Source organism: Argopecten irradians, chromosome 3 (assembly GCF_041381155.1).
Source record: "Argopecten irradians isolate NY chromosome 3, Ai_NY, whole genome shotgun sequence".
NCBI classification, from domain to species: Eukaryota; Metazoa; Mollusca; class Bivalvia; order Pectinida; family Pectinidae; genus Argopecten; species Argopecten irradians.
This window is the reverse complement of record NC_091136.1, coordinates 3,946,151-4,181,216: the sequence shown is the minus strand read 5'-3', so window position 1 is coordinate 4,181,216 and position 235,066 is coordinate 3,946,151. Positions and strand designations below refer to the sequence as shown.

The window sequence follows — 235,066 nt, the reverse complement described above, 5'->3', positions numbered from 1 at the left end:
GACTCTCTGTGCTGTCATGTTTTCATATCGCTTATTTCTTCACAAATCATGCTCATCTGAACGTTTACATTACCACATAGTGCTTATGCCATCTTTAATTCACCTAGACGCTTAAAATTTGAAAGGATATGAATGACAACCTGCAGCCACATTCAAGGAAATGATTTAACAAGTCGGCTATGACTGTTTTGCATGTTTTACTGATCAGCTAACTTTATACTTTGGTTAATCATAGTGTCGTCAAATTCCGCTGAAACTCTATGACAGATTTTTTTTTACACAATTAATTGATCAAACACCTCGAACCAACGATACTCGATGAACTTGATTAATCGGAACACCAAAATTCTCCAATAGATTTTACCTCTGATGGGCTAAGCTGCTTTGATCCAATGTATGTTGTTCCAAATCTATATCCTGACAGTGCTCTTTGGATTTCTGTCCCACTTCATATTGGGGGGGGGGAATCGTATGGCTTATCTGGAAATGGCTTACTGAGACCCTTGGATATTATAAGTTTTTTTTCCTCCTTCAAAATTCTGGTGGAAATAACTCTGAAAAAAAAATCAATCAAAATGTCAGTATTAATGTATAAATAAAAATGAGGCATTTTTTTTTTTATTTTTTGAATAAATTTATGATGATGAGTGTTTAGAACTGCACTGATATACTGTAATCAATAACAATAGGTCATTTGTGATATATAAATCATAGTTATGTAAAATGAATAGAAGAAAATTAAGCGGCCCCAACTAGGATTCAAAACCCGGTGGGCCCTCACGAAACACAGGCCCATGGTCTAACAATAGACCTACCTGGTCAACGATGAACAACCCAGTACAAACCCGCTAAAATTTGTAACACATTTTACATACTTGTTACAGATAAAGCTGTATGGTTTTTTTTTATGTGGGAATACGTGAAACTGTATTTCTGTCAGAATTTTTTCTTTTTTTCTAAATCCTTGCTTCATAACTTTTATGTTTGAAATATGAACATCTATAATAGGCAATGTCTGACTAGTTTTTCATGATATTATAATATTCCATGCGTGATTTTCCTTATATTATTGAATAATAAACCGCAGCAACCAATTCTTTTGTAGTTTTCCCCCCACCCCCAACAACAAACACCTCGTTCAGCTATTGATAAGGCCAAAAAAAAAAACATGTCTGTTTAGGGGTCCCTCCAACCCTTACCATCGATTTTTACACCCCAGACGTCTAAACTATTTATTAATGAAAATTGAAAATCTTGTGATGCATCATTTTCGTTTGGTGTCCGTGGACTGAATACCGTCAAATATTGGGACTTTTGCAAATCAAAAAGCACCCAAAATAATGGCAGGCCATGACAGGTGAGCCTGGCAGGTCGAAAAACGCAGGCAAACTAACCATTGTACAGAAGCAAGAACGCCAACCATGTCAGACATGGACAATTGGGATTAAGAATGGTATATTACCAATTAATTAACACATCAGGCACAATGAATCTATGATCCTGACAGTGGGTATTGTTGGCATGTGGTCCTCTTTCAGCATAATGTCCATGGACTATGCGAGTTGTGTCAGGTACTGCGGTGCCGGTTGAGTGACAGCGATTATATTAGTTTTATAATTGTTGAGGTTGTTTTGCTGGGCTAAATATTGCTTGTAAATCAAGATATTTGTTTCAATCCAAAGTTAGTGTGTACACTTTTATTATATGTTCTATTATTATTATATAATTACACAGTCCTTTGTGTTGGATTCATTCTGTATATCTACAAGTCTATAAATGCGAAAATGAAAATGGCGAATTTTTTCCATTATTAAAATTTGACCACATTTTGCAAAAATGAAACAAGTAAAAAAAGGAAAAATTTAAAAGTCATTTATTTTGTAATAAGAGAAAGAGACATTGTAAAGTAAGCTGAGCCAAGTTTAAACGTATGGTGAACATATAAACTGACTTTTTAAATGCATGAAAAATATCATGCAAGTAAATAGGGCCAACTAAAACTGTGTGACATGAATCTTATATAAAACTTTTTTTTTTAAATCCGTCATACCACACTATTTTTTTTTTGTGGCCTCTTGGTGACTATAAACATTTTTTTTTTTTTGCACCAATGGAATTTTTCAGGTTGGGGAAAACCCCGTTATTTGCTGGGTGAGTCCTTCATTTCGAGTAATAGTCCTGTATTAGAGGGATAATTTTGTATTATCAAATGCAAGAATTCTGTGAGAAAATGAAAAATGGATAGAAGTTGATTTTAAAATTTGTTATCAAAAAATGTGTATTCATAATTTTCTTTCAGATAGCCATATAACTCTAATTGGAGACCTTTAATGTTTGTGTGAATGTACTATGCATTCTGATTATCTCACTTTGTGATAAAATGCACAGTTGAGGTGCTTTCCATAGACTAACAGAGTATAGCTCATCAGGTAACTTTAGTCCGCCAAATGTTCATGGTTGATTGACTTTTAACCTGTGAGGTTATTTTTTTAGCCCCTTAGTAAGCAATAGGAGGTGAATTTTGTTTGTGACTTTTATACAAACATCTAGATAATGAAATTTGTATTCCATTTTGAGTAATAATGTGGAAAGTTTGTATTAGATGATGATGCCATTTAAAATATATCATGACCATGTTTTAAAACAAGTTGTAGCGGGATTGGACTGTGTCAGATCATAGTTGACCAGGTAGCTCAGTCGGTAGAGCACTAGGCTAGTGTTCCGAGTGGTCCTGGGTTCGAATCCCGGTCTGGTGGTCGCGCTGATACTTTTCAGAAACCTGCATTTGCGTAACCAAACTTAACCTCTCATATTACTGGCACAATTACTCAAATGTTTGACTATCCTGCATATAACGGGGGTACCCCGTTACCTCTGTGTTTGAGTTAAAACTTAATTGCATGGATCTATCTCAGACTCCACCAAATTGAAATGTAGGCAGGACAGAAAATTGACCGCTGCATTAGTTAAACAGATTGCTTTGAAATTCTGCATATTGGGCAAAGTCAAAACAACACGAGCCATGACTCACGCTAGGGAAAGCTTTCAGAATAGGATGACATAACACCTTGAAATGGAGCCAGACTCACTAATATTTTGTCCCTTGACGAGTAACCGGGGTATAACTAAAACAAGCAGCTATTCTTTTCAATCACATAAAAATGATAAAAAGCCGTATTTATATTTATTTTTTTCTAAAAATATAATCTGTAAGTACCTTATGCTCTTTTTGTGTAAATCTTACATAAGTGCCGGGTTATATTATCGTCTGCATTCGCCGGAGGTTGTGGAGGGAATTCGGCCGTTGGACTGGTCGGTAGATGGTGTGGCCAGAACTGGAGGAGAAAGCGAAATGTGTTTGGGTTAGGACGGAGGCGCGGTCAGCATACGACGTTACCACTATTTGTTTATAGGTGGTAAAATCGTAACCGATATTGGTAATGCACTTTTCCTTGCGCCAAATACGCATACTCACTTGAACCTCGCCTGTCTATTGCCCTCGTGGTTTTACGCGGCCGCCATTAGATTGACAATCGTGCATGCGCTAATTGCCAGCAACACGGTAACACTATGTTTATTAAAATGAACACTTTATCGGATTATTGAATTCTCCGGACACACAATATTGCCTGCAGCCCAATCACAATAACAAGTAAACGTAGAGATTAGCTAAAGATTAAACTAATGTCAGAGACCCACCAGAGCGACCTATAGACTATTTTTTAGAAGTTTTAGAGGTCTATATAATACACGATATACATATATGTATAATTCAACATTCCTTCATGGTACTATTTGTTAAAGTGAACCAGTTTTTTTTTTTTCCTGGCAAGGATGGCTAAAGTCGGTAAAAATGGTGTGAATGTATCCAGTATAATTTCTTATGAAATGGTAAAATAAAATCTCTCGTCAAAATCTGGTCTGCGTACGAAAGAAATTAATTTAAAGTATGGGAATTCTTAAAACTTCCTCCCGGCTCACTATGTCCGTGGTTACATTTCCACACAGCCTCGCTTTCCATGCTTTCAACTTTTCTTTACTTTAATGGTCAGAACTGGGAAATAAGCAGAACTTGACCATCGTATTAATATGTGAGAACTTTTGGAAGGCCAATGAACGCATTTAGTACTGGTATTTCTTGCCCGACTATTCAATTTATTATATAGACGAGTGAGAATTAAGGTATGTACAGATTATATAATCAATGGACCCACCAGAGTGCCCTATTTTTAAGTCGATTTAAGAGGTCTAGAATAAAATAACGATAAAAATCATATTTTACGTAGGTACAATATACGAGAACACAGTGATATGAGAATCTAAGATTACATATTATATATAATCATGGAGCCACCAGGATGGCCCTAAGACCAATGTTATTGCGATTTAAAATGGAGGTCTTGATAAAAAAAAAACGAAAAAACAAAACAAAAAAAAGAAAAACGATCATAATCATACTCATACATGTTACTATATACGAGAAGGGAGGAAAACACACAGACTCAAAATTTCTAACTCCGGCCTACTTTTTAGGCGGCTTATTATATAAAACACATTTCTAGTAACATCGTCTTAAAGCCGGTTACTACGTTGGAAAAGAGCGATAACTTTTCCTTCAAAAATAATCATTTTACCTAACAGGTATAGAATTAGTTTACATATCTTTAATGTAAGTCGATGGGACCACCAGTGTGCCATAAGACCATTTTTAAAACGTTTTAAGAGGTCTAGATATAAATTCTACTCAACATGGCTACTAGAAATATATGTGTAGTAGAGTACAGGGAACATACACATTCCTGTCGAGTGCCGCGACCAGCGAATCGAATGCCCTGGTCTCCGGCGTGAAAAATCTAGCGGGGTCTTACCGACTGAGCCTAATGAAGCATGCTCCGTCAGCTAATTGACAAAGACGTATTTAATTATCACTATGTACAAGCCACACCGACCCGCTCCTTTTTACACTACTCCCCCTGTTTTTTCTTTAGATTCCCTCCCTAAATCCTCAACCCGAGACTCTTTAACACACCTACCAGGGCTTATTTAGTTGGGCGTCAATGAAGAAGAACGAGTGAAAATTACGCATTCTTGTCGAGTGCCCCCTCGACCATGAATCAAAACCCGGGTTCTCCGGCGTGGAAATCTTACGGGTCTACCGATCCATGCCAAAAAGCACTGGCCTCCCGTCAGCGTGAGTGACAGAGGGGGGGGGGGGGGGGGGGGGGGGGGGGGGGGGGGGGGGGGGGGGGGGGGAAGGGGGGGGGGGGGGGGGGGGGGGGGGGGTGGGGGGGGGGGGGGGGGGGGGGGGGGGGGAGGGGTGGGGGGTGGGGGACGTATTTAAACACTATGTACAAAGTCACACTGACCGCTCCTTTTACCATACATATTGTATAATAAGAGAAGGGTTGGATGCTCTAAAATTCTCTAACCCGCCTGCCTTGAGCTCGGCTATTAAAAAAACACATTTCTAGTATACATCGCCATAAAAAACGGTAACTAACCGTTGGAAAGAGCGATAATTTTCCTGTTCAAAATCATCCCTATTACAATCTATTCAAAGCTGCCTGTCATTAAGACGATATGGAGGGGGGGGGGGGGGGGGGGGGGGGGGGGGCCCCCCCCATTTATTAACAAACCAATTTCCCTTTTTTTGAAATTAAAAATTTCATGCCGGATTCGAGGCCAGATATAATATGCATGGCCAAATGTAGGCCCATAAAAACTAACTGGGGAGAGGCATAAAACACACAGACGAGAGAGTGGAGGCAATTGTCAACGATAAGGATTTCCGAAAACCCACGCAGAACTTGAGACCTTAATTGGTATGCTAGCAATATAATCAAAATTAATTGATAATCAGTTGTAATTCTCAACGCCACCAACTAAGTGAAACTGCGTCAGCAAAATGAATGAATTCGGACGGCAGAAACAAAACATGCATAGAACGATTTAAAAGGCCCGTTGACATCATCTTTTGGTACTGAAATGACTATGGACGTCAAGCACCACGTGAAACTGACGGTCCGACGCATCCATGAAAGGATTGATTTGCAAGCAATAATTGAAAAAAGAACACGGCTTTGCTGGCTTATCGCCTCGGAGAGCGTTAAACGTTATTACCGACAGAACTACGATACACGCAGATTGAAAAAGAAATGCTGGCTGTCGTGGTTCGGATGTGAAAGGATGCATAAAATTGTTTTACGGCGGACGTCCATCATTGAGCAATCTAAATACTAATCACCTCGAGAGCATAATGCGCTAAACCAATTTATAAATACTCACACCAAAAATCGAATGCAAAAGGATGATGTTGAATGCTACAACACCGTATGAGTGTTTAACCTGAAATATTCATCTAGGGAAAAGGATATTTGGACTTTGGTCCGAGTTGTTCTCATGCAGGTTACCTTTTGGGAGAATTAGGCAATTTAACGATGGACCGACGAGATTAATAAGCCTACCCCTAGGCACATTGTCTACATTTGAAATCTACACAGAATAATTACAGGCTGACGACGAACACAGTTGAAGAAATACAAGATGAAAAACAATCACCCCACCCCCAATAATGCAGATGATTAATCAGAATTTGTTAGAAAATAGACGTATGAGTATCATACCAATAGGGGGCACACGTCATACATGGATTGCAGAGGTGAACTTTCCACAAACAATGGCAATAGCTGTTTAAAGAACGGAAGAAGTGTATACCAGCATCACTGAGAGCACGAAACTCTCAAGGCTATTACACAAGTCTCACATGGGGTGGTAAGTTGTACAACAACGAGTGCGAGATAACTTCGTATTTTGGCCTTCTATGAACAAAAACAGATTTAGGAAGTAGTAAGTCGTAGTACGTGCGTGTCCTGATTACAGAACAAAACCACCACGTGAACCAACTGATAATACACGCCGATACCATACACACACTGCCATGAAGTAAGTTTGGTGCTGACTTGTGTGAACTAAATGGGAACACCTACTTACGTGCTAGTTGATTACTACTTGCAAAGGGACACAACTACAAGATCCGTGATCAAACACATTAAAGAGAACATTGCTAGATATGGGGTTATATACACATCGATAAGCGACAACGGGCTACTGTTTTCGAGTTCTGAACTTCACAGCATTTACAAAGTCATACAACATTGACCACATTACATCATCTCCTGAACACCAACAAGCCAATGGTTTAGCAAGAGAAATCGGTACTGAAACAGTCCAAGAATTTAATCAAACCGTGTGCAGTGACGGGATGATATCTACAAAGAGTTGTTAAACTTGAGGAGCACTTGGGTCACATAGAAAAACATTACTACCACAGATCACAGACAGCTTGGGACAATCCAAGCAAAACCACTCTCCGTCAGTTTCATCAAAACTGATGGAATCTGATGGATTATAGACAGATGCAGACACTTTTATGACAGGGGCACTAAGGGAAATGATGAGGGCAGACATAAATCCTGGAGATGCAGAACCGCTTTTACTCCATGTTTCCCGAGTATTTTGTGTACTGTAGTAGGGTGTCGTCCTGACGTCGTGGTTGGTTGTAGATGTAGCCTTCAGAGCAAGAATTCCTTAAGTGTGTGTAAAGCAAATAACCATGCCATATTAATAAATTTTAATACAAAAGAAGCCGAAATTGAGAGCCGATAAAAATACACGATACCTAATCAGTACGGAAAACATGCTAACTGACTCTTAGATCAAAAACTCTCGTAGATCATTAATTATATATTCTTACAATACAAACTATACAATGGTCACCTCATGTAACCGTCAATGCACCTCCGCACTTATACTCATAAATATAGCTCTTCAACAATTATGATTACTTAATTAGATAATACACTATTGGCTACAATGACAATTATAAAATCTTTCACTCAAACTAATCAGGTGTGTGTCGCTGCTGTGTTGATGGTGTGAGAGTAGCTTCATGTGTGTGACGTGTGTGCTACGTTAGTGTCTGGAGTGTGTTGACTGCGATTATTTAAAGAATGTCATGTTACAGAGCATCTGATATTATTAGATACCCAAGGAAGCAGGAATATCGCGGTGTATCAATGTTTATAGGTTAAGTTTGTAGTTCTCTAGTCGAATAAGGCTTGCTTATTACATATCATAATAAGTTGCCTTGAGGACAATCAAAATAATTATATCTCTAGTCGATAAAAACAATAGCTTGTCAAATGTCAATCGTTCACTACACATGATAATAGGAGAGTCATTAGTCTTTAAGTAGCCTCATTCACTGTGCATTGACTTAATTAAAACTGGAATTTAGGCTACATATTTCCATCTAGATGTATCCTATATCATTCTGATTATTATTATTGTTTTGCTTGTAAAGATAAAAGATGCAATATACGATAATAGGTTCCAGATATTTTATCCAGCTCTTCTACTAATATTGTAATCTCCATGTTTGTGTAACTCTGCAGTCTGGGAAGTAATAACGGTTGTTGGACTGGAAGCCATCTTGATTGATGAATACATGACAATTTGTGGTTTGGTGTATTAGCTTACATTCTACTAACAGCCAAGGTTATTTCAGAATGGCTTCCCACGTGAACAATATGTTCCGGTGTGTGGATGTCTGTATATTTGGGAGGCTGCGGTATGTTCTTGTTGTGTCTCCTTGCAATAATGGAACCTCAAGAGCCTTTCTCACAGAGGCGAACGTTCAACTAAAGGCCAAACTTGAGGTGGTGTCATTAGAGACATTAGGAAGAAGGTCCGTTATGAAGAAGAAGAGAAGAAGTAAGCTACAAAATGCAATAGGAACAGCAGGTCCTATTTCAAACCCCAACCGGCAGGTATATTCGTGCTGTTTTTATTTTGGCATTAGTGGAAACCTTTCCCCATTTTAAAGTGCTATCTCACTGAAGCATGTCGCCAAAGACACCAAACAAGCACATCCCAGTTCTATCCTTTCTATCGACATAAAGTCAAACTACCGTACCCGCTCGATGTATTTGTTTGATATATATTATTTATGTGCGGTGAAGATGCTGCTTTGTGTTTGTACACTCTATCGGTAGATCTGACGACAATCGTGACAATCTCGCTGGTGTCTGTAAAATCTATCGACATCAATCAATATACAGATGTCCCTTGAATGGATCGCGTGTTAAAGAGAGTGTCTCGTCTGATTGACACTGTAACCGATATTTATTAACAATAACTCTACTGCGTATGGTTATATTGAAGTTCCTTGTCGTAGAGCTACAACGGGCAATCTTCCATCGGAACAACTGTGCGAAGTCAAACCCTAACCGACCTCCATCGGGACAACTGTGTTCTTCCCTGTGGATAACTATTGTTACGAAGGTAAGAGATGCACATCACTATTAAAAGACTACGGGTTTATGATATGCTGCCCATCTTCATTTTGTCAACAAATTATAATTACACTTTCATTACATCCTAAAGAGATATCAATCATTATTTCATTTGTTTCATACTCCCCACTCTAGGAAACATTAATTCTTCCTTGAGATTGCTGGGTAAACAAGAATGTTTGTTATTACGCTCTAGTGGGAAGCCGACTTAGAATGACCTACACGTGTAATGCTGGCTGATCTAGGGCATGTCCCGTGAGGCTGTATTGCATGGCTACCCATGCAATACAGCCTCCTGACGTCACTGCATTAAGAATACATTTTCGTGGCACATATTTTCCCCAGAAACTGGGCTTGATTTATTTTAAAGAGATGCAAACAAATGGATTTGCGTTGAAAATATCACGCATTTTTCATGTATGGATAATTGACTTGCAGTCGCGTTTTTCGCATTTATTTCAAACTTACGTAAAATCATAGTAGTAAAATTACAATAAAACGTTTAGGTATGAGAGGAAAATACTCTTTCATACTCTTTCCAAGGATAGGGATATTCTATCCGCGTGATCATAAAGTGTTGCAAAACCCTCAGCAAGCCTCGGGTTTTTCAACATTTTGTGACCCTCGGGTAGAATAAGCCTATCTTTCATATCCGAATATGGCTCTTAATAGCCTATGTTTATGTTTTAGCCTATTTGAAATGTACCGATTTTCTTACTATGCGTTTGTATGAAATTATTCTGATGTGACATAACACGTTCGATATTCCTGAAGAGCAATCATGAAATGGTGAATGTACAAGAGGAAAGTCGTTGACTTTTATTTTATATATCAAATTGCGCTCCACTGTGCTATATAGTTTAATATTTGTCTACTTTGTCCCGCATTACTGTTCGTATCCTATTATGTTATCGTGTTCGTTTTGTATGTCTTGATAAAGAGGCAGATCGCCTCGAAAATTTGACAATTTTGTTTTGTCCACACGGTTGGAATTACTTCCTTATCCGATTTTTACCATTTGCAGTAATTCGTATCCAACAGATTTACGTTTGATTGGATCCCGTATCATTTGGAAAATCCTGTTGATATTACTTCTTTAACCCCTATATATATATATATATATATATACACACACACACACACTGCTAAATATTTGTCTCCTTTCATTTCCCGTATTACCTGATTACTATTCGTATCATATTATATAACCGTGTTGTTTTTTGTGTCTTGATAAAGGGGCAGATCGCTTCAAAATTTGACAAATTTTGTCAACCCGGTTGGAATTACTTATTTGTCCCATATATACACACACTATAATACTACTTTTACAGTAATAATTTTATTGCCCCATGCTATTCAGTATTTGCCTATCAGACTGTAATTCTAAGTACCCTACTGACGCAGTAAAGATATGAATTATATGGTCTTGACTAGGATGTAAAGAGTTGTACACCACACCGGAGTAATGGACAATACACCATGTACTATTTACAAAAACCAGACTGACGATATATCGGCAAGGTTAGTAATTTCTTATATCATTGAATATATTGTATAATTCATATAATGAGTGAACATTTGCAACTCTAAATTATGTTCAGTTACGTATTGTATAACTGGTTAGGATCGGCGTAGAGTTCGTGGGTTTGTTGAACTATTTACATCATACGTGATCCTACATATTAACACTCATTTTGAGGACGGCCTCATGCTGTGTGTATGTGTGAATGTCTGAATATTTAAACAAAACGTCCTATTGTACAACATTACGATAACTGAGATATTTGATCAAACACACACCGCTTTTGCAACATTGCTTACCATAAATACATACAAACAAATCGTTGGAATAAATCAACAAAGTATATACTCGATCATCACGCCACCTCGTCTTCCGTGTCATATTTCAGGGATTTTTTATAAATCAAATACAGGTAGCGCAATCGATATCTCCCCTTCACAATTCTGTTTTGAGGACAACAAATACACATTAGTACATACAAACACGCTATAGATTTGTAAAGAGAAAGAGCTAGATACATAAACAGTGTGGTATCTAGCTCTTTACAAATTCAATCGGTTTCTAAGTATTGAATGATCAATATTCCATAGTCTACTGCGTTAGTTTTCGTAGCTGTATGTTTCTGGATGGCATGCAACACGACCAACGCGTGAAAAACATTGAACAGGTAAGATAACGTTCAACTATATGAACAACATTTCCTAATAAAGTTTATTTTTACATTTATATCGTGTATCATAAATACAATAGTTCCTGTATTTCGTGCTCTATTTTTGTATTTTTCTATTCAATTCATTTATTTTGTTTTCTATTTCGAAATTTCAAAACTATCAACTATACCTTTTCGACATTAATAATTGAACCCTGTGGACTTGCAACAAAAAAGTGTACAATTATTTGCATATTTTGCCAAAATTTACAAACAACACAGCAATCTACGAGTCAGCAATGATATCTAAGGTAGGATGGATGCATAAACACTTTATATCAATCAAGTAATGTTCAAATACACCTAAGAAGTAATATATAGCCATACAAAAAATCACTTCTTTGAACAAGGTCTTAAACCATAAAAAGTGATATGTCTATGTGATATTCAAATCACTAGCAATTTTTTGGTTAATTTTGTTTTCTGATACGGATACATAACTTCTCTGTTTTATACCTGGAAATTGACAAACATCAAACCATTGACGCATTCGGCATAACCTCGGTTTTTTACGTTAAAGTGAATTGTCGGGCAAAGAAAACCAGTCTAAATGCGTTCATTGGCCTTCCAAAAGTTCTCACATATTAATACGACGGTCAAGTTCTGCTTAGTTTCCCAGTTCTGACCATTATAGTAAAGAAAAATTGAAAGCATTGAAAGCGAGGCTGTGTGGAAATGTAACCACGGACATAGTGAGCCGGGAGGACGTTTTAGAATTCTCATACTTTAAATTAATTTCTTCTTACGCAGACAGATTTTGACGAGAGATTTTATTTTTCCATTTCATAAGAAATTATACTGGATACACTCACACCATTTTTACCGACTTTAGCCATCCTTGCCCGACTGTTCAATTTAATGACGTAAATAACTTATTTCATTGCTACTTACTGATGGGAGTCTGAAGTATAGCAGCTCTTGCGCTGAAATGCAATTAGTATAAAATATCAATTAATTAAATCTGTGTGAATCAATGTTACAAAAAGTATCGTGATTCCATAATAATATTTGTGTCCATAAATTATCTTATCATAAAATATTTTTTCAACGAATTAATTATGATAGTAACAAATGCGGTCAACGCGAATCCCTGTTGTGTTCAAAGTGAATCCTTATGTACGATATAATGTTTGTGGTAATTAACTGGCGTCGGTTGTAATGCATAATCAGTTTGATTAAAACCACATGTTCATGGTTTGTTTGTTGACTGATTATGTAGTAATCAATAGAGCGACTGGCTCATAAGAGTTAATGTCTTTCAATTAATTTGGTCTTTCTTGTAGGTTATCGTATTAGTAATTACGATGCCTATTGTGCGGAATGGACAATACATTCTAAAATTGTCTCTATTTTAATCTATTTAACAACCAGCTGGTGTCATATATGATATTCAGTCAGGCTTATTCTGTTACATAAATGTATTGTTCTACATTTCTGATTAACCTTATTACATAAAATATTCCACGTCATTGTTAAGTATTTTATTTGATACCGTTGACATTCCAAATGGTATAGCAATACGATTACGATATTACGTACGTTAAACAAATGAAATACAGAACCACTGAGGAGTTTGTGAAATTATATTTAGGCAAGACAATTTACCTAATAACGTAAAAACACTACTGTAAGAGCGATTTAAGTAGTTCTAGACAAAAGTTGCATAACTCCACGAGAAAGGGCCAGGGTTCGACATACAAGACGCCCGACTGCAATGTGTAATGGCGGAACTCGAACGAGTTTAAACATTTCACACACATTTCACTGCGATGAGCTTTTCTGGCATCTCAAAGTAAAAACAATTAACCTTATTTCCATTAGAACTGGTTTGTATCCGATGTATGTGCATATTTCAATGTTCTCCCAGACTGAATTGTCCCTTTGATTAATAACAAGAGGTCCATTGGCCTTAACGGTCACCTGAGTTCAGATACAGAATAAAACAAAGACATGCATATAAACACTGTATATTGGCCCATCAGGCCCTTGAAGTCAGTCAGTAATTTTATAAATTTGACTTTTTAATCTATGAAGATTATTTGGTTCCATCAAATCTGTGAATTAAGAAGAAAGATTTTTGAAATGTTATCCATTTTGACCCCTTTTGGCCCACCCCTCTGGCCCCTGGGGGTCGGCCAGGACCAACATGGATATGATGTTTAAATGCTATCTCAGGCTAATAATTCTAACCCAGATTGACTAATTTCCTATAAAAACTAAGCAAGTAATGTTCCTAAATGTGTTTTTTCCTTTATAAACTATTGTAAATTTGATCCCCTCCCCAGGGGAAAATCTGTGAACCCAGGGCCATGAAATTCACAAATTTTTGAAAAGGGCCTTAATACATTCCAATCTATCAAGAGTATCTGGTTCCATCAAAGCTGTGAATTCAAAAAAAAAAGATTTTTGAAATTACCATTTTAACCCCTCTTGGCTCCGCCCCTCTGGCCCTGGGGGTCGGTCATGACCAATATTGATATGATGTTAAAATGTTTTTTTCAGACTAATAATTCTAACCCAGTTTGACTAATTTCCTATGAAAAATAGGCAAATAATGTTCATAAATGTGTTTTTCCTATATAAACTCAAGTAAACTTGACCCCCTCCCCAGAGGGAAACATGAGACCCCAGGGTCATATTATTAACAATTTTTGTAAAGGACTTTAAGACCTTTCCATCAATGCAGAGTATTTGATTCTACTAGTTCCTGAATTTCATAAGAAGATTTTTGAAGTTTTAGCCTATTTGACCTGTTTTGGCCCCGCCCCAAAGGCCGCTGGGGATCAGCCAAGGAAAAATTTGGTAATAAGATTCAATGGCCATCACATAGGGATAATTCTGACGACCATTGACTAATTTCCTATTATAATGACTAAATAATGCCCAAAAATGTGTTTTCCCTATATAAACTACAGCAAACTTAACCCCCTCCCCAGGGGGAAACCTGAGACCCAAGGGTCATATAATTCACAATTTTCATAAAACACCTGAAGACCTGTCCATCTATGAAGAGTATTTGATTCTACTATTTCCAGTATTTAAAAAGATTTTAAAAGTTTTAGCCTATTTGCCCCTTTTGGCCCCGCCCCTCTGCCCCAAGGGGGTTGACCAGGACCAAAACAGATATGATATTAAAATGTTATCTAACAAGTTTGACTCATTTCCTAGAAAATTGAGCAAAAAATGCTCACAAATGGCAAATAGAATAGGTCACTTGAGACTTCGTCTCAGGTGACCTAAAAAGTTAAAAAGTCCTGCAATATTGATATTAAAAATGAATATTGAAATATCAACTGCAATTTTAATTTCATAATATTAAATGCGAAAGCCCATAGCAGCTAGTAAAGTAGGGTCGTTTATGTACGGTAGTTATTGTCATGGAAACAATTTTAGTACAACGCCTTAATAACAAAAATTACAATATGCTAGCTTTAACGATTTAATTTTATGAAAGTGTTATTCTAAAGGCTGACGAAAGTTTTGAGACAAATGACCGTTATGTTGTTTGAAAATAAGTGTCAATGATATCTGTAATTTTGACAGGTATGCTCAAAATGCGAGAATGATTTGGAAATGCTGGCGACTAAGCAGGCGGATATTCAAAACACATATCCTGGTAACAGCTGCCGTCTGTGGAATGATTTTTTACATCAGCACCTGGGTACAGCTAGTGCAGGAAGCCCCAGGTATTTCAACTGATTGCTAATACAAATAATCGCATATTGGCTGAGATAAAGTCTAGATTACAATTGTTTTATGAATAGAAACAGTTACACACCAAATAGATAAACGTTCTTTCAAAGTTAAGGTTTGTTCGTATTTGTCATTAATTAAGTGCTTGATTAAATAGGAAGGTGTTACTAATCCGCCTATACGATGAAAGTTTATCGTAAAGTTTTCAAAACATTGCGTGTGAGGGTAATTTTCGCGATCGAGCGACTTTCGCGTAATTAGCGTTAATTTGCCCTCGCGTTAATTTCCATGTGTACATTATATCAGCCTACCTACATGTATTTCATAGATAATAGATAATTATACAAAAAGGCGATAATGGCTTGGTTTATCGATTATTATTTCAAATTGTTGAGTTGATCATCCATCATTTTGGATATTGAATTGTTATCCGGTTGGTTAATTAACGATTTATCAACAACCAGGCTCCCTAAAATAGTTCATGGGACGTATACAATGCATTGAATGGGCTTCTCTTTGTTTTTATTTAAGCTCGAGGAAAAGCATTGGTGATACTTCAGAAAAAGCAGGTAAATATTTTATAAACATAATATGCTAGCAATAATATATTACTTGCGTTTACTAGAATGACATGGATAGTTAGAGAGGCCAAAACCTTGGTATTCCTTCAATCCAACATGTTACATGCCCAATATCAGGTATCTAGGTCACTTAATTATTTAAAGATTTTGGGGTCAGATGACCTAAGAAGATACAGTTCGATTTTACGGATACAGAATGAAACAAATAACAGGCTCTTGATGTCAATCGGTGGTTATATCGATTCGATGTTTTAATCTATGAAGATTATTTGATTTCATTACATCTGTTACATTTCCAATGACAATTGAGCAAATAATGCTCATAAATGTGTTTTCCCTATATAAACTATAGTAGATTTGCCCCCTCTCCCAGTGGAAAATCCCAATACCTCTGGACCATGAAATTCGGAAATTGTATAGAGGACCTTCAATTTATTAAGATTATTTGGTACTGATAGGATTAAGAGGAGAGATGTGTTTCATTGGGAAAAAAAGAAAAAAAACTGTGATGTACTTTGTTTACAAGAAACACATTGTGTGGATGATATAGAAAAGCTATGGGAAAGGAAATGGGGATATAAATGCATTTTTAACAAATACTCTTCTAGATAACCAGGGGTAGCCAAACTATTAAGAAGTTCATTTGAATATGAGATACATGGGAGTAGATTGGATAATGAAGGGAGATTTATCATTCTTGATATTTCAATTAATCAAAACAGAATGTCAATAGCATGCATTTATGGACCTAATCAAAATTCTCCACATTTCTTTGATAATTATTTGCCCGCATTACAGGTATTTAATAATATTTCTGTGATATTATGTGGTGACTGGAATACTGTACAGAACAGAGAAATGGATACACATAATATTCCTCACAATAATAACCCAAAGTCTCAGGAAGCCATTAAAAGAATTATTACTAGATTTGACCTATTAGATCCCTGGAGACGCTTTTATCCTGATTCGAAAAATATTTACATGGAGACAGAAAAAACCTTTTAGGCAAAGCAGACTTGATTACTTTTTTATCACAAGATATATAAGCAAAAACCAAGGACTCTAAAATCATACCTGGTTACAGGACAGATCATTCATGTATTAAATTAGATGCAAGTTTTACTAATGTAGAACGTGGTAGAGGGTATTGGAAACATAATGCTTCTCTCTTAGAAGATCCGGCTTATATTCAACAGGTTAAGGAGTGTATCAAAGAGACTTTTGATGAATATATTATTGATGGGGATAGAAATAACACAGATAATATTGTTTGAGGGTCAATGACCAATTTTTCTTTGAAATTCTTAAAGTTAAAATCCGATCAATATCAATATTTTACTCTATTTCGAAGGCCAAGGATAAGAGCAAACATGAAAAGAATTCAGAAATTGAAATAGAGGAACTTGAAAAACTAATTCACCAGTGGCCATTGGTTCCAACTTGGAACCCTCAAACAAAACGTGCCAGAGGAACCGGTTCGTTCCAGCGGAATGTCGCGTACCATTTAGCGGAACGCCAGGAACGTTCCGGAAAAACCGCAACGTTCCGCTAAATGGAACACGCTGTAAGTGAAGGGGTTCCTGTCATTATTTGAGAAATTAACCCTTTGCTGATAAGGTTAATCACATCCTTGCTATAATATGATAAAATATAGAAATTAATTACTGTTGTTGGTATAGGTTCCTCTCAAAGACTTGGAGCAGGCGTCTAAAAGCTTGGTGAAGGCTTTGATGATCAGAGAAAAGTACATGGCAATGTCCCATCAGAGCTTTCCGAACATCACAGCCAGGTTTCTTCAGAATCTCGAGGACAAAGAAGACTTTCATGGCATCAAAGAAGGCTTTGGTTGTACTAATGTAAAAACAGCAGAAGGTAAGCTTTTAGATCTGGCCACACATGGGTGACGCCATATGTTTGATATATATATAGATGAAATTATTTCTAACAATTTAAAATGAATGCCAAAGACATTTATTCAATGGCTTAAAGTTTGTTTTGAATAGTTAAGTTGGAATATTTTTTTTTAAAATACTTTTAATTCAATGGTAACATTGATAATTATAAAAGGATATGCATGGTCGATTATACACATGTATTAAGTTTTAGGGATGCATGATAAAATATAAATTTCAAATCAACGCCTATGAAGTGGTGTTTTGAAAAAATGATTTATGAAATATTTTAAAAATTAATGTTTGTTGTAGCTTAATTTTCTTTTTTGGCTGAATTGACATGTTGTTGCAAGCTTTTCTGTGACCATGTTTTGTTGTAGAGAAAAACACGGCATCGTTTGTGTCGTGGCCATGCACTGGTAGGAATTCAACTTTGAATCTTCGCATTTTTATCCTACGTGTGGTTTTATTGTGCCATATAAATAACAGCATTAAACAAATTTGACAATTGTCTGAAGCAATGTTTGCATTAGTGGAATTGGTTGGTTATAATTTTGAGAGTTTGATTGCTAAAATAGCTTTTAAAATGAAATTTTAATGAAAAAAGTACTTCAATTATAATAATAAAATAATTTAATTACGTATATCTTCAATTATATAGGAGTTTTTAAGCTTTGAGGAAAAATCAGTCTTCAAGTTAAAAATAATTATTAAACTGCTCAACAAAATAAACTAGTCAGCTATTTATTTCAATAAATAATATTTCTTTCATGGAGAATATTAATCTGTTTTTAATTACCTTTAAATTAAACATGTGATCATGAGGAGATGAGGTTTTCCTTTCGATAAATTTTAACACTAAATGTATTAATTTTTGTCCGAGATAGATTATCCATCTTAAAATTCTAAAAGTATTCTAAAAGGGGAAATAATTAGTTATAAGGGGAGATAACTAGACCATTTATTGTTTATTATCTCCCTTGAATGCTAAACTTGCTCCCAATTATTGCAATACACTGACCCTATTTTGACCTTCTCACAGAGTCATCTTCAGGTACGTAACTTGACTCAACAGAATCTATAATAATAGTCTTCCTTGTACATATCCAAGTTTGTCTTAGATCTTAGTCTTCACTTTTGTTATTTTTCTCACTGTGTGCTGAGTTTCAAATTCAGAAATCTAATTTTGTAGTTTCTCGGATTTATATAATTTATTAATATTAAAGTTCAGCTAACCATTGTTTAACATCTAGAAATGCAATAAATTATGCATAAAATTTATCAATAATAGAATAATACTAGTATTTGGCATACTGACTATAAATGTGTTGGTTTTCAATCTTAAAATAGATAGGACAATTAAGCATCATATGCTTTAATATGCTAGTTCACTAACATAGGCCATGTTTTCAAGATCGCAACGTATGAGTTAAGAATTCATGACATTAATTCATAATAGAAGGCCGGTCTTTATATTACAACATTAAATACTTTCAATTCTGTGAAATTTCTTAGATGAATTACATAAACTTTTTTCTCCTGTCACATCCCAATGCTTTGTGAATACTGGTATATTGATTGATAAAGTACATACCAAGATCTTAATCATAACAAAGGCCTTATACTCATGATCTGGACTTTGGGGACTTTGGGGAGGCGGTGGTAGAAGTATGAGAGACCTTAATTAACCACTAGCTACCAGTAGGGTACCAATTTATGGACCTCTAGGGCAGTTGTTATTTTAAAATAATTATTTGCTAAAAGTTGGTGAACCTCTGGCTGTCCTACTCCAGCATTGCTTCTAATAACAGTATCAAATATATAATAATTGAAAAATTTTGTAATCAATAATCATTTGTTTAAAGAGAAATGTAATGGGCCTGCACTCCCCCTTTCCTTTTTGTCAGACTAAAGGTGTGATGAATACTTTGTTAACCCTACTTAACCTGTCCGTCCTACCTTGGATGACATATATCCCATTCTTACATGTCTCTCATCCTAAAATTCTCCAGGTTTGAAGTTCAGTTGTCTCCCTTATTGCTTTTTAAACAGAGTTTAACTGTTGGTTTATCTTGACAGATTGGTGTATGAGCACCAGATGTTTTCCCCACAACTTGCATTCAATCAGAATGAAGCTTTTAGAAGAAAACATATGTGAACAATTACTTACATTGTATTTGAAACTTGATTTAAAAAAAGCAGTCTTGCATTACCCTGGTTTATCAAGAGTTATTGTCCTTGTTTTTGGTTCCTATTGTGCATCTAAAAGTAGTTTGTCTGTATACTTCTATAATTTTACATACAATTTTACAAATGTTGTGTAAAATTTCATATTCAGTTAAAAAAAGTTATCTAAACAGGGGAATTAAAACTCAATTAATCCCTTTGAAATTCAACTAGATGATTTAAAACAAAAAAAATGATTGCTAAACAAGATTAAATAAAATTGAATATTGTACACATGCAATATTTCTTCAAATGAATTTCACATGAATTTTATGTGAAAATTTTCTTGTGAATTATGTGAAGAAATATTTCTTGTGTAGTACAAAATAAATGTCTGATTATAAGCTTAAAGCCACACTAGACATAACTATCAACAAAAATTCATGACAAGTTAAATTTGACTCCGATATGGTTAGTATTTGTAGATGTAGTTGAAATTAAGATATATTAAAGAACATTTAAAATGTTTTTTTAATAACTTTGGTACAGCAGTTGTTGAAAGTCGATACATGTAAACATGCCTTCATTTTAAACTGGTCGTCATAGAAATTACAATTATTGCTGCACGGAAGTCGGAAAGTTCATGACCCGTTTTTGGAAGAGTTCAGATAGACTTTACGTAGTTAAGGTAGTCACATGACGTTCGCGGCAACAATGTTGGCTAACTTCGGCTTGTTTGACTATGTGGGACCCACCTTAGCGGAGTTTAATATTTATTTGATTTTTATCAAAATATTCCGAATCATAATCGCTCATCTTGACTTCGATTTAGTCCTGTCTCTGCATGATTTACAATAGGATTTTTTTTCCACATTCTTCTAAATCATGAAAAAAAATGAGAAAGATACGGATATTGGGCTTTTAAAGTAAATTTAATTGAACAGTTAACATTTGATTGATCAATTTAACATACAATAGAATTTTTAGATGGCATTCTTACTTTTAGCTGCACAGTGCTAGACTACCATTCCCATGTATATATTTTGGAATTGATTAAACTGAGAAAAAGATACAACTTCGCAGACTAGTGGCTTGAAATGATGTGTGTGTGTGTGTGTGTGTGAAATATATATCCAGGTTTTGCTTGCTATTTACTAGATTGTGAATAAGATATTTTGCTCATTTCAATATTTTCATAATATTTTCATGTTCATTTTTCAAAGTCTTTGAAACTTGATATTAACATTAGCTGAAGGGAAAATTAATTTTTAAGGTTCGTTTCAGTTTTGAAGATGATATTTAATTATGATAGCAGTATTTCATCTTTTAATCTTAGAATTATTCAAATTTAACACTGTAAGAATATACAGTATACATTTGTACACGACATAGATCTTTGAAATAGGAAAATCAACATTTGATAAAATTTTAAGTAGTAATTTAGTTTTTTAATTAACCCACCATGGGTACCATACCCAATCAATACAAGCCATCAGAATATCCATATTTAATGCTTCATTGATTTTTAATGTCTATGCTTAGCTATAACAAGCTTGTGGCTTGACAAAAAGTGAAGTAGTGGGTCATGTTGCAAATGTAGGTTACTGTGACCTTTGACCTACATTAAACAAAACAATTCTTGTTGTGATTTATTGCAGTACATGTATATTTTCAATGGAACTTCTTATTTTAGTAGTAGATTCACCTTCTGACTGTGGAGGTGTGGTGTTTTCATGTTACAAAATTAGGTTACTGTGACCTATATATATATATATATATACTGACCTTTGACCTATATAAAAGCTGAGTCTACATGTATTTCATGCACAGCTGCCTGTAGGGGGACTGTATTTTTCTGAATTGTTTTGACTTTTAAACATGTTTGATAATCCCTTCTCCAGCTGCTGATCATCCTATTAACCCACCACCGATGTCCGGGGACCCATTCCATCACGAAACTTTGCCAGAAAATGTCGGCTGTGTGATTCAGATGAAAGGGGGGGTGCCGTACGTCTATAAAGACCAGGCGTCATTTGAGAAACAGGAGCCACTAGAATGGCCATACCCAGATGTAGAAACTTTCATCGCTGACTTGAACATGATGTATGCTTTCATCAGCGATGGACCTCTGTGAGTAACACTTTACTTTTACTAGTTCAAATAACAAATTATTAGAGATATTATTAATAAAGTCATCTAAACTTTTGTTAAGATGCTCCATCACTGATGAATGGATATTTTTTCACTATCTAAAACAGGAGCAGATGATTAAGTATTTTTCTTCAGTTACAAAAGTTACTAACCTTACACCATTACCACCATTGGAAAGTTTGAGCTTCTAATTTTACTCAAGTTATAAATGTAAAAAAATAATTAATTGCATCCCGGAAAAATTCCATGACACTATATCTTATATGGAATGAAGTACTGATTGCTGTGCACCAAAGGCAAAATAAAATTATTTTATATTATTTTTTTTGTGTCAATTTTACACACATATACACGATTAAACACCAATTATTGTTCAAATGATGAATATCGTTTATGCTCTGTTGGCAGTAGAGCATCTTTAAGATGCAATAGTATATACTGTAGTGTAATATGTCATAATCCAATGGAAATAATTTCCATAAAATTTATGATGAACTGGTAAGTACACCAAGATTTAGGAAGGTACAGTATGTCTAAAAATGTGAGATTTTTTTCTATTTGTAAAATATTTCAATAGCTTCAGTAGACTTACTTCTAATAACAGTTATACTTCTAATTACAGTTAATAGTACAGTAAAAAAAACTAATGCATGGCATGTAGTTTGGCCCTAAATGACCATAGTTGTCGATGGGCCATCAAACTCAAACAAACAAATAAACAAGCAGTGACAGTTGTAACTCGTTTCACTGCTCGGTTAATTTTTAATGCCTATTTCTTATATGTGAATATTTGAGGTAACCTTGTAAAAATCATTTTACAGGAAGTCTTTTTCGTATCGACGTCTTTCTTACCTTTCCTCAAAGTACCAACTGCATATACTGTTGAATGAGCTGAAGGAATCAGCTGCCCAGAAAGAGGTTCCACACAGGGATTTTTACAACATCCGTAAGGTAACGCGGCAAGGTCATCTTTAGATTTAACATGAAGATTGTAAATTAAACTTGCTGTACTTTCGCAGGCTTCATGGTTGCCAATAGTTGAAGTTAGTCCATTCAGCACAGAACAATAATTGTAGCACTCTGCAGTATCTTGTTAACTGATTCTTAACTGGAACAAGGGAATTATTATTACTAGATATCAATCTAATTATAATTAGACTTGTAATTTCGCTCCATCGGATGCTCTACAATATGCACACAAGTTCTAACCACTCCCTCTTCTGGGTCACCTCAGCATGACCTCTATGCTTAGCCAATCAGCATGTTGCCCATGAAATCTTTGGTGTTATATTCTATGTATCGTATGTCCCGAGATGTTCCGATTCTAGGCCTGGGTTCATGCTGAGGTAACCCAGCATAGGGAGTTGTTAGATTTTGTATCGGAACTTAGCATAGAATATTGTATTGGAGAGGAATAACAATTTAATTTTAATTAGATTTTACACTTTATAAATATTTAACCTAGCTAGAAAATGAACACTTTATAAATATTTACCCTAGCTAGAAAATGAACACTTTATAAATATTTACCCAAGCTAGAAAATGAACACTTTATAAATATTTACCCAAGCTAGAAAATGAACACTTCATAAATATTTACCATAGCTAGAAATTAAACACTTAGAATACTTTACACATCCGTTCTGTATCAAGCTCTCTAACAACGCTTTATACATTATATTCTAATATTCTATCTGTTAAAAACGCTCCAACGACACTTTTATATTTAGGTGGATACTCACGTTCATGCATCGTCCTGTATGAACCAAAAACACCTGCTTCGATTTATCAAGAAAATGATCCGCACTCGTTCTGATGACGTGGTCTGTGTCGACAAAGACAAAAAGGAAATGACTTTGAAACAGGTAAGTGTGAATATTTTACACAGATGATTCCATCATTTAAAATACCTATCAAGTCTGTAGTAGATTGAAATAATTAAAGGTATTCCTAATAGGAACTGTTTTTATATAAAACAAAATTAAATAGTTTAAGAATTAACTTCAGGTCAGCTGAAATAATTCCCTTGAAGATCCCCCAGATCAGAACTATAGTCATTAAACTTTGTCTATAGCAGACTGCCATTCTGCATCATGTTAAAGTATTCTGACCCAAAACTTTTAACCTTTTGGACTGCTCATTACAACTTTTGGGATTGAGCTGAAGATACTGTGAGATAGCCCTTATTGTTATTTTTTAAGTCAATCCCTCTGGTGCTATTGAACTGAAAATTAGACTAAGGGTGAAAGTTAAAAGGTTTTTGCTACGAAAAGAATGGTAGCTACATACCGTTATCATATTGTAATATGATTTTACAATCACTTTTTAAATCATATTTATGGTATATCAAACAAGGGCTGGTCAGAAATACCAATAACAGTCATACACACCATCTATTAATATTGTGATAAAAAATTGCTATGAAATTTGTAATGTTAATTAACAATCATTTGTTTTCAGATTTGAAATATTGAGGATGAATTCTGACAGTACTATAGTTAAACTTTATGATAAAAAATGTATTTTGATTTTATGAATATTTCTGTTACAGTTTTTCTAAGACTGGGTGTATATATTAACAAGGTTTGAGTTTATATTTCAACAGGTGTGCGATAGCCTTAAATTGACAACATATGACTTGAGTGTTGACAAATTGGATGTCCACGCTGTAAGTCCAATGGGAGCCATGCTACATTGTTGATATTTTACATGTTTAGCTGCATGTTAAGGCTAGCTTTTGCTGAGCTAACTCTGTTGAAAATGGATTTAATCTAAAAAAAAGTCTGAATTATTAAAAATTAATCTGAAATAAATTTTAGAATCATTAGATATAAATTTCAGAATTATACTTTTATTAGATTAAATAATATAAAATAACGTTAAAAATGTAGCTATACAAAATAAATTGGAATGTGATTAAAGCCAAAACAAATTTATAAAATGAAAATACTGGTACTCTGGCCTTGATCAGTACATAATATTAGTCTGTTTGGGTGGAAAGGATAAGAAATGTGTGATTTATCTTGAGTATACAGAGTTAGCAGGCTACTACACTGCATTTTCACAGTGGAATCTTATAGATACCCACCTACATTTTTTCTATACAATTCCACTGTGTACAGATTAGATATGTAGTGTATGCATGTATGTTGTTTTCATTATTTTCTCTCTCTGAATCATGAGCCCATTTAGTTATTTTCCCACTACCTGTAATCCTCATGCAAAAATCAATTTGTTCCTACTAAATTTTATAATAGACTTACCTGGTACAGTTGAACTAACAAGAAATAAAATATATACTTTATATTATTAAAAATGTTAGCTCCTGCTGTCTCTAATTCCTTGATTAGCCATGCAGACAAACTTGTCCAACCATTAATTATCATTGTTCGCCATTTCTAACTAAGATTTTGATCATTTGAACAAAAAAAAAAGTAACTTGAATAGCTCAATGGGTGACCTTTAGGGAATTTAATTCTTTTGCTCTGAACTTTGACTTATCAAATGTTAATACTGTTGCACAATTTAAAACACTCCTTTTTAACATTAATAAAATGGAACTTGATATAACAAATACCTTTATAAATAAAGGTTTTCGAATTATGAATATTACTCTGTGCCAGCTCAGAAATTCCTCTAGCAATCTAAGTTTTGACCTATTTCGCGATCATTTGAGAGATTCTCCAATATGTTCGTGTGGCCTTGGTGATGAAACAGCAGAACACAATCTTTCTATATGTCCATTATTAAATGAACAAAGAATATCACTCAGAACCAAATACTTAACTCTAATATTCCCCTTTCGCATTTTAACATAAAAACTCTACTACATGGCTGTGACAATTGTGATAAAGAAAAAAAATACATATTTATTGCAATATATATCAGAATATGTATCTGAAACTATAAGATTTTTTTTAGATTTTTTCTACGACGATAGGTTTGGGAGATACACTAATAATAATATTCATTCATAACGTTATATTAAATGTTAAAATATTTTGTCGATAATTGCGCCATACCGGTATTGTTTGGAGATGGCTATTATAGGCTTTGCCTGTTGCCAAATCCATTTGCATTTTATTTGCAATAAAATTTGTTGAAATGAAATGAATGGGTGACTGGAAGTACACTAAGATACTCATTTGTACCTGAGATTTGTATCTGAAGCAAAGGATCCAATTAAAAATATCTCTACCTTCCCACCCCCTTTCCCCTACCCCCACACCTAACAGAGAAATAAGAAATGATACTACTCTGTACTGTAGTCTTGTAACCTTATTTTACAGTTACTTTTAGATTTCCCAATAATATCTTAAAGCCCTTGCATGCTCAGTGCCCCAAGAGGGTAATGTTTGATATGGAAACTAACGGTGGTGGTGGTAAACTCTGATTAGGGATGGTTTCAGGACTGGTGTTATATATTACTTGTAAGCCATGCCTGCACTCACAATCTGGCCTCACTTTCAAGCTTCAATAAAATATCCCCAAATAAATAATTAAAAAATTAAATCTTATCTTCAGCTGCTGATTTACATCAGTCTCGCCATTTGCAGGCTCAAAGATGAAATTATCAGGCCTCAACTTGAGGGGAGATAACTCTAATTTTCTGGCATTGTCTGGTTATTCGTAATTTGCCACTTTCAGGTTTTTGAGAGCCTTGATCTGGAGCCATATGATTTGAGTGTGGACAAGCTGGATGTACATGCTGTGAGTACTTCTGTGTCGGTAGATACACGGAACCAGTAGAGATTGGTACATTATCACTGACATTGTCTGTCATCTGAAATGTAATAACACTGTTCAGTGTGCAGTTAGAAAAAATTATTAGGGCAAACACTTTGGCAGATTTCAGAGGAGAATATATTGCATAGATTCAACAGTAGGGAAATTCATGATACTGATTTTTTTTTTTCAATTTTCAACTATTACAATTATCTCTAGAATATTGATTACTAGATATCCATGCCTCAGTGTCAATCTGATTAAAATACAGAACAGAAGATCGGGTGGTGTAGTGGTTAAGCTGCTTGCCTTTCACCAAGATGGCCGCGGTTCTATCCTGGCACAGACATGAAAAGATTAGCAGTCACCTGATTGATCACATGGGTTTTCCAGCCTCTCCGGTTTCCTCCCACTCTACAACCCCTCGTACACTTTAAATTTCATCCAGTCCATTAAGAGTGATGTGCATGAGTTGTATACTTGTTTCGCTGTAAAATGATATGTTAATTTACATAGGAGTATATGTATGAGGGTAGCCAATCTATGTAACGTAATTCTGGGGAGGTTATATAAGTTAAGGTTCTCGCTATATTCAAGGAAAGTAATCCATGTTTAGATAATGCAGGGACATTACTGCTTTTGATCTTTGGAAAGTGTTTTATGTTGGAACGATCAGCAAAAGTTTATCTATATAGCATTGATAAGGAAAGACAACTTCATTTGAAGATGGTTCAAAGAAAGTTATATCTATTTAGGGTATTAGAACCAGGACAGGGTATAGTCAAAAGTCTCTGTAGAGCTTGATGATCAAGGGAGATAATTCCATTGATAAGTTCAGGTGCTACTATTATGTAAAAGCCTTTCAAAAGGTCACTGTATCATAATTGTAATTTTTTTTTTTTTTTTTTTTTTAAATTTATTTGACAATGTGTTTTTTCCTTTTAGTCATTTTTTCATGACATGAAGAGAATTGTGTAAGCTTATTGTACATTCTTCATTGTAACTTGCATGAATGTTTTTTGTATATGCTTCAACATCATTTTGATACAAAAAGTCACATACATATATGTAACACAACTAGAGTCATATATGTTTGTCACATCTTTGTTTTATAGATTGACACTTGCTGATCACCTTGAAATATCAGATAATTTAGTTTTAATTTAAAATTTTATAAAATATATTAAGTATAATGCACTATTAGCTTATTTGGCAAGTTACTTGCCGACACCTCATGCTTTAATTATGTAGCACTACAACACATCCAAAACATGGCAAATCCTTTATCATGAAATAATTATCAAGATTAATAGATTCTTCTTTATGATTGTTTGAGTACTAACTAAAACTCTTTAAAGTTCATCGAAAAAAAAACTTCAATCTTTTTGAGGTCTTAAAGTATCTTTGCCAAGTATATGTTCACTTCTAGATCTGTAGACATGTACATACTACCCTCATTCTTATATTTTAAATTTCAGTTTCATTGACAAAATATCTGAGAAATGGATATAAAGATATGTGAATAAAAGCACAAAGCTTATTATGAAGCTTAAAAATTCCCATATTTGAATGACATGTAAAGAAAGATTAATTGATATATATATTTTAATCACTTTATAATATTTTGCTGAAAATTTTTATTACTGCTTACCTTTATAAATATGTGATTAAGGATTAACTTTTTTTTCTATTAGGATCGTAACACCTTTCACAGATTTGACAAGTTTAATGCCAAGTACAATCCGATTGGTCAGAGTCGCCTGCGTGAAATCTTCATCAAGACTGATAACTATATCAATGGCAAATACTTTGCCCATGTCATCAAGGTAAGTTTTGTGTTTGATAGAAGGATTCAAATGATAAGTCTCAAATGAGCCAGACATATAAAGACGGGTGCTAGGTCATATGGGGTTTGGTTTGTTTATTTTTACGTCCTATTAACAGCCAGGGTCATGTAAGGACATGCCAGGTTTGTTGGTGGAGGAAAGCCGGAGTACCCGGAGAAAAACCACCGACCAGCGGTCAGTACCTGGCAACTGCCCCACATGGGATTCGAACCCGCATCCCAGAGGTGGAGGGCTTGTGGTAATATGTCGGGACATCTTAACCACTCGGCCACCGCGGCCCCAAATGTCATATGGGGGCACAAAATATTATTATAAGGTCATATTAGGACAAATGGCTAGGAGACAGGACAGGTACCAGCGTCATATGAGGACAGGTGTTACAAGATACAAGAATCTTCAATTTATGTTGAATATATATTACATACAACATAAGCTATCAGAAGCTTGTATTTGGCTTGTGTTAAGGAGAAACCAGAAGTCATGTCATTTGAAGAGTCATTTATGTATTGGTGTCAAAGTGTGATAGAAAGAAATGGTAAAGCAAAGGGAAAGATGTGTGATTCAGTGAGATTGCACTGTAAAAAAGACTTGCATTACAAAGTAGTGCTGGGTAGCTATGCAAATGACCTTAACTCTTCACCCCTGAAGACACAGTTGAACCCTTCTAATTTAGAGGATGGAACAGTTCATTATGAATTTTCAGGGGTGTATAAGTTAATAACTGAGGTCAAATCAAACATATAATATCAATGTTTTATTATTCTGTTACATTACTAGATTAAAACAAAATACCAGATCTTTACTAACCAATAAAAATTGGTCATTGCTATTTATTAACAAGTTTCAAAATAAACATTTCTTCTTATCTATTATAAACAAACTAAAACTTGTCAATCTTAATTACAGGAAGTTATGGAGGATCTAGAGGAGAGCAAGTACCAGAACGCTGAGTACAGACTCTCCATATATGGTCGTTCACGGGACGAATGGGACAAGCTAGCTAAGTGGGCCGTCGAGCACAATGTGTACTCGGACAATGTTAGGTGGCTCATACAGGTTCCTCGACTCTAGTGAGTACCATTGAGTTCTCGTTATTATTAGTGAGTACCATTGAGTTCTCGTTATTATTAGTGAGTACCATTGAGTTCTCGTTATTATTAGTGAGTACCATTGAGTTCTCGTTATTATTAGTGAGTACCATTGAGTTCTCGTTATTATTAGTGAGTACCATTGAGTTCTCGTTATTATTAGTGAGTACCATTGAGTTCTCGTTATTATTAGTGAGTACCATTGAGTTCTCGTTATTATTAGTGAGTACCATTGAGTTCTCGTTATTATTAGTGAGTACCATTGAGTTCTCGTTATTATTAGTGAGTACCATTGAGTTCTCGTTATTATTAGTGAGTACCATTGAGTTCTCGTTATTATTAGTGAGTACCATTGAGTTCTCGTTATTATTAGTGAGTACCATTGAGTTCTCGTTATTATTAGTGAGTACCATTGAGTTCTCGTTATTATTAGTGAGTACCATTGAGTTCTCGTTATTATGGGATTTTGTGAAGATATTGATAAATATGTGAATGACAATAAAAAGCTATATTATAGAAATAATAATTGTATTTACTCTTTTTGTGAGAAATGAATGGATAAGGGACAATGATGTGATGATTAACATACTGTGAACAAATTCAATTTCACGTTTTCATGCCAAATGACATTTTTACAGCGATCAGTTCAAATTGCGAATTCTTATTGGATGCCTAATTCTAAGAAATGAATCACACACAAAAATAAGTTGATTTACCAGGGTTTGGTTCCATATTTGATCAATCGACATATTGTCAGAATGAAGACCCAAGACATGACATACATGTATTTAGCTCAATAGTTTGTTAAAGATGCTCCACCGCTGACAAATGGTATTTTTTCACTATAAAAAACAGCAGCAGACGATTTAGTATTTTTCTTCAGTTACTTACTTTACACCATTACCACCATTGGAAAGTTTGAGCTTTGAATTTTACTTCAAGTTAAAATTACAAAAAATAATTAATTGCATCCCGAAAAAATCTGTGGCACTATATTCTATAAGGAATGAAGTACGGATTGCGCATGCACCAAATGCAAAATAAATTATTTTACATTATTTGTTGTGTTAATTAGACATATGTACAAGATTAAACGTCAATTATTGCTAAAGTGATGAATATCATTTATGCTCTGTCGGCGATGGAGCATCTTTAAGAGTTGTTGTAAAGTTTGTGAAGTTGATCAATTTTCTGCATTTCAGTGATGTATACCGAAGTAATAACTTAGTACAGAGCTTCCAGGACATCCTCAACAACATCTTCATGCCGCTGTTTGAAGCCACAAATGACCCGGCCTCACATCCAGAGCTGTATGCCTTCCTTCAGCATGTAAGTATTTCAGAGACTTCTTCTGGCTGTCGATGATCCAGATCTAAAATCTATGCGTATTCCATATACGCATATAAAAAGTAAGGATTTCCACCTAAGACTCTGGTTCTGAGCATTATTTTAGAGTGAACGACACATTGAAATAATGATAAAAAAAAAATATCCTCTCCTACCGACCCTATTTTTTGCCAATTTAACCCTAACAGACATTTTTTTTTTTTTTTGGCCTAATCAAGATGTAACAAATGAATTTAATATGGTTTACTTAATAATTAGGTTTACATCCACAAACATTGATGCATAAGTTGTTAAATGCATTCAAATTATAGCAAAAGACGATATTAGCTGAAATTTTTTTTTCTTCTGTTCAGAAAATAATTCAAATGCAATTAGATAGCATTTATCACATCAACTCGACTTATTTTCGATCATATTTTTTAAGCACTAAAATCCAAAGCCAAGGAACACATTCAGATTATAAGTACTGAAAAATAAAATTATCAGAACTAATTGAAAATTCTTGATAACTATGTTTTCTTTGTGCTTAGGTTTCGGGTTTTGACTCGGTCGACGATGAGTCAAAGGCAGAGCATATAAAGTTTGACTCGGACTCGCCCCTCCCTGAAGATTGGACAGGAAAAGATAACCCTCCCTATAATTATTACCTGTTCTTCATGTACGCCAACGTCACAGTCCTTAACCAGTTCCGCAGGTAGGCTTGTCATCTATTTCTTATTACTTTCCACCTTTCGCATTAAACTTTAGATTGTATAGACTGTGATCTGATTTGTCTTCAACCAAGATAACCAGATTTTGATTCCCTGTTAGGAATATGGAATCTGAGTTTTCCCTTACTTATTAGGTTCTTCCCACATAATAATTATCAATTAGATCAAAGTTACTGTAAAATTTTTAATAAACCAAGTACAAATTAAAATACAAACGCATTGGAGAGAAGCCTAAATGAAGCAATAATGAAAATTTGGTCATGATCAATAATCACTTTAAATTAAACATCTTAGTCATATTAATATGTAGTAGTTTGAGTCAATGAGGTTCAACTGTATCTTGTTGTTAAATAAGGAAATCTTATTTTTAATCTACTTTACTTTTAGGGATGTGCTATATTGTTGATCCTTTTAGGGATGTGCTATATTGTTGATCCTTTTAGGGATGTGCTATATTGTTGATCCTTTTAGGGATGTGCTATATTGTTGATCCTTTTAGGGATGTGCTATATTGTTGATCCTTTTAGGGATGTGCTATATTGTTGATCCTTTTAGGGATGTGCTATATTGTTGATCCTTTTAGGAATGTGCTATATTGTTGATCCTTTTAGGGATGTGCTATATTGTTGATCCTTTTAGGGATGTGTTATATTGTTGATCCTTTTAGGGATGTGCTATATTGTTGATCTAATTCATCAAAGAAAGTGTGAGGTCTTCAAATACTGCCATGTTTCTGCTGTAGGTCCCGTGGTATGGAGATGTTCCACCTGAGACCTCACTGTGGTGAGGCGGGCAACTTCACACATCTTGTCGCCGGGTTTATGGTAGCGGAGAACATATCGCATGGTCTGATGCTCAGAAAGGTACAATTCACAAGATATCCATAAAATTATATATACAGTCAAACTCGGTTATTACGAATTCCTGAGGACCCTTTAAATCCTTTTGTATAATGCAGGTTTTGTACTTAGTGGGTTTGATAGCATTTGTTCAACAAATACAGAAAATGAAACAATATGAGACTTAAGTTAGGGATATGCTATTGTTTTATTGAAAGTTGTTCATTCCCTGTATCAGGATTATCCTCTATATAGGCATATTTTGAGTACATGTGTCAACACACGACAGTGATCAATTATCACAATTTACATAGTTTTGTCATTTTGAATTATATGGCTTTAAAATAACACAAAAAGTACCCAGTGGATTCGAAAATATTATAGATCAAATCACGAAAATTATGATCCGCAAAAATAACTGGCAATACGGTATCCAGAATCATATTGATATATTTTATTTTCTGTATAACTATTTGACAGGTACCTGTACTCCAGTACTTGTACTACCTGGCTCAGATCGGCATCGCCATGTCACCTCTGAGTAACAACTCGCTCTTCCTGAACTACCACCGTAACCCACTTCCGGAGTACTTCGCCCGCGGGCTCAACGTCTCCCTCTCCACGGATGATCCATTGCAGTTTCACTTTACTAAGGTAATTAGTAAATCAATCACAATTGTCAAACTATGGTGACAGTTATCTCCAACTGATTGATTTTATTGCACTTCCCTGAAGATGATCGTTAAAATGTTTGTTTATATTTCCCCCGTAAACAACATCTTTGCATTACTCCAGAGATCAATTAAATATTATGATTTTTTTTCAATTGATGGATTTGTTTTTAGCTCACCTGGCCCGAAGGGCCGGTGAGCTTATGTCATGGCGCGGCGTCCGTCGTCCGTCCGTCCGTCCGTCATCCGTCGTCCGTCTGTCCGTCAACATTTCCTTTAAATCGCTACTAGTCATAGAGTTCTGCATGGATTTTAACCAAATTTGGCCAGAAACATCCTTGGGGGGAGGGGAACAGAACTTGTATAAATTTTTGCTCTGACCCCCCGGGGACAGGAGGGGCGGGGCCCAATAGGGGAAATTGAGGTAAATCCTATAAATCGCTACTTGTCCTAGAGTTCTGCATGGATTGAAACCAAATTTGGCCAGAAACATCCTTGGGGGAAGGGGAATAGAACTTGTATAAATTTTGGCTCTGACCCCCCGGGGACAGGAGGGGCGGGGCCCAATAGGGGAAATTGAGGTAAATCCTATAAATCGCTACTAGTCTTAGAGTTCTGCTTGGATTTTAACCAAATTTGGCCCAGAAACATCCTTGGGGTTAACAGAATTCCTATAATTTTTGGCTCTGACCCCCTTGAGCAGAAAGAGTGGGGCCCAATAGGGGAATTAGAGGTAAATATTCAAATTCCTTCAGAAAAGAAACAATGAACCTTACTAGGCATTACAAACCAGGTGAGCGATACAGGCCCTCTGGGCCTCTTGTTCATGTAATGTCCAGACTACAATAAAAGAAGTCCTTTGGGCCTCTTGTTATTTCATTACTTTAACAGTAAAACCCGCCTTGAGTGACCCCCTCTTTTCAAAGACCACCCACTAAATGAAACCTCTTTGTTGGTTCCCGAACGGCAAATTTCATTATGATTTGACCTGTTTATAAAGACTACCTTGCTATACAGACCATTTTTCCCCCTTAGGTGGTCTTTATGGACAGGTTTTACAGTAATTGTATAATTTCAGGAAGCTTTGATGGAGGAATACAGTATCGCTGCCCAGGTGTGGAAACTGAGTTCCTGCGACATGTGCGAGATGGCTAAAAACAGCGTACAGATGAGTGGATTTAGACATGATGTAGGTTTTAAGCAGAAAAAATGATTGATTTTATAAACTTTAAACAAATTCTGATAACTTCAATATAAGATATGGTTTTTTTAACCATGGAAATGATAATTTAGAAAACCTCTGCCAGAGATTGATCGAGTTGAGAGGCAATATATCGATAGTTCGATGCAATTATTGTACCTCTGCCATAGATTGATCGAGTTGAGAGGCAATAAATTGATAGTTCGATGCAATTATTGTTACACCACCAGTTTTGAAAAATATCATGCAGCTACATTACAGTAACTTTTGTCACCAGGTAAAGAAACACTGGCTGGGCTTAAACTACACTAAGGAAGGTGTGGCAGGAAATGATGTCAGTCGTACAAACGTAGCTGACATCCGCGTCGCATATCGGTACGAGACCCTCATTGGAGAGCTGGAATGTATCTGGAAAGGAGCCATGTCCTACGATGAATCACTCAGCAAAGAAAACTTAAGTCATACCTAAGTGTTTAAGACTTCTAGGACAATACCAGATGGCCCTTGATGAGCTTTACTGCAACAGTTTTCTGGTTCATTTGTTTTTTGCATGATAGTTAAAACCCGGCAAATTCACCATTTTTAAATCAGTCCACCCAGAATGCACCTTGAGAATGAAAATAAGGTTTTCCACATTTACACTTGTTTAATGAACCAATGTCTTGTTCAAGAATCCTGTTTGAAAATTTTTAGGATGTTTTGCATTAATTTTGATAGTGACTATTCCGTTTTTAAATCAAAAGTTTTTTGTTTGGTTGAAGTATTCAGAATTTCAGTTGTCTCATTAATTAAGTGTTGAATGTTTAAAAATGTAATTTCTGGTTTATATTCTACATTACTGAGGATATAGTTCAATTGCAGTCAACCACTAATTCAAAACTAAATTAATTTGTTATAATATTGCATTCAGTTTGAGAGCTAAGTCTTGTGGATCTTAGTTGCTACAAAATTGTTTCAGTTATTTAATTTCGTAACCATAGACATGTTATGTGGACAATGCTTCCAAATATAATTATAGCAAATTGCTGCAAAAAAAAATCAATTAGTAATAAAAACACTTAGTAGAATCATACAAAATATATATTAGGCTCACATGTGCAGTGTACATGTTGGGAGATTCTAAGGGTTGATGCCCGACAATGTTAGGATTTGAAAAGGAATGATTATTGTACAACAGTTACTGTTCTAAGTCATGTTTAGAGTTAGTACGTTTCAATGTAAATGTAAGCAGTGGCCAGTTGAAAAATTCTTAAGCATTAAAATGACGTACAATCGTGATGATGTGCATGTTCTTGTCAGATTTGAGTTTAACTCATTCACCCATGGCACACATTTAGACTCTTCCAAATCAGAGACTAGACCAGTCCATTATGGAACTTCAGGGTGAATGAGTTAGAAAATTGAGTAATATTTATAAGTTGAAGAAACTTTTCTCTGAGTCTGTGCATGGTAAATGTTAATGTTTAGTCCGAGTGAGTACAAAGTACATTGCAATGTTTGGGACCAAAGCAACACTAAAAAGTTAAAAAAAAGAACTGTCTGTTATACAAGTATGAGACACATTTTTGTAAAAAGAACAAAATTAATAAGTTGAAGACAAAATCTGAAATTCCAGTATAACCATAAGGCACTCATATAAAACAAAGATAAAGTATTTATCTCTAATTCCGATCAAGTTTTAAACTTTTGTATTATGTGAAATGGATCCCTAACTCACACCAAGTTTCAAACTTTTGTATTTTGTGGCGACTTTCTGTTGGTTATTTAAATAAAATTTTGAACATAATTGCTTGAAGATAAATATAGTCACTGTCTCATTCTAAATTACGTGTTATGTTTGCCAAAAGTTTATGTTGAGTTTATAGGTGTTAGTTTTGTTATGTGTGTGAATTATGTATATATACAAAGTATATTGGTTTTTATTTATCTTGAATGTTGTGGGGTAATGTTTTGAATAAAAATATGTTGTCTGTCATGAAATTATTTCTACAATATTATTCAGAATTCGCTTAGATAAATAGGTACAAAAGGACATTCTGTTTCTGGAGGAAGTTATCAGAACTCCTTTAAAGATTATTTACATGTAGTAATATAATACAATGTATACCATCCCAGGAAATGAGCAAAGGGAAGTAACTCTACAAAGTAGTAATGTGCAATAACTCCTGCATTTCCTACCAATTTTATGTTTTTAAGTAATTTAGTTTTTAAAATGAAATATTTGAGTAGGTACAACAACTCCTTCATTTCCTACAAATTTTATTTCTCAAGTTTAGTGTTTTTAAGTTATTTTGGTAGTATTTGAGTAGGTTTTATTTATGAATTTTATTATATTTTAACAAGAAGTGCACTTAGCCAGACTATTATGAACAAATTTGCTTTATTTCTACATATACAAATGTATTTATGCCTTGCTATTTTTATTTTAACATCAATGATGGCATTTACCTTAGTATTTAATCTCTATCATATGTTGTATTTTATTTCTCTCCACCTTTAATGAAATTATATCATAAAAAATTTTATATTCTAAGAATCTACAGTTATGATCAAAATCAAATTATATTGTTTTTGTATTGAAAGCTTATATTTTTGTTCAATGCGCTAAACAATTGTGTATAATCAATAGTTTTAAAAGTTTCTAATATTTTGTTTTGATCTATGACTTGCCAGTCATTATTTTTAATCACGAAATGTATATTTACTGCCACATAATGTTTCTTCTTATAAAACTTGGATGTGTACATATCATCCAATGAACCAATCTCCATTTCAAAAGGAAAGTGTATTCAAATATATAATTACTCCTTTAGGGAGAAGATTTATAGAGGCAAAGCCTGACGTCTCATCCCTTTGTCAAAACATCATTTGAAATTGAAATATAATTACTCTATATTGGAAATATGATATACTGCAGTAAAAATCTAGTCAATGGTGAAAAAATGAATCTATGAAAGATGAGACTTTTGAACTAAACCATTTAGCTTAACATTATTAGAAAATTTAGAACTGGTTTTGTTGATATAGTTCTCAATGACGGTCTCAAAAGTCCACCGAGGACACTTGATATTGTATATGATATCTACACACAATGCACTCAGTCACATCGTTAGAACAAATAAAGAGTTTTTCTTCAAAAATAAATTATATCTTGTATATGTTGTATGAACATGTTACTGTACCTTCATATTTTTGCTTTAATAATGATAAGTTTTTTTGTTTTTTTTTTAATTAAGTGTCTTACTAAATCAAGCCAAATTGTTTGAATTTTTCTATTTGCCTTTTATTATAATGTTTATTCTTTCATTACTGGTAAACTACTTCTAAGATGATTACCCTAACCAGGTAAGTATTTACAATATGTCCCTGTTGTATTAAATACAAGGTTACAGAGGGTGAGAGGTGCTACAATAATTTCACTGAACGTGATATTTCTATGATCCTTTCGAGGTTAGATCAAGGAATTAAAAATGAAAATTATTGAACCGTGTACGTTCTAACCTTGCAGTCATGGTCCGTTGGTGGAAGAAAACCTGTAACTATTGACAAATCAAATAGGAACTGGTTATAGAGTTACCCACCCTCCCCACTGCTAATTAATATTACATAGGCGCTACAGGTATTTGTTTGTAATATATAATTAATTTGATTTTTCATTTATGGAAATGAATGTATTTATCATAGTTTTGTCTCGTGTTTCAATGTGATACTTTTAAAGACTTTTATGTGTTCCTTAATTCATATATATATATTGATTATTATAATTACTAGTTGCCAATCAATTCTGCATATAACGGTGCTTCTTTGCTCATATATTAGACAGATCTTATCAGCACATAATGTATTCATATGGATATAAACTTTAATAACAGAGCTTCAGTATACAAAGAATAATTAATATAATATGTATATACAGTCATATTTTACAACTATTTTTTCTGTCTCCTAATTATTATGGTCTCCACATAACTAGTAGTTATCGTATATTTAGTTCAAAGAACTCTGAAATCAGTGATCGCTATACTGTCAAAATTTCCAATAATATTGAGGAAATTGATTTCATTTAATACCTTTGTTCATATTATCCAATGCCCGATATGTGGGTTGTCTTTCAGAGATAATATATATTATTGTGTTTGTTTATCAATGGTCTCCGTGATCTGTGTATGTTTATAGTGTTGGTTGAGTTTGTTCGTATGAATGTTTGGATTGGGGTGTTTAGGAGACTTCTAATACCGTATTCGACCCAATAAGCGTCCAGGGCGCTTAAAAAATTGATAAAAATGAAAAGGTGCTAATAAGTCAAAATTATTGCAAATTTATACCGTTTTATGTAGTTTTGGTCCTTATTTATGCCTGGGCAATTGAAATTGAGGCCTCAAAAATGGGGAGGGGCGCTTATTGGGTCGAATACGGTAGCAGTAATACACACATTATAGACACTAGTAGAGACAAGGGGTGTCTCATGACATAGATTAATCTTCCATCACCATGCTCGTCTAATTAATAAGGTATAAGGTTTAAAAAAAAGTCATTTGTGCTGTTACTAGACTGGCCACCAGTCACTAGAATATCATTTAAATTTGGCTTCATTATTTATTTTGGTATCTACCGTACATCTACATGGCTGATTTCATGTTAAGGCGAGATAATCCAGTAAAGATATCTCTGCTGAGAAAGTCTATTTGACAACAACTTACATGTAGGGTCTGGTGGCCAGTTTATGATGTTACTTCCTAGCTAGTGTGGTAATTTAACATTAAATGTACATTTTGAATATCATAACCAATATTGTGTACTCACTACAAACAACTACAACTTCAAATAAAAAATGTTTTGTTGTAATTGAAAAAGTCATCATGGAAATAAAACACAATAGGTCGAGAGATAATTTTCAGATTGTGTGTGTATCCAAGGTTCTGATATCTGTCTGTTATTGTGGAACTATATTACCTTAGGTTGCCTGCCAGTTTTGTTGTTTATCAAAATTGTGTTGTTATAGATTCTAGAAGTGGTGAAAATATAAGATGTACTATGTTGTCCAATATGAAAATGTTTGTTACGTCTTTGATTGTAAATTAAGCATTGATTTATTATACAATATGAGAAGATTAATAAAATTGCTTTAATGAACTCCAATCAGACTATATATATATGTTATCAAGAATCTGTGTAGAACGAATATACGTACCAGGCCTACTATACCTTTCGGCCGGGTACGGATTGGTCCCTATGTGTCGTAGTGGAGCACTGCCTCTGAAAATCACTCGGGCACAGGTTTCTATACTTTTTTGTGGGTTTCCGATTATTTTGTGTGTAAACATGCATTTACATATTATTTTTGTCCAAAAAAACATAACTACCATTCTTTATATCTACTGTACCGCTCTCAAGACGTCAAATTCACAATTTGTGGACTTACTGTATAAATGCCCTTCATATGTATTATGTAACAAAAATAATGCCTCCATGAGAATTTGATATTTCATGTGGCTCAGTAAGCGATATCAAACAAGTATGATATAATGCAAACAAACGTTTTATAATGGTTTGCATAAGCATTACTTTGCTCCATTAGCAGTATAATAGGCACCAATTGTAGCTCTAAAGACGACACCATTTTCTGTCTAGAAGTATTTTGAGCCACAATATTGCAGCTAGAATCTGTGTTGCTCTGTTAATCTGATGTTTAAACACTGAACATATTATATAATATATAATACATGTATATGTTTCTCTCATACTTACATGTGTAATACTGGCTGGTCTAGGGTGGCTACCCATGCAATAATGCCTCGTGATGTCACAGCGTCAACAAAATTACTTTCTTGCTACAATTTTAACATTTTTTCCAGAAATAATGCTGCATTTACAGTTACAAACAATAGAATTTTTTTTTTTAATTCATTTCAAAATGGTGCTAAGTCATAGTAGTAAAATTGCAATTAAACATTGAAGTATGAGAGAAAAATACTCTTTCGTTTTGTGACCCTCTGGTAGAATATCCCTATTCTTCATATCCACACATGAGTTTTATATTATACCCTCACAAAGAAAGGAAAGGGTGTATACTGGAATCAGGTTGTCCGTCTGTAGACACAATTTTGTCCAGCCAACTCCTAAACCACTTGACAGATTTAATAAAATTTCGTACACAGAACTCTTATATAAAGGGAAGTTGGTTAAGTTATATAGATTTCTGCAATGTCCCCTATTAATGGAGTTATTACATCTCTGTAAATTTGTTCTAGGGAGTTATTAGTCATCCAATCTAGTAACAGTCCTAGTTTGTATGATATGATGCAATACATGTACTTGTTCAAAACTGATGACACTTATTACTTTCACTTAGTCTTGTACACATTGCATGAAATCTATATATTTTCATCAAGAACAACAACCTTTCCAAAACATATAATGTGTAGAGATCTACAGGATTCAATATCTCCTTCACATTTAATGCTCATTAGCTATGTTTTATGATAAGTTTACAGCCGAGCATATTTACTCAAAAGAGATAGATACAAGCTTCTTTTTCTTTCAAGTTTTAAACTGGAAAGAACATTTGATCAGTTCTGATCAAATACATTTGGTCAATTCAAAAACCAATTTTTGTATGAAAACATTCAGATGATTTTGTAACTGACCAAAAGGCACAAGAAGAAAAATAACGCAAAAGTAAAGATTTGGCTTTTATTCCAGCCTCTCGCAATCACTCACACACATATACACATTCAGTATGTACAGAAAAAAACAAGTTGAGTTACAGCCATCTATCTAATGTACACAAATAATCACATATAGTCATTTGTCACTAATGCACATGTTCTTTATAGTGCACAAGCTATCGGGAGATTACATAGTCATTTGTTGTATAGTTTGTTTTAGTAAAAGTAATGTGAAATCACATCCCTTGAACTATCGTCACAGAATATTAGTTAGCAATTCAAATACCCTCTGCACAGACAAGATATATTTTAGGCTAGAAAAATGTTGGCCTATCTGTAAAATTTGTCAAAATCCTATAACCAAAAGATGTATATACTTAAATTAGTCTTAGTGTGATAACTTCAGCCAAAACTTTTTTTTTTTTTTTTTTTTAAATTTATTTAATGTTTTATGGACTAGATATCATATTTGCTTTTAATGACCACAATGTTAAAAATATTGATTTCAAAATAATATCTGGAAAAAAATTGCATATCAATGTATTTTGGCCAGATTGACTGCATGCATTCCCCGCCAATAATCTAGAAATTTTCAGAAAAATCTGTTGGGAGTCTTGGCTACAAATGTAATTCATAAATTATAGATGCCTTATAAATATGCATAATATGCTAATGAATCTGTCCCAAGAAGGAGTAGAGGTGTTTTGTTTTTTCACCATGCGCTCAGGTGAAGAATATTGTTTTTTCACCATGCGCTCAGGTGAAGAATATCTTTAATGAAAGTGCTAACAAGGAAGTCTATTCAGATATTCTCAATATATCTACTAGGTACAACTTGTTATAATTAAAACTCCATTATTCTCTATTTTGTAATACAGATATAACCTAAAAGTGATTACAACTTTGGAATAAGCTATTGTTGATTTCCAGTACTTTAGATGCCCATTTCATCAGATAGCACAAACCTCTCGTAAAAATCGACCTGTTTCATGCTCCCACACACATGAAGTTATGAATGTGTCACAAATGAGCGTGTATTGTTACAATTAGTCTTTTATCACACCGTTAAAATCAGGCAATGTATAAATAGTCACAGAACTGAAAGGGCACTCCCTGAAGCTCCTGTATACATCGTTGGGGAGACTTTACTAGATATATCACACCTGTCTATAGATCATCCAACAATTAGTCCTACACCAAACCGGTATTGAGGTTTCTGTGTATTAGCGTAATTGGCCATGCCGCTGAGTGCGAAGGTGAAAGGAAGTGGCATCAGTTTCTTCTCCATTGTGGCACCTACAGACCAGTTGGTGTCTACTTGGCCTGAAACAGAATTAAGAATCTTAAAATAACCGACATCACCTACTGGTCGATCTATGGCATTTCAAGTACAAACTCTTACTTTAAACAATAAAAACAAATTTACAACATATCAAAGCTTCCCCTTAAATTATAATACATACACAAGTTTTCAGCTGTATTTAACAAAGGCATTTGAATAATATATAACAGTCTCACTCTTTTTTAATGACGAACACCTCGTGTATGAACAACAAAAACGTAAGTTATGGATAGTCATCACTGTACGTTATTCGCATTTGTGTGGTATGTTCAGGGACAAACATGTCAAATCTACCATCTGTAACATATATTTTTTAAAGTAACACCAGGGATTTGTATGTTTATGTACCATCCATAACTAGCATATGTTCAATGTAACATCAATGTCTTTGGAGTAACATCAGGGACATGGGTGTAACATCAGTGACTCGTACCTTTAAACGTAACATTGGTGGACGGTATCTCCAGCTGGTAGCCTAACGTGCCCACACTCTCCCTACTTGTAAGACTTGTTTCCACTTCAGCAGCTACTTGAAGTTGTTCACTAATTTTATGGTGATAACAAGCATGAGCTGCCCCTCCTGTAGGACATAGGTTTCCTGTTAACTGCCATCGCTGTCCTGTTAAAAACAATATTCAGTTTAGACTTGTACTTTCTACATTTATTAAACATGTTCCTTGAAGAAATGCAGAGAAATTTCACTTTTCATTATATTTACTATGGTAAGATATTTTAAAGAATACAGGGTTTCTAGAGATCCCAAAATGGCGTCGGTAAAGTTCAATTTACTGTTGATTCGTCGGACCATTCAGTGATTATGACGTCATCATTTGACATAATCACTGGAAGGTGGGACTAATCGACAGTAAATTGTACTTTACCCACATTGTTTTGGGATCTTGAAACCCACAAATTATAGTGTTTCATGGAATTAAAAAAAACCTATGTCCTTAATTTTTTTTTTCACATATTGAGTTAAACTTTATATATTCCACTTGTCACCATTTAATGTCACTCATCAAAATATCAAATCACATCATGCACAGTCTTTTATATCCACATTATCTGTCGAGCTGAATGTTACAATTCTGGGCCATGCATCATTCTTGTTTTTCATGACGCGTCGCATGCCTTGATTCACTTGATTCATAACTCGCATTCTGTTTAACTTTCACCGGTTTACGCGTAGTGCAAAAGCGCTTGGAACAGAGCAGCGATTAACGTTTACGTGAATAATATAGTTACTTCGCTTCATTATCAACATGACAGAGTTCGAGATTGCCGAAATGAAAAATAAAAAACAAATTCGTCTTCCCATTATAAACAATTTTATTTGCATTTTTAACATACACAGTACACAAATCACAGTTGTGGAAAATCTGACAAGATGAATTAGACTTCCCCCCTAAATTCAACGATTTGCCCTCAAATGACCAAAATTTAATGTAAATCCACAGGGGAACTTTTTCATCCGCACAATATCTAAATATTAATAACAACTGAAGTCCTTTCTCCTTGGTTATGGAAAGTCTTGGACATGTAGGAAATGGGAACTACCTCCTACTGGAATTATATACGCAGCGGAGCAATGCAAGCCCCAAATACATTTATGTACCACAGGGGATCTGAGCATCAAATCATGGAAGTTTGGACAATGCTTTGAGAAATGCTTCTTTTTTTTTTTTTTAAATAGAGAAATGCTTCTTTTCTTAACAAGTTGGAAATTAATGATGCTACCAAGACTTTTTATAATCTATATAATGGATAATTTTTGTAATCATAATAATCTGTGTGTACTGTACCTGTTATGCGTGCAGCTAATGACACGACTGTGAATTGTTTACCGGGAATCTGTGGACCAAACTGATAGACTAGTTCTCCACCTAAAGCTAATCGTGATGTCACTGTCTGTAAGTACTGTGTAACAAGTATACCTGCAAGATAAACATTTAAGTAATGTTTTCAAACACCTTTGTCAAAGTTTTCTCGTGACACGTACCCTATACTGTAGCTGCTAACGATGATAAATGAAGCGATTTCAACTTCAATTTTTGTCAGCAAAGGATTTTATGTTAAAAAGAACTGGCAGTAGAAATTTTTGTTAAGAATTATAAGATGGGGATGTACTTTTACTGATAAATAAATATCTATACAGAGCAACAAAATTATGACTTCCTTTATAGATCAACCTTTCAACCTTTGACCAATTTAATATAACTTGGTTATTGGTGAATATATAAATAATATGATATAACACATGGACTTTTCAGTGGCAAACTTTAATACCCACCATTGATATTAATTGCTATACTTTAAATAATAATGAAGATTTTCACTGGTTTTGACAAACTTTTAACATTGACGCATGACTGTCATACTTTCACTTTCGCTGACTTGGCTACTTGTATCATGGGTACCGTATTCGACCCAATTAGCGCCTATGTCCCTATTCCATCTTTGCATATTACAGAGTTGGCTCTCTTACGGGTAGGTATCGATTGTTACGTCATTGTTTTGTGAGTGCAATTCATGTTGTTTTCTCCGAAAAGTATGACGTTACGCTCGCAAACATATGACGTCACAATCAATACCTACCTGCAAGTGCAGATAACTCTGTAATATGCAAATTCGGAATAAAAGCCCCTCCCGCCCGCTTTTTGAGGCCTCGATTTCAATTGCCAACGCATAAATAAAGACCAAATCTACACAAAACTGTCTAGATTTGCAATAATTATGTTTTATTAGCACCTTTTTCAATTTTTCAAAACGCCCTGGGTGCTTATTGGGTCGAATACGGTAATACATTCAATAGAATCTGATCTAGATGAGAGATCTTACCAGCATTATTTATAATATCTACATTTCCAGCAGTAACTGAAGCGGTGTAGTCACTCCCTTTGTAATCCAATGTTCCTTGAGCTGCTGCACATTTACTGTCTTGAAACTTTATCAATAGAAAACTACATATCATTAGATAAGAAACGATTATGGATGTACTCGGTAACAATTAACTTCCATAGCTTAATGTTACTGCACCAGCCGTTGTTTACTTAATAGTCAATAAATGTCTATGGAGAGATTAATTATTATATGTACTTAATGAACAATTTCCTACTTTGGTCAACCTCAAAAATTCTCCTTAGAACTTTTTTTTATAACAGTCTGTTCACAGTGTATACATATATGTACAGATGTGCATTACAAAGTTTTTATTGAATTTGGGATATTTTGACTTTTTAGTAAGTATTTATCAATTTTTTTTGGATGTACAAAGAAAAAATTTCTCAAATAAATTCTTTTATATCATATCAATGGTTTACACTCCTGTCTTACCTGTGACACAAATTTTGTCCTTATTCGTTCGGAAAATGCATGAATAATGTTGGCGTTGAGGTTTCCACTAGCATCCACATCTCCTATGATGACTGGATACACCTAGAGCAACCAAAACAATTCAGATTAATGAATAATGATTATGGTAATCCACAATTAAGATTTACAATCACAATATTAAGTCGTCAAGTCATTGAATTTTACTGCGTTCATGTTGATATCCTTTTAAACTCTCGCTTAAATCCACAATTTATAGAGAATCCCAATCCCATTTTCTACAATTTTATTATATGAACTGCTCTTTTTATGTTAACTTATCCTTATAACAAATATCATAACAACAATAATAACATTTGATGAAGAGTTTTACAATTTACAATATTCTGAAGATATTAAATAATGCTAGCCTTAATGACCATGAGCATACAAAATTCCTCATACACAGACAGAATGACAAAATTTTGTCAAACAAGTACGTAAAACCCTTAAAATAATTATTATATCAAATACAAATCTGCAGTAATTTCATTTATTTAACAAAATGGACTCCAATATCTTAGTTTCAGTATTGGGACTCTTCAAAAACCAAGGACCCTCAAAGTTGAAACCAGAGGAAAAATCTCACAATTTTGGATGTCTTATAAAATTGATAGTGATTTTTCTGTCTAATTTCCAATACTAGAATATGCCGATATAAGACAAGTTTAGTGATTTTACTAATATTGGAAATAAGTTGAAATTTCATGGTCGAACATCAGTTTTATTTCCGCAACCAATCAATGATTGATTAATATCTATTATTTTATTCCTTGATGTAAAAACATGTCCCATATGATAATTTCCTTCAAAGGCTTAAAATTGCTAGGACTCTCTGTGCTGTCATGTTTTCATATCGCTTATTTCTTCACAAATCATGCTCATCTGAACGTTTACATTACCACATAGTGCTTATGCCATCTTTAATTCACCTAGACGCTTAAAATTTGAAAGGATATGAATGACAAACCTGCAGCCACATTCAAGGAAATGATTTAACAAGTCGGCTATGACTGTTTTGCATGTTTTACTGATCAGCTAACTTTATACTTTGGTTAATCATAGTGTCGTCAAATTCCGCTGAAACTCTATGACAGATTTTTTTTTTACACAATTAATTGATCAAACACCTCGAACCAACGATACTCGATGAACTTGATTAATCGGAACACCAAAATTCTCCAATAGATTTTACCTCTGATGGGCTAAGCTGCTTTGATCCAATGTATGTTGTTCCAAATCTATACCCTGACAGTGCTGGATTTGTCCCACTCATATTGATCGTATGGCTTATCTGGAAATGGCTACTGAGACCCTTGGATATTATAAGTTTTCCTCCTTCAAAATTCTGTGGAAATAACTCTGAAAAAAAATCAAATGTCAGTATTAATGTATAAATAAAAAATGAGGCATTTTTTGAATAAATTTATGATGATGAGGTTTTGAACTGCACTGATATATGTAATCAATAACAATAGGTCTTTGTGATATATAAATCATAGTTAAATGTAACAGGAGAGAAGAAAATGAAGCGGCCAGACTAGGATTCAAACCCGGGGGCCCTCCGAACACAGGCCATGGTCTACCAAAAGAGCTACCTGGTCACCGATGATCAACCCAGTCCAATCCCGCTACAATTATAACACATTTACATACTTGTACAGTAAAGCTGTATGGTTTTTTATGTGGGAATAAGGAACTGTTTTTTCTGTCAGATCTTTTTCTTTTTTCTATCCTTGCTTCATCACTTTTATGTTTGAATCTGACATCTATAATAGGCAATGTCTGCTAGTTTCATGATATTATTTCATGGTGATTTTCTTCTATTATTGAATAATAACAGCAGCAACAATTCTTTTGAGTTCCCCCCACCCCCAACAACAAACACCTGTTCAGCTATTGATAAGGCAAAAAAAAACCATGTCTGTTTAGGGTCCTCCAACCCTACCTAGATTTTACACCCCCCCACTCTAAACTTTTTATTAATGAAAATTGAAAATCTTGTGATGCATCATTTTCGTTTGTGTCCGTGGCGAATACCTCAACTTTTGGGACTTTGCAATCAAAAGCACCCAAAAAATGGCGGCCATGACAGGTGAGCTGGCTGGCGAAACGCAGGCAAACTAACCAGGTACAGACGCAAAAACGCCAACCATGCAGACATGACAATTGGATTATGAATGGTAATTACCAATTAATTAAAACACTTCAGTGCACAAATATACCTAAAGATATCTGCTGACAGTGAGGTATTTTTTGGCATGTGGTCCACGTTTCAGCATAGTATGGCGTAGCCGTGTATTGTGTCACGTACTAGCGGTGACTGGTGAGTTGATCAGCGCATTAATTATTATATAAGTTGTTGAGTTTTTTTTCAGGGCTAAATATTGCTTTGGTAAATCAAATATTTTGTTTCAATCCAAAGTTAGTGTGTACACATTTATTATATTTCTATTATTATTATATAATACACAGTCTATGTGTGGATTATTCTGTATATCTACAAGTCTATAAAGCGAAAATGAAAAAGGCGAATTTTTTCCATTATTAAAATAGACACATTTTGCAAAATTGAAACAAGAAAAAAAAGAAAAATTAAAAGACAATTATTTGTAAAAGAGAAAGAGACAATGTATAGCAGCATGTTAAAGTATGGTGAACAATATAAACTGCTTTTTAATGCATGAAAATATCATGCAAGTACATAGGCAATAAATCTGTGGCATGAATATTATATAAAACTTTTTTTTTAAATCCGACATACCAACCCTATTTTTTTTGGCCTCATGTGACTCTAAACATTTTTTTTTTTTTTTTGCCCAATGGTATTTTCAGGTTGGGGACACCCCCGTATATGCAGGGTAGTCCTGCATTTGAGTAATAGTCCTGTATTTGAGGGATAATTTTGTTACTCAAATGCAGAATTCTGTGAAATGAAAATGGATAAAGTTGATTTTAAAATTTGTATCAAAAAAGGGTATCATAATTTTCTTTCAGATAGCCATATAACTAATTGGAGACTTTATGTTTTTGTGAATGAACTATTGAATTCTATTATCTCACTTTGTGATAAAAATGACAGTTGAGGTGCTTTCCATAGACTACAGAGTATAGCCATCAGGTAAATTTTAATAGTGCCAATGTCATGGTTGATTGACTTTTACCTGTGTTCTATTTTTAGCCCCATAGTAAGCAATAGAGGTGATTTTGTTTGTGACTTTTACAAAACATCTATGACATACTTAAAATCTAGATGTCACACTCCATTTGAAGTAATAATGTGGAAAGCTTGTAAGTTAGCTTGATGGCGTGCCATCATAAAAAAATTATTCATGATACAAAGTAAAAAGCAACACGCAAGTGTTGGGCGGGGATTAGGACAGGGTCAATTATCATTCGGTAGACCTAGCAGTCGCTCAGTTGGTAGAAGCACTGTCGCGCTAGTGTTCTGAGTGTCCCTAGGGGAGTGGGTAAGGGGGTTCGGAATCCCTGTGTTCTGGTCGGCTATAAATATTTCCTCGCTCTCCTGTATGACATAACTATTAATCACTTTTCTCATTTTCAGAATCCCTGCATTTGCGTAACAAAAGTGATCCCTCTAATATAAGACTATAAACGCTAATGTAGGACTTAATCCTGCATATACGGGGTTGTCCCCGCACCCTGTGTTTGTGAAGAAACTTCATTGCATGAGGATTCATAATCTCAGACCTCCACACGAATTGGAACGCGGAACGTTGCGGTTTTTCCGGAACGTTCCTGGCGTTCCGCTAAATGGTACGCCATATGTGCCGTGAGTATGTGTTGACATTCCGCTGGAACGAACCGGTTCCTCTGGCACGTTTTGTTTGAGGGTTCCAAGTTGGAACCAACATGGCCACTGGTGAAAGATGTCCAGTTTTGTCCTATTTAAACAAAACTATGCATGTACATATATGTTGTAAATGTATTTTACGGGTTCTCCGCACTGTTGGATCATGTTTACTAAACCCAGCTACGGTAATTGTATATGTTTTGCAAAGATTATGACTGAACTTACATGTTACATCCGGGAAAAGTAAATATTTATCAGCAAACACGACGAAAATTACCGATTAAAGTGTAATTATTGTTGTTTACATTTAAATAAAAAGCATAGCATTTCCAATAGCATTTATTTATTGCATGTACCAGGTTGTTGTCCGCCATGTTGGATTCCGCGTACTGGACCGTGAGTGTGCCATTTAACGAACCCGTGCCATTTTGGCACATCAGGAACGTTCCACTAAATGAAACACGCAGTTAGTGTTTAAAACGGTAATTGTATGATGACCATATCTGGCACGATTTTCTTGCTCATTTATATTGTTAAATCAGAGGAAATACTTTAAAAAGTAAAAGGATCACATCTCTATATATAACTACAAGCATATCAATAGTTGCATTCAATTTCACAAAATAATATTGAGAGTAGTACCAGCAAAATGTAGTTATTTTCTTAAGAAAATTCTACATTACTTTATAGTTTTCTCAGTATACAACAGCTTATTTAAGATTCTGACATTCTGACACCTTGGTCCATGTATAATGACAATAAATGTCTGATAATAGTGTTATCGCAATAAATGCACATTAAATCTCATACCATTTATTATCACAGAGTTACCTCCCTTTCGCGTAGGTATTTATTGTGACATCATTGTTTTGTGAGCAAGTTTCACATTGTTTTCTCTGAAAATTATGACATTACATTCGTAAACGTATGATGTAACAATCAATACTTACTTGACTGTAATATATATATATGCAATGGGGTAATAATGCGTGGTTGAACAGATACTAATGTGGCAATTAGTAACAATATCTGCAGCCAATCAGAACTCAGTATCCTGTCACATGATGTACTAAATTAAACTTACCCCACTAGTATCTTCTCCACTGATAGAGATTCTCTGGAAATCTGGGGCCAGATCATATTCCTCCTGCACCTCAGGGAACTCCATAAATACATTATCGACGTCGAAGCTGGACACCCGATTAACTGGAGCATGAACACCATTGTCACGCTCATGACTTCGCGCTGATCCACTACAACAAGACAAATCATGTAAGGACACGTAAAAGAAGCTATTAACAGATATTAGCATATTTGATCCGTGTCACCTTGAATGTGAAGAGAGTAATCCGTTAAACACCTATCCAAGTATGACAAACATATGCAGGGCCAGTATCAGGTTTCTGCTTCTGAATCTGACATTTATTGAAAAGAAGTTAAATGTATATAAATTGTTTACAAATCTGACAAAAAGACAGATGATGCAAGGTAAATAACAATGGACAAAATATTGCTTGTTGTAGGTAAGTTTAAACATACAACAAAATGATGATACAAATTTACAAATCAATCAACGGAACTGAAAAAAAAATCATGTTAGAGTTTCAATCTATTCTTTTCCAAGATTCACAAAAAAAATTAAATTGGTATTGTAAATACCTTAATTCATCATTTCAACATATGATAATACATAATGTATTACAGTAAATAATACAAAGTCTTTTATCACAATAAAGGGTATATAACTGATAACTTGACTTCACCTCAAACCTTAAAAGGGAAAAAAATCTCAAAAATATTTTCAAAATAAATACATGATGCATAATTTTGCATGCATGTTGTACATAATGCACCTAATCAGAAACCATTTACATGTAAAGCCATTGCACCATCATACACTGTACCAATATACTGCATGCTATAAACTTGTATATTCTTAACACTCAGTCCAATTTTAAAAACCCTAAACCACAGAAGTGTAGTGCTCATCAATATAATGGTCAGTGTATCACCTTTTGCTGGAAGCTTTGCGAGCTAAAAATCAAGATTTCTCTTTGTCCTAATATATATGTGCCTGAATTTAGTTTTGTATAAAAAAAAAAGCATGGAGTGCACAAAATAACATTTGTGTTTAAGCTGTCTCCATATCCTTTCTAAGCACAGAAAATGAAAAGGACTCCATTCCAATTATATAAGGGGACCCAATTTTTTCTGAGAAGGACCCAATTTGTGGAACATCCAGCGCAATAAACCTTGAGCAAGCATGATACCTGGCTTACAAAGGTTTTCTTCAGACAAAAATGCATCTTACACAAAGAGCACAACACCAGTTAATGAACAACAAGTCATAATGTATCTGGACAAATATCCATGAGTGTTACATTGCAGCATTTAGGTCAATACGGATACAATTGGTCACTAAAAAAGTAAGCTCATGAATGTACAATGTAGAATTAATTATGCGATAATCTATTCAGTTTCATTTCGAAATTTAAAGAATACCGACATACATACCACTGTCCAAACAGGAGACTTTCAATTTCCTTCATCACTGTCCGTAGGAATCACAATATATTTTCAAACTCATGAATTAAACCAACTGAAGGTTATTACAAAACTATTATCCTGTTTTTCAATTGAAAAAAATAATCAAGAGATTCAAACTGCAGGATATAAATTCATCAAAGTTGTTTGTTGATTACGAAAAATATTTCCTTTTAAAGATTATATTAGGATATTGTCAATACATAAAAAAACACCTTATGAATATTTTATGTAAAATCAACTTAGATTGAGTGACATGGTTTACACAGAATGTTATTCCCAATGGGATATTTGCTTAAGTTTTTCGTAAAAACAAAGCAGAACTGCCATCTATTTGAGTCTGACAGGAAAATATCAATTTAAATACATTGAAACTGTAGATTTTACACAAATCCAATAGATCTCCAGTGAAAAGCTTGAAAAGAGTGAAGAAATAATTAGGTTCAAAGAAGTGGGTAATCCTAGAGGCTGATTATATAGATTATATATAAATCCATGGCAATGTCTTGGTTCGTTATGTAAAGCCTACATGTGGAGACAGATACGGTAAATATCATCAAGTTTTGTAGGTCATTTTAATTATCTAGCTGTAACTGTGGTAAATATCAAATTTGTGTGTCATTTAAGTCTTATCTACAGTACTATAATTTTCTTTTTATGTCAATCTTATTCTAAATCATATTGGTGAAGATTTAGGACGGTCCATTCAGTTAGGGGGGTGGGTGGTTGGTTACACAAAGTTCCACAGTATAGATTGTAGCGAGAATATTAATGCGTAGGAGATATTCTTTGAGGCAATAACAGGCCAGGAAAGCACAGATATCCAAAAATAAATAAATGAATTTCAATTTTTCCATGTAAAGTAATTATCAATCTTTCAATAATAGGAAATAAATTACATTTTTGCCAAATTTCAGTTGGGTAAATTTTCATTAGAAATTTATAGTGCCTTTGATGACCATTTTACCTACATAGGTAGGTATATTTAGATGTTTAGATAATATACAATACAATGAGTGAATAATAAAATTTCTTTCAATATGGATGGAGCTTTACATAATTTCAGTCCAATTTTTAATTCAAAAGGAAGCTCATTAAATGACTTATTAGCTCACTATATTAAATATCTTTAAGTTTCTTACACCAAATTAACGTTATTTGAACTGTTATTCTCAAACATTATTATATTTCATAATTTTACTTATATACAAATATATACCTAAATTTGATCTGTTACTCACCAACATTTATCGTAATTCAATTCATTTAGAAACATTTACCGTAGTTTCTTACTTGCACTCATTTACCGTAATGCATCAGAAGTCATTGCCCACAGTTCATTAATTGCTGATGTATATTACAGAAAATTTACCTACATGCTACTATCAATCTGAGCACAGGTGTCCATCATGATTGCCTCACATGTGTGTATTGATTAGTATTCAGAGAATTACATTAAATCACCAATGTATCACCAATCCAGCTGCTCTATAGCACCTGAACATGTATTTTGTGATGTTCTTCTATTATTCACCAATATTAACATAATTTTGAAAATTATTAAAAACAAGGAAAACTAATATTAGTTGGGGTTTTTCTTTCAATATCTCCCGATCTGCACTGTTAATATCAATAGTTATATATGCATACAAACATTTGGTGTTCTATACTATTACGTAGTATAAATGTAAGTGATTTATATACATTTTGTAATTCATTGTAACTTAATATAAACTCGAACTATCGCCAGACTGGACGACTATAAATACCCCCTGCTTCACAAATTTAGTAATAACTCTGATGATAGGGGACATTGCAGAACCCTGTATAAGTTTATTCAACTCCCCTTTATGTCAGAGCTCTGTGTACCAAATTTTATCAAAATCATTCAAGTAATTAAGGAGGACTTCGTCAGACAATGTATTGTCTACAAACAGACACACGGACAGACAGACAGACAACCTGATTCCTGTTTATCCTGGGCTTCCTCTTACCTTCGTTGTGGGAGGTATAAAAATAAACCACAAAATAGTAAAAAAAAACACGTCCTCATAAACAATAAATATTTCATTCTATACAACATAACTTTATAAAGGGATTTGATGTAGGTACAGGAACTGTGTGGTACAATAATTGCTTCCATGGCACCAATACATCAATACATTAATTCTGTCATGCCATGCCAGCTGGTCCTCAGCCCACAGGCCAATACAGAAGTATACACAACGAACATGCATCCAATATCACCACATGCATACAGAACAAAATAACCTTCTTAATCTGCTAATGCATAACCAGATTATCATACTTTCTTAATCCATTAATCTTAAATTACTTCATCAAATTAATGTTACAATTTACAAATATATACAGCAAAAACTAACAGGATCTTTTAAAAAGGCGTCTTTCATATATTTACATACTTTGTATAATATGTATATCAACAAATATAAATCCCAATAGCTTTTTATATTGAAAAAGTTAAGCTTGTTCTAAACTGCAAATATATAAGGTATCATTTTTAGAAGAAGTAAGTAATTCTATTTTTTTTTTTAATTTGACAGAGATGTGACCAGAAGATCAAGGTCAACTTGAACATTTTTTTTTTCATCATAGCATGCTAGGTCCAATTTTATGTCTCTTTGGAGAAAAAGTTATTTGAAGTTGATGTTGAATGGCCAGCTATTCCAAAAACAAATATCATGCATAACCCTTAAATCTAACAGTAATTAATGTTTGTTTACTATAAAATACCTGTATTTGTTTGTTTGTTTGGGTAAGTTTTAGTTTTTGTTTTTTTTTTGTAAATTTATCATTAATTTTGTATTGATTTGATATTTCTATTCCAAGAATATTATCAAAGCATCTAAGAAAATAAAACTAAAAGGTTGCTATGTAAAAACAAAGAGAATATATATTGATGACCCAATTTGGAATGTTATAAGCAGTTTGTGCAATAAATTTGAAAAGAATTTACTTTTATTCATACTTCAGAATATTTTTGTACAGTGATGTATAGCCCAACAAACATGCATATATATATTTAAGGGAAAATGGCCATTATATTAGCACCAGTGATTCTGCTCATCATTGGTAATATAAATCGGGCTTCTTAGATGAATCAGTGATAAGTTATTGATAACTAAAAATTAAGCCTCGAAGCAAATATACACAGGTCAATGTCTCATGTTTGAAAAATCAATCAAAATGTCTTGCCTTGATTAATTAATTTAAGTTCTTCACATATGAGGCTCGTTATACTTCAAGATACATACATGTACAGACACCAGGGTGCATATTTATATAATGGCCAAGATTACAGACAAGTAACTTTAACAAGGAGTATATAATGGTGACACTCACTTTTTACCATCCTCATTCTCATTATTTAGTTGATGATCTGATGCAAAACATCTGTAACGTCAATAAAGTTAAGTTTAATATTCAAGGGAGACAATCATTTTAGTATTTTAGTATCCCAGGGAGACAACCATTTTAATATTCAAGGGAGACAACCATTTTAGTATCCAAGGCAGACAACCATAATTCTCTATCCAGTGAAAAAAAAACCTTTCAGTAGAAATATACATTTGTATATCATATATAGGTTACATGCACAGATACAAAGTAATGTATAACTAGGTCAGAGTGATATACATACATCTCACCTTTAGGTGATGTACATTTGTAGGTCAAATGTCTAACTGTTATAAGTTGGGGAAGCCTATACTTCAGAAGTATATTTATTTTAATCTTATTTTAATTAGCAGAATTCATGTTAAGAAATAAAATAAAATAATCATGAAATGGCAAATTCATCATTGCACTAACTAGAATGTCTGAAATCAGTTTTGCACTAAAAACCGATCAAAATTGCAAAAACATGTACAGTATTTCTGATAATTCTATTCTGTGTATGACAAAATGTTAATTATCTGCCTTTTTATCAAATCACAAAGTTTATATTTAGATATAAAGGGAGATAACTCACTACCATAATCCACACACGCACACACATACAAGATGCAATTTCCTAAATTTTCATCACTGCAGTACACACTAAGGAGATAAAGGTATATATATATATATATATATAAGTAGCAGGGATGGTGATAACAAAGGGAGACAACTCGTTAATTCCTGATATCCATATAAGCACAATCAAAATCTTAAACTGGGCCTGGAAAAATAGACAAGTTAGTCAATTATTTGAGTTTTGATTGACACCTATTTAAACCTTTTTTAATGCAAAAATGACAAAATGTATGTTAATGAGTAAATACAGGTAAATGCTAATGTTACAGCCATACGTTCTTATATAAGACAAACAATATGCTAAATACTCTCAAAAGAAAAGGTCCAAACCGACATTTCCTTATAAACATTTGTGGGGTCCATGCAACATCACATGAAGCAATGAAAGATAGATAAAGCACCAATTTACTCATTATCTTATAAGGAATAGTGATAAAGAGCAATTAATTCATTGACCCCTGAACATTCATAATGAACTCTTCCAGCTTTTGAATTAAAAGTTCATATGTGATTGCCTCTTTGGGATAAATCAGTTAAAGTAAACCCATAGAAGTGAATGTGTTGTTTACAAGAATCAACTTCTATATATTTTTAGCAAAGGTGATGACTTTGAATTGAATTGACAGCAGGTCTTGAACCTGAAAAAGTCATTTAACAAAATGTCCATATATCTGTGGAGTATGAATCATTATGGCCAAATGGTGGGGACTTATCATGTGATTTCAAGATATATCAATTATACTAGTAAGAGAAATACAGAGTACATATGTATACTTCCATGGACATTAATAAAGAAATTGGTGCTGAAATCAGTCATTGAAAACAACTATATCTAAGTGCAAATGGCCCTTACCTGTCAACTCTGAAGTTAAGGCAAAAAAAAGAAACAGAACAGAAGACTAATTTAATGTCAGATCAGATGAAATTGACAGCTAACTGCTCTTCTCAATTCAACATATTAAAACGCTTTACATCAAATGTATATTTTTTTTAGAAATCATAGCTTAATCTATATTTTTATTAATTCTATTCATTAAATTACCTGAGTAAGACTTAGATATTTATGTAATTTAAGACAAAGTCAATTAATATAACAATATAAGGCTTTATAGAAGTCTGAAAACCATAATTAACCTAAAGATTCAGTAAACAATCACAAACATAAAATCTGGGCTTTAATTATTTGCATATTTCTATACACATATTTTAGAAACTATATCATGCGCTGCATGATCTTTTTTAATCATGTTTGACCTAAAACCATGGCTTAATTAGTAGTCTGACTAGTACACCTGCAATATATCACACTAATCAATAATACATGATCAAAACACTGGTTTCCATGGTGATCTGATATACAATTACTGTAAACTGATCAGTACACAGCTTCCTGTTGTCATGGTAACCAATATAAACACGGGATGAAAGTTTTGTGTTGAATTACATTCAAGATGAATGAGCATGTATTTGTGAAGAATATTTTCCCCTCAACTAAAGAAAAAATACACTGGATATGCAACCATGGTGTATAGTGTCCATGTATACATGTAAATGATAGAGCTAGCATGTGTCTATAAAGACTACTAAAGTTGTGCCACAAGCAAGAGGTCTAACAGGCCTGTATCACACCATTACTGCTGCTTCTGTGTGTTTCTTATTTTAAATACTGATAATAAGATCAATTTAAGAATGAACTTTGAATAGATGTTTTCTTCTTTTAACATATGATACAATACATTTCCAAAGCCAAAGTACTCTTACTTCAATGAAAAGTAGTTTATGATAGGAAAGTTCTATAATGTTTTTAACAATCTTTACAAACAGCATACATGTATGATCTTTTTAAAGCATTCTGGATCTCAACACATTGAAAGTGCTGGTTGATAATCATGACTATTGCATTAAAAGTAGGACAAATAATCAATATGAACAAACTTATGTAATTACCAAAATTCACTAATTATAATAATTATAATGTACATCTTACCCTCTAGCCCTTACAGATGTCATACTGAATCAAATCTTAGTGGTATACTACTAATGTATCATTAGATTCTCCTGAATTTTTGGTAACACTTAACACACTGAAAGATGTATAACTCATAAAAAAAAAAAAAAAAAAAAAAAAAAACTTTTGCCATTGCTTGCTTCAACATTTGAAAGCCAAATAAAAGGGTGTTGCTCAGAGGTGGGACTGGTGATCTGGTTATTATAAATAACTCAAATTTACAGCGCTCGAATTTTACTTTTTTTGTCACTTGCTAAAAATAGCAAGTGCCCGAAATTTGTACTTGCTAAAATATCTTTTCACTTCTGATTAAATATCCAAACTCAAATTACAGTTTCGTTATATATATAAAATCATTGATTTTTGCATCAAAAACATTATAGTAAGAACATTGTCCCGATATTTTCCATTAAAATCAATTTATTCACAATCATTATGTTATTTTTACAATTGTCCCTGATAAAAACCAATTGCTAAAATAAGCAAGTACATTTTTTTTTCACTTGCTATAATTCTGGTATATCTACTTGCTAAAAGCAAGTTTAACAGCCTAAAATTCGAGCCCTGAATTTATATTACCTACCCAGCTGATTCCTTTGGCAGTAGAATGGGTAACTTCCTGTTGCGTAAAATTAATATTTTGGAGTTTACATAGTTAAAGACTTAAAAAGTTGTTACACAGCAACACCATCAATATGTATTGATTGAACGAGTCAGATTGCCCCAAGGTCGTTCTGTGAAAACCTCATATCATATTCGGCCCAATAAACACCAAGTGTGCAGTTGAATAATATATATAGGACAAATGTTGGAAATTTTCAAAAAATTATTGCTGAATTAAATATGCGATAAATCAATTTGTATAATAAATCAAGAAAAGGAGAAAATAGATAAATAACAATTGATTTTCATATTTCCAGTCTGAATTTAATTTTAAGTCAGTGCAATTGAGTCCTCAAAAAGGAAAGGGGTACTTGTAAGGACAGAGGTGCTTATATTGGGTGAAATATGGTTAAGTAATGAGGTTAAAGTGTGAGTGATACAGTATATCATTGTTTTCCACCTATGAGGAAAAATAGTGCAATTACACTTGCCATATACACATTTGGTGGTTATGCAATTGTTATAACATATTTTAATTATTGTGATTTTTTTCTAAAAATTCATAGATTAAATTCAGTTTTAGTCAATACTACACTGCTACATACACTGATGTCAATATGATCTGACCAAAGCTTGACTAAATCTTGTCTGAACACCTTATGATCTTGCTAATCATTTGATATATTTTTCATATAATATATTGCTAATCATTTGATATATTTTTCATATTAAAAACAATCAAATAAAACTTAGAGAGTTAAGCAACACTTTTAATTTGATTAGCTTTTAATTTGATTTGTTGGTTTGTGAGATATCATGAGAATTTTATAATGTTACTGTCTGCTGTATAAGACTGGTGACCTATCGTGTAATTATTTTCTGACAGTGAATGTAAAGAAATATTTTTGAAATACCATTATCCCTGTATTATATTATATGTAACTTTAAGGTTCACATACGTACATCTTTGCTAACTATAAGGATTCTGAACCCATTTTCAAGAATATTCCAAAACTTTTGAAATTCTTTATAAAGAATTACCTGTAACTTAAATTTCCTCATAGAAAATGTTAAAAAAAAAGATGATCTTAAAGAAAGTTTCATAATTATATGATTTAAGTTTTTTTCTTTAAAACATATGGCTCTATATCGTTTCTTATATAAGGTTAAGAACTTTACTTCAGTTATGCAATGTTCATGAAACTGAGCCTCGGTTTCATGAACATTGCATAACTTGAGAAAACTTCTCAGTGATCAAGGCCTGAATTTGTGTTTCACTCACAATGGAGTGATATATGATCTATACTAGGGCTGAAACGATTAGTCGAATAATCGGAGGCGATTAGGTTAATGATGCTAATCGCTGATAATCGATTAAAGATTTTATTAATCGTTAATCGTAACATGCATAGCAAGTGCATTGTAAGCTGACTATAAACACGTTGACAGATCATGGATTTCTGAGTAAGCCATTCCGACTGGAGTTTCATCTCTTTATGTACATGTTTTGAACTCAACAAAGTATATGTGATGTGAGAAATACTTGTTAAATTACGTCTCTGTGGAAGTTAAAGTCATTAATCAATGAAAAATTGGATTTCATGAGAAAGCTTGCAGCACGCTGTTCGCCAAGACTTCATGTTGTTACATCACAGAGGCCTAATCGCCGCCGGGACGCTCGGGAGCGGAAGGAGCAGTAATCTTAAACATTTAAATTTTACTATTGCATGTGTTTATCATATAAAAAGAATGTTTTTGTTCATATTCTAATTGAAGATAAGAGTTGTTGATTTATTTTATTTTTTTTGATCACGGAAATAAAAAAAAGTTCATTGACGAAAATTTGGTCATGTCGCTCCGTGGCGACCCAGATTTGGTTGATTAGTCGTACGTGTGAAGGTCACACCAAAACAGCTGGTTAGCAGACTGGATTTAAACGATGTTACAGAAGACGATACAGGAACAGAATTCAGAGCTTATTTGGGATAAAATATGTTTATTTTGTAAATCTATTCTTTTTTGTTGGTAGGCTTATATTTTGTAATATCGTACAGTAGGTGTTATTATTAGTTGATATCAAAACATGTCGGACGTTTTCATTAGATCTACTGTTGTCAGTAGTGAAACAATATAGTTGCCTTCAATTCAAACGATTAAAACCTTGTAAAACAGCATTGTCTTGACTATATACTTAAAAATTGACCAATTTTCCCTTATAGCACTCAACGTTTTGTTGCATAGATGCTGCAAGTGCATATATATAAACAAATCTAACAACATATAATAAACCCATCACATGGTTGCCATAGTAAAACGGCAGGAAAAGATACATATTCTGGCTTTATACATCATAATTAAAACTAAAAAGTCATTACCTGTATTTTCCAACCGATTTCATAAATTTTCATATCAAAACAATTTTAAGTTTTATTAAAAAAATGAACTACTTTTCCCATACCTCCTGCTGTATTGCCTCTCGAAGTAATTTTTTGTTTCCGTCTGTTCTATTGGATATGTTCCCAGTTCATACGGGGCTGACACCTCAGCAAATGCTTCCTGGCCCTCCACAGTGCGGTTAAAGATTTTGTCTGCTAGTTCTTTAAATTTGTCATCCATTGGTGTGTGAATATGCTTTGGGAACTTAAGTTTTGCTGGAGAAAATGTGGGCGACATCACTTCCTCTATAAAAAGATATCAAAAGTCATTATATATTATACAGGTAAATTTAATACACTGTAGCTACATATGCATATGTCCGCTCTAAAAAGTTTCCACCCCCACTGCCATCCGGCTTAATTCAATAAGTTTACACAAATGTACAGATATAAAACTTTCATCAACATGCTAGATCGAGGCCTCTTTAAATTTAACTCATTCTAATTTGTTGTTACCAATTTAATCTACTGGACAAAGAAGTAAACCTATGATTTTCAACCTTGTCAGATGAAAAAGAGACTAAAGAGCAGTGTTCAATCTACGATTATTTTTCGTGGGTCGGTCCTTTTCAATGGTTTTTTGTGAAAACAAATTTCATGGCCAGTCTGCCAAATTTATCTGTTAATCAGAACACTAATACTACAATTATCCCAAACCATTTTATGGTCAAAATTATATACATTATATTGCATGTACCACATAAAGAGTAAAATATGCAGACGATCTCCAAAGGTCAGTGACTATTAAAAGATTGTACTAGGCCATAGACAAAAATATCCTAACAGTTTACAGCATTCTCCTTAAATCGTTGATTGAAACGACAATCAACAGTAGATGACCTAAGCGTTAATCAAATCGATCGATCGAAGATTTATATACTGTGTACACAGATACCTGCGATATGTTTGATATTAGATCTATTGCGTTCCGAAACAACGGAAAATTTCTAGACCGTGGCAGGAAATGGTTTGCACAAGATCGTCTCAATATTAGCAAAGCAGACATCGTTTTCTGGTATTCAAATGTGGCCATCTCGGTCTGCATTGATTACCTGACGGTCTCTTCTTCAAATCGTCTTCTTCTTTGTCCATTTTAGCCCTTAGTATTGCCTTTACGAGTCTAGTATTGGAAGGGTCACGGATGCACTAACTGTCAACAAAATAATGACAAATGAAGAGTTCCAACTAAGGGGACACAACTCTGCCGGAATCGAGTATAGACTGGTTCCCCAGTATAGACTGGTAAGTATAGACTGGTGGGAACAGGAACCAGTCTAGAATCGAACCAGTCTAGAATCAAGTACCGAGTTTCTGCAAATCGTCTTTTTATTCGCAAATTTATAAGAAGAAAGCAAAATATATATATATATTTAAGATGACATAGAAATAAATTATTTCAAATTTTGTCAAATATTAAAAGATTTACACAGGAACATATTCTATAAAAATAACGTGGAGAGTCTTTATCTTCTCTTGCAAGGATGGGCAAGAAAAAAATGTTAGGATGGACAAATCTGGAAGTCATATCAACATGAGAATGTTTAGCTATTGAGTCATTTACACGTATTTCCGTGCGTATATTATAGGAAGCAGTACCATCGGAAACCCAGTGCCCCTAGTAGAAACTCCACTGTATATGCCCCGTGCGGTCGCGGGTTCGAGCCCGTCTGTCGGCCCACTACTCGCCGTGTTACAAGCCTCTCTATCTAGACCTAAATAGAGCTACACTACGTAGATTAAGTCGTCGTAGTTGGCTTCCTAAGCTGGAAGAATTTTTACAAAAAAAAAAAAAAAAAAAAAAAAAAAAAAAAACTTATTGATTCCTTTTAAACACTCTTGAAACATAAACTTGCTATTAAATGTTTAAAAAAATGTATATATCTCCAGATTTATTTATTGGTTTAATGTATTTACTGACGTACTGTCTGGAAATTATATATATATAGTATCAACACTTCATGGTCTTTCCAAAATCCGACCAGAATTATTTAAATATTAAAACTTTTACTTATTTCCAACGAACTATATCGAGGCATAAAAAAAAATGTGCGCACAGAAATAAACACGTTTTGACTTGTAGTACTCAGTTCTAAATTCAAAAAAGGATCCGGATAATGTTCTTTCATTGACTTTCAACACGAAAAAATCTTCTAACATCGCATTTTATTTATTTGATAGTACCCTATTACGTGTTTTTTTCTCGTTTTTTTTTTTTTTTTTTTTTTTTGTAGATGGCGGAACGCGTATGGTAATGTTGTTTTTGTTGCACCATGAGCAATTACCCTCCTCCCCTCTCCCTCATCCGACCCATGTGGCTCTTCAGGAAGTAAATTAGAATAAAATAATAAAGTTAATTAAACTTCTTTTTATTCAGACACGTCATTTAGCCATTGTGACTGTACAAATGTCTAAAGCCAGCTCGTCGATGGGAAGATATTTTATGAACTAAAGCTGGTCCAGAGAGAAAACTTTTTTCAAACATTCAACTAAAGCTGAGGAAAAACTTTTTCAGGGAACGGATTGTTGTTACCACTGTCTAATGTTCCATAACACCAACTGCATTAACCAGTTTCTTCGGCAACCAGATGGAGTTACTAAAGAGGTGGCCAGCAATGTGTGGTGTCATGTGCAGGATGGACAGATACATGGCACCAGAAGAGAGTTGTGCGTCCAGCCCCTTGTCCCTGTTCAAGGATGACCTTCTCTGTTTAGTTCATAACGGTTGTCTGGGTTGATGCATGGATGGCCGAGTTGGATATGGTCGATTGGTTGACCAGCTTCCCACACATATCGTCTGTAGCACTGTTCACATTTAATGTTGTAGACCACACTGCATTTCATCACTTTATCTTTTACATGGATTAGCTGTTGTCGGATGTTATATCATAAATGTTGTCACCATGACTTCTGAAAACTATGCAGAGGATTTCCTTCCCTTTTCCTTGGCTACCGATACAGCGTGCTTCAATCAGCTGACAAATACTGTGCGATACAGTCAAAATATTCCGTACACTAAGAAATTTATTTATCAAAATTATGCAAAATTCTAATTAGAGCAATGTACATATATAAGATAGACCCAGAGAAAGAGAACAAAATTTATAGTTGCAAACTGGCAGTGTTTCATCCTCGATACCAGTGGCGTAGCGCCCGTGCATGCTTGCATGCTCAAGCATGCAAAAATTAATCTGACTTACATTTTTGAACAGTCAGAAAAAAAACACAACATTTGAAATACACGTGACACTGCAGAATATAAATTATGTATAAATTACCATATGATATGCCCAACTGAATGCCTAACATAACTTTGTGCACATTTGAAGACTTGAAGATTGGCCATTCTGGAAATTTATTAGAATAGTCTATATATTTCCGGTTAACAAGTTGTTAAATATGTTTGAATTTTGTCGAAGACATATTAGACTTTCACTAAAGAAGAAGACTTCTTCACCAAAATCCCCCCCCCCCCCCCCCCCCCCCCCCCCCCCCCCCCACCCCCCCCCCCCCCCCCCCCCCCCCCCCCCCCCCCCCCCCCCCTCAAAGAAGCAATTGTGGATTTTGAATCGGGAAACACTTACGAATACCAAAATAAACAACATCGCATGAAAAGAAATATTCTAAAAAACATATAATTTATCTTAAAAAATGATAGCAAAACAACTTAATTATTTAAGCAATTGCAACATGTTCTTGACCTTAGTAACGAAAAAGTGTATTAATTGCAACATGTTCTTGACCTTAGTAACGAAAAAGTGTATTGATCAAATTTGGTTCACTTCCCGCCCGTTAAAACGCGTGTTAATCCGTGATTTCTGGTGTCACGAAAATAGTTGACTTTTATTTTGTCGAATATGAACAGATTTTTGATTTAGAAAATAAAAAAAAAAAAAAAAAAAAAAAAAAAAAAAAGAATTTTTGTTGTTGTAATTGTTAGAAGATAGAAAAGAATAAGTAAAAAATAGGTCATTAATAACAATTTTTTACTTGAGGTGGTCGAGGACTGGTCCCTTCCTACGCAATTTCCAGCCATTTTGACAGTGGTCTTTGACTCGCTGTCATAAACAAACCAACAAGTAAACTTAATTATAATTTTATTTAAAATAGTCTCCATAAGTTTTTCACCAGTTAAAATAACTCAAAATTCTTCCCCCCCATACTTACTAATTTAATATTTACACCAAATATCCGTGTTTTTTGTGTTCGAGCACTTGTCACGGGAGTACCTAGTATGTATACAATGTATATAGTTTTGCATGGTTATCACCTAAATATTGTGACTTCCATTAACCATTGGTATATACGTTAAAAGTTACCAAAGAAGTAAAATGGTTACTACATTGAAACAATTTCCCGTCAGCTTCTACCGGGGCTTCTGCCCCTGGACCCTGAGCAAGGGGCGAAAGCCCCCTGCAGTGTAGCTACGCCGCTGGATACTGCAGGGGTTTCGATCACTTACGATCTCTACACCCCTGGACTATCTCATAGTGAAATAGGAGTGAGAATATTCGATCGAAAAATTGTCAAAATGCATTAAATATTATATATTAGTACAATGTGTTTGTTCCACAATTATTGCATCATGACTGAAATATAACAACTTTTTAACAACTGTCATCGGTCGTCACTGCTGTGCATCTGCACACAAACAACGAGTTATTCCTCTCATAAATTCGGAGAAAATTATAGGAATGAAAGTCGATATATCTTGTACAGCGATAGACTTTAAAATATTTCAAAAACTAAGTGACGAATTATCTTAAAAGAATGCCGAACATTCTAAATGCCGAGGTGACCAAGTGCCGAGACGTCCATACTGTGATTCCCAGTGGGATGACGAGATTTTACGAAACCTAGCTCCAGTCAAAATTTATTGATGGCATAAAATCAGCAAAAAAGAGTTGTAGATTAGAAATGGAATCCTCGAAAGATGAATAGTATTATCAATTGGCCTAACATGAAAACCAAACCCTCAAAGCCCAGACACGAGATTTAAGATCGAGGACAAATTTCCAGCAGTGTTGAAGAAGCCAATAAAATGTCTTTGTAAAGATTATTGCACTCCTGCTAGGTCATCCTCGACACTCCAGGAGTTCCGATCATTTATGATCTCTAAACCCCTGGACTATCTCATGAATAGTGAAATTGAAGGCAGCTCAGCGGAAAACATTTGACCAATCACAGGCTAGCAAAGATTTCCTTTGAAGACTACAATGAGAGTGACGTCTAACATCAAAACCACACAGTCAACCACAGTGTACCGTTATACGGCTCTTTTGATGAACATCAAATGACTAAATTACCTACCTCCAGAACCATACCCAGGGTGTGTAGATATCGTAAGTGATCAACCCCTGGGAGTATCGAGTTATCAACATGGAGCGACAGACACTATAGACAGAAGTGATATATACTACAGAAATACACGGCATGTCGTTATCAACATGGAGCGACATCACGAATACCGTGTCCTGCACTGGTGTATGATATACAAATATCAAATGTCAAATTAATGAAACGATTGGTCTGCAGATTCCTTAGATAAACAGCATTGGGTTGATGCAGCTCGAATACAAAGCTACAATGTCATCGGCAGAAGATAGAGTAACTGAAGTCAGGCAGTTTCGTAAGGTCTTAGTGTTTCCAGCGTGTCAAATGGGCAGGCAGGGTCTTTGTTTCAATAACTTTCGATATGGTGTACAGCTTCGTATGAATATGAAAGACATCTAAGCCAAAATGAAGTGCGTCTGAGTAAAGAGTGTAGCAAACAAGCCATGCTTCCGACATAACGAAGTTGGGAAATTGGACTAACTGGACTAACTAATTGTTCGTCCAAATGTAGTAACGTGGAATGGGATCTGGTCCATGGATTTCCAGGGATTGGCAGGGCAGGTTTATGTCCAAAGGTAGTAACGTGGAATGGGATCTGGTCCATGGATTTCCAGGGACTGGCAGGGCAGATGTTTGTCCAAAGGTAGTAACGTCCATGGAATTTCATTCCTTAGTTGTCTTGGCAGATGGAAAGGAAAGTATAGACATTGCCATGGAAGCAGATAAAGGACAAAAAGGCGTAAAAATTAAGTTTTTGGAAAAAGGATAGCAGAGTACAAAGGTTGTGTGGTAGGCAGTCTACTACTGTATGCCACCACCAACTGACATTTGCTGCAATGTAACAGTCTTGGCAGACACAAGACCAAATGTTCTTCTTTCAACATGTTTTGCTGGGGTTGACAACCTGGCAGTTCTGTGGTAAAGTAGAGAGAATCAATGATGCAGGTGAAATCATGTTTTAAGATATGGTAGAAGACTGTCAACAAGGATGATGGAAGGTATGCTTTCCAGAGGCGGTGTTACTCTTTTTACCCTTGGTCTCGACATCCACATAAGGTGATGCAGAAACCCTTCCAGTTTCATTGACATAATTATCTTCAGTGGTGCATACGTAAAATACACAGCTATACAATATGTTATTTATCATAAAAAGAAAAAGAAGATGATGAAGAATCACATCTTAGTAAATTTTGTTCAACTCTAATACCCTTTAAATTCTTTAATATTCTTTAAGTTCTATTCAATCCTACATAATATTTATATACTTGGCTTTAATACTGCCTGGAGTCTGCAGTCGCAGAGTGGTTAAGATGTCCCAACATATTCCCACAAGTCCTCCACCTCCAAGACATGAGTTTGAATCCTGTGTGTGGTAGTTACAAGATACTGACCACTGGTCTGTGGTTTTCGTCCACCATCAAACATGGCACAACCTTAAATGATCCAGGCTCTTAATAAGAGTATTAGCCCTTTTTAAGTAGGCTCTTTGTTCTGTCCCCTAGGACAAGACACATCATAGTCTATAAAAAGGGTAGTTTCTGCTCCTGCTTAGCACTCGGCATAAAAGGAGTGAGATGACTGTAGCTGGTTTGCCCGTTGTCAGTATGATGTGACCGGACGAGGTTGTTTGGTGTCTTTGGCGATACGTTGCAGTGAGATAGCACTATAGAAAGACAGTCCTACTTTTACAATGAAAGGTCAAGGAGACATACCAAACCATCCTTACATGACATAACATTATAGCAGTTCATAGGACATTAAGTGTAGTCAACCAACCAATCAGTACTTGATTAGGATTTTCAATGGTCTATTCAAATTAGAGTTAACCAGATTCAAATGAAATTATAGTAGGAGATATGATAAATGAACAAATAATACATCCACTATGTTATTTACATACATATAAGTTTAATAAATGCTTATGTTAAGATAACAAGGTAAATAATTAATCGTTCAATTCCTTCGTTAATACTTCTTCCTTGCCCTCGCGGATGTATGGAAGCACAGCATCCATGTTCTGAAAGACAAAACATTTGTTAACAATGATAGTATCAATAATCATTCATGAATATAGAAAATGCTGTCAATTTCATACACATATATATATCTCAGTCTATATTTGACAGCCTGTTGCCAAAGAGTCTCTGACAGTTATCTGATTACATTGAGCACATTTGTCTCCATATAAGCATTAACAATACATACTAATTTTGGTATTTTTAGTGCGTATTTTTTAGAGACTATCATGTACATTACAGTTAATGTTCTTTATACATAAGAGTTAAAGTTCTTGGATGTTCTTTATACAAAAGAGTTAAAGTTCTTGGATGTATTATATTGTACATTATGTCATAAGTGAAAATTGCCCGCATTTCGTGAAATTTAGCTAGTTAATTTTGATGGTATGGTGTTCTGATGAAGCCCAACACGGGCGAAACCAGTAGACCACTACCTTAATAAATATCAAAAACACCCGCCTCCTGCCTGTTGAGATTGTCTCTTCCTGAATATAGTTTATAAATACAAAGCATTATAACCTCTTTGTCATTTAGGAGTGGAAGTAGTGTTTTAGATAGACAGCCATTCAATGTATAAAGCAACCTAACTAACGCAAGATTTACAAAAAGTGTTAAGTTTACATTAGTTGTTAAAGACAGGAGATCTTTCTTATCTAAATACGGGGCCGCAGTGGCCGAGTGGTTAAGATGTACCGACATATAACCACATGCCCTCCACCTCTGGGTCGTGAGTTCGAATTCCATGTGGGGCAGTTGCCAGGTACTGACCGCTGGTCGGTGGTTTTTCTCCGGGTACTCCGGCTTTCCTCCATCAACAAACCTGGCACATCCTTAAATGACCCTGGCTGTTAATAGGACGTTAAACTAATTCAACCAAATTATCTAAATACATATGTATAGAATAGGCCAGTGACATGGGAGCAGAGCACTGCATATCAGTTTTAGATGATGCTTATACCCTGCATATTTGTCTAGATATTTTCAACAGTATAGATTTAATGGTCATAATGAGATGGTATCTAATTTAGAAGAAGAATTGGACAACAGTTAAAACAAAGTATAATCTGAAAGCAAGATGATACACAACTCACCAGCTTGGCAGCTCGTTCTGCAAGTTGTTCAAATGCCCAGTAATGTAGCTGAAATACATTTAATGATACATAATTATTAATTCTATCTTCCACAAAGTTACTGTATAAGTTCAATATGATCCATAACATTAAGTTGTATGTAAAAATACATACATATTCTGATAAATTAGGCTATACTTGTGTTTTTTTCTGTTTTGCGTTTGTGTGCTGGAAGGTTTTAGGTCTCTTGAGTGAAAAAAAAACAAAAAAACAAACAAACAAAAATTTTGAACTTGGCAATAAAGTAGGGTGTAACAGGGTAAGTAAATGTTCCTACCATTTCCATAGATATAAAACAATAAAAAGTAAACTTTTTTAAATATGAATAGTTGAAATGAAATAACTTCTTTTTGTTAAAAAATGTACAAAATCAGTATTAATGAACCCCCAAAAAACTTTAAGTCCTCAGCAAAACATTGTGTTTATTTTCTTGTGTGTTTTTTCGCCTTGCTGGCTGGTAGGTTTAAGACAATGAAAATGATGCAAAATAGAAAAAAAACACAACTATATGGCCTTACCTTTATAGCATATATATAACTTAAAAGATACACAGTACAGTGGCATTAATCTTCTGTATTACATTAATATTTTACATCCCATTTAAAACATTATTGTTTAGGTCAGCCACTCAAAGAAAAATTTATTATATTATTAACTATGAACTATCACACAACGCGAGTCAAATACTCTTAATTTACCATTAGACCACTGGGAATAGCCAATCCTTGGACTCTGTGCATTTCACCGTAATCAGTGGTAATTGGATGAATCTGAAATCAGTATGTAAATCATATAAAGAGATATAGATCATGATAAATAACATGTAATCTCCTATAGAAATAACCACAGTTAATGATCATAGCCTGAGGTGCTTCTTACACAACAAAACTTCAAGTTCTTGACTTTCAACTTCATTTGTGACAAATTTTTCTTGAATACAAATATTTCTTCAAGAGTTATTGTATGAAACATATTTATGAGAGCATCTGATCGCAAATTTATATATTTGTACATATGTTGAAAATAACGAAATAGAGAACCTCTATTGTGACCCCTGATGTGTGCATGACCCCTGTAACCCCTATACTGACCCCTGTGACCTTGAAGGAGGAGATTTGTGACGTAGATGACATAAGTGGTCCATTACTCATGTCAATGTGTTCGCCCATTCTGTATACTTTCACTTTTGATTTGCTTTCCGACTGAGATGCTATCGCGTGAAGCTGTTTAGACTTGTACAAATTGTCCTCAAACATCCTCTCAGCCAAGGAAATGTCCACAAACAAAGGTTCAAACGGTAGCTTTTGTGCACTTAGTCGGTATCCAATGGCACTCAGACCTCGAAGCACACTCTGCAAAATCAAGTGATACTGCAGTAATCCTTTAAAATACATCATCATTGCACAGGCAATATCACACAATATGGTTGTAGCAGATACTCATTATGTTTATTATTGGAGACTCAATGGTGATCACACTACACTACAATACACTTATCATGCATAGGTCTCTGACAATGCATTACAGTATAAACTGTGGTACCAAAATTCAAGGTCCTTTTGAGAAATTTTTATCATCAATAAATCACACACTTGGATACTAAGACTGTGTAATCAAGTAATATTTCATTTTCCAAATCAAAATTTCTGAAAAGAAATTCTATGGCATAATTTGTAAGGAAATTAAGCAAATTCCAACATTTTTTAAACACTAACTGAATTTTTTTTTCTTATTCTATTACAATGGTATCACGCCCTGCCTACTTTCACTGTGGGTATCCGTACACCGGATATTGGTATCGACGAGGCGGTGGCCTGTCACAGCAAGGGGAAGTTTTGCAATATTTTCACAGTTTTAATGTCATTAATGTATCTGTAACTATTGGTCAGTTCAAGCTTATTATATATCGCGTCCGTATGCGATCTGTCAACCCCCATCGTCATATATTTATTGAAGAATAGACAGGAATCCAGGGTCACCTGTACGGGGGTACCGCAATGAAAACGACTGTGAACTACTGTTGATGATATTGAATAACTAGATTGTTCCATGTTACCATTTTCGGGTTGCATAGACCGGTTATGATAGGGAAGTTTATGTTTAGGCCAATTTCATACTGTCGTGGCCATGGATGTTTCCACAAGACGACTCAAAATTTAGTTTGTGTACGGGAACTTGGTTTATGTGATAAAAATTGTGTACGGGGGCTTGGCATCATTAAAATGACAATCTTCACAATAAATTTAAAACAGATAGCGTCTAGTCGTCCAAAAGACAGATGTAAAGCTATCTTCCGACGTCTTTGTCTTCGTAGATCTCATGTTAAGATGTCAATGGAATAGTAGCCCTACCAGACGAAGATGATGGATGTTGGTTGGTCTGTAGTTTCTGTATACAATATCAGTTTGTTTGTTTGCTGGCAATTTTGTTAAATTCTTTAGGGAATTCTTTCAGAGGGGATCATTTTGAGGAAGGAATGTACTTAAATTACACAAGCATATAGCGCCGATTTTTGATAAGAAATATAGTTTCATCTGGTAAGATTCAAGTAATTTTACTTTTGAACTGTAAACCATGACTATGAATACATATTTGTCATAGCTTGTTTTGACATTGCGTTTGTACAAGAAAAACTCCAGTCAGGTATTTTCCACAATGCTCAAAACACAATGAAGGTGAGTAGTATATTTTAGCATAGTTAATTGTGATATTTAACGATATATACGGTGCAATGTTTGACGGAAAGTCTGTGACCCTCAGCAGCTGCAAAACTCGTCATTACAGACTTAAATATTGACGATGTATTTTGCAATGCTGTCGTGTTTGATGACAAACCGATGAACACTATAATTCGAGAATACAGCACGGAACTTCAGTTTAATGCACACCTGTCCAGATGTCACCCTTTACTGATATGATTCCGTTTCGTACATTTTCTGTTTTAATTTTGCATCCTATCCTTATTTGTCAGATTTATTGTTTATCATTTGCAGTTATTTATTTTTATCTAAAGATAATGTTATAATACTTGAATACTTTTAGGTGCCCAAACTCAAAATTAATTGTAAAGAACAGTTTTTGCCTGAATGGATCAAAATCAAAGTGATTGATCATTCTACATTGAGCATCGATTCAATCAGTAGTTTAATAATCATATAGAACGCTTTATATATTGCTATCTAGAAAATGAATATTTGGCTTAAAAAGCTACGTTTCTCAATTCCTTAACCAATTCGTCGTACAATCGTCAACCAAGCTGCCGTACAATCAACATCCAAGCCCCCGTACACTTGATTTTTAACAACAAGCAAGCGCCCGTACACAATGTGATTTTCACCGATTCATTTCGTAATATTCATGACCTAAAAATTAGCCATCGGGGCGTGAGTTGCTTTCATATGTTGTGAATTAGCCATAGAAAATGAATTCCGTAATCAGCAAAGCATTTAATATCCATATCAGTGATTTATTTGAACCGCCTTTTTCACTGCGGTACCCCTCTGCATGTGACCCTGGATTCCTGTCTATTCCTCAATAAATATATGGCGCTGGGGGCTGACAGACCGCATACGCACGCGATATATAATAAGCTTGAACTGACCAATAGTTACAGATACATTAATTGCATTAAAACTGTGAAAATATTGCAAAACTTCCCCTTGTTGTGACCGATCACCGCCTTGTTGATACCAATATCCGGTGTACGGGTACCCACAGTGACTTTGTATCTGCCTACTAAGGTTTGGAAAATTTACCTTTTATAGTTGAAGATAAGTTGCCAGACCTGTTTAGACTGGCGAAACCTTATTAATACATTGTAGCACCTTTTCTTCATCATTTCATGTTGATTACAAAAATTAGCAAACTCGGGGTACTGAGAATTTGATCGTACATCCAATCATGAATCACAGTTGTCACATGGTTAACGAGCTAATCCTCAGCCCCTATAGTTACAGTTAACACCCAATGTTTCGCAAAACACACATGTCACCAGATTATTTTCCTGCAGGTACTCTGTTTTGCTTTCACAATCCAATATGAAACTAAGCTAACCTATCTTTAAATGTACATTGCTATTCAAAAAACTAAAACTAAAAGTTAATTACAGAAACGAAGTCACTAATTAGCTGAAGTACTCTGCCTTTGCAGGTAGGTATTGATTTTGACATTTTGTGTTTTTGTATTTTACATCGTTCTTTTCTACATATAGATATATCTATCTGCAAGGGAGGTAACTCTGTAATGTGTCGAGACGGAAACGTCAACACTTGAACACTATCTGTATTGTTACCTCATTTATGGTGTAGTCTGTTGTTGCGGTTCCTAGGTCTGCATCGTACACAAAACTTCCACTTTTTACTGAAAAATATAAACATAAGATTGTATAAACAACAGCTTAATGTGCAAGTATATACACATTAACATTGACTGAATCTTTGTTTATCAAAGTTAGTTAAGTTTTTAAAAATTTATCACTCATGACCTTGTAGCCTTGGAGGAAGGATAAGATTAATATTTTACCATGACTTGAAAAACAAGAGGTCCATGGGCCTTAACGGTCATCTGACTGTAGTATTGGCACAATACAACACCTCAAAGAATATAGTAGTGGCAAACAATGCACTTAGGCAATACAAAAGAACTCTTTTTATAGAAGAAGTTCAGTTTCTGATATATTTGATGAACTAGACCATGAACGAAGGTCTAGGTCATTCATTTTAATAAATATGGTGTCACTTCATGCCAACAGTTCTCTGTGTATGGTTGCATGAGCATGTTTGTATATAAATTGTATTTAGTTTGTGTTGGTAGAGTTGGTTGTTTGATGCCACAGACACTAAAACCCAGTAATCCCTTGTGGATCTGACTTCGTTGTACCGTCATATAGGCGGGTGCTCCGAATAATTAACGGAGGAATTTACGTTGTTACATACATACATACATACATGCTACAGTCTGCTAGGCCTTTAACTCCTCTGACCATGAATGGCAGTCAAGGTCATTCATTTGAACAAACTTGGTAGCCGAAATTCCCAGTATGTCATAGGCCAAATATTAGATATTTAGTCTGAGACCTTGAATGAAGGTCAAGATCATTCATTTGAATCAACTTGGTATCCCTTCATCCTAAAATGTCACAGACTTAATATCAGGTCTCTAGGCCCTTAGTTATTCATCAAAAGTCGTTTAGATTTTAGCCTTTTTTACCCCAGTGACCTTGAATGAAATGAGCTAACCTACAATTAGGATCATGTAAGAGAGAGAAATAATGATAAGCCAACTTACCATTAGGGCGAGGTAGGGGAGACAACTACTGTTGAACCAACTTACCATTAGGGCGAGGTAGGGGAGACAACTACTGTTGAACCAACTTACCATTAGGGCGAGGTAGGGGAGACAACTACTGTTGAACCAACTTACCATTAGGGCGAGGTAGGGGAGACAACTACTGTTGAACCAACTTACCATTAGGGCGAGGGAGGGGAGACAACTACTGTTGAACCAACTTACCATTAGGGCGAGGTAGGGGAGACAACTACTGTTGAACCAACTTACCATTCGGGCGAGGAAAGGGAGACAAAACTGATGAGTCAACTTATTATTAGGATGACATAAGGGATACAAGTATTGATGAGTCAACTTACCATTCGGGCGAGGAAAGGGAGACAACTACTGTTGGGTCAACTTACCACTTGGACAAGGATAAGAGACAAATACTAATGAACCAACTTATCATTAGTGCAAAGTAAGGGAGACAACTTACCATTCAGATGAGGAAAGGGAGAAAACTTACCATTAGGATTAGGAAAGGGAGACAACTTACCATTAGGGTGAAGTAAGGGAGACAACTTACCATTAAGATGAGGAAACAGACACAACTTACCATAACGACAAGGAAAGGGAGACAACTTACTATTATTACGAGGTAGGGGAGACAACTTACCATTAGTACTAGGAAAGGGAGACAACTTACCATTAGGACGAGGAAAGGAACATAGATTTACTCTGATGTTCTCTTTGAAGCCAGTCTCTAGAATGTGGCCTAGCACAAAGGACATGGAACGCCAAAATGTCTGTAAATATAAATGCAAAAATTGAAAAACTAACTACACTAAATGCATTTACATAACTATAATCGCATGGGAATATTTTTAACGCAATGCTTCATATGAAAACTAAACGATTCTTCCACCTTTTTGTCATGAAAAACAAGAGATCCCAGAGGGATCTTGGCGCCCACCAAAGAATGATCTACGTTTGACAATGGAGAGAGGATCTTTTCTCTGCTTTTCAAACTTTTACTACAGATTACTACAGATATATAACGCTAAATAAAATTTAGAGAACGGGTGATTTATTCCACCATACTTTAGCTGCTATTGTAATTGAAATTATAAAGACATTTAAAATTGTGTAAAAGCAGTCATGCAGCCATACAAAACAAGATAGTATATATATAACAATATTGCAGATGAGTAGATAAAGCTCAACAACTTTTGAATTAAGTCTGCAAAGGAGGCCTAGAGGTGTCACTTTGGGCCGTTTTATGGCCACTCAGTGATACGCAAAACATTTTGCATGAAGATACCTTAGGGTCAGCTGCATAGTGTATGCTATTCAGAATATCCAATTTTTTCTGCGCGCATGGTAATTCTAGGGGTCAAAGGTCAAAGAGTGAAAATTCACATTTTCATTGTTTAAGTCCTAATTAACTAAATATTAGAAAAAAGGTAATATTTTTTGAAGTTTTTGCATGTAATTATTACGTTTGTAAAGTTCAATTCAGATAACTGATGGATAGTTTACAAAATAGGTCCCAGGACCTAGTTAAGCATTTGTTCCATTTTAGCATTGAAAACTTTAATATTTTTGCTGAAAACTAAGATTTTTAAACAATTTTGTAGCTTGAGATTGGTGTTTAGAACTGCATGTAGATCTTTACATGACCTACATAAGATGATTACATCCTAGGGTCACATTGGCTAGGTTATATGCTTAAATTAAGTCATATTCAATGTACGGTATCATTTATCCACTAATCATTCGCTGATTTCCCATGTTTAAAGCAGGTTTCTAAATCATTTAGGCTTGTTTTATGAGCTTATTGCAAGCAACGCCTTCACTGAAGGTAGGATATGATAACTGTGCCTGCTATGCAGCTGACCTAAGGTATCTTCATGCAAAATATTTTGCTTATCACTGAGTGGCCGTTAATGTTCCAAAGTGATACCCTCCTTTAATTACAGCATTACAGTCCGTAATTTGAAGCACATATATGATTTAAAACTCAAAAATTTGAATTCCTGGATCCTCTAAAGGTGGGAAATTATGCCAATCCCCATCTTGTCCTGAGCCGACACATGCTTTAAAGCCAACTTACATCATTGCTGTCAAATGGACTGGTCTCCAGAAAGTGTCGTAATTCTAGCGTGCAGTCCTCCTCCAGGGGACGATGCATGTCCCACAATTTGCCATTGACTCGAGCCACTACTGATCTCTCCATTAACAACTCCTGTAGATCTGTAAGATATCTCAGATAGCTATATATATATGACTTGTTTTGATCAAATTTTAAGTAATATCTAATGTCTTCACTGAAAATAAATCAATCTAGACGATCTATTGAAAACAATTTCATTTAACAAAATTCCTTGCATAATTTTTTCTGTGATGAATATAATATTATGTTAACTCAGAATCAATTATGAGTACAAATTTTTTTTGGACAAATTATAAAGAAAAAACTTTTAGAGAAAATTATTGATAAAACATATATATTCATCAACATTATATAATTAAATGAATCAGTACACAAGAAAATCTTAATTTAATCATAATATATGTACAGAGTTGTTTTTTGCTTCTAAAAGTCGGAATCCTCAAACTTCAAACTAATGCAGGAATAGCAGGACTGACAAAATTTCATATATGCCATACTGTACTGCAGATTCCCTTATTTTATTACTTAAATGTCTGGATATGTTCAATCAGTCCTTAAAAAGTAATTTCAAAATGGCCTATATTTAGGAGATGGGACAAACTTACGCATGGTACAATGATACGGAGTTGATAGTCCTTTATTCATAATGAGAGTACATGGTTCTGGATGGCCTTCATATTTCACCTCAATCTTCTCAATCCTTGTCACTAGGGAAAACTGTCTGGCTTTCTCTTCCTCAAACAGGGCATTTCTTTTCTTCCTAATTTCTGCATTTGTTAATTTTCTTTGACAGTAATATCCTGTAAAGTAAATCAAATTATTATCACTATTTCCGTGAACATGACAATTTTATGAATACAACACAATCAAAGTATTTAATTATATACAACTGAATTAAATAATATTATATCTAGAGTAGATGCACATATGCCCATTCATAAAAAATCATAAAGATTTTATAAATGTTATAATCTATTCGAAATACATCAAGGTTATGCTAGAGCTTGGCCGAAAAATATTGCAAAATTGACAGGCTCTGTCCAAAAATCTTCGAAGAGATAATAATGTTGATCACTAGCCAACTTACTACAGAATGTTTTATCCAACGGCCGGACGAATCGGCTCTTGCAAAGTTTGCGAAGAGACATCTTTCGACCACTTCTGCAAATTTTTCACATGTACTTTTGTAGCAATCGGCGTACTTGTAATGCTTGAGTAAACTCAAGCAAGTAAAACGCTCAGACGATTCAGACCTGTATTACTTCCCTTGATTGCAGCGCCACCTTACGTCATCGTCATAACAACCACATGTAAATAGCATTGGGATCCATCTTGTGAGTGGTAGAGGTGAAAAGCAGTATATGTTTTAAAAAACGTCGATAGTTGGTGCTTCTGTCGGCTAAACAAGAAATATGGTAAGATGATTATGTTGTTGATAGCATGTTTCAATTGGAAATATGTCATTGCTTTTATATAATGAGCTAAAGTCGGTGAAATTGAGTGATGTTTGATTTGGATTCCATATCAAATGATGTTTACTGGGTGTTGACATTTGTGTTTGTTGCTACTCTACACATGTGGAAATTGATGATGTATATATCTTCAATAACATGAGAATATTTGAATGATAATGTTTGCTGGCCACAGGATATTATTTGATGATAAAAAGCAGCGTGCAAGTGTGCAAATCTATATTTGCCAGGGAATATTTTGTGGATCAACAAAGAAATATTGAAAAATGTTGTCAGATGCCAAATTCAAACATCATTGAAATTCATTTAGACTTCTTCAATACAAGAATTAAGCTTTCAACAACAGTATTATGCAAACAAAGACCCAAACAAGATATCTTGTCTGAATTAAGGGTTATATTTATGACTATCTCAGAATCTGACATGTTAAACAATATTATTACAAAAACTTTGTGTTGGAGACAGATTGGTCTGCCCTAAACACTATAGTCCTAGTAACTTTGTGGGTCAGATGATCATGTATCATAAGATAAGAATTCAGTTCAACTGTCCTCAACTGTCAACTTAAAATTCATCACTTCATTGACTTGGTAATTGAAATCAAAATAGTTGAATCATAACTGTATGATCCTGAGGATGGCCAAATTCTAATGGTTTAACCCTTATTCTAATACATTGTGTGCATCAATCATTATGTGTATACAATGTATCACATTGAGTGTCGGTAATCATGCAGTGATACAAATCAATTAAGGATTTGGAGGATATATTACAGGCATGAACATCAGTCTGGCAATTGCGATACATACTTACATACTGTTGTGATACGAAGGTGACTTACCTACATTATGTGGTATATTTGTCAGCTGTGAGGAATTTGTGACTTCTATGGTCCCAATCCAACTGCCCCGATCCCGATGTCACCAGTTCTCTTGTTGACGTCATAACTAGCGCATGCTGCTTGGTGGCTTATGTCATGATCTGCTGCTTACTACAATACTACTACAATTTGTATCTATAATAACCCATATTCTTTTATATTTAGCCTGGCAGTGTAGCCTCCGGAGTTGAAAGCCAAGCTTCTTCTGCTTCATCAAAAAGAGGGAGAACTAAAAATTACAGAACAGTGAGCCAACATTCACAGATAGATGAGTCATTATTTGGCGCTCCAAATCATGTGTCCAAACGTCAAGAAATGCTACAGGACAAATGGAATAACACACAAGAAATTACCATTGAACAAATGGCACGAGAAAGGAGTGCAAAGCGAAAAAATGGCAATGGAAAGAAAGGGAAAGAAACAGTTCAAGTGATTACAAAAGACTTAATTAGAAATTTGATGTGAGTGATAAGTGATATTTTATCTTTTATCTCAAACCCTTATTAATTAAATATATATCTTGTATGCAATACAATAATGTTGTTCATTCTGTCATGAAAAAGTAAGGGGCAAGATAATGTTTGGATTTCACTTATAGGACTTTTATTGATAAGTAGATTGGATTCAATGAATTGTGAAATGCATAAATAATGCACATTAGACAATTCAACTTTAAAAACTATTCAATTTTGAAAACTAGGTCATAATGTAACTTGTAAGAATGAATTAATGTATTGTACAATGTATTATTAATTGAATGTAATAAGTTTTCACAGTCTATCATTAACATACCCTATATAGACAGATTATGAAAAATAGATGTTTTAGATATAGTTTTTGATAATTGGTTGGTCATGAACATGAAGATAAATAGCTAATTCTTTATATCATTCATAGACCACTCATTTCTTATAAAAAATATTTTACCTGGTATCTGTTTTATTTAGAGTTCCTACAGAAGATCCGTCAGGTCAGTCCATGATTCTACCGAGATATGATTTCTACAGAATCCTGAAAGCTGCTGAAGTCTTAACTAAAGAACAGAAAATAGCTGAGCTAACACGTATGAAGGAGGAAAAAATCAGAGAACAGGTAAACTTATATATGTAAATCATATATGTACAGCAAAATAACATCCATAGTCTGGAAAAAATGGCTGAATATTGATCATTTTGAGTTATTCTGGTATACTTCATGATTTACTAATATAAAATTATGACACATTTTACTTAAAAGAAAATTTAATGTAATACAATGGTTTTGAAAACTTACTTATAAAACTAGCCTGCTCAAGATGATTGAGCAGAGTTGCATAAAGTAAAAAATCATCAAAATGAAATGACTTGAACAAGAAATTTTGTTCATCCTGATAGTATGGACATGTTTGATGATGTTTAAGAATGAGAAGTTGAAAAAAGAGAGAGAGAGACGAAGAAGCTAGTCTAAAGGAACAAAGCACACAACAGGTCAAATATATATACATGTATATAGTTAAATATTATGTATGTGTTTTTCAAGTCACAAGAGACAAAATATTAAATCAATAATTTTGGCATTGTTTCAGGAGGAATGCCAAAGACGGAAAAATAAAATGAAGGAATATGATATGGATAGGAGGAAAAATGAAAAGCTGAATGACTTAGAAGAAGAGGCTAAAGAAAATGCTGAACACTTATTAGCCAAAGCCAATGAGATGAGACAAGAGCAAGAAGATGAAATTAAACACCTTAATGAGGTATGTAATTAACAAAAATAATTAAACCGGTACAAACATACTATAAATTCCTAGATTGTGTACAGTTGTCTCCCCTTGTATAGAGCTGATATTCTGCTAGACTGTGTGGTTGAAAGTTGTTCTGATAAGATAAATTATTTGAAGTATGATTTTGTAAGACAAGTATTAATGTCCCAAAAATATGTCTAATTAAATATGATCTTAGAGGCACTAAAAATGCCCTTCATTTCAAAGCTCTGTTACACATTATTTAAATACCACAGGTTTCAGCTCAATCGTCAATTTTTTTTTCCGGGAGTATATTAAAGATGATTTTTGAACTTGTTACTTAAATGTTCCGGAATTTTCAGAGAGCTGTGCATGTCCTTTTAAGCTTTTCACACACAAGAAGCCATATTACTCCTCTTCATACACAATTCTCTTCATAAAAGTGTTTTATATTCTCTTTTTCAGCTTATTTTGAATGCTAAATGTCATGCTATTAGAGATGCACAAATTCTGGAGAAACACCAGATAAAGGGAGAGATGATCAGTGAAGAGAAACGTCTTGACTCTATGATGGAGGTCGATCGACAGAATGCTATCCAGATTCAGGAGGAGATCGAGAAACAGAGAAGGGGTGAGAGGTATCTAGGAGCAGCTAAGCTTCTCGACCAAATCCAGGAAAATGAACAGTCCAGATTGTTTGAGCTTGAGAGGAAGGATATGGAAAATGTACAGATGCAGAAATACATTGAGAAAATGATGGAGGAGGACAAAGCGAGTCTGGAGAAACGAAAAGTTGAACAGACTGTTCTAAGGGTACGTAATATTACAGTGGGAGTGTGGTCTTGGTAAAAAGTTACATTACATCAAGGGGCTTGTTTTCATCAGCTTCTTTTTCTCAAAGTACATTAATACATTATACAAAATTATACATTACATCAGGGGGCTTGATCTCTGGGTACCCTATTAATATGTTACATCAGGGGTTTTCAAATTAAAGATTTAATACCTAATTTGTATGAATATTTCTTTTATATACATGAGGCATTCAAGAATTGCAGATAAACCAATTTAAACTCACTGTATTGACCTTGTTGTTGTGAACAGGAGGAACTTAACAAAGCTAATGATGAAATGATACACAGGAAGACACTTCGCGCTGAACAGGAAAGAGCCGAGGAAGAGAAAGTCGTGGAGTACATGAAGAAGAAAGCTGTAAGTCGGAAATGTCCAATATATTGATTACCGGTATGAGGTCATAATTTGAAAAATAAAATGACATGGTATGGGATGTATTGAAGATGACAGAATAAAATTATATTCCTTACTATGTATACACACATTATGCATCTTTTGAACATACTTTGTTTTCAAAATCTGTCAAAATATATTGTTTCATTCTGATGCAATGTAGCTTATGCAAGTGTTCTCTTCGTATCATAGACAAATTATTTTGAGAAGTTCAATACTTTTGTTTGCTCAGGTTGCAAAATGAGAACTCTGATATATATTTTTATATGAAATGAAATCATATCAATGAAAGAACATGTACTGAACTTGTGTTGTTTGGTTCCATAGGAAAGAGAAGCAGCTTTCGAAAAGGAACAAGAACGCATCAGAATTGAAAAGGAAAAGGAAACATCTCGACTAAGAGCGTTACAAGAACGAGCAAGGGATGAACAGGCTGAACGTGATGCGTTACGAGCCAAACGTGCTCAGGAACAGACAGAGCGTGAATGGAGAAAGAAGGAGGCTGAAGAGATGCGCAAGAAGGCTGAAACAGAGGCCATGTTGATTGAAGCACGTGCCAGACAAATGCACCAGAAAGAACACTTCTTGGCCGTACAGGCACAGAGGGAACGTGTCGAGTTTGAGAGGGTTCTACGGTTAGTTCTTTGATCAATATTTGGTGCCTTCAGATATATTGCCTGAATGCATATATTATATAAAAAATATATTATATTAAAAAGATGTACCAGGGTACCTCCTTATATCATTATCTTGTCTTTTTGGATAGGAAGGTCAATTTAAGTTATAATTCCACTAATGAAAACTCTTCTTAGCATCTATATTGATAGATCGTTTAAATATATGCTATGGCATATTTTCTGGATAGTGATTGAATATCGGTGTTTCTTGAGTAAGAGGATAAGCATTTTGACTTGAAGTTAATCAAATGGTAGATACTTTTTACCAAAGGATTTACATAACAATCAATTTGATAAAATATTGTTGCAAATCTTTTGATAATGCATCTTTGATTTCATTTTGGGAAAATAGAAAGAGAAATACAGATACACAGAATTATGTTTACATCAGTGCAATTTAAGTGTAATATTTTCTTGATTATTTGAAACAGTGCTCAGAAAGAGCTTGTTGAAAAAGAACGCAGAGAAGAGCTTGAAGCTGCCAAGAAGCGCCATATGCATGCTGATGACGTCCGCCAACAGATTCGCCAGAAGGAGACTCATCGTATAATGGAGCGTAATGCATTCTTTGAGGAAGGTGTTAAATTAGATGAGGAGGCGCGTATCCGACGAAACAAGCTTGAGGAGGTGAAGAGGAAGAAGCTCGGAGAATTGAGGTGGGTTTTATCTCTAAGCTTTATTTGTATATCAGTACAACAAATTCAATGGAATGTTATGGTCAGGTTTACAGAAATAAGGGAGTATTTAAAAAAACAAAAACAAAAAATGAATTCAATTTTAAAAAGGGACTCCAAAACCTGTCAAACTAAAGATTTTGGCTTCATTTCCCTCTTAAGACTTTGAAGGCATGACATCCAAATTTAATGGATCTGAAAATTTTGATCAGACTTATTTCGTTGAAAACTATTCAAACTCCAAACAATTTTTTTTTAAATCCTACTTTTTCATTTTAAGATTTAAGAAATGGTGTGAGATCAAATTTGATACAAAAGTATTTGTTTAAAATCTGTTTTGATGTCATGACAAGGAAATTTTTCAGCATTTTAAAGTGAACACAAAATTACTGAGATCTCAAATCCCATTATATATTACTATTTTCAATAGGATAAAATTTTCAAGGTGTACAATTATTATTGAATTTGTCTACAGAGCTGCTGGTATACCCGATCGCTATGTGAATCACGTGGCACATAAAGTTGATGTTGTCACGGCTTCATAGACAGTTGTGAGACATTTCCTCCATTTGGGGGTATATGGTCAGTACACTTTGGTTGGCACGTGCTGTGCTTTTCGGTGTGGCTTGTTGTATTCTGTTGACCAGTTGCTCAATATTTTTTTTTTGAATGATTTTCCATGTGCACCAGAGACTTTTCAGGCCTTTCATTGCATATATGCCACTTCCCTGAATATTTTGAATGGTTACACTTTAGACTTAAGGGTCACATTTATCACAAACATTTCTTTCCGAATGATGTTTCATATGCACCCGAGAGTCTGTTTAGGTCTTATGCTATATGCACCACCTTCCCGAATATTTTGAATGGTCACACCTTTAGACCTTAAGGGTCACGTAAATCTCGGACACATTTTCTTTTTCATTTTTTTGCATGTGAACTTAAATTAAAGAGAGATTTCCATTTTTCCTACACAATTGCACATGTGTCACAATCATTTGCACAGAATTATGTTTATCTTTGAACACCAAGTTACGCAAAATGTGGTTTCTTTTTTGATATACTGAATAATATTAACTGCTCGTAAAATTCATTTTATAAATAAAGTACAAATGTAAATTGAAATTAAAAATGAAATCAGCCATAAATCCGGACTGGATGTAAACATTTACATCTGCTGAAATTTTCAGAATAATAAATTGAGCAACTCACTAAGGATTTTGATACTTATATGCGATTTCCGTAAATGTTAAATGGAGTACATTCAATTTGTTTTAAATAAATAAAGGAGATCAACTAATGAACTTACATGTTAAAGAATTCCAAAGTTAATTAAGATCCCTACCCACTCTATTTTTGATATTTTATATTACATAAATAGGATAATTGTTATTAAATATCATTGTCATATTAAAGTACAGATATTCAGTATTTATTATAATTACCTCCCCTTATTCACCTTGTCCATCATATCATACAAGAATTGTGTGTATATGTACACTTATTATATAATGCTTGCTTGCCAGGGGACCAAAGCTAAAGATCTATATCCGTTTTGTGTGTGTTTTGTGACATTGGCCAGGTTATAATTATTTTCTGGGTACTGAGTGACAGGTGATGGCGTTTTGAATATTCCGTCTTTGCATATTTCAGAGTAAGCTCCATTGCGGGTAGATATCCATTGTGACATCATTATTTTGTGGGTGAAATTCACATCATTTTCTCTGAAAGATATGACGTTACCTTTCGCAAACACATGACATCACAATCAATAACTACATGCAAGGGCAGATAACTCTGTAATATTTAAACACAGAATAGTGTATTCTGTGTTTGTAGTTGGGGTGTTAATCAAGTGTTATTTTTATTATTATTATTTTTTTTACGAACTGATTTTTTTATTGAAGGATTTTTTTAAATGCTGGAAAAAAATTAAAGGTCCTTTTATTTTCGTGATTACATAAAATTTCTCTATAAATCACTTAAAAACCATCATATATAAAGCAAATCAAGCAATATAGAGTCAACTCCTGTAAGACATTATAACTTTTCAAAAGGCCCCAAGGGCCTTTAATTTGGCCAAAGTAAGGAAGCCCACCAGAGGTGTGTGGCAGGGTTCCATTTTTCATCCAGACCTATATCAAGAATTTATCTTCATTGTTTAAATGGTGTTGCTTTTCACATGACAAGAGTATGAATCACACTCAAATAAAACCCCAACAATGTAAATTAAATCATTATTTAATTATTTTTTTAAGTGAAAAAAATAACATATTTGAATTTGTTAGCTAATATGACAGCCTTGGTATTTGATAGCACTAGCAGCACACATTGATATTTGTTTTTATGAACACACACAAATAGTAGAGAAAAGAGAAAAGGTCAAATTATAAAAATTATCCTAATCAATGAAATGAAATTTGCTAATGTCAAAAAGTACTACAGCAATACTAGCCAAATAATAAATGGTGGGGTTTTCTTTATTAAAAATTTTTTTTAACAATGTTAGCTAGTATGTTGCAAGTGCATAAATTTTTATTTTATTCTCCGTAATAAAAGCAAAGTTCTAATAAAAAGTGTTGGTCTCTACAATCATAAGCATAAGCATAAGCATGCAGTTTTATGTCTTTTTGCATGAACATTGGATTATGAATTTTAAACAATATAAAATTTTAAATAATGCTTATTATTTTTTTCAGAAATGCTGGAATTCCTGAAAAGTATTTGGCTCAAGTGGAAAGAAAGATTACAGCGCCTCAACATGTCAGTGCTTGATGAAAAACTTACAAACTCTCAGACGTTACAAATATTCCAAAGATTAAGATTAAAAGTATCGTCAAAGGTCATGAAATTTGCTGGAAGTTTAACAGGCATACCATAAAAATTGAAAAACCAAAATCTAAGAGGAGTTTGTCTTATTTTGTTTTGGTATTTGTATGTCCAAAAAACTCTTTTTGCGGTTGAATATATAATAATCACGATTATTTATACAATCTGGTCACAATAAAAATATTATGAGAAGGAACTGAACATTCAAATTGTTCATTTATGAAACGTTTTCTTTAAAAGAATTCAAAGAAGAATTTTTTTCGGTATTGCGTGTATAATATTGATTTGTTAACGTATATATAATGTTAATGTAAGTGTTATAAAATATGTTGATACCGTCCAAACTTTCATATCATATTTCTATGTTTATAAGTCCATTGTGAATATCATTAGACATACTATATGTTTCTTTCGAAATATAAATACCAAACATTTTCACACAGTTTGTAGCTGACATGCAATTTTCGAAAAGTTATTAGCTATATTGCATTGAATTGTTTCCCCTTGGTTTCGTTAAAAGATATTTGATTTGCAAGTATTTTGGATTCAAGAGGTTGTGGCATCTCCAATGCCAAGGGAGACAACCAATATAGTTTGACTTCTAATGTAAGAGAATAATTGATATAAAAAGATCTTAGCAAATGGAGGTAATTTGTACGTTTATACCGCTCTTCAAAGGGAGGTAATTTGTATGTTTATATCGCTCTTCAAGGGGAGGTAATTGGTATGGTTATACCGCTCATCAAGGAAGATAATGATTGAACTGGTTGCATGGATGCTTTTGTTTTTGAGCACAAATTAAGTTGTGTCCAAGTTTATTCAAGCTGTGATATATGTTTACTTTGTTTTGTGATATTTTAGTTTATATAGATATACCAGGCTGGTCAGTGCTCTGAAAGTTGACATTCCATTTAACATTTAACGATTCTACAAGGTACATCTTTGCTTCTCTATACTTGAATGTATATAATCATCATAACCCTCCACAGATTAATTAGGGTTTGTGGAGTATAAAAAAGTCAGAAGCCGTAATGACTAATTAAAAGATACAAGAAATGACAGTTAATTAACATCTAACCAAGCATTATTATTCAGTTTTAAAATTACTAAAGTTTTATCAGAACAATTTCTGTTAAAATTGTTTTATATTTTAACAGCCCATCGACAGCTAAGGTCATTTGAGACCAAAGAATATTAGTAATGCAGATAAAAAGCCAGATATGCTGTAAAATCAAAATTGAAAAAGTAATCAAACTGATTCGACAAATAAAGTTTGCCTTGTCCCCTAAATCTGTTTGAATAGGGCATAGGTGGGTTAGCTTCATTAGTTGACCTGTGCAGATGCATGTAAATGAATTACAGACCAAATAAATTTTGACAGTATGAGATTTAGTTTCATTTTCATGGTTTTTTTTCTTTATCAGTAGAAGGATTATTTTTATAAAAGAAGGTTTTTAGTATCACAATCAAGATTAAGAAGACGTGAGATGAAGTAACGATCATTTTACCAATTTTTTTTAACCACACAATGTAGATATCAATGTTGGTATTTTGATAAGGCTTTATCAAACTGTCAGTGCTTGGTGTTATAAGTGATGAATGTGAGCATTATATCTCTTCATTGATGAATTACACCCTGTACAAAGCATGAATAAAGAAATTATTTATTACAATTTGTTGTTTTAATTAATATGTGTAGTGGACAAACAAAATGTATTGGATCCTACATACAAAATGTATTGAATCCTACATACAAAATATATTGGATCCTACATACAACATGTATTGGATTTTACATACAAAATGTATTGGATCTTACATACAAAATATATTGGATCCTACATACAAAATGTATTGGATCCTACATACAAAATGTATTGGATCCTACATACAAAATATATTGGATCTTACATACAAAATGTATTGAATCCTTCATACAAAATGTATTGAATCCTACATACAAATGTATTGAATCCTACATACAAAATGTATTGGATCTTACATACAAAATGCATCGGATTTTACATACAAAATGTATTGGATCTTAAAACGTATTGAATCCTACATACAAAATGTATCGGATCTTGCATAAAAAATGTATTGGATCTTACATACAAAATGTATTGGATCTTGCATACAAAATGTATCGGATTTTACATACAAAATGTATTGAATCCTACATACAAAATGTATTGGATTTTACATACAAAATGTAAGGGATATTACATACAAAATGTATTGGATCTTACATACAAAATGTATTGGATCCTACATACAAAATGTATTGGATCCTACATACAAAATATATTGGATCTTACATACAAAATGTATTGAATCCTTCATACAAAATGTATTGAATCCTACATACAAATGTATTGAATCCTACATACAAAATGTATTGGATCTTACATACAAAATGCATCGGATTTTACATACAAAATGTATTGGATCTTAAAACGTATTGAATCCTACATACAAAATGTATTGGATTTTACATACAAAATGTATTGGATCTTACATACAAAATTTATTGGATCTTACATACAAAATGTATTGGATCTTGCATACAAAATGTATCGGATTTTACATACAAAATGTATTGAATCCTACATACAAAATGTATTGAATCCTACATACAAAATGTATTGGATCCTACATACAAAATGTATTGGATCTTACATACAAAATGTATTGAATCCTACATACAAAATATATTGGATCCTACATACAAAATGTATTGGATCTTGCATACAAAATGTATTGGATCTTACATACAAAATGTATTGAATCTTACATACAAAATGTATTCGATTCTTCATGAAAATTTATAATTTCGATAGTATTTTTAAATTTGGAGAAGCATTTAAGCTTTAAAAACAAATTTCTAGTACATCGTCATAAAAACGGTTACTACCGTTGGAAATTGAGATAATTTTCCTTTCAAAATCATCCGACACATCTATTCAAAGTGCCGTCATTAAGACGATAAAAGCCCCATTATGCCCATCCTCGATATTCCAGTGGTTCCGATCACTTACGATCTCTACACCCCTGGACAATCTCATAGTGAAATTATCGGATGATCGGAACCCCTGGAATATCGAGGATGCATTATGACAAACATCTTGAAAATCATCTAATTAAGATTCATACTTGCTTCGATTTGGTGGCCGATATCATTTGCATGAGCGAGGCTTCAGCTGCAATCTCATTGTGTTTTGATAGCCGCTCAGGGTAGGAGGTTAGAAATTTGGAGCCTAAGGCTTTCCACCCTTCTAGTATATAGTACCATGTAGAACATGATTTTTATCGGTTTTTTTATCTAGACCTCTGAAAGTTAAACGTCTAAAAATGGTCTTACGGCACTCTGGTGAGTCAATGATTATGTAACTGTAACTAATTCTCAGACCCCTGTGTATCATTACAGTACGGAGATGGGAAGCAACTCTGATACAACAGAATGGATAACCAAAGCAACGATGTCTCTTCCATGTACGACTTAGAAATTGTCTTTTCTGTTGAATGACAGTGACCCACGATGTAATATGGAACACGACCCTTAGATACCAAAATCACCCAGTAACACAAACACGTGTGTGCCCCATTGATTGATAGTAGATATATGGCCCCTTAAAAAAAAGGCTTTTAAAACTATATGTTCGTGTACATATATAACGTCACGTTAGAATTGACCCGAAATTCGTTTGTAGGACATTGTTTGTGTATGTGTGTATTTTCGTCCATTAATAACCGCTAGTAAAACGTGTTACACATTGTGTATATAACCTACTTTTACAATTCTATGTATGTATGTGTATTAAATTCCTTTGTATGCCAGACTAGGCTAAACCGTGTTAAACATATATTTGTTAAAAATGAACCTTCATTGAGGTTAATATGGTGTTATACTAACCTGTTAGAATCAAATAACATAATGCGAAGCCAAGGTCGTTCATTTAATGTTCTACCTGGATGATGATTCACTATGAGAGTGGACTACGATTTTGATATCGGTATAGAATGAAATAACACTAAGAGTTGTATTTATAAGGGTCTGGTAATTCTAGAAGCTCAATATATATACCGGGAATGCGTTAATCTTAAATAACAGCGATATCATCAGTGTTTATAATGAATGTATTCACAACGCAAGTTAACAAACGATTGAAAGGGAATCGATAAAATCTTAAAGTCATTAATGGTTTTTAATCCATAGAATCCTGAAAAGTCTTAAAAAGTTAGACGTATCCTAGGATATGGGCATGGATATACATGATTTAAGGATAAACTTGAATAGATTTTTTATGTTATGGAGTTATAACACAAAAATCTGAGTTTATGATGAGAGTACTCAGATTGTGTTATATCTCCATAACATAAAAAATCTATTTAAGTGTAACAATCGTGTAACGATGATAATCAGACAATGCGTAGATGCTTATTAACGGGACACGGAACATACTAAAATGTGTTTCTCCTGGAAACAGTTCATCGAGTTGTTCCCAACACCTCGGGAAAAGAGTTTTGAGTGTTGACTGAAAAGGCATGAAATAACTCTATAATGTCCATTTCAAGTCATCCCCTGAACGTGACGTATATAGCTCGCTTGGTTTTCAACAGACCGTCGTGGTATTGGTCTCAAATGAATCTGGAAACACAACTCTATGATAACATATAGCAAAATTTTTCATTTTAGAATTATCAATAAAATTGGTGTATAGTGGTTTTTTAATGTTCCATTTTACGAAAAAAAAACAACAACAACAAACATACACACTTTAACACATGACGTAAATTTAGGAAAGATGATGTACGGAACAGTGTGATGTACAAGGCAAAGGTTTATTAAGACACCCATTGAATTTTAAGCAGATAATTATATGCTAGAAATAACAAAAGATGTTTTGGATTTCAGTGATAGAAATTGCAGTAAATACTACGAGATTTTATAAAAGAAAAGTCGAGCGTATTTGCGGCTTTTTGCCCGGCTTTGGTAGAAAACGGTAGCAAAATAATGGCGTTATTGAAGCGATGGTCCTAAAATGTATCAATGTATTGGCACAGATTACATTTTTTTTCATCAAAATTAGAAATAGTAGAGACACAAAATGAAAAGAAAACACTCCGTTCAAATACGAGGTTATTTTGGACTAGAACGATCTAATAACTGACACCTGAATACCGTATTATTTTAAGATGCTGCCGTGTTACAAATTCGGCTTTTATATATCAATTGTCTCAATATGATAGACAATCCGCCAATCAGCACGCCACTACGTGATTTAGAATATTATCGTAGATTCATGACATGTATACACTGTACGATACTATATGGGCCATGTAGATAACGTATGTAAACGAGACAATTTTTAAAAAACAATCGATATGATTATAATAGTTCAAATAGTTCATAGACCTTTTGGTGATAACAATATTCGGTGTACAAGACACTTATAGATACCATTTTCCCCGTCCATAATTACAGAACGGGAGCAGTACGTAGCACCCTACCACCACAATAGTAAGGAACTTCAAGGTACACATCCCTAAAGTCCTTGAAGCCTTTACAAGGATTCACAAGACAACAACGTTTCTAGTTTTTCAGGGACGTAGGAAGCGGGGGTGGGGGAATTGCGCCCCCCCCCCCCCCGTTCATCAGGGGGGGGGGGGGTGGGGGGTGTCCCATTCCTCAGGCTCCGTGAGGTTAGCCCCATCATTTGATTAATTTTGAATCCCCGGCCTCATTATAAATGCGACCTCTTGATTTTCCCATTTCATAGTTCTAAGAGAAAACAAACTGCCTTTTTAGATTAGTTTACCTCGAAATATGCCCATTAACTATATAAAGTATCCGTAATAGGCCTAATTAATTTCTGAAATTTTAACGAAACTATTATACATTTCGTATTATTTGTTTACAATAACTAATAAATTCGCAAAGTCATTACAGCTTCGTATTTCGAGCTCGTATATCTTGAAAAGTCTGCTTCATTTTTAAATTTAAAAAGAGTTTCGCATAACGAAAATGTAATATAAGGCCATAGTTGTGTTTTTCTGTGGTTTCCATTGTTTTGCTAAGTAATTAAAGTTTTTTGAGGTTCAAATTGATACGGATTTTGTACATTTTTTTTTACAAAAATAAGTTATTTCATTTTAACTGATCAAATTAAAAAATGGTTTACTTTTTATAGATTTTATATCTATGAAAATTGTAGGAAACATTACTTACTCTGTTACACACCTCTTTTATTGTCCAGTTCGGCAAAAAATGTTTGTGTTTGTTTTTTCACTCAAGAGACCTAAAACCTACCAGCACACAGACGCAAAACAGAAAAACCCACAACTATAGCCTTATCGAATAGTCAAGAGCTGTCTATACAGGACCAGGTGGTCCTGCAGGCAGATACAACATACGGCGGCATAAGCTTACTGCGCATATCATATATAAACACTTTTATAACCCGAACTTTTAATATGACCTTACCTACTTTGAGTTAACGAAGTTTGACATTATTCACTTTATTATTCTTTTCTAACACAGTTATCATTATGAGTTTCTGAAGCTTTACCAAACATCCAGGATTAGATGGTCATTGGATCACTAGGCGCCGTACCACTTTTATAGCCAATCATATTCGTAATGTAATGGTCAAACCAACATATATTCTACATTCATTTTGTATTTTTAAAACACATGTACAGTTATATGCGACACCAAAGGAAAAACAATGTTGTACTTTGTTGTTATCATGTTTTGTATATACACGGAACTAGATACATTGAACTCTAATGTGTATCATTCAAGGATTCTTGACATTAGTGATTATAAAGATGTACACGTATGATAAGCTGATATTTTAACCTCGGATACCAGTGTCTAACTCCGATTATGCTCCTTTTATATTAACGTGTTTGTTTCTTGTTTGATTATTTTAACGTCTACATGAACATCCAGGGTCATGTATAAGGACGGCATCCAATGCGTGCAGTATATAGCGTCTCACTTCAATAATAAAATAACTGTTTTCTCGGTGCAACTTTAACATTTTTTCCAGAAACCAGATTGGATTTACTGTAAAAGATATAAACAACGGAATTTGCGTTGAAAACATCATGTATGACATGTAGAATTGACTTGTCGTTTTTTTCGAATTTATTTCAAAATTGCGGGAAATCATAGTAGTAAAATTGCAACAAAACGTCGAGGTATAAGAAAAAACCCTCTTCGATACGTGGATAAGAAGGATAGGGATATTATATATATATTTCTTTCATACCTACACGTGTAATACTGGCTGGTCTAGGGCAATACACTCATGTCGCCTGAGGCTGTATTGCATGGCTACCCATGCAATAAAGCCTCGTGACGTCACGGCGTCAACAAAATCTCTATTTCCTCGGTAAAATTTTAACATTTTTTTCACAAAATTGACTGGTTTTACTATAAAAGATGCAAGCAACGGAATTTGTGTTGAAAATATCACGTAATTTTTCATGTATGGAAATTGACTTCCAGTCGTGGATTTCTTCGAATTTATTTCAAAATGGCGGGATGTTATAGTTGTAAAATTGCAGTAAAACGTCGTGGTATGAAAGAAAAATACTCTTTCATAAGTGGATATGAAGGATAGGGATATTCTACCCTCGGGATCACAAAATGTTGCAAAACCCTCGGCAAGCCTCGGGTTTTACTACATTTTGTGACCCTCGGGTAGAATATCCCTATCCTTCATATCCACATATGAAAGAGTCTTATAATATATATCCTCGGGATTACAAAATGCTGTAAAACCCTCGACAAGCCTCGTGTTTTATAAATATAGTGCCTTAATCAACTTCTTCTAGTTAAAATAATATTGAAACAATGATGTGTCTAATACACAAAAAGTGTTCTTAGCAATCAAACAAAAAACATAAATCTGTTGTAATTTTAATATTTCATTTCTGTGGCATGAACTCATAAATCTGTTGCATAAAAGACATTTGTAAAAATATCATCTATATTTGTAGATGTTTCTAAACTTTACACGGTATTCAAATAATGAGAGTTGTTTCATATATACATATGTCACAACTTTTTTCAACGTGCGTATATATGTACCATATAAGGAAAGCGCAAAATGAAATAATAATCTATTTTTCAAAGTGCGTTGAACCTACACCATATTTAAAGATGAAACGAAACCCATCATTTGAACAATAATTGGTGTTACCTCGCGTTAATGTATGTCTAATTAACATAACATATAATATATAAAATGTTCAATTTTGTTTTTTTAGTACCAGCACAATCAGTACTTCATTCTTTATAGGACAAAGTGCCACAGAATTTTTCGGGATGAAATTAATTATTTTTGATAGCATTATCTTGGGGAAAAAAATAAGAAGCTTAAACTGTTCAATTGTAGAAATGGTGTAAAGTTAGTAACTTTTTTAACTGAAGAAAGTACTATTTCTCCTTCTCCTGTTTTTGAGAGAGAGAAAAAAATACCATATGTTGGCGTTGGAGCATCTTAAACGCACTTTGAAATATTTTTTCAAAGAGTGTTATTTTTTTCAAAGTGGGTTGTAAAACCACTCCTACAAATGATATCTATATGACCTATTTTAGGATTATCTGATGTAGGCCTATTCAGCATTTTACGACGTAGGAAAACGTTTCAGTTGAAAATGTTACCAAAGTTGCATTATCATCGCACGAATTCGTCATCGAAGAGTCAATATATGGAACGTATAAAGAAACATCGACTATTCTAGACGCTGTCAATTATTTTAGGTCATGTGTATCGGACCGTATATATCGTTCCCTTTAATGTAGAAGTTCCTATCTAGCAGGTTCGACTGAAACGCGTGCAGTGCATGTAGTTCTAGCACTGACCATTAGCCCACTAGATGGTACAAACTGTTGGATGACTTGAACAGACACTTGGAACGTAATTCGTGGCAGCTAAATAATGGAATATAGACACTGTGGAAATTTAAGAATAGTTTGGACTTGAATTGCTTCGGGTTGACATAGTAGAACGGACATACAACAGGTTCACGTTCGGGTGGGGAGCACGCGTACGTTACGTACGTACACACGTGCAGTTTAAACGGTGTTACACGTGCGTGCGTAATATAGCAATTGATTTGCAAAATGGTGAACATTGAAGATTTCTGTGGGAAGGATGGCGGAGCGATCTGGGTAAGATAAACACTATTTTAGGAGCCGACATCTTTGTTTGTATCTAGGGCAATCTAGTTTCGCTTTGTCTAATCTGAGGTTATACCATTCAGTATTTCAATATAGCACTAGAACTAAATAAAACATTTATAAATTGTTGAGTGGCCTGCACTATTTCTGGTATATTTTCATTGTATATATTGCTGGATATCGATGCTTCATTTTTGACATGTCATTGCGCAGGAACTTTATTCGAGTTATTTCCCTTTGTACGTTCCAGTTTTTCACATCTATTAATATTCCCAATGTCCCTTATGTTATAATAGGACCTGTCAAGTTTTTAAATTTCTATTTCCCTTTTCAAAACCGGAATTGAACACGAAAATAGAAGTGCTCTGACAGGGGTCTGTTCATATACGTACACACACAGTAGTACTGTAGTACTACATGTGCGATTACTCTTGATATCAAATGTTGACTCATAGTAAATATACTATGAGTCAATAACTCATAGTAAATATATACTATGAGTCAATATTACAATAAGGCCATACAAGAGTTGCGTAATGCTGAAGTGTGACAATTTTGCTGACAATGGCACTTTTCACAAGCTACTTGCCATGTTAGTTTTTTTTTGTTAAATTGGCATTGAAAAGAATTAAATTTTGCCTCTAGTAATTATTTTAAAGTTAATAATTACAGTTATAATGTAATGCAATGTGAGCCGCATTCAAGATATATGTACACCAATTTTGAAATTTAGTCAAGATACTTGTTCCATAGCTAATGTAATGTCCACCATTCATACAACAAAAATGAACTTGGACCTAAAACGGATCCCTGCTGACCAGTGGATAGTGGGAGATAACTCTAAAGTTACAACAGAAAGATTTGGCCATTTTGTAACATGATTGCGCAACCACAATCACATATGTGCTTTAAAATTTTGATCTCCATAAAATACTTACCCATATATGCATAAAATCAATGTATATGTTCTCACAGCTTTGTTTTTTTTTCTATGGCATTAAAAATATAATGGGAGATAACTTTATAAACTAAAAATATAAGGGGAGATAACTTTATGTACCGGTAACAGGATCCTGGTAATTAAGAGAGCACATTTCACCCCCCCCCCCCCCACAAAAAAAAAGAAAATGTGGGATGAAATTCTTGAATTAAAAGATAGTGTACATGTTACACATATCTCAGTATGAAACAATAAATTTATAAACAATTTAGTACTATATCAACAGGGTCATGAAGTACTCCAACAATGTTAGAGGTATAGCACGACGAGACACTTTTGATCATTACGTAAAGTTTCTCAATATCGAGATCTAATATTATTGGATTAGGTCATGAAGGAGATCAAGTTTTTTGTGATTTAAAATTAAAAAAAAAAAACAAGTCTCACCTGCCTGTTTCAATATCTGCTTTTCATGAATGATTTTTTTTTGTAATCTGTAATTGTAATCTGTAATAGTTAAGATAGATGGAATGAATTAGGTATTGTTAATTTTTTGTGTAATAAAAATTGTTCAAAATTAAAGATCCACAGTCAGCAGGGTGGAATCTTGAAAATTCTTTGAAACATATATTTCTGTTTCACAATATATAGTAATTAAGGCTACTGGATGATCAGGTCAAAGTTCAAAGGTTGAATTATAAAGAATAAGATTTTTTTTTTTTAGATTTTCATCATTATGACTTGTCTTAAATACTTCTATTAAAATGTTATATACAATATCACATTCAGGGTGAGCCCAAATAACCCCCAATATCATCATGTTGTTGATATTATGAATGTGCTGTTTTACATTGGATGTTTCCCTTAATATTCATTGCTGGATTATAGGAAATATTACGCAAAAGAAATCAATCAAAATTCCATGGAACTTCAGTGATACAGGCTACAAAGAATGTTTAGCAGAGTTCTGTCCCCTGGCAGGGATAGGTACACCATAGTCAATAAAGTGGTAGATTATGATCATGCCTATAATTAATGTTCAACTTTTGATGACTTGCTTTGTCTGTTGTCAGTATAATCATTAAATGTGACCAAATGGGTGGAATGTTTTATGTTCTTGGCAGTATGCTTTGGTGAGATCGCACTATAAGATGAGCAAGTCGACTTCCCACTTATACTTGGTGACCCAATGCAACATCACTATCACAAGGAGACTAAACACAACATGGTACAGATTTCCAAAGCACACAAATAAGCATTACTTTACTATAAATGCTATAATTAGTGACCCTTCCCTCAGCTGGAGAAGGAGTTGAAGTTACATATATATAAACGCCCACCTTACCCAGTCTGTGACTTTAACTTTTTTCACTGCTAGTCCTTTGGACTAGAAAACCTCAAAATTTACTAGTTCAGCTATTTAAACACTAGTCCAATATAAATATACAGGTGTTTTGCTTCAGCACTTCAGTCATCATTAGTTTACTATTTTTCCCCAAAGAACAGCCTTAATGCACTCAAAATGTGTTAAAACTGCAATTGACCACTGCAGATATAGTATTTTAAAACAATTTTAATTTGGCGGGAAGCCACAAGCCCAATCAGACTAGTTCATTGTAATTGCAATAAGCAATAGTCCAGATATAAAATATTTATTTTTCTAGTCATGGGCATCGGACTAGTGCTTAAAGTCGCAGACTGCCTACCCCCATCCCATAGATTTAATGATGTTATACAGCTGTGTGATACTTAGAGCATCAATTTTGTATCTCATATTACATGAACTTGCAAATCTGTCACGTGTGAATCATGAGGTAAAATGATGCATCTCTAAGGAAAAAAGGCATATGCATGCTAAATGTGACAGGTTTTTTAATGTGCTGTAAATTAAGAAAGAGTTAAAACTTAGCAGACTTTTTAGAGGTTTTTCATCCACATCTTATATTTTGGTTCCGTAATAAGAGCCCGAGTGCTAGCGCTATTTAAGGCAAATATGGTATATGCAGTACACCTTGTATACAAGCTATTCTGCAACTGACCAACCAAAAATTTTGCACTATATATTGGCTTTTCAGCTTGTTACATCAGCACGCTTTTTACTATACAAAGATATATATAGTAATCAATGTATTATTTTTATTTTTAGGATGATAATTTGCTGTTCAACAGTTCCTACCCACAATTCACGGAGTGTTCCCAGAATACTCTACTGGTGTGGGTTCCATGTGGCTTCCTATGGTTGACTCTGCCATTCTACCTCTATGGACTCTGTAGTTCCAACTCCATACCTCTTCCTCTCTCTAGTCTTAACATCACCAAAACCGTGAGTATACCTTTATTCTATATTTGCATTTTACAGAGTTATCTACCCTTGTGGGTAGGTATTGATTATGACGTCATGCATTTACGAGCGTAACGTCATACTTTTCGGAGAAAGTATTAAAGTATTAGTCGTTATCTCGATTACCTTCAAAACTTTCAAAACTCTTTGATTAATTATCTATTGGAGATGACAGTTGAAGGAATTTACTTTTAAAATTAGTTTGAAAAAGTCATAGGATGATTTTTAAAGAAAAATTCTTATATTAATTGATTTTACTTTGACTTTTGAAATTAAACTTTTTTCTGTTTTAATTTCAGGCCTTAAGTTTAGTATTATTCTTCATTACGGCGATTGAGATGATAAAACTAGGCAGTGATCAGGCAGACAACAACAAAGAAGTCCCAACAGCATTATTTCTTGCTGATGCCATAAAAGTTGCCTCATTTGTAAGTTATCCGTCAAGAACTTATTTGCTACTTTAGAGATTTTATTTCAATAAATATCAAAACTTACTTCATTACGTAATCAAATTCCCCCAAGGGAGGTCACTCTTGTCAAATTAGGCAGTGGTGAGATTGGGGGAACTTTATGTGACAGCACGTGTCACAATTGGTAGATCTTGTTAATACTGTAATATTAATTATGTGGAAATTTATGCAAGAGGAAAATTTTCGCTAAGTACATGAAAGTACTTTAATCAAGAAAATTTTCCCCACACATGATATTTTGTATGTGGATAGACTTTGTTGTAATTAAAAGTACAAAGTGTATCAGATGCTAAAATAACAACACCATGAAAGTTTTAATGCGTGCAAATCGCGAAATCATGCTCTCACTAATACGTATATCCACGTTTAAACATACCTCACACACTGATACAATATTTTGGATTAGAAATTAATATATTGTCACTTTACATGTACTGGATTACATTTTTTGTGTTAAGGTAGCTATCATCAGTTCATACGTTTTTGTGATATTATACTGGTTTATGTCTGTTTGTTTTTATGATTTTCTCCAAATTTGTGTGTTTAAAGGAAATCCGTATGCGATTTTTTTTAGAATTCCGGAATTTCGGTCCGGCCGGATCCCCTCTTATGATTTATAGCGACGAACGACACTTCCGGTGTTTAAAAAATCCATTCCCATTTACGACAGGGACCGCAAAAACCTCAGAGATAGCATATAATTTTCACTTCACTGCTTTTATTTGATTTATTTAATGATTTTAAACATTCAATATTATATGTAGACAATTTTCGCCAATTGAAAAAATATCCAAGTGATGTCGTGGCGTATCGGAAACCATTTCTGGAATTCAAAACAACCCTCTCGCAACTTCCGGTATAGCGTCATATGAATTGGCGCGATTTTCAAAAGTATGGACCTACCTTAAGACGATGAAAATAAGAATGTAAGGGGAGATAACTTTATATAACAGCCTAGCAGGTAAATAAGAGATCACTGTTTTTCTCAAGGACATTGAAGGATGAAATTCTTGGGCTGGAGTATATTGTGTTACACATATCTCGATCTTAAACATAAAGTTAGACAATTTAGTGCGGTATTGACAAGGCCATTAAGGTGATCAATTTTTTATTTGTGTTTTCTTACAAAAATCTCTCGCCTGCCATCACAAATATCTGCTGTTCTACTTTTCCTGTATAGAAATCTTCAATACATTTTACTTGTAATTTTGCGAAATGTAACTGCCATCTGCACAAATAACAACTGGTCATGCTTCTAACAAGTTATTTCTGAGTCTTACACAAAAAGGTGAATTGAATGTCACCATAAATTCACATTGTAGCAAATTTTTTAGTGGCCAGTTTTGTGTCATTTAATTCCTCATTATCTGATAAAGTATGATTATTTCACTTGAAAAACTAGCCAATACACGGTATTTTGATAAACAGTATTATCGTATTCGACCCAATAAGCGCCCAGGGTGCTTAAAAAATTGGTAAAAATGAAAAGGTGCTAATAAGTCAAAATTATTGCAAATTTATACCGTTTTATGTAATTTTGGTACTTATTTATGCCTAGGCAATTGAAATTGAGGCCTCAAAAAGGGGGAGGGGGGGCTTATAGGGACATGGGCGCTTATTGGGTCAAATACAGTACTTAAAGCCAAAGGAAATGACATGTTTCTTATGATGAAAATGCCTTTTAAAAATCTACTTAATCATATAAGATTTTTTTAAAATACGGATTTAATGTCAGAAAGCTTCGGATTGTTGACATTACATTGAATGTATTTGTTTCCACAGGCACTAACAGCGCTACTGATCCAGCTTGAGAAGAGAAGAGGGTTTATCACATCAGGAATTTTGTTTCTGTACTGGTTTCTAATGACTGTTGCTGGAATAGTACCATTCTACAGTAAAATCATACAAAAGGTAGGCAAACAGTTTTAGTGAAACAGTAAAATCATACAAAAGGTAGGCAAACAGTTTTAGTGAAACAGTAAAATCATACAAAATGTAGACAAACAGTTCTAGTCTAAGACCAGAGGTAGACGCTAACTTTTTCACCTTAGCAGACCAGAGGGCTGCCATGTTGTTATCCTTGGCAGCCCTGATTCTGTTGTGGGGGCCATCGGATATGAGGGCCAAAGAAGCGACCAGTATATAATTTAGGGGTCTGAAAGATTTACCCCCAGGAAAAATTTCAATTTCCTGCATTCTAGTGAATTTTAGTACTGAATTTGCAAATCTCAAAGCATACACTTTTCTTCCTTACACATGCACATGTCTGAAATATAACAGGCAGCCTGCAGGGCTACTGCACTTTGACTTTCTGGCAGCCCAGTTTTTTTCAGGCAACCCTGGGCTGCCAGGCTGTTGTTAGTGTCGACCCCTGAAGAGTAAAAACATACAAAAGTTACAGTTTCCAAACTGTTCAATTATAGATTTTAATAAAATCTCATCAAAGTTTTCAATATTGAAACTGTACAAAAAGAAGTCAAACCATTTTGTATGAAAATCCTAGAAAAGTTACCAATAGTTAATAACTTTTACAAAACATTATATACAAAAGATTGGAAAATAGATCTAATGGTAATATCTTACAAAGGGTTACAGCTAGGCAAAGCATATATTATAAGTATTTGAAATGTACATAAGTATATTAAAACAAAACTCATAATCCCAACAGTTCTTCCCCTCTCCCACTAAAGAACACCCCATCAGAAATAATTTTTCTGAACTGAAAAAAGGGATTATGATATAAATTTGTCTCTTACTGTTCACTAATACAGTGTCTTGTGGTTTTCTGAATGTGTGTTATTGCAATCTGATTAAAATACAGATCATTATTACCACTCTCTTCAATAGAGGATCTGACAACATTCCATAAGAGGTCATGTTCAGATGACCTTTTACCATGTGTACTTCAGATCAAATACATTTTCTTCACATTGCTATGTCAATTGATAACGCCATTTCGTCCCATTATGCATATTCATTTAGCTTTGTTGTGCACTTTGGACAGGATGACTATGTACACGAAAGTTGTTCGGACATCTTTTTCAAACTACTTCGTCCCCAGTTAAGATTCTGGCAGTGCCAATTTGATTGACCATTTCCAAAGGTCATTTTGACGTGATCCCTAATGGGATGTTGTCAGATCCTCTTATCAAACGTAGAAATAATAATTATAAGGATCTGCATTTTAATAAGATTACTTGTTATTGTTGTCTAAAATTGTGTTTTGTTTCCACAGGAGTATGAAGATGACCTGTATACCTTTATCATGTTCTATGTGTATTGGGGAGCTCTATTCCTACAGTTCATTTTACACTGCTTTGCAGAGAAAATCACTCGTCGGGGATATCAACAATTAGGACAGGTACATATATGTTACAGGCTCTATCCTAATCTTACGTCAATGTATTTACCAGCTACAAATGTTAACTATGGAGTATATTTTTAAGGTATATCAAGTCTATTACTTACTTGTATATAGACTTTGACTTGTATTAAGTAGAGGGAGACAACTAGGAAATTGATTTATTTTGGGTGGGGAAAAAACAACCAGAAACAATAAATTATTTTAAGTAGGGGGAGATAAACAGGAAGATTGACTTACTGTGAATAGTTGAGAACCAGGAAGATTGACTTACTGTGAATAGTTGAGAATTGACTTAATGTGAATAGGGGAAAAAATCAGGAAAGTTGACTTATTTTGAATAAGGGAGACAACCATGAACATTGACAAATTTTGAATAGGAGAGACAACAGGAACATTGACAAATTTTGAATAGGGGAGACAACCAGGAACATTGACAAATTTTGAATTGGGGAGACAACCAGGAACATTGACTTTCTTTGAAATGGGGAGACAACCAGGAAAGTTGACTTATTTGGAATAAGGGAGACAACCAGGAACATTGACATATTTTGAGTAGGGGAGACAACCAGGTATCCATAGATTACTGTAGTTTATGGTAATTTATTTTATTTCACAGATAATATCCATAATTTACATTGTTATTCAAAAGTGGAGAAGTGTCAATTTGACAATATTGATATAAGTGTCTTGATCTCTGCAACTTCTAAATGCATAATTCTCTTAGCATCTCTATTCTGTATTGGGTTGAGCAAAATAGGCTATTGCCTATAGCATTCCTTTAGGACATGTGTGTGAACCGAAACATCCAGGTAACTGATAAAAGTTTCTCGGGCCTCTTGTGTTATTTGAAGATTGTTACACTGCATACACACCAAACATGCTGATCTGTTACTTTTTTTTCTACAGAAACCATGCCCAGAAATTTCTTCTTCCTTCTTAAGCAGACTAGTGTTTTGGTGGATGAATCCGTAAGTAAAATATATGAGTCTTTTTAATATGAAATTTATTTAATGAAGAAAAGTGGAGGAAAAAAATGCTAAAAGCAATGTTATCTGGTTTTGGTAATCTTTTACAAAAAATTTTCAAGTTAAGAAAATAAATGTTTTGATTGATGTTTCACCAAGTAAAAACTATCAAGATACCTACATATAAGGACACTGTATACCATCTGAAACATACAACTTCTTTAGATGCTTTGAAAATTATAGCATTTCTTCAAAAAATTGTTTCTTGCTAAAGCATGCCTCAATCTGGAAAATAAGGCAGTGCTGAAATGATGATGATTAGAACATAAAAATAGGACTGAATCTGACTAATAGTAGAGTAATAATGATGTTTTTCTGTCCAGACTGGTGTTTTCTGGGTATAAGAAAGACTTAACGGAAGACGATATTTGGGACATGAACCCTCGTGATACACATGATACAGTTAACCCAAAATTTGCCAAAGCTTGGAGGGAAGAGTTGGAAAAGTGGAAGGCAAGAGAGTAAGTAATTTTCGTGTCTTAGAACCATTGTTCCAGAATTCTTGCTCATTAGTTGTAAATTTTATGCCCCTATCATGTCATTTTGTCCTTTCCCCATGTTTCCTATTCCGTCTTTGCATATTACAAAGTTAGTTCCCTTACGAGTATGTATCCATTTAATAGTGTTGGGAATCATTCAGAAAAATCACAATCGATTAATTGGACATTAAAACTGATCTACTATCAATCGGTTTTGAGACATGTTTTTGAATTAATATTTAGCTATTTTATCACTAATAGAAACAATAGTCAAGCGCACAAATTTTATTAGGTATCAATTAGTCTTATCTACAATGGAGGCAGAAGCATTTTCATCTAATAGTCATTTCATGTTTTAAGGAAATCCTAGATGTTTACTATTTCATGAATTGTTGAATTGGAATTTTAATGCATTAATGCTTTGTAATCATTTAAAAAATTAAAAGTGAATGCCATTAATGATTATATTGGCAACAATATTAATGAATCAGCATTTGAATAAAAAAAATTCCAGAAGCAATCATACTTCTATAATGAAAAAATGACAGACAAATGTGTTTGTTTTACAGAAGTATGAATGTAGTGTTTAATCAACCACGGTCAAACATACAGGAAGAGAGACGCGCCTCAGAGAAAACACCACTTCTGCGACAGAGAACAGAAACTTCTGAAGTAGAATTCCGCGGAATAAAAGTGGAAAAAAAGAAGAGCAAAGCTTCACTGTTCAGAGTGTTGGTCCGAGTGTATGGACTTGACTTTCTGAGAGCATGGGGATGTAAATTCTTGTATGATCTTTTACAATTCGTCAGTCCCACTCTTTTAGGGTAAGTAAAAGTTCCTGGTTGTCTCCCCTTCTTAAAAATAAATTCAATATACCTGGTTGTCTCCCCTACTCAAAATAAAATCAATGTTCCTGGTGGTCTCCTCTACTCAAAATAAGTCAATGTTCCTGGTGGTCTCCCCTACTCAAAATAAGTCAATGTTCCTGGTTGTCTCCCCTACTCAAAATAAGTCAATGTTCCTGGTTGTCTCCCCTACTCAAAATAAGTAATGTTCCTGGTTGTCTCCCCTACTCAAAATAAGTTAATGTTCCTGGTTGTCTCCCCTACTAAATAATTCAATGTGTTGTCTCCCCTACTCAAAATAAGTCAATGTTCCTGGTTGTCTCCCCTATTCAATAAATTAATGTCCTGGTTGTCTCCCCTACTAAAATTTAATGTATGTCATGTTGGTTGTCTCCCCTACTCAAAATAAGTCAATGTCATGTGTTCTTGTGTCTCCTCCCTACTTAAAATAAGTCAATGTGCCTGGTTGTCTCCCCTACTCAAAATAAGTCAATGTGTCCTGGTTGTCTCCCCTACTCAAAATAAGTCAATGTTCCTGGTTGTCTCCCCTACTCAAAATAAGTCAATGTTCCTGGTTGTCTCCCCTACTCAAAATAAGTCAATGTTCCTGGTGGTCTCCCCTACTCAAAATAAGTCAATGTTCCTGGTTGTCTCCCCTACTCTAAAATAAGTCAATGTTCCTGGTTGTCTCCCTCAACTCAAAATAAGTCAATGTTCCTGGTTGTCCCCTACTCAAAATAAGTCAATGTTCCTGGTTGTTCCCCTACTCAAAATAAGTCAATGTTCCTGGTTGTCTCCCCTACTCAAAATAAGTCAATGTCCTGGTTGTCTCCCCTACTCAAAATAAGGTGTGCCTGTTGTCTCCCTGGTTGTCTCCCCTCCCCTACTCAAAATAAGTGTTCCTGGTTGTCCTCCCCTACTCAAAATAATCCAAAATAAGTCAATGTTCCTTTCCAATAATAATGGTTTATCTCCACTGCTAATAGTTAATAACTTTACCCTACTCAAAATAAGTCAATCCCTAAGTTCCTGTAAACTACATATTTTAAAAGTTGTGTATTAAATAGATGCCTATCCTTATCATCCATTCAATAGTATACACAGAACAAGGAGAATGAACAGGCTTGGAAGGGTTACGTGTATGCAGCCTCTTTCTTCGTTGTGGCTACCGTACAGTCTCTGTGTTTCCATCAAAACTTCCACATCGGCATGACAACAGGAATGAGGATACGATCAGCGCTTATAACAGCGGTTTATAAAAAGGTGGGTATCTATAAATCTTACTTATAACAGCTGTACATATAAAAAGGTAGGTATCTTATAAATCTTACTTAATAAACAGCTGGATATAAAAAGTGGGTATCTATAAATCTTACTGTATAACAGCGGTTTATAAAAAGGTGGGTATCTATAAATCTTACTTATAACAGCTGTATATAAAAAGGTGGGTATCTATAAATCTTACTTATAACAGCTGTATATAAAAAGGTGGGTATCTATAAATCTTACTTATAACAGCTGTATATAAAAAGGTGGGTATCTATAAATCTTACTTATAACAGCTGTATATAAAAAGGTGGGTATCTATAAATCTTATTATAACAGCTGTATATAAAAAAGGTGGGTATCTATAAATCTTACTTATAACAGCTGTATATAAAAAGGTAGGTATCTATAAATCTTACTAATAACAGTACGGTTGTATATAAAAAGGTAGGTATCTATAAATCTTATACATATAACAGCTATATATAAAAAGGTAGGTGTCTATAAATCTTACATAAACAGCTGTATATAAAAAGGTAGGTATCTATAAATCTTACATTATAACAGCTGTATATAAAAAAGGTGGGTATCTATAAATCTTACATAGAACAGCTGTATATAAAAAGGTAGGTATCTATAAATCTACTTATAACAGCTGTATATAAAAAGGTGGGTATCTATAAATCTTACTTATAACAGCTGTATATAAAAAGGTAGGTATCTATAAATCTTACATAGAACAGCTGTATATAAAAAGGTAGGTATCTATAAATCTTACTATAACAGCTGTATATATAAAAAGGTGGGTATCTATAAATCTTTACATTAGAACAGCAGCTGTATATAAAAAGGTAGGTATCTATAAATCTTACTAGAAACAGCTGTATATAAAAAGGTAGGTATCTATAAATCTTACATATAACAGCTGTATATAAAAAGGTAGGTATCTATAAATCTTACATAGAACAGCTGTATATAAAAAGGTGGGTATCTATAAATCTTACTTATAACAGCTGTATATAAAAAAGGTAAGGTATCTATAAATCTTACATAAACAGCTGTATATAAAAAGGTGGTATCTATAAATCTTACATAAACAGCTGTATATAAAAAGGTGGTATCTATAAATCTTACTTATAACAGCTGTATATAAAAAGGTGGGTATCTATAAATCTTACATAAGAACAGCTGTATATAAAAAGGTGGGTATCTATAAATCTTACTTATAACAGCTGTATATAAAAAGGTGGGTATCTATAAATCTTACATAGAACAGCTGTATATAAAAAGGTGGGTATCTATAAATCTTACTTATAACAGCTGTATATAAAAAGGTGGGTATCTATAAATCTTACATAGAACAGCTGTATATAAAAAGGTGGGTATCTATAAATCTTACTTATAACAGCTGTATATAAAAAGGTGGGTATCTATAAATCTTACATATAAACAGCTGTATATAAAAAGGTGGGTATCTATAAATCTTACATAGAACAGCTGTATATAAAAAGGTGGGTATCTATAAATCTTACTACATAGAAAGCTGTATATAAAAAGGTGGGTATCTATAAATCTTACATATAACAGCTGTATATAAAAAGGTAGGTATCTATAAATCTTACATAGAACAGCTGTATATAAAAAGGTGGGTATCTATAAATCTTACTTATAACAGCTGTATATAAAAAGGTGGGTATCTATAAATCTTACATAGAACAGCTGTATATAAAAAGGTGGGTATTCTATAAATCTTACATATAGAACAGCTGTATATAAAAAGGTAGGTATCTATAAATCTTTACATAGAACAGCTGTATATAAAAAGGTAGGTATCTATAAATCTTACATAGAACAGCTGTATATAAAAAGGTGGGTATCTATAAATCTTACATAGAACAGCTGTATATAAAAAGGTGGGTATCTATAAATCTTACTTATAACAGCTGTATATAAAAAGGTAGGTATCTATAAATCTTACATAGAACAGCTGTATAGTAAAAGGTGGGTATCTCTATAAATTTACAATATATAACAACAGTATAATACAAAATTTTATTAAAAAAAAATTGTGGTAGACATTTATTGACATTGTATTCAAGGATATTTAAATAAAGATGGCTATTGCGCTGTTTTTCCAGTCACTAGTGATGAACAGTGAGGCGAAGAAACAGAAGACAGTCGGTGAGATTGTAAATCTGATGTCTGTCGACTGTCAGAGAATGCAGGATCTGTCTGGCTACTTGTGGATGTTGTGGTCTGCCCCCGTACAGATTATACTGGCTATGTGGCTACTTTGGAATCAGCTTGGAGTTTCAGTTCTAGCAGGTCAGTTTCATCTCTTCCTTCATTTCTACATTCCTTTCTATCCCTTATTTGGTAAGCTTTCTGTAAAACAATTTTCTTTCGAGGACAATTTTCTTTAATTAGAGAATTTTCAATTTTGTGATCCAAATAAGTTCACAAATGTTTATTTTCATGAATTAGTAATTACATGATTTATTCTGATAGAAAATTCCATTCAGTTTTGAAATTCACAAACTTCTATTAATCTTTGCAAACTTGTTTTGAAATTAATCTTTGCAAACTTGTTTTGAAATTTCTTTAGTGAAATTCTACATACTAAGTAAAGTATTTATTCCAAGGCTAGATAATTATTCCAAGGGTCCTTGTGTATATAAAATATAATGATAATATCAAAGGAATAAAAATTCATAGAGAGGAAAATTGTTAGCATGCAAAAAATGTTGTCTCTTATATCATTTTTTGTAATTGTAAATAAATTTCTATGTTTCTTATGCAGGTTTGGGCGTGATGATTTTACTCATCCCCGTTAACGGTTTTATCTCTATAAAACAAAGAAAACTCCAGGTGAATTTGATGAAGATCAAAGATAAAAGACTGAAACTAATGAGTGAAGTTCTGAATGGGATGAAGGTAGGTTCATATGAATATATAATTAGTCCTCTGACCCCTCACCTCCATCTCCAATGTCAGCTAATTGTTGTGGGGTAGATCCAACAAAAGTCCTTCAATCAGTCAAATTGTCTGTGTATATTTTGTTTTGTCCTGAATTATTTCCCTTTGTTGCTTTATCTTCCCTTGCCTGTCAATATAATTTTTGTCTGAAATTATCTCCCTTTGTTGATTTATCTTCCTTGTCTGTGTATATTTTGTTTTGTCCTGAATTATTTCCCTTTGTTGATTTATCTCTCCTGATTATGAGTTTCATTGTTTTAACAGGTTCTGAAGCTATATGCCTGGGAGCCGTCTTTCCAGGATAAAATTTTGGAATTACGTAACAAGGAACTGGATATCCTTAAGAAATATGCATATCTACAGGCCTTTAGTACCTTTTCCTTCACTTGTGCTCCATTTCTGGTAAGTAATTTAGACACCATTATCGGAATTATCTATCGACCTGTAAGAGAGAATAAAATGTTTAAAAAGTTAAGTTCTAAAAGTAATTTTATGTGATGTTTTTTCTCTTTTTCATTTTCAGTTTTATGTTCTTAAAATCCTTACTTTTCAATGCTTTCCCACTCTATTTTCTATGATCTAAAATGGCTGATACTTCTGCGGAATTGTTGAAAACAATTGTAACATATGTATTGTTTTCAGGTAACCTTAGCTACATTTGCAACCTACATTTTGGCGTCTGATGAACACTACCTGGACGCTGGGAAGGCATTTGTGTCGTTGTCATTGTTCAACATTTTACGTTTCCCTATCAATCTTTTGCCTATGATGGTGTCATACATTGTACAGGTAAGTAAATGTATGAAAAGTTTCATACACCTGTATACCCCTGAAATTTCAACAGTGAAATCTTCCAGCCTTAGAACAGGAATGTTTTATTGTGTTTATAGGTGGGATAACTTTATAAGATCCTGTAATATCTTCTTTGAGTATTTAGTTGAGTATTTAGAACAAATTATTTGTAACATCCTTTTTGACTGAAAGTACATGTGTATAGTACTATGCATATGATAAAAGTTCTATTCTAACTATCATGATTATGTTGGAAGATGTGATTTATTCCATGATGTTTTCAATGCAAGTAAGTGAAGGTATACGTTTCTGTAAAGAGTTCCTTTTTGGGTACTTTAGCATATATTTTATTGATGTTTGACTTCATAACCAGTATGCTATGTACCGGTCTATCGTTTTCAGGCCAATGTTTCGATTGGCAGAATCTCAGACTTTTTGAAGCTTGGTGATTTGGATCCTGAAAATGTTCAACACAACAGATCTGGTAAGCTTGTGAATAAAAAAAATTGTATTTTCTCAATGAAATCAGGGAGAAAGGGGAAAAGAGTAGAGGTTCAAAATAAGAGGAGGGAAAACATTCTTGAGATATGTGTCTCAAAACTTTTGGACATATTTTACTAAGAGAATAACTTTTTTTTCATTTTTGAGGCATACTACTTATATAAGACGTGTATGTCTGCCAGACACTTACAGGTTCATCAAAAGATTAAGAAACTTTATACTGAAGGTATCAAGCATATAACTGCCAAAGAACTGTATTAGTGTCATGCCTTGATTTGAAATAAAGGGAGAGAATTATAAATCTTTGTATTTCCTTTCTTTCTTGGCAGATCCTGACGCTATAAGTATTAAAGACGGAACTTTCAGTTGGGATGAAAATTTGACACCAGCCCTTAGAGGGTATGTCCATTTCATCATAATCATCTCTAATAATTTCTTTCGCTTTTATATAGAAAACAAAACTGCAATTGTAGGATTCCTTAAGATACAGATGAAAATAGAGCACATACAAAATGTGTACAAGCACTGTCACTGTGGCGTATCTTTGCAGTGATTTTCAGCAAGTTTAGTGAAGCAAAGTTATAAATACTGTGAAATCATTTGTTTTCGCTGGGTTTAATTTTCGTGGATTACAAAATATAAATTTTTGTCGGGATTTAAATCCATGGTGAGATGTTACAAGGTACATGTATATCTTATTTAGTTATGTTCATGTGTGTATTTTGAAATGGATTAATTTTTGTGGGGACGTAATTACATTGATTCAGACCAAAAAACAAAACCCACGAAATTTAAACCCCCACAAAATCGTAAATTGTAAATTTTGATTATTAAATCTTTTTATTGGTTCTGTTTTATAGCTGCTAAAAAGGACAAGTATACGCTATCTTAAACTTACAAGCCATACTTATAAGGTTAGTTAATTTATATTTCAGTATCAATTTGTCAGTGGGAGAAGGGAAATTAATAGCCGTTGTCGGACAGGTCGGCTCCGGGAAATCCTCTCTTGTATCATCTATCTTAGGAGACATGGAGAAACTCAAAGGACAAGTGAATGTCAAGGTCAGTAGCATGTGTGTAGTCAAGGTCAAGGTCAGTAGCATGTGTAGTTAGGGTCAAGGTCAGTAGCATGTGTAGTTAGGGTCAAGATCAGTGACATGTGTAGTCAGGATCAAGGTCAGTAACAAGTGTAGTCAGGGTCAAGGTCAGTAGCATGTGTGTAGTCAGGGTCAAGGTCAGTAACATGTGTAGTTAGGATCAAGGTCAGTAGCATGTGCAGTTAGGGTCAAGGTCAGTAGCATGTGCAGTTAGGGTCAAGGTCAGTAACATGTGTAGTCAGGATCAAGGTCAGTAACATGGGTAGTTAGGGTCAAGGTCAGTGACATGTGTAGTCATGATCAAGGTCAGTAACATGTGTAGTCAGGGTCAAGGTCAGTAGCATGTGTAGTCTATAGTAAGAATGTCCAATCAAGCATTACAGAAGATAAAAATTTAGAAAAAGAGTGTTTAGATAGTCTAATTAGAAGGCTTATTTAATTTATAGGCTGGGGAGTTTAACCTGAAGGTCATGGTTTGGGTGCTGACTGGAAAAGACAAAATGTACCCATTCACCCTTGAAAAAAACATATTCATGTGTCGTATTCGACCCAAAAAGCTCCCCATCCCTATAAGCACACCTCCCTTTTCAGGCTTCAATTTCACTTAATTTGAATTAAATGCAAACTGAAAATATGAAAACTTTTCTTACCAGTTTCTCTTGCAAATTGATTTATGGCTTACTTTGTAGAATATTTTTATGAAAGGCAAGTCCAGAATTGTTTCTGTTAAGCGCCCCCTGAGTTGCTTCAATTTTTTAAGCGCCCTGGGCGCTTATATGGTCGAATACGGTAGCTCTTCTAATTCAAAGACTAGACCAGTCCATTATGGACTTGTAGGGGCAGAGGAATTAAGGGGGATCAATATATCAGATAACCTGATTAGAATGTCAATGACCAAGGAAATACTTGGAAAAAGTCATATTGGTGGATATACCCTGTAATACTACATTATGTGAACTTTGTTTAATTAACTTGATAGACATCAAAGTGGGGGTATTCAATTTGAAGGTGAAAAATTGTATAAAATACACTTGAAGTATGCAATCTGCCCTACAGTTCTAATTTCAACATTTTATTGTTGTCCATTTATAACGGGGGTCGGTAGCTAGCTTATGTCTATCTTTGACTATGTATAATAAGAATTTTATTGTTGTCTATTTATAAACAGGGGTCAGTAGCTTATGTCCCCCAGCAGGCTTGGATCCAGAATGCAACAGTACAGGACAACATCCTGTTTGGCTCAGAAATGAACCAGTGTACTTATGATGATGTATTGGAAGCTTGTGCCCTTCGCCCTGACCTTGAAATTCTGACGGCAGGAGATATGACGGAGATCGGTGAAAAGGTACAATAATATCCATTCAAGATTATAATTCAATACATCTTTAATCATTATCTGAAATAATTTGTTCACAATATTTGTAGAAAAGAACTTTGAACCTGTGCATGTATAAGAACTAGATATAAACTTTGTCTCTGTCCTTTTTATAGACTGACATAAAACTTGTCTCCCTTTAGAATTTTTTCTCACTTCACAAATAATGTTTCTCTATTATTTGTCTCTGTTTGTTTGTCTGTCTTTCTGTCTGTCTTTAAAAAAAATTGTCTTTATATATATTCATAATATAAAAGTGTCTCAAATTTTCGGCTACATATTAGACATTAATAAACATTGTCTATCCCATCACTTTGTTCTCCCTTTATAAACTTTGTTATTCCCCGCTTTCTCCGAAACAGAGGATATTAATTTGGGTTTGTCCGTCTGTCTGTCTGTCTGTCTGTCACACTTCATTTCCATGCAATAACGGTAAGAGAGGTAAATCAATTTTCTTCAAACTTGGTGACAAGGTTAAATGCCTTAAGGGCTCGGCCAAGTTCGATCGGGACTGTCAATGGACCTTATTTAGCAGAGTTATGGCCCTTTGAATTACTTAAAAGTCATTTTCTGCCATTTTCGTGCAATAAGTGTAACAAATGTTAACCGTTTTTCTTCAAAATTAGTATCAAGGTTAAATGCTTTAAGGACTCGGCCAAATTCGATGGCAACTGTCGATGGACCTTATTAAGCGGAGTTATGGCCCATTGCTTAAATAAAATAGTCAGTTTCTGCCACTTCCGTACAATAACTGTAATAGATATTAACCAATTTTCATCAAACTTGGTAACAAGCTTTAATGCCTTAAGTGCCTGGCCAGGTTCGATCAACTCTTTCAGTGGATGTTATTTATTAGAGTAATGGCCCTTTCATTTACTACAAGTGTCTTTTTTCTGCAGTGTCTGTGTATTAACTATCAAATGTTAAAATTAATATTGTTAAAACTTGGTAACAAAGTTAAATGCCTTAAGGGCTTAGCCAAGTTCAATCTTCACTTTCGGCAGATCTTAATTAGCAGAGTTATGGCCCTTTGATTTGATAAAAAAAGTCATTTTCTGCCACTTCCAAACAATAACTGTAATAAATATTAACCAATTTTTTTCAAGCTTGGTAACAAGGTCAAATGCCTTAAGGGCTCGGCCAAGTTCGATTGCCAATTTTGGCCGACATTATTTAGTAGAGTTATAGCTTTTGATGCACTTAAAACGTCATTTTCTGCCATTCTCTGCATATTAATTGTAACAAATGTAAACTGATTTTCTTAAAAGTTAGTATCAAAGTTAAATGCCTTAAGAGCTCAGCCAAGTTTAATATTCACTTTCAGCGGACATTATTTTACACATCTTACTTTCATGTTTCAACCAAGGTTAAACCTGACTTCAATAATGTTTACCTACAATTTGTTCTGAAAGCGGGGGATGGAAATTCCACTAGTTTGCTTGTTTTTCCTTTTATAAACTTTGTTTCTTTCTTTGTAAACTTTGTTTCTCCTTTATAATTTTTGTCTCTCTCTTTGTAAACTGTGTCTCTCCCTTTATATTTTTTGTCTCTATAAACTTAATTACAGGGTATTAACCTGAGTGGTGGCCAGAAACAGAGAGTAAGTCTGGCCAGGGCTGTCTATAACAATGCTGACATTTACCTGTTAGACGATCCCCTTAGTGCTGTCGATTCTCATGTGGGCAAACACATCTTCCAGAAAGTCGTCGGAAATAAAGGATTGCTTCGAAATAAGGTAAGATGTTTATGATTCTTGAGTAATTATACCCCAGGGTAAAACAATATGAGAAATTCTATGGTTCAAAGAGTGTGTTTTATCATTGTGACAGACTGACAGTTCTTGCAAATATCTCAATACAAACTTCTCGATGACATATAAAACACATATTTTACCATATACCTAGGCTTGAAAGGCCCACTACCTTTCCGGAGCAAAATATAAAGATTTCTTAAAAAGCAGTAGTAACATCAGAAAATATATACTGATGGCAAACGATGAGGATACAACACCAAACATATGCAAGGTTTCCTGCGTAATATATGAAAACAGTGCAGAGTAGTAAAGCGTAGTGATAGACAACTACTGCCCGGTATTTAGGATGTCAGCGGGAAACATAAGACGAAGCGCATTATGAAAATTAACATTTAATTTATTTTTATTAAATTGTTTAGAAGGTGATGATCAATGTAGTATTAACAGTAAGTTAATAACTTTTGCGACTCTACAAAAATATCGATCTTGTTTTACTTTTCCATTTTAAAAGTTAAAAGCCGTTTCGGAAAGGTAGTGGGCCTTTAATATTAGTACTTCATACACTTCGAACAAAAGTGATTTTTAATTGAGTTTTGACTTTAAGACAGCCATTTTTTATATGATGCCATATTATAATCTCATAAATGATTTTTATCCTTTACTCTACAAATGATATTGTTAATAATACCAAACAAGGATTTATAAGTGAGAAGGATTTGTCACTGTCTGTACACTAATAAACACCACGCAAGATGCCTATGTACCAGGAATAAAAAAAAAAAATCTCAATAAATACTTGTCTTATCACGTCAAACGAAACACCGATGTAAATCTTAATAAATTTCACGATGTCGCATCCTTGTTTTAAGGACGGAAGATTAAGAGAAAAGACGGCCTGCTTCAGAAAGTAACATGATAAGCCTGGCACCCATAAGCAACATCAAAGATTGCGCCAGAGGATATCAAAGGAAAATCAGTTGTTGCCCAACAACGTCACATTCAGTGCAAACCCTGAGTGACAAATCCTTCTCACTTATAAATCCCTGCTCCAAAGCATCACGAAGAAACTATCATAATGATACAAACTAATTTTTTTGTTCTCAGACCCGTCTGCTGGTGACCCATGGTATCCATTGGTTACCCATGGTTGATTCCATCATCGTACTTATTGATGGACAAGTGTCGGAGATGGGGTCGTACGAGGAACTACTCAGCCATGACGGCGCCTTCGCTCAGTTCCTCAAGACGTATTTGATGCAGGATAATGAGAATGAGGCTGAAGAAGAGGATCCAGAAAGTAATGTCATCATTATTTGTATAACTTCAAAAACTGTCAACTTCTTTATCCTTGATTTCCTTTTTTGTTTAGAAACTTGACTCATCTCCAGTTTCGAGGTAATCGTTATTTATTAGTTTAACATCCTTTATCAGCCAGGGTCATGTAAGGACATGCCAGGTTTGTTGGTAGAGGAAAGCTGGAGTACCCGGAGAAAAACCTCCGACCAGCGGTTATTACCTGGCAACTGCCCCACATGGGTTTCGAACTAGCGACCCAGAGGTGGAGGGCTTCTTTTTAGTGCGAGTGTACTCATGCTATTATTTTCCTTGTCGGGTGTAGAGTCTGTGTACATCTGCTATTTGCAGATTCCAACTGCGCACATGATACCGGAAGTCAGTGTCTTATAGGGTTTAATAGATTTCGCTATAATTTAGTGACACCAAACTTTCAAAAACATATATTAAGATATACTTGTCAGTGACATTTCACAGTGCTAAACGCATTTGTTTTGTGTAAACTTCAAGCGACATACCATACAAACTCTTGCATCGGTCACAATATTCTAAGCATCTGATCGACTTTGGAAACCTCCGGAACAATACAATGCAATTCAGGTTTATATAGTCAATAAAAGAAAGTGAAGAAGAGGATCCAGAAAGTAATGTCATCATTACTTTGTATAACTTTCAAAAACTGTCAACTTCTTTATCCTTGATTTCCTTTTTTGTTTAACTTTAAGTACTGGCCACATATTTAATTTATTTCACATCATCCTAGGTCCTAGGTGTACGTTGCACTATCGCTTACTAAACCCTGTGACCATAGACCGCATTTGCTGCAGTTCTAATTATTATTTATAGAATTACACATCTTTGCGTGAGAGAAACAAAATGAAAAAACACATTATAAAATATCAGTCTGAGTGGCTGAGCTCTAGATCTAATGTACCCCAGAAAGGGGTTCAAGCGTGACACATGTAAGTCACCACGTGCACTGGACGGTGTTCTAGCGGACGACTATTTTGAACAAGAAACAAGTGTATCGTATCAATATCAATATGATAATAAACACACTTTTATGTAACAAAGAACTTCAAAGTAATTTCACATTTAAAGTTCTGATGAAGTAAAGGAAAGTTTTATTACAATGCACCAATGGTGTAAACCATCTCCTTGCACTAGTCCCAAGGATAATGAGCGAAAGTGCTACGTACACCTGTTGCAGGGGATGATTTCATAGCGGAAATTAAGGTTAGGAAGTATTTAGCGACCACCTTATGTCTAACAGACATATTTCTAGTTCTTAATTTAAAAGTTATATGACTGTTTTATCAAGATGTTGGTTTGTTTTGTTTTTAGTCCAAGAAGTAAAGAGTAAAATCCTTGAGAGGCTGGAGTCTGTGACCTCTGACACCGGGACGACCTCTGGGGATGAATCACATGTCAGGTCAAGGAAAAGGTCAGTAGGTCAAACTGTTTGGGTCACACCAATTTGAAACCTAGTTCTTCGGGATTTCCTGCCCTTAAAATGGAAAAGTTGGTAAAAAAAAATAAAAATTATTTACCACCCCTATTTCAGTCGCTCGGAAATCTGAAGAACGAAAGGCCGATTTTTCCCTTCCAGTTTCTGCTTTGTGCTTTAGACACACTGAGATCTTTATCACTTGAGCGCTTGAACCAGTAGAAAAAATGGAGGTTAGGCAAAAGGGAACCAGATTAAGAAAAAAACGAATGAGAAAATGGCGGGTGTTTGCAACTGTGAGAACTTTTGACAGAGATGTTGTTACGTTCCCTGTACCGTAAATTTGTTCGATTCTATAAATGCAAATGACGAATATGTGATCGATGTGGTAAATGTAAAATTATATGCTTCATAGATAATCCAATGCTTAAAATTAGAAACCTATTTTCTTTTTCTGAATATTGGCATCAAATTCAATGTTTTTCAATCTTTTTTTTTTACTTTAACTTAATATCCTGCTTTCAACAGCAATATATAGAATAAATTTCCTTCCAACTATAGAATGTTTTTGTATTGATTTTTTTGTTCTAAAAGATGATAGCAAGGTCACAGAAACTAAAATAAGAATTAATGCAATTGAAATTAATATGATGGTATTGAATGCTTCTATAGTTTTGCATGTGATAAAGACTGCCAATACTCCAATAACTAGTCAGGATAATATCTACACTATATTTGTAAATATTTAATATATTTAGATTTGATTTTGTGTGACTCTAACACATTCTAATTATCACATTTGCATACTTGAAAATTACATGGGGTAAAAAAGTGTTTTCATGTACGCAAATGCACACCTTTTGTTCTCTTGGGTGTTTCAAAATTGTACAGGTTCCCAATATTATAGATCAACAATATTTATGATTCTCCTACAGCGTTTTTAGAAGAGACGTTATATCCATCCCTGGACTACCACATAATAAAACTGAATGCAACATAAGACATAGGTAATTTCAGCTGAATTTAGATCTGCTGCTTTCAGTTTTACTATGAGACAGTCCAGGGGTGGATATAATGCCAGTGATAGTAACCCTTGGAGTATCGAGGATGGAATAAGGATAACCTGTCAAATTCTTTCAAATTGTTTTGTTTCTGTGAAAAAATGATTTTCAACATTGAAATTATAACCATTTTCATTGCAGAAAAACTTCGGAGAGCAAACCTAAATTGGCACGTACAATCTCAACAGCTGTGGACACAAAATGCGAGAAAACGCCAGAGAAAAAAAATAACAAACCGAAGGATGTCCTAATTCAGGAAGAAAAAAAAGAAGAAGGTGCCGTAAAGAGGAAGATATTTGTGAAATATGCTCGTGCCGTCGGTCTGATTGCCAGTCTCATCATCTTCATAATTTTCCTAGGTTACCAAGGAGCTAGTGTAGGTGCAAATATCTGGCTCAGTCTTTGGACGGATGATAAAGATCTCGCGAATCAGTCTAATGCTAATACCACAGAGTATCAGGACAAGAATTACATGTATCTCGGAGGATACGCTGGATTTGGAATTGGGCAAGGTAAAATGAGGGTTACATTTTCCCTGGGAAATATGCTGGATTTGGTGTTAGGTAAAGTAAAATGAGGGTTACATTTTCCCTGGGAAATATGCTGGATTTGGTGTTAGGTAAAGTAAAATGAGGGTTACATTTTCCCTGGGAAATATGCTGGATTTGGTGTTAGGTAAAGTAAAATGAGGGTTACATTTTCCCTGGGAAATATGCTGGATTTGGTGTTAGGTAAAGTAAAATGAGGGTTACATTTTCCCTGGGAAATATGCTGGATTTGGTGTTAGGTAAAGTAAAATGAGGGTTACATTTTCCCTGGGAAATATGCTGGATTTGGTGTTAGGTAAAGTAAAATGAGGGTTACATTTTCCCTGGGAAATATGCTGGATTTGGTGTTAGGTAAAGTAAAATGAGGGTTACATTTTCCCTGGGAAATATGCTGGATTTGGTGTTAGGTAAAGTAAAATGAGGGTTACATTTTCCCTGGGAAATATGCTGGATTTGGTGTTAGGTAAAGTAAAATGAGGGTTACATTTTCCCTGGGAAATATGCTGGATTTGGTGTTGGTAAAGTAAAATGAGGGTTACATTTTCCCTGGGAAATATGCTGGATTTGGTGTTAGGTAAAGTAAAATGAAGGTTACATTCTCCCTGGGAAATATGCTGGATTTGGTGTTAGGTAAAGTAAAATGAGGGTTACATTTTCCCTGGGAAATATGCTGGATTGGGTGTTAGGTAAAGTAAAATGAGGGTTACATTTTCCCTGGGAAATATGCTGGATATGGTGTTAGGTAAAGTAAAATGAGGGTTACATTTTCCCTGGGAAATATGCTGGATATGGTGTTAGGTAAAGTAAAAAGAGGGTTACATTTTCCCTGGGAAATATGCTGGATTGGTGTTGATAAAGTAAAATGAGGGTTACATTTTCCCTGGGAAATATGCTGGATTGGGTGTTAGGTAAAGTAAAATGAAGGTTACATTCTCCCTGGGAAATATGTTGGATTTGGTGTTAGGTAAAGTAAAATGAAGGTTACATTCTCCCTGGGAAATATGCTGGATATGGTGTTAGGTAAAGTAAAATGAGGGTTACATTTTCCCTGGGAAATATGCTGGATTTGGTGTTGAGTAAAGTAAAATGAGGGTTACATTTTCCCTGGGAAATATGCTGGATATGGTGTTAGGTAAAGTAAAATGAGAGTTACATTTTCCCTGGGAAACATGCTGGATTTGGTGTTAGGTAAAGTAAAATGAGGGTTACATTTTTCCTGGGAAATATGCTGGATTTGGTGTTAGGTAAAGTAAAATGAGGGTTACTTTTTTCATGGGGAATAATGAGGGTCACAAATACCTCGAGCGATATATGCAGGACTTAGTGTACAGCAAGGTTGATTAAGAATTTGATGTACCATCCTCACTGTATAAGATGTTGCTTGAGTTGAACTTTTCAGATCAACCATATTTTATGAAAACCATGATAAAGTACTCTACCCCAGTTAGCTGCATGATGAATAGTTTTTCTTTGTTTCTTAAGATTTTTTAAATTTGTCAGAAATTAAGACCAAAAGATGGTGATGGTTATTTATTATTATCAATATACAAATATAATACCAAATTTTTCCTAACCAAGCTTTAACAAAACATTTACTGGTAAATAATTTTTTTCTCTGAATTTTTGAGCCACTTGAAATTTGATCAGAAAATCGTGAAGGTTGAGATTACAACGCTTTAACCTCCATACCTGTTGGATCTTTTGAAGAGTTGATTTTTAATTTTTGTCATGTACAGCTCTTCTTATCATGATATACTCCCTGCTGGCATCACTGTGTCAGGTCCGAGCGGCCGGGAAGCTCCACCTCGGAATGCTGGAAAGGATCATGAAGGGACCAATGTCCTTCTTCGATACAACTCCGATCGGTCGTGTGGTGAACCGATTCTCCCGTGACATTGAGACCATTGACAGCATCCTACCTGGAACTATAAGGTTCTTCATACAACAGTCGTTTGGGACTCTGGCCACCTTCGTAATCATTACCTACAGTACTCCAATCTTCGCTAGCGTCATCATACCGCTATTTATAGTTTATTACCTGGCACAGGTAAATACTTTTGAACGAATTGGTCAATGCATGGGATATTAGGCTACCAATTTTATATTAAGTTTAATGGCTACCAAGTTTATTTGAATTAGATATAAGGTCACCTGGCCATAGCTAGATCATGATGACTTATGTCCGTTGTAATCAGTTGTTCATCGTCTGTGAACTTTTCCTGTGAACTTTTCCTTGTGGACACAATAACTTGAGTAAATATTCACCGATCTTAACGAAACTTTGTGTGCAGACTTACATTGGCATAATCTCGCATAAATTTGAAAGTAACCTAGAGACTTATTACCATTTGTAATGATTAATTTGTTTTACATAGTCAACACAACTTTAGATATTCACTTGAATGCTCAATGAGATTATGTGCTATCTAAAATCTATAAATTTTGGGAGTGTTTGAAAAAAGAAATTTTGTCAAAATATTGATGAAATATCCTGAGGACGATAGCTTTGTATCATATGTCATGATCAGAGGACCATGATCAGGAGTGCATGGGCCTCTTGTTTAGTTTAATGACCTTGAACTTTACCTTTGAAGGTCACAGGGATGAAAAATATGAATAGCAATTTATAATAAAGGAGCTGGAAACTGAAATTGTGTCAACTACATTCTGGAATGTAATTTTTGTTGAGACATAATAATTTTTTTCCTCAGGCGGTCAATAAGGTCACAGTATGTGGTTATATACATGTTCAGGTACTATAAGACCTTGCTTCTTGACAGCATGGCTGGTACTATCTGCTTCACTTCACTAAAACTTGAAATTATATAGAAATTGTGTTTGATTTTATTATTACTGTTATATATGTTTTATTTTGCAGCGATTTTATGTTCCAACATCCCGACAGCTTCAGAGAATTGAGTCGATCACTCGGTCTCCAATCTACACACACTTCAGTGAGACCATTGCGGGTGCTCATACCATACGAGCCTATGGGCAGCAGGAACGCTTCATAGACACCTCAGTACAGCGTGTGGACAAAAACATTCTATATTACTTCGCCAGAATAGCCTCTAATAGGTCTGTCTATTTTTAATCAGCAACAGTTTATATACATAACCAGAAATAATCGATTCACGAGGGTCACAAAAGGGATATTTTTGGATTGCTCATTACTATAAGTTATAATCACAACACTGCTTTCATATAGGGCTTTTATACCCTTTGAATATTTCAGTAATGTTTTCATATTTCAATATCTACCCAGCGAACAAATATTTGAATATTTGGTAACACTCCTACAAAAAAAATAAAATAGATTGACTTTGTGGAGAATTAAAAATAAATGGAAATATGCGAAAAGCCATGTATATGTCATTCCTATTTTTTTTTGCACAGGTGGCTAGGAACTCGACTGGAATTTGTGGGTAACTTAATAGTCTTTTCTGCTGCTCTGTTTGCTGTTCTGTCTAATGATGTCAGCAGTGGAACTGTTGGTCTGTCTGTGTCTTATGCCCTCTCAGTAAGTATTAAAATGTGTCAGTCTGTGTGCTATGTTTTAAGGGGCCAAATGAATGGCCAAATTAACCGAACAGTTTTTGGATCAATTTTGTTTAAATTTGATCTGTTGATGTAAAATATGGAAGCGTATAATTTGACACATAACATATAAAGATGAAAATTTGGTTTCGTTTGGGCCGAGTGGTTAAGATGTCTCGACATATTACCACAAGCCCTCCACCCCTGGGCCTAGAGCTCAAATCGCACGTTGGGCAGTTGCCAGGTGTAGACTGCTGGTCGATGGTTTTTCTCTGGGTTCTCCAGCTTTCCTCCACCAGCAAACCTTGCACATCCTTACATGACCATGGTTAATTAATAGGATGTTAAACTAGTAAAACCATTTACTAAATGTATCTTTGTCCTAAAAAATCTGTCAGTGTCCTACAATTAATTGTCTATTTCCTACAATTAACTATGTGCTACAATATTAAATGGGTCCTACAATTGATTATGTATGTCTTACAACTGTCTGTTTCAATTACTGTCTGAATTATCAAGGAGATTTAAGCTTTAACCGTGTGTTTTTCAGATTACCTCAGCACTTAACCTGTTGGTGCAGCAAGGTAGTAACTTGGAGACCAACATTGTGTCAGTGGAGCGTGTCCAGGAATACGCTTCCATAGATACGGAGGCTGAATGGGTGTTGCCCTTCAGACGACCTCCACACGACTGGCCACAGAAAGGTCACGTTAGCTTTAATGACTACAAGACACGATACAGGCCTGGCCTTGATCTTGTACTCCGGGGAGTTAACTGTGAGATTCAGGGTGGAGAAAAGGTAAGGATTTCTAAGTAAGGGGAGTTAACTGTGAGATTCAGGGTGGAGAGAAGGTAAGGATTTCTAAGTAAGGGGAGTTAACTGTGAGATTCAGGGTGGAGAGAAGGCGAGGATTTCTATGTAAGGGGAGTTAACTGTGAGATTCAGGGTGGAGAAAAGGTAAGGATTTCTAAGTAAGGGGAGTTAACTGTGAGATTCAGGGTGGAGAGAAGGTGAGGATTTCTATGTAAGGGGAGTTAACTGTGAGATTCAGGGTGGAGAGAAGGCGAGGATTTCTATGTAAGGGGAGTTAACTGTGAGATTCAGGGTGGAGAGAAGGCGAGGATTTCTAAGTAAGGGGAGTTAACTGTGAGATTCAGGCTGGAGAGAAGGCGAGGATTTCTAAGCAAGGGGAGTTAACTGTGAGATTCAGAGTGGAGAGAAGGTGAGGATTTCTAAGTAAGGGGAGTTAACTGTGAGATTCAGGGTGGAGAGAAGGCGAGGATTTCTAAGTAAGGGGAGTTAACTGTGAGATTCAGGCTGGAGAGAAGGCGAGGATTTATAATTAAGGGGAGTTAACTGTGAGATTCAGAGTGGAGAGAAGGTGAGGATTTCTAAGTAAGGGGAGTTAACTGTGAGATTCAGGGTGGAGAGAAGGCGAGGATTTCTAAGTAAGGGGAGTTAACTGTGAGATTCAGAGTGCTGAAAAGGTGAGGATTTCTTAGTAAGGGCAGTTAACTGTGTGATTCAAGGTGGTGAAAAGGTGAGGATTTCAATGTAAGGGGAGTTAACTGTGAGATTCAGGGTGGAGAGAAGGCAAGGATTTCTATGTAAGGGGAGTTAACTGTGAGATTCAGAGTGGAGAGAAGGTGAGGATTTCTAAGGAACCTGAAATGATCATTCATTTGATTAGTCAGACTGGGTTGCTTATTAATAATAAATTATTTTAACAAAACATTTGCTAAACTGCCTAAATAATAAATCTTGAAATTGTTATCAAATGTAGACAGCTAGTGGAAAATATATTTTCTTTATACCCAATTTGATATTTTTGCATTCAAAATGAATCTTGTTTGATAATATCATGATTTTATGATGCTAGGTTGGAATTGTGGGTCGAACTGGAGCTGGGAAATCATCCTTGACTGTAGCTTTGTTCCGCCTGATTGAACCTGCTGGTGGCTCCATTGTGATTGATGGTCAAAGCATTGCCAATATGGGCCTTCATGACCTCCGGTCAAAATTGACCATTCTCCCCCAGGTGAGTCTACCTTCCAAGATCTTTGGTTTAAACTGACCATCTCTCCTATAATCCTCTACAATAACTGGTCAAAACCGACAATCCTATCTCAGGATGGTTTGTCCTTAAGACCTTTTTGGAGAAACTGACCTAGCATTCTCTTCCTGATAAGTCTGGCCTCCATGCTCTGTTCATGGGCAAAGATGACCATTATTCTAGTTTGCCTTCTAGTACTTGCTTTGTTACTGTCTTGTATTTTAATTTTTTTCACAGTATCCTTAGTAAATATTTGCTTTTCTTTGACAGGATCCTGTACTGTTTTCCGGTACCCTTAGAATGAATCTGGATCCATTTGATATTTACACCGATGACCAACTATGGAAGGCCATTGAACTTTCTCATTTAAAGAAGTTTGTGTCTGAACTTCCCGATGGTCTAATGCATGAATGTGGAGAAGGAGGAGAAAACTTGAGGTAAAATTTATTTCAAAAACATCTGTACGAGTAATTGATGATATAAAACCTTGAATTGAAATGACATTATCATTATGTTTAAAACAACAAGAGAGAATACTACAAGCCAACTCCCAAGAAAGAAGCTTGTGCTTTCAAATATGAATATACTGCTGGAGCTGCCATTTAGGTCAGTTATCACATTGTTTGCCTGGTACTGCCTTACCGCGTACACTTGCACAATCAAGTCAGTTGTGACAATAATAGGAAACTTATTCATCTTATTCTATATCTATATTATATATTTCCTTGGGATGATAGTTACATGATTTCATGGGATATTGTTTTAATCGTAAAAATAAAATCCACAAAAAATAAGTGATATAAAGTGTAATAAGAATGGATAGGGAATATCTCTGGATACACCAGTTGCAGTCTTCAGTTAAGGCTAGGATTCCAGTCGTTCTTATTTAATATAGGTATCAACCTCTTGTTTCTGACTATAATAGTAATTAATATAATTGGACACTTTTGCTTGTTCTAGTGTGGGACAGAGACAACTGGTTTGTCTGGCCAGAACACTCCTGAGGAAGACTAAGATTCTCATCCTCGACGAAGCTACGGCAGCTGTTGACATGGAAACTGATGATCTGATTCAGAACACGATCAGGACTGAGTTCAAAGATTGTACCATTCTGACCATCGCTCACCGACTCAATACCATCTTGGACTATGATAAGTAAGTTATCAACAAATTTTTATCTATCGGTTGTCCTTGTCTTTCTGGAAAATCTGTTGTTTTAAACAAAAATCTCTGAAATATCTTTCTGTTTTCCATTGAATATGGCTTTAGAGAAAGAGGAAATATTTCTCTCTACTATTGCTAACTTTATTAATATTGAATCATGAAATCAGACACAATAGAACTACCTTTGACTATGTTTTTTCTTTGCAGTTTCATTCTGCATGCATACATGTATATGAAGGTACCTGGTCATTTATGTCTAATAGGTATCCCTAGTTTAAATACAGATCCTTATTACATGTATCACTACGTTGGATAAGAGGATCTGAGAAAATCCCATTAGGGGTCACGTCAAGATGACCTTTTGAAATGGCCAATCAAATTGGCACTGCCAGAATCTTGACTGGGGACGAAATAGTTGCAAAAGCTGTTCAAGTTATTTTCGTGTATGTAACTATCTCGCCCGAGGTATACTACAAAGCTAATTGTATATGTATACTGGGGCAAAAAGACGCTTTTAATTGATGTTGTAAGGTGTAGAAACTGCATTTGCTCTGAAGTACGTGGTATAAAGGTCATCTGGACGTGACCCCATATAGGATATTGTCAGATCCTCTATTGAACGGAGTGGTTATAAGGATCTGTGTTTTAATCAGATTAATTGGTGTAATAGGTATCCCTATAGTTTAAACACAAGAAATCTCAGATTTTAAGTTGTTAAGAATAATTGAAACTATAACATAAATCTTTAAAAAAAAACTATATCCAAGGCTGCAGTTTTATTGGCTAATGAAAGGTCATCTATTAACCAATGCAATTCACTGTAGACATCACATATCATAGGCTGGGTTTGACTAGATGTTGTGACCTGAGTATGGGATATGCAAATTGAATGACTAGATTGCAACCCGAGTGTTGTGTAACTTGGTCACGAAAGCACTTGCCACTTTGCCGGGAAATGAAAGGGTGTCGATCGTGACGTCACAAAGTGGCAAAGGAAACCTGGAAGTGAAGTGTTTAAATGATGAAAATAACTTTTGATATCAAATGTATTGATTTAACATGCAGAATATGAAACTTGCATGGAAATAAAAACATGCTAACCGAATTTTTAGTAAAAGATGGGCAAATTCTTTAGAATGATTCACTTTCTAAAAAGTCACTGATGAATAATCCTAAAGCCAGCACTTGTGTGTAGTTTTCGACGTTTCATTTGTAATTTAGATTAATCACACTGCGCACACGTTAAGACACATTTACTGGACACTCGAGTGACCAAATTGTGTATTGTAAAGATTTGTATTTTAATCAAGCTCCTCCACTTTTCCCTCGTTTAGGTTTTAGCCAATTGTACCTTAATTATCAACGTTAATTTCTTTTTTTCAGGGTTATGGTTCTAGATCAGGGACTCATCAGAGAGTTTGACAGCCCAGATAACTTACTGAAGGATAAATCGTCAGCCTTCTACAGCATGGCCAAGGATGCCAACATTGTGTCATAGAGCTTCAAGAAAACAGGGTGATGTTATTATTATCGAGAGACTCCATTCACAAATGCCAGCTTTTCATTCGAAAATTCTGAAAGGACAGTCCGTAAAACTTACTTATTTTGTCTTTATGTGTTGAATGTTAGCGTTGATGCATGACATATACCTATAAGTACAGGTAAAATAAGATGTGTTTGTGTGTCAGTTGAAAAAATCAATTACTGTATTACTATAACTAAAAATGCAGGTGAAGCATTGAATGAAAAATCATGTGATCACATTGGTGCCATTTATAGAAGAAGGTGAGCTGAATGAGGAATTAGGACTAAGCTAGGATAATAGAATTGCAAGATTTGAAATTTTTTTGTTTAAACGTTATATGAATAGTTTCATGCACATAATTTTATATTCAATAACAAATGCATGTACAAACATATCACTTTTTATCTCAAAATTGTACGACTGTATTTGACCAGGTAAAATATTTTACCTGTTTATGAATAAGCCATTGTCTCTTATGTCGTACACTCAGGTACTAATTAAATATTCTATATAGCATAAACAGATAAAAATTAATATCAATAGTATATCAATCATACATTTGTACAATGTATGTATGTAGAGTTGAATTGTGTTTCGGAGTTATTAATATTATATTGTGGTACATATTCTGTAATTGCATATTACAGAGTTATCTGCCCTTATGGGTAGGTATTGATTATGAAGAACCACATGTTTGTGAGGTTAACATGATAATACTATACAGAGACTTTCGCTCACAAAATAATGACGTCACAATAGATACCTATATACCCAAAAGGGAGGAAACTCTGCAATTTGTAAAGATGAATATATCGATCTTAATGTAAGAAATAGTTTATGTAATCCTGTGTTTATCACATTATCTCTAATTTTATAACTACATTTGGTTGCAAAGTGGCTCAAGCTGCAAATGACATTGTTATCAATTTTTAACAATTTAAGGTATTGTAAGCTATTGGGTCAGCTAGCACACATCAATATAATTAGAATATGGTTTTAAAACTTCCTTTTTTTAGGTCATCTGACCCGAAGGGTCAGGATGACCTATAGTCATCATGTTTCGTCCGTCGTCGTCCGCCGTGCGCCGTCCGCCGTGCGCCGTGCGCCGTCCGCCGTGCGTTAACTTTTCACATTTTGAACTTCTTCTCAAGTTCTACCAGTGCAATTTGGCTGAAACTTGCATGAAATGATCCTGACATGGTCCCGACAAAGTGTTGTTATTTTTCGGGTCGATCCCAAATCAAAGATGGCCGCCACAGCCGCCATCTTGAAAACACATTTTGAACTTCTTCTCAAGTTCTACCGGTGCGATTTGACTGAAACTTGCATGAAATGATCCTGACATGGTCCCGACAAAGTGTTGTTATTTTTCGGGTCGATCCGAAATCCAAGATGGCCGCCACAGCCGCCATCTTGAAAACACATTTTGAACTTCTTCTCAAGTTCTACTGGTGCGATTTGGCTGAAACTTGCATGAAATGATCCTGACATGGTCCCGACAAAGTGTTGTTATATTTCGGGTCGATCCGAAATCCAAGATGGCCGCCACAGCCGCCATCTTGAAAACACATTTTGAACTTCTTCTCAAGTTCTACCGGTGCGATTTGGCTGAAAATTGCATGAAATGATCCTGACATGGTCCTGACAAAGTGTTTTTATTTTTCGGGTCGATCCGAAATCCAAGATGGCCGCCACAGCCGCCATCTTGAAAACACATTTTTGAACTTCTTCTCAAGTTCTACTGGTGCGATTTGGCTGAAACTTGCATGAAATGATCCTGGCATGGTCCCGACAAAGTGTTGTTATTTTTCGGGTCGATCCGAAATCCAAGATGGCCACCACAGCCGCCATCTTGAAAACACATTTTGAACTTCTTCTCAAGTTCTACTGGTGCAATTTGGCTGAAACTTGCATGAAATGATCCTGACATGGTCCCGACAAAGTGTTGTTATTTTTCGGGTCGATCCCAAATCAAAGATGGCCGCCACAGCCGCCATCTTGAAAACACATTTTGAACTTCTTCTCAAGTTCTACCGGTGCGATTTGACTGAAACTTGCATGAAATGATCCTGACATGGTCCCGACAAAGTGTTGTTATTTTTCGGGTCGATCCGAAATCCAAGATGGCCGCCACAGCCTCCATCTTGAAAACACATTTTGAACTTCTTCTCAAGTTCTACCTTTGGGATTTGGCTGAAACTTGCATGAAATGATCCTGACATGGTCCCGACAAAGTGTTGTTATTTTTCGGGTCAATCCGAAATCCAACATGGCCGCCACAGCCGCCATCTTGAAAACACATTTTGAACTTCTTCTCAAGTTCTACCTTTGGGATTTGGCTGAAACTTGCATGAAATGATTCTGACATGGTCCCAAAAAAGTGTTGTTATTTTTCGGGTCGATCCTAAATCCAAGATGGCCGCCACAACCGCCATCTTGAAAACACATTTTGAACTTCTTCTCAAGTTCTACCGGTGGGATTTGGCTGAAACTTACATGAAATGATCCTGACATGGTCCCGACAAAGTATTGTTACATCTCTGGTTGATCCCAAATCGAAGATGACTACCATGACACTATATCTAAGTAATTTCCTATATGTTAAGGCCCTTGGGCCTCTTGTTTGAAATAAAATTTGTTGGAAGAAATTGAAAATTATCCTGACATGATCCTGACAAAGTGACACTATATATAATTAATTTTACTATTGTCAAGGTAGTCAGATGACCGTTAAGGCCCTTTGGGCCTCTTGTTTTTTTTTTAGGTCACCTGAGACGAAGTCTCAAGTGACCTATTCTTATTGCCTTTTGTCCCTCGTCGTGCGTTGTGTGTTCATAAACAATTTACATTTTCTACTTCTTCTCAATAACCGCTGAAGTAATTTCAATGAAATTTTGCACATACCTTTCAAGGCATAAGGTCAATCAAAATTGTGAATTATATGGTCCCCACCCTCCAGGGGGCTGTGCAAGGGGCCAAAAGGGGCGAAATTGATTTTCAAATAACTTCTTTTCCACTCACAGATGTGGTAGAATCAAATACTCTTCATAGATAGAAAGGTTTTAAGGCCCTCTATACAAATTAAGAATTACGTTATGTATATGACCCTGGAGTCTCAGGTTTCCCCCTGGGGAGGGGGTTTATTTTACTATAGTTTATATAGTGAAAACACTTTTTGGAGCATTATTTGGTCATTTATGACAGAAAATTAGACAAATGTTATCAGAATTATCCCTATGAGATGGCCATTGAATCCAATTAACAAATTTTCCATGACTGATCCCCAGGGACCTTAGGGGTGGGGCCAAAAGGGATCAAATAGGCTAAAACTTCAAAAGTCTTCTTCTGAAATTCTGGAAATGGTAGAATCAAATACTATTCATAGATGGAAAGTTCTTAAGGTCCTTTACAAGAATTGTGAATTATATGAACCTGAGGTCTCATGTTTCCCCCTGGGGAGGGGATCAAATTTACTATGATTTATATAGGAAAAACACATTTATGAACGTTATTTGCTTATTTTTCATAGCAAAATTAGTCAAACTTGGTAAGAATTATTAGCAAAATGGCTAAAATTTCAAAAGTCTTCTTCTGAATTCACAGATTTGATGGAACCAGTTACTCTTCATAGATTAGAAGTCTTAAAGCCCTTTAAAAAAATTGTGAATTTCATGGGCATGGGATCTGAGATTTTCCCCTTGGGAGAGGGTCATATTTTATATAGGAAAAACAAATTTATGAACATTATTTGTTTTGTTTTCATAGGAAATTAGTCAAACTTGGTTAGAATTTTTAGCCTGAGATAGCATTTTAACATCATATCCATATTGGTCCTGGTTGACCCTCAGGTGCCAGAGGGGCAGGGCCAAAATGGGTCAAAATGGCTGGTATTTCAAAAATCTTCTTCTGAATTCACAGGTTTGATGGAACCAAATAATCTTCATAGATTAAAAAGTAAAATTTATTAAATCCCTAACACTGACTGACTTCTAGTTTGGTTTTGTTGTTTAACATTGCAAAGCAAATTGGAATTTAAAGCATAAATTTTGGTAACATAATACACTAACTATCAAAAAGAAAAAAGAAAAAAGAAAAATACTAATACGAAGGTTCAACTTTAAAGTTAATTCTAATTCGTTAATACTTTAGACAGATTTGAACCAACTTTGCAATGCTCTTTCTGTCAGCACTCAGATGACCGTCACGGCCTCTTGGGCCTGATCTTGTTTTTGATATATATCACTTTGAGAAACCACTGTGGCCAAGTGGTTCTGTAGTTCCGACAAATTACCACTAGCCCTCTACCTCTTGGTTACATTAGTTACAATCCCAAGTAGGCCAGTTTTTGAATATTTACCCAACTTTCTGTCATGTGGGACTTACTTTTGCAAATTTTTCTATCCAAGTAAATTCAAAAAAGTTTATCTGGAAATTAATATTGGCATCAGTTATATTGGCAGGAATTTCCATTTAAATTATATACATTGTGTGTATTTATATTTTCTCTTGGCAATTAATCACATAAACAACTTCTATTATTCATTACCAAATGATGTGCAAAAAAACCACAAATATATTAAATAAAACAATAGTCACAAACATTTACTGACTTACATAATGAATTAAACACGAATGGATTCACCTTCGCCTACCAAGTGATACCGACATACGTCAATGATTGTAAGGAGAGGAATGAATTATCTTGCATTGACAAATGAAGATGGAATGGATTAAGAGAGACATATTTTGGTTGTATACAAATATATGACACACACTACCCCCTGATCATATTACCTAACTCGATATGTCACGATATCTCACTAAAACACAGTTTTTTAATGTAAAATTTGTATTTACATTGTATTTACGCACAGCTTTATCACAAAATGATAATGAATTTTATTATGCTTGGCATATGTAGCCTTATTTATCTGCATAAACATAACTATTTGTATAACAATTATTTGTTGATTTCTATATTTATAGACTCAATATTATCATGCATTACTATTATATATATGTATATTTATATATTTCATTAACTTCATTAGTTTTGTTTAGGATATTTTTTATTATATAATTATGCAATAATTTTGTTTTTCTGTATTTGCATATCACAGAGTTTTCTGCCTTTGTCAGCAGATATCGATTATGAGGTAATGCATTTATGAGTGTAATGTCATACTTTTCGGATAAAATGACATGAATTCCACTCATAAAATAGTGACATCACAGATGATACCTTCTGGAAAGAGAGGTAACTCTAGTATGCAAAGATGGAATACATGTATCTTCATTTTGAATAACAATTATCACATTACATGATATATATCAATTGTGATGCATGATATGAATAATTATAAGATATTGTATAGAAATATCAGTGTGATTGTATTTTTGTAATGCATAATTAATCTGTGTATAAATAATTGCAATATGATAAAGTCTTCTGTGATTTCCTTAGAACTTCTTTAATTCTTGATTTACTATATTGATTTAAGGTAAGCAAGTTTATTTTATAATCAAATTATACAATTTAATTGTGTATTGTCTTTGTAATTTACATAACTGTTGTGTTAAATTCTGTTATGCCTGTGTTTTCTATGTTATTAGCCTGCTGGCTCTGGGTATTACCTCTGACTTTGAGCATTCTTACGTGATTTTTGTGTTTTTGTACTTATTCCTAGCTGCAATGTGTTGTGTTTTTAGCCAAAAATGAGAATATAGAGAAATCTTGTTTACTAAAAAATCAAAACTTAAAATTTTTCTGAGTAAAATGAGGGTTTAGTATGGACCTTTATCTACAGATAACTTTCAAACTGGTATGTCATGTCGGTGCATCCCAAAAACATAACATTTTTAGGATGGCTTTGTGTGATATTTTGGTTGGAAATTTATGCCAAGTCCCTGAGTTTTCTGTATCCTGTTGATTGACCATTATTTAAAATTGAAGATGCTTAAAGAATGATTTCAAAAATCACTAATGCATGTGATCATGTGTTAATTAACTTCATTATTTTAGATCTAAAATACAGGAATCCTATGGATTCATTCCTAGTTTTTGTGCAGCATAGTGTACATGTATATGGATCATGTAACCTCTATCTTTGTACAACAGTATGCTTGTAGTTGATGATTCCATGCATGGTGCAACATTCAAACTTTGTATTACAGAGTTATCTGCCCTTTCGGGTAGGTATTGATTGTGACATCAGTTGTTTGCAAGTGTAACATCATTCCTTTCAGAGAAAACGACATAACTATGGCTAGCTACTAGCAAGGAAAGCAACTCTGTAATATGCAAAGATGGAGTACAAGACATACACATACCTTAACATTCAAATAAATTAAAGGAATCAACGTCTAGTGTGGTCATCAGAGGTACTCAATCCTTCTATAGGCTCTAGGAGGATACTTAATATACATTACTGTATGAACAGAAACAAGGGAGGTAACTCTTGAATCTATATTTCCTATTTGTGTGTTTATTCTAAGTTAGTTGATGTACATAGTTATAAACTACACAGAGTGTGCTCCATGTGTTGTCAAACCAATCAGATTTGTATCCATTTTCGTAGTTTCTAAACTGACGAGAATAATATATGCTATTTTTGTAGAAAGGACCACCAATAAAAAAAGTATTTCTGATATCAGGGATTTTTGAACAGTGATATGAGTATAAATGATATACAAAGTCTTGTACATGGTCTTTAGTAAAGTTATGAGAAATATAGCATTTCTGTGTTTATTGTTTTTAGATAGTCATAATAATGGTGCGCTTTTTAGGTCATCTGACCTGAAGGGTCAGAATGAACTTAATAGTTATCATGTCCCATCCATTTTATGTACCCGCGTGCAGTTGTACGTCATGCGCCATGCGTAAACTTTTCATTCAAACAACTTCTAATTAATAACCCAGGGTACTCAAATTTGTCCTGTAGCGTGCCAGGATGAAGGGCTACCAAAGTTGTGAAAATGAATGACCTTGACCTAATTCAAGGTCATAGGGATCAAATATACTGAAACCTTTGAATGATTTATTCAATATAACAGAAAGGCCCATTGTACTCATATTTGGCCTGTAGTATGCTGGGATGAAGGGCTACCAAAGTCATGAAAATGAATGAACTTTAACTACTTTCAAGGTCACAGAGGCCAAATATGCAAAAATCTTCTCAATAACCAGATGGCCAAGGGTACTTATATGTGGCCTATAGCATGCTTGAATGAAGGGCTACCAAGTTTGTTCAAATAGTTGACCTTGACCTATCTTCAAGGTAACAGGGGTCAAATGGTAGTACCTTATCTCAACCCCAGGAGGTCCATTTATAGCATGCTGTACTTAGGTGGCAGCCTCTCTACATACATACATTGTACTCATCACACAAATACGTACAGTTATACAACAATGCTAGTCAATAGGGATATATGTTTTAACTGGTAGTGCATTTAAATTTATTTGATAATGAAGCTTTATATATAAAAATTAAAAATAATCTAAATACCAAGTGTATAGTTAACTAAAACATTTATTTCAAGATTATTGGAATACCATATTTTATCCAATATCTTTTCATTAATTTAATTTTTTTACACTGGTTTTTTGCATATATCAGAAACCTGATTATCATGACTATGTATATAAAATACCATGTTACAATGTTGAATAAGTACCTAATCTACATTAATTTTGATTATAATATATACATGTATTATTGGTTAATTCAAGGTTGTGACAGACATGCATTATTTACGCATTGTACAGCTACCGTCAGCTCCACTTCACGCCCCCCCCCCCCTCCCGGGAACCGGTATACATGTTTACCCAGGCTCTACAACAAGCATGTACATGTATCTAATAAGAATGGTACTTATGTGTTTCAAACTCATGAACCTATGTGATTTTTAAACGGTAAAGTATATTTGTTTGTCTTACAAACTTCCATAGAAACAATTCTAAAATCACATATTATATAAAGATACTGCCCCCATTCTCATAAAGCCGTGCAAACACAGAAGGTAACGATTCTGCCCTTTGGCCATCTATCGATGGTCACCTTGAGGCACCTGTATAGCTGGATACTGTGGCTTACCTGTATGTTTGACAAGTTATAATTATTGGACCATGACGCAATATACGATCAAGATAACTTGCCGGGTTGGGATCATAAACTTATTGTGTGTACCGGTAATTAAGAATCAAAACAAACTGAATTGGGTGGGTACTTGTAGGTAGACTAGCCACCAATTAGTGGAGGACGTCATATAGTTTGAAGTGGATTTAATTCTGCATGATCTTTTAAAGACGTTCAGTTTTTAATAAAGAATATGTAATTAAGTTTTTTTTTACGTACAATACTTTTAGAACTTAAAATAGCAAGAAAAATATTATAAAAGTGTATATATTTTAATGAAAGACGATCTACAAGGGTATCGCTAGACAACTGATTGATAGGCACCAAATCTTTTTGTTTAAAAGCTATGTATTACCCGGTATATGATTGTATTACTGATAGCTTATTATAAAAGAAAAAGTGTCTCAAAAGCACATTAGGACTGGTTTTTGCTGCAATTCAAAGTTGTTTTTGACTTGTGAAAATGCTTGATGTAAATGATATATATATTTACCCATAAAACATTTACTTTTGAAAACGTAATATAGACAATTTAAGATAAGAAATGGAAACTACCGATATAAAATTAAATAGACATATACTTAATGAATATAAATCAATCTTTATCACTTTTGCAGTGAAAAGGTTTTATTCATGTATACTAAAACATATTGTATTATATAGTTATATATACTGTACATTAAATTGTAGATGTTGTAATTAAAAAAAAAATATTAAAAATTATAATGATGTATTATTTCAAATTGAACAACTTATTCTTCCCCGATCCCTAACTGTAACACATCACCTTGTCTGTCTTGGTCTCAATGTACCTGGACACGATGTCCACCTGTAGTGGACACCGTGTTCACACGTAGTGCACTCCGTGTCTACCTGTAGTCTAAATCTTGTGCACTCCGTGTCTACCTGTAGTCTAAATCTTGTGCACTCCGTGTCTACCTGTAGTCTAAACCTCGTGCACTCCGTGTCTACCTGTAGTCTAAACCTCGTGCACTCCGTGTCTACCTGTAGTCTAACCGTAGTGCACTCCGTGTGCACAAGGGTGTAACGTTTAGTCTACTACCAACTGTATTTGAACAACCTCTTGATATCCGGAAGGCCTAGGGTACTTACATTTGGCCTGTGACATACTGTGATAAAGCGCTATTAAGGTTTTTTCAATTAATGACCTTGACCTACTTTCTACGTCACAGGGGTCAAATAGGCTAAACCTTTTAACATGCTACTTCTTCTTGATAACCACAAGGCATAGGGTACTTATGTTTGGCCTGTTGCATGCTTGAATGAAAGGCTATCAAGTTTATTCAAATGAATTAACGTTCCTTTCATTGTCAACAATTTCTGCAAAAGCTTAAAAAATATCAAGGGTTAACTTTGTTTTTGCTAGTCAGATGCCCACTATGGCCCTTGAGCCTGTTGTTTACATGAAGTGCACCTCTCGAAGAGAGCGAGGCAGAAGGAATCACCCTGGCGTTGGACTCTTGCGATAAATAAATATTTTGGTACAAGTCATATGAAATACTGATATTCGTAACAACAATGAATTTTATATTAAAGATGCTGACGAATGGTATTTTTTCTCTATCATAAACAGGAGCAGAGCTATCTCTATAGCTTAAATAGATCTTCTTTTGGCACTGGTATTTACACAAATAAATGGAAACTAGCATTAGTAAAACGGCGGGAAACACTCATCTGCTAAGTATAGACTTATATCCTTACTTAGAACAATCGGTAAAGTATTCGAATGATAAGTTGTCAAATATAGGCATAATTACCTACTTGAAAATTCGCTTATATATAAATATCAATCTGGTCATTCTATTGGCCATCAAATTATAGAGATTTATTTTGTGAAAATCTTGTACTACAACCAACTTCGCTTGTGTTTTCGTAATATTTCAAATGCGTTCAATCGGGTATGGCACAAGGGACTATGTAAAACTAGCAAATTAAAACGTAAATATTGTTGAAAATCTTCGAAATTGGTTTAAAAAAACTATGTCGTTAATCGCAGATAACAAATATTTGAAGGGAAAAGAAGATATTCCCGTTAAAGCTACAAATGCTGGTGTTCCACAAGGGTCAGTATTATGTCCATTATTATTAATTTTATACATAAATGACATATCTGACAATCTAGAAAGTCTTTCAAAAGTATTTGCTGTTGATACTTCATTATTATATTCTGAACACATATATACACGATTAAAACTCACGTTATTATTCAAATAATCAATGTGTTTTATGTAATGTCGGCAGTGGAGCATCAAAAGAAAAAAATAAGGGATTTTGAGGATTTCAAGAGATCTGATCATTATTGTCCACATGAAGCTGATCAATTTAATTAGTTTCACCTTTTTCATTTATGTTTCATAAATGACGCATAATTGTTATTTCTCATAGCCAAATTTACTGGCTCTATCATATACCGATATACAACTCCTTTAGAATTGTGCAAGTCGGATCATACTAATTTGACTTTCTGTCCTTGAATTGGAATGCTGGATTTGACGTATTTTGTAAATCATTCTGATGATAGTCGAATTATTGCACCGTAGCATTGCTATATTCAGCGGGCACAATGCTATTAAAACAAAACAAAACAAAAAAGACAAAAAAAGAGAGAGAAATGATGAAATGTCAAATGAAATGTTATGCTGGTTCTATTGAATACCTTTATAATCATTTTCATCAACAAAGTGTAATCTTTGTAGTAACTTCGTTATTAGGAATTTGATGTACTTCTAGTGTTACCAAACCAGTATTATAAGAATTTCGAAATCGTAAAATCAAAGTCCGAAATCAAAACACATTTGTATAAAGCCATTTTTAACAGGTTGATTAATAAAGAAATTTAAATGGTATTTGTAGATTCATCGCCATTATCGAAATCAATGTTTCAATTGCTAGCACTTCTTCGTAAACAGCGTGTGGCATGGAATCAATACTTCACATCGACGTGACCGTGTTCTCAGTACTGAATTAAGTATACTCAAAAGAAAACTGGATGTTGTGGATGGAAATCACTTGAACTTTTAATGAAAAGAACTAAATTAAAACTTAGTAAAATCACAATGAAGGCACAGAAAGATTCACAATAAGCATTACCAATATACTTGTTTTGCATATTGCCGCAAGTATTTTTCCTACTATTTGTCTTATTTCTTTGGTAGGGAACGTTTCAAAGTACAATGGAACGTACTTTCTGATACTTAAAAGAACAAATTCAACATTTACTTGATAACCGAAACTAATAAAATCTGAATCGGCTATACTGTTATTCAAATAAAACATTTTTTTAATATCTATCTCCCGGTACAATACAAATCTTGTATAATTGAATTCACAAAAGAGTGTTAATTTCTAGAATTTTATCACGATGGTTACAATAGGGGGTATACACAGGCATCTGAGAATTAGTTACAGATTATATAATCATGGACCCACCAGAGTGCCCTAAGACCATTTTAGACGTTTTAGAGGTCTAGATAAAAAAAAACCCGATAAAAATCATACTCTACATGGTACTACATGTATACGTGAAGGGTAGAAACTCACAGACTCCAAATTTCTAACCCGCCTACCTTTAGTGGCTATAAAAACACATTTCTAGTATATCGTCATAAAAACGGTTACTACCGATAGAAAGAGCGATAATATTCCTTTGAAATCATCCTATACATCTATACAAAGTGCCATCATTAAGACGATATAAGCCCCATTATGACAAACATCTTGAAAATCAAGGCTTGTATTACAATTAGGACATGGCGTACATCAACCTGAATATGTATTTGATGAAATGTATTCTTCATATTTGAAGTAATGGAAACAATCAGAAGGGTTTGAAAACAAATGGCATTATGTTGACTTATCTATAAAAAGGGATAAATCTTGCACAAGTCCTCTTTTAAAGGCCCAATACCTCTCCGAAACGGCTTTTAATTTTTAAAATGGGAATATAAAACGAGAACGATAATTTTGTAGTCACAAAAGTTGTTAACTTACCGTTAATACTACACGTATCATCACTTTCTGAACAAATTGATTAAATAAATAAAATTTGAATTTTCATAACGCGGGTCGTATTATGTTTCCCGCCGTCGTCCTAAATACCGCGCGGCAGTTGATTATCACTACGTCAGACGTCAAAACAGCGAAATTACTCACCACTGTTATCATATATTACGATATGTCTTGTTAAAAAGCTCGCTATTAGGTCAAAGTTTACCAAAAGTGACTATTTTTAGATTTTTTTTTATTATTCATTTTCCCCCCAACTTTTTTCAATACATCGATTCAGGATGTCATTTTGAAGGTTTGGATGTCTTCAAAAATCAAATTGGTCCACTAATTAATTTTTTATGACGTAATTATTATTTAACAAAGATTTTTTTGCAAATTTCGACAATTATATTTTAAACATCTCCTCTGATTCCACCAGTCCGATCAAGCCTAAACTCACACAAGATCTTCCACTTATTACCGTTACTAATAATATGGTGTTGATTCAAATTCAAATATGGCCGCATTGACGTCACTTCCGGTTTAACCTAGACAGCCATAACTCGTTAACCACTGAGCCAATTTCTTTCATTTTTTTATATGTTATGTAAAATAGCATACTGAGAAACTTTGTAATTGTACATTTTTCTCTAAAATGTCAACTTTTGGTTGTTTATTGACTCATAGTGCAAAATCGCCGTTTTCGGTGAAAATCACGAAAAAATCTTCTTCTCAAGATCTACATAGTATAGAGGCTTCATGTTTTGCATGAAGTAAGCTTAGGTAGTTGACTATCGGGTTTGAAAAAATAAACGAGCTTGACCTTCATCCAAGGTCACAGAGTGCGTGTGATTGTAGAGTTATGAAAATAATCCTGTGAAAATTCAGCTCATTGAGACAGCCGTAGCTCGTTAACCACAAAGCCAATTACTTTCATTTTTGGATATGTTATGTAAAATTAAAAAAGAAACAATTCATTTTCATGCAACTTTTCTGTAAAACGTCAACTTCCGGTTGGAAATAAGGGACAAAGTTCAAAAATGCAATTTTTCGACAAAATCATTAAAAAAATCTTCTTCTTCTCAATATCTAGAAGGCCTAGAGACCTAATATTAAACATGAAGCATGCTGACATAAATGCCTACCAAGTTTGTTCATTTGATTGACCTTGACCTATATCAAAGGGCACTCGGGCTAACAATCCTAAAATCTTTAAATGACTTATTGTAAAGTTCTGAAAGGCCTTAGACCTGGTATCGGACTTTTGGTACGTTGAAACTAAGCGCTACTAAGTGTTTTATAAATGACCTTGAACGGAGTAGCTTTTAGGTGAAAAGCCCGTCAAATTGTCCCGGTGACAATTTCTAGTTTCTTATGTTATTATTTTTTAAAGAAACCTTTACGTTTTGCTCCCGTAAGGAAATGGGCCTTTAAAGCATCATGGCGGATTTGGTTAAGGCATTTATATTTGTTACATGCATATTTATCTCAATACAAAAACTCCTTCAAATTAAGCGTCGTGATATACTTATCTATGCTCAATAATAACTTTTGATTATTTTTGCGAGGTTCAAACATAAACCTTCGAATAGTTTCCCTTCATCATTCCCGGGTCACAGTGGCCGAAAAAGATAATACGTCTTTTACAATTTCTAAAATTAACATTCTTATATGTGCCTGATTGATTTGATGTCGTTTTGTCCGACAATATCACTATTTATGGTATTCCACTTCAAGGCCACTTTTGCTGAGTGGTTCGGGTTTCTCTCTTTCTACGTTATAGCCATTCAAAACTAGAACAAACTTTGATTGATTTATGAGAATTAACTTCCTGGTTCCAGCCAAATCCACCTCCGAGCATCCTCGATACTCCAGAGGTTCCGATTATTTACGATCTCTACACCCCTGGACTGTCTCTTAGCTAATCTGGAGGCAACAGAACAGGCAATATAATCCTTCGATGTACATGTCCAAAGAGACGTATAACAGTACATTGTGACTGTGTGACTTTGAATGCTTAGGACGTCCCTCTTTGTAGTCTTGAAAGGATTTTTTGCAGGTTCGTGATATATATAATGGGATCAGATTTGTTCTCATGAGCTGCCTTCATTTTTACTATGAGATAGTCCAGGGTTGTAGAGATCTTATGTTACAAGCTCTGGACATTAAATCTACATCAATCAGATATTCTACCATAACACTCCACCTGTGGCTCACTATTGTCGTGTATAAACGTCTCTGACATTCTACCACTAGTCCTCCACATCTGGGTCACTGGTGTCGTGTATAAACGTCTCTGACATGCTACCACTAGTCCTCCACATCTGGGTCACTGGTGTCGTGTTTAAACGTCTCTGACATTCTACCACTAGTCCTCCATATCTGGGTCACTATTGTCGTGTATAAACGTCTCTGACATTCTACCACTAGTCCTCCACATCTGGGTCACCGGTGTCGTGTTTAAACGTCTCTGACATGTTACCACTAGTCCTCCACATCTGGGTCACTATTGTCGAGTTTTAAATGTGTCTGAAGTTCTACCAAGTCCTCCACCTTTAGGCCAGTGTCGCTATATTGTAAAATGTCCGATATTTTGCTACTGATCCTCCATCACATGGGTCACTGTGGTTGAATTCTAAAGTGTCCGACATTCCTACTATGGTTGAGTCTGACATTCTTCTACTGGCGTTCCACTCCTTAGCCACTGTATTGGAATTTTAATTGTGCTTAACATTCTACCACAGCCTTTCATCTCTGGGACACCGTTGTTGCATACAAATGTGTCTGCTATTCTTCACCACTACAATCACCACAGCTGGCCCCGATTTCTCGAAACAAACTTAAGTCACAAAGTGACTTAAGTCAAAAATTTTCATATAAGTCTACCCTTTTGTTTCGAGAAATCAGGGCCTGGGCAACTGTGGTTGAATTGTGGTAAATGTTTCTGATTATTTACCACTAGCCCGTCACATTTGGGTCTCTAACATTCTATCACTAGTCCTCCACTGTGTTGTTATTTTAAATGTGTTTGACATTCTTCCACTTGTCATCCACCTCTGGGCCAAAGTTGTCGAGTTTTAGATTTGTCTGACATTCTACCACTAGCCGTCTGCGCCTGGACCACTATTTTTGGTATGCAAATGGATCTGACATTCTACTCTTGACGTTCCATCTCTGGGCTACTGTAATATAATTTTAAATGTGCCTGATTTTTTCCAATGCCCCGATTCTACCACTAGCCCTCGACATTTGAACTCCTGTGGATAAATTGTAAATGTGACTGATATTCTACCACTAAAGTAAAGTAAACTTTATTTCTTTTACATCGATTACGAAACAAGTTATACAACTTATGCAAATCACTCTCGATGGCACAGATGTAAGCGAGCGAAGGGTCTTAGAGTGGGAGGAAACCGGAGTGCCCGGAGAAAACCCACAAGATCGGACAGGTGACCCCTAACCTTTTCACGTCCGTGCCGGGGATCGAACCCCAGCCGGCTAGGTGAAAGGCGAGTGGCTTAACCACTACACCACCCGATCACCCTAGTCCCTACCACTAGTCCTCCACCTCTGGGCTACTGTAGTTAATTAATTGTAAATTCATCTGACAATCTGAAACTAGCTCTCCATCACTAGGCTATTGTGTTTGTGATATAGATGCATTTGACATATTACATGTACCACTAGTCCTACACCTCATGTTCGCTGATATTGAATTTTAAATGTGTGAGACATTCTATACCATAATACCCCCACTTTTGGGTCACTGTTATTGAATGGTATATTTTATAATATAAATACACAATACTGAATACGACTACCAAAATATTGAATATAAATTCAAATAATTTACAATACAAAATTGGATTTATTGAATATAAATGAAATATATACAGTAACTTAACATGTCTGCCATCAATGGTATACACTGTATATGAATACTTCGGACAGTTATCTGGTGGTCTTAAATTCTATTTCTTTAGAAACATATATCGCATGATACCATCGCGATAAGAGTAAAGAAAATATTTACTTTGGGCGATGAACCAACTTTTTAGGAAATATTTTTTTTTGTGCACTCAAACTGTCAGCGGGTTAATAAATCTTCTTAGTTAATAATTGACATGGTTGAAAATAACACCCAAAATTTCGGTATTTTCTGTCTTAAAAATGAAGCCAAAATTTTATTTGTTACCTGCAATATCACTGGCCCCTGGGACCTTTTGAATTTTTTAACGTATTTCATGGGTTTTCATTAATGTTGCTACATACAACATTTAGTTTTAATGAAATTAGTTCGTGAGCAAGTTTCCATTGTTCGTGAAAGAGTTCCTTTGATAACATACGACATTTGAGTCCAACGAAAATAAATGAAAGTAAAATGTCGAATGAAAACTGAACCAGATTTATTTGGTGAAGTTAAAACGTTGAAAATGAAGCGCGTTGAAAATTAACCCCGGTTCAGTTTTCATCATTGAAAATAAACCGTGGATGCCATTTGATTTACATTCTATACAAATGGGATTAGACACGAGTTGTAAACTTATAATCCGTCTATTCCCGTAGAAAATAAAAATGATTTATACATATGACCGCAAATATTAATAAAAATGATGATTGGATAACGTATCAAAACTAGCTTTAAGAAAAAAGCTGAATTGTAAGGGCAATCTTCAAACAGCAACCCTTAAAACTGTTTCGCATTTCATAACCAATATAAATATAAGTAGATACCTGTTACATGTAAATTGTCGCCGAGGTCTAATTGGTAGGCCTGAGGCCTTTCTGATACCGACACTACTCAAGATGATTACCTCATAGCAAATGCAGATTTAAAGTCAAATTTCAGGGAAATTATTTTCAAAAGGTCAAGGTCCTATTTTGTGACTATTTTATTAACATAAGAAATATCAGCAAAACGTAATTGAACAAAACGTCGTTACTCTTTACCAATGACACATGTACTAACTATATAGTTTTACCGTTTCTCTTTTCAACGATACAAGCCAATATAGGCCCCTCACGATACTGTTTATCCCCCGCGAAACGCGTTTGCGGGGGATATTGATTTGGGCTCTGTCCGTCCGTGCGTCCGTCCGTCCGTCCGAGTATCGTTTCCGGGCTATAACTCCTAAACCGTTCAACTTGGCTACACGAAACTTTCTGTACATGTTAGGCTAGTGCTCTAGTTGTGCCTTTTGCTAATGGGAACCTTTCATTTTCGATACTTTTTCTGTTACCATGGAAACTTATTCAAAAATACCATATTATTAAAGTTTCCTTTCTATTCCGGGCTATAACTCGAAAACCGTTCAACTTGGCTACACGAAACTTTCTGTACATGTTAGGCTAGTGCTCTAGTTGTGCCTTTTTCTAATGGGAACCTTCCATTTTCAATACTTTTTCTGTTACCATGGAAACTTATTAAAAAATACCATATTATTAAAGTTTCCTTTCTATTCCGGGCTATAACTCGAAAACCGTTCAATTTGGCTACACGAAACTTTCTGTACATGTTAGGCTAGTGCTCTAGTTGTGCCTTTTGCTAATGGGAACCTTTCATTTTCGATACTTTTTCTGTTACCATGGAAACTTATTCAAAAATACCATATTATTAAAGTTTCCTTTCTATTCCGGGCTATAACTCGAAAACCGTTCAATTTGGCTACACGAAACTTTCTGTACATGTTAGGCTAGTGCTCTAGTTGTGCCTTTTTCTAAACTCTTAGTTACAATGAGCTTCATTTATTTTATGTTTGAGCTTTCATACACAACTGGGCCCGGGGGATAATGCCAAGCTTTGCGGCTCCTTGTTTTTCATGCACTGGTACCTATTTTACACTAACTGTCACTGATCATGACAAACATGTTACTATGTCGACTGTCCGTCAATGGCATTTTGATCGACATGAACAATCGTACTTCTCATCTCGTTGTTGGTGGATATTGGTATCTGCGGTGTATTAAATGATATCTAATAATCTTAAGTATCGCCGATTTACATTCCACTAAACCTCACACCACGTCTATTTGAATAACTTTTACAGGCATGTTTAACTCACTGCCGCTATCATTGGGGACAGTTACAGGGGTTGGTTATAAAGTAATTTCAGGTACGGGGATTAACTGTAAATACTTATTTATGTATAATGGGTATAATAAGTCATTAGAGTTACCGGAATTGTCTTCACTGAGAAATATAATAAAATGAAACTTCCACGTTGAAAGTAGCAATAATTGCCTCGTTAAGCTTACTTAATATTTTTAATCTTTCTCGATAAGATTTCTTTTATAAATATCCTTCAGAAAATCCCTTCTGTTAGTGATAGTGTTATTTTGGACAGAAGAAGGCCCTATAGTGGCTGAATGTATATTCCATAGAAATGATTTTTGATTTTACTTTTAATCTATTTAGCCTTTTAATTTCGGATTATTTATATACTAGATTCATACCGTTTTTTGTATCTCATTACCTTTCTTTTAGAGTTGAATATTTCTGTAACGCTTTTATAAAATTACTTCTTCATAACCATCACCTCTTTTTCAGGATGAAAAATCGTTCTTGCCTAAACCTCTGTTGACAGATGACGCTTTTTGTGAAATAATGCAATAGTTTACGAGACACAAGCAAAAATGACGAAAACTGGAATTTAGGACATAAAAATAAAAGACAGAGAGAGTTATTACTTTTCGGAGAAAAAACCCAGCGCTATACCGGTATCGAAGTCACCAGTCATGTCATCTCCGTAAAGTCTGCGTACAGTTACATTTAATTACAACTTAAGAAGACCAATAAAACACATCCATTATCATTGGACAAACCAGATATATGGTTAAACCCAGAAAACATGATAAGTAAGCGTCATTCTTCTAAGGTCGCTTTATAAAAATAATATATATATAAATTATTTATAGAAATATAAATATGATATAAATAAAGTAAACTAAAAGGAGGCGAACTAAAAGATAAAACTTAAAGGCAAACAAATAAGGTACACTGATGATGAATAATTTTATTTATGCCTTTATTATATATTTTTTTTGCATTGTCGATGTGGCAAATGATTCTAACTTTTCTTTTGGGGGGAGGGGGTGTTGCTGTTGTTCAGGCAAGACGTTGAATGAATGGATTATCGACATGGTGACATGAGCAAAAAAGTATGCTCAGACATGGCATCCATGGATAACTGTCATGTCTGCTCTGAAATATCGTAAATCTACGCCGGCTTCGTGTAATTCATGCCGATTAGGGATTTCCTGAAAACCCTAAGCTTATTTGCACGTTGAATCAGATTTCTGTCAAAGCGATTGGTTGATGTATTCCCTTGGAAACCCTAACCACAATAATCGCGTTTTATCGGGTCATCCATCAGAACTGAATACATTAAGTAATTAATCTTTTGACTTGCATTGACGTGAATTTTACATTTAATAATGTTGTATTATACATTTGGTATCTGCTGAGACTAACAATTAAAATGAATAGATATCAAATATGAAGTAATATTAAAAAAGTTAAAATGAAAATCGTTTTTAAAGGCCCAATTTAAGCGTAACTTAAAAAAATTGTTATCATAAATATTTACAAGAAAATTACCACGTTTTCTGCATAAAATGATGACTAAAACTAGGTAAGTTGGTACTGAGACCAACTGTGCAGTTTCGAAATAAAATATATATATATATATGTATATAAAAAAAGTTAATGTGGCCAAAAGAAATACAAAGCGAAACTTTTCACGGAAAGTCTCAATTTCGGAAAAAAATACACGTCTTCGTATGGGAAAAACAGAAACAAACACGTTATCGGTCGTAGAAATTGTGTAGGCATATACGCGAAACATTTCGGTAATTGTCGGTTTTGCAATGACGTTTGTATCTATAGTTTCAAAGACAAAAATGTTACCATGGCAACGACAGTTGCAAAATTAGAAAACAGTCATTGCAGTTGAATCAGAGATGTACTTAATATCTAAAATACAACAAATTAATCACTAAATAACAGTTTTGAAAATTTGATGGATTTTGGGGCCAAAAAAGGACCCAAACTATACATTCATAGTCCTTTAAAACACGAATTGAAAACTTGTTACATTACCATTATCACACAATGTATTAACGGGTAGAGTAGCAAATGCATGCGTTATCATTAAGGTGTAAAATAAAAATGAGAGTATGTCAACATCGCTTTCTCTGGTGAAAAAAATTCTGGTTCGATTAAGCGCGTCCTCCATAATCTATTTATTTTCAATTAGATCATTCACACCTAATCTAAATTGCCTTTGAAGTCAAAATGGTCCATCTATTCTGTGCATACCATTTAAAAGAACATTTCTTTCGTTCATTGTAATTCAGTGCTACGTTTTGTTCAAAGACACAAAAAAAATCTTCGTTTTCAATGAAATATACCTGGGAATTTTTGCCCCCTCCTCCCAAAAAAAAACAAAGAGAAAAAAAAGGAAAAAATTCTTTACTAGTGTAGTAAAATTTTCAACTGAAGCAACGGTAGCCTAGTTATGGTCTCAAACACATTTTTTATTTCAATAATAAAGCAGTGCAACGATTTTTCTTAATGGTATTCTCTAACCATTATGATGTTTTCACTTTATCGCTTTTCATATATAGACATAGGTCAAGGTTTGTTCCTCTGCTGGTTGGTGCACGCTTCTTTTATGATGGTGATTTACGGTAGAAAGACGTAGAATCGAGAAGTAATGACAATGGCTATTTCCGCAGGCTTATATTTTGACGAATTGAAATTGAATATTCAATCAATCTGTCTGATATTGCCGTGTTGATGTATGAACCAACTGAACGATTTGTCGCCTCTTCCTCCCATAAGCTTCTGGTATCGAATGTAAAAAAGAGAGGTAATTATCTGTGAAAACCAAAATTAGCATACATCACATCGACCGAGAGGATACTTCATCACTTCACATGAAATTACCTTACGTAATCTATGACCATAGGCTGTCTTAACATCTTACATTGTTCTTTCCGTTCTTTTCATTGTTTTACGTATTTTAAATAATTGACTTTACACTCCATGACTTTCAAGTTTCTGAATTTACTAGTCTCGCAAGGTTCTGAATTTATGAAATGCCAACGTCTATCTGAACATAAAACTGGTACAAAAAAAACCCTTACGTTTCTGTAATTTCTAATAGTCTGTCCGTATAGCAAATGTCATTGCACCCTGGAGGAGTTTGTTTGGTTTCAAATATTTTAACGTAACACGGCGCCACTATTAGTTTCTAGGGAATGAAAGTGCAGGTTTGGTGTGCATTTTATTCTTCCTGAGGTAATGTATCATCAAAATAGTGTGTGCAGTATTCGAGTAAATAAAACATTAGTTCACAGCACATTGAGATGTATGCTTGCATAAGTTTGAGAAAAAAGCATCGCACATTTGTGTTTTTGGTATGACTTTATTGAGAATTATGTTAAATTATGAGATACGTAGAAGGTGCAGAATGATGGTTTTAATTAGCTCACTCGTTCTTTCCATACCAAATAAGGTCATGGCCCGCAATTGGTTGATGTTCTTTGAACTTATTTTTTACGACACACGTCCCCTCTGCTCTCTGCCGTTTATCTGGGATCAGATCTTTCCTCCAGATGACTTTAGGGAGTCACAAGAATCTTTTTAAAAAAATTAGCCACATATTGTAGACATTGAAAGGTATATTAATAGCTCCTGAAACTAAGGTGTTGAACGTTTCCTTCCGTTTGGTTGGTAACTTCATGTAGCACGAGATGAATGGATCTTCTAAGCTAAAGAATAAGTGATTATATCCTAATGAACTATGGAGTTAGCAAAGGAATCGAATCGATGTTAAAATTATCAATGAATGGATCTACAGAGCTAAAGAGTGGATGATCAGGTGGTGCAGTGGTTAAGCCACTCGACTTTCACCTAGTCGGCCGGGGTTTGATCCCCAGCACGGACATGAAAAGGTCAGTGGTTACCTACCCGATCACGTGTGTTGTCTCCAGGCATTCCGGTTTCCTCACACTCTTAGTCCCCTCGGGCCGTTTCATCCGGGCCATCGAAAGTGATTTCTTTAAATTGCATAACTTGTTTCGCAAACGATGTAAAATGAATAAAGATTATATATAATATAAAATAATCAAGTTCCTGTAATATGATTTTTTTATGAAACCTTACGCATGTTGTTTTGTCTTTTTGTGCTTTTCTTAGAATAACAAAATAATGATTTTTTATGTAAAAAACCTTTTTGTTGGTTTAAATAGAAGGTTTGTGGACATTAATGTTTTCCATAGTTTTGGTTTTTTTTTGTTTGTTTATTTTTTACGTCCTATTAACAGCCAGGGTCATGTAAGGACGTGCCAGGTTTGTTGGTGGAGGAAAGCCGGAGTACCCGGAGAAAAACCACCGACCAACGGTCAGTACCTGGCAACTGCCCCACATGGGATTCGAACCCGCTTCCCAGAGGTGGAGGGCTTGTGGTAATATGTCGGGACATCTTAACCACTCGGCCACCGCGGCAGTGCAATACAAAGCGTGTCATAAAAGAAAAATCACTGAAATATGCTGGCGGACATTTTGGATTTCAGATTGCAATTGGCAGTCCTTTCAGAATTTAAATAAACATCAAATTATCATACACAACAAAATTTTAGTACTTGCTATATTTGCAGATATTTATTTGCATTAAGTCATTTGAGTTAATTAGATATATCATACTCAGATTTAAGTCATCCTGAAATACAAAATAGCAATCCCTTACAAGAATTTTGACACTTCCAAAATGTTTTTGAATGCAAAAATGTGGATGTAAATGTTAAAAGTTTTGACATAGCTGTTATAAAATGTGAGATATGGCTTAAAAATCACTTTGAAAACCAACAGGATAGACACCAGGTTCCGTGATTTCTTGCAGTCCTTTTTTTGTCTGAAACAGTATGTCATAAATAAGTCATATATACAAAGTTTCGTGCGTTCTTCAAGCCAAGGTATTTCCGCAGTGACATATTTTTGCGTTTTTAGACCTTTCGTCCTTTTTGCGTCAATTTCATTTTTCACTTTACAGTTTAATAGCTATGTATTATTTATTGTCGCGAAATATAATCGCCCGCAAAATAATCGCACGCAAAACCAAGTTGATTAACAGAATGACGATCTAGCGTCAATGCTTCACAGAAGAATAAAGTTCGAATTATATCAAGAATTCTCCGCTCGGGTTTGTTGGATGAGAATTCAACTGTCCTTCTGACCTGAAGATTGAGAATATCGAACCGATAATCACTAATGTACAGTATGAGAAATAGTCACTAAAACAAGTTTTATCGCAGGTCAAGAGGGTAATAACCAGACTATATGAGTATAATTGATCGTTTTGACAAGACAAAAACTACGCTAAAGTATCAATAATGGATGATGGCATTTTCTCAGACTCGTAACGAGGGAAAACAAGTGGATTTTCTTTTTGTGTTATTCTTTATGGCCTGAATATTACAAAAACAAAAAGCAAGAAAACACACACACACAAAAAGAAAAAAAAAAGAAAAGAAAATAAATAAATAAATAAAAAAATTAAAAAGAACTTTTATAAGAGATTTATAAAAAAAAAAAAATACTAATATATTAGGAAAGACAACGAAGGCAATTTTATTTTGAGATGATTGCTTGCTCAGCTAGTCTTTGTCATACACAGGTACTAGACAAGAAGTGTGATCGAATGACAAACATGAATAATTACCTGTCTAATCGTATTCTGGCTTAGACGAATAAAACGTCATATTACTTTTGTCAAGACGACACTTATTGTGTCCTGTCTATGGATAAATGTCAATGATAAAATAAAATAGGAAATATTTGGCAAACACCTACATGTGAAAGTCATTGCATTCATAATCAGGTGACATGTTAACAATTTTCAATGTTCATATTTGTTTATTTCTCAAATTCATGAAGGATACGTGTAGGTCGTTTGTTTCATTAAACGTACCGTCCTTTGAACAATTTCATAATGGAATTTACATACAGTCTTCCATGTATTAAATGTTTTGAAATGAAAAAAATGCTTATACAACACAAGCGATGTATCAATGAATGATAAAAGTACATGTATCGTATCATGCCTTTTATTAGGCATCATTTTGTTACTGATACAAGTATAAATCGAATGAATTTATTTCATTGTGAATTGATACACTATAGCAGGCAACAATTATTCATAATATTTTTTTTATATTTATAGCATTATACTGCCATCATTAGCCATGTCTATCACTTAGAGACGAAGAAAAATCTTGACGGCGAATATGGATACGTTGCTCTTTATTCGTCGACACTAATTTGTTGAGTGACAAATGCGGTATTGATAATGTGTATGAAACAGAGGTCATTACGATTATAAAGAAAAATATAACCAAGGAGACAACAACAGGAAGTCCCTTAAAATCTGACGGCAGTATGAATCTTTATATACAATACTCGAACGTAAGTAGTCATTTATGAGAACGTTAACCCGCTGGTTCGTCATTCATCCAGGTAGAGGAGCTCTTAAAGTCCATGCAGTTAGAGCTTTATAATTGTGCCTGCTGCTCCTATTTTCATGATCGTAAATGACTACTTAATATAGAATATATAAAATGTATATCTGATTCTCTTTTCTGTTCTTACTAACTGAATTTTTTCTTCCTAACGTCTCCCTTCACCGCTTCACTTTTTGCCTTCAATTGAGCACTTGCCCATATAAGGTAGATTTTGGGTTCCGTCCCAGGTCCGAGACACACCATAGTCTATTTAAGTGGCTGTTTCTACTTCTGTCTAGCGTTCAGCATAACGGGAGTGGGACGACTAATTTGTCCGTTGTCAGTAAACTGTGACCGAGTGGGGTATTCTATTCGTTGTCTTCTGCGTCATGCCACTTTGAGATATCACTACAAAAGTAAAGTTCCTTTGTTTCAAGGAGACGCAACATAAATATACTACAGAGGGCGGTAATACAACAACACGAGATGGCCGTAATCAGCCACCATACCACAGCCTTCCAAAAGATGATACATCCATACACCGCAACACATTACAAGCATGGGAGGGCGTCATTAAATGATCATGCCTGTCAATCGAACGTTTATCTTATTCAACTAACCAAACTATATTTCTCCTCCTTTCTCTTTTCCTTGAATAAGAACCTACCACTTTTATAGACCATGGTAATTTGCGGTCACGGACAAAACCCAGAGCCTTCCTCGTACGGGCTCAACATGAGGCTGAAAGTGAGGTGGTATTTAGACGGTTGAATGCGTTAGAATTGATAACCTTTTACGATCATGTACTTGGGACAGCAGGTTCTGACGGGATATATGTAGGGCAGAATCGAGTACATACATCGAACATAAACGAATAGCAGTTTCGAGTATGCTTTTGAAACTTTGATAATAGTCTATATTAGATATGCTCTGGTTTTCCACTGTTTTCACTATCTTATACATGGTCATGTGTCGTTCAATATATAGCATATATATTGACTCGGTGTTTGCATGTTTTGAAACACCGATTCAATATTCCTTTGCGAACTTCATTGTCCAAAGGTACATTGTTCAGGGTGGCGTTCTTTGACCAATGCTTTTCTTGTAGTCAATATACCCATTAGATATTGTTTTTTGGCCATTTGTTAAGAAACGACAAATCTAATGTAAAAAATAAAGGGGCAATTCAATGAGGCTAATTCTCTGTTACATAACCACGAAACAAAATACCGTAAATGTATTTGTTCTATATTCCTTGTGAAACATATATCATGAATTATAGACTAATTCCATGACATTGTTAAGTATTTTGAATGATACCGTTGAAATTCCAAATTGTTGATCAATACGATAAAGCAGGTACAACATGTATGCTGTACCCATATCCGAATCAGACACGTACGTTGATCAAATGCAATATATAACCACTGAGGAGTAGGTGAAATTATATCTAGACAACAACATGTACCCAATAAGGTTAGCACACGACTGTAAAAGCGGTTTGAGTAGTTCTAGACAAAAATTCTTCACAACACTGGCAAGGGCCAGGGTTCGGCATACAAGACGTCCGAACACAATGTGTAATGGTGGACGGCAAGCCAGATTGAACATTTCACATACATTTCACTACCGTGGGGTTTTCTGGCATATCACAGTAAAACCAACTAATCTAATTTCCATTAGAACTGGGTTGTTTCCGATATATATGTAGATTCTAATGCACTCTTAGACAGAATTGTCACTTTAAAGACCTTTGCTTCGATCCATATGGTGTTAAATCGACCTTGCAGAATTTAAAATAATAGTCATTATTTATTCTACGCGGGTGATATATAAAAATCCTGAATCTTTTCCTAGATGAATAATTCAGAACTGGTATATTAGAATAAATGTATTTGGTGGTTTAGATTTAAAATTTCTTCAACAATGCACAACTTTGGAAGCAACCAGAATTTCTGCAAGACTGACTAAAAAGGGATACGTTCATTAATGGAATTTGACAAAACTGGTCCCATTACTCGTTGTTATGCGTAGCCTTTCAAAGCCAGCAGTGATGATGAATGATAGTTTCCATAAAACGCCCTACGGCTTGTTTAGTTTGTGTAAGCCTTCTACAATGTCGATCATCAATTTACCTCGTGTGATACCATAAAGCTGACAGTATCACAGACCTGTAAGGGTGCACTTTGTGGCTGTTGCAATCAGGACATCAGCCAACCCATGATCAGATGGTAAACGCAGAAACTGACTTCTGTTAAAGGTGGTAACATCAGAGAAAACTCTCAAGAAAGAAATTAACAATAAAATTAACTTTGTATTCCATTACACGTTTTGCAACTTTGATTGAACATTAGGTTGTCTCATTACCCAATCAGTCTTCGTTAGTGGTCGTCAAAACGTAGGTTTTCTGTAGATAATTAGGCTTCAATGATGTGTATTTTTCGGTATCGATGTCTGGCATAGATATAAACCGGTAATCTTGAAGATTAATTACCGCTTTTGAAACTCAGTCGAGCTTTAATGGCTGCAAGGATAATACAGTAAATGTATGCTAATTGATAGAATATTGAACAAGAGCATGACTTTAAAAAATGGCCGGTAAGGTTCAACGTCCTATTTAAAAGTTGGATTTATTTAAAGTTTGGAATTAGTTTTTACTAGTTTAACGTTCTATTAATAGCTAGGGCCATTTAAGATCGTGACAGGAATGCTGGTGGAGTAAAGCCGGAATATTCGGAGAAAACCAACGACCAGCGGTCAGTATCTGGCAACTGCCCCACATTTGATTCGAACTCGCGACCCAGAGGTGCAAGATTTGTAGTAATATGTCGGGACATCTTAACCACTCGGTCACAGCAGCCCCTCTTATTTAATTAAAGACGCCCCCATTTTATGTTGCCCTTGTGAATGTTTGTATGCTTTGGAAGCCGTTGTACATGTATATTAGTGTTCTGTCTCCAGGTAGTACCGGAACTTTTTTATTGCCTTTTATTTCTCACTATGGCCAAAGACAAAGAATAGCACACTGGGAAGTCATTCGAGTGTCTCATTACCATTGCGCTTGCCTCTAATCAGAGAGTATCATATTGATAGACTATGGTGTATTTCAGTCAGATGGCACTATCTAGTGCCCTCCGCATAGGGATGCGAAAAGATATGAAAAAAAAGTATAGATTGGCGGGTGATTGGATAATTTTAATTTCAGTGGTGGGAGAAAAGAAATAAAAAATATTGATAGAAGAAATATATCTAAATGCAATTTTACTAAATTCAATGATAATTATTTCAGTAAGTGATAAATTATTCATGATACCTACATTATTAAAGATTTATAAACCAAATTATAGCGTGGGCTAACCTAAATCGCTTCGGGATAGTTTCTAATATTCGCGGGGCGTTTAATTTCGCTAAATTCACGGATCAATTCAAAATCGCGAAAGGAAATACCTCGCGAAATTTACTAAATTAATAGTTTTGCACTAAATAGCATGTCGTAGGAATGACGCTTTTAAACGCTACGAAGCAAATTCGCGAAAATAAGCCCTTCTTGGTAAGTTCAAAGCAGTAAACCGCGACTTTAACAAATATATTGTACATTAGTCAGAAAGAAGTTCAACTGCGCACTGTTTTAACCTTGGATGCTTCTGGTTTGTTGACAATTTGACGAGAAATAATTTACGGCGATTAGCTTTCATATAAGGACGTATTGAGCCTCTTTCTTTTCCCGCCTCACCAATCCAGACAATGTGATGAATAATGCCAGTGGTACAAGTATTCTGAGTAAGGCTTTAAGCCTGGCATGACAATGATGACACTGCAAATAGCTTCAAATCTTTTGTAACTACAAGCTGTGCGGTGAAAATCAATGAGGAAAAAAAGCCACTTGGTTGCAGACAATGATTTAAAAAAAACTATCAGCTTTACTTTGACTCGGTAATCATGAAACTGAAACATATCCTAGATATTGTTAACTCATTTGACATTTCAAATATGTATGCACCGTCGCTAGCCAAGGATATTAGTCCGATTCTCTCTCTGCTGTAGAGAGAAAATCAACCTAATACCCTGGGCTAGCGAAGTTGGCACTTTCGTAGAAATAAATCAGTAAGGGAAGCTGCCAAAGCACTGGAAATTGTTTTCTATTAATAGTATGAATAGTAACCTTGACCTGACGTTACGATCCTGAATCTCCTGTGAGATATTTGTACATGTGTGAGATTTTTTATTAAAATAACTTTTCCTGAAATATTGTCAAGAAAATCAAATTTGAAGGACAATAATCTATTTTATATTTATCTTATGTTCGAAACTTCAATTCCAGCCTGTCTTACCTTATATACTATGTATAATGTTTAAAAAAATCTATAAAATCTTAGTTATATAGAAACCAATTTTTTTAAAAGAAGTTATTTTTTTAGTACCAGTGACCTTTCTAGTTCACCTCTGACCTTAAATTCAGTCGCAGTACAATGACCTTTGTTGTTGATCATCTGACCAGAAATTTAGTCGCAGGCTATGCTACCCATTAAGCTACAAATGTATGGTTCGAAATATGCCATCGATTGGTTATTAAATTATCGTCTAGAAACCTGGCCCTGCAGGTAGGGCGTTAGAATTGTACTTGCTGCCCCTATTGCATGATCGTAAAAGGCGACTAAATTTAGGATCTTATCTTTTCTCTTCTTCCTTACTGACTTTATCTTCCCTAATGCCTCCCTTGGCACCGCCTCACTTTTGGCCTTGAGTTGAGCGTTCGCCCCTGTGAGGAAGGCTCTGGGTTCTGTCACCTGGCCTCAGCATACAGGGAGTGGGACGACTGGTTCGTCCGTTGTCAGTATAATGTGACCGGGTGGGGTGTGTTGCTTGGTGTCTTCGGCGGCATGCTTCAGTGATATAGCACTATAAAAAGGGCAACAGTTCCACTATACAAGAAGACACTACATGAATATACCGCAGTCTCCCAAAACACGCACCTCGCACAACATACACGCAACACACCACATACATGGGAGGCCGTCCTTACAAAATAATCACACAAACAAACAAAAAGTCTAGAAACCAATCCATCAATCCTTCCTTCCATCCATCCAGACAAACAGACAAACGGACATCCAGACAGTGTACTCGTTTGTGCATTCGGCTCAGTCTCTTTCGTCCATGAGGTTAAATCTGGATCAACGCCTACCTCGGTAGTAGCCAGTATCCAATTACTCTTTTTACGTGTCGTACTGGTTACACTATGAAAAGAGAGAACAAGCCTGGGTGTAACTGATATTTGGTTAAAAATTAAATACAAGGAGAGAGAACTAAACCACTTAGTAAAACGCCCTCCAAATGTCGATGTATCTTTAGAAAATGAAATGCTTTTGTTCTGAATCTCAGCTGTTTTTTGACAATGTCATGTTGTTCTGTTCTATAAAGTATACATTATTGCGTAATGCATTTATCTATAAAACTAAAAGTTCAAGGTCAATAAAATTTAACATTGATCACAAGGTTAATAATTTCATAAGTACATTAAATTTGTACATCATAACTCTTCTTAAAAATATACCTATTTTAGAGAGCGCTTTCAAATGAAAACGTTACTGAAATAAGTTCAAATACGATTTAACAGTCCAAGATTTTAAGAATTACATTTCTACATATTGGGTTCATAATTCAAAATCAAATCTCTGAAACGATATCATTACTCGGCATGCTGTTCAAAACCTAGTATTCTATACAAATTAAGATAAGACACAAGTATTTTGTTCTTTTCCCACTCTTTCTCACTCCAAAGAAAAAACCAAACATAAGCAAACAAGAAAAAAAAAAAAAAAAAAACAAAACCCCCCCCCCCCCCCCCCCCCAAAAAAAAAGAAAAGAAAAAAAGAACCCCCCCCCCCAACAAAAAAAAAAAAAAAAAAAAAAAAAAAAAAAAAAGATGCACTCAACTTTATATGTCATCTAAGGTTCTAAACATATAGTGACAAAAGAACAAAAAAAACAAAAAAACAAAAACAAGTTTAGAGAGTATGTTCAAGCTGTATACTGACATGGGTGACACACATTGTGATACCTACATTGTACATTCACGTTGGCTTAAACTGGAATGGACTTCAGGCGCAATTAAAGTGAATGTAGGGCATTTCACCCATTTACCCCAAGAGAAAATTCTATAACAGAATACAGTCATTTCTCAGGGGATGTTTAATGTAACTGGAAAAGAGCAATATTGGCGAAAGCGGTTCAACAAAGTATATCTCTTTGTGTGAAGTGAATGGTATTTTACTAGCATCGTCCGATATCAATTAGGGCTTACTGAAACCTGTGAATATTTTAGATATGAATACAGAGGTAATCATGTTTGCTTGAGTCCATTACTTATTCATTATTACGTACTATCAAAGAGGTAGAGGTTCACAAAATCGCGGGGTTGGCGGAGTTGTTTTTCATCATTATTTATTATGGATGCAATTCTTCACATACAAAAAAAAAAAAAAAAAATTAAAAAAAATACCGAAAGATATGAAAAGAAAACAAAAAATCTGAAAGTATAAGTATCATAGTATAATATATCTAGAAGTAGAGAGGAACTTTCAATTTCGTGCTATATGACACAGGCGATATCCGGCTGGTAAATGAAGTTTCTTTCTACCGAGGCAAACATACGGCGTCATTTATTGATCATGACGTCGCTATTACATGTGACGTCACTAAAGTTTCATTGCACGTGTGTTATGATATTTGATGGCATGACCGTATCAAATAATTGGAAAGCTCACTTATTGGATAAATGTAGGTAATAACGTTGTATAAATGGTAAAGACCTAGAATAGTTCGTCCATCTTATTTAAGAGTTACATGTATCTGCCCTTGCATGTAGGTAGTTATTGTGACGTCGTGTGTTTGCGAGTGTAGCGTTATACATTTCAGAGAAAACTATGTGAATTTCGCTCACAAAATGTTGACGTCACAATAGGTACCTACCAGTAAGGGAGGTAACTATGTAATATTTATTTTCGTTGGGCTGAATTTTCGTGGATTATAAAATTTTACAATATCGTTGGCACTTAAATTCCTAAAGACCTGACATATTGCTGTTATAAATACACAGTTGACATTCCCATCTGTACTACGTAATAGACTTTATGCAGCGATGTACTAATTATCCTATGAACACATAAGCTTACATGAAATTGAGATTCATTCGTTGAATTTGGTCAAAAAACGAAATCAACGAAAACCGCCCCCACGAAAATGAATGATTTCACAGTACACGTGTGTCCAATACACTGATGACATGTTTGTATGCTGTTAATTAAGATGCCAAAACACATTTTCCGGCAATACGCAACAAGCATTACTATCTGAAAGAAAAAGGAAAAAACGACCTCAAAGCTGTTCATTTCAGTTATGATTTATGACGACAAACTTTATGCACAATTGATTGGATAACGCCATGAAATTCAACACGTTTAAAATGCAACAGATAACACGAGAATACGTTTGGCCTATATGAAAGTACGGCGGCTAGTTGACTTGAAAAGAAATGTAACACAATTTCGGAATGATGTAATCTAATTAGCATTGTGCATTGTAGCATTCTCATGCTTTTGTAAGCGTGTTTATTCTAACACAATCAAATTGTAGCGTAAAATTGATATTGAAATGTTTAACGCAATACTAAAATTATGCAATAATTATAATTGTTATACAAACATAAAATATATTTAGCGTAATAGTATTTTATAGCGCTTGATTTCAGGTGTGGGAAGAACTAAATTAACACCATCATTAAGAGTCCAATAAAAATACGAAAATAGAGGCCTAACCTCCAAATAATTGCAACAGAATTTATCTTATTAAATTTATCTTAGTATTTTAACATAAAAAAAAAATCGCCAAAAATCATTATTCGGAAGGTTGTTTTTCATCACAAGAAAAAAATAAGAAAATACAGATTGTATAAAAAAAATAACACTTTTAACCAATTTTTTAAATATAATATCTGCTTTTTTTAAATATTTGAAATATGAAATCGGGAATGTAGCAAGACAAACTTTATGTTAGCACAAATAAGTTGAAATTGTACATTAATTTTAGTCAATTCAAGAATAATGAAGGCTGAAAACGACTCAAAACCTTTTGAATTTATCCTGCATTACCATTTTTATTTCATTAAATCAATCAGAACTGTTTTGATTTTTAGCTATGAAATTGTTATTGAACTTTTTTTGATTTCATTTTCTTATCGAAAATTATATAAACCCCCATCCGGTTCCAATATAATTCAAATAATTGATCAACAAGACACTTCACAATCTAACTTTATAAAGAGCGGTCCATTATGGTGTCAATATCTGCCAAAAGATTCTGTAATCTGATTAGTCACAAAATAGATATTCACATTTTTGATATTTCAACTTAGGGACTTCGCCAATTTTAGAAGTTTACTTAAAGTGGCACTAGATGAGGATTTGATCGACTTCACGTCTTTTATGTCTATAGTTGTCTCTTTTAGGTGAGAATAGCCTACATAAAAAAATGAATTAATAACTATCTAAACACTTGAGACGGTATTAACTGAATAATTTTTGAATAAAAAAGACATATTATTCAATTTGGACTTCAAAACAGCATTGAAAAAGGCCAATAGATCAACTTTGAGCAACTATGTTATCTCAGATAGTGAAAGTAAAATGTTTTAGTTTTACTTACAAAGGCTTTAAAGGCCTACTACCTTTCCGAAACAAAAAATACAGATTCTTGAAAATATTAATAACATAAGGAAATATATACAAATGGTCTAAGATGAGGTTACAATACCAAACAAATGCAAGATTTCCTGCGTAAACTATGTTAACAGTGAAGATTCATTTCGCTGTTTCACCGTCATGCGCAGCGATAATCAACGAACACTCGGTAATTAGCTACATAACACGACCCACGTTATGAAAATTGACATTTAATTTTATTTTTTTTCAAATATTCAGAGAGTGACGACAGATCTAGTATAAACGGTAAGCTAATAACTTTTGCGACTCTACAAAATTATCAATTTCGTTTTTCATTCCAATTCTAAAAATTAAAAACCGTTTCGGAAAGGTGGACCTTTAATCAACAAATTTTATTTCAAAGGATTCCACAGAAGTAAGGATCAATGGTATTGTTGATAATTTACAATTTCATATCTTAACAATGCAATCAAAGCACATGTGTCTGTTACAAGGACATAATTATGCAATTTTCATGTTGGCATACTTATTCCCTGTGTTGATTCCAGCTTATGGTTTTGGCAATCTGTGTTGTCCTTGTAATGTTCCTGCCATACAGTAGTTTTCTGGTATCTCATGATAAGCATTTAAAATTATATTTGGCTTCAAATTTGGCCAATTAAGCAAATATCCCTATTTTTCTTATTTTTTATGAATAATATTGATTTCACCTGAGATGAACCGATCCATCGAAGAAAAGAGGCATTTAATGCCGGAAACATGTGGATCAGCACGAGGTGGTTTATTGAATCGTAGTTAATAAGGCACTCCCGTTAGATACCAATGTCGGAACAGCATGTAGTCAAGTCCATCATTGGTTTATCAGGCGTTTTATATTCATGATCTAATATTTTGAAATCAGAACAGCTGCCACGCTTGCGTTGTAAATGAAATGCAGAAAATGACAAGACCGATTTCCATTTCATAGAACGATATATTGATTACGCTAAATAGGTTTCAAAATACACAACGAATCGCTGTTGGATTTGAAATTTATTTCATATCAGTGACCTATTTTGTAAAAGTTAGAAAATACACGAGGTTTACTATTAAAAAATAATTTACGAGTATGAAATACAATGTAAGTGTTATATTAAATATCTCAATTTAATAATTCACAAAAAGCCCAGATTTTGATGTTTTTGAACTTTTCATGCCGAATATGAAATAATATAATAAATGATATATTTTCTTCAAGAGCAAAATGACACTCTTTGATTTTAAAACAAATTGTAATTACGTAACAAGTGCATACATTTGGTAGTATTGTGGTAGAAAATCTTTGTAAACATTTTCAATAGTATATATTGACTCTGTTCATAATGTCAGTATATTATGTTATTGTCCTGTGCCGGTTATACTTCACTATCATAATTCCACTACCCGTTCAGAAACCACCGCTTTCTTCCAAATGATAATAGATATTCATGCTTCCTTGTGTTTGCCCACTATTACAAAAGAGACTTCCTGATCAACCTATGACAGTTTGTTTCAATGGATGTGGTTTTCAAAAACGATACACATCATCCAACGGAAGGTTATAATATAGATATCTCAACGAAGCTTCGCTGTTTAAAACAATAAAGTTCTTAGGCCCAGTTTCATGAACATTTCTTAACTTTTAGGAATTCCTTAACTTTCCCATATAATAGTATTACAAAAGCTAAGAAAAAATCTTAAGTTAAGGAACCTTCCTTAAAATCTGTAATGCTTTCCTATGGATAATTTTAAGTTAAGGGATTCCTTAATTTTAAGGAATGTTCATGAAACTGGGCCCTGTTTTAATAAACCACAAATTAAAGTCTCATTTCTAGTTAAATATTCTCAGAAATGCACGATAAATGTGGACTTCACGACTACTTTTCCAACAAAAGTGAGTGTTATTGATGAAAGCAATACACAACGAAAACATTCTTAAAATATTTTATTTGTGAGAAGATTTTTAGTTTAGATATTTGGATATAAGTTAACATAGATTGTGTTCTTATAGTTGGGAGCCAGAAAGGCATGACCATCATTGAATATACAGTATATCAGCTAATTTCACGTCGAGTTAGTTTCGCGTTTTCATACCAAACGTAATTTTCACGGCGAGTTAGTATCGCGTTGCCATATCCAACGACATTTTCACGGCGAGTTAGTTTCGCGTTTTCATATCCAACGACATTTTCACGGCGAGTTAGTTTCATGTTTTCATATTCAACGACATTTTCACGAGTATTTCATTTATCGTTTTACATGAAAAACGCTTTGCTCCATTTGTCGTGTGATATTAAATAGATTGTGAAAGAAACTAGAAGATAAATTGTATACGACAATAAGCAAGTTTACCGTAATATGTCATTTCATAATTATAACATTCTTAAATGCATAAATAACATTATTAAATACTCGTGTAATCATATAAATGATATTGATATTAACTGAAAAGGCAAATGTAAACCCGCACTTGCCGTGCCGTTTCGAGGAAAATGTACAAGTCAGATAAAATTAATGCAGCATGAAGAGAAAACAACAAATCATAAACATTACAGCACCGGACAATGTGAAATATAATCTAGCAGTTTTATGCAAAACCCAGGTTAATGTAGAAGTGATATCAAATTAGTAAAAATACAACGACCGGCGTTTTAATAGTGCTGAGTTGTTTTAGCAAATTTGAGAAGATTTCAAGTCTGTTAGACCGCTCCCTCTTGGAGAGTCAGGTGCAAATGGAGATGATATAATTAAACAGCTTGCATCGGAGTTGTATGGATGATGTCTATATTTTTTACACACCGTGTAAGACGTGCAATCTGCAAAATAAAAGAGAGCGAAAGCAGCAGAAATCAAATAATCTTCAAAACCAGGTTTGGGTGGAAACACGTCCGTATAAAAAACTCAACATTTGAAATCAATACCTAACAAATGATATGATTCTTTCTGCATGTTTTCATGTTTGTCGTTCCTTTGAATGGATGACCCTGTTAGTAAATAAATAGCTTTAAAGTTGCAAAAGGACAAAACTCTGGCAAAAATTAACAAGACTTCTTCCAAATCAATCAACATGGTCGTGACCATTCGCAATAAAAGTGGTCTATCATTTATGCTAATATTCACTTTTTTTTTGCTTAATGAAAAAAGTGAGGAGGTAGGCGCCAGGCGATCTCATTGCTTGTACTATAAATTCTGTTTTACAATTTGCTTGATGGTTGTCTATTTGTTTAGTTAATGATGTTTATTCGTTGTTGGATAATGCTGCGACTTAATTGGTCATCTAATAAAACAGTTTTCTTCGGAACAAGTAAATAGTGCAAATACACTCAACTTAAACACGTGATGTTCTCATCCACTCTTCTTATTTTTTCGAATTTGCATATAAATGATCTCGGCATTTAACACATCAGTGCTATACTGATCAAACTTAATGTTTTGTCCTATGATTGTTACTTCCCAAACATATGTAAAAGATTTAAAAGTAATTAAAATGCAGGAGTTAAGACCATTTTCAATAAGAGCTTCGATTACTTTTTAAACTAAATTGTTTTATTGATCCTCATATGCATTAAAGTACATCCGTCTGAGGTGATAATACGGAACAGATTATTACAGAGATGGAATGCCTTCAGAAGCGAAGCATGGTTAACATGTAATTTCTATCCTTATCAGGAATATTACCATTTCTAAATGTCTGTCAAAAAGAATTTTAGAGCTTTGAGAAATTCTATTGGTGAAACGTGACTGGTAAAGGGACTATTCTATCAGATGTTACGGATACTAGTCTCAGAAATTCTTCTTCTGTACTCTTTTCTCTGAATCATACAATATGTTTATGCACACGTTGAAGAAAAATGGATTAAATCTGTGTATTAGTATCTTTATCTTGTAATGACGAGCTTTAATTGTAGGAGACTCTCCTGAACGTAGCACAGTGGGAAGTACTAGAAGGGAAGCCATCTCTCTCAATTGCTCATTCGCTACATCCTCCAAACAGTATCTGTAAGCAATTGGCATCAATGACTACGTCGTGTTGCCGTATGTACCGATGTGGCGGGTCGCAATTGTTCCTTGTGGGATCAATGTTCGGAAACGGGTAATAGTGTGAATCTTATGGATACATCAAACGAGAATCCCACCGCAAGAATTATAGCTTTACAAGACAAATCAATGTTGGGTGTAGCCACTATCTAGCCAGTTAGACAGTATACCGACTGCATTGCGTGGGTTGATCAGTTGCTATCAATTTACGAAATCTACATTTTATACTGTGTTTGGCTGGAGATTTATGGGCGATCTTTCCATCGTGGAACATCATACCTTTAATGTGCATGTTTCATTATCAACTCCTCTTCTTACAAATCTTTTCGACACATAAATGCTTCTGCGCATCAATAATCATCCATGTTTACTGCAAGGTTATTTGGATCTTGTTGCATCTTTGCAATCACTGAGCGGAGAGCGAGAGCTTCGGAAACACACACAGATTATGATATATACAAAGACTGCAGCAGATTTGATGATTTTCACACTTAAAATCAATTACAAGTCTTAATCATCTTTAATTTGTAATTCTGTATACTTCTGTATTAATTCTATATGACACATACTGTACCAACATGCATTACAAAAATCACCCCAAGCATTAAAATTATAGCGAAAGACTGACTTCATATCCGAGTTCGTTCGCCATCTCTCTCTGAGTTGTCATCAGTTGTGTCAGCTTGGAAGTAAGAGGCGTCTTTCTCTACGAATCATCATCAAGGTTAATATTACTTTTGAGCTTATTATCTAAACGTCCGGTTTTAACCCCGATTCAAGCCTATTCGTATGAGTTTAAACACTTTTTCTTCTAAGAAATTTCGTAACTGTTCATACCATTATTGAGGCTAATGATACCACCTCCGTCGCCTCTTTGGATATCGGATTTACACAACAGTATACTGTTATTTGTTTGTATCAGGAGATCACAATGACAGTCATTACGGATATCACCTTCAAAATATTATGACATTCGGATGACATGCAGGGAATGCGGTATCTGTTAACACGCTACTAACCAAATACAATATAACTAGCAATCATGGCTCGGTTATTCGATAAAGTTAACGATGTCGTTATATTTAAACGACTCACTAACTATATATATGATTTAAAACCATCGTTAGTTTAACATTAGTTTTGAACAACCGGGCCCTGGAAATATCCCTGATGAGTTTTATTTGAGTATCTCTTCAAAAGCGATCGTTGTTAATTCATATCTCTCAAAAAGCGAAAAGGAATTTAAACATAAAAATGAAAGGAGATGATTTGCATTGCACATCTTCTGCACGATTATTCGTGACTTCAGTTTGCGTGCCATTTTAAACTTACTTTGCTGTCGTGTTAAGAGTTTAGCACGTACAGAATGTCTGGTATTATTCCGGTGATTGACATCTCTCTTTGTGCCGTCGATAACGGCTTTTGGACATACGATGACTCCCAGGATTGCCATAATAGAGTGTCTTACTATCTCGATGATGTAGCCGAGTTCACTTACGTCTTTTAAGGACATATGACAATTTCATTTGTTTAGAATGTTACATTTTTTTCCACATGAGGAGTCCATATCGATCTAACAGGGGTTTCAATATACCAGATGACAAGCATAGAAATAGATAAAGCGTCAAAATTTCTACCGCCTCTACATGTATTATAAAAACAATACCAAAGGCAGTTCGGTAATTTAATTTATCATATTAAAATATATTATATTTTTATTCCTTATAATTTAATGATAATAATCAATAAATTGAATTTCTCAGCACTAAAGTAACAATAAATATTTTTGTCTTTATGTTAAAAACAAAGAAAAAACAAAAACAAAACAAAAACTTTTTACTTTTTTACTTTTATGACGAAATTCCAATTAGCTAGAAAACATCTGAATTTTCATATTCTTTAAAAAAAGAAATAGGGATTTTCAAAACATGACAACATGTTATGTGACTCGTTATTCTAGACGCTACATTGCCGAGCGAACTTTCTCTAGCAATGGAAATTAATCCTTTCACTCGGTAAAGTGCCTTATTTCTATTATGGCTGTCACGTTCTATCAGGGTTATATCGTGTGTTTTAATTTCAACTAGTGTCCTGAAATCTGCTTTGAATGAATCGTGGGCTAACAATGTAATTACACTTTTGTATTCTTCAATTAGCTTGGGTTTATTTTCCTTTCCCTCTGTTTTAGCTTTGGTTTTAGCTTTGACGATTTCTCCCGGAGTGTTTGGTTGTTTTCAGAGTTATACAATTGATACTGATTAAACAGTTTGCAAGTTTTATTGTTGAAAGAATAATGATATTCACATTAAAGCATAAAAGCGTCCATAAAATTCTGAAGGGAAGATTCAACTGTAAGAGAAAGAAGCTATTCAATGAATTAAATATACATACAATTTCCAAAGCCATAAAATTATGTAACAGTCAGATTTTGGGGTCGATGTACTCAAATGTACTTTAAATCAAACATTTTTTTATGGCGATCGAACTTCCCGTTTTCATGTCTAATTACTTTAATTATTGAATTTCTCCGTTCCCAATAAAAACACTTACATCACTGCAAATCATATGTTATTTATTCATGCTATCTCCCGCTCACAATGCCACCCTCCCCCACACAAACATAAATCATATCAATTAAATAAACTAAAATAAACAAGAAAGCACCGACAAGATGATGGGATCGAGGTTGTCCAACCTATGTCAACCTGTACCGGTGTTGTACAGAAAACACTACAGTTAAAAGTCATATGGCGTACTGAACAATCGTCTGCAATATGCCGATTATTTTTTTTTCCGATTCTCTCTTAACAAATGTATTTAAAATTCACGCTTGAATAAATGTGTTTACAGTGTTTTCCTTTGTTTTGAATTAATACATATTTATTAATTAGTAATTGGTTCAAAGACAGACACAGTAAGGCGTTCATTGATACGGTTTTAAATAATTTCAATAATTAATATAAAATCCCAAAAAATAAATCGCCGCTAATAGTTGCGAAAAGTTCACAACATTAATCTAGCTGCATGCTTCATGGTATCCGATTGGCAAAGTGATAACACCAGTGCTTTTCACTAACTAAGGGGTAACCGTTCTGACAAAGTGAGTGTCCCCTGGGTCTCCAGACTCCAGTAAAACGAATTATGCGATTAAACCCTGCCAATTAAACTTGAATAATATATAATTTATTAAAACAAACTGAAACTGGTCAACAAACTGAAACTGGTCAACTGTTCATACACTGTTGTTGAAGCTCGCAGTATCATTTTTATACCATTCTCAACGGAGTAAAACTTACTTAGATGTACTTTTGTGTTCTATAAAAGGCCTCCATAATAATAATAACAATAATAAAAGGAATCACTACAGCGTCAAAACGTTAAGTCTACGCTGATGGAAAAATTCTGTCATTGAAGTATAGCTTAAAATCTTCCTCATGCTTTATACAGCTGCATCAGCATCATTATCGCCTGAAAACCTATCCGTGGTCTAATCAGCATCTACATAGACTCCGCTGGGATCTGCTCCCTCCGATACAAATAAACATGAGATTGGATTTCAGTCTAAGAGAACAAGACCACAACTTCACCGCTTTTTCCGATACAAAGGATTTATCTCTACCAAAGAATTTCAATTCTGTTAAAAACAATTCTCGCCAAAATCAAAAATACAAAATAGATATGAACTTTTAAAAACCATTAAAATTGTTTCGTCCCTTTCGTAGTTATGTATAGACTAAATTTGACAAATACTGTCAACGAGTAATTATTTTCATTGATTAGTGTTTGGTTTTAAGAACTTCGATATCATAGCTAGATTTGGCTCCCCGTATGGCTTTTTTCATCCAGTCAATTCATTTGTATTTGTAGAGTTAGTTGAATCAAGATATGTCCTAATTCTTTTTCTAAGTACTGGTACATGACACTAGTTGAAGATCATCACAGTTAGACTATATTGTGGTATAGCGAGATACTTGAAGCTCGTTTAAAAGCTGAAAATTCAATATGGTTACAATTTAAGTGACACACAGAAGACGGATAATGATGTATAGATTCCCCCTGCCATCGGGTGTGACAAAGAAATTCAACCCAAGAGGTATTTCAAATGTCAAACCCGGTGCTTTTTTTGACACGTATTAATTATCCCTCGGGAAAAATAAACTTGATTTTCTATTCCACAAATTAAGGTAAGATATTATTATTTTTCGCCCACACACGAAAAATAGAGATGTGGCAGGTCTCAGAACTTTCATCCAATAATAATGAGTTTGTCGACTGCACGTTAGAATTGTTGACGTCATCGACAAGGTACACTATGGTAACACCACATTAATTCATGACGTCACGTATTTGTTGCTCGTACTTCCGACTCAAAGGGTTAGCGGGCAATCTGTTATACCATTGGGTTGGTTACAGGAATCAAAACCCCTGTTTAAGATCAGTGTCTGAAAAAATCATCATCATCATCATCATCAACAACAACAACAACAACAGCAACAGCAGTAGCAGCAGCAAACAACAACAACAAAACGTCGAACAATCAGTAAACGTTATTATAGATAAATTAGTAGAGACAGGTTTAATAGACCACAGACAATTTGTAATCATCATAGTCTCAGAAACATATTGTTTCAAGTTTAATTTCAAATAACAAAAACAAACATTTACAGGCATTGTGATGTTGATAAAAATAAATAAAATATGAGATAATCATGATAATGGATTCGCCATTTTGATAAATAAAAACCCGGTAACATGAATGTCAACTCTTGACATAGGATATTTTCTATCTGTTGATTGCACATAATCTAGGCCAAGTCGAATTCCCTAAACTGTGCAGAGTGCTAGAATGCTTAATGCTAATTATATCTCTTGAACAAACACATTTCCTATACTCTATCGACTGATTCCTTTAATAGATGTTTCTAACATTTGAATGGCGTCCTCCGACTACTGTTTCTTAAACTTGAGATTTGAAATCGATTCAAGTAGTCAACAGGTATAAAACACATGTACATGTCAACATGTGGTTTCTAGATTTCTGGTATTAAAAGTGAGGGTATCTATATGGAGACCTTTAAGCCGTCCCTCCAAAAATTAATATTTTGTACGAAGATAAATGAACGTCAGCTGCATATAGTCTGATATTTAAATCGTTAACCATGGTAATTTAAGAGGTAATGCAAGAAAAACAAATTTCATTTTTTAAATTCACATAAATTAAAGTCCAATTAAAGGCATTAAAGTAAATAAACAACATTGTTAAATGTTCTAATCATAGCTTATTTAAGTAATTATGATGCATTCATTGTGACGTCATATGTATGGCAATACCGTCGGGGTGTGACAAATGAAAGGAAACATAACAAAATATGTTTCACAGTTAATGTGTATATCTATATAACATTGAGGCACATGTGTGTGATAAAAATATCCCTTACCGTATTTTCAAATAAAATGATATAATATTCGTCCAGAATGTTTCATTCTTGACTCAACACATTTCCAAATAATATTCATTCGGGTACATTGAAATACACTGTTAAACACTTCTTGATATAGATATTCTGTCCTGTCTGAATGATTTTTATTAATCGCTAGTGTATTGTCCTCCTCCAATTTCATCAACTTCAGATATTGCTCACATGCAAACTATTACCTTAGACCGAATCATCTGTCTCCTAAAACGAACCATTTCTATATATATTTTTATTTACTGACATGCTCATTTTAGAATGAAAATACCAGTAAAATGCTCATTTTAAGAGACCGATGATTCAGTTTAATGCACATACTCAGTAGGGGAAGTAAGGTAAGATAATATTTGGGTCAAGTATTTTATAAGCACTAGTATATGATATCATAAAGTCGCTTTTTACGCTGGTCAAACTTTTCGCGTTTGTATGTAATGAAAAATCAAATTTTAGCATTTTTTTGGTGGTGAGTTAGCTTTAAGGGTTTATAGGAATAAACAATTTCTCAATATTCGCGTAAATTATTTCGATATCATAGCAAATATTATCCTCGTGTAAGTAACCGGCTATATGGCAATACTTATAACCCTATGACCAAAAAAATAATACAGCGAATTCAATGCTTTGGGTGCTATGTGTAATGTATTATTATGATTTTTTTTTTAAATTATTATTCATAATGTATACGAAAGTTTTTTCCCCAGAAGTTTTATGCTTAAGGATGTCCTTTTTGATATGGTAGTAACACTAGTGAATGATGCCTATTAATATGCTGCAGTAAGCTATATGTTTGACGGAATATAAGCTCTACATACATAGTCTGGATAATGAGTTTTTCATGGTTCTGGAAAGCTCTATTGTTGTAAGAACCCCATAAATGGTCAATGCAAACCTCAATGTTGTCAAAAATACACTACTTCTTTGAAAGTGGCATGTAGATCTGAAACATCACTCTCCAAATACATATATATATATTCTAAAGAGGATAATGTTGAAAAAGTGTAAATATAATCATAAAAATATAATTCAAGCCAAATTCTGAAGTCTCGATGACACCCTTATACTATGTCATATCAATTTGCCCTCGTAGATTTACATGTATTTGGTCAACTCTTGTAATTTGAGATGAACTTAAATAATGAAAGTATTTTTAACGCTACTCGTGCTTAAATCATGGTTTTCGAACATGTGTTGTAAAGACAGATACATTATATATCAATCACAGAAAAGTCTTAAAAGTTAAGTCCATCGCTTGTCGGAACATATCCCGTCGGTTTGTGTACTTTGTGGAGTGGGTCGAGGGTGTTCTGGTCGGCATAAATGGCCGACATGTGCTTAATCTCCACTACTCGCTTACAGGCCGAGTTGAAGTGTGAAGATTACTGGACGTATACAAACAAACGAAGCCCTACCTTGTCAGAGGATCCATCTTAAGTTAATGGTAACTACTATAGTCACTATAGAACAAATATGTTCACCTCATCTCTATCGCTAATGTTAGGAATCGTCAAATTGACACCATGCACTTGATTCCAAAACCTTTAAGCATACAAAGCTTAGGGAAGTGCAATAATCGGAACTTCGTCCCGGGACATGCACTTTTGCTTTTTTTGTTGTTGGAATCGTGATATTTTGTCATTAACTGTTTAATCTTTTAAAGGATAGGTTGTCATGAGAACGCGATGGTGCATTTTCTATTTCCTTTAATGTATTTGCTTGATTTGTTTGTAAAACAGATTTAACTGACGAACCTTTCCTCATATGCGACACATATAGGATTACCAGCAGGGCCATACCATCGAACAGAATATCGACTGTTCTCCAAGACAGTGGACGCAGCTACATGTACAGCTCCGAGAGTTCCTGTAGTGTCAGAGCAAACGATGCTATCCCTTTACAGATCAAAGCTCTGAAAACAACGAACTATAGCGGACAATGGCTTATTAGCTAGGTAAACGGCTGATTGTTATGAATGATCATTGGGCAAAATATCTTGAATATTGGTTGGATTATACAGGACAACTCGTGTCAACAGTGGAGTTATTGAGATTGAATATAAAGTTGATATCATTTCTTATCTTTCGATATTCAAGCAAGACAATTTGAATGGTGTATATTAAATTATTAAAAAATGTGTATTGGAATTTTAATTTAAAAACTTCAATCACTATTTAAATCGTTAGTTAGATTTTTCAAAACATAATTACAAATAAATGTTATTCTCTGAAAATCAAAATATCGTCGCTTGACGCAATGAGCTTAAGGAATGATTTCAGTGTCTAATGAAAAATACTAATAATATGCCAATTACCTACTTTGAAATAAACCTTGACAAACTTGGAGCTAAATTAATCTATGGAAGCTTTTAAGGTCGTTTTACAGAACCCATTACATCCGTGGCACTCTCGAATGTCGGAGTTAAATAAATTATAATCAGTGACACAATTACCTAATTACAACAGCGACTAATTACAACGGGACGATCTACAACTACATAATGGCAGACGACAGCGTCGTAGGGATGTCATTGAGCTGGAACACCTCGACTTTGAACATTTCTGGATTGCCGAAATACGTACTGTGTTCTTTATGGGGAAACTGTACCAATAACACAGGGGAACGAATGGATCGTTGTGACGGATTCGTGTTCGATTCCTACGTGGATTTTACTCAAATTCCCACCGTTCACACCGCCATTGTTGTTTTCTATCTCCTGGTCATGGTCTTTGCTGTGTTTGGTAACATCTTGGTGATTTGGACAATTTGGAGAAATACCCATATGCACACTGTGACAAACTATTACATAGTAAACCTGGCATTGTCGGATTTCCTGGTATCCTCCATCGTTTTGCCACTCAAACTTTTAGAGTACACTAGCCCCTGTGACTGGCAGATTTTTAGCCATGATGGTCTTTGTGCTGTAGTTTACTATATACTGCCGATTTTCGTCTTTGCCAGTGTTCTAACGCTCGTCGCCATATCATTAGAAAGGTAAGTATTGTTTTAAATCATTTTTCTTAAAGACATTTCACAGCGATGCTATACAAAACATGAATATATACATGTACAATATAGACAGTGTCAAATATCCATTTACACATTCACAGTTTTTAAAAAGATAACGTTGCCCTTTAAAAAAACAGAATAGAAGAAAGAGTTGAGAAGATGAAGTGAAAAGAGAAAGGAAGAAAATAAAAGAACGGGAATGATATTTGGAGAACTAAAAAGTTGCTTGGTAGAGGACAGGAGGGGGAATTGGAGGAGGACAGAACGCAGTTTCGTTATTCATACATGATTTTAGATACTACTACTACGACTAGTAGCTTTACCAAATTGCAAGAAATGTTCTTTTTTGTATATTATGCTTAAAGCGTATTACTTTATTTTACGGTATGATCAACATCCTATGTAAAGCCATTTTTGTTTCAGCTTCAGTGTACAAAGTGTATATATTTTTCAAAGCATACTATCATAGGTCAAACAGACTTTGGAGGTTTAGCTATTCCCGTTGTAATCAATACGTAATTAATTGAAGTCAACAGAAATATTCAGTTCAATGACAAATGCTAATTGCATTGTCAGAATATAAAATTTCTATGCCGCTTGACATGTAGAGTATTAACAGATGAGCTTGCTTCTACTGCAGACGTGTCTGAAAAATGGAAGGTTTATTACATGAACCAAACTTTTTTCGGGTTTTCGGTATGAGACACAAATTCGGCGCAATTTTATCTAACAAATTAAACGCCAAATTAAATCGCACATTAAATTCTGTAAACCAACTTTCTTGCGCGTGCGATTCATTTTCGCGAATTTCGCGATGAAGATAAATTCGCGGAAGTTTATCACCTGGAATTAAAATCTTCTATAATTCTTGCACAATTAAATCCAAAAGTATCATAATTCACTTAAAAAAACTCTTTGAATCGCAAATCGCGAAAATTCAATATCCGTGAAAGAAAGTTGGTGTACAGTAAGTTTGTCCACAATAGCGTGATTTTCGCGGATGTAGCCAACCGTGAATAACATTTGACGCGTTTATATCTGTGTACAGACCGGTATAGGAATAAACAGACAATGAACTACACTCCGATCAATTACACGCTGCAGTTATCTCTTCATATGTTCCATGATATCAACTATTTTTTTCTCGAAATTCGATAACTTGCCAATCAGTCAAAATATGCCAACATCTGTTGATGATACAATATAGTGAAAGATGTTTTATCTGTTTTTAACGTTTTTCTGTCTGCTTCAGCTTTTTTTTGTATCTATTGATATCACATTATGTTCTATGAACAAGCAAAGTCTTATTCACTGTTCATTTTAATGACAGAATCAAAATAGAAAACACTCAAGTTTGGCGTTTTACAGAAGTATTCCCAAAAGATGTGAATAGGTGAACGTCTCTCATCGCGAATTAACGCGAAAATAGATTCTTTGTGAAATAGAAGAAGAATTGTGATTGGTACATGAGCATATTATCTCTCTAAGATGATAACAAATTCACTCTAATAGTTTGTCTGATGATTTGCCATCAATTCAGGAAATTACAGCCAATGAAAAATGTTTATTTTACCAGTGGCGCCCTCTCTCTTTCTATACTTTCATTTATTATATTATTCTTTTTTTTTCTATTTTTTATTCTTATCGTCAGCAGAAAGCCATTTAAACTAATTAACACATGATCTTACTATAAGTCGTATTAACAAACTGGAGACGTAGTGTTTCACTGAAATGATCTCTAATGGCATTTTCAGTAGAAAATAGCTACGCAACAATGATTTTACACCATTAGTCAGCATATCCATCTAATTACATGCACGTGTTGGTGACGCTATTGTCTTAGCTTTTGATGGTTTATATCTTATTCATATTAAATGTTAAGCTATTGAACAAAAAGAGCTGTTACAATGGTTTCCCTTAATTCGTATATGGTGGTTTGATAAGTTACAGTTCAAATATCTATAATCGATTTGGAAGTTTAGGAAACACAAAACCTATATAAGACTGAACGAATCAACCAAAATCTTCGTCGGTTATACAAGTATAAAGGGAAAAACGTAAATGACGCCATTCACATGGTACAAATGTGGTTCGCGAAGATACCCTCGAATAATATGTTCCAAACAGGAAGTCGCGAAATTTGATACCCACAAAAATTTAATCAACAATCATTACACGGATGATAAAACCGGAAGCATACGCGTGTGAAGTTTTATTGAAAATACATCTGTACTAATTAAGTTTTAATTCTGCATCAACTGAATCAAAGCATACGTTACTCTAGCATAATATAATCAAACTTTCCATTCTATAGAAAAAAAAACTATAATAAATATATAATAAATAATATAATAAAAAAAAAATCTATAATAATAAATCTGATTTATGGTTTATCAGTAGGCGGCTGAAGTTTCCTGTAAAACCGTATTAGCGTCACAATATTTTAGACTGAGTTTAAAAAAATAATGACAAAATATGTTTTAGAAATGTATAGTATCGATTACATACGCACATATATCACGAAAAAACATACAAACGCACATGTCACGATTTTGAAAGCATATTGATGTTAACTAAAAGAAATCTAACCATAAACTAAAATTATCGTCAATCACATGTAATGTAGACTAGAACTTGATGGGATGTTTGCATTTCTATGAAAAATAAAAAAATACTCATCTGCATCTAGGGAATGCACAAATTCAAACCAGAAACATCGAAACAAGATCAAATAGGCTACATCAAAGTGAGTCAGACGATGAAGTTTAAAATTGATTAATATTGATTACACGTTTTGTTTTCCATGCATAGATAGACAACATAATTTCTAATAAGGAAATGAACAAAAAGTCCAAAAATACATTACACATTAACGTCATTTCAATTAAAGATATTAAAACTAACATTTTGAAAGTAAACATGATTTTTTTTATTCTTTTGATAAGAAAATTTCGGGATAGTTGGAACTCTTGGACTGTTGGACTGCATAAAGTAAACTTGGGCTGCAAAGTTCACAGCTAGGTCATGTTTAAGTAAAGGACTTTTAGTTCATGGTCATCTGTACGATGTAATGTAAAATGAACCTTAGATTCACTTCACTCTTATTTTTGTCTTCAGTACTTTGTACAGTTACATAAAGTAGCCTTGCTTCTAAGAATAACAAGAAAAGATCATCTCGAACACATACAAATGTAGCCCACATATTGTTGGCGTCACTGATTAAGATTTTATTCTTCTTTATCTCGAACAAACAAAGTCCACATTTTGCTGGCGTCACTGATTAAGATTGTATTCTCTTTATCTCGAACATAAAGTCCACATTTTATTGGTGTCACTGATTAAGATTTTATTCTTCTTTATCTCGAACAAACAAAGTCCACATTTTATTGGCGTCACTGATTAAGATTTTGTTTTACTTTATCTCGAACAGACAAAGTCCACATTTTATCGGCGTCACTGATTAAGATTGTATTTTCTTTATCTCGAACACAAAGTCCACATTTTATTGGCGTCACTGATTAAGATTTTATTCTTCTTTATCTCGAACAAACAAAGTCCACATTTTGCTGGCGTCACTGATTAAGATTGTATTCTTCTTTATCTCGAACAAACAAAGTCCACATTTTGCTGGCGTCACTGATTATGATTGTATTTTCTTTATCTCGAACATAAAGTCCACATTTTATTGGTGTCACTGATTAAGATTTTATTCTTCTTTATCTCGAACAAACAAAGTCCACATTTTATTGGCGTCACTGATTAAGATTTTGTTTTACTTTATCTCGAACAAACAAAGTCCACATTTTATCGGCGTCACTGATTAAGATTGTATTTTCTTTATCTCGAACACAAAGTCCACATTTTATCGGCGTCACTGATTAAGATTGTATTTTCTTTATCTCGAACACAAAGTCCACATTTTATTGGCGTAAATAAGGATTTTATTCTGCTTTATTTTAATTGTTTATCACAAATTATGTATTTTGGTATAAATAAACAGCTTCTTTGATGTTGACGCTAAGTTCCTTGCTGAATATGAAATACAAGATATGAAATATGTGTTCAAAGAAGAACAACAGTTTGTGAGGAGGCGGGGATTGGTTTCTTATAACCTCTCTGCTTTAACTCGATAATAAAGTGTACTTAAAAGTCACATAAAATATATTTGTCTTGATACATGTATATGCATTTCCAAAAGGAATATATTATCCATACGTCTTCCTTTGACGTCACGTAAGTATTACAAAATATCGTGTTTATAAAATGTCTAGGAAACCAAAATCAATAAACAGTCCATGTCAGAAAATTTATCTTCGAGAGAAACCTTTCTAAAACTGGTTCAAGTTGATATTGTATCTTCGGTTTATGTTACTGATGGATATAATGTTTATTTTTTACGAGTGGAACACTTTGTATTAATTCTTGCTAGAAATAATATCAGTAATTATCTTATAATTGTCATAGAAAGAAGAGTTCCAATTAATGTATGGAATATCACACATACGCCATTAAGCAGCATAGATTCTGCCTGGCGAACAATTCCAAATATCGCTTACACTTGAAAAATAATATATTTTCTTGAGAATATACAAAATATGAACATCGAGATTGGTTGACCTTGTTTAAGGACATGCAATCAAAAACAGAGTTCCCGTTGAAACCCGCTGACCTATAACCAGCGATCTAACAAGTGATCTATGTGATCCTCTAAGACCAGACATTTAATAGATGAAATTCAATAGCGCAATGAGACACGTCTTCAGCGTATTTTGCAATAAAACTTCTTTATTATCCTGCCCTTCATTGATATCGTATCTGGTTTTGCTCTCTTGTTACACATTTATGTGTGTCTTGAACGAATGAAATCGTGAAATCATGAAAGTCTTCTTAGCCCTTATTGTTTCGCGACATAGAAACAATTAGAACAATCTCCAGACAGATTTGTAAAATGAAAATGGTCCAAAGTCGTTAATTGCCATACTCGTCTTGCGGGAGACGCCTACGAATATATTGGAAATGGAGCGTTTCAAATTACTTGAGCTAACGTTTACTAATTTGATTTACTTATTGTTGTTTCCATTCTGTTTACGTACTTTAGATTGACGATTTTGTTTTTAGAAATGTACAAGTCATGCAACAATTAAGAGATGCATTATCAATAATCTAAAGACAACCCTTCTTTCATCGGAAAAGCCGTTGGTTTGTCTTCTTTGAAGGAAAGGACTTAAACCACTTTCTATTAAAAGAAAATTATTTATAGACTGCTGAGTCCATCACACCTTGTGATGACAGTGTAATCTAAGAACAATGGAATTGGAAATTGTCTCGTGCCACAGATGGAAGTCATATTGTCACCACAAGCGTAATGATAAACGGATCTGCCACAGGCAGTGTATTAAGGCACAAATAGAACGGGGGTTTATCTTTGGATTTCAATACAGGTCACTGCTTTGCAATTTGAAACGAGCATAAAAAGACTTTAATCCTAAGAGATTCCACAATGGAAATAATATTGACTTGATATAATAAGAAAAGAAAAAAGGATTTAGATCCGGTGCCGACTTCCAATGATCAAAATTTTGCCGACGATGGAGTAATGAACATAAAAATGGTTTCAAAATACATTGACTGAAAGCCCGTGATTATTAACTTTATTCGATTGCAACAAAACCCACATATCAAAATGTTCTTAGCGTTTTTCAAATCGTCAAGTGTGAATCCGAACTCCCACAATCGATTTAGGATTTTCATATATGCCCTTCTGAGAATGTCTGATGGTTGGGTTTAATGGAAACAAAACAACTCAAGATAGCTTTGATAGTCCCATAGGATGAAAATAATCAAAATCGAATGGCTTGTTCAACACATTTTACTTCAGTGAACAATCTTAGTAGAAATAAACCGATGTGTTGTTATCGCACTTCATCTGATCGAGTTCTGCCAATTTTAATGACGAACCCATTTCATTTATAATGTTTTTCATCTCCTCTTCCCTGTGGATGTAGGTCTTAAAATGTCACATATACGATAAACGTACCACTGTATTCAATAAGTCTTAAAGGAGAGCCTGACTTCATAATATGTTGAATTTAAAAAGCCAACAAACTAAACTTATTTGTATAACGTAATTTGTTTGAAATTATATTTTCAATAGTTAATAAATAAATTCATATGATCATAGATAAAAAAGTATGACTTTTTCATGTGATTGTATGAAGGATGCGGATATTCATCCTAAGGTATTAATAGATTAGGGAGAACCAAAGAATTTGCCGAGAGTGCTATCTACATTTAATGACTCATATCTATCCAGCGTATACTCGATTATTTTTCTAAATTTATATCATTTAAGAAAACTTATTTTATTAAGATATTACGTTTAATTTCGACTCCAAGGTTCACAATATGGCTTTCATACCCACGCATACATTTATTATTTTTGGTAGGCATATCTGTTTAAAAGAAAAATGTTTACAGTGTTAACTTACACAATGTCTACGGAAGTAATAGAAACTATTCGCATTACCTTTTGGATTCGAATGGAGAAACAGCATTTAAATTCAAATAATCACACAGAAACAAGAATAATTAGCTTCATAAAGTGACATCAGATAATAACAGAGATCAAATAAGGATAACAAACATTTTACAGAATTAAACGCAAAATGACGATAGAGTCAAACAAATGCTCACGAAATTAAAAAACCGGGATTAGATATAGATACATATAGAAATAATCGACATTTAATGTAACATCAACGCATTTTGACACAGACTGGGAAATAAAACAAATCCCTCTCATCTAAAGACGAACGGGAGCTTGTTCAGCTCGGTACACTGTATTCAAATAGGTTTGTACACATTTCTGTGTGTGATAAAGTTCTTTCATTTGTTACAAGCTCGTACTATTAAGTTAAGAAGATCATAAGGGAATTTATATCTGATTATCTTCCAAACAGCACCATGGATGTTGGTACGCTGCTTCTGTCAAAAGAACGGTTTTGTCAAATCAACGATTTAACTGAAAGAACTGCGTCCTTCACTGGTCTTTGACCATTGTTGAATGTCAAATAGAAAGTCAAGCATGGTTGACAGGCTAATGGTATTTTTTAAGATGTTTCAAATCAAACTATTACGGTCCCTGGGAAACCGGATGTCAATGTATTGAAATTGTAACAGTATACGTTTAAGAAAACAAATACCGGAAACGGAAGTACTTTGTCGTGTTAGAAAATGACGCAAACAAGGCTACCGGAGTAAAATATCAATTTATTATGTTTGTCGTGATGTTATAGATTGAATTTCAAATCAATTTATCTTTAAACGCTTGTCTTTGCTACATGTTATTCAATGACGGGAAATACTTGATTGAAATTCGGTCGAAATTCGCCTTTGTTTTCACCAAGTGTTTTCCAAGAGGACATGTATTTTCTCGTCCGAATTGTTACACGAAAGCCTCGATTTTGTCACAGCCAAAGCAAAGTGCTCTAGGTAAAGCTATCACATGACAAAGTCGCTGGATATCAGTCGGGAGTTTGTGGCAAAGGAAGTCGCTTTAATATCTGTTGCCATAAATAGAGTGAGGTAATTCGGCTCCGGCCATTTGTAATCCTGACAGGTTTCATGTAACATTATAAACTGCCTGCAATCTAAATAACTAATATTGAAGCGTTCATCCTCAAATCTATAGATTGAACCTATTTTCCAGTACATACGTACCTTCATTAAATTATTGCTACTTCCGTTCGCATAGCTTGAGCAGTAAGTATGTTCCATCATATTATAGTAAGAATCCATCGACAGACAACATTAATGGTTCAATATCAAATGATCATGACATTACTAAATGGAATATGCATCCTGTTGAGTAAACTGTTAATAAATTGTCATAATTTTATGCATCTCATACTATATATTCATTTTCATGTAAATGAAGAAACCTAATAAGCGGTTGAAAGTGTTGAAATATTCTTAATATAAGTGTGTTGTCAATTAAACACTAAAAAAGCGAGAAATGAATACAATTGCATAATTGCTTTAAACGAGACCCCTATACAAAATGTAAATGTAGTATCCTTTTCTATACTCTATTCATTAATGTGTCAATCTGGGTATCAACCAAGTAAGAATTCTTCTCATGGTATGACAAAGAAAGCATTCCTTAATGTAATTGGCCTCGAATCTTAACAAAAGTTGATTTTACGTTGTCGACGCCAGTCCATCGTAGTCAAGGGCACGACAACATTACAAAGCAAGGGTGACCTTGAAAATCAGAGATCCATTCATTACATATATTGAAAATTATTAAACACTTTATATAACGAAGGGAAATCTATAAGTGTTGTCAGAATTATGCGGGGTTTTGACAAGTCGTAAGTAGAACATTTACGCAACTGCGGGCCGTAAAAAATTCCCAACTCAATCCGTTGTCTTTATAAAAACAAAAATGTTTAAAATATTTTTTTAACTTTTTATCGTTAATAATGAAATGAAACTGAATGGATATGAATTGAATATAATCCTTTGCACATTGTCGACGTCAAAATACAGCTAATCGATACAAATAATATAAGTTTGCCACGATATCGTCTATCAAAGATACACATTGTCCCTGAGAGCAGACGACTTACTTAATTCCCTTTGACAACGGAAAGCAGGTTTCAGTATATTTTACTTTTGATTACATCTGCATCAGAATGGCGTATTCTGGCTTCTTCATCCTAAATTGAGAAGAAGTATTGTGAATAACATAGATAAGTGATTAGATACAGACTAATCAGCGCATCGGCGGATTTTACGGATAAATATTCATACTCACGCCGAGCTTGAAGTGTGCGCTCCGTCATTGAATGATAAAGGTTAATACGTGCAACATCATCGGCATGCTTGAACTGTGTCACATAGAGGGCAAATATGACGATGGGTAGGCTAAAATTGTTTTCACACATAGTTTTTTCAGGTTCGATGTTTACAAATATGCCGCTGTAAACGTTACATTTCGGCAAAAGGTTGACTTCTTTTGATGAGTGACAAGAGTAGATTCCCATTCCGTAACATAAATCAAGCGTTGTATGTTAAATGTCGACCCCAATTCAAGGATCATGCCTGGAAGATTACAACATTCAAGGAGCTAATCGCGGATACAGTACATATTGCCCAATATATGTGGGCCATAATTCTAAGCGTTAAGTGTTATATTTCATTTCGTTAACCTTTAAGTCTAAAGTTTCAGTTTTCTATTTCCAATTTTTAAGTGCCACGTTGTATAATTTAGTAAGTTATCTTCTAAGTTTTAATTTTTATTTGCAGTTTTTAAATGACAACTTTTATAACAGGTAACGTTTAGTTGTAAGTTTCAATTATGAGTTTTCTTACTATTTATGTGTTTTCTATTTTGTTTTGTATGATAAACCAAATGTGATATTAACATCACGTGTTCAAATTTAGATTTCAAAACAAAATATCATGCTAACCCAGAATACAAAGCGACCTCTACTGGAACATAAAAAAACCTTGGAGACAGTTTCGTTGCGCGGCATATTGGAATGTGTACTGGTATGCTTCCGACACATCATGCAGACCACGGAAAGATTGGCGGATTTGTTAAGACAGCAACTGCGTGTACTTCCGAAATCGGGGCATTAGAAATGGCCTTCCGAACTAACAGAACAACCTAGTGCATGATTGAGCAGTACATCCCACAGGCGCTTGCAGATCATATATGTAAAGATGTTGTTAAAAGTACAACGGCTAAAATGTTCTAAAAATGCACATTTGAAAGAAAAAAAAGGTCCACCTGCATATTTTTCGAAATTCATTTTATAAAATTTTCCGCTGCGCTGCAAATTTCCTTAAAAAGTTCAAGCACGTAACAAACCGTAATAATAATTATTCAATACACATCAATTATACTGATTTTATTTTTCATCCTAATATGTCTTATACATACATTTTCAAAGGAAAGAAGAACTACTACGAAGTTCATTTGTAATATAAAACTTTTTTTTAATACTTGTAATTATAAATTCTTCCCCATCGTGAGAATCATTCTACCAATTCATACCTATTGACCAACAATTGAATTTTCTCAAAAATTTTTATTTGTACCATGGTTCCGGATAATGAGGACTGGATTATAAATTTACCTTAAATCTGTTTAATCATAATCTACATGTTTTCTCGAATTAATCCGTGTGGATAAAGGTTTAGAAATGGGTGATATAGGTGAGACAAACAAATATTTCCTGAATGCAGTGGCGTATCTTTTGTAAAATTTTATTTTGAATAAAAGTGTTTTTTAGACAATTGAAATAGAATGGATGTGTATTGTAACGTGGCGGAGTTGCCAGCCTTATTATAGATTTAAACTAGTAGCCCAATACTGTTATAATTTTTACAGAAACTTTATATTTGATCTGCAAGTGCCTGTGGGTTGCATTGCCCAATCCTGCATTAGGTCGGTCTGTTAGGTGAGGAGGCTATATCTAATGGTCTGATTGAGGAGGTAACTGTGGACGTGTTCGAGACTGCTGACGTCTGTAACGCGTCTGCAGTCTGGCTTAACAAATCCGCCACTCTTGTAAGCATACACATTCCAATTTCCCGCGTCGCGAAACTGTCTCCAAGTGTTTCCGGTTTGGTGGAAAGTCTCATTATTCCATTTCCACAACTCGCCATTAGAAACATTACAGAAGAACGATCGTTTGTTGTCAAGGGTCGTTTTCGATTATACGGTTGCGACAAGTTGTGCGTTTAGGAATTAAGGATGTACATCCTTAAGGACGGACCTGGTGATTTAAGATTGTTTTCAGACGAGCCTTGACAAAGCCCTCATAGGCCTGTATCATAACTGCAGGTCCGTCAGGATTTATACATGACTTAAACAAACTGTTGCACCGGTTATTCCGAATAAACGAAAACGGTCTTTGTGTTGATTTTTAGTTTTTAATTTTTGAGTTCAAGTAGAGGACGCTTTGTAATCTGGGTTTGCATGATGTTTGGTTTTGTAATCTTAATTTGAACACATGATATTAATTTCACATTTGATTTATCACACAAAACAAAGTAAAAAACAGATAAATAGAAAACTCAAAATTGAAACTTAGAAGTAAACGTTATTTTTTCTAAAAGTTGGCACATTAAAACTAAAAAGAGAAATTTTGAAAATTTAAATTTAGAAGATAACGTTATAAACTATAAAAGTTGGCTCTTAAAAATTGAAAATAGAAAACTGTAACTTTAGACTCAAAGGTTAACATAATGAAATATAAAACTTAATGCTAAACTGTGACCCCTATTGCCCTCCATACTTTGACACCAAATACAAATTTCACTGTTAGCGATTAAAACATTTAAAAATAAATCCCAGTATCAATAAGAAGAAAAGATATTATATAATACACTATAGATCAGGTTCACATTAAGATTTTTCTAACATTTTGAACTCTGGTGTGTATGGAGAAGGTATCAGAAAATGTTTAAATGTTCTTTAAATTAGAGATTTAACAAATGCTTACTCAACAATTACACTAATTAAAAAATGCATAGGAAAAATACGAAATGCTTTCCAGTGTATTTGGTCCTGAACGTTATGCTCTATTCAGATAATGTTTTAATGCCTTTCTTGTATCTGTGCAGAATAAAGCAAAGGAAACACTTAATTGACTTACTCTCCCCCATGTAAAAGCGTAAAGGAAACCTGATTTCTCTGGCCAGATATAAAGGGAGTGACCGCTTCGATAAAACGTTTTGTGTCCAAAAAAGGTCAAGTAATCCATCAGCTCTACCATATACCGATGTCCTCACGTGCGTCGCATCTATTGTTTTGGGAAATAGATTGCGGTTTTTGTACGCCTCACCTAACTGCGCATATAAATAAAGTCATTACGATGCGATGTATTATATCGCTTTAGGATACCGACACGCGCATACACAGTTACTGTTGACGCCGAGAAATGACTTGTGCATATCAAATACGTCGCATAAAGCTCCCAATCTTTTTAGGCAAAGCGAAAAAATCAAAAACGGTGTGGTTAGTATCCATAGTGGTGTTGCGGTTTTGACTGATGACCCGTGCCAGATCCTCGACCATTACTCACAATAATTTGGTCTGGCACATCTCATCTCTCTTGTGAGCAAGATAAAACTTTATGGAATTGTCCATGCTAATTACCGTTTATACATTTCAAAATGTCATATGATGGCTCCTTGTCTTCTCTCGCTGTTGTAAGTATTTTTCATAAAATACCGATGATTTGTTGGGCAGCTCTGTTAATGATTACTGGCAGATTGTTAATGTCATGGCAAACATACGTTTGGTTTCCCTGACTTGTAAATGGACAAGTTCTTCGATTATACGTGTAATGATGTTTTCTAAACACGACATTTTATATATTAAGAGAATCCTGTCCATCTTATTTATACATCTATCTCCAAAACCAAGGCATAATTTGCCTCCGCGTTTCAGTTTCAACAAATTTTAATTGACATATGCATGTATTATATACAGTAAATAGGCTTCCGCGTTTCAAATAATAAACAAAATGTTCCTTGAGCGTTTCGCAGAAAACAAAAAACCTTTTTGACTGTTGATCTTTTATGAAAATGGGATGTTTTATTGTCGAAATGCCTTCGTCCTTACAGCATGGTATCGTCGACGAAGACAAACCGAATGCAGAACAGTCTTTTGTTTCAAGATGTTCCGATGCCACATGTTTTGTATAGTCTTTGTTCACTCGGAAAAGCCATTTTATTCAGAAAGCCTAATAATGGATTCCTTTCGCCGTGTTTGGTTCGTTTGCGTATTCCACAGTCAAGGTTGTATAAAGTCTTACATAGTATAAGAGGTAGAGAGAAGTATGATTACCCGGAGTAAAACCACCAACCAGCATTCAGAACCTGACAACTACCTCGTGTAAAGTTTTAACAAACTCTAAAATAAACAACATCATAATTTGAAATTTTGTCTCGCGAAATTTAGGTGTTTCAAAGTTGATGTTATTGGTATGTTTGGAGAGGAAATTTAGTTTTGAATATGAAAGCTTTCAAGGTTGATATTTGTCAACAAAAGATATTTCGACCATAATTTGATATTTACAATTTTTGTAATTTGCTTCTGAAAGAAAAATAACATCACATGAACTTATCAAACACTTAAAGAAAACGATTAAAACATTAACATTTCTTAAATGTAATTGAGATGTTTAGGGTAACGTACCTAACATAATATCGATCTATTTTTTTAAAATCTAAAATATCGCAGTGACTGTTTCTCCGAAGTGTTTTTAAATTTTGATTTTGCAAAAACACATATTTAAAGTTAGCACTTTGTAGAGAGTGAAGATAGAATCTGCAATCAAGAGAACAATTAAATATAATTAACTTAAACTAATTATTTTTATCAAATCTGTGTATAGATGAACGCTATCATCACGCTATCGTGGCATTAGTGTAATTTGTTACACTCTAAAGTAATGTACATGTAATGCTAAACACATAATTAAATCTAGTTTCATATTAAATTAATGTGTTGTTTTCTTGAATTTGTCAATTGGAGCACTAATGCTGTTTTGCGAGCTTTAGATTGGTTTGTTTGTTCAACATGTACTATAAACGGTTGAAGTATTTAAGAGCTGTGCCAGATTTGACCCAAAGCTTGTGTTGGGTTAGTTAATTAGGGTTATTGTTTCATGAACATCTAGGGTCATTTAAGGACAGCTTACCTTGTATGTAATGTGTTCCATGTGTGAATGTCTGTATGTTTTGGGAGACTGCGGTATAATCGACCTGTGTCCCCTTGTGATAGTGAGGTTCTTGTGTCATTTTCATAGTGCTTTCCGACAAAAACCCAGAATGATTGCCCGTATATGAAATATCGGCTTGCTATATTATTTTTGTAGTTTATGCAACCTATCTTTTGATAACATTAAACACATCTAAACATGTGATATCATTAATTTCTTTAGTTTTACTCATTATTAATTATAAACCGAACCAAATTGAAATATACTATTCGGTCGACAGCCTTTTCATCAATGTCGATCAATTTGATTGATAATGTCCCAGAACATCCTTTATATGTCCTACACATTGCCGTAAAATGCTTTATCACTCTTTCATGACATAATATGAAATGGTATGTAATTCAGGTAATAGTATTAACCTTTGTAGATCTCTTTTAGATACAAATAGTAAGACTTCTAATATTGTCTGTCTGACCGACACGAGGGCCTTAGTGTGTGTTAAGTTTTAAGATGAAATGAGTGATTGCCTACTAACTGGTTAAACGTCCTAACAGCATTTTTTGTCATGTAAATCGATAGTTAATTGACTGACATAGAAAAACTGAAGACACATAGAGGGCATGTCACCCCGATATCGTGCAAGAGAGGGAAATTGAACCATTTAAGCTGTGCTTCAAGACGAAAATGTCATCACTGCCTGTTGCAATCGAGCGTAAGGCGCTGAGCCCGTTCAGGCATATGAAATACGAAACAATCACTACATCAGGAAAAATGACTCTACATCTTAATTTTCTTAAAACAAAGAGACCACAAGGTTAAAGTTACAACTTTTTGCATAGCACGCCGTGAAAATGAGACAAGGAGGAACAACCAACGATGAATTAATGATATTGTTTGAATACAATTCAAAAGAGTTGATAATTGTGATACCAACGTTTGAATGCGTTGTGAATCAATATATAAAACAAGGACGACAGAAAAATCCAACTGATTTTTTTTATACAGAATGCTGTGACGCCTACAACTTGCAATGTTAGCAGGTTTCCTAAGTGATCAATATCCAGGTACAGTATCAGAGGATCTTGTATGACATGACGGCTGTAGCTTGCCTATAAACGACACTCTGTACGATGCTACTGATCAACGCCCAAACGAACATCAGATAAAGTAAAGTAATGTTACGTAGCTCGTGTAATAGAAATAATAAACGCGCCGTAAGCAAATTGCTGTATGTCACACATGATGGCGATCGGTAGTTGGAGGTGATAGAATCACATTTCTATGTTTTATTTACCACTATGATGTAATCGTTACGTTTTAATCTAATGGGTGAAAAGTGCAGGTTGTTGAAAACTACTCGAAATATATACTGAGGCATGTTACTGAAATCTTTTTTGAACAATTAATACAAATCATTTTTTTAAGTCTTCCTTTTATAGTTTTATGATAAACGCGCAGTACGTAAATTGTTGTATGTCCCACATGATGGCAATCGGTAGTTGAAGGTGATATAATAACTTTTCTATGTTTTATTTACCTTTGTGATGTAATCTTTAAGTTTTAATGTATTGAATGAGAAGTGAAATTACATGTGTTGGAAACTACTCGATTTTTTTTACGTTGAAACAAATGAATTTGTAATGTTTCCTTTCATAGTTCTATCACTTAGAACGTACCTTAGAGATTCTAATTGTTAGATATATATCTATGGTAATCATATAACTTTTCGTGTCAGAAACGCTCTTCTAATTTAAATGCTTGCCAACCGTTGATACGGCCATGGTGATGATTTCAAGAATTTATCATGGCGCTGTCCAAGATTGGTTTTGCACTAAAAAGATATCTTAATTTAGTATGTCCCCTATACATACATTAGCTATAGTCTAAACGAGCGGGTAGGTATCCAATGTGACGTCATTATATTATGAGTGAAATTCGCGTCGCTTTATCTGAAAAGTATGACGTTACGCCCGTAAACTCACGACGTCACACTCAATACATACCTAAAAGGGCAGGTAACTCTGAAATATGCAAATACGGAACATATTTGTTGAGGCGTTTCGTACCTTAACACGTGGCTGTCATTTCCCCATTATACCGAGCTGTTTATCCAGATAGTCGAGATAGCTTAAAAGTACGAGACCATTGTTTGAAAAACAAGTTTTATGTCCCATAAATCATAACACCTTTAAAACGACCTTTTTTTTCTTTACACATCTCTTGAAAAAATGTATGGAATGAGTTATAAAAACTATTAAAAGCCAGAAGAAAACATGTCTGAGACTTTATCAGCATTAACAGCAAATGTGGTGTTAAAAGCCATATTTTGTCGTTCCCTGTATGAACGACATAGAAGCTTTACAATGTTACTGATGTCACCGTATAAATGTGAAATATGGTCATAGACCACTATTTGGCTTCTTGTTTCGACAATGTGCACTCACATTACTGCATCATAGACGGAGAGATAATAATTTTGGCAATACGGCCAAAATTCATATTGAGTTCGTTTTTAATATAATTCAGAAATGCTAATTGACAGTATTCAATGTATTGAAATACATCACTTTTGTTTTCTTATTATTGATTATTGTTAAATCTATATTTTATACGATTACCGAACTGTACTAGACGTGCGGCATTGCATGTAAAATAATAACATGGCGTCAACGAGTATCACAACGCAGACATTGGTACAGATCTCTGCCTTCATAGCACTCATATGGAAAGAATCGAATTCTGCTCTGGAAACTAACCAGATCGTGTAAATATCTGTTAACCGAATTCTTTTTTATAATGTATCATTCCGAATGTTTAATTTATAAACCGTCTGATAAAATTATGTATTACGAGGGCTGTAAGAAGATTGCCTGAATAATATTGCGTCGGTGGTTATATATTGTTTTCTTTATAAATGGAACATTCATGAATGATTGAATCAATATTTGATTGCTGAATATTTCGACCCGACAATTTTCTTTTATTCTGCGAAGCTTAATGTCATTTATGGAATCGTTTATCTTTTGGAACCACGCAACACTGAAATATCGAATATCTGCAGACATTTCCTGTTTAGCAAAACGCTCTAGTGTACAAAATAATGACAAGGCACAGTATTGTGCATCAGTGATAATGGACAGACTGTTGTTTTGACGGCAGAGGTCATTTATTTAGTTTCCTTTACGTCTTACTAATACCTCTGGTCAGTTAAGACTGGTCTCGGAGTAAAAGGTGGAGTAAAGTCGAAATAGCTAGCTAATGCGCTTCATTAAATCTGTCGTTTTTCAGTTGCCATTCTTCGTCACATAATTGCCGACTGAAAGCAGTAATCTTCATTTCCTTATTCTTAATCAGAATTCAGGATCTGTTATTAAAGCCGGTCTTGAAAGTAAGCCTTGGATTTCTTATAGTCAAATGTACCTGGAAAATACGCCAGCTTTGAAAACAGTCTGCACTTGAAAATAAGCCTTGGCCTTATCTGAATGTAAATTTCCCATAAGGTTCTGTATTGTTGTGTCTTCATATACAGACATCTACATTTGTATGTGTAAGAATAAAATCCTGGTTACTGATCAAAGTAGTATAATTATTATATAGGCATCTTACTTAAATACATTTTGTATTGTGGTTTTTTCTTCTTCCCAGTCATGAAAATGGTTCCCTCTGAGCGTTTTAATTCCAAGCAAAACCTATTTTTCTTATTCACTCTATACAAATGGTGAAAAATATCCATCATTAACTGGACATTTGTTATGCTTGCTGTCTAAGCTTTCAGACAGATTAACATACATATGTCACAGGTCATCAGTTGGAACTGGTATTTGGTCCCATGGTAACTTGAGCCCTTCAACAAAGGATGGTGAAACATCAATCACCAACGCAGTTAAATGAAAAAAAGTACAAACACGAAAGTTTTGTTTAAGTAACTTGTCCGTAGTACTCCCGATTTTTGTGTATTTCGGAAGGAAACAGAGATCGGCGGAGCGTCAATTTGTTTTACACTCACTGATCACAGAGTTCGTTCGAATCGATAAGAGGTCAGAAGAACGCCTGCCCAGTAAACAGACACTTGATCTACTGTCCCCAGACGTGAACCAGCGCTCTAAAGACAATCAGACCTATTGAAATCAGTTATCGACAAGCCTACTTGCTTGGGAGTAAGTACTGATGCCCTTATTAGTTTGAGATAGACGAAATCACGAAAAAACGAGCTGGATGAACGATTTCGTTAACGCTAGTAATTTAATACTTTTGGAAGCTTAATTAGTATGATGTTAGGTAATATGCTCCCTGAAGTCATTGTTATCATTCATCTAATTATTTTATCTTAAATGTTACTTTTTACACTAACGTTTGAATAAAGCGAAAATTATCAGCAAAAACCCCCCAAAGCGTAATGCACTGGGTAATTTGTGATTTCAAATTCAAGAAAGATATTTATCAAAATTGTAAATACTGGTATGAACAATTGAACAATTAAATAAAGTTATATCATATTTATATGATCAGAGTATTGCATGTCACGTGGGTAAACTTCATACTGTGATGCAGGTTATTTTCGCATATCAAAATTTCGAGAGTTAAACATAGACCGTCGAAATAAAAAAAAAATCGTTTCGGCGAAAAATTTGCATAGAATCGACTACACAAAGCCTGCATAATCGCAAAAAACAATAATTCTTCAAAAATACCGGCTACACATTAAAAATATTGTCAACAAAAGCATACATATCCAGAAATTGATATACAATTAAACCTCTATGATTCGAACTCCGATGAATCAAATTTAATCGAACCTTTTGTTTTGTTCCGAATTTCTTCACTATACAAGTAATGAAGTCAGGCACATAAGGCTAATTCTAGTATTAAAGGTTTTGCAAAGATGAAAATTCAATAAGCAATAGGTTTTATAGAACAATCCAATCAAACAAGACTAAATTCGTGGGATAGAAAATAGTAAACAATGCAATGTTGATTAACCTTTATGTCAAAAACAAATAACAAATTACCGTATCTTTGTAACATTTTATCGTACACAATTTATTCTATATTATCAGTTACAAATGTAGCAATGTATGGATGGAAAGGTCAGCAAGCTCAATTTAAGAAAGTCAATTTATTTTTGTCTGTTTCGACACGAGCTTGAATTTAGCTTGACATTAAACGGCGCCTAAAGAAAGAAGAAAATGTATTTAAAAAATAAAGACTGTTGCTTTCAATATGTCCATAATGAGTCTTCTCGACAAAGTAGAAGCCTTGTGCTTAAGGCTGGCGACGAAACGTCTGGAAGAGACAAATTATCTATTACTTTAATTTGCTTGACCTTTTAATCTTGATGACCATAGACTCCCAATTGTATCTGAGAATGGAAACCATGTGGTACCATTGGTAATCGTTTTTGTATTATCCTAGAGCTGGTTTGGTTTAATGTCATGTTAACAGCCAGTGTCATGGACGTGCAAGGTTCAACAGATTCAGAAAAGCCGAAGTACGCGGAGAAAAACTATCGACAAGCGGTTGTCCTACTCCTCTTCCTCCTCATCCCCTTATCATCATCATCATCATCATCATCATCATCATCATCATCATCATCATCATCATCGTCATCGTCATCATCACACCATACACCATTATATCATAATCATCATCATTAGCATCATCATCATCAAAACAATTTTTTATCATCATCATCATCATCATCATCATCATCATCATCATCATCAGTTAATCTGTCAACCCAGATAAATATTTGTTCCCTCTTGCCAAGTGTTAAGCAGTATCAGTATGTTTTATGTAGTGACGAATTGTCCTCTATCACCTTCATCGAAGATCGAAGCATTAGACAAAGAGTAGTGAGATCAAGTCAATTCGGCCTAATACAATACTATTGCATAGAGATGTATACGCAACCGTGCCGAAATCGATCTCTGACTTTCATTTCAAGGCAACTCGTATCATCAAGCACCTTTTCATACTTCCGCTGCCTGGTCAATTTCCCGATAGAGGTGACCGGGTACACATCGTACTAGTCATCGAAACGTTGACCCTCTTTTGCCATTCTATCGAAATGTAGTTGTGTTCGCTTTATACATGTTTTCGACCCGCCATTATGTTTGCATGCACTTAAATTTGCGCAATGCATTATGAGATGACTTGTGGAATTATCTTTATCAAACTCAGCCTGCAAATCCTGTCAGGACCGATCCATAATACAGAACCGGTGCAAAATACAGAAATCTTAATGATTTTATTTGACATATTTTCAAACAGCTCTGCTAACAAGGGTATTCAGAACGATAATTTCCCTGAAACTATTGATGGATGTCACATCAATATTGAAGTTTTTGCTATCAAATTCTGATTGGATGCAGACAGGTTCAGCCGACCAATGAAAATGCGCTTTCTATACTGAAAAAATGTCAGCAACACTGAACTAAAGTGATGGTAGTAAACATTGGGGCATGTTTGTCTGCAACAACAGTTGCCAGCAAAGTCGAGAAGGAATATATTTACTACATGCATTTTATTAAATGTTTTCGACCAGCTGAATCATGAAGTTGGGTACGTTGCTTTCCAGACAAATAGGAAAGATAAATACGTGCGTGGTTTCTGTTTCACAAACTAAGTCAAATAAATTATGCAAATAAGATAGCCTTCGAAGTCGGGACAAAAACTTGACACACTGAAGCATTAAAACCAAAAACTAATAAACAAATACATCACAATTATGGTAGTATTTTGTTTTTTTAATTAGCCTCACAAAACATGTTTTCTGTCAAAGGGCGCTGCCCTTTTGTCAATCCATAGATCAGTGAATCAAGCTTTTTCACTGGTTGCTTATTTTGTAAATGAACGGGACGCAACGGAGATAATCCAGCAAGTGGTGCATTTTGGCAACAATATTGACGTGAAGATATTGCCAAGGGTTTCAAGGAGAGCATTGAACTGTATGTCCCTTCGCAAGCGAAGTTGATTTTCACAATAAGTAATACTTAGAAAGGAATATGACACGGCGTACATATTATTTTACTCAAACTTACTTAGGTTTCCTATACTTTTAAATTCTGTCAACTGAAACTGTCTAGGCTAAATATGTCAAACTTTTAACCTTTAACCTACAATGGAAACAACTCAGGTTTTTAATTGAATTACAAGATACTAGTCACATTATGCTTTTAAAGGATTTAGGAGGAAGTGCAGTTTGAAGATTATTTGATAACATTTTAGAGTGTTGCCTTAAGCGGTATTATTTAAAAAAAGATTTCTGGCGACACGCCTGTAACATTTGTTTAATTTGATTGTCTGGGTTAAAGACGAAAGTGGCGCCTTTCCCTGATAGTAAAGGCTGTAAATAGGTTAAACCCTTAAGACGATAATGGGATGTATATTCAAATACGTGTTTCATATTTTTTTAATTCAACATACACTGTATGGTAAATTTTGACATTTGGAACAATCTGTTCAATCTTTTTTTATTGGTTTTAATATAAAAGGTCATTGGCCCTGTCTGAGTAGGCCAACCTCTCTCCCCCAGCCTTGTATGGATTTGTAAAGCAAAAGACATTACTATTTATTTGTTTTCATTTCATTTAATTTTATTAGCATTAATTATTATTAATTTATGTAAAACAAAGTGGATATTTGAGTTTTCTTATGGAAAATGAGTTAACTCTATCTAATGGAGAGGTTTTGCATCTTTATCATCTGAAAGGGCTAATGATTTATATGATGCAAATTCGTTCGTAAATCAGTTAACCAATATATGCCTTAATTTTGTACACTTGCTTCAAAACTATAAAAATAAATAAATTGATCTCTCGGTTACTAGGGTATCTTAACAAAAAGAATCTGTCCAAAATTGGCACTCGTCACAAAAAGAAAACATTTGTATCATTGGTGTCTTTGTGTAAGTAACACATATCATTTTAATCTGTATTGAAAAATGTGATGTCCGGAAGTGTTCTGCCAGCCAATTCAAATTATCAATGGGAGGGTATAACATTCTAATTTTCTCTTACATTGTATTTATGATAGTTTGATGAAGTGATATCCTAGTAGGCGCGATATACAGCCAAGATAAAGAAAAATATTAAGTTTCTAGAAATGACTACAATTAACCCTCGATAATCCGGACGCCTCCGTTCACAGTCTAAAACGTCCGGATTATGAATTTTCCGGATAACCCAATTTGTATTTGTAGTAAATATGTCATGTTACGTTCCCTGACAATTCCGACCGGACTGCAAGTTTTCCGGACTATCGTTCACGATCAATATGTTACAATTATCCGTTCCCTGACATTACCCACCGGATTGTGAGTTTTCCGCACTATCGGCGTCCGGATTATCGGGTGTCCATTAACTAGTTGAGTGATATATTTTTATTAAAAGAACTATTCATAATTACTGATAAAGCGTGTCACCAGGTGCCCGACTCAAAACAATAATGATGAATAATTTGCCCAAAAACGTATTGCACCAAGATGCACCGACGGATGGAACGAACAAACAATATTTAGTATGCAAAGGCTATAGTCCCATAAGGCTGATTATGTATAATTTAGCTTCTTTCATCCCTGTAGGAAGAAAAGGGACGCAGAAGCTACGCTAAGCTGAAGGGTTTTAATGTCTTAGGACCAAGATTATGTATTCTAAGATGATATTCTGTGTTTTAGCAGAGCTACCGAGTTTGTCTGTGGTCACGAACCTTATTACTGTTTTTCACAAAGTCTACATCAAGTCGCCGTACTTTTATATAGTTATTACCAGTTGTCTGGTAGTCTGTCTCCAAAATAAAGGCGTGGACATTCGAGCGGTAGGTTGTGTTTTGTGATCATCGAGTATTATATAATGTCTAATAGTGTGGCTACAGGTCAAAATTAAATTGATGGCTTCATAAAGCATAACTTGTACCATAGTTGACGACTGATTAAAGGGACACTCCAAAGATGTAAATCGGTTTTGATGTCAAACTGAATGAAATACGAACTTCCCAGATCAATGAACGTTATTTTCTGTGCATAAATGCATCACCTAAACGCTTAGGATGACTGACATATTTTAAAGAATCAAACTGTCAAAGTTGACCTCTAGTATTACTTATTACCGGTCAAATCTACGAGAAACGATGGTGTCTTTTTACGTTTATTTTCGTCACAATTAGGCAGTGGTTCTATTTCTGATCATCATCATTTTCCACGTGTAATTAACTATAGATATTTATTTTGTGTCAAAACTGGCAGCAAATATTAAATGTCCAAGAGAAGAGATGTCCATCATGTTCCAACAAGGTCTGTACCTCTGGAGTTCAAAACCGACGGCAAGGGCTACATTTGTATTTCCCAGTTACCGATAAACACCTGATGACTCCCCTTGTCTTTAAGCAGTCATGTTTCCCTTCATGGAGACCGCACATATCCACAGATACAACGACTGGTCATTGAAAGTAAATAAAAAAGAAAAATATTGTGAATTAACGTTGAATATATATAGCGATAATAGCATTGCTAACTATTTAATTCATTTGCTAATTAAGTTTAATAAGATGATACCACCTTATCTATTAAGGCACACTCGCTAGAACATAGTACTGTAACAATGACCGCCTGTTGTGAATGGTTTTTGTAATTGTTTAGACATATTACGCCTGGCCTACAATGAAGTCAATGGCAAAAGTTAGGAAATTACATGTACAGATAGTAAACGTTTTGGAGGGGAGTGGTATCATAATGTGGATTTTGGTGCCTTCTAAACGGCTGATTTTTGTAGTTGTTACTATTTAATTATTTATTTAGTTGAATCATACAATTGTCTTTGATATATATAACAAGAACGTCAGCTATATTGTATGAAACATTAAAGAAATTTAATCACGGCTATCTAATTATTTGTAGGATTTTATTTTAATAAGACCAAAGGATATGATAAAGAAACCATAAAATCTGCTATTTACAATAAATTTTAAAGAAATCAATGATACAGAAATGATTGTTTTTTTTTTAAATATAATGATCCGCCTGAAGCAGTTATCGTATGAACATGAAGCAATGTATTAAAAAGACAATTATCATTTGCTTCATTGTTACAATTGGTATGTGGTTTGGTATTGTCTTATTACCAGGCGATATTTAGCGACGCATTTAATGTCGGAACAAATGTCGGAGCATACACAATAAACATCTTAAGTCACGCGCTTTTGTTAGGGTGTATTTGACAGCTACATGTAGCGGACCGTTAATTCGGTAATGGATGCCATACAAAACGCATAAATGTATGTTGTTGTGAAAGTCGAAGCTCCCCAATCCATAATACAGAAAATAAGCGAAAATACTAAAATTTGATTTTCATTAGAAATAATGTCATGAGTACGTCTTAAGTTCTAATTTAATTTTTAAAAAGTTTATGTAAATTGGCCTTAAATGTGTGAAATGTTCATTTTGATTATTTTAAACAATATTTAATGAAGAAAGAAAAATTGACGAGTACAACAAGCTTACAATAGAAGGTTGGATTTAGAAACAATTATAATGCAATTTGTCTTCATACAGTAAATTGGGATATTTTGGTTGTAGTAATATTTTGGCTTATTTGGTGTTTTGCATGAAAGCGCCAAACCGAAATGCACCAATATTTGACATTGTCGGTACCAAAGCTTAAAACTCGCTTTTTCAAAACATAGGTTTTCTAGTCTTTATTTTTTCGTATACATACTACGGATACAGGAGTATATTCTTGTTCATCTTTTAATAAAAGTCTTTAGCATATGTTTTTATTTATTTCCAAATAATGTGAATACATCAATATATGCAATATTGATTACTAACGTGACACTGCTCAAATACCTGTAGTCAACGGTATGAAATACATGAAAGAGTGTATATAGGTATAATAGGCACATGAATACGCAAAATTTAAGCACGCCAAAATTTAACTACCTCGTTCTGATATGAAAACGCTTAATTTTCCCGACGCCGCAATATTAAAATTTACAGTATAAAAAAGACGTAAACGATTGGACAGTTCTGATTATTATATATATAAATCGGAGCAGTAATTGAAAAACGAAACATTGTGTACTATTTCAACCATAGAAGACCCAGCTCTGTACAGAGAAGAGAAGAATATGACCGTACTAGTCACACTAATCGACTCTGATCATGATACACAATGTAGAGATATTGTGTGTTAGCATTGTCAGTAGCAATAAGAAAGTGCTCATGGAGGTATGGTTTTCGTTTTTACTTCAAACGGTTCGTTATATGATTAACTTCACATTTGTCCGACTGATTTGACATCTGTAGTTACATATATTTGATTTGACATGGTATATACCTGGTAACAATTACAACATAAAGTCAGTTAGCTAGATTTATCTAAAAGAATAAAACAATATCAGTTTGTTGATTGGAGAACATCTAATTACTTCAATGTGTGGTCATGAGAAGTAGGGGTGCTATCTACAATATATAATCTTTGTTATATAAAACTGTCCTCCATGAAGTTGATCCCTTTTCCCTTGTTCTGTTACAGATTTAAATCACGTATTATAATACTGTTAACAAACTTTCTTTCGCGGTTACCGATATTCGCGATTACCATTGCAAATCAAATTAGCAAACATCTACATTCACAGATTTTAAAAATCAATAGAAACTCCTATGGATATAAATGATGTAGATATATTAATTCGCGGAGATAAACTTTAACGAGTTAACTTCAATCTCGAAATTCGCGAAAGTAAATCGCACGCGAAAAAACAATAGTATACATTATTCGATTCCCTTATAATTCATCACTGCAAATAGACGTAAACATGTAGTACATCCATTACCCATGTCACGTTTCACGTTACAGCCAGGAGGAGCGATAGAGACTTGAGTAGCGAATGATGGTTGGTTAGTAAATTGACTGACTATATTGTCGCCATATTAACAGCCAGGGTCATTTAAGGACGATATCTTCTGTATGTTGTCGCCATATTAACAGCTAGAGTCATTTAAGGACGATGTCTTCTGTAGGTTGTCGCCATATTAACAGCCATGGTCATTTAAGAACGGTGTCTTCTGTATGCTGTTGCCATATTAACAGCCATGGTCATTTAAGGACGATGTCTTCTGTATGTTTAGTTCCTTGTTAAGGTAAATTTTAATGGAAAAATAACAAAACTCACACTTTCAAGCAAAGTCTGAGTTTTGTTATATTTCCATATATATAGATATATATTTGAATATTAACGTTTTATTCGATAAACTTTTCAATCACCCATATAATCTAACCGATTACGCCAATAACATAACGGATCAATGCTTGTTACTTTTAAGTAATGATCAATAAATTGTTTAGCATGTAATTTTCACTGGGATAACATTTTCGTGATTTCGAAGATTTCATACGCGAAATATGTAGTAAAGGAATTATATATACTCTTATCGCCAAACCTCAGAATTACAATTTTTTAATATAATTTTTCCGTTGTAAGTAAAAAAAAATCACGACGTTTTATACCATCCCCCCACCCCCACCCCCTCATCCCGCCCCCAAAAAAGCACAACCATGTTTATCTTACTATACAAGGTCAAAGAGTCAGTAAACGTGGTTTTTTTCTCTCAACAATTAGTTTTGTCGATATAGTGTTCCATATGTCCGCTTATGATACTTAAGTTGATAATGTACCAGTGGTTTTAACCTATAGTAAATGTCAAGCACAAGCGTAAATGAATTTTCGTCATTTGTTGTCATGGTTTTGGCTTCTACCAGAATTTTTCGAATTTCGTACGGCCTCCTTCGGGAAAAAGACGTCTTCATGTTTTACATGCAGACTTCGACACTGAAATTGGCACCAAAGTTCCTTCCGTGACATTTCTAACCAAAACAGTTATATGACTCATGATTGCATATGACGCGTTTCAGACATTATTTAGAAGAAAAAATACATACCAACTTTGCATGGATTGGAATAACAAGCAGAATTTCATGTCTTTATCTAGGTTAACGACGTTTTTGCGTGATAGGATATGTTATTCTTTCGTAGTCAAACACAATTTAGAACTTATGTAGATATTGAGAATCCTTTAGTCCAAAGAGCGAGCTGTATGTGTTTTAACATCATTCCGGAACTTTGTCCGTTTTGCTATGATTTCATATGTATGTTTTGTAAATTAGATCTATCGATGCCAAAATAACGTGACCTCTGTTGTTAGTGACGCGGAGTGAGTGCAATGCAATGATTTACATTACATGGGTAGAGACAGTGTACTGTAAACAATCTCAACTCATCAAGCAAAGTCTGAAGGGCATAACCAATAATACTTACGTCATTTAAGAATAAAACAGTTCTTTATTGCCTCGATGGTTACATACCTTTACCAATGTAAACCAAGAGCCGAGTAAATCTATACGAACATCACGCAAGGCAGGAATGACATATTACATGTCCTTATTCTGAACACGTGATCTTATTCTGAACATACTTGCACTTTATTTTTATGCCTAAACATAAACTCCTTCTCTACTTTACTATTTATTTATTTATGTCTTTTATCATTTATTTATTTATTTACATATCGATTCACTTTACTTGTATTACGGATATACCTGATTCAAAATGAATTTGAATAATTTTGGCTTTTCATCGAGATACTTGATTTAAACATATATTAAGTCAATGTTTTTTACTTTTTGCCATTAAAAGATTCAAATTTTATTTTCGAATCAACACAAAGTTAACGTTACTTGGTTTATGAATAGATTTGATTTTTTAAGCAATGAATTGAGTGGAGATATATAAAATACGAATGTCCTGTTTTTTCCATTCTGATCTCTCAGAATTACTTCCTTTTGATGTATCAGGTCGATCCCGTCAGTACTGACGGAGTGAGACGAAGGGCGATAGCTCTAGTAGATCTGTAATGACGGAATGAAACAAAGGGAAGTAACTCTGATAGATCTGTAATTACGGAATGATACGAAGGGAAGTAACTATGATAGATAAGTAATGACGGAGTGAAACAAAGGGAAGTAATTATGATAGATAAGTACTGACGGAGTGAAACAAAGGGAGGTAATTCTGATCGGAGTGAAACAAAGGGATATAACTCAGATAGATCAGTACTGACGGATTGAAACAAAGGGAGGTAATTCTGATCGAGTGAAACAAGGGATATAACTCTGATAGATCAGTATGACGAAATGAAACAAAGGGAAATAACTCTGATAGATAAGTAATGACGGATTGAAATAAGGGGAGATAACTCTGATAGTTATGACGGAGTGAAATAAATGGATATTATTATTATACATATATAACTTTTATATAACAGAATGATCCCGCTTTGTTGCATTCCAACCATATTTCAGTCAGCTGATCTAATTATATGATATTATCGTTTTTCTTAAATGAAAAAAAGTCAATACATGTATTTTTTATCGGAGTAAATATTTTTTATAACGACGGAACACGTGTCTTCATGAAAAAAGATTAAGAGACGAAATTGTCCCCGAGATACGTGTCTCAATTAGCGGTCTAGCGCGTGTTCCGTCCTCGTCCGATCGTGTCAAGTGTTAGATGAACAAAACTGAATTCGGTATCAGTGATTGAGTTTCATCTGGTTTTGTATATTAATTTATGTCTGACAACAACAAAACGTTCTTCGTCATTCAAGTCGGATAAATGATATTAGATACGATGTAACATCGTATTATGATGGCATAACGAAGCTTTAGATACCCTCTGATGAGGAGGCTCACACAGGCCTAAACAAGACACTTCAAATAGGACGGTGTCTGGGAACTATCATGATAAATTCATAATATCTAATTCTATTTTTCAACGTGAGTAGGAAGGTTGCTATGATGTTGGTCACACTTTATTATATCGAATTTGGAGTGGTTCAAGATTCCATAGAAGAGAACAAGAGAGAAATAATTCCCTTTCTGAGAAATAATACCCTTTCTGTACTTAATCCATGAAGAGTGACGTCAGGGTGGAAACGTTTGTTAAGCTATCCTATATGAAATTTAAAACTTTAGATTTTTATTGCGTTGTTGACGTGAAAATGACACGAGACGAGCAGTCCGATTACATAACATGTCATCTTATTACTGATAGTCACAATAAACTTAATCGAAATGTTCTAAGAAGAGGCCAATATGATTTAAAGAAGACAGAAAAACATACAATTGAACAGAAAACGTATATACTAATATAACTGTACAATAGTGGTAATCTTATTTTAACGCGTTTTACGCTAAACTTAATGCGTTAAAGTACAATTTCGCTAATTACATTTGCTGTATAGTCATAATAGTGATTACGCAAATTCATCATTGCGAAAACCTGATTAAGATTACTTTTGGGTGAAAATTGGATTGTGGTAAAATCAGCACGTTGACAATATTCACATATACAGGAGCAATGAAGTCTTACCGTAGAAAGGTGAAGGTGAAAAGATTGAAATGTAAAGCAAGGGACTCACATTGCAGAAACATTGATGATGTAATCACAAAATTGTCTTTGTCAGGTTAAGCTAAATTCTCAAATTTTAGTTGCCTGGTGAGTTTTTTTATTCGTTTAACGTCCTATTAACAGTATGGGTCATGTATGGACGTGCCAGGTTTATTGGTAGCGGAAAGTTCCCGGAGAAACAACCGACCAGTGGACAGTACCTGGCAACTGTCCCACATGGAATTCGAACTTGCTACCCAGAGGTGGAGGGCTTGTGGTAATATGTCAAGACATCTTAACCACTCGGCAACCTCGACCCCTTCCTGTTGAGAATTGAACAGAAAGCAATTTATAAAAACAAAAACATGAATTGTTTATATATACATATATATAAATATTTTGACAGACATTATAATATTTCAAAATACATCGTGAGATTGGATGGATGTTGGCCCTGTCTTAGTTTTCCGTCATTGCCGAAACATTTCATTACCCTGTAGAAACTATCAATTGAGCTAATCATGTTAAAAATAATTCAAATGATAAGTGATGTAACATGTTACGGAACTGCAAGCAGTTCGAGTGTTATAAATATAACATTCAAGTGTTTGTGTACTATTTTCAGGCCATAAATGGTAATGAAAATGTGGAAGTCTCCATTTTTTTTACCTGTGTAAAAATTCCATGTACTTTAGACCTTGATAACAATGAGAACTGGACACCTTGTTCAAACACAATTGCATGTTTTTATAACAGTTAAGTTTTATATGATTTGAATGATTGTTAGATTTTTCAGTGTGCCTTCAGAATTTTATTGAATAAAACACCTAGAACGTGCATAATTGCAATACTATGACATCATTAGATGAGAAATTAACAGGTAAGTGTGCCATAAATATTGTCAATCCATATCTACCCCTATTAATGACTGTTGACAATGAAGGACTTGTTAGTTTGTAACAGCGTATAATAGATTGCCCTTGCATCCAACTCATTCTTTACGTAATTTGGTTCGATTGGGGTTTTATCCTTGAGGAGACCTTTGCACCTGTATCAATATTTACTATTGGTTGAGTGGAAGATTCGTACGAAAAAAAACCCAGGTTCAATAGCCTTAGAAAAAAACCACCTGTAATTATTGAAAACGATTGACATTGTGTGGCTGCCAATAGAACGAATACGTCTAGACGCATAAAACTCTGGTCTATAATTTAAGACATTTCATTTCAATCCAAGTAGAAGCTTGTCTATCAATAACCCAGAGATACAGATGGGATAATTGCATATGTAACTGACCATGCTTTTTTTGAAAGTGTTTTTAGTACACATATTATTGTATTTGCCGTTAGCATTACTGAATAGAATGAAAGAAAAGTAAATGCGCTATCATTTTGAAACAATACAAAATTACATCTTTTGGAAATATGTGGTATAATACTACTGAAATTGTTCGGTGGAATATCACGGCAATATAAAGCGTTGGCCTTGTCTTCTGAACCATCATGATGAAAAAGGTTGTTTCTTTCATTGGCTAATAATATAAAGTTACCCTTACATCGAAATTATAATAAAAAAACATGAAATATCTATGGCTTTATCATACTCGTGACTATTAGGTCGTAACGCACATATTGGCTTTAGACTATTTACGCTTTAGATACCATATAGCTGTGTTTTGGCGGGTTTTAAAATGACGAAAATTATAATTTAACTAGATCTTTTGAAATATAATATACCGCGAAATGTCGATTAGACTGCATATAATTTATCTACTAAGCTTTTAAGATGACACTAGTGCCCCGCCAAATCGCGAAAATAGCATCCTCGAAAAAAGTATCGGGTTTACGGTATCCCTCCTATATAGCCTTTACGTATAATACTGGCAGAAAACAAATACAGTGACATAAAAAATCAGAATTTAATTAATTACAACATTTAACATGTTTGACACGAGTTCTATCATTATAATACCGCACTTTTACATTAAGTTTGTTTTAAAATCAGTCGACATGCATCTACAAAGTTCTGTCGCTAATCCAAACTCGACCTCACACTTTAGAACACAAGACAGACGGTACATTTCAATTATTCAACTGATAGCTGTATTATAGTAATTGTAATTAATGAGCACTCTTGCAAAACTTTGCCTCCATACCATGCTTAAACCACATTAATTTGGTTGCCGTTATTGGGTTATATTTCATTTTAACAACTACTTTCATAGAGTTGTAGACCCAATATCTACTCAGTGATTCTAACAGAAGTCGGTGCATATTGAACATCTGTATTTAATGACCTATATTACATGAAACCAACAAGTGAGTTTTGCATTAATGAGAGAATCGCTTCTACAATAACAGATGTTGAAGCCTATTTCTACTGTAAAAAAACACAACCTTAACAAGTTTCCACCGGAATATTTATTGGAGTTTAAGTGCACTTTCAGCAATGGCAAGATGTACTACATTTAACATAGTCTGTCAACAGATGATAAACTGCTGGAGTACACGGTCACAACCAACGACTAACAGTGTGTACCTTATAATTTTCCAACATGAGTTTCGAACGGCACACGCTATACAAATCTAGGTCACAGCAACACCCGACGTACAAATCTAGGTCACACAATAACATGTTATACAAATCTAGGTCACAGCAACGACCAACGTACAAATCTAGGTCACATGATCTTATGCTATGCAAATCTAGGTCACAGCAACATCCAACGGACAAATCTAGGTCACACAATCACGCGTTATACAAATTTAGGTTACAGCAACAACCAACGTACAAATCTAAGTCACACAATTACACATTATATGAATATAGGTCACAGCAACAACCAACGTACAAATCTAGGTCACACAAACAAACGTTATTTATTTCTAGGTCATAACGACAACTCGCCCGAAATCCTGACATACATACAAATCTACATGTAGGTCACATCGACTTTTGCCGTATAAATCTAGGTCAAATCTGAAATATAATTATGCAACTGCAACGAAACCACTAAACATGTTATACACCATTACAGACATCTTGAAATATACAATAATTCAGGATGTTATCAAAACTATGAACATAAATACAAATTAAAGAAATTCTCTCATATCTACGTTCTCATAATAATGTACTTTATTTTAGATACTTTAAACAAATCTCTATGTGCAGGACAATTAAATCGTAATTAGACAACACTAGCCAAAGGTAAGTTAGTACAAACCAATCAAATTAATCACAAGTTATCCAATGTGGACGAATATACATATTATCAGCTATTGGCAATGTAATAATATATTCGAGACATCCTTATTGTACCTGAGGCTCAGTCAAGCAGTCAAATTCTATACTAACCATTTCTTTCTGTCGTTAGATCGCGTTCCAAGAAATATCCACAATCAGACTATATCTTTTTTTCCGATTTTGTGTTTTACGTAGAAATGTCATTCGGTAAAGTAATATCATTATTGTCTACTGTTGTCTATGTCCCCAACTGCCGCCGTAAGGCGAAATGGAAGCTGCTCTTCGGCTTCGTATTACTCAGCATCCTATCAAATGAAACAGTATATGATCAGATGCCTCGGGGTTGCAATTATCTCTGCTTGTATTTCTAAATAGTCCATTTTATCAATCAGCACACATAGATCAGCCGTTGGATTTTGTGATTTGGCAGACATTGTATACTGCTGTGAACTTAAGCTGATGGATAGCTGTTTCGTCACAATGCCAGACAAGGTTTCATCCCGAGAAATGAACAAGCGCTGAATATCAATTACTCCTAATGACATACAGCATGGAAGGTTGATGTGGGTAAAAAATCTTAGTCATTTATGTTTCCATCCCAAAGCTTGTAATCACCTATAATTCAAAATACTTTTCATATTTGTAAGGCGCTAATGCAGTATAGATATATACGCTGTTACCGTAAAAAAACTTAGTTTATGGGGACATAACTACGCATACACATACCATAAGTTGTAGTGCCTTCCATTGTAGCGTATTCTGTAGAAAACAAATCTATGCGTTGTTGATTTAAGAGAGTAAAAAGACTAAAATTGTTGCTGCCAATCAATATATTCTCATGGTGACACAATTTGCGTATTGTACGATTGGAAAATTTTTGCGGTTATTAATTTTCGCGATTTCTACATGGCACAAAACGCGAAAATTAATAACACGCTAATTAATTTAAGACAAACTGATATTTTTTGGTAATAGCTATACTAATATTTGTTAAAACATCAAGTGAAATACGTAATTCATCCGTATGAGGGTTAAAAGTTGTTACTTTGTAGTGTTTACATATCGTATAGCTGGCTATTTTCGCGGATCAAAATTTTCGCGAATTCATCTAAAAACCGTGAAAATGAAATTTTTAAATTTTTGCGAAATGGATTTAAAGGTCAATATCATTCAACCAATTTTCAGTATTTCGCGGATCAAATTTTCATGATCATAGCAATGTGCCGCGAAATCGCGAAAATAACCCGCTATACGGTTAATTTGAAGAAAATTAATCTTTCTCAGAATATTTTTGCTTGCACTCTATAATGTGTAATCATTAAGAGCATGTTTTGTGTTTGCAAAACTGTAAATTTCAATTTACAGCCAAACAACGGAAATTCGTTAATGATTATCCGTCTTTGTTGATTGCTAATTCAAGAGACTGCCCAAGAGGTGCAATCACAAAATAAAGAATAGCTTAATTCCAATACTGACCGATAATCAATTACAACTCCATTCAAACGAAATCCCCACCGGTTGTATCACGCATTTCCCTAAGTTAACCGAATCACTAAGAACTCTTACAGCGGAAAAGCAGAAACGTTGTGTCTCCAAAGGTAATGGAATAAAAGATGGATTTCCCCGTCTCAACAAATAATACATCGGGCCGCCAAGGTTTACCGTCGGCTCGTGATCCCGTAGTATGGACTACAATGCCACTAGCTATACTAATTACCTCGTCACCCTGTTGTTCTATTTACTTTGTCTTTGGGTTTTAGTCCGACGCATTCTGTCTCAAAAATACTTTTCCGGGCCTTGTTTGGTCTCACCTCCGGCCTCCAAGGCATCATTTACAGAATTTTCATCAAATTGTTATTTTTGTATTGACACTATGGTTTCCATTATTTCTCCTAATAGGTCGACATTGGCTGATCATTACAGTATTCTCATGTGTTTGGTTCAATTTCGGACATGTTTTTGTCACGTCAATTGTTTTTTTAGATAATCAAAAAACAATGTCACATTGAACATACGCGCTTCGAGCAGTCTATTTTATTTATCATTGGACTCTTCCATACCCTCAAAAACAGTGTCAAACATGTACTACGTTTCTTTTACCAGGCCACAATCAAGTGTAAGCTAACCACATGGGTAACCAATGCTTTCAATCATAGGCTATATATTTCCCATGCAGGCACCACATGTCGCCATAAAATGTCTACGGCATTTAGATTGTTTATTTCATTTCTTACAGAATCGTTCGATGATAATCATACGAATGCCGTTCTAGAGATGTTAGTCTGTGTCTATTTCAATTGATTTCTTTAAAGAACCATTACCTTTCCGAAACGACAACTAATTTTTAAAATGGGAATCTAAAATGAGATTGATACTTTTGTAAAGAGTTATTAGATTACCGTTATACTGCACTTAACATAAACTTCCGATACCAATAAATAAAAATAAATCAAATGTTAATTTTCAAAACGCGGGCGTCTTCCGGTTCCTGTCGTCGTTCTAACATGTATCACTGCGCCAGACGGCAAAACAACGAAATGAATCTGCACTGTTAACATTTAAAATTTGCATTTGTTTGGTGTTGTAACCTCATCTTGGGCCATCTATATATATTGTCGGATTTGATTGTTGACTTTAACGTTTTGTTTCGGAAATGTAGTGGGACTTTTATTACAAAAGTCTACCATAAGTAAATATTTAAGTCTTTGAATAAACACTGTATCTGTAATTTTTTAATTAAAATATAATAACTATTATACATAAAATACTCATGTGTGGGGTGTGTTGCTTGGAGTTTTCGGCAACATGCTTCAGTGATATAGCATTATGAAAAGGGCAAAAGTTCCGCAATGCAAGAATACACAACACGAATATACCGCAGGCTCCGAAAACACACGCCCGCACTTCATACATGCAACACAGCCATACATGGGAGGCCATCCTTACATGACCCTAGCCGTTAAGAGGACGTTAATTAATCAAACAAACAAGCATTACACATATTAACAAATCCGCGGTAATCTTTAACCCTTCCCCTAATTTATCGAAAGTGTGTGATTTTGCTTCCCGAGAGTATTATGCAGGAATTCCTATAAAAGTGAGAGGGATTTTTCCAATCATAACGCGAAGGCCGCTTGTGATCACGAAAAATCCGCCGCGCGTAGTTTTTGTAAATTTTTAACTGTGATAAAGTCTGGAGGTGTATCAATCGCCCCGAAAGGTTAATACATGCAAATCACAGAAATAACAACACCTCGAAAGGTTAATACATGCAAATCACAGAAATAACAACACCTCGAAAGGTTAATGGATGCAACTCGCAAAGATATCAACACCTCGAAAGGTTAATACATGCAAATCGCAGAAATAACAATTCGTTGAAAGGTCAATGCATGCAAATCGCAAAAATAACAACACCTCGAAAGGTCAATGCATGCAAATCACAGAAAGAACAACACATCGAAAGGTTAATGCATGCAAATCGCAAAAATAACGCCTCGAAAGGTTAATGCAAGGAAATCGCGAAAAATTTCCATGCTTACAGAACTTTTATTTATATTTGCTCATTTAAAGTTTGTTATACAAAATGTGATGGCATAACAAAACCTGGTAATGCGTGGTTGTCATGTAAGCCGTAAAGAGTAACTTAACTAAGATATTACCTAACTAAAATAACCAACCAATGAACGAATTACAACCAACTAATTAACCAATCAACAAATGACATACAACTAATTAGCCAATCAACGAATTACATTCAACTAATTAACATTCAACTAATTAACCAATCAAAGAATTACAACCAAGTAATTAAGCAATCAACGAACTAAGAACCAAGTAATTAACCAATCAACGGATATCAAGCAACTAATTAACCAATCAACGAACTAACGAACCAACTAATTAACCAATCAACCTACTAACAAACCAACTAATTAACCAATCAACGAATTACATCCAACTAATTAAACAATAAACGAATTACAACCAACTAATTAACCAATCAACGAATTACAATAAATTCTATAACATGCTAGCTTTTAACTTAATGTTTATCTTTAGTAATTGCTAATCGCGTTTTTGGTATAACTGCGAATGAAAGTAAAGCGAGTGTAAACGACCGTAATATTACTTTTAGCAGTTATAATACTGCATACTCAATCGTAAAGTCAGTTATCTACAATGACTGGTTCTCGATTTAACACAGTTACGGACTAATATCTCATAAATTTAATTTGTTCAAATAATTCTTCTTGATTTAAACGAAAATAAAGACTTAATGGCCAACGCAATACTGCTCCACATATGTATATCAAAAGTACAGAAGAAAGTACACATATAGTTCATGTAATACAAGATCCATCAGGCAGATCTACTATTAACTGTATCTCTCGTAAGAATTACCATTCAAAACGAAAAGGAAAAATCTGGATGAAAGAGATCATCAAATTCAGGAAAATGTTAAAGGTGGCGCATTAATCAGATGTAGCTATGGATGTTTGTTCAGGCATCACACAATTACAGCCGTGTTTCTGGAATCTGTCGATGAAGTCAGCGATTCGCTGACTGTTTTAATTCAGTTCAGACAAGCGCGGAGATTAGAAGCACTGTTCTTGATTGATAACATCATCTAAAATCTCGCCTTCTTCACTCGTCTTACAAATCCTGACAGAAATGAAAACAAACGAAATTCGCGGAGAGAACTCAACCCCGGAAGTAGAGAAGTACTCTCTGTTTTTATCACGTGCTGACGCTAGAGTTTTATTTCTCGATAAATATAACGTCAATTAGAGAACTTCTCGGTGCGATATCGTCTGTCAGGTGTCGGTTGATACAATCGTTAACCGGATATGACGTACTGTGACACCTGTAAACATTCCTATGTTTGATAATCGTATCATCGTTCCTTGACATCTGAAAAAAAAATCTGATATCGTGAGTAGTATTGTCACATAACTGACTTGCTTTAATCTTTATGTGGCTGACATAAAAACAAGTCCTTGCAATACTATACTGCAAACGTGAATATTTTCGTGTGTAGATATTTTCACTAAGATATATAACAAAAGAAAATAAGCGAAAATTTTCATGCCATGAATAAATTCACTTTGCATAGTCTGAACCAAAAATACGTAAGTGCATATACAAATGTATGAGCGTTTAGTTTTTCTCCTTCTTGCCTAACGAGTTCTCGTAGAAAAACGCTATTTACGTAATTGATAATTACATAAAAACAACAGAAGTTAAGATCGAGCAAAGTATTTTTCTTTTAAACAAAATACGCAATGTTTGACCCAATTCTTGTCGACATTGTGTGAAAATATTTCGGTTAATGATGCATTGTAATAAGAGGTTTGCATTACTCCGCAATGATGATAAATCTATTACGATAATGCGAAATTGATGTTATGGCATGCCAAATATATATATATTTAGCAAATATGAGACAAATATCATTATTTTGGTCAATGATGTATATTATTTTAAATTTTCATGAACACAATAGATTTTTGTGACATACACGTAAATTGAAGAGATGATTTATTTCACTCATAATGCTTTGTTTACCTAGACTCTTCAATATATAGTATCTGATACATTGACATTTCACCGCAATATCACTAACTCGCATACATTGACTGGGGATAATTGTGATAAATATTGTAATTACAGTAATCATATACACCATAATTATCCTTCATACTTCCAAAGATGCACGGCATACAATATATATAATTGATTTCAATATGTTATACTTAGTCTGCATCTTTGTTTTACATGACTGGAGGAAAATGGCAAAAAAAGAAAAATCAACAAGTCTGTCATAGATATTTAAATCTAAAACCAATTCAAATGCGAGTGTAAATGAATTGTGCTCAGAAATGTTATATATTGAGAAAAAAAATTGAATACTGCAAATTAATAAAGCATCTTTAAGTTATGATAACCTCTGGAGTCAAAATGCAAATAATGATTCATGGAAATATTATTTTTTTAAATTGCATCGATTCAATATGCGCGTACCAATGTGTCTTACTATATCGTACTTTTTGGCCTGATAAATCCTATGGGTTTTTTTTTAATTAACATGCAATATGTATTTAATCTAGATACAACTTCATGAACAATACTATTCTTATTATTAATTATGGGGGCATACGGCAGTCGAATTAGTACCCCTCATGTGACTTAATTATTTATAATGAAACGAACACAGCTGGACAATGTGAGAAAAAAATCAAAAATCTGAAAATGTAAGAAAAACATAAAAACGCTTGTTGGGTATAACTCCTGCCGTTCCAGAAGTGCCAGCGTCTTTTGATCTGGCTATTCCACAGGTAGATGTTGCGTACAAATTTATGTTAGACACAATTATTCAAGGACGAGGTATTTATTGAAATTTACATCGAGTCGAAAGCAGTAAATTAAGATATCTGTAATGCAATCAATGCATTTTAAGTGAAGTATGGAAACTGCGCCGTCCTACAGAACTCCATGATTAAAAAATATATTCTGAATATGTTTTAAAGTGAGACGCATCAGTACCTAAGTTACTTAAGCATATTTTCTTGGTCAATCAACGTATTTGCATATCTTACAACTAGACTTTTATTAGTATGTGTTCTAGTGAAATAGGTCATTTCAGGTATTTGAGTACGTTGTAACTAGATTTTGAGTTACTTCCAATTACATAACGTGTCCTATTTATCTCACTGGACAGTGATAATAAGCTTGTTATCGACTCACTGGTCAATACTAAATAGACCGGATGTTAGGATACCAAATTACACCCCTCACACGACTCTGATTATATCAGTTTGCGACACGCCAGCGTCAAGAAAAAAACCGTGTTGGACAGTAAATCAATATTTTAGTCTCGTTAATGACTGAGTGATTGTAAGGAATAGACTCGCTCTTCATATTTGTCAGTGTGATAAATTGAATAAAAACTACCGGCACTGCTTATAAAAGAGAAAATTGCACGAGCAGTTATCGTAAATGAACGAACTGGAATGACGAAAATCTGCAATTTAAGTCATCTAGCATTTGTTTAAAGATGTAAACATCTGCTTCGGCGTCCAAGGCCGTCATGTGCCAGTAATTTGAGTCATTAGCAACATAAAGTGGAATATTACACGAGTATATCATTATATCGGTGTTACCAAAATGTATTGCCAGTGTATATCGATAGTTTCCAGGATTGGTCCTAAATCTGATAACTATTGAGAAGGATTGTCTTTATAAGATAACTTCATCGAACGCAAAGGTAATTTTATATCCCATCTAAAATACTTGTTAATTTGTATGTGTCTTTGAGCGATGGGGGCTGATGAAGACCACTGTAAGAGTTAACCTGCCTACCAGGCTCTAGAATATTAATGGTTATAACATCACTAAAATCTGGCTTGACAATGTTGTCTCTACGACCTGACCAGTTTCAGCCTAAAGGGAGATAATTTGATATTAGAACAATCTGCTTAGATAATCTTATCAACAACTTGAGTCTAGTTTAGGTAAGAATCTTCAGTAAGGTATAGTAGTTCAATAATGTCCATCAAAAACTTGATCTAGTTTTGCGAACAATCATTTAGGATGAAAAAGAAAATTTCAAAATATACGTATACATCGTCACATAAATTATTAGTTTTGTTTCATGAACCTGTTCGAGACTTGTAACGTTCTAAGCTCTCTCTAAACGATTTATGGTCATTAAGTGTTTACCCTAACTGTCGACAGGGTTTGATGAACGGGACCAGGTTTCAACAAACGCTTGGTCTTTGGAGCCAGTTGAGGCTAAGATACAACAATAAATAATAAAGCTCAGGCGCGTGTAACGTAAATCTGAAACGGAGGTCAATTGCCACAACAGCAGGATATATAAACATCGTTTGATATAGGTATACCAATGTCCGTCAATATAGGTAATCATTCCAAGGGACTTAGCCGTGTAAACATATCTTATGATTTATAACAAGTGTGTAGTAATTGAATAGTTAGCATACCAAAGTCACTTCCAATTATCTTAAAACAACACACAGACACATATTAAACGATTTATGGGAAACGTTACATTAGCGAATATCATTTTGTGTATTTGAATGTTTATTTTTTAATTGAATTTTGTCTACCATCCGCTCTATACATGTTTTCGTGCTTAGTAGGGTTATTGTCATCCCGGCATTCGCTCTTACACCTAGATTTGGGATTTGTGTCCCAGCCATTTGCCTTAACCGTTAGAATTGGATAGAATTTTACATCCATTCACTCTTACCCCCATCCTCAATACTCCATGGGTTCCGATCACTTACGATCTCTACACCCCTGGACTATCTCATAGTGAAATAGAAGGCTGCTCAGCGGAAAACATTTGACCAATCACAGGCTAGCAAAGATTTCCTTTGAAGATTACAGAGAGAGCGACGCCTAACATCAAAGCCACACAGTCAACCACAGTTTACCGTTATGCGGCTCTTTTGATGTGCATCAAATGACTAAATTACCTGTTCTATTCTGCCTCCAGTTTTACTATGAGATAGTCCAGGGGTGTAGAGATCGTAAGTGATCGGAACCCCTGGAATATCGAGGATGTCTTACACCCAGAATTGGAGTATTTGATCCATTTCTTTTACCCATATATTTCTTCTGTACATTTTTTCTGTTACTTATCATGGTTAAGCAAATATTTGTCACAATGCATTTCATATAATTTGTTGCTTTAATCGTGATTTTCTCACAAAATGTGAATTGAAATGTGTTGTGTACTTTATGTATGCTATAAATAGATAACACAAGGTAATATCATAATGGATTAAAAATTCACGTCCATGATGTAAAAACATAAAAAAAATTACATTAAAATGATACTGTATCTATCTTTTAAAGTAACTTATATGATGAAATACTAAAAAAGGAAAGGTTTTGTCAGCCATTTTTAAAATTGCAAAACTACTATATACTGTAGGCTATGATGTAGTATTGTGATGGTATCCATTTACAGTTGCATCAATGACTCCGCCAGAAGTGGACCTGATACTGATGTATACAATGTACTGTGTGTATTCCCTCGACAAATTTTATGGGAAGATCCATATTTAGGTCACAATAATCCCCGGGTTTTATTGAACACTGCCGTATTTTATGGGATGATTCAAATCCCTATTGCTTAACGTTGTTTCTAGGGCAAGTAATATATGCAACCATAAGTAGGTATTGATCAACTTCACAAAACACTTTCCTCACTTTCTATCCATGCATATAAGATATTTTAAAACGTTAAAGACACTTTACGTCGCATGACGTACGTTCACATGTTTTGTTATATTGATAATATAGGTTATATATTTAAATATGGTGTTTTTGCAAATTGTTTAATGTCCTATTAATGGCTATAGAGCTAATTTAAGACATGTCGAGTTAAGGAGATGGAAAAAAAGACAGCGTATCCGGAAAAAAACAACCTTCGACCTACGGCCAGTATCTGGTGTAGCGAGTTCCCAACACGCAACCCGGAATCGGAGAGCTAGCCGTATCATGTCAGAACAATTTAACTACTCGGCTACACCGAGACTTCAAGAAGTGGAAACAATGACGTGATTAAACTAGATGTTCTTTAATACATTTGATACATGAGTATTATTATCCATTCCCGTATGCTATGAAAAAAATGTATGCATTTGTAAATGACATGACGAGACCCCAAACAGCCTTATTTTTGTGACGACCTAATTTCACGATGTACAAGTTAACGCTTGTTGTATTTGTAACTAATTTCTTTGTGGTGATTTTTTCCGCTAATTCAGTTCGGCCGACTCGCACTCAAATATCGCACTTCTTTACAGTACTCAATGTCTCAAACAAGTGGATGGGATATATTCCATTTGACGTTATCTACGTAGTTGTGTATAGCAAGAGAGGCTATGTCAACTAGACTTCGTTTTTTAACAACTTCATTCTCTGTTTTTAGCAAATGCATGTTTTTATTTTTGTTCATATCATGTAACGGACGTCATATAATCAATATGTGTAAAAAGCTATGGTTTCACACAGTACATAATTGGTTACTTTTTATTGCAATTATTTTATTGAACTGCTGAGTTGTTAATTGCTTATAAGGCAAATAATGACAAAAAATACAGAGATAATTGATAAAAAGCCAGCCGTAAGCTTCAACTGCTCATGGGCGTTCCTATAAACTGTCATTGTCTTCGAAATTAGAAATAAAGTATTTTTTTTTATACTTTTCCAGCATGCCTCGAACTGATTGCCACTTTTTGACATTTCATATTGATACCATAATTGCCTGCACTAAGCTACCGTAAGGCCTTTCTTTTGAAATATGTTGAAAATGTAACATTTGATGTGTATGTTAATTACAAAAAGAACGATGGCCATAGAACACCACCCTGAAGAACTGTGGCTGATTTGTTGATCAGATTAACATCACGGCTCTCAGTGTATGTTGTGTTTCAGAATGTTTGCGTTGTGACTCTTTAATAGTGGAACTCTCTACATAGCTTTGTTTGTTTGTTTGTTTGTTTGATTGATTCATTAACGTCATATTAACAGTCCGTGTCATGTAAGGACGGCCTCCCATGTATGGCGTGTGTAGCGTGCCTATGAAGTGCGGGTATTTTGTCAGAGACTGTGGTATGTTAGTGCTATGTCTTATCATAAAGTGAACTGTTGCCCTACAGGTAGGGCGATAGAATTGTACCTGTTACCCCTATTGCATGATCGTAAAAGGCGACTAAATTTAGGATCTTATTTTTTTCGTCTTTCCATATATCTCACTAACGCATGCTGCCAGAGTCACAGAATGAGAACACTCGTCCCGATTACATTATACTGACAACGGCTTAACCAGTCGACACACTAAGGCTATGACCTCACATAGTTTATTTTGACTTGGTATTCCATTTATTATTTTTTCGATATGCGATATATCGACCTCTTAGTGACCATGTATTGAGCCCTGCAGGTAGGGCGTTAGAATTGTACCTGCTGCCCCTATCGCATGATCGTAAATGCGACTAATTTAGGATCTTATCTTTTCTTTTCTTCCTAACTGACTTTATCTTTCCTAATGCCTTCCTTGGCACCGCCTCACTTTTGGCCTTGAGTTGAGCGTTCGCCCCTGTGATGAAGGCTCTGGGTTCTGTCCCCTGGCCGAGACACACCAAAGTCTATAAAAGTGGTAGTTTCTGCTCCTGCTTAGCGCTCAGCAAACGGGGAGTGGGACGACTGGTTCGCCCGTTGTCAGTATAATGTGACCGGGTGTGGTGTGTTGCTTCGTGTCTTCGGCGGCATGCTTCAGTGATATAGCACTATAAAAAGGGCAATAGTTCCACTATACAAGAAGACATAACATGAATTTACCGCAGTCTCCCAAAACACGCACCTCGCACAACATACACGCAACACACCGCATACATGGGAGGCCGTCCTTACATGACCTTAGCTGTTAATAGGACGTTAATTAATCAAACAAACAGCCAATGGAAATTATGGAAAGTCAGAGCACACATCATATGTGTTTCCATCCTAAATAGTTGTTGCAATTAATCATTCAACCTTTAATTTGATAGTTACTCAAACATTAGCGTAAGAATAACATACATGTGAACATAATTATCTTAATTTCATTTCAGTTTGATTTCTTAGCTATTAATAACTGGATGCAATATCTACGAACGTGATAGAGCTAATTCAGGCCTACTGGAGCATGTTGGCACTATATCTCACGACCCCAGACAGGCTACTTACTTTACATATAGACTGACCATTGTCCGTCACTTCTGACCAAGAATAAATCCGTCTGCTGGTCACTGTTCCGATGACTTTTCTCTCTGGTTATTTACCATTTAGATCTCCTATTTACGGTCTTGAGCTTTTTCATTAGGTCACGTCCCGGAAATGAATAAACAGTCTAATATAGTATTACAGACAAAAGCACATTGTGGCATGACCTCGCAAAGCAGAATCGTTCACACCATTGTCAGATTGACCATACATTGCCTTTTTATCTTTTCCTTAAACTGATATTTTAAAATGATAGCAGAAGTCGTTAATAGGTTCTCATAGAACAACACATAGGTTTTGTCCAAAGAAATGCAATTATTGAAATATGTATTTTTTTATTTGACGAAAGTAAGTTCATTTCCGATTTTGAAATTCAGCCACGAAGCCTACTTACAATGAGGAAATGGATGTCCGATCGTTAGACTGTCCCGGATTTAATGTTTAGTGAAGTGAAAAATCCCGACGACACCCTTTAATCCTGAAATGTTCACGGAAACAATTTAGACGTTAATGCAAATGGGTTTGTAATAAGTTCCAACCCATTTGTAGATTTTCGTCAGTACCGACTTGCATCCGTGGCACGGTAAGAGTGTAATATCTCTTAGTATATACCTCTGCATTTGGTGACTTTAATCGAAATAAGTTCTTTATGCAGTTGCCTTATTTAAAAAAAAGTCTTTTTCCAGTTTAGTCCTATCTACAAAATGACATTCTTGATAAATTGGGTTTTTGCGTAAAATTGATTTTGATCGTTTCGCGATATTGCAGAAATAACTAATTATATATATATATCATTCAACATTATAAAACACGTTATATTTTACAAAGTAAATTATCCAGTCAAAGGAAAACTGCGTAGTAAATTGGCGACCCGATTTATGGTCATATTCTTGCTCCAATTGTTTCGGAATATATTCTTATTATGCATAATTAGAAGATATTTAGTACAATTTGCAGAAAGAATAGGACTAAAATGTGGGTCTAAAATTCATTTAGCAATGTTACTTCGACAGGATAATGCATGTTGAAAAGAATAAAATGTTATTATACACAATTATGCAATGTACATGCATTTTGAAACTAAATATATCACCCCAAAAACGATGACCGCTAAAATGTGTACATTAACAGTGCTGCATTATACGGGTTGAATTGAACCATTATTCCAGTCAGACATGTGTTGGCACAGGATTTTGCATTCGCACATGTTTAGCTTTTTTGTCAAGCCAGGCCATACAGCTAAAGGCTCGTCGCAGATATTAATATATAAAAAAATATATCACATAGCCACTTATCTCTCAAATCAATTTGCAACAGCATAGGTTGTTTGAGTTTAGTTTTATTTTCAAATCATATGTGAATGAGACGCCCAAAGGATTTGATAATAGATTTTCTCATCCAGCAGATAGAACAAGATCAGAAATGTAAGAAGGGTGTATAGAACCGAATTTGATCAAGTATGGATATTTTTGTGAAACACATGTTTCCATACCATGTCTATATAGCATACTATACTATGCCAATATTCTTCACATCATGACTTTATTCTCCATATCATGACTGCATCCTCCATACTATGTCACTGTTCGCCATATCATTCATATATCCATCATATCATGCCAATATACTCCATATCATGCAAAAAATCCCCACACCATACCTATATTCTGAGTAAGGTAATCATTTGGGGTAATATTGTCTTGGCATGATCCGGTTCCGTTTAATATCTTATATCAAGAATTTATCAACAGGCGCAGAAATAAGTCAAAACGATATGGTCTTCTTATAAAGTAATCTTTTAAGAAAATTGAATTGACATGGGCCGTTTCTCTTTGAATTGATCAAAACAATAACAACGTCTACAAAACGATTTGTTTTGGCTCTCGTTTTGGTTAAAGCGTTTTACAGATCAATCAAACTTTAGCCTTATTGAATTTTGACCTTAGTGCTTTTGACTGCAGTAGACACTTTCATTGAATTTTGGTTGATTCCTAGATTTAAAGATGCATTGGGGACGAATTATGTCGATACGCATGAGCATTGTCAACTTCACGATACAAACGCTAAATAAATTCTCTATGACATAAATAAGTTTTATTGCGCGAAAAAAATATATAGCTTTCGGCAAAAATATCAATGATTTTAAAACTATCTTTAGATTTCAATTCTTACAAAGTTAACGTTTTTACAAGACATCTTTCTTTTAGGAAACGGATGATTCTGAAGATTGTACTGAGAAATGGATATACTGCGATAGTATATGCACGTATTGTGATTGTTCTCAACGTTTTCGTTTTGTCTTAATAAAGGGGCAGATCACCTACACAATTTGACGTATTATTTGTCAGTACATTTGACATAAACGATACAGACCTAAGCCTGTTTTTTCGGGTTCAGTTGTTCAAGCTGACAATGCAAATTCATTTTGTGTTGATATAATTTTATTTTACTAAAAATGGTTGACAGGGGATTGACTCATATCGGTTCTTGAAATCGAGTACTTATATTTTTCCCCAAACAATCTCAGTTGCATTCTTTTTTTTGTCATTTTTTGGTATATACCGTCACTACCGTTCTTTTATGTAATAAATGTTGAATCTATTCAGTGTCATCATTTTATTGAAACGTCCTTATCCAGAAAATAAAACCCCCTGAGAGTACTCCATATACTTCTTTCTCTCGAAAGCATTTCCGATAATCAACTTAAAACCACATGCTCTACTATTTAAAATGCTAAGTAACCTCTCTTAAATCAAAACAACGTGTCACAAAATCCTCGTTAAAATAACATAAGGCTAAACAGAAACGTTCTTCGCATTTGTGTTTTACACCGTAGATAAGAATTTACATTGTATCTTGATCACCACTATATACTTTTCACTGTGAAATGCATTAATTTGTCATTCATTTCAAATGTGACAAGGACATTTTAGACAGGCATCTGGTTTCTGATATCCTAACGTTCTGATTAATATTATATGACTCTTTCATATGTGAATATGAAACGTAGGGATATTCTACCCGAGGGTCACAAAATGTTTTAAAATCCGAGGCTTGCCGAGGGTTTTGCAACATTTTGTGATCCCGAGGTTAGAATATCCCTATCCTTCATATCCACATATGAAGGAGTATTTTTCTCTCATAACTCAACGTTTTGTTGCAATTTTACAACTATGATTTTCCGCCATTTTGAAATATGTTCGAAACACAAATACCGTTGTTTGCATCTTTATAGTAAATCCAGTTAGTTTCTAAAACAATGTTAAAATGTCACTGAGAAAATAGCAATGCTGCGCCGTGACGTCATGAGGCTTATTGCATGGGTGTTATGTAAATCAGCTTGCATATTGCTATCTTGCAAAACGAGTTGTAATGATGAAGAATTATGTTTCTACTCTTAGTGAAACATAGCACACTAATTGGTGCTTCTTCCAGAGTATTGTACCTGTATAATATGTATAACGTATAGGCGGCAGGTTAAAATAAAGTATGTGAATACTACTTTTGACAAAATATAAAGTAACGTAAATATATAATTAGTGTTGGAATGTTCAGAAAATAATTGTAGTTAGAACATGTGAATTTTGTTTTTAAATCCATGAGAATCATTCGTTTGGCAAAATAAAAAAAAAGTGATGAAAAATTATAAGACAATTAGTGGTGAGAAAAAGAAATGTGGTTAGGAAATGTCTGTTTCTAGTCCTCCGATTGCATATTTAACTACGGACGGTTACTGAACTAAACAGAACACCTGTGGCATCGAGGGTCCAGTTAATCCTCGAGTTTAATAGATACTCACGCTGTCTGGGATTGGCAGGTCGTTATTGGTAGGATTAGAAGAGAACTTTTATTGACAGAAGAAGTTCAGACGTGCCGACTAGAGGTTAGAAACGGAACACGAAAAGTATTTAATCGCCGATCTGTGAGCATAAAACGTACCTTCTCTGTTGGTTTTAGTAGAACTGTATAACTTATTGTCAGGAAATAGTGTTTTTTCTCCTCTTTTGCGTACTTTCGATTTTCTGATACTTACCAGCTAGCAAGGCAAAAAAAAGACAATAAATACAAGATTTCCTAAATTTCCCTTCTTCGCTGATGGGTTTAGTATAACTTTAACTTACGGATAGAACGTAAGTGTTTTGTTTTTTCTTTGCATACATTGATTTTCTGAAACTTACCAGGCAACAAGGCGACAAAATACAAAAGACACTAAAGTTTTGTTTTAAAAACTAAAGGTCCTCAGATTAGATCTTTAACTTTATACAGCTTATTGCATTTTTTTTTTAGAAATTTTTATATCCTTCAAGATGGTAGGAAGATTACCTTCATTGTCTTTTACATGTTTTTTATTGTTCACGTCCTGAATATGTTTAGGTTAGGATTATTTCACTGTAAACCTAAAATATAGCAGCATGTTGACTCAGAACAGAAAAAACACAGCTTTACCTTACTGTAAAGTCGTTCAACTTTTACAAACAGGTGCATATTATTATTTTTTGATAAATCATAAAGGATGCATTTTACTGAAGCATCTTGAACTGTAGTAAATGAAAAAATACAGGATTAACACTATTAAAATGTCAAATAGTCGTTACTTGCACAACATTTTGCGTGAAAATCTAACCTTACTAATGTCTGTATTTTTCAACCTATTAGATTACATTACACAGACTGGAGTATTGGTTCAGTAACATTTGAAAATCGATAGTATTATCCGGTACATTTACTACCCGATCCTTGATGATATTACCACTGAGCCTAAAATAGCTAGCTATTAGAGTATACATGAGTATGCAGTTACTCAGTTTTATTTCCTCCACTTGTCACACTAACCTTATAACGAGTGTGAATGGTACATTTCAGATAAATATAAAAAAAACTCATATCACAGTTTCCGTTTGTTTAGTTTTACATCCTACTAACATTCAGGGTCATTTAAGGACGTACCAGGTTTGGTGGTGGTTGAAAACCGGAAACCTTGGAGAAAAATCACCGACCGGCGGTCAGTATCTGGGAACTGTCCCTAATGGGTTTCGTACACGCGACCCAGAGGTGGAGTGATTGTGGTAATATGTCGGGACATCTGAACCACTCGGCCACCGCGGCTTAAAAAATACTATCATAGAAAAAAACTACACGCATCAACACAAAATATTTATCATCTTTGCATTACTTTGAAAGTTAATCTTACGCTTCCCTCGGTTTGATTAAAAAATTGTAACATTAAATTATTATAGTGTGATATATTTTGCATACAAATAGATGAAAAAATGTTGAAAGTAATGTAATTTCCACCGTCATTAAAAGCGTACACTTTTTTCATGTACACTCTTTTTACATGGTTTAACATACAAATTTTACCTCAAATGCTTTTAGTGTCAGTTGTGTCGTGTCTCTTTCAGAAGTCCTTATCCAAATTCTAACCGAAGTATTAAACTCCCTTTTCCAAATTCGCATTCATCAATCTGTGAACGCTTATTGGCCTTTTTGTTGTTGCCTGGAACATAAAGGTGGCATAAACATTTCATTACACCTGAGTTCCCGCCCGCGGCGTCATAGTCTTCGGCGTCTTCGATTACCCCTTTTGGCTGAATTTACTCAAACTTTATGGACACCTTTCTTATGATAGGTGATTGCTTGGGATCTTTTTCAGGTCCGATTATTGTCATATGTCACGTAACTAATGCTAAGATTAGAACATTCGTCTGATCAAACAAATTTCCGTAGGGGAGGTACTTGGCTTGCTTTGAATTGTTTTCTTTCATGGACCGAAGGGTCAAGGTCACTGGTTCTTCATACAGATATTAGTGATGCGTTTCCATGCGACGAGATGAAAATAAGATTTTGCCATTACTGCATCGTGCACTACCATATTAGACAATTCGAAATTAGGTTGAAATATAAAATTAACCTGCCTTAATTGTCTAAATTTTGACTAAAAGTACAATATTACAATATTTTGTGATGTACTAAATTGTTTTGTATCCGGTTCAATATATTTCTTGTTAATATTTACACTGTGATTTATGCTGATTTGATCTAATACATACCTTTTGCAATGATAAGACAGTGAATCATTGTGTTAGATTCTATTTGTTGTCAACTGTTGTTTGATTGTTTTTATATAATAGATGGCGTGCAAGAGGGTAATGTGTTAAGATTCAAAATGTATATCAGGATTAAGGTGTTTATTTATTCAAATGTGCAGGTCTTTAAAAGCTTCATGTATGTCGTGACGATACTAGTATGTCAAATCTCGAAACGTATAAAAAAAACATCAATCAAACGTTTAATTTGTATCGCTTCATGATATCTAGTATTGACTCTACATTTGTTTTTCAGATGCTACGTTAGAAATTCAAATATATGTCAATCAAATATCAAAACCATCAATTCATTATCGCTCCATTATATTCGTTATTGACCCCATCTTTCCTTTATTTTAGGTATTACGCCATAGTCCACCCACTGTCGGCGATGAAGGTGAACAGTAAATCCAGAACTAAGAAGATAATCGCCGTTACCTGGATTATACCTATTGTTATCTGCACACCTTATCTCTATTGTGACAGTTACAGTTTTGAATTTCGAAGTCACTACGGTTCAGTTTCCCGCCAAATTTGTGCTGATCGTTTTGATGAGATAGATGGCGGCACGGGTAACTTCCGGCGAGTGTTCTTCCTTGTACTGACCGCCTTTATGTACTTCCTGCCAATGATTATCATTATCACGACATGTTCAAGGATTGCTATGTCTCTACTTAAGCCAATCATTATCGAGAGTTCGCAATCCGGTGCCAGGAATTGCAAACGGAGAGACGAAGTGAATAAACGCAAGGTAAGCGAACATTTCGCAAAACTGGATTCCAAACACGTAATCGTTTAATAAAGTAATATATTTGTCATGTAAAAGCCTACAGCTCTTAGAATCACATAACCACCTCAATAGAATTACACAAAGGTAACATTAAGCAGGTATATCTCGCGTTATTGTATTCAATTTTCATTTGCCGTAAACATACTTCGACTTTGCATTTGTGCCGTGTTGTACATTGTATATTGTATATGATTTTTGTGTAAATATCGCATTTGTAACGTTACCCGCAATATTAGTAATTTTAAAATAATTAAATAAAGATTCGAGTTATTTTTGGTTCCAAGGAGCTCTGAAAAGGATATATATCTTCCAATTACTCTTACTGTGAGTTAAGTAATGAAGTGGTGCTGATGCAAATGTCATAGCTAATTATACCAAAAGATAATCGAAAACAAAAATCTTCAATGGTGACTTAAAGAAGTTGAACACTATCCAAAACATAGATTGTCAGACACACATATAACTACACGATAACAAACCCCGATGTTTCAGAGCAGTAAGCGTCCTTTGCATAGTTGTCAGGAAAATTTAGTCCCATCAGGGTAACATATTCTTCAAAACTACCATTTTTGACAAACTGTAAGCAAATTAATTTGTCAGGAATGTTGCTGGAATCAGATTTAAAATAGTTATAAACATTTTTATGTAATCACTGCATTATTCAACCAGTTGATGAGAATGTTACGGCACAGTGATGTTATTTCAATGTACAGTTGTATATGAAATTGTAATAATAAAACTGCTTCTTCTTCTTCGTGAACACTGCTCATAGAATATCTATAAATCTATATTGTTCAGGCCTTGTGGATTACGTCTATGCATATCAATATAATTGTCCCCCTTGATCTTATTTTAAATATAATAGTTGTATCCAAACATTACAAACTAATTAAGATATCACTCGATCTTGAAACTTATCATTGTGTCGTTAAAATTGCATCTCGACATGATTACATAATTGCCGTTTTTTTTTTGCCTTCAACAAGAATTATTTTAACAATTTAAAACAATGAAATATTACGACATTTTTAGAGAGATGTGGAACATCCTGCTACTGCATTCGTTTAGACCATGTTTCCTATCATCTAGTATGATTTACTGAATCGTTGAAATATCTTCATCTATCTATGCAGCATATTTTTAGCTGCAATCAGCCCAAAGTAGCTTTATATCAGTACGTAAAAGATGATATCTAGCATTTGATTCAAATTTAAAACCAATATGCAATAATTTAGAGCATACTACACTACTGTTTTATATATGTTATTGTATGTCTCTGTTTGTTTCGTACATGTCTAATTTGAAAACACTGACACGTGATTTTGTGTAATATGTATCCATACGCACCGCATCGGGACACATTTTACTATCATTAGAAAATAATTTCGATTTGAAAGTCTATTTGGTATATCCAGTTGACAGAAGTCTATTTTTGGCACCAGGTATGGATAGGATTTGATATCACTATATGGCTTCCCAGTTAGGGACAATTACTGAACATGTTCCAGTTTCAGTCTCAAAAATATTCAATTCCATAAAAAACCTTTCTCAAACAGCAGGCATCATTCTATAGAAGTTCCCTCATATAGCTAGAACTACATATAATGTATATCGTGTTGTGGCGCTCCTTCTGGTTACACAGCAGATTGAACGGAAGTTAATTATACCATTTCTAAAATTTGATTTTTATGAGTTACAGGTGGCCCGGATGGTAATAGTGATAGCTGTGGCCTTTATTGTTTCCTGGTCGCCAATGTATGTTGTCAACATCGTGAGCCAGCTGCAAGGTCAAGGTGATAGTTTCCTTATCCATAGCAACTTCCTGTTCACCATGCTTGTTATCCACTTAGCAGGATTCATCAATAGCTGCGTGAATCCCTTCATTTACACCGCAATGAGCAAAAAATTCCGAAAGAGTTTTAGTCGTACGCTAGGCAAAATCTTCTGTAATTACTATTGCCGCCAAAGGCTTTTTCTCTATAGGGATAGCATCATACAGCGCCGTTCAACGGCATATACTAGCGCGTCACGAGGGTCATTTATTGACCCGGAAGCTGAGCCATTACAAAGTGAAATGAGGGAGAGAGTGCCAATCAAAGGTAAGGAATCCCACAGCAGTAGTAGTGAGGGGGACTCCTCCAGCAGATCACAAAGTCGACTTTGTAAAACTGTCATAGGGAGGCAAACAATAGCACACGAAAACGTGTGTGGTACTGAATCGTCCAGGACAGGTGTTCCCTCACACATATCAATGGTAACTTTCTCTTGCCCAAAGGCTGTTCAGATTGTTGACCATAACGGTTACGGTAGAACTGTTACAACCAGTCAAATTATGCCGCGTCAGTGCAAAATTCGGAGCTTCATGGATCATAACAAAAACGGCACCAGTGCAGACGTATTTGCACTGCGTGACACTAAACCATCGGAGCGTGACGGCGATGGACATGTGCACACGCTTATCATGTGTAACGGGGACTTACACGAGTCAGAAGCGACAGATGTAAAACAAGAAGCGGGCCCCTAAGAATATTCCAAAACCAGCCTATCAGAATTCAGAAATCAAACACGTGACACAAACTGTTTAACGCCAAGTGATGAACGAACGAGGAATGATAGAAAGTCCATAACTATCGTTTGTTCTTCTTGATCTATATTTTGCTGAGAAATTTACATTAATTTTAAGAACATGCTTGTTGTCACTTAATTGTACGTTAATCAAAGTTTGTGAAATCGTGTTGTTGTGGACGAAAGTTTGAAAATGTGATAAATTAAGTTCTTGTATTGTATTTTCTGTTGCGATGCGTCAAGGTATCTGATTTTGCATACGGGTGTCATAAAGGCCTCTTTTGATCGACAGAATGCAAATAAATTCTAAACGTTCTGAACGACCTAAAACATATTCAAATTCATTCTTAGGAAAGCCAATATTAGTCTGACAGGACAGTCATTTATAGTTTTTTTTTTAAATATATGCAGAGTAAGAAAGATTAACTTCATAATTCTGCAGATGAAAGAAGCTTTTACGTGAACATAATAATAATACGAAATGCACTAAATATTAAATTAGTTTTCTGTATCTGTCACCACATGAAACGTTTACGTTAAAGATAGAGACAAAACGTTATTAATTTTTAATAGGGTTAATCAAACCCTTCGTTTTAACCTCTCGAATATGTTTAGCAATAAAAACCTCATTACTTAAGGCCCACCTTTCCGAAGTTAAACGCATAAGTTTCTTAAATTCAATTGTAACATAATTAAAATTTACATTGATGGAAAAAAATAGGGTTACGACATAAAACAAATGCATTTTTCACTGCGTAATCTATGTTAACAGTGATGATTCATTTCGCTGTTTGCCGTCTAGCGCAGTGATAGTCAAATATCAAGCGGTAATTAGGACGACGGCGGGAAACATAATACGACCCGCGTTATGAACATTAAGATTATTCTTTTTTTTTATATTAAAATTGTTTAGGTGATGAAAAGTGGAATATTAGCGTTAAGCTAATATCTTGTGAGACTCTACAAAAATATATAATCTTGTTCTACTTTCCTATTTTGAAAATTAAATGCCGGTAGTGGGCCTTTAAACATGTTTTCTCAGGCAAAAAAAAGTAACAACAAACTCTTATATGAAGGGTGTTTATGATCGTACAAAAATATATTTTTAAAAATAATTTTGTGGCATAAAATCAAATTGTTCTGTTTTACTCTGATGTTCAAATGGTTTGTATTTACTGTCAATTTATACATGTTTTCTTATAAGATGAATTTTTTTCTTGAGTAATGCATCATAACTTCAACCACAAGAACGAGATAAAATGTATTTGCAAATGTGATATCATGAGTTATATGATAATTTTACAGAATTCCTAAAGCCAAATCAGGCCATGGATTTATTTGAATGGATCCATTACCATAAAAATGCAAAATGATAAGAATGCTAAACTTAACTGATCCAACAAGATTTTGCAAAAATGTATTTCTGTGTTTCCATTTTGATGTTTAGGCGATAATAATTGACAATGCTAGAGAAATTATATAAAAAAACAATTCTTATGATTTTCGTATTATTGCTTTATAATTAGTCTTAGAACAATAAACATCTGCTTTATCATTTCTTTTGTTGTGCTACTAATAATTCACTCGCAACTTTATCAAATTTTATAAATGGTAGCATTACTGATTTACGATATAGATTCTGTTAAACGCTGTTTTCGTATCGATTTAATTCTCCGTCATTGCAATTGTTCTTAAATTAGAACATATGTTTGTTTATCTACAGAATAATTGTATTTAAAAATAGGATTACAACAAATCAATTGATTTCGCGAGAACTTAACTTCGCGGTAAGATTCCTAACAACCCCGCGATTTAGAATATTGAACCTCTGCTTCAATCTTTTGGAAACGAAAATGAAAAAAAAACCGGAAAGTTTCATCACATGCGATAATAGGTTGTTTTGTAGTAGTCTTGTTTCAGATGCTTTATAACTGGTTATTTTCCAACGATTATTTTTCGCTAGTTTAACAAAACGAAGGAGAAAATTTTTTTTAGTTCAACAGTTTTAAATTTTCGCAACCAAGCATTAATAGTATGATTCAACATGTCTCATTGTTTTGCTTTCACAATTTTACGATCATAATAGTGTCCCACTAAAAGGCGAAAACATTACTTAAAAATGTCTTTTATGGTAATGAAAATTTAATCACAGGTCAGAGATGGTTAAAGGTCAAAGACAGCAGATATATAAAACAAAACATGACTTAATTAAACACAACTCCGAAGTTCATTATAAATAATGCTGTGCTTGTTTGCAAGAATGAAAGCATATTTGATAAAGTGTGATGTAAAATTAAGAAATGCCATTATATCTATATGTATTATGTATACCGTAAAAACGCTACTTTAAGTAATGCAATTGTTAATAAAGTTGTGATGTGTCAATAAAGACCAGAATGAAATGTATATCTATATGGAGTATAAAGAAATGGTTGTACTTATATGTATCTACTTATTGATTTTGCTTATGGTTCCAATAATCTGACATATTGCCTTTTAAAATACAGACATGTGTTTGGGTGAAAGAAGTCCATTAACTTAAGGATTAATATAAATGGAGTAGATTTTTTGAAAAACATAACACAAAAACAGAGAACATTCTAATAAACTGGAAAGCTGTTTTAGATGAGAGGATACACTGATGTTATGTCTCCCTAACATACATATATTCAAAGCAATCCTTATCAATCACGATAATTCACTTAAATCCCAACTTTTGTGAAGGAATCATTTATACCCATCAATCAGCAGCCACTTAAGCCAATGAAAATAATCATTATAAGCAACTCTATATTTAGCCCAAAAACCGGATGATTCATGAACGCAGAATTGCACAATTTATACGAGTAAAGAACTATCAGCCCTTCACAAAATTAACAGTGAAATTGGTGTACATGGGGAAAGGACATTGATAACGATAAAATAGCTTAAATTTGTCGCTAATGGTAAAGCTTCAGGCCTTGCTTGAGCGTGGTGAAAAAACTTATGAATTGGTATATTTTGTCCTTCTTACAATAAAGATTAAATATCTGATACAAAAATGATATCACATTTTGTTAATAAATAAACGTTCGGTTTCTGACAATTTTTAATCGTTTTCTTATTCAACGATGATAACAAGTATTTCACTAGTGCTTATTGTAGCAACCTCAAGCTTCGCAAAAAGTAGATATGGTGGTATCAGATCATCTAGGCATATGGATACGTGATGAATGCGTCGAAATTTGTATCACACGCAAAAACGTCTAATGGGATTACAAAGAAAACATAGCAGATAATCATGTAAAAAGCATGTAGAATGGCCTCGTCTGACAGGCGTATTAAGGCCCATTTACCAATGAAACATCGTCAAGACCTTATCAAACTTATCTACATGTTTTACAATTCATCACGCGACCAGCGATAGTTTTATCGAAATAGATTCCTTCGGACTAAACTGTTTTTTCCAATCGTTAAACAAAGTTGTCTACACACATATATTAATCAAATGAGGTTGATAAATACAGTAAGAAAGCATTACTTTGAATTTTTAAAAATTGGAATAATTCACGTACCACGTGATACCTGATGGCGTTTGTGCGGGACTATTGTTTCTATTGTGATGTAATGACGCTTAAAGATAAAATCCCGCGCTAAAAAACGTCTTTTTGGCGAGAAAATTAAAAAAAAAAGAATTACGTTGCTACGTACTAGTCCTGCAGAAACGTTTTCGGGTATCACGTGGCATGTGAATTAGTCCCATTCATATACATGTTAATGATTTATTCAAATATATTTGGTTATAAATATTATGGGTTAATTAAATTATTATTTATCACAGATAGTAATGCTGAAAGACACCAAGTATCAAGTTCATGGGCTATGACCTTGATCTGTCTTATGGTCAAATTAGTCTTTGATTTAATCCTTTACTACTTTGGCGTATTACAATATGACATTGTTCATTAGACATACAATGTAATTCAGAATTTGACACTGGACTTTGAACGTATTACCTATGCCCCATTCAGGTAACGAATTTTTTAGTTGTGGAAAACTATATTTTGTAATGAGTAAAATATAAGCTGCAATTGTTCTTATCGTTACAATTCAAGATGGTCGAATTCATGTTTGCCCAAAATGTACCATATCATGTCTAGCATGGGATCATCTTACCAAATTGAAGAACGAGATCCCAACGGACAGATAGACAGACGGTCAGCTTGATTATTGTAGGCCAACTGCGTCTCCATATAAGGCTCTAATGACAACTGCCTCGACATCACAGGATCCTACTTGTTTAAAAAAAAATCTATACAAATAGACCGAAGCCAGGTAGGTAATTAGTAGTCTACCATTGTTGGTCGTTGTCCATTTCGTGGTGGTGTGCTAAAATGGACAAGCTGGCATAAATAACACGCCAATCATTAACTACCTTAAGATAATTACGAATATTTCAGATATCCAGTTTTACTGTTTTCGCTTCCATACATTTTTGTGAACATAGTCCCTGGAGAACATAGAAACCAATTCAACTTTGACACGCCAATATTTGTTTTACTTTCCATGCACAACGCGAAAACTATGACACCGCTAAAAGTTTTACAGTTAGCTTAGTGGAAAGAGGTCCAAATGCAAAAAATGTTCACGTTTACAGTAAGGACGTGTCAGTTATACTAAGAAAAAAATACTCCTGTGATTGATGGAAAACTACAAAATATTTAAAGATGTAAAAGAACTATATCAAATAGTCAACAAAACGTTTTTTGTTGTCGTTTCTATGACAATACAATTGGTTAAAGATTCATTATTCTACCACCATCTCATTGGAATATCAAACTTTCTACGAACAAAAAATATCTAGAAACCATAGCCGAATGCACCATATCTGATATACTGCCATGACATATTGAAACACATGATCTCTCCATTCTCCTTTCGGCGAAAGTTTTAAACGTTCAGATCAACACCAATGGCTCATTGAAAAAGCAAGCAACTGTTCCAACTCTCTATCCGTTCTGCTCTGCAAAGCATGGTCTCAAGTGATTCTTTAACATTTTACAAAAGAAAACATTTCTTTTAATACGAATATTTTGAATTTCTATTCAAACAAAAATTTTCCCTGGATTCCCAGTCCATAATGGAGAATGAAAACGTTGATAAATCAGTCAAATCGGCAATTAACACAACACAAAAAATTAAAATCCATCAGTCAGTTTATAAGCATTAATAGCAAGTGATCAAATCTGACAAATCGCATCCATAGGCGGGTCGTAGAGAGAAGTTGTCCGACTTCGAAGATATACATACTCGTACATCTGCTGATAGAAGATGATCTGAGACATACCTGGATGTGAATCGCCTGTTGCATATATGTAGAGAAGAGAGGAATACAATTTATCTCATAACTAAGCATAATTCACAATGAAATCAAATAAAGCAATTAAATCATTGTGTCAAAACTTACGGTGGATATCATTGGTCAACTCCTACATCTCTTACATCCGATAGGCTTGGTGTTACAACCCACTTAAAAAAAATTTCAAAGTGCGTTAAATCTGCTTCAGGTCAACGCAGTTTGAAATATTTTTTCAAAGTGTGTTGAACCTGCACCATATTTAACACACTTCGAAATATTTTTTCAATGTGCGTTATTTTTTCAAAGATAGTTTCAACATTATGGCTTTCAATATCGGACTATATTTTCTTTCAAATATCATTGCATTTACTGCATCAAAGGTAATTGCATATTTTAAGTATTGAACAACGGAATATTGACTATTTAGGCACTATATTTTAAGGCGGAAAGATATCATGACGCAGTGTACGGTTGTAGGTTTCACAGAATGTAGAGAAATAGAGTTGAAGTTATGGGATAAACAAGTTCCCCAACGTAAGACTGTTGTTTATCATATTTATCTAATCTCTCGTTAGTTGATTTTCAAAATTTAAAACCACACTCTTGTCTTTTCAAAATTTTAAAATTAATTATAAGTTTGATAAAGATGATAAACAACAGTCACATGTTAGGAAATCTGATTTTTTTCGATGTATATGTTAAAGATACTCGAGATCAGTTCTCTGTCACAGAATTGTTTGCGCTTTTCGATTTCCATGGCATTATGTTAACAAGTGTTTATGGCTTGTAGTAGAAGCGATGGTTTGACCGCATTCGCCTTTACTAAGGTAGACAATTCGAGTCCTTTTTTTATCTTATCAGAAAAATGGCGGCCGTAGATTATAACATGCAATCTACAGACGCCATTTTTCTGACAACGTCAAAAAGGACTCGATGTGTATGGCTTTGTAAAGTCGAATCCGATTAAACCATCTCTTTTACTACATGCTATAAACATATTAGTAAACATAATGGCTTAGTTATTTGGTGACATAAATAGGTAATGAACCCTGTGGACTTGAAAATAAAAAAGTGTACTTTTTTGCATATTTTGCCAAAATTTACATACAACACATCTACGAGTCAACAGTAATATCTAAGGTTAGGACGGATGCATAGATACTTTATATCAACTAATTTATGTTCAACTACACCTAAAAGTGATATATAGCCTTACAAAAATCACTAGTTTAAACGGAGTCTTAAACCTTAGAAGAAACAGGCTCGTTTCATAATCAAAGCATCTTACAACACTATCCCATTCATTGCTTTCATTAACGTGTCATATTTATTAATATACATTGTATTTTATATTTGGTTTGACCTGGCGAACTATCTTACCTTTCAAAGCATTTTAAATATCATTGAGGGACAGACAAGGTGATTAATTGTACACATGTACATTTTATCTCAAGGATATTTTTAACATTACGACCATTTTTATATTTGAAATAATACAGTTTGGCCCTAAATGATCCTAGATGTCGATGAGCAATTATATTCAAATAAATAATCACAGCTACCAATGCCGAGGCGAATTCCACAAGGAGTAGTTGATATATATCGGTCGTACGTTGTTGACCCTGGCAGTTTATTAGAAGTCTAAAGTAACGTACTAAACCATACTAAATATTCGAAATAGCTATTACGAGTTTTTCAATGTATCAGATTGCATGTGTTCAACATTTGAGTTCATAGAGCTACTGTTAGTTTAGTGGTGTTTTAAGGTTAAAACGTATTCATTGAATTTACATACATGTAACAAAATTGTGGTTAAAAAGTGCATGAAATAGTGCATGTACCATGATTTTAAGAAACGTGTTTCAATCAGCTTCTATTCAGAGCTGCCAGAGTTACTTCCCTTCGTTTTACTATGCCAATCAAAATGCAACGGGGGAGATAACTCTCATAGATAAGAATTTTCGGTTCTTACCGATTTGCTGCTAATGTTAAGTTAATGCGGGATGCTTTTTCAGTAAATCATAAAACTATACATTGTGTAAGTATTACTTTTTAAAACCAATATTTATAATGAAAGGAAAAAGGAAAGGAGATATAAGAAAAAATATAAGACAGTGTCTTATCTTGTCGCTGTAGAGTTCCGCTTTTTTCACCTTTTTATTGATAATGTCTTATTATCATCATGGCTAATGATATACGTGTGCATTGTGCGTGAGAGTTGGTATATATATAGAAGTTACATAACAAGTTACCAAACACCTTTGTCTAAATGTTATGGATTTGTTTTCCACAAAGGAAAAAATATATAAGTAAATATGTTATTTATTCTCTTCCTGAGATTTAAGCACTATTTATTTCATCTTCTGAAGTCTTC

At 34.4% G+C, this 235,066-nt stretch overlaps 7 protein-coding genes and 1 long non-coding RNA gene across 16 annotated transcripts; 5 read left to right on the top strand and 3 right to left on the bottom strand.

The window, feature by feature from the left end:
• Positions 1-9,034: 9,034 nt before the first annotated feature.
• Positions 9,035-15,846, top strand: LOC138319872 (uncharacterized). Of its 3 annotated transcripts, none has more exons than XR_011208034.1 (3): positions 9,035-9,342; positions 15,128-15,270; positions 15,809-15,846. It is a non-coding gene; the product is annotated as an uncharacterized lncRNA (long non-coding RNA). The 3 variants fall into 3 exon arrangements; XR_011208035.1 differs by lacking the exon at positions 9,035-9,342 and adding an exon at positions 10,738-10,874; XR_011208033.1 differs by lacking the exon at positions 9,035-9,342 and adding an exon at positions 11,229-11,542.
• A 1,699-nt stretch (positions 15,847-17,545) lies between these two features.
• Positions 17,546-39,637, top strand: LOC138317337 (AMP deaminase 2-like). 3 transcript variants are annotated; one of them, XM_069258928.1, is made up of 14 exons: positions 17,546-17,733; positions 18,134-18,172; positions 21,821-22,049; positions 22,892-23,021; positions 23,801-23,935; positions 26,718-26,780; positions 28,490-28,621; positions 29,549-29,712; positions 30,933-31,059; positions 31,608-31,771; positions 32,530-32,650; positions 33,107-33,280; positions 34,376-34,486; positions 34,776-39,637. In XM_069258928.1, exons 1-14 carry the CDS (start codon positions 17,592-17,594, stop codon positions 34,965-34,967), a joined length of 1,923 nt encoding a protein of 640 aa, XP_069115029.1. In that variant the 5' UTR covers positions 17,546-17,591; the 3' UTR covers positions 34,968-39,637. The 3 variants fall into 3 exon arrangements, with proteins under 3 accessions (XP_069115029.1, XP_069115030.1, XP_069115031.1); XM_069258929.1 differs by lacking the exon at positions 26,718-26,780 and adding an exon at positions 24,676-24,738; XM_069258930.1 differs by lacking the exon at positions 18,134-18,172.
• Positions 39,638-42,340: 2,703 nt separating this feature from the next.
• On the bottom strand, positions 42,341-47,249 carry LOC138317339 (mitochondrial import receptor subunit TOM40 homolog 1-like). The gene is made up of 6 exons (XM_069258931.1): positions 47,073-47,249; positions 45,842-45,943; positions 45,347-45,452; positions 44,311-44,442; positions 42,942-43,127; positions 42,341-42,489 (listed from the first exon to the last, which is right to left on the bottom strand). The coding sequence occupies exons 1-6, from the start codon at positions 47,151-47,153 to the stop codon at positions 42,341-42,343; spliced, it is 756 nt and encodes a 251-aa protein (XP_069115032.1). The 5' UTR covers positions 47,154-47,249.
• Positions 47,250-50,745: 3,496 nt separating this feature from the next.
• LOC138317336 (AMP deaminase 2-like) lies at positions 50,746-62,525 on the bottom strand. Of its 4 annotated transcripts, XM_069258924.1 has the most exons (5): positions 62,369-62,525; positions 61,340-61,562; positions 58,862-58,897; positions 55,599-55,649; positions 50,746-50,944 (listed from the first exon to the last, which is right to left on the bottom strand). In XM_069258924.1, the coding sequence occupies exons 1-5, from the start codon at positions 62,406-62,408 to the stop codon at positions 50,761-50,763; spliced, it is 534 nt and encodes a 177-aa protein (XP_069115025.1). In that variant the 5' UTR covers positions 62,409-62,525; the 3' UTR covers positions 50,746-50,760. The 4 variants fall into 4 exon arrangements, with proteins under 4 accessions (XP_069115025.1, XP_069115027.1, XP_069115026.1 ...); XM_069258926.1 differs by lacking the exon at positions 55,599-55,649; XM_069258925.1 differs by lacking the exon at positions 58,862-58,897.
• A 5,994-nt stretch (positions 62,526-68,519) lies between these two features.
• LOC138317335 (large ribosomal subunit protein mL39-like) lies at positions 68,520-78,527 on the bottom strand. The gene is made up of 9 exons (XM_069258923.1): positions 78,324-78,527; positions 77,842-78,036; positions 77,177-77,316; positions 75,770-75,869; positions 74,087-74,154; positions 70,887-71,147; positions 70,494-70,565; positions 69,757-69,804; positions 68,520-68,664 (listed from the first exon to the last, which is right to left on the bottom strand). Exons 1-9 carry the CDS (start codon positions 78,382-78,384, stop codon positions 68,593-68,595), a joined length of 1,017 nt encoding a protein of 338 aa, XP_069115024.1. The 5' UTR covers positions 78,385-78,527; the 3' UTR covers positions 68,520-68,592.
• LOC138317334 (cilia- and flagella-associated protein 45-like) lies at positions 78,502-88,412 on the top strand. Of its 2 annotated transcripts, XM_069258921.1 has the most exons (10): positions 78,502-78,651; positions 79,754-80,049; positions 80,536-80,680; positions 81,153-81,323; positions 81,777-82,124; positions 82,416-82,523; positions 82,887-83,194; positions 83,668-83,892; positions 84,386-84,492; positions 86,610-88,412. In XM_069258921.1, the coding sequence occupies exons 1-9, from the start codon at positions 78,649-78,651 to the stop codon at positions 84,453-84,455; spliced, it is 1,674 nt and encodes a 557-aa protein (XP_069115022.1). In that variant the 5' UTR covers positions 78,502-78,648; the 3' UTR covers positions 84,456-84,492; positions 86,610-88,412. The 2 variants fall into 2 exon arrangements, with proteins under 2 accessions (XP_069115022.1, XP_069115021.1); XM_069258920.1 differs by lacking the exon at positions 84,386-84,492 and having other exon boundaries at positions 78,503-78,651.
• Positions 88,413-95,386: 6,974 nt separating this feature from the next.
• Positions 95,387-134,522, top strand: LOC138317333 (multidrug resistance-associated protein 1-like). Its single transcript, XM_069258919.1, is given in 29 exon segments — positions 95,387-95,926; positions 99,022-99,198; positions 99,516-99,644; positions 101,469-101,597; positions 102,922-103,047; positions 103,957-104,018; positions 104,399-104,536; positions 105,124-105,388; positions 106,495-106,662; positions 108,804-108,990; positions 109,466-109,599; positions 109,906-110,043; positions 110,284-110,430; positions 110,836-110,917; positions 111,264-111,333; positions 111,870-111,996; positions 113,200-113,376; positions 114,974-115,141; positions 116,264-116,456; positions 117,797-117,896; positions 119,102-119,472; positions 121,245-121,555; positions 122,387-122,586; positions 122,905-123,028; positions 123,596-123,844; positions 124,926-125,084; positions 125,370-125,536; positions 126,060-126,254; positions 127,647-134,522. Coding segments are annotated over 29 exon segments (4,656 nt in total). The 5' UTR covers positions 95,387-95,878; the 3' UTR covers positions 127,762-134,522.
• A 38,463-nt stretch (positions 134,523-172,985) lies between these two features.
• On the top strand, positions 172,986-228,818 carry LOC138319871 (QRFP-like peptide receptor). The gene is made up of 3 exons (XM_069262995.1): positions 172,986-173,670; positions 224,360-224,750; positions 226,489-228,818. Exons 1-3 carry the CDS (start codon positions 173,177-173,179, stop codon positions 227,311-227,313), a joined length of 1,710 nt encoding a protein of 569 aa, XP_069119096.1. The 5' UTR covers positions 172,986-173,176; the 3' UTR covers positions 227,314-228,818.
• Positions 228,819-235,066: the final 6,248 nt, after the last annotated feature.

Coding starts and splice junctions, on each gene's coding strand:
- LOC138317337 (XM_069258928.1), top strand. CDS start 17,592: ATGATCAGAGAAAAGTACATGGCAATGTCCCATCAGAGCTTTCCGAAC. Junction 18,173..21,820: donor TGTGTCGTGGCCATGCACTG/GTAGGAATTCAA, acceptor TCCCTTCTCCAG/CTGCTGATCATCCTATTAAC. Junction 26,781..28,489: donor ACAAGCTGGATGTACATGCT/GTGAGTACTTCT, acceptor TTTTTCTATTAG/GATCGTAACACCTTTCACAG.
- LOC138317339 (XM_069258931.1), bottom strand. CDS start 47,153: ATGAGTGGGACAAATCCAGCACTGTCAGGGTATAGATTTGGAACAACA. Junction 45,453..45,841: donor GGACAAAATTTGTGTCACAG/GTAAGACAGGAG, acceptor CTATTGATAAAG/TTTCAAGACAGTAAATGTGC. Junction 43,128..44,310: donor ATTAGCTGCACGCATAACAG/GTACAGTACACA, acceptor TGTTTTTAACAG/GACAGCGATGGCAGTTAACA.
- LOC138317336 (XM_069258924.1), bottom strand. CDS start 62,408: ATGGACAAAGAAGAAGACGATTTGAAGAAGAGACCGTCAG. Junction 61,563..62,368: donor TTTGAAGAAGAGACCGTCAG/GTAATCAATGCA, acceptor ATCTTTTTATAG/AGGAAGTGATGTCGCCCACA. Junction 50,945..55,598: donor GAGAATGAGGATGGTAAAAA/GTGAGTGTCACC, acceptor GTCTTGTTGTAG/TGGATCAGCGCGAAGTCATG.
- LOC138317335 (XM_069258923.1), bottom strand. CDS start 78,384: ATGTCTCTTCGCAAACTTTGCAAGAGCCGATTCGTCCGGCCGTTGGAT. Junction 78,037..78,323: donor GTTGGATAAAACATTCTGTA/GTAAGTTGGCTA, acceptor TTTACTTTACAG/GATATTACTGTCAAAGAAAA. Junction 70,566..70,886: donor CCTCCTTCAAGGTCACAGGG/GTCAGTATAGGG, acceptor TACTGATTTCAG/ATTCATCCAATTACCACTGA.
- LOC138317334 (XM_069258920.1), top strand. Junction 82,524..82,886: donor AGTACATGAAGAAGAAAGCT/GTAAGTCGGAAA, acceptor TTGGTTCCATAG/GAAAGAGAAGCAGCTTTCGA. Junction 83,195..83,667: donor GAGTTTGAGAGGGTTCTACG/GTTAGTTCTTTG, acceptor TATTTGAAACAG/TGCTCAGAAAGAGCTTGTTG.
- LOC138319871 (XM_069262995.1), top strand. CDS start 173,177: ATGGCAGACGACAGCGTCGTAGGGATGTCATTGAGCTGGAACACCTCG. Junction 173,671..224,359: donor GTCGCCATATCATTAGAAAG/GTAAGTATTGTT, acceptor CCTTTATTTTAG/GTATTACGCCATAGTCCACC. Junction 224,751..226,488: donor ACGAAGTGAATAAACGCAAG/GTAAGCGAACAT, acceptor TATGAGTTACAG/GTGGCCCGGATGGTAATAGT.